At 38.5% G+C, this 239,858-nt stretch overlaps 1 protein-coding gene and 1 long non-coding RNA gene across 6 annotated transcripts; one reads left to right on the forward strand and one right to left on the reverse strand.

The window, feature by feature from the left end:
* Positions 1-5,393: 5,393 nt before the first annotated feature.
* ABCD3 (ATP binding cassette subfamily D member 3) lies at positions 5,394-182,313 on the reverse strand. Of its 3 annotated transcripts, XM_061183856.1 has the most exons (26): positions 182,125-182,313; positions 177,660-177,762; positions 147,477-147,516; positions 76,723-76,813; positions 62,117-62,153; positions 55,870-55,968; positions 52,186-52,274; positions 44,614-44,683; positions 43,122-43,219; positions 42,639-42,762; positions 40,385-40,441; positions 38,296-38,438; positions 35,552-35,621; positions 33,205-33,274; positions 33,016-33,113; positions 32,812-32,903; positions 31,136-31,227; positions 30,981-31,044; positions 30,789-30,852; positions 18,251-18,328; positions 18,080-18,145; positions 17,889-17,978; positions 17,291-17,410; positions 10,868-10,972; positions 7,872-7,928; positions 5,394-5,770 (listed from the first exon to the last, which is right to left on the reverse strand). In XM_061183856.1, the coding sequence occupies exons 4-26, from the start codon at positions 76,737-76,739 to the stop codon at positions 5,693-5,695; spliced, it is 1,878 nt and encodes a 625-aa protein (XP_061039839.1). In that variant the 5' UTR covers positions 76,740-76,813; positions 147,477-147,516; positions 177,660-177,762; positions 182,125-182,313; the 3' UTR covers positions 5,394-5,692. The 3 variants fall into 3 exon arrangements, with proteins under 3 accessions (XP_061039839.1, XP_061039838.1, XP_061039837.1); XM_061183855.1 differs by lacking the exons at positions 147,477-147,516; positions 177,660-177,762; positions 182,125-182,313 and adding an exon at positions 86,241-86,320; XM_061183854.1 differs by lacking the exons at positions 76,723-76,813; positions 147,477-147,516; positions 177,660-177,762; positions 182,125-182,313 and adding an exon at positions 86,241-86,435.
* LOC133087088 (uncharacterized) lies at positions 181,172-206,488 on the forward strand. 3 transcript variants are annotated; one of them, XR_009700380.1, is made up of 7 exons: positions 181,173-181,217; positions 184,288-184,392; positions 191,577-191,716; positions 192,331-192,379; positions 193,814-194,049; positions 194,338-194,444; positions 204,534-206,488. It is a non-coding gene; the product is annotated as an uncharacterized LOC133087088 (long non-coding RNA). The 3 variants fall into 3 exon arrangements; XR_009700379.1 differs by lacking the exon at positions 184,288-184,392 and having other exon boundaries at positions 181,172-181,217; XR_009700381.1 differs by lacking the exon at positions 184,288-184,392 and having other exon boundaries at positions 181,172-181,217; positions 192,335-192,379.
* Positions 206,489-239,858: the final 33,370 nt, after the last annotated feature.

Genomic DNA, 239,858 nt, shown 5'->3' on the forward strand with positions numbered 1-239,858 from the left:
TAAGGCAAATGTTAACAGCCATAAAAGGAGAAATCAACAGAAACACAATAGTAGTGGGGGATTTTAACATCCCACTTACATCAATGGACAGACCGTCCAGACAGAAAATCAATAAGGAAACACAGGCCTTAAGTGACACATTAGACCAGATGGACTTAATTGATATTTATAGAGCATTCCACCCGAAAGCAGCAGAATACACTTTCTTCTCAAGTGCACATGGAACATTCTCCAAAATAGATCACATGCTGGGCCACAAAGCAAGCCTTGGTGAATTTAAGAAAACTGAAATCATATCAAGCATCTTTTCCAACCACGACACTATGAGATTAGAAATCAACTTCGAGCCCTCGTGCAGGAAGATCCCACATGCCGCGGAGCAACCAAGCCCGTGCACCACAACTACTGAAGCCCGCGCACCTAGAGCCCATGCTCTGCAACAAAGAGAAGCCACCGTAATGAGAAGCACGCGCACCGCAACGAAGAGTAGCTCCCACTTGCCACGACTAGAGAAAGCCCATGCGCAGCAAAAAAGACCCAATGCAGCCAAAAATAAAATAAAATTTAAAAAAAAAAAAGAGAAAACTACAAGAAAAAAACTGTAGAGAACACAAACATGTGGAGGCTAAACCATATGCTACTAAATAACCAATGGATCACTGAAGAAATCAGAGGAAATCAAAAAAATACCTAGAGACAAATGAAAATGAAAATATGATGATCCAAAACCTATGGGACGCAGCAAAAGCAGTTCTAAGAGGGAAGTATTCAATATATAGCAATACAAGCGTATCTCAGGAAACAAGAAAAATCTCAAACAACCTAGTCTTACACCTGCAACAACTAGAGAAAGAAGAACAAACAAAACCCAAAGTTAGTAGAAGGAAAGAAACCATAAAGATCAGAGCAGAAATAAATGAATTAGAGATGAAGAAAACAACAGAAAAGATAAATGAAACTAAAAGCTGGTTCTTTGAAAAGACAAACAAAATTGATAAACATTTAGCCAGACACATCAAGAAAAAACGGGAGAGGGTTCAAACCACTAAAATTAGAAATGAAAAAGGAGAAGTTACAACTGACACCACAGAAATACAAAGGATCATAAGAGACTACTACAAGCAACTATATGCCAATAAAATGGACAACCTAGAAGAAATGGACAAATTCTTAGAAAGGTACAATCTCCCAAGACTGAACCATAAAGAAATAGAAAATATGAACAGACCAATCACAAGTACTGAAATTGAAACTCTGATTTAAAAACTCCCAACAAACAAAAGTCCAGGACCAGATAGTTTCATAGGCAAATACTATCAAACATTTAGAGAAAGTTAACACCTACCCTTCTGAAACTATTCCAAAAAATTGCAGAGGAAGGAACACTCCCAAACTCATTCTATGAGGCCCCCATCACCCGGAAAACAAAACCAGATAAAGATATGACAAAAAAAGAAAATTACAGCCAATACCATTAATGAACATAGACACAAAAATTCTCAACAAAATACTAGCAAACTGAATCCAACAATACATTAAAAGGATCATATACCAGAATCAAGTGGGATTTATCCCAGGGATACAAGGACTTTTCAATATCTGCAAATCAATCAGTGTGATACACCACATTAACAAATTGAATAAAAACCATATGATCATCTCAATACATGCAGAAAAAGCTTTTGACAAAATTCAACACCCACTTATGATAAAAACTCCCCAGAAAGTGGGCACAGAGGGAACCTACCTCAACATAATAAAGGCCATCTATGACAAACCCACAGCTAACATCATACTGAATGGTAAAAAGCTGGAAGCATTTCCTCTAAGATCAGGAACAGGACACGTTTATTCAACATAGTTTTGGAAGTCCTAGCCATGACAATCAGAGAAGAAAAAGAAATAAAAGGAATACAAACTGAAAAAGAAGTAAAACTGTCACTGTTTGTAGATGACATAATACTATACATAGAGAATCCTAAAGATGCTACTAGAAAACTACTAGAGCTCATCAATGAATTATGGTAAAGTTGCAGGATACAAAACGAATACACAGGCATCTGTTGCACTTCTATACACTAACAATGAAAGATCAGAAACAGAAATGAAGGAAACACTCCCATTTACCATCGCATTAAAAAGAATAAAATACCTAAAAATAAACCTACCTAGAATGCAAAGGACCTGTACTCTGCAGGGAGTACACAAAGGGTATCCAATTACATATGCAGTTCACAGACAGGCAACCTAATTTATAAGTCAGGATAAAGTGGCTTTTATGGGCTAACGATTGGAAGAAGACATGAAGGAGGCCCGGAGGCGTGACAACGTCCTACTTCTTGATCTGGGGGGTGGTAATACACATGAACACATTCTAAAAATTCAATGAGCCTAAGATTTGTGGGCCTTTCTGCTTATGTATTATATTGCAATAAAGTGTTATATGCGGTGGCTGTGGCTGGAATACGGGCAGCAGGGGATGCCTAGAACTGACAAAGTAAGAAGTAGCTATATAATACACTGCTTAAAAATAAAACCACCACGAAACAGTTACAGGTTAAAAATGGTTGCCCCACTGAACAGCAGAAACGACCTCAGCATTGTAAAGCGATTATACTCCAATTTAAAAAAAAAAAAAAAAAAAAAAGGAGAGAGAGAGATTGCCCCTAGGGTGTGGGGAGGGACTGTTATTTATGAATTTCTGGTACTAGATTTTTTTAAGTGGCATGCATACGTTTATAGGTCAGAGCATTTCAACTCTTCACAAAAGAAAAATTACTGACAGAGGTAAAAATGTAAACAGTTTCCTACAACTAACAATGCTAAAGTCCCATCTGATAGGAGAAAACTCACTCTTTTAGGCAAACTATGGTTTTAAACACCAAATTTAAAAGTTAAAAAATTATATAAGGAAATGATAGATGCTATAATATCACCACAGTTTTAAGCCAAATGCTAATCATTAAGGGGGGGGAGGGGGAAGAGGTGAAGGGTGGTAGGATTTGTCATCCCAAAATATGCCACTTTGGCATAAGGACTAGTTTGAGCTACAGGCACTTAAACAGCAGGTGGAGGAAGGGCACTCTGACTCTCCCGTTTTTCTTCCTAAAAACAGGAGATAAAACCCCCATATGGAATATGCCCTCACTACACCAGAAGGAAAATAACACTCTTATCAAGGACAGGATGTTGAGGCTGAGAGAATTCTATACAAACCTTATTAAAATAATTCTTACCTTCCTTTAGCTTCTCCACAGTTACTTTTCCACAATTGCTTGTTTGTTCAGCTTTGTAGCCTCAGGTTTTGCCACTTCTTTGGGGCTTTATTTCCTTACGAGGGCTCCCATGTCACATAAAACTTTTATTAAATAAATGTTTATGTTTTTGTCCTGTTAATCTGTCTTATGTCAATTGAATTCTTAGGCCCAGCCAAAAACCCTAAAAGGGTAGAAGTAAACTTTTGCCTCCCCTATAGAGGCAAACCCCAGATACATTTATTCTATTAGTGCATAGCATACAACCCTAGGTGTCTGCATCCCTATTTTCTCATAGAAAAAGTAGAAGCTTGGTATGATACACTTGATATGCAGTGTGTTGCTCATGGATGAAAGTCCTTATCTTCAGTTTATTCTTCAGATTAAACTGTCATTTCCCAGTTCAGTCTATGGACGATACTAACAGGAATTATGTGGGAAAAGATGTTCCATGGTCAATCACGTTCTGGAAATACTGGATTCCTTTACTGCAAGCGCTCCTAGAACCAACAAGTTAATGTATACTGCGATTCTCCAGGAAAGGGATCTTTCTTTATACCTCATACGGTGAGGCACTTGAACATTTGTTAAATGAAAAAGGAAAGAAAAAATAAAGAAAAAAAAACAAAAACAAAAAAATTTTTTTGATTGCAAGAATTCATTACAGAGAAATAAGGAGGCAGCTAGGAAAATACTTCTATTAGTAGGCTTAGGGTAACCTAGAAATCTGAAAATCTGAAACTTCCCCCATGCCATAAAATGTTTCCCAGGACTGATACTATCTTTTAAGGTCTCCTGTCTATTTGGTAGCATTTGTGAAGTACACTGAAGGTTTTTTCCTGGCTTTTCTAAAGAAGAAATTCATTCCATTAAAACCACATTTGACAAAAATTTTTAAAAAAGAGATACTGGATGCTAAAAGGGCTTTCTGAATGTTTATTTTTGTATTTTTTCAAGTCAAGACTGTATAACTCTGTATGAACTACCTAGGATTTATATACCAGAATAAAAAGAACAAGCAAAGGTTGTATAGGATATCTGATTCTTTTTTAATCTGAACAGAAAATAAGTAAGTATACAAGTTTGCTAAAGAGAAGTGGTAAAAATTGAATGTTATGTATTCTGGAATCAGTACATCAAGTTTTAACTTTGGTAGTCAGTGATTCTTATAGTTAATTCTGCAAAAAAAAATCCAAACCAGTTATGCAGAAACAAGAATATAAAAAGCCCCTTTCTGAATCCCAGTTTGATAAAATTGATTTCATATCTAGCTTATTGATAACACTCAATTTCAGTTCTCCCTGTGCAAATAATACACAGTCATTAATGGTGGTCTGGTGAGATGAAATTGATTTCTCTTAGGATATAGTTCAACATAATGACCCAAATATAAAAAAGTTATTAAAGAGTCACAGAGATAAACCAGTGCCTTAGGAAACATAATTCACTCATGTGCATAATTTTATAACATATTTTTTAAACATAAAATCACAGTCAAAGACAGTGATCACATTGCATACTCAGTGCTTTACTTCATGTAGTACATTCCTATGGCTCATCTGGAGTTTAACACCATGTAACCACCACACTTCTAATGAATGGGCTCCTAACATACACAAATCCATCCAATTCTTTAAAAATTCTAAAAATCTTATAAGACCTTGAGCTTGACATGTAAGGACTTTGTGTTTTCATATCCCAATCACTGAGAAGATTAGGTGTGAAACACAGTAACCATCCCCTGTAAGCAAGACTGCACATATACTTTTGTTGCATCACCACAAAGAACCCTCAAAACAACTCAATAATGAAGAGTGCGAGGGGCACATTTATTATTTAGCCAAAGAAAATCCAAATGGCTTTCCTGGATTCAAATGTACCCCAAGACATAAGCAAGGAATGAGTATAACTGTGGCAGCTAAAGACATCTGCCACAGGGTAATAAAGGCCATTATGCCAAGATGTACACTTTGATAATACACTATGATTTGTTTGTTTCCCACTATCATGGGGCACAAGAAAATGAAACTCAAGACTATCTTGTTAAAACAGGACAAGTGATGACCCTAGTTTTAAATAGGGTTCTTCATTGAAGGAAAAGATAGAGCCATAAAAGTCAAAGTAGCTGACTTCAAATGGTTTACATCCCAGGATGAATCAGGTTACACTGATTTAAGCCCAATTTAATTTAGGCAGGTTTTTAACCACAAGAATAAGGACATTCTTAGTACATATTAATAATTAAACCAACATATACACAATTAGCAATATCCTATATAATATTAAATGTTTCAACAACTTATTCGCAATTATTTTATATCTAGTTAATTTGTTGTTTTGTTTAAAAAAACAAGCTCAACTTTTACAATGTACTTTGTATTTCTAATTGTATTGTGTAATTATTTCATTGAAGCTGGTTCAATACAGTTCTCTCGATTCTAAGAGCCAAACTCAACTGTATCTTCTGTTATCTGTTTGAATTCATAATTGCCTCTGCCATCCATATGCAGGTAGTACTATGGGAAAGAAGGGGGAAAAAGATCAATAACTGAGAATCTCCTTTTTGTCAGGAATTTATGTAGAGGTTATTATACAAGAAAATGATTGAAAACAATTATTTTAAGCCACTAAAATATTCAAAAGTTTATACTCAGAAATGCATACCATTTTCCAAGGAAAGACTAAAAGAAGATGTCCGCTCTTTTTAAAAGGAGCCACAATATACATCTGCTTGTAGTGGATATAGTACTTTCCATTAAGAGAACTAAAACACCAGACTTCTTTATTATTTTAAAGGAACCAAATCTGTAAGCATCCCACAAATCAGAATGCTTCTACCACTCCACAACCAAGGATCTGATCTACAGACGTGCAAGTGCATTAAGTGCAAGTCTGTCGTATAGGACAGCCTCTAAAATACTTACTTTAGCTGGTTTCCCAGATCAGCTCAGAACCTCTATCTTAAGGTTTTTTGTTCATTTGTTCTTTGACTTAGCAGAGGAGGATGAGAACTATAGAGTGAGCCCAAATATCTCATCCTATGAAGATGCTTAGGACAGCAGTTACAAAGCCTTCCATTTTATTTAGTGGTTTTTTGTTTACAGAAAAGGCCTTTGTTTTTCCATTTTCTATACTGTTATTTTTAAGCTATTCTGGACTCTTTAACATTGCAGTTCTTTGTGTTACCCCTCCTTCACATGATCACTGGCCTGATGGTTATTTTGATAACTGTCTACACCTCCAGGAAAAGAGGAGAGGGGAAACCCAAGTCCTTTCACCGTCCTATGGCTGTAATGTTTATGAACTTCTGAGAAAACACAAAGGCTTGGGTATATTTTAAACTGCTTTGATTTCTAGTTATTTAGTTTTTCATTCAATTCATGAAAATGGGCAAATTATAATATGACATTAAGATAATAAAACTATCTTTAAAAGTCAACAGCTATATAGAACTTCATTACGGTTTATTAAGAACTTTCACACAGGCTACCTCTTTGATCCTCACGGTAATCTATGAGACAGTTAGGCAAGGATCAATACTTTATTATACGAAGGAAGCAATTAATGCCAGAAACAGTGATGCCTGAGCCCAGGTTTTCTGACTTCAAATCCCATGCTCTTCATTTAACCATTTATACACTATCATCTAAACCGTAAGGTTCTTGAGTGTAAGGACACTCAAGAAGGACAAGGACACTGTATCCCTCATGACACTTAGCCCAGTATCTGGTTAAAAAGATAATCAATCAGGTATGTATTTTATGGGACAAAACACCCTTACCATGTTCCAATTTTTCTCAAACCTTTTCTGTATCATTTAGGAAGGAAAAAAAGGAAAGAAGAGAAGAAGGAAGGAAAGATGGAAGGGAGAAAGAAAGAAAGGATGGAAGGAAGGAAGGGGGGGGGAGAGAGGAAGGAAGGGAGGGAGGGAGGGAGGGAGGAAGGGAAAAGAAAAGAAAAGAAAAAGAAAAAAGAGAAAAGGAACTAAGCTGGGTTTATTTTTAGGGTTTGATTATTTTACATTAAGAGTTGAAAAGAACTCCCATACTGTGAATGGCACTATGGCACTGCTGGAGCACCTGTACCCATGTAAACCTCACTGTAATATCTTTGTAAATTATAGTGACCACCTAATGAATTCTACTTATTACAGTGTGAGGACAAACATAGCTGACATTATACAGTTTCTTCCTTGTAGTCCTGGTCTCTACTAAAACTGTCCCTAAACATTTTGCTATCTGATCCTTCTTAAGACTTTCTCCTTCTGTCAATACAGAATGGTAAGAAAAAGTTTATTTGGCCATAGTTGTGATAAGATTATGCACATTTTAGTCAGTTATTATACAACAGTCATTTATAAAACTGGAGAACCACTAACTGGTTCTCTAATATTTATCATATATAACTAGGGACTGTTTACATATATTGTAGCTTTCAAAATTAACAACTACAATAATTATGAAAATCCTGTTTTATAAAAATGAATTAGAATCACCTTTTTCCCTTAAGTTATATATTTATAAGGGAATATACACCAAGAAATCTAAAACCATAATCACCTGAATTCATATATGAAAATAAACTCTCACTATACCATTCAATATAAGAAATACAAACCTCATGGTGTTTCCAAAGAGACTTTCTATGTGACACAGTGAAGAGGGTAATGCCAACCTAATACAAGGAAAATGATTTAGGTTTATATCAATAACACAGAGTCACAAATTAAACTAGTCTATATAACTTAAGCTGTTAAGATGACTGTCTTCAGTAGCTATAGTTAAAAATCAATGCCAAAGAGAAAAAACTATAACTGATGCCAAATGTTTAAGGTAATGCAAAGTACAGGCCATTGACCACATAATAAAAACTAACAAGTACCAATAGAGTCTTTAAGAAAAAAAACTAAACTAATAGGTACTAGCTTAATTAAATGTATTATTTTGTTTTGGGCAGAAAATATGTATCCTAGCACATTTTATATTTTATTGTGAAAAATATATGAAAAGAGTATAAAGGTGGTAAAAGTAGCAAAAAGTCAAAAACAGGAAAATTAAATCAATATAGTACTGCCTACAGTAAATTTGTTTTTCAAATACAGGGTCATAATCTTTTATTGGAAACCCTTATTTTGGAATGTCTTAGAATTCAGATTTTGGAAAAGTAGTATTTACCACCCCCAGAGGGTTCAGAGGCAGAATTCTGAAATCAAACACATCAATGTTTCTGCAACAACACATATGGACATGAACATTCAGTGAGATAAATAAGAGCTTAAAAATCTTCTGTTAGCTCAGGCCAGGTCTGGCTACCCAGTGAGCTTGCTACAAAATAACGTAAAATCTTTTGGTTTTACAAGCTTACTGGATTTCAGACTGTGAATTAGGATTTATGGATTGTTCTTCAAATTTTCAAAACAACACTAAGAGATACAGCTAGTTGCTCTGGATCAGTGATTCTCAACCAGGGAGGGGAGGCAGGGGATTTTGTCCCATAGGGGACATTTGGCAAGGTCTTTTTTGATTGTTGCAACTGAGAGTGCTACAGAAGCCTAACGAGTAGAGGTCAGAAGTGCTGCCAAACATCCTACAAAGCAGAGGACAGCCTCCCACAACTAAGAGTCATCCAACCCACAATGTTAATAGTGCTGAGATTGAGAAAACTTGCTCTAGATCAGTGTTTCTCAAAATGGATCTCTCGAGGCTGAGATACATGCTAGGGTAGCCAGGAAATCTCCACCATGAGTTCCAATTTTTATATTCATTTTGATAATTAAAAAGAATTTTGAGTAAGTATATTCTTCTTATCACTATCATGAGATTTAAGTGCCCAAGTTTGTGTTTACACTTCTGTTGGCACCAAGTGGTGACTTAAAGTGGTATCATTTAAAACTTTTAATGTATCGTAAGTTTGGCTGCCATGGGAAAAGTTCTCAAACAGGTTAGGAACTGCATGACAAGTATACGGTCAGTTATTAATAAAACATATATTTCGATGGTGCAACACATATCTGATTTTTGAAAGCTCACTTCAGATAATATTTCTCTTACAATTCTAAAATAACTGGATTAGATCTTAATGAAGGCATTCTTTATAATAGAATTACTTAAGTCAAAATACATAAGCAAAATTCAAAATATAAGATCTGGACCTCCTATTATTTTTGGACCTCAGATTAAACCTAAACCAGTGGTTTAGTTTCAGCAAAACAGTATCATAGGTCTCTCTAATGCTGCAATTTTGAAACTGTTTTAAGTTTTATCTGTACTTAATTTATAAGTTTATATTGGTTTTGTATCTTCTGTAAATGAGTTTTAAGTTTAAGTTCATACTTCATTTCATGCTTATCCATATTCAAGTGCCATTATAGTAATACAATTTATCAACTGGGGGCTCCATAAGAATTTTTTTCTTTTAAGTGGAATCTATACATAGGAGAATTGCATCCTTTCTGGGGACTTGCAGCCTACAGCTAGATATAAGAGGAAACTGCATGGACAAAATTACCAGCAAAGAGCCTCTAAATCACTAATCAAGTAGAGACTACATGGTTTTAAGTGTAAGAGATTCCACAAACACCTCTAATGCCTATAAATCTGAAAATATGTATGGACAAATGGATAAAAAATTATAAATGCCTAAAACTGATTAAGAACAGAAAACCATTAAAGAAATAACATCAGTAGCTATAGAATCTTCCTAAAAGATGAATGTAGCAAATTTATTCCTTCATCATTAGGCCAATTCTTCTCAAACTTTAATGTGCATTTGAATCATCTGGGGGTTTTGTTAAAATGCAGGCTCTGATTTAGTAGTAGGGCTTGAGACTGCATTTCTAACAAGCTCCGAGGCGATGCTGCTGCTGCTGAGCTATGACCACACTTTGAGCAGTAGGAATTGATACTGTACATATGCATCATGACTTTTTATATTTATTGTGAACTCCCAAAGAACAGTTACAAAATGTTAAAAGACTCCTGTACTTCATTTGCTTACACTGAAACTCTAAAACAGTTAGATTATACTGCTCTTGTTCTCAAAATCCAACAGAAGTATAGATGATGGTGACAATTCCTCACAGGAAAAAAAACAAACAAAAAAACTGAGACGACTGAATAATTACTTAAAGAATGGAACCAACGTAGACAGCCTCAGAAAAGGCTACTAAAAAAAGCCTTGGTAAAATACTGGCCAGGCCAGAGAAAAAAATGGATAAATTAAAAGTTGCCAAATAATTACTGTCGAATTTTTTTAATTAAATTTTTTTTTTGAATTTTCTTTATAAAGAAACAAATGATATTTAGGTAAAGTTGATGGAACAAACTAAGAAAATATCAGTTTATTAACTCTGAGTATAGAGAATGAGTTAAAAGGAAAATAAATTTAAACATTTATTTTATATCTAATACATGGCTAAAAAGAATTATATTCAGAATTCACTGATAATTTCTTTTTACTCATATCTATTAATTATCAGTTTAAAATATTAAAGCAAGATATCATCCTATGATAGTAATTTTGTCACTTTATAACTTGGAATCTTCTCTTTGGGTAGATATTTGGTTGGACACAGGGTAAAATGAAAGGGGGGACTGAGAATTTATCACACTTACCTTTCGACAATGACTGTAAATGTAGTCTTCCACATCCACACTAACTGCACTTGTGCATTCATCCAAAATGGCAAACTGGGGCTTATGATAAAATAATCTTGCCATCTGAAGCATAAAAAGAAATATTCTGTATAATCATTTAGAGAGCTAAAATTAATACGGGAAAATAGATTTACTTTAAATTAAATACTCATTTACAGTCTTCTAAAGCGAAGATGAAAATTATTCTAACTCAAAAAACCTACTTCTCAGAAACAAAAACAATATAAAGAAACCTGATTGTTTTTATTGTCTTCCCGAACAAAGGGAAAAATGTAACACATGGGAAATATTGTTAAGAGTAAAGCAAAAACTTTTAAGACTGATGGGAGATGAAGTTGAGTTTTAAACTAGTATTAAAGAAAGTTCTCTAAAAAAGGTTAGAGGGTACACATTTTGATGAAATCTTAGAATTCAGACTATAGATGACTCATGCAAAAACTATTTTTAAACATTTTGTTGCTTAAGTAATGTCAATTAATATTATGTTGCCAATTAATATTCCCACCAACAATGTTTGAGTGCACCTGTTGTATATATCCCTGTGGTCAGTATTGGGCATGCTCATTTTTAAAAGGCTGTGCTAATTTTATAAGTGAAAATTAACATCAAGGTTATTATAGCTTACATCTCTTTGATTAGCAGTAATGCTGAACATTTTGCTGTTTATTTTCCATATGTATCTTATTTTCTGGGAATTATTTATTCTGATCCTTTGTCTAACAGATAATCCAAATTGTCATCTGCTCCTAACAATGATCTCCATGTTGCATGACCAAAGGACACTTTCTATCCTTGCCCAGTTTATCTTCTCTGCAACATTCAACGCAGGTGACCATTCTCTCCTTCTTGAGAAAGTGAGAGTGAAACCACGGCTTTAAGTTTCTTTCCATTTCTTATGCTGTTTTCTCAGTTTCTTTTCCAGCATTTTCTCTTTCACTTGACCATTAAATGTTGGGGTCCCTGAGGGTTAATTCCTAGGTCCTCTCCTCTTTTTCCTATGTTGTTTCTCTCTGAGTGATCTCATCAAATCTCATGATTTCAAATATTATTTACATTTCTAAACTCCCAATGTATCTCCCTCACCCATACTTCTCTTCTAATTTCCAAACTGATACATAAAAATTCCTATTTGATCTTTCTATTTGGATATCTTACAGGACTCGCAGACTTTAAAAATCTAAAACTCAACGGATTTTCTAGATTTTTCCCTTAAATCCATTCATCCATTTCCCCCACCCCATCTTGAACATTTCGGAAATGAAGCTATCAAACAGCTGCTCAAGCTAGAAAGCTGTGAGTCCTCCTTGATCTTTCCCTTCTCCTCCTCCCTTCCCCTCCCCCCCTACTCACTTTCCCCCAGCTCACAATCATGTCCTTAGCCCAGAGCATAATCCTCTCCTGCCTGGATGACCACAAATAGCCTCCTGCTTCCTCTTTTGCACCTCTTTAACCCATTCTCCATGTAACCAGAGAGGATCTTCCAGAAACATAACAGAGAATTTCACTCTTCTGCTTAAAATCCTTCAATGACTTCCCATTTCACTTAGAATGAAATTCAAACTCCTTACCATGGTCTACAAGGCCCCACACAACCTTATTACTACTCACTCTCTAACTTCAACATTCCAGACACCATCTCCTCTCAACTACCAGGACACAATGTGTCACAGGTCTTACAGGCTTAGCACATGTCACTTTCCTTATGTCTCAAACGCCTTACTCTGCTCCTTGCATCTTTCAAATTTCTGCTTAATGTCACGTTCTCAGACAAACCTACCCTGATCCCTTTCCCCAATCCAAGTGGGTCCCTTCTGTAACATCTCTGCAGCTCTTCACATACTGTAAATTGTATGTTGTGTTTCTTTGTCTACCCCTTAGGCTATAATATTCACAAAAGCCGGGACTCCGTTTTAATCACTACTGTACACCCAACACCTGTATAGTATAGGAAACATTCAAATATTTGATAAATGAATGACTAAAACATAAAAACAGCTTTCTTGGGGTTTATATCTTATTTATAAGAGGTGTGAGTAAGGGGAAGCAGCAAGGACAGACCATCAAGAAGTTCAGCTGTGCAGAGAATGAAAGGTATAGACTACATGGGACCTTTGGTTAAGGCAGAGTTTGCTTTTTAGATCACAGAGACCTGAAAATATCTTTCTATAAGAGGACTAGAAGAGATTAACTATGGGGGGGGGGGTTGGGGGTGGTGCATAACTGAAGGAAAGGGATGTGATAAAGTTGGAGGAGGGAGGGTCCAAAAACATAGATGGAGACATTTAGCCTTTCTCAAGAGGAAGGATGACATATCCTCCACAAACAGTGGGAGCAGGGAGGTCAGAACAGCCCAGTGCAATGTTACTAAGAGGAGTGATTATTTGAAGGCATTCCACAAATGCTCCTCCTCTGCGTTCCCATGCAATGCTTTGCATACCTTCGTCACCACACTTAGCACATTATATGGAAATTTTCTCATCATGTGTCTTTCTCTCTCCCACTATGCAGTCAGCTACTCGGTTTCTCAATACAAGGAGATTTTGGAGTATACGAACTCTGCAGTCATACTGCTGACTGAGCGAGACAGGCCACTCCCACCCCCCACCAGCTTTAACATTTCCTAGATATCTTTGCCTGGCAAGCCACTTAACTGTTCTACATTCTATTTCCTCTGTGAAATGGGACACTCACAGCTCTCATCTCACAGGACTATGGCGAGAATGAAATGAGATAACCTGTGTAAAGTGCTTGGCATACTGCCTATCGCCTATTGAGCACTCAATAAAAATTAGCAGTCATGTAACTGAAATAACAGCATCTCTTTTTTCTTTAAGAAGTAGGAGGAGAGTTATTCTGCTCAGAGTGGTGGAGTAGGTAATGGGGTAGAAAGCCTGAGACTGGTAGTTTTCAAATGATTATCTTGAAAAATGAGACAGAGGGACAAAAATCAGTAATAGTATTGCCAAGCCATGCTGTGAATCCCTGAAAGACCGGAAACCATGGAAGTGCAGTGCCACCAATCCATCTTATTCTCTGATTTTTTTCCAGCGGTGCTCAGAAGCCAATGTACAGAAATGCCAAGGCAAACAATTGCTCTTGGACTGGTGTTTAAATAATATGAGAAAACAAAAAGTGGGAAAGGAAGTTAAGGGGAAGGGGTCATTTGTTCATTCCTTTAAGAAATATCTCCTGTGTACCTCCTATGTGCCAGGCCCTGGATTGTTAAGTCTGTGCTGGACAGGAAAGAAGGTAGTCAGAAGGGAACTGATCAATTATAGAGAAGGAATGGGTCAATATTAGAGGGAGCTCAGTGAGTTTGAAGAACAGGGATAGTTGCCAATTAGGTAAAGGAAAAAGAATTAATTACAGAAATGGATTTAAAAAAACACTAAAAATCTTATGACAGTGGTATGTCTGGTAAGGTGGTTTGGGCCCTTCTTTACACTTTTATAAATATTCCAACTTTTCTATCATATATACTTTCTCATAATTCAATATAAAAAACCATCACTAAAGAGGAAGAGCAAGAACAGAAGAGTAGAAAAGAAAACTACGGGTCAGAGAAATAAGACAGCCCAATTTATGATACTAGGTGGAGCAACCCTGGCTGATGTTTGGACCAGGGTTGGACTAGCTGATAGCTGGACCCAAATGGGTGCAATGGGGGAAAAAGGCATGTCACTTGAGACTTCAAGGCACAGTGAGAGAAGAGAACTGGTCAGACAGTTCACCTGCACGTTGAAGGCCATATACTGTAATATACTGGTTAAGAGCAAGAGTTCTGGGGTCAGACCCACCTGCACGTGGATCTCAGTTCTGCCATGCAGCAGCTGTTTGGTATCAGTAAGCTGCTTAAGTTCTCCAAGTCTTTCCCTCATCTGTACCTTACTTCACAGGGCTCTTGAGAGAATTAAATAGTACCTGCCATTCCAAACCAATCTTTCCCTCATCAATATTCTAGTGCATTTTCTTTGTGACTATCACTGAAGACTGCCTGCCTGGTATCACAATTAAATGAGCATATCTGGTTCTCCTAACTAGATTATAAAGGCAGCCACCTAGCTAAGTGCCTTTCATAGAATAGATTCTTAGCTAATCCTAAACTCTGTGGCAAGCATACCATAATTAATTTTTTTGCTGTTAAAATAATGGAATAATATTTCCCCCTATATTTATGTTGATATTTTTCAAGGGACTTTTAGAAATGTGTTCACCAGATCTCCCTTTATTCAGTAGTTTTATTCCATTCCCTCAAATTCAAATCCTGATTCTCCTTACCTAAGAGTTCCTTTGGTTCATCTGTTTTATACCAACCTTCACTCTTATAGATTCACTGTTTTGGTTAAACCTTTCAAAGTCTGTTCTTCCTAAAAATTATAATTTTTATAATTTATAAATTATAGGTTTTTATAATTTATAAAAATTATGTCTTCTCTTCCCATCAACTTTTTACTTTGAAAATTTTAATCCTACCAAAAAAATGAAAGAACAATAAAATGAATACACATACATTCTCCACCCAACTTCAGCAATGTTGATATTTATTGCATTAGCCTTTTCTATCTCCCTCCAAACCCTTCTAAAGTAGCAAGACAATATGCTCTCTTTTAAACTTCACATTGAATTCTCCAAATGTTGGCCTATACAGAACACACCCTGTCAAGGGCCTGGCCATGCAACCGTGTTACACGTGAGCTCTCCCCATTTCCCAGCTCTATCATGGTTCATCTGGCTTTACAGGGTTCCTTCCCCCACTCCCTATTCTTCCAAAATAACCTCTCACTCCTCTAGGCACACCCTTAAATTTCTTATCTTCTAATAAAAACTACCCTCTGTGTAACATTTATACCACACATATAGAATTCCTTAGTTTAAGCAGATTTATTTTTCTTTCTGAGTCTCCATTGTGTCCACTTGTGAATCTTGCCTTATCCTTCCATTTTCTTTGAAGTCATAGTATAGGAATTTAAATTAGTTTTCCTGAATTGCAGTTATTTCTATAGGCATCTTCTAAACTGATTCCAGAAATGCCCAATCACTTTAAATTCTCACGCCTTCAGCCCAATTTCCACTTTGAGTATGGCTGGTATCTCTCTTCTCTTTTGTTTATGATTCATTCATCACTCTAGATTAATCTCACTAGCCAGACAAATCACAATATTAAGTTGATATTAAGTTCATATAGAATGGGTATGATCTGGAGAAAAACAACATGCAAAACAATCAGGGAATAGGAGGTAACCGAAAGGTAGAATATAACCTGAAGATAAACAGTAAGCAATTCTGAAACAGGTCCATTCTTCTGCTATCTTTCTTTGGCTACAGTTTCTCTAATTTCCACAAGGTTATAACACTCCCTCTCCAAAAAATTCCTCTGGATCTGCTCAAACTATGGTATGTCTAGTTAGAAAATGACTCCCTAAAAGTTATCCCCCTTGGGACTTCCCTGGTGGCGCAGTGGTTAAGAATCCGCCTGCCAATGCAGGGGACACGGGTTCGATCCCCGGTCTGGGAAGATTCCCACATGCCACGGAGCAACTAAGCCCGTGAGCCACAACTACTGAAGCCCACGCGCCTAGAGCCCATGCTCCACAATAAGAGAAGCCAACTCAACGACAAGCCTGCGCACCACAACAGAGTGCTCTAGCCCCTGCTCGCCGCAACTAGAGAAAGCCTGCGTGCAGCAATGAAGACCCAACACAGCCAAAAATTAATTAATTAATTAATTACAAAAAATAAAATAAAAAAATAAAAGTTATCCCCCTTTACAGAGTACTCAAAGAATCACTCTTAATATGTCACATTTTGTAGTCATGTTTGATTGGGATAACTTTAGTTGATCATAAAATAATTCCTTTCAAATGTTTCTTTATATTAGGAAAATTTTAAAATTCTAAATAACTTTAGGTAGTAGATACTGAGCCCTGAAACAAGGATAAATATAATGATAGAGGGAAAGGACAAGAACAGAATAAAGAATAAAATGATAATAAAATTAACATCTCTAATACCTTCAGCTACTTTAGAGAGAATAGGCTAAGACAGAGAGGCGTCTATAGGGAAAAAATACTGAAAGGGATCTCATAACCCAACCAGGACCTATGTGCTACAAAGTTCCCCCAACTTTTAGAAAAACGGATTAATGGTATATATTGGATCTGCATCTTTTCCTTTCATAGGAATATTTTTGAATTTTTCAGAATTCCAAATTTACATGCAAGCTATACTTCTATTATCATATAAACTAAGCCACACTATAATAATTGCTAAATAAAAAGATTAAAACAAAACTGTATGCCCTGATTATCAAAATGCTGGATTCTAAGAGTGACTTTATGCAACCAGCTGCATTGCTCTGCAGTGTTTTCAGAGCACACTTACCGCCATTCTTTGCTTTTCTCCACCACTGAGTACATCCATCCAATCCTGAACACTGTCCCAGCCTCCTTCACGTTCAAGGATATGACCCAACTGGACATTGTCTAAGTATTCCTTCAGTACCTTTCAGCAAAATGATTAAAGATGAAATCATGCTTAATATAAACCAACACTCTCTATCTTGCTTTATTTTTTAAACTAGAATCACTATAATACTATTGCCAACATCACTAAAAAAGGCACATTTCACAAAAGAATGTGGCACAAAGGTAAACCTAAACTCTTTACTTCCTATTTATACTAATTTTGACAAAATATATCTAGCAGCATAAAGAGAATACTACTATTGTACATAATTAAAGGACAAGGGCAATGAGAAAACAATAGTGTAAAGACAAGGTTAAACATTCAACAAGTCATATTTAAGCAAAATTGTTAACATCTTACCTCAACCTGGAAAATTATAATTAATGATTAGGCTGTAGAAGCCTTTACAAAAGGTTAGGATAAACTACTTGAAATCTAAAATACTTAACTGATTAAGATAAAGACTCTGAAGTGGAGTGTTTTCAGTAAGTCTAGGATATAAACATTTCCTTACGAGGTCAGAAATCCCCTTCTTTTTCTGATCTTCTCTTCCATCTGGATATATCACTTGGTCTCGAAGTGTTCCAAGGGTCATATAAGGTCTCTGATAGTAACAGAGCAAAAATCATTAAAAGTGGTTTTTTAAAAAATAAGTTAAAAGATCTTGAAATCAAAGATTATAAAATAACTCAAACACGGTCTTACCTGGGGAACGTAAAATAACTTTCCTCTCTCGGGTTTAGTTAGACGTCCTCCAAAAAGAGGCCATAACTATAAAAGCAAAGGAGGAGGGGGAAGAAGAGCTGTAAATTTCACAATGTGGTAGATTATATGGCAAAATAAGACTACAAAACTTTAAGGCCAATTTTTACTTACTTCACCAAGAACACGGAAAAGTGAACTCTTTCCACAGCCATTTGGACCACAAATTAGAACGTTGGCCCCAGACCGAACCTGAAAGGAAATGAGTCTATGAATTAATTAAATAGAATATACACTCAATGAACATTTCCGTAGAGTCAAATAGTTCTTTGCTAATGATAAGCTTTCTATTATGTCTATAAATGTGATATGAGGTATAAGCAGTGGAGGGTATGGATGAAGAGACCTTTTATTTTTGTTTACTTTCAATTTTTACTCAGTCACTTTTTTTCCCACTTAAATATCACTATTGATTGATATCAACTTAATCTCAATCTGAACACAAAGATCTAAAGCTTGAATTCTTGAAAACAGTAATTATGTATGTAAACAGTCTTTTTTTAAAAAATAGAGTTGTACTATATATACTGCTCTACAACTTGTTATTATTTAACAATATATCGGGTGCTGAATAGACTCATCCTGCCTAGTTGGGGAGGTCAGTAAAGAATTATAATGTTTATTTTGCTGTGCTTTTGAGGTTTTTAAAAGCAATGTACTTTTTAAAAAAATCTAGTTATATATTGCTTACAAGAAATATACCATAATAAAATGGCTCAGGAAAGGTATAAATAAAGACTTGTACAAAATATATGAACAGATGTAAACAAAATGATTTTATGGAAGGGCTCAAGATGGTGGAGTAGAAGGACGTGCACTCACTCCCTCTTGCGAGAGAACCAGAATCACAACTAGCTGCTGGACAATCATCAACAGGAAAACACTGGAACTCACCAAAAAAGATACCCCATGTCCAAAGACAAAGGTGGAGCCGCAATGTGACGGCAGGAGGGGAACAATCACAATAAAATCAAATCCCATAACCACTGGGAAAACACAAACTGGAGAACAATTATACCACAGAAGTCCACCCTCTGGAGTGAAGGTTCTGAGCCCCACGTCAGGCTTCCCAACCTAGGGGTCCGGCAACAGGAGGAGGAATTCCCAGAGAATCAGTCTTTGAAGGCTAGCAGGATTTGACTGCAGGATTTCAACAGGACTGGGGCAAACAGAGACTCCACTCTTGGAGGGCACACACAAAGTAGTATGCGCATCAGGACCCAGGCGGAAGGAGCAGTGACCTCATAGGAGACTGAACCAGACCTACCTACTAGTGTTGGAGGGTCTCCTGCAGAGGCGGGGGGTGGCTATGTCTCACTGTGGGGGCAAGGACACTGGCAGCAGAAGTTCTGGGAAGTACTCCTTGGTGTGAGCCCTCCCAGAGTCACCATTAGCCCCACCAAAGAGCCGGGTAGGCTCCAGTGTTGGGTCGCCTCAGGCCAAACAACCAACAGGGAGGGAACCCAGCCCCACACATCAGCAGACAAGTGGATTAAAGTTTTACTGAGCTCTGCCCACCAGAGTAACACCCAGCTCTACCTACCACCAGTCCCTCCCAACAGGAAGCTTACACAAGACTCTTACATAGCCTGCCTCATCCACCACAGGGCAGACAGCAGAAACAAGAAGAACTACAGTCCTGCAGCCTGTGGAACGAAAACCACATTCACAGAAAGATAGACAAGATGAAAAGGCAGAAGGCTATGTACCAGATGAAAGAACAAGATAAAACCCCAGAAAAACAACTAAATGAAGTGGAGATAGGCAACCTTTGAGAAAAAGAATTCAGAATAGTGATAGCGAAGATGATCCAGGACCTCGGAAAAAGAATGGAGGAGCCAAAGATCGAGAAGATGCAAGAAATGTTTAACAAAGACCTAGAAGAATTAAAGAACAAACACCTAGAAGATTTAAGAACAAACAAACAGAGATGAACAACACAATAACTGAAGTGAAACGTACACTAGAAGAAATCAATAGCAGAGTAACTGAGGCAGCAAAACAGATAAGTGACATGAAAGAAATGGTGGAATTCACTGCTGTGGAACAGAATATGGAAGAAAGAATGGTGGAATTCACTGCTGTGGAACAGAATAAAGAATGAAAAGAAATGAAGACAGACTGAGAGACCTCTGGGACAACATTAAACGCATGAACGTTCGCTTTACCGGGGTCCCCAGAAGAAGAAGAGACAGAGAAAGGACCCAAGAAAATATTTGAAGAGATTAGAGTCAAAAACTTCCTTAACATGGGAAAGAAAATAGCCACCCAAGTCCAGGAAGTGCAGAGAGTCCCACGCAGGATAAACCCAAGGAGAAACACGCAAGACACATAGTAATCGAATTGGCAAAAATTAAAGACAAAGAAAAATTATTAAAAGCAACAAGGGAAAAATGACAAATACAAGGGAACTCCCATAAGGTTAACAGCTGATTTCTCAGCAGAAACTCCACAAGCCAGAAGGGAGTAGCATGATATATCTAAAGTACAACTAAGATTACTTCCCTGGCAAGGATCTCATTCAGATTCAATGGAGAAAGCAAAAGCTTTACAGACAAGCAAAAGCTAAGAGAATTCAGCACCACCAAACCAGCTCTACAACAAATGCTGAAGGAACTTCTCTAGGTGGGAAATCCAAGAGAAAAAAAGGACATACAAAAACAAACCCAAGGGACTTCCCTGGTGGCACAGTGGTTAAGAATCCACCTGCCAATGCAGGAGACATGGGTTCGAGCCCTGGTCCAGGAAGATCCCACATGCCACAGAGCAACTAAGCCCGTGCACCACAGCTACTGAGCCTGCACTCTGGAGCCCGTGAGCCACAACTACTGAGCCCACGTGCCACAACTACTGAAGCCCATGCACCTAGAGCCCGTGCTCCGCAACAAGAGGAGCCACCGCAATGAGAAGCCCGCATACCGCAACGAAGACCCAACGCAGCCAAAAATAAATAAATAAATATAATTTTTTGAAAAAAGAAAAACAACAAACCCAAAACAATTAAGAAAATGGTAATAGGAACATACATATTGATAATTACCTTAAATGTGAATGGATTAAATGCTCCAACCAAAAGACACAGGATTGCTGAATGGATACAAAAACAAGACCCATAAATAGGCTGTCTATAAGAGACCCACTTCAGACCTAGGGACACATGCAGAACGAAAGTGAGGAGATGGAAAAAGATACTCCATGCAAATGGAAATCAAACGAAAGCTGGAGTAGCAACACTCATATCAGATAAAATACTTTAAAATAAAGAATGTTACAAGAGACAAAAAGGACACTACATAATGATCAAGGGATCAATCCAAGAAGAAGATGTAACAATTATAAATATTTATGCACCAACATAGGAGCACCTCAATACATAAGGCAAATGCTAACAGCTATAAAAGAAGAAATTGACGGTAACACAGTAACAGAGGGGGACTTTAACACCTCACTTACACCAATGGACAGATAATCCAGACAGAAAATTAACAAGGAAGGACAAGATTTAAATGACACAACAGACCAGATAGATTTAATTGATATTTATAGGACATTCCATCCGAAAACAGCAGATTCCACTTTCTTCTCAAGTGCACATGGAACATTCTCCAGGATAGATCACACCATGGGTCACAAATCAAACCTTGGTAAGTTTAAGAACACTGAAATCATATCAAGCATATTTTTCGACCACAACGCTATGAGATTAGAAATCAATTACAGGGAAAAAACTGTAAAATCCAAACATGGAGGCTAACAATACATTACTAAATAACCAAGAGATCACTGAAGAAATCATAGAGGAAATCAAAACATACCTAGAGACAAATGACAATGAAAACACAATGACCCAAAACCTATGGGATGCAGCAAAAGCAGTTCTAAGAGGGAAGTTTAGAGCAACACAATCCTACCTCAAGAAACAAGAAAAATCTCAAATAAGCAATCTAAGCTTACACCTAAAGGAACTAGAGAAAGAAGAACAAACAAAACCCAAAGATAGTAGAAGGAAAGAAACCATAAAGATCAGAGCAGAAATAAATGCAATGCAAACAAAGAAAACAATAGCAAAGATCAATAAAACTAAAAGCGGTTCTCTGAGAAGATAAACAAGATCGATAAACCTTTAGCCAGACTCATCAAGAAAAAGAGGGAGAGGACTCAAATCAATAAAATTAGAAATGAAAAAGAAGTTACAATGGACACCACAGAAATACAAAGCATCCTAAGAGACTACTACAAGCAACTCTATGCCAATAAAATGGACAACCTGGAAGAAATGGACATATTTAGAAAAGCACAACCTTCCGAGACTGAACCAGGAAGAAATGGAAAATATAAACAGACCAATCACAAGCACTGAAATTGAAACTGTGATTAAAAATCTTCCAACAAACAAAAATCCGGGACCAATTGGCTTCACAGGTGAATTCTATCAAACATTTAGAGGAGAGCTAACATCTATCCTTCTCAAACTCTTCCAAAATATAGCAGAGGGAGGAGCACTCCCAAACTCATTCTACAAGGCCACCATCACCCTGATACCCAAACCAGACAAAGATACTACAGTAAAAGAAAATTACAGACTGATGAGTATAGATGCAAAAATCCTCAACAAGATACTAGCAAACAGAATCCAACAACACATTAAAAGGATCATACACCACGATCAAGTGGGATTTATTCCAGGGATGCAAGGATTCTTCAATATATGCCAATCAATGTGATATACCATACTAAGAAATTGAAGAAAAAAACCATATGATCATCTCAATAAATGCAGAAAAAGCTTTTGACAAAATTCAACACCCATTTATGATAAAAACTCTCCAGAAAGTGGGCATAGAGGGAACCTACCTCAACATAATAAAGGCCATATATGACAAACCCACAGCAAACATCGTTCTCAATCATGAAAAACTGAAAGCATTTCCTCTAAGATCAGGAAAAGACAAGGATGTCCACTCTCACCACTTTTATTCAACATAGTTTTGGAAGTCCTAGCCACAGCAATCAGAGAAGAAAAAGAAATAAAAGGAATACAAATTGGAAAAGAAGAAGTAAAACTGTCACTGTTAGCAGATGACATGATACTATACATAGAGAATCCTAAAGATGCCACCAGAAAACTACTAGAGTTAATCAACGAATTTGGTAAAGTTGCAGGATACAAAATTAACGCACAGAAATCTCTTGCATTCCTATACACTAACAATGAAAGATCAGAAAGAGAAATTAAGGAAACAATCTCATTTACCATTGCAATGAAAAGAATAATATACCTAGGAATAAACCTACCTAAGGAGGTAAAAGACCTGTACTCAGAAAACTATAAGACACTGATGAAAGAAATCAAAGATGACAGAAACAGATGGAGAAAAATACCATGTTCTTGGATTGGAAGAATCAATACTGTGAAAATGACTATACTACCCAAAGCAATCTACAGATTCAATGCAATCCCTACCAAATTACCAATGGCATTTTTCACAGAACTAGAACAAAAAATCTTAAAATTTGTATGGAGACACAAAAGACCCCGAACAGCCAAAGCAATCTTGAGGGAAAAAAAAGGAGCTGGAGGAATCACACTCCCTGACTTCAGACTATACCACAAAGCTACAGTAATCAAGACAATATGGTATTGGCACAGAAACAGAACATAGATCAGTGGAATAGGATAGAAAGTCCAGAGATAGACCCACACACCTATGGTCAACTAATCTATGACAAAGGAGGCAAGAATATATAATAGAGAAAAGACAGCCTCTTCAATAAGTGATGCTGGGAAAACTGGGCAGCTACATGTAAAAGAATGAAATTAGAACACTCCCTAACACCATAAACAAAAAATAAACTCAAAATGGATTAAAAACTTAAATGTAAGACCGGACACTATAAAACTGTTAGAGGAAAACACAGGAAGAAGACTCTTTGACATAAATCACAGCAAGATCTTTTTTTATCCACCTCCTAGAGTAATGGAAATAAAAACAAAAATAAACAAATGGGACGTAATGAAACTTCAAAGATTTTGCACAGCAAAGGAAACTATAAAGACAAAAAGACAACCCTCAGAATGGGAGAAAATATTTGCAAACGAATCTATGGAAAAAGGATTAATCTCCAAAATATATAAACAGCTCATGCAGCTCCGTATTAAAAGAAACAAATAACCCAATCCAAAAATGGCCAGAAGACCTAAATAGACATTTCTCCAAAGAAGACATACAGATGCCCAAGAGGCACAGGAAAAGTTGCTCAACATCAGTAATTTTTAGAGAAATGCAAATGAAAACTACAATGAGGTATCACCTCACACCAGTCAGAATGGGCATCCTCAGAAAATCCACAAACAACAAATGCCGGAGAGGGTGTGGAGAAAAGGGAACTTTCTCGCACTGTTGGTGGGAATGTAAATTGATACAGCCACTATAGAGAACAGCATGGAGGGTCCTTAAGAAATTAAAAATAGAATTACCATATGACCCAGCAATCCCACTACTGGGCAGATAGCCAGGGAAAACCATAATTCAAAAAGACACATGCACCCCAATGCTCATTGCAGCACTATTTACAATAGCCAGGTCATGGAAGCAACCTAAATGCCCATGAACAGACGAATGGATACAGAAGATGTGGTACATATATATAATGGAATATTACTCAGCCAGAAAAAGGAACGAAATTGGGTCATTTGTAGAGACATGGATGGACCTGGAGACTGTCATACAGAGTGAAGTAAGTCAGAAAGACAAAAACAAGTATCGTATATTAACACATATATGTGGAATCCAGAAAAATGGTGCAGATGAACTGGTTTGCACAGCAGAAATAGAGACACAGATGTAGAGAACAAACGTATGGACACCAAGGGGGGGGAAGCGGAGGTGGGGGTCAAGGGTGGGGGGCAGGGTGGTGGTGGTATGAATTGGGAGACTGGGATTGACATGTATACACTAATATGTATAAAATAGATAACTAATAACCTGCTATATAAAAATGAAACAAAATTTAAAATAAATAAATAAATAAAACAAACAATATATCACAGATGTTCTTTCAGGTCAGTATATTCAGATTCTCCCCATTCCTCTCTTAATGCCTGCAGTGTATTCCATAGTAAGGATGTATCATAACTTATTTAAATACTCTCCTTTTGTTAAATATTTAGGTCATCTGCATTTTGATTGCTCTTTTAATAATACTGCAATGAAGCTCTGAGAGAGCAAATTGATGCACTAGTGAGAAATACTTCTACAGATCAAATTCTTAGAAATTATGTATTGTATCAAAGTACATATGTATTATAAGTATTTATAAGTGCCACCAAATTGCTCTGCAACAACGTAAAGTTGAATGAAAAATGTCAAGAGTGGTTGATTTCTAAGCTTATGGTCTTATCTGAGTTAATCAACCTGGTGATGAATCAAAAAACCTGAGTCATAATTGTAGCTCACACAGCAATGTATCACAGCAGGAAAAGACCACAGAGAGATATGAGTTAGCCTGGCTGTGGAACCTGCCTTTTTTAAACTGTTGAGCCTTAGGTTCCTATTTTTTAATTCAATGAATATGTATTGAATACTCAGTGTCTGGCTCTGTTCGAGGCAATGCAGCTACATTAGTGAGTAAAAGAGACCAAAGAAACCCAAAGAACAAAAAAACACAACAAAATCTTTACCCTTACCAGTATACATTCTAGTGGGAGAGATATACAATAAGGAACACGCATAATAAATAAGTAAATTAAACAGCATGTTAGAAAATAAGTGCCACAGGGAAAAAATAGATAAAGGTAAAAAAAACGGGTGGGGGGGGGTTGCATTTTTAAGGTGGTCAGGCCAGGCCTCACTGAAAATGACAACTGGGCAAAACTGTGAAAGAAAGAGTAAACTAGAAGTTTATCTGGAGGGACTGTTCCAGTCCCAACCCTACCCACAAAAAGTAGCTACAAAGGCTGAGGCAGGAATGTACCTGCCCTATTCAAAAACCAGAAAGGATTCTGCTGAAAAAGAATGAGCAGGAGGAAGGAGTAGTAGGAAATGAGCTCAGAGAGGTAAGAGGTGGTGGTAGGGTAACGGCAGGTAAACCCTATAGGCTGCTGTAAGCCACTGAAAGAACTTTTTCTGATGGAATGCAGAGCCTTCTGCATTATTCACAATAGTCGAAAGTGGAAGCAACCCAAGTGGATAAATGAATAAACAAAATGTGGCATATACATACAATGGAATATTATTATTCAGCCTTAAAAGGAATGAAATTCTGGTACATGCCACAACATGAATGAACCTGAAGACATGATGCTAAGTGAGATATGCCAGACACAAAAGGACAAATATTATGATTCCATTCACATGAGGTACCCAGAATAGGCAAATTCAGTGAGACAGAAAGTAGAACAGCGGTTACCAGGGACTAAGGGGTAGGGAGAAACGAGTTACTGTTTAATGGGTACAGAGTTTCTCTTTGCTGTGATGAAAAAGTTCTGAAGATAGTGGTGATGGTTGCACAACACACTAAATGTACTTAATGCCACTGAACTGTAAACTTCAAAATAGTTAAAATGGTAAATTTTATGTTGTGTATTAGAGAATGAGCTATTCTGAATGACTTTTCCAGATATTTGTCTTTTTTTCTGAGAAATTATTTTAAAGAGTTATTTTGATGGACTTCTTCTAAATACATATTTCTTTTTCCTATAAAATTGAGTATAGTGAATATTCCTAGTAATACATTATATATAATAATTGTACTCTACTATAAAAGTGTTTCCCCTAGGGGCACCTTAAAGTTCAGAGAACGATTAATTAAATGGTTCCCTATCACTCTGATTTATTTAGGTAATGTTAGCCATATGTACTGTTTTCTGCACCTAACTGCTTATTGTGGTTTTCACTGATATCCAATACCCCTCCACATTACTTGGTGCAACATGCCAGGAAACCTAAAAACCAAGTTTGTAATGATGTGTATAAATAATAACTAGAGTTACTGAAATCCTTAGGTACTCTTCTATGCACAAATATCTTAGACTCAGCATTAACTTTTCTTTACTCCGTGGCTTTTGATAATGTTGGACAAAACTTCCAATTACGACATCAGCCATGGCAAGCCAGTGATAAGTTTTCCAAATTAAAGATTTGTAAAAACATGTATTTTTTTTTTCTGGGTTGAATTAAGACTAAATGCCAAGGGTAACTTTCACTGAAAACCAGTTATTAAGTTCTTAATAACACTCTATTTTTAAATTTTTTTAATATAAATTTATTTTATTTATTTTTGGCTGCGTTGGGTCTTCATTACTGCACACGGGCTTTCTTTGGTTGTGGTGAGCGGGGGCTACTCTTTGTTGCGGTGCACAGGCTTCTCATTGTGGTGGCTTCTCTTGTTGCAGAGCATGGGCTCTAGGCAAAGGCTTCAGTAGCTGTGGCGCACGGGCTTAGTTGCTCCACGGCATGTGGGATCTTCCCAGACCAGGGCTGGAACCAGTATCCCCTGCACTGGCAGGCGGATTCTTAACCACTGCACCACCAGGGACGTCCCAATAACACTCTATTATTGAGGATCCTGGATTGCTTTACTGGGGCAACGAATGCTTTGAACCACCATATCTTTACCAATAAAAATATTCCCCCAGAAATATCACTTCTTGATAAATCCTACTTCCTATGAATTTACTATAATAAAACATCAAAATATTCTACACATAAATATGATTTAAATAAAAGAGAGATTACATGAAAGTATGCTGTTTATGAAGATTTACTTAGGCTTCTTTAAACATTAAAATATGCTTGCTTACTAAAAGGTAAAAATTTTAGTAAGTTACAAAGTACTATTTTAATGGCCACATTATAACCTACAAGTAGTTATTTCTTAGGGTTTCTCCAGTCTATATAAATATGCCATTGCTGAGGGAGTTTATAAAGGAATAAGATATAAAATCCCCTATCTCAAAGAAGCTTATATTATTTGGTTATTAGGTAACCCAAAAGGCAAACTGATCATAAAGTAGGACACATTTATTTGTGATGGCCAAGTCTCAGTTTTACCATGCCTCTTTGCAGGAGAAAGGAATCTTTATTTTCAAGTAAGCCACATGGATAGAAAACAATCAGATGTTACAAAGAAGTGATGGATGTTTGTTGAATTAAAAAACAAAACAAAACAAAACTATGTTAAAAAAATGATAGAAAAACAAAATAAATAAGAAAAAGCCAAGTCTAACTTAGAATACCCTAAGTCAGAAACAGACAGAAGAGGAATTTATAACAGTGGACCAAAAGTACAGAAGTCAAAGAAACAGCTCCAAGTGGAGGAGAAAACAATACAAGAATCACAGAATAGACAACAGTGATATAGAACATGGTCACAGAGTAAAAAAACTTAAACAAGCAGGGGTGTAACTGATAACTAAAATAAGACTTTCCAAACTAAGAGCAAAAAAGTTAGGTCCTTTCTGAGACTAAAAAAGTGAAGTTATCAGGACTGGCCAGAAGTATACTAAAATTCAAACATAAAGGCTTTAAAGGGAGGGCGGCTCTGGACTAAAATGAAAGGGACAGCATTAGTGTGGTAACCTTATGACAAAGTGAGCATATCACAGACCATAATCATGATCTATTTATTCCATGTGGCTGTACATACAGATCCCAAATCTCTCCTCACTACACTCAAGCCATGTGTCCATCTGTATTGTTGGCGTATTCTATGTCTGTGTAAAGACAGAAGTGAGGGAAAGTAGGAGAAAGGGCGAAGAGGATTCTTCAATGGAGAAATCTCATGGCCCTTTTTACTCTTGGGTAGTGACAATAAAGGGGCTACTGGAAATCTATCAAAGATGGAGTTTTGAGCTCTGTTTTATTCCTGAAATCAAGCCCTGTAGGTGGCCACCTACTTTGCCAAGGGAGCAAAGCAGCACCTAGAGCTGTAGCTCTGACTGCAGCACCTGGAGCTAAATGAGAAAACACTTCTGTAATACTTGTGCCATTAAATATTTACCAACTATATTCACATTTTCTGTACTTCCCTTTTTGTTTCTTGGTTTTAAAATAAACATTACAATATATAACACTCATTGTTGAATAAGTCCAAAGTACTTTGCATAACTAATACTTTTCATTTTTACAGTTCCTTAAAAAGAAAGTGGAGACGTACATAATAAATATACATGACTAAGAGGAGAAAAACTGAAGACTTACCTATAATTATAACACTTTGAAAACAAATCCAATAATTATACTCCTTATTTTATAAACTATCAGACAACATTCCTTCAATAACAGCAGTTGAAAAGAATCTCTATACACAACACAAATTACAGAGGACCATAAACATAAGCATGTAGAGAATTCTAGAGTTGTGCTGTCCAATACAACAGCCACTAGTCACATGGCTATTTAAGGTCAAATTCATTAAAATTAAGTAAAATCTAAAATTCAGTTCCTCAACTGCACTAGCCATATTTCAAGAATACAATATCCACATGTGGCTACTATACTGGACAATGCAGATATAGAACATTTCCATCATGGCAGAAAGTTCTATTGGACAGTGTTATTCTAGAGTAATGGTATCTGGAACTGGAGAGACAGCCCACATGATAGACATCTGTTACTAATCTTCAAGATTTTCAGATGTGAACTATTCGTAAAGTCACAATAGACACATAACCTAAATAGTAACCCTTAGGTCTGCAAGAGTCTTATAAAATCATACAATAACAATAATTCTCATCTTTTGCTTTTTCTTTTTAATTTGGCCTGCCATATTCCCATTTGGTTAACAGACTATATTGATCAGCATCACAATTCACTTGGCTCGAGATGTTATGTGTCTTGGGTGAGTGGCAATCTGCAGTGCTATTGTGCTGCTCTTCCACTGTTTTCATCAGTAATATGAAAGTCTATGTTTTGTTTTTATAGGTACAGATCCTCCTATACCATCAAAATACTACCAAATGGTAAATTATTTTAATTTAAAGAGACTAATGTTATATTTGCATGTTTAAATATTCATCTTACATCGGAGATTCCAATTATCTATATCTTCTATGGCTTTCTTCAGATGGACTTTATTTGCAAAAGATTTTTGATAGTAGTATTTGAAACTTTAAAGTCCTGTCAAATAAGAAAAATAAATTTCTATTTCAAAGACTTACTTTTTATTTTTTTCTTCCAGTTTTATTGAGATATCATTGACATGCAACACTGTCTAAGTTTAAGGTGTGCAGCATAATGATTTGGCTTCCATACACCATGAAATGATTATCACAGTAAGTTTAGTGAACATCCACCATCTCATACAGATACAAAATTAAAGAAATAGAAAAAAAATTTGTGTGTGTGATGAGAACTCCTAGGGTTTACTCTCTTAACAACTTTCCTATATAACATACAGCAGTGTTTTTATATTGATCATGTTGTACATTACATCCCTGGTACATATTTATCTTATAACTGGAAATTTATAGTACCTTATGACTACCTTAATTGAAGGCAGTCCTCCTTTATAAAGGCTTACTTTTTAAAGCAATTTTGTGGGTTCAGAAACTAAGTGAAGCCTTAAAATTATGTTAAATATTCAGACAACAGTTCTTCATTTCACGTTTTGAAGATGATTTAAGCTTTTATATAACCATGTAAAAACTTACTTCAAAATTAAGGTCTCGAATCAAGATATCTCCATTTGGCGTTGCTAAAGGAACATGATCAAATCTACAGAGGAAATTAATAAAAAGAGAATAATTTTACATTAAACACTAAGCAGATGTAGCTGAAAGAGAAAGGCTACTGTGTAGTTTAACAGATGTTTATGGTGCTAAAGAACCCTTTTCTGTACGTACTTTATAATGTTATCTGCATTGATGATTTCTCCAACACCAGGTATCAAGGGAATGCCTTGTGCTCCTTCAATATATTAAATGGAAAAATCAGTATTAAAGCATCATGTCATGTCAGCAAAAACTTATAATATGTGACCTAGTGCATTCATATTTACCTTTTTCCTGTTGTGAGACCATGGTGCGTTCATATTTGCCCTGATTTAAATCCTTTAGTACTTGCATTAATTCTGTAATCCGAGCAGTAAAGCTGAAAAAAAAAAGAAGTCATAATCAAAACTCCAAAGGCTATCATATCTTTTTTATTATTTATTTATTTGAATATAATTGACATATAACATTAAGTTCATATTTTTTACTTTATACAAATCTAACTGAAGTTTCTAAACTTATCATTTAGTTTAAATGAGATAACTTAAAAGACATCTCATCAACATAAAGTATTAGTGACAGTACACGTTTTATTATTATGCTTCAATAGGAGAGCAGGAACATGTGGCTAAGAAAAGAGGTCTCATAGGATCCCACCTCAACAGATACTTCATTCATAGGCAAATCAAGAAGTTTCTCTGCCACTAGAATTTTAAGGAATTTTCTAGTAAATACTATAAAAGGACTAATGCTAGTGCATTCCTTAGGTCCAGGAAGCATGGACCCTGAGTTCCTGCTGGAGTGAGTTATAAAGCCTTGGATAAAGTTGGCTTTTCTCTCTGAGGACGTCATTTATCTTAAGTACGCCAAATGCACACTATTTCCCTGCAAACATGGAAGAATTTGGAGGATTCCTCTCCTTCTTCCTCTGAGGAGGGAAAAAGATGAAGTGTTCTTAATATTAGAGAGAAATCACTGTGGTGATAGAAATCAAAACTAATGACAAGAAGTTGAGGAGTAGAAGAATGATATGATGGTCGAAGAGAAAGCACTCCAACCAGAGAAGCAGACAGGATCATTCTGTGAATAACAGGCAGAAGCTTCCTAAAGGAACAGAAGCAGCCCATATGCTAGGAACTGTAAAGGCATGAGAAAGTTATTAACAAGTAGGAAGAATGTCAGCGTTCTCAAGAGAGAGACTCCTCATAGTAGTTTGTAACTTCTTCTATCTTGCCATGAAGACCTTAACTGCCAAAGTAGTAGAGAAGAAGGAACAGAGGAAATAGGCAGACTAATCACAGGCCTGGGAAAGATCCAAAGACATCTAATTTCTTCAGATGACCTGAAACTTACGGTGCTTTTTTTTACATTATAGTTTTTTTGACACCATACCAAGCCCTTTATATTAGACCTTGCAATTTTGAAATATTTAACTCCATTTGATGGTCTAAGAACAATTTTACTAGACACCCTGACCATATTTACAACTGGACCTACAGCTACCATAAGGTAACTTTTCATTTTTTTTCATTAAAATCAACTTCATCCTTGTTTATCTTTTGCTGAGTTGCCAGGTATCAAAAACCTAAGGAAAAAAAAGTATGGTAGGGGACAAAAAAGTTCAAATGAGAAAATTCTATTCACTAACTTAATTTTCTGTGAATCAAGGAAAGACTGCCACAATTCGACATTTCCCAGCTTACTGAATACCAGTGTCCACAGAACAGACAGCTTGAGAGCAACTAACCTAGTTTAAGCCTCCAAACAGCTATCTTAAGGAAACATGAAAAGTTCACTATCAAAGAAAAATCTTCCTAATTTCCATCAAAACCAGCTTGCAAGAGCAAGAAATATGGGGCTTCACTGCCCCTCATCTCAACCTCAACTGGGCACAATCATTAAGGATAACATATATTAAAAAAATTATTATCTGCAATTGCTCATTATTACTAATCTTACTTACCCAGCCAATCTTGTCATTTCACGGCCAGCCAAAACTATTCGACCCAGAGCTTGAGACATTCGCAAAAGCATTCTTCCACTTTGGTAGTAATCCTGACATAGAAATAAATATTAGTTTTCACTTATATTTCTAAGATTAAAACTAGCTTTTCTTTATTGTTATATTTAAAATTTCAATTGAGTATGACTACTACTACCACTTTACCTCCAGAAGTTCTGAATGTGAGCTTTTGAGATGTCGAGGATGAGACAAATCTAGAAAAGGACGACTGACAACTACGTAACCAACCACAGTGGCAAAATCTGAAACAAAACAGTTAAGACTTAAAAACATCAACAATACTTCACTTTCTTTACAAATTCCATTCCACTATCTCTTTTAAAGCATACTTACATTTGGCAATTATGCTATCAATGAAGCCCATAGAAAACCGAAACAAAATGAAATTATGTAGGTGCTCCACCTGGCAGAAAGCAAAAACAAAAAATATATATTTTTTCTGTATATTAAAAAAATGAATCTACCATGAGGACAAAAGAAACTAAATAATTTTTGTATTCAACAAATATTAACTGAGTGCCTGTGATCTCTGATTACATTATACATCACAGTTCATTGAGCACAATGCTGATCACAGAACAGGTGCCAAACAAATACTTCATGAAACCATTTTTATGCAAACAGAATGGAAACTACTTAAAGAATATTAATGTGGTGTCCCTTGCATGTAACAGTACAATGATACTGTAGTCATAATATTGTCAGATACATACATGTTGAAATTGATCAATAATCAAAACAAAAAGAACAGAAAGATGAGCTAATTTAGGTGAAATACCAGCTGTCTGGAAATAGCACTCAATGCTTTGCCTTAATTGGAAACCTCTGGTCTGTGCTTTCTCTAAGAATTATATTACACTCAATTTGAACCAAGCGCTAATGATGCTGCACAGCCCAAGTCTGTAGCTTTAATCTCAGCATGCATTATCTCAAAATTACAAGTCTAAAAATGTATTTTATTCTGCATTTTTAATGTTCTTGACTTTTCCATCTATCATATTACTCAAGGCCCTGCATGATCCAGCACTGGTCTCTATCTTAAATCTCATCTGCTTCTACTTTGCTCTTTCTCACTGAGCTCCAGAAATATTGGTTCCTCAAACATGCTTCTGCCTTAAGGCTTTCCTCCTGCTGTTCCCTCTGCCAGGATTACTGTCTTCCTAGATATTTATATTCTGTGACTAACACCCTTACTTCATATGAGTTTCTGATAAAATGCCACCACTTCAAGAAAGACTTTCTTGCCATCCCCTACCTAAAATAGCTAGGCAACAGCCCCCATCATACTCTACCACTTTATTCCATTTTATTTTTGGTCACAAAATTCACTACAACCTGAAATCATATATTGTAAAATATCCAGTTGTTTACTTGTTTATTGTCTCCCCCACTAAAACGTGGATTTCCTGAGTACAGGGTAGCTTGCTCTTAATATCTTCTGTAAAAGAACAATGGCTGGAACATGTATTCAATGAATGACAGATGTTACATACTGAGCTCAATGTTGGAGATACAACAATGAATAAAGCAGACAAGGTCCCTGAGCTCATGGAATTCACATACTAATTAAAGAGACAAACTAGTAAACAAACAAGATAATTATAAATTGCAGTGTATGCTTTTAGGGGAACAGATCATTAAAATGGGAAAATAACTGGTGGAGGCCATCAGAGAAGACAAGGCCTCAAAAAGGTGTTAACTTTTGGGCTGAAATCTAAAGGATAAGCATGGGCAAGCCATATGAAGAGCAAACTAGTTAACAGCAGTCCCCTAGAAAATTACCTTAAATGCATTTTATCAGTGAATACTATCAAAGTTCAGTCATGTTAAATATAAAAAAGGCAAAAATTCAATTTCTGAAATAATTTCAAATAACTTCTTTAACCTTTAAAAATCACCTCAAATATGTATTTAATTTCAAAAACTTCCACTAAAATGTAAGCTCCTTAAAGGGAGGATGTGGCCCATCACACACACCACTGTTATCACACTAATCACCTGGACAAGCACAGACACCTAGATGGTGCTCCGTATCTTTTGAATGAATAATCAATAAAATTAATTAAATTCAAATTTTCCAAGCGGCAAGTAAATAAAAACCAAGGTATAGTTTTCATAAGAAACAACGTTTGTATTCTAAATCAAGGGTCAGCAAACTATGGCCCACAGTTCAAATCCAGCCTGTCACTTATTTTTGTAAATAAAGTTTTATTAGAACATAGCCACATCCATTCATTTACATATAGAATATGGCTACTCTTGAGTGGCAGAGTTGAACAGTTGCACCAGAGACCATACGGACTGAAAAGCCTAAACTATATACATGTATTATCTTGCCCATTACAGAAAATGTTTGCTGAACTGTGCTCACAGTATTTCCACGAATGCTACAGGAACAAATTCTTTCTGTAATAATCACTAAATTTATCACTAAATAAGACTCCTAAGTAACCGCTTTAAAAGTACAGACAATTATTTTAATAAAACCTACCCATTTTTATAGTTGGGCAGCTTAATACACTGATTTGATAGTTTTTAGGAAAACACAGTATAAAAATTCTTCATAGTTCGTTATTTAAAAAATAAGTATTTTAAAGATTAAAGGTATATGTATGTATCTTGGCAAAGGCCCCCAATTTTTTTTTCCATAAACACATGAGCCTCCAACATGTTATCTTACCAGTTTTCGGAAGACTGAGTGGATTGTCTGCTTTTCTCTTTTATTTCCATTGTAAAAGGCAATTTCTTCACTATTAAAGAAAATAATTTAGCAATTAATTTTAATGTTACCTAAGCCTGAAAAATAACTGAAATACCATATTTAATGATAGAATATTTGTATATAACTGGACATTTTGTGACTATGAGCTTATTGGGTACATCTCAAGCCACTATCTGTACCTAGCTCAACTGATCAGAGCACAGGAATACACACCTGACTGGATCACAGACTGCACTACCGACACATGTTGCATATGCCACATATAGCCTGGCTGGAAAAGATGTGCTGGGTTAATTCTCAGAAATGTGAATAAAGAAATAAGAAATATAATGAGAAATAAGAATTAAGAAGGAAATTGCCATGAAATATAGGAAGGCAGGACTAGGACAGCCATTACTACAAACTGAGTACAGATCTAACCAGAAGGGAGAGGAGAAAACAACAGTTAGAAAAAAAATAAGGTAGTGATGCCATGACATACAGCCTTTAAAAGACAAAAGCAAACTAAGTCCTGCCTGCCTCACAGTGCCAGCTCCCAGGAGGCCTAACTGAACAGTTGTTCTTATTCTTGGAACCCCAGCATAGCCTCACAACTCCTCTTTCTTTGAGCTGATTTGAATGGGTACACAGGGACCACAAGGATCTTAACTAGGAAAAAAGGGTCATTTTATGGATGAAGAAAGGTTAAATATAGTTAACTAAATTTGCAGAAGTCATGGAGCTGGCAAGTCAAATAGCTGAAATTATAACTCATATCTGACACTAAAGTCTAGTTTTCCACTCTATTCAGTATAATGTAAACTCTCCCAGCAAAGTACCTCTTACAGCAGAGGAAAGTAAAGATTTACATAGGCATCTAGAAGGCACAGTTAAAACAGCCCTTAATAAACACCCAATATTTCTTTAAAGTCTCTTTTTTCCCTTAAAAATTTATGTGAGTTTTATATTCTAGTCCAAAATGTACCTGTATTTTTTTCCATCATAAAACAAGGTAGCCCCTACCTCAACCCATTCAAGTAAAATTAACTTTCCATAAAGTTGTTTCGTGTTTGACCTGCCTTTCACAATTTCCTTTACACAATAATACAGGGCCCCAGGGTATCAGAATCCCAGTTTAACACAATTCTATACTTATAATTTCTTTTCTTACTTCCTTTTACCTCCTCTGCACATTTAAGTCAGTGGAGAAAGATGAGGTGATAATTCTACTTCTCCTGAATGTTTTAGCCTAAACCTAAAACCTGAAAGAACAGAACATCCCAGAATACTGACAACTGCCTATCCAACATCTATTCTCTTCCATGTCCTTCTTCCTAAGAGAACCCCAATTTTCTTAAAGTTCTCTATCCTTTTCTATGCATCCAAATGGTTGAGGAACGGCCTCAACCCCATCCACAGGGGAATAGTTCCCAATGGTCTAAGCCAATCACTTTGCTGTAATTGCTTTAGTGATAATTCTGGCCAATGAGATGTGAAAGAAAGTCTGTTGTGGGGCTTCTGGCGAAGTTTCCTTGCTCTCTTAAAGAGACAGCAGAAATGGCCTGTTTTTGTTTCTGGACTTTTTGCAGGGTGAGATCTAAAACTGCTTTTGCCATTTTGTGATCACAAAAAGAACTAGCCAGAGGAAAAGGGTAACATACAGAGGAGGACAGAGCCAAGAGAAGACCCAGACACCCCAATCATGCTGCGCCTGGAACTGCTCTATCTTTAAGAGTTTTTATGTGAAGTAGTAAATGTCTTTATTGTTGGAGCCACCTGAGTCAGGGTTTTCTGTTTCTTGCAATGGAAAGCATCCTAGTTGATACCATCTTTCATTCACTTGGCAGATCACCTCTCTACTCAACCTTCTATTCTTCTGTCTCCCTACAGCACAAAAACCCTATTTAGAACTGGTACTATTTTAGCAATCCAAGGAAATAAAGGAAGAGGGAACTGTTAAAAGAATAATTTCCTAAATAATTCTGTAATGCCAACAGGGTAGTAAATAAATATTAGGACCCTCAAAATGACTTAAGGTTGACAGATCATCAATATGTGAGAAAATGTATTGAGCACTTGCTACATATTAAAAACAGTGCTGGAAGCTTTATATATATTTCATATTTAATCCTCATGACAACCCTATATTATCTACCTAGCATAAACAAGAAAAGTGAGGCTACAAATAACTTGCCAAAAGTCATATATAACTGATAAGTGGAGAAGGTAGATTTTGAAACTAGTCAGGCTGGCTCCAATGCCCAATACTTCTTCCTTCTTTGGATTTTTAAACTGTCTGGAAAATAGGTAGAGACACATGCAATGAGACTGAATTAACTTTGAGTATTCCAAATATAGTCTCAAACAAAAAACATTTGTGGATAAATTGAGACAAAATTTTCTTTGAAGAAGTAAATTTGAATTTAAATTGTTTTTTGACTTTGCTTAAAGTAAAATTAACAGAAAATTAGTCAATAGAAGACATGAAAAGGTAAATCAGGGATACTAAACAGTTCACAAGAAAAAGGGTTAGAAACGTAGAGGATTACTACTTTATAAAACCGATATCCTTCATAATGTATATTTTCAAAAGAAGTAAATACACACAGACATAATTTCAGTAACAGTGTTACTAGACTTTTTGGAGTCAGCTTACAGGACTTCAATATCCATACAAAGGAATTTTTAGTACAGCCAAATACATTTAATACATTTGTACATACCTGTTTGTGATGAGCCGAGAATTAACGTATCTATACTCTCCTTCAAGCTTTTGCTCAGTTATTGTCATCTTACCAATGGGTCTTCTAATTCGAGTTAGGAATAGCCCAGAAACAAGCAAGTAGGCCATCATGCTTGCTGGGCCCTGTTATTATTGGGAGAGAAAGATATACAAAGGTCAAGGATATAATAAATTCACTGAATGCAACACACACAATTTATTATAATTAACTCCAGTTACTTTGAGAGAAATTACTCTTTTGACTAATTTTTTCCCTTAATTGTTTCTGAGAAATTACACACTGGGTCTTCTTTGTTTTTACTACTCATCTACTCCTCCTCCCACCACTCTTTCCCCAGCTCTCCCAAATTTGCTCACTTAAAAACTCCTAATTGCAGTCCTCACTCTTTCTTTTACAGCACCTAAAACTCTTCTGATGGAACTCTTCTCGATACTCTCTTAATTCCACAATAACTCGCAAACCTCTTTTTCGCCTTCTCTTTGAATGTTAATACTCCGAGGTTTCCTCTTTCACTCCCTTCTCCCAAATTTATACCTCTAATCCCATCACTCTTAGGAATCCAAGATGTTATTTCCAAATACTTACTATACATCTGAAGCTTACTACTCTGTAGAACCTCAAGCTCAATTCCCCCAAATGAGCTCAATCTGCTTTTCCCTTCTCCTGCATGTTGCTTCTAGCTGCCGTACTTTCTAATGTGGTAAAGTACCTCATCACGCATTGACCCTTCTAAGAGAGAAGCTTCAAGCTTGCCTTTCCAAGCTCATCGAAGGTACTTCCCTCATTCCCATATATATCCTATGTTCTGCCAAACTGAAATAACTGTTTCCTGAACATGCCATTCAGTGAAGTTGTTCTTATGTCTGGCAAGCCTGACATGTCTAATGGAGGCCTACTCATCATCCTCAAAGCAGCGCAAATATCACCTCCAATTCTTCTGGACAATAAATACATTTCCACACTTCCATTACTGGACTTATCACTCTGCATTACAATTGTTTGAATATCTACCCTTTCACCAGATCATAATCCCTCTTCAGTAGCAACTGTGTCTTACTCATCTTTTTATTCAGACAGTGTGTATGGAATATAGTGTGTATTATTTTTAAATTCAATATGATTGATTCAATGCATTTCAACAATTACTAGAAGTATGGGCAAAAGAGATAACTAAAACATAGTTTCTACCTAAGAAATACAAAATCAGAAAATAAGAACACATGGAGATAGATTTAAATATAAATATAATACTTAAGTATTATAAACATGTAATAAGTACCATCAAAATATTATAATATACCGATAAGAGGCATTAAGCCTATTCACTTGTTTACAGTAAAAATAAGTTTTAAGAATGATTAAACCTGGCTTACGGGATATCAAAAGGTTAGGAAGATAGACAAGAAAATTAAAATAAAAAACTGCTTTCCCCAATGTTTTGGAAGAGAACAAAAATCACTACATAAATTATTTATTAATCAACTACAGAAAGTATATACATACACATGTACATATATACATAAAACAACCACACTACTGTATGATTGTTATAAATATATAACAATAATACTACATATTAAATGACTAAAGTTAGACTTCAACGAGAATACTCAGAACATAAAGGTCATTCTTACTAACACAAATGTTAGAGAGACACCTAATAAGGCTCATGGGACAGTCAACCATTTATATTATTATAAAATATTCTTGAAACTGTTATGGCCACTCTAAAAGTATTTAAACATTCAAATTTCATAGTAAAATAGCTGTCTCCAAATTTCTTTTTAGACATTACTTTGCAACAATAAATACATGTATGTTCAATGTTTAAGCACTTCTGTTTATTAAAGCCACAAAAATTTTCCAAGTGTCTGGCTTAAGGAAAATTAAAAAGCTAAATTAGGAAACTTTAAAAATCTCTAGTACAGCATTATTTTATAACCAGACTTTATTAGGTACACTTGTAAAAAATACATTCTTTGAGATACATAAAAATTCTTACAAACCATCCAGCTATTCACAGCACAGTACTGTAGCCATTTACAAGACAGAATAAAAGTAAACTTACCTGAGCTCCTATTGCACTCGTTAACTTGAAGATATACAAAACTATGTCTAAAAATGGCTGTAAAATAAACATCAGAAGGTTCAGAATTAAAAAGAACTAGATTGCTAGACTGATAGCTAATAAACATGTTAAATACAAAGTGCTATTCGACATTTAACACATAATTGTCAACATGCAGAGTTCCCACTATGTATAATGTACTCTAACAGTATGCAGCTCAATGAATACATGAAAGACACAGTTCTTACTCTAAAGAAACTCAAAATGGAGACAGCCTGACCAATGTCTACTGACCATCAACTGGGAAAAGTATTTACCACTTTCCATCAACTAAGGTAGCTCTACTGTGATAATTAACCATTACTTACTTAGCAATTTCTCAATGTAGTATAAAGACACTGAATAAAATGACCTGAGTTTTAACCCCAAATCTACTAACAGCTTTTCTGGTTTCTATATATCTTCACCTGAAAAATGAGAGACTCTTTCTGCTCTTAACGTTGTCTGATTTTATCACAACATCTATATGTTGAAATATGGTGAGTGAGCTTATGAATCTAATTTTCTGACCTAAAACTCAAGCTCCTAGAACTAAAATAATTCATTAATGTACTGCTCCTCACACAGAGACAACTCAACTGACATACCAAAAGTTGTACATATTTTGAACTGTTTTTCAAGAAACCCAAACTGTGTTCATTTACTTTAAGTCCATAGCCACCCCTTTCTGACTATATTAGGATAGGTGGCTTCGTTTATTAATTGGCTTGTACTAAGATGAACCTTTTGTTTCTTGTCTTATGAATTATCAAGAAGTTAGATATATTTAGACATATACTTAGATATATAAAATTCAAGTACACTTAAGTTACTGACAAAAATAATGACTCAATTTAAGTCAGAGTTCAAACAATTAGATATTTTATAAAGTAAATATACTGTAGTATATAGCACCACTACAATCAATTAATTTGATAATATTTTTCTTTACTGCAGCTGTGACAAGTCCTGAGCTATGGACTTACTCAAGTGCCAAGATGTAATAAAGAACACACAACAATGTCTACAGAATTACATGAAAAATATTATATACAGCACCTCCCCCCTACACACACACACAGAACAAACTAAAATGTGGTGATGGGCGGACGGAAGAAAGCAGCTGAATTACTGAACAATTTGCAGCTGTCTGAGTTTCTAGAGTTTGGATCAGTAAAGACTTAAAGAGAGCTAAATAAAGAACAAAGTTTGGCATGAAGTGAAAAGGTATCCTAGCAGTGGGCCTATCCAGAGAGGTGAAGTTCTTATGGATACATATCGCTTTTCTTAGAACTGCCTATCCTCCTTCCATCCACATGGTTGAAATGGGAGCATTCCTATTCTTACAATGTGACCCAGCCCCTTGTAGTATATAGTTTTTTATCTCAAGACTGGATATTTGGATCAATTGTGGTCAGAGGCAAGATACTACAAATGGTCCAGTTTAAGACAAGCTCCGACCACAAACCAAGAGCAGTCATGTGGATTGGATGGGAAATGGGGCATCTAAGATGAAGAGTGGCGGGGGAAATGCTGGGAAGACAGTCTTATAGATGCCCTCTACATGTGCTAGCCAACGCAGGAGGTAATGGCAAAGAAGATGCCTTAATGAGAAGGCCACAGCAAAAACTGTAAGGGTGGTGAGATAAGAAGAGGAAGTAAGAGCTGACGTAATCAGCAGGAAGAAAGCTAGTTAAGGTCAGAGTCAAAAGCTTTGGCAATATTCTGGAAAGGGGGGAAAAACAGTAATTAGAAAAAACTGAAATGTACTAATATCTTGTGAAAATTTTTTGACTATTACTTAAATGATCTATTAGAGATACTGAAGCAGACAATTGGGCAGGAATATGTCCTAGCCTAGGGTTATGAATGTGGAATTAAAAATAAACAGACCATGAATTTCTAACAACTGCCAGAAGTACACAGGTCAAGAGATAAAAATCCAAGTTTCTGTTGTTTTACTGAAATCAGCCTGCAAAGTTCTTATAAAATCTTTATAAGACACTAAATTCTCAGTTCTTGGCCAAAGCACCTCACACCAATAATACAAAAAATTAAGTAACTGTAGTTAAAACTATTATAACAACTCTATAATTTTCTTATAAAAGCATTAAATACTTATATGCTGCTGTTATGTGCATCAAATCAATTCCATATAAATTTGCTTAGATTCAAAAATAAGCAAATTAACAACAATAAAAATAGAAAAACTTACCTTACTAAGATTTGAATACAGATCAACTACACTGTTACAAAACTTTTCTACATCTTGTGTAAGCAGCTGGTCTGGATTAGCTATTCTGTTGTCCAGATTTCCCATTTTATAATATGTGAAAGTTCTAAAATAACAATAAGAAGATGACTTTAAAACAAATGATTTTAAAAACAAAAAAAATTCACATTATACTATGTAGTGCAAATTCATAGAAAACAGAAAAATCTGGAGCTGGAAGGGGCCCTAAAGATTGTCCTAATTTATTTTAGAGATGCAGATGCAAGTCTGGAGAAGGATCACTGGCCAGTTAATGGAAGAGCCAGGATTAGATTCCAAATAGCTGATGTCTTTCCCTATATGCTTCTGGGTCTAAGAGCAATCCTCTTGAAAAACATATCAAATAAAAAAGAAAAACTTCTACATCTCAATATCATAAGTATTATTGTTTAAGTATTTTTAATATAAAAATAGGTTATCACTTACTGGAGATACTCCTCATAGAGGTACTTAGTTAGTCTTACTCGGAAGCACAGTTTGAGCTCATTTAACCCAAACTTCAAGAAGTTATTAACCAGAGAAATCTAAAACAAACAAACACATATTATTGGTTTTGCTTCATTTCTACTTACTAAATTATAATTTATTTCCCTATCATTGATTTTGTCTCCAAATCCTATAAGTTTTTTATAACTGATAGTACAAATTGATATAATTCAGTTCTGTTTTACTTAACATCTCCAAAGACACAAAGAGAACATGCTAAATCAAATGCAATTAGCTATATTACCCTTTACTTGGAAATTAATTTTAGAATATATTAATATTATTAATTATGAGAAGCACCTTGTTACCTTTTTTTGGGGGGGGGGGGCGGGGATATAAACAAGCCAAAGAGCAAATCTGTCACCTTTCTATCCAGTGTAAAGAACTTACTTTAGGAGTACTGACATTTATGCTTAGTATATCTTCTCTTTCCTGCTACCAGCACTACAACCCTAGACAACGGAACTCTATACCCACTGTATTTGCATTTGTTAAAAAAATTACTACAAGTTTTATACCAACTAATGCCATCGTCTAGATTATTTCTGGAGTCAACTTTACTACTCTTTTCCACCATTATATTAAAATTAATTCTTCCATAGTTCTGAGGTCACATTTATATAAAAATTTTCTCAAGAAAACATTGGTCTTCTTCTGAATCTCCATCTTTGATTGACATCAATGCTGCTTTTCTCAGTTTTCTATTTTAAAAGGTCTTCCATGTATGTCTATCCTCAAGCTTTATTAAATCTGACATATGTTCTAATTAATTAAGTTGTATAATCAAGCTCCTCCCTTTTACTCCCACACATACAATACTAAAATTCTTATCATGCCGATAAAATAGAATAAAGATAAGACTCAAGCTAAGAAAATTACTTATGATTTGGACCACTTACGTTTATTTTTAGTAAATTTGGACAATAAATTCCAACTAAATTACATTACATTAGTGGTTCGAGTTACTGTAACAGTTTATGGCCTACAGCAATGATTCTCACCCAGGATTTCTGTCCTCAGCTCACTGCCCCACAACCTCACCTTAGCCCCCCACAGGCCACTTGGCAATGTTTGGAGACACTGAAGACATTTTTTTTGTTGTCACAACTGGGGTAGGGGTACTACTTCCATCTAGTTGGATGTTACTAAATATTTGAGAAACCCTGGCCTAATGGTCAAAGAAAAAATCATCTACACTTGTATACACCTACATATGTATGCAAAGAAACTGATCCAAACATAATTCCTTTAAATTTTTCTATCTAGTGTAAAGGTTTGCGCACTGAAAAACTCCACTATAAGTTACAAAACTAAACTTGAAAAAACTTAGTATATAAATCTTCAAAGAACTTAATAAGTAAAAATCCTAAAAGATTTCAGTAAGATGCAATTTTTTTCCCTATGTAAAAATTTTTAAAGAATTAACACTTACGAGAGGCATGGCAGCGATGAAGTTGAATAAGTATTTCTTGAAATCTTTTCTGCTACGACCAATGATACCACTGCAAACCACCACATGCAATGCATTAGTTGCAAAAGAAGCAATATTTAACACTAAGAAAACCTCTCTAAATCTCTAAAACTATTTTTGGAAATTTTCATTGAATCAAATGAATCAATAAGAAAAAAGATGCTAAAAACATTTTCTTACAAAAACATTAACTTTTGAAATTCTGTCATTTTAAACAGCTTGCTTGGAAATCACTCTACAAACGGCAAAATTAAATAAGAATGATAGCTAGTTCTTTCCTTCGTAAAAATGGTAATTAAACAGCAGGCTTATACTTAAGCAGTCACAAAAGGGGTTTTATATGATGAAACAATTAACAACTTTATAGACCCAGGAATGGATTACTATGGATAAAACAAAGTACTATTTCTTTGTTTGCTTTTAAATATTTTAACATCCTGTCTTTTGTATGAACTAATGGCAAGGAGACAGACTAATGACAGATGAGCAAATTCTTACTATAAAGAGCCAAGAGCAACCATTTTAAGCTTTGTGGGCCACAAGGTCTCTGTTGCAACTACTCAATTCTGCTACTGTAAAGCTAAAACAGCTAAGAATGAGATTGACTGTGGTCCTAAGAAAATTTTACCAAAAAAGATGCAGTGGGATTTCAATGAAACCAGATCTTTTATCTATTTTTAATCTATTTTAAATATTTATCTGTTTTTAAAATATCCACTAAGAACTTATTTAAAGGGTTCCACTACTTTTTTAAAAAGCTAGAAAGCCATTATAGCATTATAAGTAAAGGATCTCTGACTACCAAATGTCTGTGGTCTAGTGCAAAGATAATGTTAATATTCCCAGAAGTAAATTAACCATATTTTGAAAAACAATGCACTAAATGATTCAAACCTAGCTCTACACAAAAAAATGACTGGTATACATACTGATAAATAATTTGCTTTTTATGAGGGAGTAGATGAATAATGCCAAGTAATATGAACTGATCTTTTAGAGCAAAAAAGTTCCATGGTCAAATAAATTTGGGAAAACCTGAGTTAACGCTAACAAATGCCTTTACCAAAGGCCCTCTCAAAGCTCTAATGTATAATATGCATTGTAAAACTCTCTGAGAGGGCTTTGTAGCACTAGCATTTCCTCCATCATAGCTAAGATTCCAAAGAACATACTTTGGGAAATGTTACTCTAGACCGATAGAAAAATTAATAGTCCAATTTTGACATAGCTGCTAAAAAGTGTAAAAAAAAAAATTTTTTTTAAAGCTGAACTAGAAAAAAGTTAAAATAGAGCCACATAAAAATGTTGTTTACAGCAATAAGAATATTAGAGACGAAAAGCAATTAAGTACAAAAGTTTAGAGGTTTAAATTAAAATTATTTGAACCAAACTGTACGTAAAACCAAAGTGCTTTAGTGCTGCCCAAGCTGTGAAACACACAAGATTATCAAACTTTGGTAAAGCACATGCCATCATTCAGCAATGGTTTACCACTGGAGTAGCAGCTACAAATTTAAAAAATGGTTTCTTGAATAAAGCTTTATTTCTGCTTATTATTCCGCTGCAAAAGAAAAATAATCATCAATAAAGTAATTTTAGAGTAGTCCCAATCATAGTTACTTCTAAAACATACAGGAATCTTAAGATAGTTTGGTAACTTTAAAATGCTATTTATAGCCAAGTGGTTAAAAATAAAATATATATTTATGATTACATACGGCAATATAGGGGAACAAACTTTGCCACCCCAAAATATGTTTCTTTGGCATAAGGATTACTTTAGGCTGATTATTTTTAAGAAACAGAAGCCTCAGGAAGTCTTTCTTTTTGCCTCCCCCTTAGCTGCCTAAAGAATTTAGATAAAAGGGCCTGCTCCTAGAATAGAGCTATGACCAGAGATATCTGCAAAGCATATGGGCTAAAAGTGTGTGCGGGGAAAGTAGGCAGGACCTAGAGATCAGAGTCCACGCTGTGTCCCAGAGTCTCCACATGGCCCAGCAAACATTTGTTTACCAAACATTTGCTTTTCCATCTTCATGTGAATTGCCTTCCTCCCCTGTGAAGTCCCAAACCCCTACCCCCAACATCCTCTCTGTCGTTAGCTGAAGATGGTATTCAAGATGAGGGCTTCTGCTATTCTGGCGAGTTACTAAGTTCTCCTGGGTCTCTCCCATGTACACATGTTATTAAACTTTTGTTTGATTTTCGCCTGTTAACCTGTCTCATGCCCATTTAATTCTTAGACCAGCCAGAAGAACCTAGAAGGGCAGAGGGGAATTTCTTCCTCCCCAGCAGCAGCAACAAGATATGAAATATTACCTTCCATATCATAGAATTGCCAGTTTCTACCTTAAAGAAGAGGTCTGCCCTATTAAAATCTGCCCCATTCCAAAGTCATTAGTCACTGCTAACAAGTAAGCCTAAAAGATGTAAAGGATATTAAAATTAAGTACATTAAGGACCATAAAAAGTCTCTTTGTGACTCTATTTTAGCAGAAGAACATAAATCTAAATATACTTTGGAAGAGGCAAAATGGAAAAGTCAAATAAAGTTTACAATGTAGCTTTAGTAGCAAGTTAGAGAAACGTGTTAATTTTTCAAATAAAACTGTTCTATATTATGAATTCACAATATTTTAAAACTTTTAATTTGACCAAATATCAAAAGATCTCATGCACAGCAGAAGCTCAAAAATTTTTATTCAGGAGAAAATAAACAATTAACTTTTGTTTTTGTTTTTTTTGGGGGGGAGCAGAGAAAGGTTTATTGCAGGGCCAAGCAAGAACAGGTGGCTCGTGCTCAGAAAAACCCCAAACTAAACAATTAATTTTATTTATTTATTTATTTAGGCCACACTGTGCAGTATGCGGGATCTTCCCCGACCAGGGATCGAACTCATGCCCCCCGCAGTGGAAGTGCACAGTCTTAACCACTGGACTGTCAAGAAAGTCCTCAACAATTAATTTTTAAATGACTGCTTCAGGGACTTCCCTGGTAGTGCAGTGGCTGAGAATCCGCCTGCCAATGCAGGGGACACGGGTTTGATCCCTGGTCCGGGAAGATGCCACATGCCACAGAGCAGCTAAGTTTGTGTGCCACAACTACTGAGCCTGTGCTCTAGAGCCTGCGAGCTATAACTATTGAGCCCACGCACCGCAACTACTTAAGTCCGTGCACTCTAGGGCCTGCGTGCTGTAACTACTGAGCCCACTTGCTGCAACTACTGAAGCCCACACACCTAGAGCCTGTGCTCCACAACAAGAGAAACCACCGCAATGAGAAGCCTGCGCACCACAACAAAGAGCAGCCCCCGCTCACCACAACTAGAGAAAGCCCACGCGCAGCAACAAAGACCTAATGCAGCCAATAAACAAACAAACAAACAAACAAATAAATAAAATGACTGCTTCGGAATCGTGAATTTGGGCTAAGAGTATAAGGAAGCTCCTTGTACTATTCTTGCAGCTTTTCTGCAAGTTTAAATTATGTCAAAATAATATGTTTCTTAAAAACTCTTAAAATTTTTGTTTTTTTAATTTTTTTCTACATCTCATAACTAAATTTTAAAGCTGAGTACCCAACAAGTTGATTACTCTAGTAGAATTATAAGTTGGCTCATGCTACATAATAACTTTCCTCTTATCCATCATTACCAATTAAATTAATGCACCACATACTGTTAGTGATGCATTTTCTCTAGAGCATTCAGTCTTTGAGAAAATTAAAATAAGCACCTATTTAATTAAAGTTGGAAATCCCTAGTTTAGAAAATTAAATATTATTCTTTTAGGTTACAAAAACATGAAATCACAAAATCTGAATAAAAGGGAAAAAACTTTAAAAAATAATCTTCTATACTATACCATGATTGTACAGGGTTCTTTATATGTATCATGTGACTGTACACAGATATCTAATATAATGTTATTCACAGTGGATGTAACCTGTTATTTTTGTCACAGGTAATTAATAACACTACAGTTGGGGACCCTGTATTTTTATTAACAGATATGGCATTTAAATAATAAGTAAAGCCATCAAAGGAAAAAAATATAAAATTCTATAATCATGTAAAAGGACATAAATGTCTTCTCTATATTAATTATACAAATGACTCAAATTACTTGTGCACAAAGCTCATAGAAAGAGAACTTAACAAAACTGATCCCGCTAAAGCTGATGTGCTAGCAGCAATGAACAAACACTTCAATTACACTCATGCTTCACTTCTTAGAATTCTTTAGAGGATTCCTCACTGGGGCACAAACACACAAAACTGACCAGACTCCCCCTACAAATTCCCTTCAGGGAAACGAGACAATCAACAACCCCACAACTTGGCTTCTAGCAAGTTAAATATGAATACACAGCCAAGAGTGACTGCTTAAGGAAAGCTCTAAACTGAAGGACAAAGATCAGAACAAGAAAGGACACTGAAAGTCACAGACTTGAAAGAATGACTGCTACAAAAATGAACATTCATACAAAAAGATAGCTCCTGGAAATAAAATTACAACAAATAAAAACTCACTGGATGATAAAGTTAAAAGAAATCTCCTAGAATATAATATAAAATGTCAGAGATGTAAACAGTAGAGAAATTATAGTCAGAAGATCAGTCCAGGAAGTCCAACACTCAACTAAGATTCCAGAAAAAGTACAGAAAAAACTGGAGAGGAAGAACTTTTTTAAAAACACAAGAAAATTTCATTCTTCAGAATGAAGAATGAGTTTCTAGATTGAAAAGAGCCCACCTAGTGCCTAGCACAAACACAAGGAATGAAAAAAAATTCACACCAACATTCAGTGAAATTCCCATAACACCAGCAATACAACATCAACAATAAAGAAATAATAAAAGCTTCCAAAGCAGGTAAAAGAAGATCTGCTGCTAAGGGCAGGCAATCAGCACAGGAATGGGACTCAACACCAAATGTGGAAGCTAGATCAGTAGTTTTTAACCTTGGCTGGGATCAAGGTTAGGATCACCTGGGATGCTTCAAAAAGTAATGATTGATTGAATCAGAATCTCTAGGGGTGGGCCCAGGCATTAGTAGGTCTCAAAATTCCCCAGATGATTCTAATTATACTGCAGCCAAGGTTGAGAACCACAGAGTCCTATAGAAGACAACAGGGTGATGCTTTCCAAATTCTGAAAAAATGTGATTTCCAATTTAGAATGAATAAATACAGCTCAATTATCAATCAAGTGTGAAAGTAGAAGACTTTATCAGACCCACAAGGTCTCAAAATTTTACTTCCCTTGTAACCTCTTCTCAGAAAAAGACTGCATCTGCCAAAATGAGAAAGTAAACTGAGGAAGACAAAAGATCCAGAAAATAGGAGTTATTTAATGCAGGAAAGAAAGATGAAAAAAATTCCTAAGATCATGATAAAAGTAAATTCAAACATGACTGCTATTTAGTGAAGCTAAAGCACAATCAATCCTGATGAGAGCCGGAGGACAGAAAACTAACAAGAGGTATGGGGTGGGGTGGTAATAGATAAAAATCAGTAAGTTATCTAGTTTGTTTGACATATTACAATACTGAGATTTTATAGTGTTGTCAATAAGCTTGAGCTGAATTAGTAAGAAGCAGGCAAAAAATTAATGTACACAAAAACTTGCAATTTATAAATGCCAGGAAAAGAAGTTGTATATAAAAGAAACTACCAAAGAAGAGCATTTGGCTCAGCTGTAAACAAAAGTCAAAATCATGTAAACAATAAATTCTGATTTAACAAAAAACTGTGATATAACATTGAGAGAATGAGCACAGACATGGGTAGGAGTGTAAAAGAGCTAATTCTCATCTTCCAAAAGAGAAATAAATACACGCATAGTCTCTAAGACTGAAAAATCTAGAGACAGTAACATAAGTGTGTTACAATGAAATGCAGAGACAAAATAAGAGATGAAACAGTAAAAAGAACAGAAGACAACTGGCTCCAGGAATGACAGTTACGGGTGGAAGGAATGGGGCACAGAACTAACGTTTTTGTGATTAAGTCCTGTAAGGCTATTTGATATTAAACTATATTCATGTTTTACTTTTTAAGCTTTTCATATATTACTTTGATTAAAATAAAAAGGCATGGGACTGACCAAAGGATTCAGGGAGACCTGAATTGAACATTGGCGTCTACACCATTTACACATATTCAGAGGCACGTGTTCAGGGCTTTAATCCTATGCAGATAACCTTCTTTGTTCTTCTAGAGAGATGAGTCAGAAAACACCTGCATAAAGCATTCTGGGGCTTCCCTGGTGGCGCAGTGGTTTGAGAATCTGCCTGCCAATGCAGGGGACACGGGTTCCAGCCCTGGTCTGGGAAGATCCCACATGCCACGGAGCGACTGGGCCCGTGAGCCACAACTACTGAGCCTGCGCGTCTGGAGCCCATGCTCTGCAACAAGAGAGGCGGCGATAGTGAGAGGCCCACGCACCGCTATGAAGAGTGGCCCCCGCTCGCCGCAACTAGAGAAAGCCCTCGCACAGAAACGAAGACCCAACACAGCCAAAAATAAATAAATAAATAAATAAAATTTAAGCTGTTTAAAAAGAAAACTGCAGAAGTGACGAAAAATTATTATTTTAAAAAAAAAAAGCATTCTGCCTCTCCTACAAATCCTCTAAGCCACACACAAATCAAAGATGTCAAAAAAGAACTTTCAAAATTTGGGAGCATTTAAAAATTTTAAGTACTGTCATTCAAACAGTTACGTTATATAAGTACTTTAAGAAATTTTCTGATAAAATACTGCATGCCAGGAAACAAAATTCCAAGAAAAATATTTTTACTGACATTCAAATTGGTATCGTGAGGAATAAATCCTTTATTAACAGATAAATGTTAATATCCCAACTGTTTTTTTGTTTTTAAATTCCAAATCGTCAATTGCAGTGATTAATATAATATGTACAAAGACTATAATGAAAAAATATATAAAGCACTAACTTCAGAAACTGAAGAAAATGTCTAAGAATTTTTTTTCTGTTTAATAAACATTCTCAACGTGATTCCCTGAAATGCTTTGATATTTTCCTCAAATTATCTCATTAATTTCAGACCCAGCTTGGTGACTTTTTAAGTTCCCACTACAGCATTTATTATACTACATATTAATTTTCTTTCTTTCTTTCTGTTTTTTGGCCGTGCCCCGGGGGCATGCAATATCTTAGTTCCCCAACCAGGGATGGGACCTGTGCCCCCTACAGTGGAAGAGTGGAGTCTTAACCACTGGACCGCCAGGGAAGTCCCATAATTTTCTGTTTACTTGTCTCTGACCCTCTATAAATGGCCAGCTCTGCAGGGATTGGTACAGGGTCTCTCCTGTTCACTCACGGGTACATCCCTATCACTGCCTGTGGCACAAGAGAGACAATAAATATCTACTAAGTAAATGAACAAAAAAGACATAATTTGACTGAAGTATTTATACCTAACTTAGAATCTATTTCTTGCTTAAAATAATACTTAAATATGACACAAATTAGTATTTCATACATACAGGAGGAAGATGAAAAGTACCTTTCAATGAGTGTCCCGTTCTGAATCATCCAAACATCACAGTATGTTCGAGACACCAGCATAACAGCAATAAGTATCAAGTAACCTGTCTAAAATAAGCCAGGTATAGTAAATTAATTAAATGCATTTTAGAAAGTTAAAAGAAACATTACTTTGGTAAAGATTTTCGGTTTCTAAATTCAAAGCTTTATTCTAGCTTTAATGTAGTTGGCTGACATTCTACCTACAGGTTATTTTTAAATATAATTTTGAAAGAAGTTTAAAATATAATGTAAATGGAAAAGGCCTTATAGATCATTTAATCTAACTTTTTTATCCGGATTCAAAAGTGAATCCCAGGCAGGTCAAATGACTTGCCTTCATATAATTAGTCAATGACAGAAACCAGCAGTATAACTAGACTACCTAAATCACAGTGTATTGTGATTGTCCTATGTTTTTAATATAGAACTCTAATAAAGAAAAATGACAACTACCAATATACAGTTAAGAACAAATACTGAAGCCTAAAATTTTGCTTAAGCCTTGCAGGGCTTTCAATTTAGTTATTAAGGCAAGATTTACACATAAAATGTAAGAAAACAGACCAGTGTAGGTAAGTATATTTGCATCACTTCATGTGGTAAGTGGCAGGATTGAAAGGTCTGAGGTAGCAAAAAAGGCTTATGACATTAGAAATACATTAAATAAACCAAGTAAAATAAAGGAGAAAATGAGGATTACGAGTAAAAAAAAAAGATGAAAGATTTAATGGAAAATAAAAAATAGATTAAAACCATATGAATTATGGTGTTGCATATCCAGCAGAGCTTATAAAACTACTGCAAGCTTTTAGGTAGAACAAAATATTAAAAAGTGTTGTTTACAGAGCATTACTTAAGCAATGCTGGGCAAGATGGATCATCGCGGGGGAGAGGCTGAGTGGCTGGCTAGGAGTCAATTGTCTTTGTGTGGGATGAAAACCTACCCTCCAGCCTCCAACTGCAACACACACCCATTCAAAGGTGACCTTAAACTTTCTAAATGGGGAAAATATGACAGCAGCATAGAAGCTAAAGTCATAGAAGAGGGTGTGTGGCAGGGGGAATGTTTGTTGGATAAGGTGTTTGATTTCAAAGTTATGGAATTGAGGGGCAAATGCATCTATTACTTTTGTAATTTTTGCAAAACAAATCTTGTTTGTTAAAAAAGGTGAAGGTACTGAAAATACAGCCCTTAAGTGAAAGACAAGGCAGGGAGTCATAAACACGCAAGTAATAAATGAATCCATAAGAAAGAAGACAATGTCAAAGAAAGTCTACACGACTGAGTTGTGACAGCTGCTCCCCCAACGTTTGCCAGAGTTGTCCAGCAAGGAAAACACCATCTTCCTACCCTGTCCCACCATCTCGAAGGTAGGTATTAAACTGACAACAGAAGAACCTACTGATTTTAATAAATCCTATCTGTAGATGACACTTTAACAGTAATGCTAACTTTTAATTCAGACCTTAAGTACAGCCTCAATCCTAAATTAATCATTTGAGGAATAAAGGTGATATTAGACAAAGATAGTTTATTTTTTCCTTTATTTTATATACTTTGCTTAATTTTTTCTTTAAATAAATATCAAGTTTACTTGTCTCATTTAGCAAAGTCTGCCGAACTTTGATTACTGACAGTCCTGAAATGCCTTTTTATGCAAAGGCTGTCCTCAGAATCACCATCATTCCATTACTGGGTTTGTAGAATATGTCAGAAACTAAAGATAGGCCTGATTTAGGCAGTCCCTCACCTTATGATACAGATGAACTTCCATATGTTCATATGCAGTATTTTTATTTATTTCATAAATTGATTAAATTAATCTATCTCTACCTCCAATTATCTGTGATTTCTACTGGAGTTTCTTTCACTTTCTTGAACTGGGGTTAAGCCCGGATTTTTATATCCCTCAACGATCGTTCGTAAAATGGCTCTGTGGCATGGATACACCTTGACAGAACTGGAAGGTTGGCCAAGTTAGGCCCATCTACCTTCTTACTAACTCCCAGAGATCTATTCAATGTCTCACATTCATTTCATATTCAGCAAACCTCTGCTAAAAGGTTAAATGAACATTAAGCTGTTAACTGATAAGGGGGGGGGGGGCGGTAATACAAAAATCTTTCCAGAGAAGAAGCTTGTATTTTAAATAAAGATTCTTCAAAGTCAGGTAGATTGTAGAATGAGAAAACAATTAATTATATCCAGAGAGTCACGGGACGCCTTCACAAAGAAGATAAAGAGCATTAAGCTGTTTTTTAAACATATTTGTTTTTGTTGGGGGTGTTGTCACAAACATGGTGTCATGAAAGTACGAGGGAACAAGGCCTGGCTACAAAACAGCAAAGAACCTTCCAAGTAGATGGTATGGAAAGGAAGGGCAAAGTCACGTTGTGATTTACCCTATAGGAGAAAAGAAGCCAAGTGTTCTTATTAGGGTTTTAGAAAGAAGACTAGTTAGAAAAGGAGAAGACCAATTAAGAGATTAATAATCCAAGCAAGTGAGAACAGTAAAAATGGAAAGTAAGGGACTAATCGAAGAGAAACTCAAGGATGCTTGGAAAAAACATTTAAAATATAAGGGACGAAGCAGATTTAAAAAGTGCATTTTCCAATTTTTCTTCAAGAAACACATAGGATCTCTATCTAATTAGAAAAAAACCAAATGTTATTAAATTATTTTTTAGAGTCTCTTAAGGGCAGAGTCAACAAGACATGACGCTGAAGTGAGGGGAAGGAGAGCAAGTCCAGTGTGATGGAGGAATGTGCCTTTTCTTTGAGAATTATAGTGCTTTTGAAACGTCTTATCCTTTTCCTGCTATCAATAGATTACAAGGCTAATGCTTTTTAAAATTTGAACAGTGGGAAACAATTACGTTTGAAGAAGACAAACTTGGCAGAAAAGATTTAAAAAGGAGAGATTCTTTGAAATGAGACTAATTAAAGAACATTGTAATATCTAGGTAAGAATATTTAGAAAGAAAAATTAGCAGATACCAGTGACTGAAAGGATGAGAGGTAGGTATGGGGAGGAGAAAGAGTCAACGGTTATAGTATTTCTAGTTGTACAAAAGGAGAATACTGAGGTAATTAAAGATGGAGAACACAGCATTATTTTATTTTTTAATCATTAAAATACTTAATAAATCATGACAAAGATAATCTTGACAAAAGAGCAAATGAAAGAATAATAAAACTTTATTCTTACAACCAGTTCACTTCCTGAAAATACTTGAAGAACTCAGGTATCTTAAAAACATATTTAATCAAATATGAAGAAGCAACTCTCAAACGTATTCTGTATCAATGCTACTTGTTAACATCTCAATGTAATAAAAAGGTCTTTCTAAATTTAATCTCATTTTCATTATATTATAATAAAGCAACACCATTTAGGCTGACTGTACTGAAGTACTCTAGTATTTCACATAAAATATAATAAAATAATATTTCATAAACAAGAGAACATCATTTAAAAACTGGCGCTGAACAACAAGGGTACTTGCATGACAGGCAATGATTTAGACAAAAATTTAGTCTTCATTACCTACAGAGGAGACACTTGACCTGTAGTAGAACAAAGGCTTTATAATTCTATTGTTCTGATCTCACATAAGCTTTAAAGTTGAACACTTAACATTATCGTTTCATAAGACTTACCTCTTTACAAAATGTTCTAGGGACCATGATTTTCAGAATTCGTGTGAGCCTTGAAAAAAACACCTTGTCCACCACAGCTCGTTCTTTTTTCCCCTCTTTCTACATTAAAAAAAAAAAAAAGAAAGAAAGAAAGCTTTTAAAATAGTTATAACAAATAAGATTAAAGAACCATGTTTCATCTAAGGCAACATAAACAACTATTAAGATGGATACTGCATTTGAAGAACATAGTCCTGTACTGCTCTTCATATTCAAACATGCTTTCAAGAAACTAAGATGTTACCAAAAACTGAATAAGGAAGTGAGAACTTCCTTTCAGAAGTGAAGCTGCAGAAATATCTGGAAAAAGAACACTGCAAACAGAAGAAACAGCAAATGCCAAATACCAAGGTAAAAGCTCGTTTAACAACAAAATGGCCAATCTGGCTGGACCTGTGAGCAAGAGAAAGTAGTAGAAGATGAGGTCAGAGGACAGCTAAGAAATGGCCATTATCCATTATCCATATCATTACTGTTTGTTCATCATCCACTTCCTTATTAACAACAGAATTTTTAAAAAATCCTGAACAGGAATTTTCCTGCTATCAATTACAGGAAACTTTTGGATTCCTAGATTTATCATTTAACATTTCTAATATGCACTCTTCCTTACAAATTCAAAGACAGACAAGGTTCCCTCACTCATACAGCTCACATTCTAGCAGGGGAAACCCAGATAAAAATAAACCAATAAATAAATTGTTACAGATAGACTAGGCAGGATCAAGAGAAAAAGAATGATCCAGAAAAGTATGAGAAGAAAGGTTTCTTTGGGGGAGGGTAGTAAAGCACAGGGAACACCAAGCACAAAACCCAGTTCAGGAATAAAATTGGTATGCACACTGAAGAGCAAGATGACAGCGCTGCTAGAGCAGAGGGGACAAAAGGAGAGAAGCTGAAGAGATGGGTAGGACCTATAAAAAACAGAGCCCTGAAGCCATAGAAGGATTTAGAGTTTACTGTCAGTGTAGAGGGAAACCACTGATGATAATTAAGAGCAGTAAATCATTTTATTACCCTCAGATATTTCTTCATTTTCACTGGTACATGAAAATAGAGCTATAAAACCATTTGCAAGGATAAGGAAAGAGTGACATGAACTGGGTATAGTGGATGTTATTTACTTTATTACCCTTGGGCTGTCTGGAAGAACAGGCAGAAGAAACTTCTCGAAATAGGCAAGACTCTCCAGAAGGACCCCATCCCCAATTGAGCTCCTTTCCCCAACTCCTATAATCACAGCTCACTTACGTATTAACTACTACACTCTTGATAAACAAATACCCATGGTATAGTAAATTCTATTAGTTAGACAAACTTTGCTGTAAATATGCTTTAATTAAATTAATATCTAACTTGATAAACCTTAAGTAAGTCGTTTGTGTACTGAATTAGAACAAGCTACCATCCATATGTCACACACTGTGCTAAGGGCTTTATATATGTAATCCTAATAAACAGACACTGCATATCGTACAGAACTGTAGACAAGAGATGAAGGCACTGGGTGTGTAGAGTTAGATCAGAAAGACTACGACAGAAAGAACTGGATAAGAACCAACCTACCGTGTAACTGCTGGAACAGAGTTCAGGTCTTTCAAACCTTACAAAGGTTGTAAACCCCATCCCACTGAGTCACAGGCCCAGTCTACTTCATTCACACATGTATGTATTCATTCATTCAATATTTACTTGGCCCAAGGCACTGTTCTAAACCATGGGGCCACACCAGTGAACAAAACACAAAACACCCTACTCACAGTCTATTTCCTCTAGCTAGCCTATTCTCCTCAAGCCAAACCTTACAACTTCAACCTAAATCTCCCCTTTCACCTCCCCAAACTGAGAAAGTATAGGAAGAAAAGAATAAAGAGAAAGCAATGTACATCAACTACCTTTAAAGAAAGTTAGACTTCTACTCTCGTTTCCCTCCTGTCACTGCCTCCCTACCTCACTTCATCCCACCTGTAGTCAGTACCTTCTCCATCCCTACTTGAGCCTTAGACAGAATAATTCCAAGGTGAGACGGCCACCTTCTGACTTAAACAGAGGACAACTATTTCCAGCTGTTCTCAAGAAATGATCTAGGGCAAACAAGGGGGAAAGTTTAAAAAAAAGTTACAAGAAAGTAACAATGAAGCACGTCGTATATAATTAGCAGTTTACCTGGTATATAATTCCTCCTCCTCCTTTTCTTCTGTCCCTGTTGCCACTGCTCCTATTTCTTAAGCTGTCTGAAAGCTGACTTTATTATTTTCATTACATTTGAATCCATAAAGGGAACGCTATACTTCCTAAAGTCAGGAAACACCAAACACCTGGACTGGAGGGCTGACTCAGGCTGAAGAAATAATCAAGATGCTGTACCATTCTTGATACATAATAAAAGTCATACCTGAAACCAATCTAAATGCAAATAGCTACAGAGACAGTACATCTCATAAACACTACTAGCTTCTCCTAAGAATTCATTTTAACCACAATTGACTTTCCCCACCTTTAAACTTCCCAGTAATTTTTAAAAAATATAAAAAACACTTTTATGATATATCTAACATGCAAATCATAGAAAAAAAAAACCATTAAAGACCATTTAAGAAGCTAAAGTAATAATGCAGTCAGAAAAAAAAAAATGTACCTAACATTCAGGAGGCAACAAGGTCAAAGGGCAATGAGAAGTTCCTATTGATGTGTCAATCAACTTAGAAAGGTGACATGAACCGGAACTGACCGGAAGAGACAGATGTCTGAAATAGCAAATAAAAGGTCATGTGGTGCTGACAAAAGTGTAAGCATTTCTGTATATTGTTAGAGGAAGTATAAATCAACATAACTATTATGTTGCATCTATCAAAATATAAAATGTACACTCATTGCAAAATGTAAAACCCAGCAAATTTACTTTTAGAAACTTATCCTAGAGGTATTCCTGAACATATGCTTAAACACATAAATGAAAAAACTTGCACATTGTTTTATAATACTATAAAATTAAAAACCTAAATGTACATCAATTATGAGATACTACATAAATCATGGTAAATTTATGCAATGAAGATTCTACACAACTGTAGAAAAGGAAGCAGCTCATATTCATACAAGAGAATACTATAGAGTGGTTAAATTAACTAGATCTATAGCTATCAACATAGATGGATCTTAAAAAAACAATATGCTGAAAAAAAAGGAGAATGATACATACAACGATTCAATTTATAAAATTTTTCAATAAGCAAAATAATTCTACCTATATTGTTTATGAAGATATACGCACACCTCAAAAGTACAAAAATACGCATGGGAATGTTGAAGACCAAACCCAGCACAGTGTTACCTTTGTACATTTTTGAATTTTATACCCTGTGTATTACATCAAAATTAAAAGAATAAATATTTTAAAATCAAGTCAACTATCTCTTTATACTATTCTTTATCTAAATTTTTTTCTCCTTAAATCTCATGTCTTATGAAACTTGTCTCACCTCAACCCATCCCACCAAAGATTATAAAAAATTTCAATAAAAAATTCTCTTTTCAATTGCGTCCCCTCATAAGTGACACACATTCACTGTCGTAAAATTAGAAAATTCTGATGAGCAAAAATAAGGAGTCTATAGCTACCACTGAAAGACATCAACTGTTAATATTTGGCACATCTCTTACCAAATTTCATTTCAGCATATGTCTGTGTGTGTACTTCCTATAGATTTCACAAATGTGGTATCAGGATGTACACTGCCTTAAACCTTTTTTTTGGCCAACCATTTGATCTAAACTAAATTTATCTTGCTTATACTATATGAGTAGCAAACAAGTATATATTTTTTTAAATGTACAAAAAAATAGGAAGAATTAAAAAATGAGTGAATGAATAGTGTTGTACTGGATAGTTTCACTGATGTCCTAGAACTTTCAGATATGGTGGTATACAGATAGTAGCTATAACTAAGATAACTAAGGTTTGATTACTCAGGTATAATTTAGATATGAGAGATTATGAAGATGGAAATTTGCCAAATGACTGGAGATAAGCATATCTTGTCCCATTTTTCAAAGATTATGGAAACTGAAGAACAGCAATTTTGATGTCTATCTCCAGGATATTCAGAGAATAGACATTAATATTGAGGGTTTAGGAAGACCTAAGAGACGCTAATCACTAGAAGCCAGCAGAAGTTTACTAGGAAGAAGTCATGTCAAAGCCTTCTAATTTTCTTCTTTGTTAAAGATACTGTGCTAGTATATGAGCTGACATGCGCAACATTAAGCTCCATGCGGGTAGGAACTTTTGTTAACTGCTATACACACAGAACCAAGAACAATGCCAGGCATATATGAGGGGCTCAATCAATATTTGTTGACAGGCTGACTTAATAAATGAATTAACAAATTAATCAAGGAATTTGATGTTTCTTATAAAACTATTGTGGCCTTAATGGAGAAATAAAGACCAGATTTTTCTGCAGTTGGATATAGTCCCAGCTGAATAAACCATAACCAAAAAAGCAAAGATTAAGAGATGCCACAGAGGAATTTTCTGGTCCTAACCTAGTCAATATTATCAGCAATTGTGAGGAAGATAGAGAAGACAGATTAAGTTTGTAGATAATACCTTCCACTTAACACAGTAGATGTTAGAATTACATTCAGAATTACACTAGGGAGTTCCCTGGTGGCCTAGTGGTTAGGATTCCAGGCTTTCACTGCCATGACCCGGCTTCAATCCCTGGTCAGGGAATTGAGATCCCGCAAGCTGTGCAGTGTGGCCAAAAAGAAAAAAAAGAAAATTACAGCAATAGAATAGACATATTATAGAATAGACTAATAGTATAGACCCTATAGGCTGACATTTACAGGGAAACAACTGAGTTACCATATGACCTAGCAATTCTACTCCTAAGTATATACCCAAGAGAAATGAAAACATATGTCCACACAAAAACTTGTACATGAATGCTCATAGCAGCATTATTCATAATGACCAAAAGGGGGAAACCACTTAAATTTCCCTCAACTGATGGATAAATAAATGTGGTATATCTAAACAATGAAATATTATTCAGCAATAAAAAAGAATGAAATACTGATACATTCAACAATACATAAGAACCTTGAAAACATCATGTTAAGTGAAAGAAGCCAGTCACAAAAGGCCACATATTACATGATTCTATTTATATGAAATGTCCAAAATAGGCAAATCAATAGAGACAGAAAGTAGATCCGTGGTTACCAAGGGCCAGGAGGAGAGGGTAATGAGGAATGACTGCTAATGTGTATGGAATTTCCTTCTGGGGAATTGAAAATTTTCTAAAATTAGATAGTGGTGATGGCTGTACAACTCTGTGAACATACTAAAACCACTGGATTGCACACTTAAATACTTGGATTTTATGGTATATGAATTACATCTCAATAAAATTGTTATTAAAAAAAGAAATAAAGAAATCAACTGATGAATACAGACATCTGTCAAAAGAGCTGTTCATCAGAAAGGTACCTGAAGGCTTACAATTTATCACAAACTCCACTTAATATAAACAGAAGTAATGGCTAAAGAAGTAAAAGCAACTTTAGGCTGAATTTTAGCAACAGACGTTCGTATCAAGAAATGTAATAGTGCTGATGCATTCCACGCTAGTCAGACCACGTCTACATTAGACTATATTCTATAGACCAAAGACTACATTCTATCCTAAACATAATGTCCAGAGGAACTAACCAGTATAGATCCAGAAGAATGTATACATAATTGAAGAACAATTAGAAACCATGTCACCTGAGAAACACTTGAAGGGATGAGGATTGCTTAGCGGGGGAAAAAGATTCAGAAAATACAACCATCTTCAAACAATATGAGAGTCTATTAAGAGAAAATAGAGTAAACTTGTTCTGTGTTTCTACAAACGACAAAATAGAGGCTTAGAGAGGGAATATTAATTGCATCATGGACTTGAACTAATACAGTTATGGCTATCTCCTAGGTAGTACTTTCCATCAAATGAACAGATTCAAGTAAATACAAAAAGTCACCTACCAAGGATTCCTATTTTAGGAAGAATTCCTATAATATGTAGTGGATTAGAGATGATATTTAAGTTCCCTTCTAATTCTTAAATTCCATGATTTTATCCTAATTCAAAAATATATAATGAAACAAATGAAATAAATGCATGAAATCCCAAAGAGTAGACAACATAAATTTTACCTCATTGTTCCGTAATGGTGGTTTTCCATTTTTCTTACTGCAGAGAAAAAGAAAAAAGAGCAAGACAGCTTTATTTGCAAACTGTTCCCATCATAAAATATTTTTAAGATATCAAAAGAATATACCAAATTCTGCAAATGAATTTCTTCTTTTACATTTCATACTGAGATAGAATATATTAAATACAATAGTCCAACTGTATAATCCACAGTCCTCTTACTAAGTATAAATCACAAAAAGTGCTCAATAAATGTTAACTACTACTATAATATATCAGGCATTACATTGTAATTTTTTCATACACACACAAATACACTTATTTTACAAATTCTCCCATGGAGATGCAGAGTCTGTTTTTCCATCCTTGAATCAAGGCTTGGCCATGACATTAGTAAACTGACACAAGGAAGGGCTTGAAAAACGTTTGTGCATTGGGCTCACTCTCTTGCTGCTGGGCATCTTTTCGCAACCATGTGAGCAATCCCAGGTTAGCTGCCTAAAGGATGGGAGACCATGTGTCATTTCCACGTTACAAATGAAAAAACTGGCTTGGGGGACTTCACTGGCGGCACAGTGGTTAAGAATCCGCCTGCCAATGCAAGGGACACGGGTTCGAGCCCTGGTCTGGGAAGATCCCACATGCCGCGGAGCAACTAAGCCCGTGCGCCACAACTACTGAGCCTGCACTCTAGAGCCCGTGAGCCACAGCTACTGAGCCCGCTCACCACAATTACTGAAGCCCACGTGCCTAGAGCCCGTGCTCTGCAACAAGAGAAGCCACCACAATGAGAAGCCCGCGTACCGCAACCAAGAGTAGCCCCTGCTCACCGCAACTAGAGAAAGACCCAACGCAGCCAAAAATAAATAAATAAATAAATTTTTTTAAAAAGAAAGAAAAAACTGGCTTGGAAAAGTCAGTACCATGCCCAAGGTTCACGCTACTCAAAGTAGTTAATCTAGCACTTGAATGCAGGTCTGACTATTAACCCAGGCTTCCCCCCAAAACAATATAATAACCAGGCTTGGCTTCTTTTTATGCACACTACCATAGCACCCTATGCTTCTATATAACATTAATCACATTTTAAATTTCTTGTTTAACATATATTTCCTCCCAGTATATTAGTTCCACGAGATCAGGAGCTATTGCAGGTTGGCTTCTCCAAAGTAGAGATGAGGTGGTGTTTGAAGTACAAAATGTTTATTAGAGATCAGTATCTGTGAAAGGAAGGCAAAGAAAGAAAGTTTGGGCAGAACTCAAACTGTGATATAGGCCAACAAAATTTCAGCCAACCTAGTGGGAAGCCCTGAATCAAATATTGTCCGTCATAGTACTCCGTGATGGGATGAAATGGTCAGGTCTTTAAACCTCTTTCTAACTCAGCATGCAAATGTATGCTGCTCCAGGGAGATCATGACCCTGGGGGAGGTAGCTCTGCAGGTAAGGCAGACCCTAAGATGTGTGCAGAAGGGGCTACCTGGTAATCCGCACTCCTCATAGCTGGACAATGAGCCCTTCTCTGAAGGGGAATCTGGGGAGCATATCTCCTTGTCTACTACAGGGGTCATATATTACCCAACCCTGTATGTTCAATACCTAGTTGAGCCACAGAAATCTGTACAGCAATCAGTGAACATTTTCAGTAATAGGATACCACGTCACTGAATAACGCTAGAAAGGCAAACAACTATTGATACAATTCGGTAGATGCTATCATTTTAAAGTGCTTAGGTTTATTACTGTTTCTAGTTTCAATTATACTGCAGGATTGTTCATCTGTTTTTAAATTTCCATGAGACTGCAAAACTGTTTCACAGAATGCCTTTTTTATATATATATATATATATATATATATATGCCTTTCAAGCATGCACAGTTAATTATGAGCCCCTTTCATAAATAAGGCTTTCTAAATTCCTCTTTTTAAAGAATTCTTTAATGTTTCCTCAATTTTGAAGATACCAGCTATATATATATATACATATAAATTACTCAGGATAAATTAGAGCAGTATACTATATTTATGAGCTAAATCCATTAAAATAAAAGTATTCAACATGTTTGAAATATATTATCAATATGCACACAAAATGGCGAGGTATCTATAATATCTAGAACAATCACTAAATATCAGTTATCTTGTTACATTTCAGGGTATAACCAACTGAAGTTATTTTTAAATCTAATTTTGTGACTATGTGAATGACGACCTTAAACCATTTACAAAAGCATCTATTATACCAATATCAATGTCATGTTCAGTCAGGAGCTGCTCATCTATCTTCTTCTTACTCCATAAATCAGCACACTTTCCAAAATACGATGGCACTCCTGCATCAATCCTTTTCATTGCCTTGCCCAACATCCAGGCATAGGCAAAGGCAAGGAAAAGAGAATCGCAGTACCAGGATAAGATATACAAAAACAACTTGGTTGCTAGAGTATGAGACAAAGGCACACAGAAAACATACATTATCAAATGCATGTGGTACTGAAAAGACAGGTAAATCATAAAAGTGACATGGTCAAGAAGCATTCAAACGTCTACTAATTGCTTACTACATGCTAGGCACTATTCTAGATCAGCATTTCTCAAACCTCGTGGTCTCAGGATACCCAAGAACTTTTATATATTTGTGTTACATGGATATTTATCATATGAAATTTCAACCTCATAAATTTTAAAAATACTTATTTACTCATTTAAAGATAACAAACACATTACATGTTAAATAAAATTTTTATAAAAATTGCTATATTTTCTCAAACAAAACAATTTAGTAAGAAAAGTGGCATTGTTTTTACATTTTGGCAAATCTCCTTAATGTCTGGCTCAACAGACGACAAATGGATTCTCATATCTGAGTCTGTATTCGTTCTATCTACTGCAATATAGATAGGTAGTTGTAAAACAGGAGTATTCTAATAACTGTGGATATTCTTCTGTGATATTATAATGCTGCAATGCAGTCTGATAATTATATCAATGAACTTGTACTCTGATACAGTAAAATTCACTGGTCTATATTATATTACACTTTTTAAAAAAATAAATTTATTTTATTTATTTTTGGCTGTGTTGGGTCTTCGTTGCTGCGCACGGGCTTTCTCTAATTGAGATGAGCGGGGGCTACTCTTTGTTCCGGTATGCGGGCTTCCCATTGTGGTGGCTTCTCTTATTGCGGAGCACGGGCTCTAGGCGCACGGGTTTCAGTAGTTGCAGCATATGGGCTCAGTAGCTGTGGCTCACGGGCTTAGTTGCTCTGCAGCATGTGGGATCTTCCCAGACCAGGGATCGAACCCGTGTCCCCTGAATTGGCAGGCGGATTCTCAACCACTGTGCCACCAGGGAAGCCCCTATATTACACTTTCAATGGCTCTTTTAACCCACTCAAAATTTTCTAAGATCATGCATTAGTCATTTGGAAAATGCTGGTTCACTGAGTTATATAGTAGGCCTTCCAAATGTAATATATTTTATTATACAATATTTTAAAAAATTATATTTGTTAATATTACCACCAATCTCATCAGAAAGGTCTTAAGCACTGGGAAGCTAGCAAGCTCATGGTAGCAGACAAGATTTCCAAATTCTAATTTTCACTTGAAAGCTTAAACTGTAACATTAGCAACAAACACTGCCAGTTGTTTCTCCTTGAAGGCATTACAAGAAAATGTCTGCAATATTCAAGGCTGAATAACCAGAGTTATTCAGTCTTTCTTTCAAGCAAAAATGATGTTCCACCAAAAAAACAACAAAAAAAAAGTGGCTAGTTCAGCTCACAACTCAAACAACTGCACAGTGCTTTCCCTCAAGACAACCTCTGTACTTGATATGCTACGAGAAGTGCTTTTGCAAATTTCTCATTTTTCTTTGGCAAAGACATTACAAAAAAGAAAAGACAAGATCAGTAACCAGCTATAAAAAGTATAGGAAGGTTTTATCCAAGAAATGTAAAGTCAGGTTAACAGTTGAGAAAACAATGTAATTCATCATATTAACAGTCTAAAAAAGAATAAACATATGATCATATCAATAGATACAGAAAAGGCCTACAAAACGCAACACCTACTCATCCTAAGAACTCTCATCAAACTAGAAATAAAAGGAACTTCCTCAATCTGATAAAGGACATCATCAAACACCTACAACTATCATAATACCAATTAACAAAAAACCGAGTCTCTGTAAGATCTGGGACATTGCAAAGATGCCAACACTCACCACTTTTATTCAATATTGTTACTGAAGGACACAGTGCAATAAAGTAAGCAGAACAAACAAAAGGCACATAGAATGAAAACGAAGAAGTAAAACTATCTTTACTGCAGACTCTATAAACACTATATAGAAAAGCCTAAGGAATCTACAAAAAAGCTAAGTGAGTTCAACTGGTTTCCAGGATACAACATCTCTATATAAATACCAATTGTATTTCTACATATGAGTGAAGAACAATTGGAAATTAAAATTTTAAACATACCATTTACAAAAGCATCAAAAATATTAAATACTTAGGGCTAAAATTAAAAAGAAAAAAAAAAAGACGTGCAAGACTTGCATGCTGAAAACTACAACACATTGCAAAGAAATGTTCAAAGAAGACTAGATAGAGAGATATATATCATGGTCATGGATCAGAAGGCTCAATATTATTAAAGTGTCAATTCTTTCCAAATTGATTTAGAAATTCAATGAAATCCCAATCAAAATCGTACCAGACTTTTCTGTAGAGAGAAACAAGTTGAATCTAAAATCCGTATGTAAATGCAAAGGACCTAGATCAATAAATTGTTACAAAGAAGAACAAAATTGGAGGAATTGCACTTGATTTCAAGGCTTATCATAAAGCTATACTAATCAAGAGTTTGATACTGGAGTATAAACAGAGATCAAAGAAACAGAAAAGTCCAAAGTAGACCTACACATATATGGTCAATTGATTTAAGACAAAAGTGCCATGGCAACTCAATGAGGAAAGGATAATCTTTTAACAAATGGTACTGGATCAACTGGACAGACATATGCAAAAAAAAAACAAAAGGAACCTCAGATGTTATTGCACACCATATACAAAAATTAACCTGTAGTGAAACAGAGACCTAAATGTAAGAGCTAAAACTACAAAATTTCTAGAAGAAAACAGAAGATCTCAGTAATCTTGAGTTAAAGACTTGTTAAATAGAACAAAGTACAAACTATACACAGAAAAAAAAAAATCAATAAACTAGAATTCATCAAAATTCTAAATGTTTGTTTCTCAAAATATACTACTAAGAAAATTAAGACAAGCCACCAACTGGGAGAAAATATATGCAAAATACATACCCAAGAAAAACTTGTATTCAGAATACATAACAGACTCTTACAATCAAATAAGGCGGCAATTCATTTAAAGATTTAAACAGACACTTTGCCAAAGAAAATGTATGGATGGAAAATAAACACAGGAAACATGCTCCAAATCATTAGTTCTTAGGGAAATTCAAATTAAAACCACAATGAGAAACCACGACACACATCCACTAGAATGGCTGAGATTAAAAAGACTGATCATAGCAAGTGTTATCAAGGATGTGGAGCAACTGGAATTTTCCTATACTGCTGATGGGAATATAAAATGGTATACTTTGGAAAACAGTTTCTTAAAAAGTTAAACATACACCTACTACAAGCCAGCCATTCCACTACTAAGTATTTGCTCAAGGAAAATAAAAGCATATTTCCATACACAAACCTTACACAAAATTCATAGCTGCTTTATTTTTAATAGCCAAAACCTGGAAACATCCAAATGTTCATCAACAAGTGAATGGATTTAAAAAATCGTAGTATTTCCATAAAATGTACTCAACAATTAAAAAAAAACCTATTGATGCACGCAACATGGATGAATCTCAAAATCATTATGCCGGCTAAAAGTAGCTAGACAAAAATGTACACAGTGTAGATCCCACTTACATGAAATTCTAGAGCAGTCAAATCTAATCTACAGTTATAGAAAGCAGGTCAGTGGTCGCTTCAGGCTGGTGCAAGGGAGAAGACTGACTACAAAGGGACATGAGGGATCTTTGGAGTGATGGAAATGTTTGCTATCTTGATTGGAGTGATGGTTTCACAGGTGCTTAAATGTCAAAACTCACTAAGTTGTGTATTTTAAACATAAGCAGTTTATTGTACATCAATAAAGCTTCAATAAAACTATAAAAGAAAAAGATGACCAAAACCTAGGGGAGACTTTTTCCTAAGAACACAATAGAAAAGTACATTTTGTTTGTTCTTTATTGTTGGAGGGGTGAGGGAGAAGGAGATGGAGTTAACTATTCCTTAATAATGCCAACAAAATACGTAAAACTAATAAGCAGAAACTTCCCCCAACAAACTATGAGACTAGGAAAAAGAAATTGACAAAAATTAAAAGAGAAGTTTTCAGATAACTTTCAGACTAAGTAAAAAAAAAAGAAAACAATTCTGAAAACTTTGATCAGAGTTTAGTTATCCAGAACAATAATTCTGACCTTAAAATTTCTCACTTAGTTCATTTTTCTAGGCCAGTGTTTCCTGGACTTCAGATAATATATGAACCTCTCCTGAAGGAAAAAAAAATTCTTACAGACCCCAGCGTTGACTTAAATTGGTGCTTCCTTAAATATGTATAAGCGGGCTTCCTTGGTGGTGCAGTGGTTAGGAATCCACCTGCCAATGCAGAGGTCACGGGTTCAAGCCCTGGTCCGGGAGGATCCCACATGCCGCAAAGCAGCTAAGCCTGTGCGCCACAACTACTGAGTCTGCGCTCTAGAGCCTGTGAGCCACAACTGCTGAAGCCCGGGCGCCACAACTACTGAAGCCCATGCACCTAGAGCCCGTGCTCCACAATGGGACAGGCCACCACAATGGGAAACCCACGCACCGCAACGGAGAGTAGCCCCTGCTTGCCTCAACTAGGGGGGGGCCCGCGCACAGCGACGAAGACCCAACACAGCCAAAAATAAATAAATAAATTTTAAAAATGTATAAGCATAAAATTAAGTTATTGACCCTTAACATGAGAGTTAGGAGCACTGACCCTCACTGCAGTTGAAAATTCACCTATAACTATACAGTAGGCCCTCTGTATCCGAGGTTCCAGATCCTCGGATTCAACCAACCATGGATCATGTAGTATGGAAGTACATATTTAGTGAAAAAAAACCACACATAAGTGGACCCTCGCAGTTCAGAAACATGTTGTTCAAGGGTCAACTGTATACGTTCCTTTTGTTTACAGCTCTTCTACAACCACAAAATAAAATTTATCACTTAAAAACTAGGAAAAATTTTAAAGCCAATAAAAATGGAATCAACATTCATTTAAAGTGATAGGTGAGATAACATTGCTACAACTAATCACCAGTGCTGGGGTAAAAGAGTAGAAGGAATTATTTATGTGTTATATGTTCCAGTTAATAGCCAAGATTTTTAAATAATCTTCATTACTTTTCTTTTGTAAACAATGAACTGGCTTTAAATCACTGCTTCATTAATGTTGATGGGATAATCAATTTATTAGTATACCCCAAAACAAAATTCTAAAAATTAAAATACTCAGTGAAAATGTCATAGAACTTACTGCTAATAATACTAGTAATAATAAGTGTTACAAATTGGTATTTATAGAGACAAATGGCGATCCATGCAATATAACTGCTCACAAAAATATAATCTGCATATATATATAAAACATACATATACATACATACATATATACACACATATCCACCCACAATACATATACATACACACACCCACAATGGGCCACATGATCAGTCAGCTCTCCCATCACTTTTCTCTCTTCAAGCTACCATGAAATACCTTATTCAGAGTACACCATGACATCTTATGAGGCCTTCACTTGGTGTAAACACATAATCTACATGTCAGCCCTATGTTCTTTTATCAGTTTGTGACAAAGTAATACACTACTCAATTGCTCTACGTCTTTTTCATGATTTCAAACCAAAGCTTCATTTTAAGATTTCAGTTACTTAGAAATTCTATGAAAACACCTTTCACCCGTAATTATCACTGCAAAAGAAAATTTTAATAGCAAAATAATTCAGTATGAATACAAAGGTTGAAGATGATTATCTTAGTTTTACATTACTACACTTCAGCCTGATGTAGGTTCTAATGCAGCAGATTTGTCTACCATACATGTGGTCTCTTTTGATGATCACTTAAGCAACAATTCAAACACAAATACGGGCACAGAAATCTGCAATACTATGGTAGTCATTGAGATGATCCAGAATGTGCTTATACTAATTTATTTATAATTTATCACCAAGATGAAAACACAAAGTTAGAAAATTCTCATAGAACTTTAGGACCCTGAAGAATGAATCATTAGATCCATTATCTCTAGGCCCTAGAGATACTACTCTAGAACACCTCGGTCAAAACCATGATATCAGCTATCACCCATTCTCTAATGACTCCCCAAATCTCTAGCTCCCTCATCTTTCCTAAGCTCCTGACTTGAATATCTATTTTTTTAAATAAGGTATCTGTACCTGGATCTATTGAAATCATTTTAAACTCAACATGCATTCTATGTCTGAACTTACCTTTCCACCCCAAATCTACCCTTCCACCTTCTCATTCTGAGCTGGGCCCTAACTCAGTGAATGTACCTTCTTCTATCCAATCACCCAAGCCACCAACTTGGGAATTATTCTTAGATAGTCTCCCTTTCTCATACTCTTCCTATCCAATCTCTCTCCATGCTCTCCTTTTCCTCTATTGCAATGACTTCAGTTCAGGCTATCAAAATTTCTCATGTAAACTAACAATTTTCTCACCTGCTTTCTAAGTAGGTTCCTTATCATTTCTATTGTCCCCCAATTCACTTCCACAGTCATATCAAATATAGCTGTGTGTGTGTGTGTGTTTGTGTGTGTGGGCACACATGCGCACACACACAACCAAGGTCAATCAGGGCCCAGAAATGATGAAGACCTGAACAAAGGTGGTGGCTATGGAAATGGAAAGATGAAAGAAAATCGCTAGAAATAACAGGGTGAGGGAATAGATAAGAGCTAAGACCTAACTGAATATGGAAATGAGAGGAGAAGAAGAGCAAAGACTTAAAGAACTATGTAAAGATACAGGAGGTATTAGAAACCTTCTGCTCCAAACTTATGCCCTGAAAGGCAAAGATCATTTTTCCTCAGGTCTCACGAACAGTTTGCACCCTAAGCGACCCGAGGACAGTCATTCCATTTACCATAATAAAGTATAACAGTAGAAGCATTCAGGGAAATAATAATTGGATTCATTATAAATGTGTTAAATTTCAGGTTCCAATGAGATAACTATATGGAATTGTCCAGAAGATTTTTTTTTTTTAAGTTTAGATTTGAAGTTCAAAAGTGGAGATGTTGATTTGAAAGGAATTAACATGACAATACTGTGAATATACAATGATATAACTCCTTTGGGAAACAAAAATATGAAATCCGAAATGTGAGTCTTGCACCTGTTAAGCTACTGTACTAAAAATTTTAGTATGTGCTCTTAATTAACTTGGTTTAAGTTGTTTCCTGACTGATACTGCTCCCAGGTACTTTAACAAGTAAACTTTCCTCTTAAAATGAAAGTATGTTTACTATAAGCCTCAAAATTATTCCTACAAGTAATTTTAAATAAAATGTCTAGACCATAATCAAAAATAACCAAGCACACAGGAAACTACACTGCATAACCAAGAACCAGTAGAAATTACAGAAAACAGGAGCAGACCCAAAAAGATTTCAGATGTTGGAATTTCCAAACATACCCTATAAAACAATGCAGACTATATTTAAAGAAATAAATAGATAAAATAAAACAAAGATATCTACCAAGATAAGGAAATTAAAAAAGCTACACAGACTTAAGAAAACCAAATGGAATTCTTAAAAATAAAAATACAATTAAAATTAAATATTTAATCAATAGGTTTAATAGATTTCACACAGCTGAAGAGAAAATTAATAATCTAGCAGCTAAGTCAGAATTGACTATACAGAGTATAGCAAGGAGAAAACAAAAAGACAGCAAACAAAGAAATAAGAGACAGTGGTTACAATAAGACTATCTTAGTTGGTGTCCAGGAGGAATAAAGAAAGAAAACAAGGCATAGGTAATGGCCAAGAATATTCCAAAATGGAAGAAAGACACCAATCCACAAAAATTAAAAGGCCCAGTGAATTCTAAGCAAGACAGATAAAAAATAAATCCACACCTAACCAAATCATAGTGAGCTTCAGAAAACCAAAGACAAACATAAATCCTTAAAAGCCTCTACGGGAGCAAAAAGGAATGATTACCTTCAAAGCAGCAACAGTTACAAACTAACAGTTGACTTCTCAACATTAATAATGGAAACCAGAATATGGTGGAATCAAATCTTCAATGTACAAAAAGAAAATTACTGCCAATCTAGAATTAAACATTCAGGAAAAAAGACACGTACATGAATGAAGGCAAATAAAGACATTCCCTGGCAACATGGAGAGGGTTCATCATCAGCAGACTTGTACTAAAGAAATTCATAAAGGACATATTATGGGGGAGAGGAGGGTTGATCTCAGTTGAAAGGTATAGATTGCAAGAAGGAATGGAAAACAAAGAATGTGGTAAATATATAACTAACTCTAAGTAAATATTATATAAAACAATAATAATAATGTCTTATAGTACTAAAAAAAAACCACAACAAATGCATCTAAATAAGGAGGAAAAGTGAATGGGGTCACTGCTATGAAGTCCTTTTACTGCCTGGGAGAATGACGAAGTATTTCTTATTGATTAATGTTTAGACTTGAAAAGGTAAACAGATGGCAAAATTTCTAGGGTAACCAGTAAAATTAAAAAATAAAAATTTTATATAGAGAATAACTTTCAAACAACTAGAAGAGGTAAAAACAAAATGAGGAAAAAAAGAAATCAATACTCTAACCACAAAGCAATTATGCTGGTAATTAATAGCAAAAAGAAAAATACAAGAAAGATTCCCAAATGTTTTGAAATTGTGGTATATTAAATACTGAGACAAATTCCTAAAAAGGAGGAATCTTTTTTCCCACCCCTGAATCTGGGCCAGGCTTGTGACTTGCTCTAGCCAACAAAATGGGTGGAAGCCTTTCTGCTTTCACCCTGGCTTCTTGGAATGTTGACCTGAGACTACCAAGTGAGGAACTGGTATAGCCTACTGAATGATACAGTCATTTAGATGAAAATCAAGGCATCCCAGCCACCAGCCAGCACCAACTACCAGATATGAACCTTCCAGTGCAGCCAATCCTCTACTGGGTTCCTCATAAGGGAACCCAAACAAAACAAGCAAAGGAACTACCCAGCCATCCAGAGAAATAAGGGGGAAAAATAACTGTTGGGGTGGTTTGTTATACAACAATAGGTAACTGACATAAATAAAGAGATTCGCTTTCGTTTGTGAAAAGTCATGGGTCAAAGAAATTTTTAAAATATTTGAAACGAATGATATACATATCATATGATATGTTTACAACAAAAGAGTTTACATATCAAAAAAACTGTGGGATGCAACTAAACAGTGCTTAGAGAACTTTATAACCTTAAACAAATACATTAGAAAAGACTGAAAATTCATCATCTTTGTGAACATTAGAAAAAGAACAAAATTAACTTAAGTATAAAGAATAAAAGAATACAGATAAAAGCAAATAAAAATGAAATAAAAGACACTCAAGAGGTAAAGCAAAACTGAAAGTCAGATTTTTAAAAAAACTGACACATGTTACAAACTCATGGCAAGATTGATTTAAAAAAAGGGCACTATAACCAATTTTAGAAATTAATCTATACATTAGATGAAATCCTCATCAAAATCCCAACATGCTGATTCTAAAATTTTAATAGAAATAAAACCAATGTAAGAGTTGATAACTGAGGCACATTTCATATTTTTATAAGATTCACTGCATTCATAAAGGTTCCTCCAAAGCATCTATAAGAGAGCATTAACTACTTATTCACAAGTAGTGAATCATTAGGTTCATAACGACACTTAAGAAGAATTCATTGGTCACCTCCAGGGAATAACAAGAAACTGATGTATAATAAAGAAGCAAGGGCTTCTCTGGTGGCGCAGTGGTTGGGAGTCCGCCTGCCGGTGCAGGGCACGGGGGTTCGTGCCCCGGTCCGGGAGGATCCCACGTGCCGCGGAGCGGCTGGGCCCGTGGGCCACACCTGCTGAGCCTGCGCGTCTGGAGCTTGAGCTCCGCAGCGGGAGGGGCCGCGGCGGTGAGAGGCCCGCGCGCCGCGATGAGGAGTGGCCCCCGCTCGCCGCAACTGGAGGCGGCCTTTGCGCAGAAACTAAGACCCAACACAGCCAAAAATAAAAATAAATTAATTCATTAATTAAAAAAAATAAAATAAATAAATAAATAAATAAATAAAGAAGCAAATATCCATCCTGCCTTTCCTAACTGAACTGTACCACTGGGGAAACAAATAGATGAAGAAAACTTCCTTTTTACAGAAGCATTCCACCTTATAAATGAAGTAATAACCGAATTCAAATATCACCATTTTGTAAGCCCTAATAAACTCATTGTTCTAGGTATCAAATATCAGTGGCTGCTCAAATCACAGAAAGAAACCACCAGACATTATATACCTCGTGACAGAGAGTATACCACATCAACACCTAGGAAGCATTCTTGTCCAAAAAATAAAAACAAAATCTAAACTTGATCAAGCTTTTAGATCCAACTAGCAATTTACAGGAAATACAGAGAATGAAGAAAAATTATACAACTGGCATAATCCAAATTACAGAATATGTATAGGTGAAAACACCTGGTTGCTTCAACAAATAAACTATAACAAACGGGAAAGAGAAATGGCATGCAGACTCATAGATTAAGAGAGACTTGAACAAAAAATCCCACAAACACATCTGAATTACAGTGCTCAGGAGCGCACCTTTGGGTGATAAAATTATAAAGAAATGCAAAAATGTAATTACTATAGAAGTCAGGATAGTACAGAGAAGGGGCTGTGACTGGGAAGGGGCATGTGGCTTCTGGGTGGATGGCAAAGATATTTCTTGACCTGGGTGGCAGTTACAAAAAAAGTCATTAATTTATATACGTGTTTTATGCACTTTTCTATACTTGCTGTATAATATACAATAAAAATGTTTTAAAAATCTTAAGAGTATTCCACCATGACTATATTTTAAAATATACTACAATAAAATTGTTAATCTAACAATTTACATAACTTTGAATTTAACATAAGACTTTTTCTTAGCCCCTGAATGATTCTTGACTGTTCTTTTGAATCTGAAACCGAGTTCCCTTACTGAGTTTATGATTACTCTCTCTAACCAATTCTTTATTCCCTTTTCTGTCCCCTCTGACCTCAATCCTGTGCTAACTGAACACTAATCAACCAGAGTCAGATGACGAAAACTGCTATTGTCGATAACATCGTTAATGTACTAAAATTGCTATTATATATACCATCATTAACATACAAACCCAGGTTGTTTCTCCAGGGCAAGATGAGCTAACGGACCCCCAAGCCACGGACCACCTGGTCTGAGCCTCATAAACCAGAACATCCCGACTCCCAAAACTATGATTAAGAAATGCCACAAGATGATGATTAGTCCCAGCTTTCGTTTTTCCCCTTTAAAAAAAAAAATCCCTAACTCAAAGACCAAGATGGAGTGGATCTGAGGCTTGTCTCTCACTCTCTTGCTTGGCACCGTGCAATAAACCCTTACTTTGCTGAAAACACCTGCTGTCAAGAGTCTGGCTTTCTGTCCATGGGCGCATGAGGCCTTGCTTGGTTACAAATCTAAGTATATCTGAAGGATCTGATAAAAATATTTTATTCTGTCTTTTACCCTCCACACGGCTACTTCAAACATAAGAACTCTTATAATCAGGTACCATTTTTACCTTTCTGATTACTCACCGATAAAATAAAGATAATAAAACAACTATCTCAAAAGACTGTTGTGAGGAATAAATGCAAAATATTTAGAACCTATAACATGGCAAGTGCTCAATAAATAGTTAATAGTAAGGTTACCAGCTTCATGTCTTTGCAGTCCCTTCTTCTCAAATCATAACTCCACTAACGCCATGCTTTGCTCATGCTATTTTCTCTACCTAGAATGCCTTTTACGCCTTATCTCTTAAGATCAGGCACAAAAGTGAAACCTCCCCAGGTAACAACCAAAACAATCAAACATTCCCAATTCAGTGCTCCCTCCCACAGAATTATTATTAGACCATAGGTCTAGTCATACTGACTTGTATGACTTTTCTATGTATTTGTATTTCCACAAGACAGGGGTTAGAAATAATGTTCATCAATTTGGTATCTCAATGCCTAGCCTAGTGACATACAAGAAACATTCAACAGAATGTACTGGATAAACATTGTATTTCCTTCCACATTGAAATTTTCTTCAATGAAGTAAGCTACTTCAATGAAGTAGCTATTTTGTTGAGCCAGTCATAAAATACAGAGAGAAATGTATTCACTCATCAATAGTTAAACTGGAAATTATCTGATACTTACGTTAAAAATGGGATCATTTCATTGATTCTGTCCTACACTTGCCTCCCCCCGTGCCTCCACTGCTTTACTGAACAACACATCTTGGGCATTACTGCAGGGGAAAGCAAATGAATACCACAGTTGAAAACACCTTAAATCTAATTTCCTGATGCAACAAAATTGTATCACAGGTAAACGGAGAATAATATTTTAAATAAAATATACCAGTAGTTTCTTTTTTTAACTAGAAATTTGGTGTGAAATGTCCAGACACAGGATTCTCTCTTTCAATAGTCTGTGAGTTTCTTAACAGCAAAAATCTTGCCTAATTTAATTTTTAATCTTCCCAAGTGCCCAATACAAAACTAAAATGAAATGGGTTCTGTCTTCTCTCACTACAGGATCCATCTAGGAAACAGATCTAATCTCATTCACTACTGTGTGTCCTCAGCACCTAGCACTAAATGTTGAATGAAGGTACAGACTTGTATCATACCACCCAACTCTCAAGAATAGGACCTTTTTTTCATCTCTATAAACCCAGCATCTGACATGTAGCAGGCACGAGATGTTTTGTGAGTTAGTGCATGACCTTTGGGTCCCTTTCTTTGAGTGGTTCATTGATTCCCATGCCACCCTACTTCCTCCAGTCCTTGTTCTGGAATGAGGAAAAGATCTGATTCTACCTCACCTTCAGTTAACTTAAGTTAACCTCTAAGATATAATGAACAAAGAATGACAGTAACACTGAATATGGAGTCAGAAGATTGAGTTTGATGTAAATTACCATGAAGCATTTTTATAAGCAAATTAAAAACATGCATAGTAAAAAGGAAATGTAACAATATGCCAATACCATATTAATCAAAGCTAAGATGCGTCGGCTGTAAATTGCATCCTAATTTCAAAGAAGCTGAAATGTAAAAAGTCCTACTCACTAAAGTAGGATAAATTTATAGGACGATACTTTTTCCTTCTGAGGAGACACTATGTGTCTTGTTGCTTACTTCATAGGTTTATGAAAGTGTAAATGTTTTAAATAGCGACATTCAGTGACCTATAGACACAGTATGCTGATTAAATAACCAAATTATGATTTACCTAGAGAAGCTGCCTCATTCCACACAGTACATTTATTTTTAATGCCAACAGATAACTATTGGCACTAAATTAATGCCAATAGATAACTTCTTAAGCAGAGAGTAAATCATACAACCCATGTTTATGTCTATTATTATGGTACCATTATAGTGGTATGTGAGATTGTTACGTCTATTCACAGATATCAAATTAGCTGAATGCTTTGATGAGCTTTATTTTCAATTTTATACTTTATTAATTTAATTGCAATCATTCAGGACTGCTAATTAGCCAAACAACAAATGCATGTTTTTTTAAAAAAAACACCTTTACCACACTCACTAGTTTTATCTAACAAGGCTTCAAACTATCTTAATATGCATAATAGTTCCCAATGGAAAGCACAACCATCAGTTATCCAGACCATTTTATCCTAATGCCTATGGAAGGCTACATTCTTAAAAGAGATGCCTAAAACAAAAGTTATTTCCTCATGAAAAGAATGTTATGATAAAAGCCATATTCTTAAGCAAGGGCCTTATGTCTAATTTTTTGTAGAAATGACTACAAATGTCATTTATAAACAACTCTAACATTCTGTAAAAAAATCACTCCAAAAAAAATAACAATAGGGAAATACAGTACCCATTTTGCATAAAATTTAATTTGCCATATATAACTCTAAAGAAAATTATAAAGAGCGCCTATCTTTCTTCTTCGTAACTCCAGTTTAGGGAATTCCCTGGGAGTCCAATGGTTAGGACTCCATGCTTCCACTGCAGTGGGCATGGGCTCAATCCCTGGTCAGGGAACTAAGATCCTGCAAGCTGTGTGGTAAGGCCAATAAAATAATAATAATAATAATTCCAGTTTATATTTTATTGCAACAGATTAGAAGGTGGTGATATTCATCATCCATGACCGAAAAAGGAAGACCATTCCCCACTGACTCCACAGCAGAAACATCACAGAGGAGGAAGGATTCTGACTGGCCCAGTACGGATCAAATGCCTAGCCCCACCGTCAGAGTGCCAAATATCACCAGAAGGAAAGGTGTGAAAAGGTACCAGGTAAGTTAAAGATGAGAACCAATACAACCCCCAAAAGGTATCATTTAAAAGAAAGGTTATAGTGATATAAATACATTGTTCTATACTTACTCCTGTCCGGTAACTTACTGACAAAATATACAGAAAGAATACCAATTAAATGTGCAGGATCTACTGTATAGCACAGGGAACTCTATTCAATGTCTGAGGTGACCTAAATGGGAAGGAAATCCAAAAAAGAGGGGATATATGTATATGTATAGCTGATTCGCTTTGCTATACAGTAGAAACTAACACAACATTGTAAAGCAACTATACTCCAATAAAAATTTTTTTTTAAAATGTGCATGATGAAAAAAAATTTAGGAGAAAGTGATGTGCCCAAACAAAGATAAGTTGTAAATACCCACACCCAGGTGTAAAAAAAAAAAAAATCAAACAGCAAGCTAAGAAGGGGAAAGAAAGGGAAAACAACTGTGCAAGCTAAAATATGAGTGAAGAATACTGACTGTCACAAAAATGAATGTAACCTCACCTATTGTAACAAAAGTTTTGGATTTACAAAGCAGGTAACAGCCCACTCCACTCTGTCAGTCAGACCACACTTAGACTAATGAATTCAGTTTCAGACCTCCCTTTAAGGGGTGGAGAAACAGAGTATCATATTCAGGAAGCAACAACTGAAAAAACACAGAGGACTGAAAACATGTCACATAAAAGTAACTTAAATACTTCCCAACTCTGAATGAGTCTATCAATTCGAAAGGTTTCTTTAGGGAGATTTTCGTGGGCATATTTGAGGAAATTTTTATGAAGGCTCAATAGTTACTGAGAACCTAACAATGGGATGTTTTGCTGTCCTTTGGCAAGCACAGGAAAAGCTAAAGCTATCTTCTATTTACTGAGCTTTGTTCCAGCTACTGAGTTAGGACATTTTCTCATTTAATCCTCACAACTACTGATTAAGTAAATACTATTATCCCTGTTCTACAGATGAGAAAACTGAGGCTTAAAGAGGTTGAGTAAATTGACCAAGATCACAGATCTAGCAGACGGCTGAATAAAAACCTGAACCCATATCTAACACCAAAGACCATGTTTGATACTATGCTGAGTGCCTCCATAATAAAGACAGGTTTCTGCATATAAAAATATGCATTCTTGGAAATTAAAATAATCCTGAGACATTATTTTACACCTCTAAAGTAGTTCCCCCTCCAAAAAAATTCAAACATCCCTTAATGATGATTAGAGAATTAAATTAGCACTCATTCATAGTATTCTATGACACAATTATTAAAAAGTAATATGTGGAATTTGTGTAGCTCCAGAATGTTTATGTTTTCCTTTTCCACAAACACTAAAGAAAGCTTATAACCTTCCTTCATTAATCCTAATTCTGGCAATTTATTCCAAGGAAATAATTCAGCAGAGACAGAAATGTTCACTCACAAACACATATAGTATTATCTGTAAAAATTACAGAAGCAATCTAGATACCAAATATTTAAGGGTAAAATAAATTATGATATAGTCACACAAAGGAGTATTTATGTATTTCTTTTAAAATATAGTAATGAGGTTCATGTAGAAACACAGGAATGATGTCTATGCTTTAAATGAAAATAGCAAACCATGTATATAACTGTGTAAAAATATATGCATATAAATAATAAAAAGGTAATAAAAATAAAACAATATGTGTGTTATGGTGATGACATTATGCATGATTTTTTAATAGATCTTTATTGGAGTATAACTGCTTCACAATACTGTGTTAGTGTCTGTTATACACCAAAGTACATGATTTTTAATTTCTTAAAATTGTCTTTAATGTTTCCACTCTACTGTTAACTGTCAAAAGCAGGTTATAAAATAATTATACTATTTTTATAAATTTCTAAGACTTGCTTTACCCATGCATATAGAAGGGGCCCAGCTCCTATAGAGCTCATAATATACTTCAGGAGACAACATTTACATTTGTAGCAAGAAAAAAATTGTTATTTAAAACAAACAGTAACCACAGCTCTAAGAAAAATGGGAGGGAAAACAGTGAGGATGTATGGGGAAAGAGAATTCCAGGCAGGGAAATAGCAACTGCAAAAGCCCTAAAGGAATGCCTGGCCAATGATGCTAATGTGCCCAAAGCTGAGAAGTTTAATTATAATAATTAAACAGTCAGTACCTAGTTACCCCCAGCATACCACAGACAGCTGCACAGTTCTGAGAACATGACCTGCATCAGTTGGTTTCTGTATAGAGCTGCTTTTCCTGGCAAATCCTTTAAGGCCTTCTTTACCTATAGCTGCTTAAGCATCTCCTTTTTATTCTGAGGATCCATATGATGAACCCTACAACATCCACTCATGGTTCATCCTAAGGGTCTCATGCAACTCCAGCCCCTCACCTGACACACGCCTGTACTTTGCAGAACATTCAGTGAGCCTGTGAAACTGAGAAAAGTGAAGCCAGCCCCTTCTAAAGCTTGATTTGAAAGGAGCAGATCTCAAGAAGGAAAGCTGAATTCAGTATGCAGGAAAGCTGTAGGGAGGTTAGTGGGGAGACAGGACAGGGAGTAGAAGCTAGAGATATGAAAACATCCCAGGGGTACAGAAAAGACCCAGCAACAGGCCACAGGGCCGAGGCTCAGGCGAAAATAGCCAACAAATTTACAACAGTGGGAATGTACAAGAAACTTGTAAATAAAAGAACTACTCCATTTTAAGATGTTCCCTATGTTGCAATATAATCCCTGCCACTACTCCCAAATTTTCAGTAAAGCTCTACTACAAATACCTGCTTTGTGACTGATGCTTTGGAGGAATCAAGGCAGATACCAAAATGACAGGCTCAAGAGACAACATACAAGTGGGATCTAAAATAGAGCAGAAGCATAGAAGTAAGGCGTGACTAAGAGAAACACAAGCTCCCTGAAACTCTCCAAAAATATTTGGTTATTCCTACCATCTATAGATTGGGGCTTTGAAAAAGGACGAAGGACCACCCCATAAGCTGGTGGCCATGGCTACACTCTGATGGCTAACAACTAGATCATACCCAGTCAAACAATTAATAGATGAAAAAAGAAAAGTACCTAAATACATGGTTCATAAGATTAAAAAGGGGTTGTTTAAAATTACTTCATGGAAAAGGTGACCTTGACGTAACCCTTAAAGGATAAGAGTTGAAGAACAGAGGATACAGGAAGAGATATTCCAGGTATGGCTAATATCATGAATAAGGCTCCAAAGCCAGGAATGAGTGTGGCCTGTTCAGAAAACAGTGCAGAAACTGGCCTATTTGGAACAGAGAGTAGTCACTGGCAGGCAATGGAATAAAAGATTAGCCAGGTAAGGTGAGACCAGATAAAGGAAGGTTCTGAAATCCAGGAAGAGAAATCTGAACTTTGACAAGCATTCATGGGAAGAGAAAGAAAACTGCTTTGTTCTGTTTTTGTTCTTTGTTTGGTTTTTTTAAGATCATAAAATAGTTTGGCAATGTAGACTGGTCTCTTCCCTGCCTTCTAAAACTGGCCCACTGATTTCCTACCCTTCCCTGCCCCCAGTTCCTGTTATATAATCTCAGGTACACAACTATCACTTCTCTGAAGATAATGCCTTTACTCATGTTTGTACTAGTACCCCATCTCCAACTGCCTGTCAGACAATTACGCTTAAAAATTCTTCAACTATCCTACATCATTTGTCCACCCTATAAATACTTACTGAATGTCTATCCTGTGACATGTGCAAACTAAGAATTTAAAGATGACTCAGTCCATGCCCTCCAGAAACTCACAGTCTGATGCAGGTAGAAGCCAAGAAAATAAACTACCATACAGAGTGGTAACTAGAGTAGGGGAATGCTTAGAGCAGCCTGAGAGCAGAGGACAACAACATCAGTTTGGAGATCAGGAAAAGACAGGAAAGTGCTAACTGAACTGAGTCTTGAAGGAAAATAAACATCAAAGGGTGGGAAGAAGTGGTGGGGATGACAGTGATTACAATAAGACTGCAACAGCTGGGCAGAGCCTGTCCTACTCAGAGTGTGTTAATTCCATATGGCTGGCTGAGTAGAAGCAGCAAAGGACCAGATCATGAACATCATTCACTCATGCTAAGAATTTTGTATTTTAGAATAGCTGAAAGATTTTAATGAAGAAATAACATGATTATATTTGTGTTTGGACTGAAAGAGTACCACCAAGCTTCTTCCTCCCATAAAATGCAACAAAAATCTGATAAGGGCTGCTACTGACATTCAATTTATCTCCAGTTATTCATTCCTACCCTCTTTCTAGGCTTAGCTCACATCCTTCATAAAACCTTCCCTAAGTCTTCCCAAACACATTAATCTCTTCTTTCTCAGAATTTTTAAGGCATGACTGTCTGTACACTGCATTGTCATCATCTTACATTTTTAACTAATTCACACTAAAAGATGTCATATTTTTTTTAATGTATGTGTAACACACACACGCACACACACACACCTCTCCATCCCATAGCACCTAGTAATACAACATTCTGAAACAGATACTTCCTTTGAACTGAAATACATGGTCTCCTTTATCCATGCATGAGTAAAAAGATTCCACTATTCCCCATATAAATAATAAACAAAACAAGATGTACGATTAAGCAAAACTAGGGTGAAAAAGGTTAGTACGGTGGTCACGTAGAATGAATAAAGAGAATTTTCTGGGGAGATGAAAATGTTCTAATTTATGAAAGGGATGTGTTATACTATTGTATCCATTTATTTAAAAAATGTACAAGACGTGTACAGTTCAATATATATAAATTTTACCTAAAGATCTGTAAAAATAAGGGGTGGGGAGCAAGGAGCTATAAGAAACAAGAATGGTAGAATGTTAATGGTACTTCTTGTGTGAAGTGTATAGGAGGTCCATTATATTATTCTGCTTACTTTGAATATGTGTGAAATTTTCCATAATAAAAAGTATATTTCACCCAGTCAAATCATATATAACTAAAAAATTACTCAGAACATTAAATTACTCATTCTCCCAATGTCTGGAATAAAATGACACTGTAACTTTTAAAGTGATTTTATTATCTTTATTAACTATCTGGTTCTAAGGAATATCTTCTAAGGAATATCTTCTAAGACAAATCTACTGTCAATAGCATAGACAAATAAAGGTCAAGCAGTCACAGGTTCCTTAATTAGGCACTAGATAGTAAAATTAATTAGCCCTGTTACCAAAGCTACCCGAAAAGCCAGTAAAATATAAAGTTAGAATTTTCTGATCTTCAAGCTATGAGGCCAAAGATAGCAACTGAAAGATATCCAAATGATTCTGGAAGTATATTATCTACAAAGATAGATTTGACACCATTCTTAATGGTTTTATAGTAATTCAACCATTTTACCTCAGTAATTTAAACATCATGCTTATCTGCTCATAATTTGCATTCTCCTCCCACAAACTAATGTGTAAAATAAAGATTTTCCTTACTACTGCCAGTGCAAAAGATTAACAACAATCTTTTGTTCAGTAAATTAACTGTTGCATAATTTAATCCCCCAAAAAGTTTACAAAGTTTCTCAAAAAGAGGTTTGTAAAGCATTTTATATAATAATGAATAAACACTTAAATTATTTAATAAAACTGATTACATTATACCGTCTTGCTATTATTGCTACTATTTCCCATTAGATTATGTTTAAAATTTCCCTCACTCAATAATCTATGGCCTTATTAATCAGTAACTACTTTAGCTGTGACTGGAAGGGACTTGAAGAGAGCTTCTGGGTTGCTGATAGTATTTTTATCTGGGTGCAGATGAGGGTGATGATTACATGAGTGAGTTCTATTTGTGAAAACTCTTCAAGCTCTACACTTATGTGTATTTTTCTACAAGTATGTAATACTCCAATAAAACAAAGTTTTTAATTAAAAAAATCATAAAAGCAAGCCAGAGCTGTTAGGGCTGTCCTCAAATCCCCCTCTCCCATACCAAAACACCTGTTCTATGCACTAAAACACTTCTCTGCAAAAATGTAATTCAAAGTTATTTTATAGCACTCAGCATTTTCTATTGGCATATTCCCAGATAACAAATAACTTCCATTTGCAACTGGGAGATCAGAAAGCAGATCTAACAGAAAATTTTGTTTATATTTTCCAGAATAAATCATTTTAAAAGCAAACTGAAGAGAAGAAAAGTGAATAGGTACTGTACTGTCCTGACAAAGAAGCAAATCATTTTCAACTTTGTTAAGCAGATTTAGGAAGGAAAAGAAAGACCACTGTTTCAGACTAATAAGATAAAGAAGCCAGGGGAAGGTTAGTAAGAACTTCAAGGGAAGGAAGGCCACTTGTCAGTGTTTTAGTCCAAAATCTACTACTAATAAGATACATTAGGCAAATCAAAACAGAAGGCAACAGTACCTGCCCAAAGAAATGAAGTAAAATGGATGAAAGCACTATGCTAAGATTTAATATGAAATATCCAATAGTAGCAAGAATGCTTGGGAAGTAGCCTTTTCTCATTCATTTGAAGGAAAGTGACTCCCAGCAAATAAAAAATTATGTCTTGTAACGCCACAACAGTAACTCAATTCTCTCTCTTCCTTCTCTAATCTTATAATCTCCCAAAGTTAAATTTAAACATTAAAATTCTCGAGGGAGAAGCAGCGGAATATAATCAAAAGGGATTTGGACCCTTATCTAGAACACACATTCACCTTCCACCTGCGAGTCAGGGAAACGAACCTTGCCCTCCAAATACCTCGGAACCGATTCAGCTTTTCCGATGAAATGCTGGGGCGTTCACTGACCAACTCGAAGGGGACACCACTTTAGAAAGCAACTTTGCCAACTGGACCCAGGATAGTTCACACGAACCATCCTCGCGACTTCCAACAGCAACTACTGAGGAATCGTGCCAAACCTCACTCATCCAATGACTTAGACAACAGCCTCCAATCTGGTGAGTCCAACCCCATTCTCAAATCACACATACACGTCCACAAAGCAAATCCACGGTCTGTCAGGAGATGAGATGGCAAAACAAGAATACACCCAGAAAGTTGATGCAAAAAGGAGGTGGTGGTGTTGATACAAAAAAGGGGAGGACATCAGGGGTGACGGCCTCGGGGCAGAGGCATGGGTTTGCTAGCGGGCGCAGGAAAAAGATTCGCACACCCGGGGGCAGAGTGAGCAGCCGGACAGGCCGGCGGAGCGCAGGGAGCACGGGGGACGCCCGCGCCGCGGGGACACCGGACATCCTGACATTGGAGCCTGGCAGCGGCCGCAGCCGGCCTCCTCTCCGCTTGACCCCGCGGGGCAAAGGGACTCGTCCGCCGGGCGAAGAAGAAGAGAGCGCGGGGAGCTCACGTTCGGGCCCGGGAAGGCGGCGCGGCCACGGGCCTTCTTACCCGTGCAGGCCGAGGGCGCGGCGCCGCTTGTGGAGCAGGCAAAGCAGCAGGAACGCGACCCCCGCCAGCGAGGAGTTTCGCACGGTCAGGTACTTGCTGAAGGCCGCCATGGCACAGCCTGTGCTAGCGAGACGGGGACAGGCACGGGGACGCGGCGACGACTACCGTAATGCAGGAAGCGCGGGGGAGACTGGGAGGAGAGGAGCGCGCGGGGGGCGGGCGGTGCCGGCCGCGCAGGACCGCCCCCTGGCGCGCGCCGCCGCACCGGCCGCGCGCCGGAGCCCACCACGGACTTTGGCTCGTGGGGAGCGCGCGCGGACGTCACGGAGGCCGGAAAGGTCCCGGGACGCGCTCTGCGCACGCGTGGACCCTCGCAGGGTCTCCGGGAACGCGGCCTCAGAGATGGCTCTGGGCCTCCCTCTGCTGCTCCTGGCTACTGCTGGGTCACCTTGTCGCCCCTGCCTCACCCCTACCCCCCACCTCCGCGCGCACACACGCGCAGGCTTTCACAACAACTGGAAAAGCGGGCCTGGCCTGCGCCGGGGCTCGGTGGGACCTGCCACTCCACCTCCAGGATGGGCCGTTACCACCCTCTTAAAGGAGCCAGGAAGAAGGGGAACGGCCCCGTCAAAGAGCATTTACACAAAACTGAGGGCACAGTAATCCTTTAGATGAAAACAGCTGTCGGGAACTCTCCGAGGTGTACGGAAATGTGGAAAGAATGACTACAAATCAAAAACCTTTTGCCAAGCCGGTGTTTTCTAAACCATAGATTATAATCTCTAGGGGATTGTGATATCGGTTTGATAGATGGAGACCACCACTTTTTTTTTTAATGAAATCTAGAAGAATAGAACACAATAGAACAATCTCAGTGCATTACATGTAAAGGAGTTGTTTTGAGAAAGTTTTATACCAGTCTTTTGTATCTATGTGTCCTGAGGAGTGATACAAAATGTATTTCTTAATGTGGATCTGATCAAACAAAAAGTTTGAGAAACACTGTTCTCTGCAGAGGGGCATTCAGACATAACAAGAGTGCATTGTATTAATGCTGGCCTTACTCTCAGAATCAGAAGGGCATTACAGATTACAGCATTCTTCTGTCAGGCCCTATGATACAGAATTTCTTATCCTTAGCATTTAGACTCGGGTATGTACAGTGACTAGCGAGTCCCTGTCTTTAGTTGAGGAAACGAGAAAAAAGTATGTCAGAAAATAAGTACATAAAACCTTGCATAATACACATATTAAAGTAGCACACAAAACGGTGGTTTCCTAGGTGTTTTCTCAATATAAATTGGTAGTTGCCTAATAAAGATTACAAGAGTCACTCAGGAAGACAAGAGGGAAAGTTACTAATTCACTAATAAATTGCATAGTACTGTGAAAGTGTTAGGGACCTTGGGAGAAAGTGACTGTGCCATCTTGGAGTTTGTAGCACTGAAGGAAGGGCATGCAAGGTTAGTCCAAAACATGTCTAATTAGTAAATAGATTATATTTCAAAGAAAAGATATATGTAGGAAGTAGACTATAGTTCAGAGGAGACATAAGAATGACTCATTGGGCAAGATATTCTAAAAGATACCCTTGTTCAAGGAGCATGAGTGATTCTTAAAAAATGAAATTAGTTAATAATGAGCTCAAACAATTTTAGTTGTTCATAAAGCCCATCATATAAAGACCACCAGGGACAAACCTGTAACCCAACAAAGGTAGGTTTATTAACTTGCTGCAGCAAAGGAAACCACACAGCAGAGGAAGCAGAGGAATTGTGGGTATGTCTCCAAAAAAGGGAAGAAATGGGGATCATTATGGTATCAGGGGAAGGGAAGAGTTTAGGTAGACTCTAAATGAAGCAGTACTTAATAGGCTCAGAGCAAATCAGATCTGTATGTAAAGGGGTTAATATCAGACCTGGGTTGAGAAGCAGAGTAGTGGTTCTATTTTCTTGAAAGATAAATTTAAGATTAATGTAGAGCATTGTGTCCAAACCCCCGCACTGAAAATTGAAGCCAATTCTCTAAATCAAAGTGACCTGGAGGGTATACATCCCCCAGGCAAGAAAGGAATGTTCTGTTCTCACTAATATGAGTTCCAAACAATGAAGTTTCTGTCAACCTAGGATTTTAGAGAAGGTTCCTTAGCACTGTGTCCTTTGATAATTAACCAAAGCAGTTTTTCGGATTTATACTTTATAATACTAAATGGTTTTTTCAAGTGTGAATTAATTGGGAGATCTTCAGGAGCTCTGATTTTTAAAGAATTTGAACTATTGGGAATAGGGAGGAGAGGGGCATATGGAGCTAGGGAATCTAGAAAGCCTCTTGAAGAGATGTTGTGACAGGCAGCCTCCAACACTGTCCCTGATGATCCTTGCTTCCTGGTATTTATGCCTTTGTGTAATCTCCCTCATGCTAGGACTGGTCTGTGTAACCGAAAGAGTATGGCAAAAGTGATGGTATGTCACTGCTGAAACCAGATCATAAAAGGCAATGTGGTTCCCGCCTTGGTGTCTCAGATTGCTGCTGCTGGGGAAGCCAGCTGCCGCAGAGAACAAATAGCCCTAGGGAAGAACTGAGGACTCCTACCAAGAGCCAGCACCAGGTTCCCAGCCTTGGAAGCAGATCTGCCATCCCCAGTCAAGCCTCAGATGACTGCAGCCTCATGAGCCATCCCAAGCCAGAACACTCAACCAAGACAGTCCTAAATTCCTGACTCACACAAACTGTAGGAGATAACAAATGCTGGTCGTTGCTTTAAACTACTAAATTTTGGAGTAATATGTTATGCAGCTGATGTGATTTGGGCTAGGCCTTGAAAAATGGATGGAAGAAAAGGGCTTTAGGAGAAGATATAATAGGAGCAAAGCTACAGAGACAAGAAGGTACAAAGCAGATTCAGGAAGATGATTAACTCTGGTGCGGATGGAGGTTCAAGAAGGGGTGTGAAATGAGAGAAAAGGATGAAATGTTTAATGGAAGATCTAAAACACTAAGTTAACCAGGTGGGATTTTATTCTGCATGTAAGAGGGAGTATTGCAGGTTTAGGGGAAGGGTAGTGACCTCAGCTATCATTTAAGGAAGACCATGCTAGTGGCAGTGTGTAGGACAGATTAAAGGAGCGAAACATCAAGTAGAGAAACCAGTTTGAACACTCTTGAAATAATCTAGGTAAAATGTTGTGGGCATCTGAGAGAGTGCAGCACAGAGCAAACAAGAAGGAAAGGACTTTGTTGATTCAAATTGGGTGGGCATGGGTGAGATCATTACTTAGTAGGAAGAAAAATTTTTTATTAACTCTGAAATTTCCTGGTTGAGTGCCTGAGAGGATAATAATATTTACCAGAGAGCAGGGGCACAGAAATGGCACATGCTTGTCAGGAAAGATATTGAGATGCAGATGAATAAATTCCTCACTGGTTCCTCATCACCAAGATAAACCCCAAGATCCTTAGCATCTTACAGAAAGGCAGTTATGATATAAGCTCTGCCTACCTCTCTGAATTCCTAACTTGGCACTCTTCCCCTCCAACAGGTATATTCTACCCCTGCCCCAGGACACACTTCTATTCCCCTCTGTGGTTTTCCCTCGAGTATACTATTCTTTCTACCTGAAATACCAATCCCGTTCTGCCCTAACATCCTTTAAGATGAAGCTTTGATGGTCTCCGACCCCAAACTGTTTTCTGACCACTTCCCCCCACTGCCACCCCCACTCCCTGCAAAGTTAATCACTCCCCCCTTTGTACTACTTATGTTCATATGTAATTCTATTAATGTATAGTAGGGTGTCGGGGAGGCAGATCTTAAAACTTTTTTAAAGAGAAACAGCCAATCATTTCTCTGACAAGGTAAACACCTCTAGTCACAGGAAACAGTTCATCTTTGCTTAGAAAAGAAACACTTGAGAAGCCCTTCTTACTGACACATTTATAGGAGAGTTTGGTACCCATTGGATTGGGGAAAGTATGTAACAGGACATCTGGACAAGACCATTCCTCCAAATAACCCTAGTTAGCCCAAATTGGTAATGCGAAAATTTGCCTAAGATTACCTTCTGGGAAGAAAGACTGAGATGTCAACCTCTTTCCTTTTGAGGTTCCATATTATTAGAACCTTCTGATAGACTGAGATAGTCCTGTCTCATAAACTCGGGATCCTAAAGAGAAACTCCCAGGGGAAATAGGAAGCCTGGGCTGGTGAACTAGCTCAAAAACAGCCTCATGGCCACAAGGAGAACTGGCTCCAGCACAGTACTTGGCCAAGTCATGAAGGCCATCCAAATTCAGCCATCTAGGAATACCCATGTTCTTTGGGAACAGTATCCGAGCGTAGAAAAACTTTTGGAGTCCATGCTTCAGCCACTCTACAAGCTGTGCACCCAGGACAACATGACAGGGCAGCAAGGATGCTGAGGAGAGCCAACTCACAATGGCAACAGCAGCTAGTACCCAAAGAATTTTGGCAGTAGTTCCCTCTCTTACCTGGAGACGGACAACTTTTAACTTTTCTGGGCTAAATTACTGCCTGTGGTTTTTGGTGAATTAGGTGAGAAATGCAGCTTCAAGGGTAAGACACAGGTTTTCCTAATAAGGACCTAAATTGAGCAATTAATTGGAAAAATAAATGATATGAAGTGATATGTGACTATTACCCCAAACTGATGGAGCAGGTCATACTGATTAAAAGCATTTACACACACAATTGTGCTTTTTGTTTCTTTAGAATAAATATATCCTTAGGCCCTATATACTGTTGGCACACAGCAAATGTTTGTTATCCTGAACAAATATTTTGGAGTGTTAAGAGGAATGCCAAGTGGAAATGCCCAGTAGGTAAGCAGAAAATTAAGATCTAGTTCATAGGAAAAAAGATCAGTACTAAACATTTATTCATATGAAAATATTTGTTAATGGCTTACTATGTGCCAGGAACTGAGGCCAGAGGTGAGAAAAACAGAATAGTCCTAACCCAGAACAGTCTAGTAGATGAACAGATATTAAGCAAATAATCAAATAAATATAAAATTCCAAATATAATAAGAGTTTCAAACACACATTTAGAAAAAATATACATGGATTTAGAGGTCTTCCATATACAAAACAGATGAATCTTTGGAACTGAATAAGAGTTATAAAGAAGAATGGGCAGTTGAGAAGTGGAGTGTAATCCTATGAAACACCTACATTTTAAGGATAAAGGAAGGAAAAGGAGCCAGGACAGTGAGAATACTTTAGAAGGTAGTATGGGAATGCAGAGACATGAGAATCAGAGAAGTCAAGATAAAAGAGAGTTCCAGAAGGATATAGGAGCATTAATTCTGATCAGTAAGTATTGGAGATACATTCCTTTGTGAAGCCCTTTCTGGACTCTCTTTTCCTCTCTTTGGTGTCCCCAATGCACACTGTTCTGATTTCTGTCACAGCTCCTATAATGCTTATTTATTTAAATGGCAGTAACCATTACAAGGGAAGAAACCAAGTCTTATTTTTCTTTAATCCTGTATCATCTCAATAAAAAGAATTGGATCCATACCTCATACTCCAAACAAAATAAAGAGAAAAATTTCCAAATTGATCAAAGAATGAATAAAAAGAAAAAAGAAATTTAAAGAAACTATAAAACTATTGGAAGGAAACATAAAATAATTCTTCATGAAATAATTATCTTATAACCTTGGCATGAGGAAGACCTGTACAAGTATTAAAATCCAGAAACTGTAGAAGAAAATAATTGATGCTTGGCTACTAAAAATAATTTCTTCATGACAAAAAACACAATAAACTGAGCAGAAAGAAAACTTTAGGAAAAAATTGCACTTTATTTCATAGACTAGTGGTCCATTTTCCTAAAAGTACATCAAATCAGTAAGAAAAAGACCATAGCTAAATAGAAAATGGGTAAATAATATGAAATATAGTTCATAGAATAAAAAATTAAAATTAATATGAAAAGATGCTTTTTGTCACACATGATAAGTGATACAAAATAAAACTACACTAAAATACAATTTTCACCTACCAGATTGGCAAAGATCCCAAATTTTTTAAAACACACTATGAAATTTTTAAATTAATATTTCTGAGGAGCAGGTAAATTAGAGCAAATTATAAAATAATTGATCGAAAGCTTTAAAATAGTCACAAATGCACATACCCTATGACCTAGTAATTCACTTCAGGGAATTGATTCTGTAGATGTACTCTCATATAAGTGAAATGTCATAGATATAATGCATCTTTGTAAAAGAAAGGAATTGGGAATATTCTTTAATTCCTATCAGTGAAAAACTGGTTAAATAAATGTAATGGAATATTGTCCATGCATTAAAATAATGAAGCAATTCTGTATGTACTACTATGGAATGATATCAAAATATAATAGTAAACAGAAAAAAAAAACCAGGAGCAGAATAGTATGTGAAATGTGTTACCATTCATAAAAGGAGTGGAGAGGTGAGCAATATATACTTACTTGCTTATAGATGAATGTAATATCTTTGGAAGGATACTCATGAAGTTGATCATAATGACTAGTTGCAGGAAGGGTAAAATCGTGGTGAAAGGCAGGAAGAAATATTTGCACTGAATAAATTTGTACCTTTTATATTTTTCACCATGTGAATATATCATCTATTACATTTCAGAAAAAACTTTAATGAGGTGAAATTCACATAACATAAAATTAACTATTTTGAAGTCAACAATTCAGTGGCATTTAGTACATTCACAATGTTATACAACTGCCGCCTGTATCTAGATCTAAAATATTTTCATCACCGCAAAAGAAAACCCCATACCCATTAAGCAGTTACTCTCCACTGTCCCCTCCCCTCAGCTTCTGGCAACCACCCATCTTCTTTCTCTATGGATTTATCTATTCTGGATATTTCATATAAATGAAATCATACAATAAGTGACATTTTGTGTCTGGCTTCCTTTACATAGCATAATGTTTTCCAGGTTCATCCACATTGTAGCCTTCCTTTTTATGACTGAGCAATGTTACAATGTATGGATAGACCACATTTTATTTATCCACTCATCAGCTAAGGACATTTGGATTCTTTCTACCTTTGGGCTACTGTGAATAGTGCTGCTATGAACATCCATGTACAAGTATTTTCTTGAGTACCTGTTTTCAATTCCTTTGGGTGTACACCTGGGAGTAAAATTGCTAGACATATAGTAATTCTATGCTTAAATTTTTTGAGGAGCCGCCAAACTGTTTTTCACAGCAACTGAACCATTTTGTGTTTCCACCAGCAATGAATGAGGGTTCCAATTCCTTGACATTCTCACCAACACCTGTTATTGTTTGGTTTTTTGATTATAGCCATCCTAGTGAGTGTGAATACTCATTGTGGTAATGATTTGTATTTTCCTAGTGACTAATGATGGTGAGTACATATTCATGTGCTTGTTGGCCACTTGTTTATCTTCTTTGGAGAAATGTCTGTTCAAGTCCTTTGTCCTTTTTAAAATTGGGTTTTTTTGTTGTTGAGTTGTAAGAGTTCTTTATATATTCTGGATACTAGATCTTTATCAGATATATGATTTGCAAATAGTTTCTCTCATTCTTTAGGTTGTCTTTTCACTTTCTTGATCATGTCCCTTAATGCACATTAGTTTTTAATTTTGACCAAGTCCAGTTTATCTGGTTTTTCTTTTGTTGCTTATGCTTTTGGTGACATATCTAAGAATCTATTGCCAAATCCAAGGTCATGAAGATTTATCTGTTATATCTTCTTCTAAGTGTTTTATTGTTTTAGCTCTTATATTTAGACCTTTGATCCATTTTTAGTTAATTTTTGCATATGGTATGAAGTTGTCTAATTTTCTTCTTTTTTGTGTGGATATCCAGTTATCCCAGAACTATTTTTGAACGTATTATGTTTTTTAAATGAAATTTAAGTATAAAACAAATAGATAAACTTAGTCTTTTCAGGCTTTCCTCCTTTTGGGGGTGTAAAAGTTTTGGGGTCTCATACATCACTAAGGAATTGTAGAGGCCCCTTCATTTATCAGTTCTCTGTCTGTACTAGCTGTGACTGAAGCATCATTGTCTCAGCCTGCACAGTTCCTTCCATGCCAGGAGATTTTGGATGAGGCTAGGATCTTCCAACCTAGCATTTAGCTGACCTGGTACACTCTGCAGCTAAAGAACCCCTCTCTCCTCCTGTCTCAGGCAAGATCTTTTTATTCTCTTCAAACCCCAGTCTCAGTTAAAGCTTTGACAATCAGAAGTCATAAAGCCATCCTACCAAGCCCAGCTGAAACAATGAAGCATAGAGCTTGCTCCATGAATGGGAAAGGGAAAGGGGAAACGATAGGGAGAAAACATAAACTGATATTATGCTGCTACCCATATATTGGGAACCTACTTACAAGAAATTTGAAAGCAAATAAGATAGTCCCCACCCTCTTGAAATTAACAATGTAAGGACAAACACAGACTAGGGAGTTATAAGGCGCCAAGTTTCTGATAACATTTATTTCTGTATTTACTTTTACATTTACATTCACTTCAGTTCTGTGTCTGGTCCACTGTGCCCCACGCTTGCATGCTCAGTTCCAATCATTTTTAAGCAAATCCTGATTCAAATAGTAGTTACAGTATTGATGCCCTATCTGACAGGCTAAATTCTCAGTCATCCACTTGTATATGGGATCCAGTCAACCAGACACAGCTCCTGGGCCTCAGTAAAGCAAAGTTTGATTCATTATTCAGCTGAATACCACCATCTCTCTTTTAGGACTAATGTGCTGCCCTGACCCCGGCTGGGACTGGACACTATGCTGAGTCTTCTCAGGTCTCCTTCACAGAAATAGAACTTTGCACAATTACATGGCCAGCCTAGGATCCTGCTCCCCAGTCCCTTTATATGACTATTGGCCATTGTCTGATTCCTGGATTCTCTACCACTCTGTGCTATCCACCAGAATGGAAATTTAAAAGGCTGCTAAAATTTGGTGTGTCAGGAAAACTATAATAAAGCCAGAAAAATATGAAATTAAAAAGCTATAAAAAGGCCAATGAAGTCTTTACTATTTTCATTTATATAATTTTTAAAAAACTGAAAATGCATACTGTTTTACCAATATAGTTGACCCTTGAGGAACATGGGTTTGAACTGAGTGGGTCCACTTTCATACAAATTTTTCTCGGTAAATATAGTACCTGTATTTTCATTTTGCAGGTCTTTAAATTAACAAGTTTGGGGTAAAGTTTGTCTTCGATAAGGGGTCACAATATATGGAATCAAAAGAACTAGGGTTTGAGTCCTGATTCTATCCAAACTGTTTCACCTTTCATCTCAGGTGAGTCATTGATCAATTCCTTTGTTTTTGAGGCAGAGAAAGCAGCACTGATTTTCAGCTGGGTAGGGGGGGGTCAGTGCCCCTAACTCCCACGTTGTTCAATGGTCAACTGTGTAGCTGTATGTTGTAGTGATAAATTGTGAGATAAGAAAAATGTAAATTGGCTTATAATAAAATTGCAGATCTAAATTAATTCATCCTATGTTGTCTCAATTGCCTATTCATAAAATGTTTCAAAGATCTATCAGTGATCTTTAGGGAAAAAGGACTGAAACATAAAACATTTAAAACTATAAGGTGACTTATTTAATGTAAAAATGAGCATAGGCAAAAATGCCTTAGAAGTTTCAAAAAGGAGCAGAATAATATGAATGGAATTAGTATGGTGAAAAGTTCTCTGTTCTCTGAATGTTCCTTTTATAGACTCTTATTCTTATATGATGGTTGTGGTATCATTTCTTATCTCTCTGAGACTATGAATGATAGTTATTTTGAAGTTGTCTTCTCTCTGCACACTCTGTTTTCTCCAAGTTATTATTTCTTTTTTTTTTAATTTATTTATTTAGTTTATTTATTTTTGGCTGCGTGGGGTCTTCGTTGCTCGTGCAGACTTTTCTCTAGTTGCGGCGAGCGGGGGCTACTCTTCGTTGCAGTGAGCGGGCTTCTCATTGCAGTGACTTCTCTTGTTGTGGAGCACAGGCTCTAGGCACGCGGGCTTCAGTAATTGTGGCACGCAGGCACAGTAGTTGTGGCTCGCAGGCTCTAGAGTGCAGGCTCAGTAGTTGTGACGCACGGGCTTTGTTGCTCCGCGGCATGTGGGATCTTCCTGGACCAGGGCTTGAACCCATGTCCCCTGCTTTGGCAGCCGGATTCTTAACGACTGCGCCACCAGGGAAGTCCCCAAGTTGTTATTTCTATCATGCCTTTATCTTCCACATAGGAGATTTTCCTTGGATGTCTAATAATCCTTGATTGTGTGCTCATGATCCTTGATTGTGTGGAACAATTTTTAAAGCCTAAAAATTAGCACTGATTAAAAAGAAAAATACCACCAACATGTAGGTATTTTACTTTATTCAACTGACTTAGTTTACTTTATTTACTTTATGCCTTCGTGCCTATTCCTATATTTACTTGGGTCCTACTTTGTGAAACAGGTTCAAGAAGATGATTATTTAAATCATAATGATAACAATGAGGGGGAAAGCTATAAAAAGGTAAGCATGAGCAGAAGATTCTAAAGCTACAATGGACCTTTTTTTTGATGCTAATGCTTTTTTAAAATTGAAGTATAGCTGATTTACAATGTTGTGCTAGTTTCAGGTATATAGCAAGTGATTCAGTTATACATGTATCTATATCTATTCTTTTTCAGATTCTTTTCCCTTATAGGTTATTACAGAATATTGAGTAGAGTTCCCTGTGCTATACAGTAGGTCCTTGTTGATTATCTATTTTATATATAGTAGTATGTGTATGTTAATCCCAAACTCCTAATTTATCCCTCCCCCTTCTTTCCCCTTTGGTAACCATAAGTTTGTTTTCTATGTCTGTGGGTCTATTTGTTTTGTATATAAGTTCATTTGTATCACTTTTTTTTAGAGTCCACATATAAATGATATCATATGATATTTGTCTTTCTCTGTCTGTCTTACTTCACCTAGTATGATAATCTCTAGGTCCATCCATGTTGCTGCAAATGATAAAATTTCATTCTTTTTATGGCTGAGTAATATTCCATTGTGTATATATACCACATCTTCTTTATCCATTCATCTGTCAATGGGCATTTACTTTTTAGAAAACTAAAAGTAGAGCTACCATATGATCCTGCAATCCCACTCCTGGGCATATATCCGGAGAACACCATAATTCAAAAAGCACGCCAATGTTCACTGCATCACTATTTACAATAGCAAGACATGGAAGCAACCTAAATGCCCATCGACAGATAAATGGACCTTTACATCTAGACCCATGGCCTTATTTACAGATGAAGAAACTGAGTTAAGGAGAGGTGAAGTGACTTGGCCAATGTTCTGTGACTAATTAGTGACAAAATCAGTATAATCTTCCCTATTCTATTTTTTGTTTCTATATTCTTCCCAGTTCCTTCCTCTGTAATATAGTTACAGGAAGACAGACCCATTCAGAGTAGTGTATAAATGTTGGTACCCACTTGAATTCAAATATTTCTGTTTAAAGTTGTTAACTTGAGGTTTTAATAATCAAAGCAGGATTATTAGAAAATAATGAGATTCATTAAACAAATTAAGAAATTGCCAATTAAATATATCTTTTTAAAGAAAGCTATACATAGGAAAGTTGACTTGATTACCAATCCGTGACCATTAAGAAGGTTTTGATTGTTTTGTTTAAAATTTTTGTTTATTTTCATCTTATGATCTATTTATTCTATTCTCTTGGTCTCAATTAATTGCTTCCTAATATCCCTGATTGCATCTTGGAGCAGCTTTGTTCATAGTTTCATTTGTGCTACAAGAATGAATGGATATTTTTTCATCATGACAAAATATATGAACCTTACTCCTAAAGTCAGCTCCTAAATGAGGAAGCTCTAGCAGCATTCTCACTAAAGTCAGGAACAACAGATGCCTGCTATCTCCACTATTATTTAACATTCTCTGGAGTTACTACCCAGTGTAATTAGACTACTGGAAACAATGAGGCAGAAGAAAATAAGAAGTAAATCTATCTATTTGCAGATAAGATGGTGATATACCTGGAAAACCCTAGAATAGGGGTCAGCAAACTATGGACCACAGGTGAAATTCAGCCCCTCATCTGTTTTTTTAAATAAAGTTGTAGTGGAACACAGCTATGTCTACTTATTTGTGACTTGTCTATGGCTGCTTTTGCACTACAACGGCAGGGTTGAGTAGTTGCATCAGAGACCTTTAGACCATCAGGTCTAACATATTTACTCTCTGGTCCTTTACATAAAATGTTTGCTGACTTCTGCCCTAGAGAATCAATGATAAAATTATCTCAAACAATAAAAGAATTACAAAAGGTAGCAAGATATAAATTTACCATGCAAGAATCAATAACATTCATATACACAAATAACAACCAGTTAGAAGATATAATGGATGAGAAAACCCCATTTACAATAGCAACAAAAAAGAAAAAATATTTCAGAATAAACCTAGTAATAAATGTTCGAAACCGATATGAAGAAAATTATAAAACATTCCCAAAAGACACAATAGTAGTTTTGAACAAATAGAAAGACATCCCCGTTCTTGGTTAGGATGTTTCAATATCATCAGTATGTGAGTTCTCCCTTAGTAAACACTGCAATTTCAAGAAAAATTCCAACGAGCTTTGTTTGGAAGTAGATAAGTTAATCCCAAAGTTCATATGGGAAAATAAACATGCAAGAATAGCGCTTTCGGACAAGAAAGCGTTTAACCCTTTCAGATATTAAAACATACTATAATGCCTCTATAATTAAAAGTGTGGTATTGACACATGAATAGATAGACCAATGGAATAGTATAGAAAATCCAGAAATGGAGCCAACTGCATATAACAGTCTAGCATATGATAAATGTGGTATCTCTCATCACTGGGCAAATATAATTTTTTTTTAATAAATGGTGTTGAGACAACTGGATAACCATTTGAAAAAAGATAAATTTAAGTCCATTTCTCACACCATACACCAGAATAAACTCCAAATGGATCAGATATCTAAATGTAAAAAATAAATTACACAAGTACTGCAAGAAAACATGGGTGAATTCCTCTATAACACAGATATCAGAAAAGTCTTTCTAACTATAATTAAAAATCCAGATGCAGTAAAAGAAAAAGATTGATAAATATAAGGACTAAAAATTTAAAAACTTTGATATGTCCAACAAACAGCATAAGCAAAGTCAAAAGGCAGATGATAAACTAGAAGAAAATATTTGCAACCTACATTCCAGTTAATGGGATAATATCCCTAATTTATAAATAACGTATAAAACCTGAAAGAAAAAAAGCCTATAGAAAAATGGGCAAATGACAAAACACAGACAATTTACAAAAAGAGATATAAAAAATGGCCTTTAAACATATTGAAAGATGTTTAATAAGAGAAATTAATGGAAGTAAATTTCTTACCAATAACATTGGTAAGAATTCAAAAGCTTAGCAAGTTACCCTCTGGCAATAATATGAGGAAAACAGACACCCACATACATCACCGTGGGAATGGAAAAAAAAATGAGGGAAGTTTGGCAATACAAATACAAACACAAAATTATACATGCATTTATCCCTTGCCCAGAAATCCCACTTCTAGGAATTTAAATGCCCAAGGAAGTGGATCCACTTCCAGAAATACAAAAATCCATACGCACAAAATTCTTTCTTGCAGCATTATTTGAAATTGCAAAATAATGGAAACGAGCCAAAGATTCAAGCATAGGACATTGATTGAAGAATCTTTGGTACAGGCACACAAAGAAATTCTATGCAGCTTTAAAAAAAAAAATAGAGAAGATCTCTGTGAATTGAAATGGAGTAATTTTAGGAGGTACGACTAAGTTTAGAAAAAGCGGAAGGGCTTACATAGGATATTATCTTTTATGTACAAAATAAGGGAAAACAAGGATACATACATATTTTTGCTTATATTTACAAAAAGAAACACTGAAGGAGAAACCAGGTAACAGTGAAAGTGGTGACATACAAGGATAGGAGGAAATAGGGTGGAAGGAATGTGAAGAGAGTATCCCTTCTCTGAGGATACCTTTTTGCATAATTCTGATACTTGAAAGCATGCTTATGTTCTACATATCCAAAAATTAAATTCAACCACTAAGAATGGGGAGAAAATCAAAAACTTAAAGCAAAATAAAACAAATGAATCTAATTGTACTTCAAATGAATACCATAACCACACTGAGGGAAGAAAAAGGAAGGAAAGAGCCAAGGAAAGAAGGAAGCCTAGACACTTATGAACAAATATTTGACTACACACCCTGAGTCTTGGACAGGGTGGGGGCTAGGAAAGAATTACAAGCAAATCCTGAGCTCATTTTAGAGATTTGTTTATTGTAGTAGTACGGGAAAATGCTGAAGCTATTTTAGAATATATTACAGGATTGAACAAATGTATTGATGTTCCTGGGAGCTGGAGATCTCACAGAGGAAGAAAGGACATACAAATACGGAATAGAAGAAGACAAGAAATCCAATGGAGAAAAGACAATCCATGAGGGCATGGATTGGGACTGGAGATCTCAGGTATGAATTTATGATTTCTAAAATATGCATATGGGGTGTGTGTGCATATATCAGTGCATGTGTGTAATTATGTAGGTATAGATATTTAATTCTGTCCACTGAAAGGACCAAGAAGCAAAGATACTGGCAGCAATGATCATACCTAGTACTTAGATCTTGGTCTTTAATACCATTCTTCACTAAGACGAACCAGGGCTCCTCAAAGAAATGGCTAATACCAGGGATGGAGCAAAGTAGATGTTAGATGAACCTGAAACATCTAGTTATACCAGAAAATAAGGAAGTGATTTAAAAAGTCATGGGGGAAAGAATGTCACAAGAACACAACAGACATCTTGAAGAGACTTCTCTTGGCCAAATCTGGGATAATTTGTGTGTCAAAATATGTAGAGTAATGAATTGTAAGCCATCGAAAAAATAGAAATTAATGAGTTCGTACCTATAATAAATAAATAAATAATAGTGCAGAGGAAACAGCTCTTGATTACAGTTGAATGTTGAGGGCCAACTGGTAAATGTGGAAGAGTAAGCAAGTTGGAAAATGATCATTTTGCAACAATCACAGTAAAGATTGTATCAGGTAAGAATCACCAATGATGCTAAATCTCGGAGGAAAATTTCATAAGGAATAGGATATTTTCTTGATTCTAAATTGTCTCCCCATAGTCCACCTATGATTTACAACAGAGAGGAAAATAGTAATTTTACAGTGAATAAATTAGACAACATCTTGACAGGGCAATCCAAATTAACATCACCAACGGGGGACAGATGGACAGTTCATGCCTCTAACTGTGCTACCCTGAGAAAGATATAGCATCTCCCATGCAGTATTCTGGTCTAGACTGCATAATATAAATCTAATTCTGAGGAAACATCAGAACAACCTGAAATGAGGAACACTTTTTTTTAAAGAGAGGGGGGTACAAGTTTGTCAAAAATGTAATGTTATAAAGACAAAAAAAGGCTTTAGAAATATTCCAGATTAAAGGAGGCTAAAGAGAGGTGACAGTTAAAAGCAATGGCTGATCCTAAACTGGATTTTTTATTGGGGGAGTAGGGGACTTTGTTAAGGACATTATTGGGTGAATAATTGACAAAATTGGAATACAATTGATAGATTAGAGTATTACACTGATGTTAAAGTCACTGAAATTGGTAACTATACTGTGACTATATTAGAGAATATCCACATTCTAAGGAAGTATAGACTGAACTTTTTAGGACTAAAAGGCCATAATTTTGGAGCAAAGGACCTTCAAATTGTTCAGGGAAAACACACACACACACACACACACACACACACACAAATGATAAAGCAAAGTTTAAATAGTTACAATAGATAAATCTGGATAAAGGGTATATGAGTGTTTTGTGCAACTTCAATTTTTGCTACTTTTGGTAAGTTTGAAATTATTTTTTAAAAAGAAGTTTTTTAAAAAGAAAATTTAAAGACATTCGAGAACATCCATAGCAGCCTTATTCATAACAGCCTAAAACTGGAAACCCCCGTGTCCATCAACAAGAGAATGAGTAAACAGGCTGGGATATAGCCATACAATGGAACACTACTCAACAACAAAAATGAAGAGCTACTGACAAGTACGGCAACATGGATGAATCTCAGAAACTGAAAGAAGATACATGCACGTGCGCATGTGCACACACGCACACACACGCTACTTGATTCAACGAATATGAAGTCCAAGAACAGGCAAAATACTGTAAACATATCATAGAAGTCAGAAAATGGTTGCATTTGGAAGTGGGGTAAAATCGACCAGAACTTTCCGGGGTGATGAAAGTGTTCTATGTTTTGTTTGGGGTCAGGGTTTCATGCGTATTTACAAATGTCAAAACATCAAACTGAACACTTAAGATCTGTGTCTTTTATGGTCTATAAATTATAACTCCAACTAAATGAATGAATGAATAAACAAACAAACAAGCTAATTCTTTTTTAAGGGCAATAACTTAAGGTAAATTCAGGTTCAAAGAGAAGTTAACATCCTTGGAATTTGTTCCAGTGTTAAGACCATTATGTCCTGAGAAAGACCTGGAGTTTCTAAAAATAGCAAAGGGAAATAATTTATCTTAAGAAGACCTAGGGTATCTGAAAACATGGAAGGGAAATAATTTATCTTAACCATCCCTCAAACAACCTTTAGAATATTTAAGAATGTCCTGTGGGACGTATGGTTAATTTCAAAACATAACTAACCAGTTTGTTAACCCCAAAAGATGCATATATTGCTACACTTGTGAGGATGCCCAGATTTTGCTGCTACGGTTTTTTTTTTCTCTTACATATAAGGAGTGGCATGTCTTCATAGAACTGGGGCCTGTTTGGGCACCATTCTGTGCTGGGAATGTTCTCCTGGTTTGCTCACATTGGGCCCAAACCAGGGCTGCAAGTACGTGTGTTACCTGAGTTCCACCCAGTTCAGGCATCTATCTTTAGCAGTACATGAAGGAGTTCATTTCATTCAAATGATAAAAGGATTAGTTCACAAAAACTAAATTGTGCAATGGAAATAATGCTAGTTTAAATATCTGTGCCATATTTCAAGTACTCACAGCTATAATCATAGCATAGCTTTAGAGTTGCAGCAGCGCCTCTCCTCTAGATGCTGGTGTAGGCTTCATCCAAGAGGCACTAGGGTGATGCTCTATTCCAGTCCTGTGGCAGCTCTGCATCTTTGGTCAGGCCGGCTCTGAGAGTTCTCTCTTTGACCTCTTTTGTTCCAGAATGCCACACTGGTGCAGTTGGGGGGTCATTTCCTATTATTACAGCTAGGATACAAATTCTGAAGTTTCCCAGTCTCTTCAGTTCATCAAAGTTCAGTTTCAAGGGCACAGATTTTATCAATAGTTCTTTTATTGTTCTAGAATATTGTGCTTCTAATTGCTACTGCTCCAATCTTTGCAAAACAGGGACTTGCATGAGAAAATCCTTGCTGGTGCCTTCTGTCTGTGAGCTGCTCTATGAATCCCTACTAAACCCCTGCTGCGGCCAGAGTGGAAAGGTTTTTTATAGCCCTCCATGGCATAACACGGAAGACAAAAATCATACTCCCCCAACACATGACTGCCCCTTTATCCACAGCTACCGCAGCTGAGGTCAAAACAGTCTACTTACCACCTCATGGGTGTTTTACAAGTTGTCCATTTCACACTCATCTATATTTGGGTTGCAGATTGATCTGAGTACATGCCTTTGAACAAAAACACCAGGAAGTAGAAAGAAAAATGATCTGGTAGTCTTGAGTCTGAGATCCAGCTCGGTTTGTCATAACAAAACTTGTGTGACCTTTATCTCTGATATGTGAAATAAAAGAGTCAATACCAGTTAACTCTGAGAGTGGGGCTTGGAACCATTATTAACTACTAGGCCAGATATGGACATACCAATGGAGATTAAAAAGAACTACAGAAATAGTCAAACCCTTACATATTCACACATGCAAACAACTGAGGGAGAATTATTTTCACATTATACCTTTCTCTACCATTAAACAAAAATGTGTGTGAATTTTATAAATTTTAAAAATACAAAAAAAATTATAAAATAGAAAAATTTTGGACAAGTTGATTCCTAATATTCTTTATTACTTAAAAATGTTTATTATTTTACCAGAAGGTGTTAGAGCAGGGGAAAGAATGTATGAAAAATAAATGACACAACTGCATGGGGATGGGAGAAGAGCTGACCCATCTGGGAGAAGAGTGATTCTACTGGAAACTGTAAGACTAAAGACAAAAAGAATTGATGAAAACACTGATATATTTTACTTGGTAAATGTGTGTCACGCAAGAGTACAGTTTAGCAATTCCGATACTGCATTACAAGTATACTAGGGTTGAACAAAAGTAAGTAAATTGTAGTTAATGGAAATCATGTTTCTCATTGTCAGAGAAAGTAAATTACAAATAAGTAAGGGAGGGAAGGCTAGAATGAACCCTGTGGAGTTGAATGAGTCAAAGATAACAGCATAAACTCACATAGTTGTTAGATAGATAGATAGATAGATAGATAGATAGATAGATAGATAGATAGATAGATAGACAGATAGATAGATAGATAGATAGATAGAAAGAAATGATACAGAAATAAAAAGAGCTTCATTGACCAAACTTGGAGGAATTTGAGCAATAAAATTAATAACAATAGTATTGGATTATAACTCAAAGAATAAAATAAGTATCTATTAATTCATATTGATATAAATAAATAATTGAATAAATAAATGGAGAAGGGAAAACTCTTCCTTACAGAAAAATTCCAAAATTCCAAATAATAAATATAGAAGGAATGAGGGCAATAGAAAAATCGCTATTTGAACACCAGAGTAATAACTACTGTGGGCAAGATTCAAGGATGTGTGCTAAAATTAGTGGGTGAAACTTTAAAGAGAAACAGAATAGTTGCACAGCCTCAACGTATCTCCCCCCAAATATTTACTAAATGCTTTAGTGGTTTTAACATATGTCCACGAATTCTTTAATACTCCTCCCTCCAGAAGGTGTCATTTATTTCCCCAGATCTTGAGTGTTGACTGGACTTAGAAAGTCACTTCTAATGAATACAGTATGGAAATGGAAAAAAAATTAGTAATTTTACAGTGTAGAAACCTGGCAGACACCACTGTAACCAAGTGATCACCAGTAATAAGTTGATTAGTACATGTTGATATCATGTATCCTTGATATGATGCAATGAGAAGGACACTTCATCTCTGTGGTATTCTAAAAAATCCACAACCCCAGTCGGATCATGAGAAAACATTAGACAAACTCAAATTGAGGGACATTCTGGAAAATATCTGGCCAGTGCGCTTCAAAAGCGTCAAGTTCATGAAACACAAGGAAAGACTGAGAACCCATCAGAGGTTAGAGGAGACTAAGGAGATATGATGACTAAATGCAGTGTAGAATCCCACTCAATCCTGGAGTGGAAAAAGCAGAAGTGGGGAAACTGGTGAAATTCAAATGAAGTTTGTGATTTTGTTAATAATACTGTACCAAAGTTGATTTATTAGGCTTTGATAAATAGAATACGCAATGTAATAACTTTAGGGGAAGCTGGGTGAAACATATGCAAGAATTCTCTATACTATCTTTGTAACTTATCTCTGTAACTTATCTTTGTACTATCTTTATTTGTACTATCTTTGTAACATCTGTAAATCTAAATTGTTTCAAAATTAAAGTTCAGAAAAATGTCATGATAAAGAAATATAGACGACTACACTCTTTTTTCTTGGAATACCAGCCAACAACATCTTGGACTTATCAGCAAAGCCTGGGCACATACCTTGCACATCATGTAAGGCTAGGACTCATTATTTTGTCATAAGCTTGCTTTTCATATCTCTAAAAGAACCTCAGGAGATCATTGAGTCCCAGGCTGGAGAACCATTTCATTCCCATCCAGATGCATAGACCCATAGAAAAACATAAGCATTAGGACAAAATAATTTAATGCCATTTCACTTGTTAGTTGTTTTTTTTTTTTAGAGATAGAAATGTGTAACATTATATTCATGTGCATCTAAAATTAAGAAGAGTTTACATAAAATTGTTCCATAAATGTAGAAAAAAGAAGACCAAACAAACAAACTTCCATCCACACTAGGAAGAGTGTATGGAGTGAGAAGGAAAGGAGAGAGGAAGGGGGATGAGGAGCAGCTGCCTGCTGCCCTAAGATGGGCACCGACTTCATGGCTGAACTTCTCGTGGTGCCCTAGAGAATGAGGTTGGGTGAGGTGTGTATGTGAAGCAGCCCCTGAGAGTAGCTGTTGTCGGTCTCCTGGTAAAGAAGAGTGTTAAAGTTCACTATCAAGATTTTGTTGTCTGGTCTGAGGGGTGAAAAGGCAAAGACTGAGTAATTACTAGAGCCTCCACTTATAGGAACATATCTCATTTTATTTATTTTTAGGGAAACTAAAGCTTAGGGACAATAAGGAACTTGCCCAAGGTCACACGGTAACTGGGGAAGCCAGAACTGGAACCTAGGTTTATGTGACCTCAGAGTTTGAGCTCTTAACCACAACACAAAAGGAGTCAATAGCTGAGCAGACACAGAAACGAAGAATGGAAAGAAAGGCCGGACAGGAATAATGTGAGAGAGTTTAGCATTTGCCTCAAATACCTGAGATTCACTTCTAACGGCTGCTGGATTTTCCAGGTTGCTGGGTTATCACTGGCACAAACAAGGAAATGGCAGTGGACATAGAGATGTAAAAATGTTCCCTTTCTCTCTCTCTCTTTCCCATACACACGTACACACACTCACACACACACACACACACACACACACACACACACACACAGAAATCTTAGCCTCAGAGAGGAAATGGAATTGGAGCCACCACATGTAACCACACACACACCTACGGAAGCAGTTTTTCTCCTTTTCTAGGGCCAACCTTCCATCTGGCTCCATCCTGTGAGGGCCTTGAACTTGGCAGAGTCAAAGCTGGTTGGATAGTGACTGGGAACTCTTTCACCAAGACAGAGTGGTATCTGGAAGTGGTTTGCTGCTCTCACACCTGCCAGCAAGATACTGTTTCTAAACTGGCCAAAACATCTAAAAAACTAGAGAAGAACCAAATGGTGTTCAAAGCCTCATGCTCCTTGTGGTCCCCTTCCCCAACCTCTTTGTCTCAGGTGACATCTTGTGTGTCTTCCCCAGAAGGCATCTTGTGCTCAAACTCTACCCCCGTGCCATCTTTCCTCTCTCCTCCTCTGTGAAAACCTGACACCTTAAAATCGGACCCTCTGAGCATCCAAATGCAAAAACCCCTAATTCTGTTTCTAAGTTAACTGGAGCAAATAAACAACTAGAAGGAAAGATTAAAATAGCAATTACCCTTGATTTTTCATAATAGACAAATATACTCCAAAACTCCTAGGAGAAAACTTGCTTTCTGTTTCTGTCAGTCTGTTTGTTGAAGGCTTTTGGTAAGTCACCCATTCCTTTCAAAAGGGGGAAACTTTGTTTTAAATAAGTCTACCTTAAGGGACACCCTTAAAAGAGAGGAGACAATGGAAGCTATTTCTTAATTTTTATGCAGAAGCTTCTGAAAGACAAACTGACTCCAAATAACAGCTCTAAAAGGATCCTTACAGCATACAAAAACAAAAACCAAACAAAAAACTTTGACTACCTGGGCAAGTAAACTTAATTTAGTTGTTGGTTTAATTAAAAACAAGCATGTCTTTGGAGTTATCAAATCTGAAAGTAATTGCAGGCATACAATTTTAATTCTATCTGGATGTATTGACCAGAGAAGTTCATGTTATCTTTTTACAAAATTTGCCAGCCAGAAAAATAACTTAAGATGGCTAACTGTTTTAACGTCATATGAAAGTTTTTGTGAATAATCTAAACATAATTGTTGGAAACAAATGATTTAGGTAGAGGAAAATGGAATAAGAGTTTTTGATATAATAATTATGTTTTGAGGTATATGTGCTTGAAAAGTAAATTCCTGAAACCTTTTTGGTAACTTGAAACTTTGGAGCCTTGTTAAGATTAAATTAAATGATGAGTAGTCTAGATCTCTATATATGGAAATATCTAGATCATTTCCAAATAAGTTAAAATACTGAAACATTACTAAAAAATAGATTCATCAACTTTTGGCTTTCTTTACAAAGAAACTAAAGATATTTGGGTTTATTGGTAAACATTTTTGGTGCCACATTGGAAAATTCACTGAGGGAAGTACACTTTTATATTGGTCCACTCCTGATGACAGATTTTGAGGGATTTTTCTTTACCTATTAAGTAATCTGCTTAGAAAACAAAGATTTGTGTTTTATGAAAATAATTTCTTGCCCTTCATGTGGTATTTTTTTTTTTGTCTGGGTCTTATGGCTTGTGGGATCTTAGTTCCCCAGCTAGGGACTGAACCCCAACCCTGAGTAGTGAAAGCACAGAGTCCTAACCACTGGACTGCCAGGGAATTCCCACCCTTCATGTGGTCTTAATCAGGTGTTTGATTACTAAAGGAAACTGAATCTTCTCAATATTCAAAGAGCTAAGTTTTGCTACAACTATGTAAACTATTTGTGTTTGCCTTTGAAATCTTTTCTTGTTACTTTCGTCAAATAGATAAATTAAGTACCATTTCATAATGATCTATGGTCCTGTTTGGTCAAGTGTCCAAAACTTTTTGATATTTTTGACAAATTTCCCAAAAGCTGGGTTCTAAATGAAGTCTTCTTGTCCTTGAACTAACTTTGGGTTCATACAGAGGGCCAAAAATCTTAAAGAATTTGTCTCTCACCTGGTAAAATGTTAAACTAATAAATATTATGTTATATGCAGAATTACATGGGAAGCTTGTCAAGAAGGAATACTAAAACTTTTTTTTTTTTAAACATCTTCATTGGAGTATAATTGCTTTACATTGTTGTGTTACTTTCTGCTGTATAACAAAGTGAATCAGCAATATGTGTACTTATATCCCCATATCCCCTCCCTCTTACGTCTCCCTCCCACCCTCCCTATCCCACCCCTCTAGGTGGTCACAAAGCACCGAGCTGATCTCCCTGTGCTATGCAGCTGCTTCCCACTAGCTGTCTATTTTACATGTGGTAGTGTATATATGTCCATGCCACTCTCTCACTTCGTCCCAGCTTACCCTTCCCCCTCCCCTTGTCCTTAAGTCCATTCTCTACATCTGCTTCTTTATTCCTGTCCTTCCCCTCGGTTGTTCAGAACCATTTTTTTTTTTTTAGATTCCATATATATGTGTTAGCATATGGTATTTGTTTTTCTCTTTCTGACTTACTTCACTCTCTATCTGTCATACAGAGTGACAGATAGAGAGTGAAGGTCCATCCACCTCACTACAAATAACTCAATTTCGTTTCTTTTTATGGCTGAGTAATATTCCATTGTATATATGTGCCACATCTTCTTTATCCATTCATCTGTCGATGGGCACTTAGGTTGTCTCCATGTCCTGGCTACTGTAAATAGTGCTGCAGTGAACATTGTGGTACATGACTCTTTTTGAATTATGGTTTTCTCAGGGTATATGCCCAACAGTGGGATTCCTGGGTCATATGGTAGTTCTATTTTTAGTATTTTAAGGAACCTCCATACTGTTCTGCATAGTGGCTGCATCAATCTACATTCCCACCAACAGTGTAGGAGGGTTCCATTTTCTCCACATCCTCTTGAGCATTTATTGTTTGTAGATTTTTTGATGATGGCCATTCTGACCAGTGTGAAGTGATACCTCATTGTAGTTTTGATTTGCATTTCTCTAGTGATTAGTGATGTTGAGCATCCTTTCATGTGTTTGTTGGCAATCTGTATATCTTCTTTGGAGAAATGTCTGTTTAGGTCTTCTGCCCATTTTTGGATTGAACTGTTTGTTTTTTTGATATTGAGCTGCATGAGCTGCTTCTGTATTTTGGAGATTAATCCTTTGTCAGTTTCTTCGTTTTCAAACATTATCTCCCATTCTGAGGGTTGTCTTTTCGTCTTGTTTATGGTTTCCTTTGCTGTGCAAAAGCTTTTAAATTTCATTTGATAACATTTGTTTATTTTTGTTTTTACTTCCATTTCTCTAGGACGTGGGTCAAAAAGGATCTTTCTGTGATTTATTCCTAGAGTGTTCTACCTAGGTTTTCCTCTAAGAGTTTTATAGTGTCTGGTCTTACATTTAGGTTTTTAATACATTTTGAGTTTATTTTTGTGTATGGTGTTAGGTAGTGTTCTAATTTCATTCTTTTACATGTAGCTGTCCAGGTTTCCCAGCACCACTTATTGAAGACACTCCCTTTTCTCCTTTGTATATCCTTGCCTCCTTTGTCATAGATTAGTTGACCATATATGCGTGGGTTTATCTCTGGCCTTTCTATCCTGTTCCATTGATCTGTATTTCTGTTTTTGTGCCAGTACCATACTGTCTTCATTACTGTAGCTTTGTAGTATAGTCTGAAGTCAGGGAGTGTGATTCCTCCAGCTCTGTTTTCCTTTCTCAAGATTGCTTTAGCTCTTCGGGGTCTTTTGTGTTTCCATACAAATTGTGAAATTTTTTGTTCTAGTTCTGTGAAAAATGACATTGGTATTTTGATAATGATTGCATTGAATCTGTAGATTGCTTTGGGTAGTATAGTCATTTTCACAATGTTGATCCTTCCAATCCAAGAACGTGGTATATCTCTCCATCTGTTTGTATTGTCTTTAATATCTTTCATCAGTGTCTTATAGTTTTCTGCATACAGCTCTTTTGTCTCCTTAGGTAGGTTTATTTCTAGTATTTTAGTCTTTTTGTTGCAGTGGTAAATGGGAGTGTTTCCTTAATTTCTCTTTCAGATTTTTCATCATTAGTGTATAGGAATGCAAGAGATTTCTGTGCATTAATCTTGTATCCTGCTACTTTACCAAATTCATTGATTAGCTCTGGTAGTTTATTGGTAACATCTTTAGGTTTCTCTGTGTATAGTATCATGTCATCTGCAAACAGTGACAGTTTTACTTCTTCTTTTCTGATTTGGATTCCTTTTACTTCTTTTTCTTCTCTGATTGCTGTGGCTAAAACTTCCAAAACTATGTTGACTAATAGCGGTGAGAGTGCACAACGTTGTCTTGTTCCTGATCTTAGAGGAAATGGTTTCAGTTTTTCACCACTGAGAACAATGTTGGTTGTGGGTATGTCATATATGGCCTTTATTATGTTGAGGTAAGTTCCCTCTGTGCCTACTTTCTGGAGAGTTTTTATCATAAATAGGTGTTGAATTTTGTCAAAAGCTTTTTCTGCATCTATTGAGCTGATCATATGGTTTTTCTCCTTCAATTTGTTAATATGGTGTATCACATTGATTGATTTGCGTATATTGAAGAATCCTTGCATTTCTGGGATAAACCCCACTTGATCATTGTGTATGATCCTTTTAATGTGCTGTCGGATTCTGTTTGTTAGTATTTTGTTGAGGATTTTTGCATCTATGTTCATCAGTGATATTGGCCTGTAGTTTTCTTTTTTTGTGACATCTTTGTCTGGTTTTGGTATCAGGGTGATGGTGGCCTGAGAGAATGAGTTTGGGAGTGTCCCTCCCTCTGCTATATTTTGTAAGAGTTTGAGAAGGATAAGTGTTAGTTCTTCTGTAAATGTTTGATAGAATTCGCCTGTGAAGCCATCTGGTCCTGGGCTTTTGTTTGTTGGAAGATTTTTAATCTCAGTTTCAATTTTAGTGCTTGTGATTGGTCTGTTTATATTTCCTATTTCTTCCTGGTTCAGTCTCAGAAGGTTGTGCTTTTCTAAGAATTTTTCCATTTCTTCCAGGTTGTCCATTTTATTGGCATAGAGTTGCTTGTAGTAATCTCTCATGATCCTTTGTATTTCTGCAGTGTCAGTTGTTACTTCTCCTTTTTCATTTCTAATTCTGTTGATTTGAGTCTTCTCCCTTTTTTTCTTGATGAGTCTGGCTAATGGTTTATCAATTTTGCTTATCTTCTCAAAGAACCAGCTTTTAGTTTTATTGATCTCTGCTATTGTTTCCTTCATTTCTTTTTCATTTATTTCTCATCTGATCTTTATGGTTTCTTTCCTTCTGCTAACTTTGGGGTTTTTTGTTCTTCTTTCTCTAATTGCTTTAGGTGTTATGTTAGGTTGTTTATTTGAGATTTTTCTTGTTTCTTGAGGTAAGATTGTATTGCTATAAACTTCCCTCTTAGAACTGCTTTTGCTGTATCCCATAGGTTTTGGGTTGTCGTGTTTTCATTGTGATATGTTTCTAGGTATTTTTTGATTTCCTCTTTGAGTTCTTCAGTGATCTCTTGGTTATATAGTAGCGCATTGTTTAGCCTCCATGTGTTTGTATTTTTTACAGTTTTTTTCCTGTAATTGATATGTAGTCTCCTACTGTTGTGGTTGGAAAAGATAATTGATATGATTTCAATTTTCTTAAATTCACCAAGGCTTGGTTTGTGACCCAAGATATGATCTATCCTGGAGAATGTTCCATGAGCACTTGAGAAGAAAGTGTATTCTGTTGTTTTTGGATGGAATGTCCTGTAAATATCAATTATATCCATCTGTTTAATGTATCATTTAAAGCTTGTGTTTCCTTATTTATTTTCATTTTGCTTGAGCTGTCCTTTGGTGAAAGTGGGGTGTTAAAGTCCCCTACTCTTACTGTGTTACTGTCAATTTCCCCTTTTATGGCTGTTAGCATTTACCTTTTGTATTGAGGTGCTCCTATGTAGGGTGCATAAATATTTACAATTGTTTTATCTTCCTCTTGGATTCATCCTTTGATCATTATGTAGTGTCCTTCTTTGTCTCTTGTAATAACCTTTACTTTAAAATCTATTTTGTCTGATATGAGAATTGCTACTGCAGCTTTCTTTTGATTTCTATTTGCATGGAATATCTTTTTTTCATCCCCTCACTTTCAGTCTGTATGTGTCCCTAGGTCTGAAGTGGTTCTCTTGTAGACAGCATGTAAACGGGCCTTGTTTTTGTATCCATTCAGCCTGTCTATGTCTTATGGTTGGAACACTTAATCCATTTACATTTAAGGTAATTATCGATATGTATGTTCCTATTACCATTTTCTTAATTGTTTTGGGTTTGTTATTATAGGTCTTTTCCTTCTCTTGTGTTTCCTTCCTAGAGAAGGTCCTTTAGTGTTTGTTGTACAGCTGGTTTGGTGGTGCTGAATTCTCTTAGCTTTTGCTTGTCTGTAAAGGTTTTAATTTCTCTGTCGAGTCTGAATGAGATCCTTGCTGGGTAGAGTAATCTTGGTTGTAGGTTTTTCCCTTTCCTCACTTTAAATATGTCCTGGACTCCCTTCTGGCTTGCAGAGTTTCTGCTGAAAGATCAGCTGTTAACCTTTTGGGGATTCCCTTGTATGTTATTTGTTGCTTTTCCCTTGCTGTTTTCAATATTTTTTCTTTGTATTTAATTTTTGATAGTTTCATTAATATGTGTCTTGTCATGTTTCTCCTTGGAATTATCCTGTATGGGACTCTCTGCACTTCCTGGACTTGATTGACTTTTTCCTTTCCCATGATAGGGGAGTTTTCAACTATCATCTCTTCAAATATTTCCCAGACCCTTTCTTTTTCTTTTCTTCTTCGGCAACCCCTATAATTTGAATGTTGGTGCATTTAATGTTGTCCCAGATGTCTCTGAGGCTGTCCTCAGTTCTTTTAATTCTTTTTTCTTTATTCTGCTCTGCAGTAGTTATTTCCACTATTTTTATCTTCCAGGTCACTTATCCATTCTTCTGCCTCAGTTATTCTGCTATTGATTCCTTCTAGAGAATTTTTCATTTCATTTATTGTGTTGTTCATCATTTTTTGTTTGCTCTTTAATTCTTCTAGGTCTTTATTAAACGTTTCTTGTATTTTCTCCATTCTATTTCCAAGATTTTGGATCATCTTTACTATTATTACTCTGAATTCTTTTTCAGGTAGACTGCCTATTTCCTCTTCACTTGTTTGGTCTGGTGGGTTTTTACTGTGCTCCTTCATCTGCTGAGTATTTCTCTGTCTTCTCATTTTGCTTAACTTACTGTGTTTGGGGTACCCTTTTCGCAGGCTGCAGGTTTGTAGTTCCCGTTGTTTTTGGTGTCTGCCCCCAGTGCGTAAGGTTGGTTCAGTGGCTTGTGTTGGCTTCCTGGTGGAAGGGACTGGTGCCTGTGTTCCGGTGGGTAGGGCTGGAACTTGTCTTTCTGGTGGGCAAGGCTGCTTTCCGTGGTGTGTTTTGGGGTGTCTGTGAACTTGTTAGGATTTTAGGCAGCCTCTCTGCTAATGGGTGGGGTTGTGTTCCTGTCTTGCTAGTTGTTTGGCATGGGACATCCAGCACTGGAGTTTGCTGGTCGTTGAGTGGAGCTGGGTCTTAGCATTGAGACAGAGATCTCTGGGAGAGCTCTTGCTGATTGATATTACATGGGCCCGGGAGGTCTCTGGTGGACCAATGTTCAGAACTTGGCTCTCCCACCTAAGAAGCTCAGGCCTGACACCAGGCTGGAGCACCAGGACCCTGTCAGCCACATGGCTCAGAATAAAAGGGAGAAAAAAGAAAGAAAGAAAGAGAAAAAATAAAATAAAATAGTTGTTAAAATTTAAAAATTTTTAAAATATATTATTAAAATAAAATAATAAAGAAGTAATTAAAAAAAGAAAAAAAAAAGCAACCAAACCAATAAACAAATCCCCCAATGATAACCAGCACTAAAAACTAAACTAAGATAAACATAAACCCAGAAACAAATTAGATGCAGAAAGCAAACCCCAAGTCTACAGTTGCTCCCAAAGTCTACCGCCTCAATTTTGGGTTGATATGTTGTTTATTCAGGTATTCCACAGATGCAGGTACATCAAGTTGATTGTGGAAATTTAATCCACTGCTCCTGAGGCTGCACAGAGAAATTTCCCTTTCTCTTCTATGTTCGCACAGCTCCTGAGGTTCGGCTTTGGATTTGGCCCTGCCTCTGCATGTAGGTTGCCCTCTGACATCTGTTCTTTGCCCAGACAGGAGGGGGTTAAAGGAGCGGCTGACTAGGGGGCTGTGGCTCACTCAGACCAGGGGGAGGGAGGGGTATGGAATGCGGGGCGAGCCTGCGGAGGCAGAGGCCAGCATGACTTTGCACCAGCCTGAGGCGCACCGTGTGTTCTCCTGGGGAAGTTGTCCCTGGGTCACGGGACCCTGGCAGTGGCAGGCTGCACAGGCTCCCTGGAGGGGAGGTGTGGATAGTGACCTGTGCTTGCACACAGGCTTCTTGGTGGCTGCAGCAGCAGTGTTAGCATTTCATGCCCGTCTCTGCTGTCCGTGTTAATAGCGTGGCTTGCACCCATCTCTGGAGCTGGTTTAGGCAGTTCTCTGAATCCCTTCTCCTCATGCACCCAGAAACAATGGCCTCTTGCCTCTTAGGCAGTTCCAGACTTTTTCCCGGACTCCCTCCCCGCTAGCTGTGGCGCACTAGCTCCCTTCAGGCTGTGTTCACGCAGCCAACACCAGTCCTCTCCCTGGGATCTGACCTCCGAAGCCCGAGCCTCAGCTCCCAGCTCCCACCCGCCCCAGCAAGTGAGCAGACAAGCCTCTCAGGCTGGTGAGTGCTGGTCGGCACCGATCCTCTGTGCGGGAATCTCTCCACTTTGCCCTCTGCACCCCTGATGCTGCGCTCTCCTCTGTGGCTCTGAAGCTCCCCCCCACCACCCTGCCCCATCTCCGCCAGTGAAGGGGCTTCCTAGTGCATGGAAACTTTTCCTCCTTCACAGCTCCCTCCCTGAGGTGCAGGTTCCATCCTTATTCTTTTGTCTCTGTTTTTTCTTTTTTGTTTTACCCTACCCAGGTACGTGGGGAGTTTCTTGCCTTTTGGGAAGTTTGAGGTCTTCTGCCAGCATTCAGTAGGTGTTTTGTAGGAGCTGTTCCACATGTAGATGTAGTTTTGATGTATTTGTGGGGAGGAAGGTGATCGCCACGTCTTACTCCTCTGCCATCTTGAAGGTCCTCCTAAAACTTTTTACCTTATATTTGTATAGGTACATGTCAATATAAGTGTTCTAAAGTTGTGTGAAATCCCTGAAACTTTAAGTTGTCCTGATATAATCTTACTGGCCATAATTTAAAAATGTATGTCACAGAAATAAGCAGATCCCCTTGTCAATCTCATTATGATGAACTCTCAACATATCTTTAATAATGGGCATCTTCAAGTCTTTTTGTCATTTACAGAGTTATTTCTTTACTCAGATGCTTTTGCAAATGGGTTTCATCTTCAGAAAAATTCATGGAAAGGATTCTGACAGACATTCTGGAATACAGGTTTTTTTGGATAACTTTAAGATTATAACACTGAACTGGGTAAGAATTTCTAAAACTCCAATAGAAAACTGATTACCTTAATGTTTTATGTTCCAGATGTAAAGGACCCCTCTTTCTCTTCTCCTGTAAGCTATCTATAACTCACAGCAATTTGCTAAACTATATCTTCACAACAAAGGTTGAAACAATTTATTTTTCTCCCTACCTGATCTCTCAAGAGTTCTGAAGCTCTTGTTGAATATTCTTGTTTTTCATGACAATGTATGTATTTGCATACATTGCAACCTACATACATAGGTTCAATGGGAGGCTATTCTCCTTGTAATGGGGTTCCCAATGCACCTAGTTCTACATCTTTTCATCTACAGCTGTTAAGGGGAGACAGACTTCTACACTCTAAATGCCTAAATTGCTTCTACTAAAAACAATCTTGCTCCAGTAGAGCACTCTTTTTGCAACATGCTCCCAGAAGACAAAGACCCCAAACATCCACCCTATAACCTAGAGATTTTGTGTACTGGAAAAGGCACCTCCAAGAGGACTATGTCCAGCATTGCTGGAAGGGCAATTATCAGGTTCCATTAACTAACCCCTATGCCACCAAACTCCAGGGAGTAGACTCCTAGATCCACATGTCACACCAAAGGAGACACCAAACCCCAACTGGACCTGCACACTGTATGGCAACCTGAAGATAAAGCTCAGTAGGATCTGAAGCAGATGACATCTGAGGCTGACAGCTTTCCCAAGATGTCCGTACCAGGCCTGTATACCTTTCTTCCAATAATCTTTTTTAACTTATTTTCTCACTCCCTTCCATGGAAGGACAAGGCCCTTGTCCATATTTCCCAGTCCCTTCTGAAAGAGGGAAACGTCTCCAATTGCTGGATCTGCCATTGGAAACCTCAGTCCATCCAAGATAGCAATGACCCTTTGGTTCAGTCTGTCCAAGATTTCAATGACCCTTTGGTTCACCCTAGAAGTAATTTCGCTGGGGTTTCAGAGGCTGTTATCTGTCCAGATTGTTCTGTGGTCTCATTTTATAGAGTCAGTGCCTGCCTAAACTTATTCCTTGCTTCAACTTGACCCAATCCTGGAATGGGAAAACAAGATCTTTTGAATATTTATATGAAAGGTTCTCCAGAGTTGGCAATGCAAGTTGGATTATTTGTAAACTTGCTGACATATCTGTACATCTAGGTAACCTCTCAGAGTATAACAACATAATGTCTAAGCCTTGGTTAAGTAATGTTAATCCCTCTATGCCAGTGAATGGATCCATAGGTACTATCCCTTATGCAGGCACCTTATGTACCCCCACTGGTTATACCTTCACATGTGGAAGTCTGGGGAGTGGTCTTTATGCTTGGGCAACCCATTGCCTTGATAGCTGGAGAATACAAGGACAACATGCCTCTGTTGTATTCACTGTCCTATTCTCCCTACATAACTGAACAGAAGCCTCTCATTGGTCTGTATCATTAAGCCTCTATGACTGCCTTAAGTGAGAACTTCTGGGAGGTGTACATAATTCTGGCTTTGTCTCCACAGGGAGAGCTTTCTTCCATGGATTTGAGTGAGTGCCAATGAACAAACGATCAAGAGCCTCTCCCTGACGTTAGGAAAGTTAGCTTACTCTGTAGCCAACACAGTTTCAGCTCAGCAATGGTCCTTGCTAAGTCATTGGCTAAAGTGGTTTTAGATACCCACATAGCCCTTGATAACCTATGTGCTGAGCAAGGAGGTGTCTGTGCAATAGCAAACACCTCTTGTTGCACTTGGATAAAAGCCTCTGAGATAGTAGAGACCCAATTACATAAAATTAAAGGGCAAACACACTGGTACAGCAACTTTTACCAGACAACCTACTGTCTTTTGATTTATTCACCTGGCTACCTTCTGGTCTGGGTTCCCGGTTTAGAACCATCTTGCAAACTGGGTTTATTATGTTGTTTTAAATTCTGCTCTCTATACTTGTTAAGTTCTGCATCTATTGCTTGTCAAGCCTTTGTAAAAATGACATGCCTAATAAGATGATGCTAGCTCATCGCTTTGAGATAATTTCTAGCATTTACAACCTTGACTTAAAACGGACTTTTAACAAAAACCTCCTGAGAGTTCTCCCTACTACTTTCCTTGTTACTCAGATGCAGCCTCATGAGGTTTCTGACTTGTGTGCTTTCCCTTTGATATGGGACATGATACTAGGGAAGGTCCTTCCTGGCACGAAGGGACAAACCACTACATGCGGAGGTCCTGACTCGGTCAGCAATCCTGAGAGGAAAGATCTTGACCAAAAGGAGGAAATGTAGAATTAATTAAAGAAACTTCAGCTAAAATTGGAGTTGGAACAGGCCTGTACGGTGAGCTCTCACTCTCAGCCATGCATCATAAATTACTCCAAACAGGAAGAGATGTACAGCTACATCTCTGAGAGGAAAGCGTTGACTACTTTACTACCCAGCAGGCAGAAGAAAACTTCTCTCCGCCCAACAGCCCAGTCAATCAGAGGCTATAGCAGCCCAACTAATGAGAAGCTTCTAACTTTGTACTCCCAGCTTTCTCCAATGGGCTCTTTGGTTATACAGCCCATCCCAGCTCCCCCTTTTCCCTATAAAAGCAAGATTCCCTTCCGTGTTCTATGGATTTGCCTATGGTCTGCCATAGTTCTCATATCCCAAATTGCAATTCCTCTTTCAATTCCCAAGTAAACTTGCTTTTGCTGGTAAAATAACTGGCCATTATGTTATTAAAGTTGACAAGGTATAGCAGAACAAACAAAGGACCAGGAGCAAGGAGACCTAGATAATAATTCTAACCCTACAGCTAAACTGTTTGTAATTTTGTTCAATTCACTTACCCTCCCTTGGCCTTGTTTACTTGTCTGACAGGTGAAGATACTTATCAAGATGATCTTTTCATTCCCTCTGAGCTCTAAAATTCTTTAGACCATGTGAGGTACAAGGGTTCTAAATCCCTGTGCTACGGAATGTGAAATACCTTATAAAATGTTCCCTTCATTCTATCTCCACTGCCCAGTATGATAATTCTGACACATAATAGGTGTTTAAAAAGTGTTTGTTAATCAGCATTTACCTCATTGAATAGTCATAATAATCCTCCAGGGTAAATAGTATTCTTCTCCTTGTGCATTTAAGATGATCTTATAGAGGTTGAATTTATATGCCTGATAAGTAAACGAATACCATGGTCTGTCTGCTCCAAAGTCAAGACACACTTTCTGATTCATAGGCAAATTAATTTCAATGCAGAATGTCTGTTACAATTCTTAACAACAGGATCAACTTTAATCTAAAAGCAAAACTAGAACATTTTTGCAATATTCTGAATTATGGAAAATATTTAGTCAAATGACTATTTTATAAGAGACAGTAATAGGCATGGGGTTGTTTATTGAATAATTAGTACTCTGGCCCTTCCCTTTGAAAGACTTTCAGATTAGTTGGGAGAGAAGTAGTACGTATGTGAACAATGAGAAACATATATAAAGCATGTTACAAAAATATGCAAGATTATAGGGCAAATACTGATTGTTGTCCCTGAACTCTTCACCCTTTGCAGATGTCAGTGATTAGACATCTTGGATGATCTCCTATCAAACTGCTTTCACTAAAAGAGAAGATAATATTTACATTGTATTAAAAACCAGATTAAGCAATTCTGGTATTTCTGTTCCAATCGGACTGGTGACCTTACAAACTCCCTCCTTTATCATAAGCAAGATTGCTCCTTTAGTATGTGTTAATATTTAGGTCTTTCCTTTGGTTCCTAGACCCATCTTTGTCCAAGACACTGTCTTGGCTGCCCTCTTTATTCCAAATTCCGTAACTTAAAGCTTATTTCACCCCATTCCGGCTCCAAGCAAAAAATTTAATTACCTAGGTAAGCCCTACCACAGTGTCACACAGTAGGGAATTGATTCCCTCCTAGCAGGGAAAGGCTTAAGATGGCATCACAATACTGAATTCTTCTGTGGAGGGCACAAATGTTCCTAAAACAATAAGTCCAAATAGTTTTTCTTACACTGCTTGCAATACAACTAAATTATTGAAAAGAATGTTTTCAGGCAAATTCAGCAAATTCCTCAATCCTGAATGCTTTCAGTTAAAATACAGATTGTGTATAAAAATTGTATAAAATTCTTCTTTAAGCTAGATTTTAAATGACTTCAAGCAAATTACCGTATACACGGAATTCTAAATTCACTAAATTTTATTCATAGCTGCTCACTTGTTTACATACATAGACATCCACAATCACGTTGCCTTCTCCACGTGGTTGGGAGCTACTATAGATTAGAGGGCTTATTAAGAGGGACTGCTTCTAGAAGTGCTGTCAAGGAAACTTTGACTGTAATTTCAATGAAAAGCACTTCCATTTCCAAGAGTGAAGCACTTCCATTTCCACTTCCACTTACATTACCAAAATGTAAAAAAATGTAGTCAAACCCTTCTGCTTACTCAGGGTCTTCACCTTGACTCCCATATCTGAATAAAATGACTCCACTGCAAGGTATATTTTAGTCCTATCAGTTTGGTGTCCTCTCTTTTGTGGAGTATTTTATAAGCTTGATTATATATATCTAGTTTGTTCTTATGTTAGTATTTTATATTCTTTTTTTAACTTCCCACATGGCACAAACCTTACCAGGAGTATTGGATGTCCATGCCAATGTCCTAGAGAGCCGAACCGACTTCTCACAGATCTACAGTAAATGGGATAGACTGCTTTCTTCCATAGTGGCAACTGGCACCAACCCTCTCTTCACTAGTTCTTGACCTTTGTAGAAGAAAGCAACATTCCCTTGTCTGGAGACACTTGAAAAAAATCATACCTGAGGCAGGTTCTTCTCAAGTTTACGCTTATCTTCCTCAAGGTCTGATCTGCTTTCCCTCATTGCCTTCAGACCGATAACTATAGTAAGAGCTCAGCTAGTCCCAGAGCAGAAATACAGTTCTTGTTTTGGGAGGGAGTAGACTACATGCCAAAGAAGTTTCAGGACCTGGTGAGTATGAATATTTCAGGAGAACACATGTATGGGGATCTTGAGGATACTGGATCAGGGATGGTGGTGGCAGGTGGGGATATAAAGCTGCGTGGAGTATAGTTTATTGACATGGGAGCACTCCTCCATGACTCAGAGCTCAATGTTCTGGCAACGACACAAGGAACCCATCTAACATGCTGCTAAGATGGATCTTTGAAGCTTGTGCACGATAAGAGCCTACTATAAATGAGGTGGAGATGCTGGAACCGCCTTGGCAAAGTACTGAGGAAAGAAGCCAAAGATTCAAAGAGGTAAAAATATTAGAATAAACTTATTATGTATGATCAGAAAAACTGGCACTTGACAATGTTCTCTGGGAGAACCGAGAGGACACTTCTTTCACTAAAGCAATGAGGAATACCTTGCCAAGGGGCACCAGTTAATTTAAGAAGCTCTGCGATAACTAACCCATTTCGGCTGGGGTTGAGAGAAGAAGGTGTTGCAAGGGAATTGAGATTACTAATATCAAGGAGATGATAGGATTCTGGAACGGCAGAGGCCAATGGCAGCACTTAACTCAGAATAAACGGGACATAAACCATAATGGGCATCAAGGCTACCTGTAATAGGAGTCAATATGCCTTGACCCTCAGGAATCGGTAGCAATTACTAATAAGTCATGGTATTCCCTGGGGAGAGGGAGATGGAGAGCCAATCATAATGTTATTTGACTTGCAAAAAAAGAAAAAATCAAAAGCTGGTGAACAGAAAAACCTTCACCAACTTTCACTTCAGAGGAAAAGAGTCCCTTACCCTGTTTCCAAATATGTCATTTCACAGACCCAAAGCCCACTCATTGAAGGAGAGGTGGATCCCCTTGAGGAAAGACAGTGCAATGCTACTGCAAGTACATATGGTAAACGTTCCCATGATCCTTCCCAAAGGGGATCTAAGGTTTATCAGGGTTAATATATACTGACAAAAAGGGAATCCTCAGACTTTTAAAGAACTGCTGAATATAGGGACTATGGTTCTGTGTTCATACTGACTCAAGGGTCTTGAAGTACCTTCATTATCCTCCAGTTGAAAGCGGTCATAGGGAGGCCAGGTTAGAAATGGAGTTCAGTATGTCTCAGATGGGTTCAGTGGATCTATTGGATCTACCCTGTGGTTATTTCTCTGGTTTCTGAGTATGCAGTTGGGATGTATGCAGTTAGTAGCTGGGAGAACCCTCACATTGGTTTCCCAACCTGTGAAGAGCCATTATGGCAAGAAACTTGAAACCGTCCCTTCCCTCAGCCAAGTTAGCATGCTAAAATAATAATATACACTGGCAGAATTGTGCACCAGCTACCCAGTGTGGTTGCTAATCAGTAATACATCATGGAATTTGGGGGTTATTTTTTTCCTTCCCTGTTTTACTCCTCCAGACCCTCAATCTTGCTCCTTGGGATTACTTCTCAAATAAACTACCTGCATACAAGACTGATTTGGGGGAGACTTGGGATAAGATGATTCCTCAGTGGCCTTGTCTGTGTTATTCCACTTATTTGGGGGAACTATACCTTTACCTTCGGTGGCCACATTATCTGAATGGAAGCTGCCATATTCTTAGGGAACTTTGTTTTCCTGGCCATAGCAGTTTGTCAAGGGAGGGATATGGGACACAAAATGGGCCAAGTAGAGTTCTTCTCCAAATTTTCTCTATCTGAAGTTACTGGAAAAAATAGCCTCAAGCCTGGGCACTACTAGTAGAACAAAGAGTCTGGCCAGACCTGCAAAGTCTCGTATTTGCTAAAGCCGCCATGTCTGTTTACAGCTCTTTTGGAAGAATGCTTTTGATCTCCCCTCCCTTTCCAAATTATTTTGAGTGTATCTTATGGAGGCATTTAAATTACATCCAGAAATATAGTTCTTGAGCTTCCAGTCCCTTGAATACAGGGGAAAGCATAGAAGAGGGTGGAAATCAATGTCGATTGCTAATAGACAGTATCCATATGGGAGATAGTGTATACTTCATAGGATTGGGGATGACTAAATGAGATTATACGCATATGGCTGGTTCAGGGTAGGAATTAAATATATGACAGCAAATTCAACTCAAAAAACAGGAAAAGCTATATTGCCATGGGGAAAGACTATATCTATTATGGCCTATTTCCCTTTAACAATTCTAAAGGGATAAAATAATCAGCCATTTCTATAAACAGGTAACATAAAAGATGGATCATTTTTTGTGCCATTATATTATTGCTGTAGGTATTATTTAATCTGTGAGATAGGCATTATTATCTCCATTTTACGGACGGAGAAACAGGCTTTGAAGAACTATGTATTTTGGTCTCATTTGTGTGGTAAGTGACAGAAATAGGCCTTGAACCCAGTGTTTTTTAGCTTCAAAATTTATGGTCTTTTCTCTGTACCATGATGAGTTATAACAGAAGTACAAATGGCCTTTGGAGTATAAGTGAATTAATCCGAGTTGGGGGAATCTGGGAACCATTTTGGAGGAAGCAAGACTTACATCTGGTCTTTTGAATAACCAACAGGTGACTATGGGGAAGGAAAATACATTCCAGGTGAGGACAAGCCTAGAGAGAAGAAAGCATAATGCCTATCTGGAGAGTGATGAGTGGCTTGGGGTTCAGAATTCAGTGCGGGGGCAAGAAAGCATGTCCCAGATGAAGCTCAGCGAGGTCAGTGACTGGATCTGGTGTTGCTCACCGTTGTGTCCTCAGGGCGCAACAAGCACCTGGCACAGAGTGGACCTAATGAATATTTGTTAAATAAATTGACGATAAGTCTAGAAGTGTGGCTGGGGTCAAGATTTGAAAGTCTTTGAATACCAGGCTGGGTTTGAACTTTATTCCATGTGTGATAGGAAGTCACGTGAGAACTGCAAAAAGAACAGTCGTATTGCTGAATGTGTGGAAGCATTTTCCTAGGCAGCCATGTGTAGGAGACTCTGAAGGAGAAGACCACAGGCAGAAAAGCTGCTGGAGAGATCTAGGCATGAAGCCTGAATGAGGGTGGTTGCTCTAAGAGTGAAAAGTATGGAATAAATTCCAAAGATATTTTGGAGATGGAATCAACAAGATTTCTCAAGAGATTTTTGATTGTGGAGCTAAAAGAAGAAGGAACTTGGAGATTACACAGATTTCAAGGCTTTTGAATTACTGGGAGGATGGTGGTTATTCAAGGTAATGAACATAGGAGGAAGGATAGAATAGGGAGAGTCTGAGGGCAAACGATGACTTGTGTTCTGGATAGTTTGGTTTTGAGATGCATATGGAACACCAAGGGAAGATATTCAGCAGGTGGCCAGCAGGTGCTACCCTTAGGGGACAAGTCAGGAATATATATTTGTACATGATTCAGATGGAGGATGCAACTGAATTAATAGAATAAATAATCAAAGAGAAACCCACATCATTAAATAAGAAAATATAGATTGAGTAATACCTGAAATCAAATTCTGGTTCTGTACATAGTACTTTCAAAAGAACATGGTGAGCTATAATAGGGAAAGTTAAAGTCATTCCACATACTCTTATAAAAATTTGGGGAAGGTTTCGTAAAATACTCCACAAATAAGAGATCTTTTAGTAATAAATTTTTCCTTTAAAATTATTTTTAAATGGAAAACATCTTTAGAAAAGTTTAAGATATATCCAGGATAAATTATTTACAAATTATTTTGCAGATATCCTTTTATGAACATGGATTATCTACAAAAAGTGAATATTGTACACACTTGACAATGTCCACTTGACACCTTCACCCATGCAGATTAAAAGTTGCTATTTTTTCTCCTACAACAATGTTTTATGAATACTTGATCCTGTATTTGAATTTTTTTGTGTGAGTTAAGTACCTTAATGGGTTTTGTTTTGCAAAGGTAAATTCAAAACTGAATTTGTGGAAAGGGTTCAAGAAATGGAATTGTTCTTCAAAAGAGGAGAGTTTGGAGTTCTTCAGGGAACCCAGAAGGGGAGGGGTGGGGTGAGGAGGAGAAATAGGAGGAGCAAGAGAGAGAGACAGCAGGATAATGGTCATAGCCTGGTGCCATATAGGGTGAAGTGGGAGCTCTAAGAACTTGTAGGGACAGAAATCGCTGACTTTGTGTCTTTTTTTGTTATTGTAGTTCCCCTAGTGAAGCCACCACCACCACTTCAGGTCTCCAACCAACCAATAGTAAATAAATAATATGGATAATGTCAAACCACTCAAGGCCTATTGTTAAATAGAGGCTCAGAGAAATGCAATGACCCACCCAAGATGACAGTGTTAAGTGGTGTTGTCAGTAGCATGCCCAGGCTGTCTTACCCCAGGACTTGACAGAAACACTGGGGAGGGCATCAGACTTTCCTTAAATTGTGAAATGGAGGTTCAAGCATATCTTAGTAGGATAAGTTTCACATAGAAAAAAAAGTTTGCAGGTATAGAACCAAAGACAAATAGTATATCTGAGCACAACTACTGAAAAGAAAATGTTAGCAAATCATTTTTGCTAACTAGTTTTAACTAGTTAGCAAGAACTAGTTAAAATTCTTATAGCAGCTCAAAATGATCATCATAGACTCTCTGAGACACTGAACTCTGAAAATTAAATCGAATAAAAGAAATGTTGCTCATAGAAAACCTTAATTGTTCCAGTGAATACTTTTAGTGAATTTCTTTAATGTAATGATAAAATACTTGACTGCTTAGAAAATCCAAATAGTTATATTTGTAAACCTCCTAATGACTCTGAAGGATTCAGAAAGTATAAAAAGTTATTATGAGCATCCTATAGCATTATAACTGCCTTTGCTGAATTGATTGTATTCTGATCTGTGATATTGTTATTTATGTATTTGTATTTTCTCTTCCACTAGATTTCAGTTCAGCTTTGCACTCCTTCAAACTGCGTTGTATATAGTAAGTGATGAATAGATGCTGAATTCAATTGACAGTATTCCCAGTGCTAATCACATGTAATAGAAGAGAATAAAACCTAAGTTATCTTAGTAATTTAACATTTGCTTGAAAGGGGTAAGAATGTGTTTTTGAAACTCTTAGAATTTTATTGTTTCTATTATGAAATTAAAATATAATTTAGGATCACCTGAATTATCACACCTTTCTTCTAAGGAGCTCATTGCTCCTCGTGGGCTTAAAGGCCACCATTTAAGTAATAGACAGCCATTGCTGATCCCACAAAGACTTCTACCCACCCCTGGCTCAGAGAGAGATGTTTTGCTTGGAATGGAGAAGCGGCTCCTGCATTGGGGGGTGGAGGGGGGGTGAGGGGGATACAAATACGTATTAAATACGAAGAAGAAAATGATTATAACCTTTGCAAACATTTTGGTGAATCTTTAGATTCTTTTTTCCTGAACTTTTATTTCATAGTTACAGTTATATACTACATGGTCTATTGGTATCTGTGTGTGTGTGTGTGTGTGTGTGTGTGTGTGTGTGTATTTCCTCACTGTTCAAGACAAGTCCTTAGTGACACAGATAAACATCTCCTGAAGCTGGATTAGGGTGACATTTCTCAAGTTGTAGGTAATGACTGATAGAAGATTCATAACTCAGACAAAGAGGCTTTGAAATGTAAAGTTATTTGGAAGATTAGTTTCAAATATTTTCCATGGGCAGGAACATACCTGTACCATCAGGTGCATGACAGTGAAAGGAATGTTGACAGATGGCAGAGGATGGGTGACAGTGGCTGCCCATCAGGTGGTAAGTACTTTGTGTAAGAGCGTGTTTATAGTTTTCTGGCCCTCTTTTTTCATAACTGCTCCACTTCAAGTGTGGTCTCTTGAACCACAAGAGTGTTTGCTACCCTCCTTCCTTCTTGGCTTGCTCTCTCTCTCTGCTTTGTATTCTGGAGTCACATCCGGTGCCGTAAAATCAAGGTCTCACATTCCAGTCCACGATTACATTTTAGTTGGTCAAGACTTCTAGACTTCCTGGAATGCCAATTCCAAGAGAATTTCCTTTGTTTGCCAACACTCACCTTGAGGTATGACCACTTGCCCTTCCCCTGGGCTAAGAGAGAATGCCTCAATGCTCACTCTGGAATAAACCCCCTAAGGTGTTTCAGGGAGGACAAGATTCAATCTGCCCAGATCTGATTCCTGCTACAGAAAAAAACTCAGTTTTCAGGGCTTCATCTTTGTGGCTTCCACTCTGCTGCTTCTTCTGGATATCTTCAACGTCATCCACAGTGGCCACCATTTTTTTTAACCAAGTTCAGTCTCTGAGCAAAGTACCTGGTCTTTACATGTTCACTGCCCTTTAATGCTGGGTGGGCCAATAGCTCTACTGCTCCTGTCTCTCAATCTACTCCGGACTTTAGAGATAGACCCAGGCTTTTGGCTCTATCTTTGCCTGCATTGCTTCCCCTAAGGATTCTGAGCAACCATTCACTCCAAAAAGTGGTTGTCTGTATTAAGAGGGAGCTACCTCTGAGTTGAGAAAGCCTCTTTCCTCACTCTGCTGGGCTTTTAGAATCTTCCTGGTATATCTGAGACTGCTGGGCCTGGAGAGCAAGGTAAGTCCCACAATCCTCCTGAGATGTTATGCTCTTAAGACATTGTCCTTCATTGCAGAAATGCCCACAGTAGTCCAGGGATTGGCATTTGCTTTAACTGAAAGGTCAGTTTCAGAAATTGACTCTCAGAGTGATGAAATTAAGGTAGTAGTAAAGCTTAGGATAAGAAATATTTGTACTAACTGCTAATTATTGGGTTCTCAGGTTGGGCCATGTTCTCACATATGTTATTTCATTTTTATCATCACAGAACATATGGGAAAATAGATATTATTTATCCTATCACAGGTGAGCAGAAGCTGAGAGGACTGATTGACTTTCCAAAGGCACAGAGTTAATAAATGGCAAAACTGAAACTCAAATCTAGGGTAGACTGACTCCAAATTCTGGCTCTTAGTCACCATGCTAACAGCCTCCCACAGAGAAAACATTGAGATCCACTCCATTAGCATGAAAGCATGGGTCACATTATTTTAACACAGGTTATTTGGAATCTGCACTAATCAGTCAATGATTCTCAGGGTCCAACTATATGCAAGATACATCAGCAGGTACAGTGAAGGACAAGCCAAAGTATGACACGGTCCTTGCTCTGAAGTTGGAGAGATGGCATCAAACTGAGTGCAGAATCAAAATGCAAGAGTTAGGGAACATTAGGCAACAATGTAGGAGATACCACAAATAAAACAGAAAATTTACTATGTATCAGACCCTGTTCCTTTAAAAACAATTTTATTGTGGTATAATATACTTTTTTTAACCTTTGTGTGGTATAATATACATAACAAAATTCACCACTTTAACCATTTTTAAGTGTACAGTTCAGTGACATTACATACATTCACATTGCTGTGCAATTATTACCACTTTCCATCTCCAGAACTTTTTCATCAACCCAAATTGAAGCTCTGTATCCAATAAACAATAACTCCCCTTTCTTTCCTCCCTCCAGCCTCTGGTAACTCCTGTTCTACTTTCTGTCTCTATGTATTTTACTATTCTAGGGACCTCATACAATATTTGTCCTTTTGTGTCTGGCTTATTTCACTGAGTGTAATGGTTTAAGGTTGATCCATGTTGTAGCATGCATCAGAATTGCATTCCTTTTTAAGGCTGAATAATAAATATTCCATTATATGTTTCTATGACTTTTTTTTTGTCCATTTGTCTGTTGGTGAACATTTGGGTTGTTCCAAGCACTTTTACAAGGGTTAACTTAACCTTTGAGGTTATTAATATTATCCCCATTTTCAGATGAAAAAACTGAAGCTGAGATAGATTAAAGAACTTGCCCAGTAAGTAGCAAATTTGAATCCAGAAGCCTGAGTAAAGAGCCTGAAGTCTTAGCCGTTATGCTCTGCTGTCTCTATGTTTTTAAGTGAAAGGTACAGTTAACTTAATTAAGTAGGTCTAAGGAGGAAATCCCCACAGGTTGGATTGGGAGAGGAGCTCTTCATGGCAGCTGTGGCTCTGGCTCTGAACCCTATAGGAAGTGAAAGATTGAAATAAACTGTGGGCTACAAGAGCCAAAGTGTGAAAAGGTAGGGACAGGGTTTGCCTTGAGGGGAAGAGTTACATAAGGACCTGCAGGGTGAGCCATTTTCCATGAGGGAGACCGTGTGCCAAGCAAAACACCTGCTGAAAAAGTAAGGCAAGCAGTGACCCAAGCAGCTCCCCACAGCCTGCTTGGCAGACACAGCCTTGTCAGGACTGCACTTCCTTAAACACAGCCATTGAGTCCAGAGGATTAAAGGACTTTGAAAACTGAATATACATTTCCCCCAAAACCTGTAGTACATTTAACTTTTTAAATCAAATGACATTTTAAGTGCACTAGAAAGACTGGCTCTTAAATATGTCATTCCTTTTTATTGTAGCGTGGACTACAGACCATTTCCTTACATTATATTTCATGGAGTCATTCATCAACACTGTCTAAAGACAATTCACCTTTTCACTGTTTTACCTCCTCCAGTGATTCTTTCAACTGAGGTCTGGGTAGATGACAGCAGGAGCAGTTAAGAATTGGCCTGGAGCCACCAATGTTTAAATGAGGCTTTAAGACTGAACACCTTGAAAGCAAAATCTTTGGCTTCTTTTATCTCTGTCTCCCTTGGAGCCCAGCACCAAGTAGTCATCCAAAACTTTGAAAATATGGCCTCTTGGATGGAAGGGAACCAAAAGGCAGGGGTGCTTGGGGTGAAAAGGAAACAAGCCCCTGGTCTGGACTCAGCCACTCTGACATTGTGACCACCAGCAAATTACTTAAATGTTCTGGACATCAGTGTTCTTAGTTGAAAAATGGAACTCATCATGCCTGTTATTGAGAATAAAAAAATTTTTTTGTTTCTCTTTTCTTTTTCAGCCCATGACTCCTCAGCTTAGATGTCTACCCACTCACTGAGAAACCAGTGCCCCAATCCAACACAGCTTGCATTGTTTAACTAAACTCACAGCTTCTAGTTCCTAAAGGGAGAACGCTCAGGCAATCACACAAAAAAGAAGGTTAATGACAGACTAACGCTATCCCAAGTCAGAATGGGATAAACTCAGCTAAGGCAGGCAAAATGCTATGGGATAGGGGAAATGGAAAGTTATTGTTTAATGGGTACAGAGTTTCAGTTTGGGTTAACGAAGAAACCCTAAAGATGGTGTTAGGACTCAGGGTGGGCCACCCCAAAACATGCCACAGTGGCATATTGATTATTTTGAATTGAAGTTGCTTGAAAAGCAGCCAATTCAAGAAGGAAACTCTGACCCTCCTCTGTCCAGCTAAAAAAAGCAGGAAATAAATCTCTCATATGAAGGGTGTATCCTCTACATCTGGAGGTAGGAGGATACCCTTATCACCAAAGATAGGGAATTTGGAGCCAAGAAACCTGTATTAATAACAAACCTTTTTACTTACTTTAATTTACTACCTCAAGCCCAAACTCTATTTAGATTCTTCACTAATTAAGCACCCAAAACCTAAGTTTCTTTGTCCTGTCAAGTCCTCACAAATTAAAAAAAATTTTTCCAAAAAGTATAAAAGCTGCCTACTTTGGCCACTTCTTAAGTCCATTTCTATGGGACTTCCATGTGCATAAATTAAAATTTGTTTCTTTTTCTCCTGCTAATCTACCTTTTGTTAATTTTATTATTAGTCCAACCACAAGAACTCAAGAGAGGTAGAGGGGGAAATTTCCCCCCTCGCCGACAATGGGTAGACGATTGCACTACAATGTGAATGTACTTAATGCCATTGAACCGTACACTTACAAATGGTTAAGATGGTAATTTTTATATGTCTATTTTCCCACAATAAAAAAATGCTTTAGGATGCCTATACAAACTGTATATTTTCTGAATCTTTTGAGATTATAATATGGATTACAAATATAACATTTTGGGTTTTCTAAGCTTTATCAAAGAGAGCTGTTTTATGGGCTGATCGGCAGCTTATGACATGACTCAGCACAAAAAGATGAAATGGGACTCTCTCCTTCCCTCCCCCCTCTCTCTCCCTATCCCTCTCCCTCTCCCCTCCCATCTCATTGGGAAATAGTGAAATAGGTTTTGAGGACAGCAGAAGTAGATGTTGAAAGGAAGCACACGGAGCAGCCATGATGTAGTAACTGTCAGGGCGACAAGGGAGGAAACAAGAGTAGAGAGGCCTTGAGGAGTCAGAACAAGCCCCAGCTATTATCATAAAATGGAAACTGTGAGCAGGCAGGTGCTATAAGGTAGAGGAGAGATAAACAAGGGACAAAAATAGGCTAGTTTCAAAAACAGCTAGATCCCAAGAGGAGCAGACAGGTGAGGAAGGGCAGAGTGAGGGGAGCAGGAGGCCTTGTAGAGCAGGACCCTGAAAGTCTGCTGCTCTCTCTGTGGTCTTCATGCAGCCCAGAAACTCAGGTTTTCTGTGTCCACATAGTTAGGGTATTCATGGGTGTCCATGCACAAACATCGCTGCAGAAACAAACCCACCATACCAGGCATTACTCAGACCTCTTTTATGTTACTTATTCCATTTGTGAGGGGTTCTTCAGTTTGAGGTGTAGAAATGAAACACAAGATAAAGAAATGCAGTAAAAATGAACATTGATTGTGAATGGTAATCTATTGGGAACTTTGCTAAGAATAGGATAATTTAATTTGAAGAAAATATAGCTGAGATGATGTTAGTAAATAAGACCTGTAACAATCATCACTGCTACCACATTAATAGCTACTCAATAACAGGTCTAAAGAGGAGTGCTGGAAGGTTGTTGCTAGCAGTAGAGCCTCAGACAAAGGCTTGTGTACCGTTAGTTGATGTAGAAATGTGATACCTAGGAGCACGGAATGAGGGATGAGAGTAAAAAAGGGAAGAAGAGAAAACCAATACAGGAATGCATTATCCCTATGGGTTGGTTACTCCTAAGGGTGACCAGTTATTTTGAGAATCTTTTGAGAGTCATGAAGCGTGCCTCAAAACTATTCACTTGGGACTTCCTTGGCGGTCCAGTGGTAAAGAATCTGCCTTCCATTGCAGGGGACGTGGGTTCGATCCCTGGTCGGGGAACTAAGATTCCACTTGCTGTGGGGCAACTAAGCCCTCGCACCACAACTACTGAGTTCACGAGCCTCAACGAGAGAGCCCGCGTGCTGCAAACTACAGAGCCCACGTGCCCTGGAGCTCGCGCGCCACAACTAGAGAGAGAAAACCCGCATGCCGTAACTAGAGAGAAGCCCGCACGCCACAATGAAGAGCCTGTGCTGCAACGAAAGATTCTGCATGCCTCAACGAAGATCCCGCAACTAAGACCCAGTGCAGCCAAAAAAATAAATAAAATAAATAAATTTTTTAAAAAGCTAAAAAAAAAAAAAACCCTATTCACTCAGGGGAGGGAGAGGGAAGCATTTATCCATAGGTTCTTGGCCTCTTCTGAACAAAGGTTGCCACTTAGAGAGTTAACAGCCCTTCATGGAACAAGTCCCCAGGGGTATCAGCATCCGAGAAGCCCTGACAAAGCTGATTTAAGCTTGCAAGGCTTTGATCATGGCAGCACGGCTGTTTATATAAGACGTGTCTGATACAGCGTATCTGCTCCTCTTAGTCCAGGCAGGCCCCCTTGACCACAGTAAGCCCAGAGAGATGGGTTTGTCTAAGGGAAGTTAGGGAGAGAGACCTCACGAAGGTAGATACCAAAGGCCTCCAACCCCAGCTATCCAAAACTTTCTTCTGACTTCAATTCAAATTCAATACAAATACTCTATCCATAGTTTAAACTCATTTCCTAAAGAATATTATAGTAAATGAGAAAGCAAAAAAGTCACAAGGATGGCACATTGCACATACACATTTGTATGAAAGACATTTATTGTGTCATTATCATGGATAGGAAAGAAAAATTTGCCCCCCCAAAATGTCTCTTTGGCATGCAGATATTTTCGAGCCAAAGGCAATCAGAAAATAGAAGACTCAGGAAGTCTTTCTTAGTCTTTCTCTTTGCCTCCCCCTTAGCTGCCCAAGGAATTTAAATAAAGGGCTTGTTTTCGGAATAGAGCTATCACCAGAGATATCTGCAAAGAATATGGGCTAAGTGTGTGTGGGAAAACTAGGCAGGACCTAGAGATCAAAGTCCTGCGCTGTGTCCCAGAGTCTCCACATGGCCCAGCAAACATTTATTTACCAAACATTTGCTTTTCCATCTCCATATGAATTGCGTTCCTCCCCTATAAGCCCCCAAAACCCTACCCCCAACATCCTCTTTTGTCTTTAACTGAAGATGGTATTTAAGGTGAGAGTTTAGGCTATTTTGGCAAGTTACTCAGTTTTCCTGGGTCTCTCCCTTGTATACATGTTATTAAACTTTTATGTGATTTTCTTCTGTTAATTTGTATTATGTCAATTTAATTCTTAGACCAGCCAGAAGAACCTAAAAGGGTAGAGGAAAATTTCTTCCCAACACATGGAAAGGAAGGAAATCTACCCCTCTGAAAGGTGTTCACATCTTTAGGATTATACCTTTTTCAGTGTAAGTGATAATATACTTATGTGGAAGTAGGAGAAGTAGTCTGGGGAAAGTTATATATAACATATGACAATGATACTTCTTTTATTAGTTTTTGATTGTTTAAATTATAAATTTAGAAACTCATTTTTAAGAGCCCTTACTAAGAAACTTGGGGCTGACTCCATTTCAAGATAATATAATAGGGACTTCCCTGGTGGCACAGTGGTTAAGAATCTGCCTGCCAATGCAGGGGACATGGGTTCGAACCCCGGTCTGGGAAGATCCCACATGCTGCAGAGCAACTAAGCCTGTGCGTCACAACTACTGAGCCTGTGCTCTAGAGCTGTGAGCCACAACTACTGAGCCCACGTGCTGCAACTACTGAGCCCGCATGCTGCAACTACTGAAGCCAACGTGCCTAGAGCCCGTGCTCCGCAACAAGAGAAACCACTGCTATGAGAAGCCCGTGCACCGCAACGAAGAGTAGCCCCTGCTCGCCACAACTAGAGGAAGCCCGTGCACAGCAACAAAGACCCAACACAGCCAAAAAAAAAAAAAAAAGATAATATAATAAATGACATGGCAGAACTTGGAGACTTCTATTATAAGAGATTCATTTCAGAGATTTCAGTCAGAAAATAGCAATATTGAGAGGTGTCTGGGAAGTGATGATTTATCCAGTGAAGTAAGCACTTGCCCTTGCCCTTTCAGTGCTTGTTCTTCCCAAGTGCCTGGCATAGTCATATCAGCTTATCACTCCATAGAACAAAGTTCATGTCCTTATTTTAACTAAGTCTCTCTTCACAGTCTGTGTATTAAAACAAACACATGCACAAATGTCAGAGCTACAAAATATGTGAAGCAAAAACTGATAGACCTGCAAAAATAAATAGACAAGTTCACAATTACAGTTGGAGATTTCAACACCCGTCTCTCAACAACTGATTGAACAAGTAAGTAGACAGGAAACTAGGAAGGATACAGAAGAACTCAACAAGACCATTAGCCAGCTAGATCAAACAACAGACATTTACAAAACACTCCACTTAACAACAGAACACATATTCTTTTCAAATACGGATGGAACATATACCAAGATATATGCTACCTAGAGTGGTAAAGATACTACTACACACCTATTAGAATGGCCCAAATCCAAAAATCTGACAACACCAAATGCTGCTGAGCATGTGGAGTAAAGGGAATTCCTCAGGAAGTTATGCACCTGGGCCTGGAGGCAGGTAGCCTGGATTGAAATCTGGCTCTGCCGCTTAACGAATGTGTGACCTTGACCAAATCATCAACTCTCAGAAACTCAGACTCCCCATCTGTGAATGGAAATAGTAACTATTTTCTCTTTAAGCTGTTGCAGTTTTTAAGCTACACTGAACCATGTAACCAGCACCTTGATCAAGAAACAGAACATTTCCCTGACTCCAGACATACTCCTGTGCTCTCTTCCTGTCATTATGTCCCAAAGTACCGACCTTTCTAATGCCTAATGGCACAGATTAGCTTTGCATGTCTTGTACCTCATGTCAATGGAGTCATGGAACACGTACTATTTTGTATTTGGCATCTTTCCTTAACACTATGTTCAGAGATTCTTCCATTGTATGTAATGATAAATTCTTCACGCACATTACTGTATAGTATTCCATTGTGTGAATATTCCACAGTGTATTTAAAATTCAGTTCTTGATGGGCGTTTAAGATCATAGAGATGTTTTGGGGCTTAAGTGGTGTGTACTGAACTTTCACACACTGAACACACCCAAGTAACCAGAAGTCAAGTAACAGAAGTCTTCTTCCTCTTCCCTTCCAGTCACCATGCCCCAAAGGTAACTGCTACTTTTATTTCAAATACTACATAATTTTTTAAAGTAGTGCCTGACCATTATTGTTGTTGTTGAGGTCAGAAGAGATCTGATGTTATTTTTTCTCTTTAGCAACAGCTGTGCCAGAAAATCACTTGTAATCAATGAAAGTAGGCTCCCACTCTAAGAGAGGGTATTAGTGCCTTGAAATCACTTGTGCAAGGATGATGCTGGGGCTTTGCTGGAGAGTCCATCACTTCAAACCACTGAGCATGACTTCCTGATTCTGGGAACAGGGCCCATGGGCCTCTAAATGTAGCCACCTGAAGAGGATTAACATTTATTTCTGTTGTCCAAGGAAATGGGCATAACCAGATCCTCTGTGACTTTGAGGTTTAAATAGAAAAGCTGGCCAAACAGGGAGATCAGCTCGGTGCTTTGTGACCTCCTAGAGGCGTGGGATAGGGAGGGTGGGAGGAGATATGGGGATATATGTATATGTATAGCTGATTCACTTTGTTATAAAGCAGAAACTAACACACCATAGTAAAGCAATTATACTCCAATAAAGATGTTGAAAAAAAAAAAAGAAAAGCTGGACAAAGTTTAGATCAATGTTTTTCAAACTATAGGTGTTGAACCATTAAAGGATCACAATCAGTGTTTTTTAATACAATGACAGAGTAGAGAAAGAATGTATCAGTATGGATCATTTATACTAAGGGTAACTTTTGTGAAACTTTTGTTTCAAATTCATCTATATAAGCGGGTGTGAGTGTGTGCTTGTGTGCTCACATGTATTGGGTTCAGTAAATGTATTTCTCACTGTGGATTGAGACACCCAATTTATTTTATTTAATTATTTTTCTTTTTTTTTAAATTAGTTATCTATTTTATACATATTACTCTATATATGTCAATCCCAATCTCCCAATTCATCCCACCCCCCACCTCCACTTCCCACCCTTGGTGTCCATACGTTTGTTCTCTACATCTGTGTCTCTATTTCTGCCTTGCACACTTGTTCATCTGTACCATTTTTCTAGATTCCACATATATGCATTAATACACGATATTTGTTTTTCTCTTTCTGACTTACTTCACTCTGTATGACAGTCTCTAGGTCCATCTACGTCTCTACAAATGCCCAACTTCATTCTTTTTTATGGCTGAGTAATATTCCACTGTATATATGTACCACATCTTCTTTATCCATTTGTCTGTCAATGGGCATTTGGGTAGATTCCATGACCTGGCTATTGTAAATAGTGCTGCACTGAACATCGGGGTGCATGTGTCTTTTTGAATTATGGATTTCTCAGGGTATATGCCCAGGAGTGGGATTGCCGGGTTATGTGGTAATTCTGTTTTTAGTTTTTTAAGGAACCCCTGTACTGTTCTCCACAGTGGCTGTATCAATTTACATTTCCACCAACAGGGCAAGAGGGTTCCCTTTTCTCCATACCCTCTCCAGCATTTGTTGTTTGTGGATTTTCTGATGATGCCCATTCTAACTGGTGTGAGGTGATACCTCATTGTACTTTTGATTTACATTTCTCTAATAATTAGTGATGTTGAGCAGCTTTTCATGTGCCTCTTGTCCATCTGTATGTCTTCTTTGGAGAAATGTCTATTTAGGTCTTTGACCACTTTTTGATTGGGTTGTTTTTTTTTTTTTATTGAGCTGCATGAGCTGTTTATATATTTTGGAGATTAATCTTTTGTCCATTGATTCGTTTGCAAATATTTTCTCCCATTCTGAGGGTTGCCTTTTCGTCTTGTTTATGGTTTCCTTTGCTGTGCAAAAGCTTTGAAGTTTCATTAGGGCCCATTTGTTTATTTTTGATTTTATTTCCATTACTGAAGGAGGTGGGTCAAAAAAGATCTTGCTTTGGTTTATGTCAAAGAATGTTCTTCCTATATTTTCCTCTAAGAGTTTTATAGTGTCCAGTCCTACATTTAGGTCTTTAATCCATTTTGAGTTTATTTTTGTGTATGGTGTTAGGGAGTGTTCTAATTTCATTCTTTTACATGTAGCTGTCCAGTTTTCCCAGAACCACTCATTGAAGAGACTGTCTTTTCTCCATTGTATATCCTTGCCTCCTTTGTCAAAGATTAGTTGACCATAGGTGCATGGGTTTATCTCTGGACTTTCTATCCTGTTCCATTGATCTATATTTCTGTTTCTGTGCCAGGACCATATTGTCTTGATTACTGTAGCTTTGTAGCATAGTCTGAAGTCAGGGAGTCTGATTCCTCCAGCTCCGTTTTTTTCCCCTCAATATTGCTTTGGCTATTTGGGGTCTTTTGTGTCCCCATACAAATTTTAAGATTTTTTGTTCTAGTTCTGTAAAAAATGCCATTGGTAATTTGATAGGGATTGCATTGAATCTGTAGATTGCTTTGTGCAGCGTAGTCATTTTCACAATGTTGATCCTTCCAATCCAAGAACATGGTATATCTCTCCATCTGTTTGTGTCATCTTTAATTTCTTTCATCAGTGTCTTATACTTTTCTGAGTGCAGGTCTTTTACTTCCTTAGGCAGGTTGATTCCTAGGTATTTTATTCTTTTTGTTGCAATGGTGAATGGGATTGTTTCCTTAATTTCTCTTTCTGATCTTTCGTTGTTAGTGTATAGGAATGCAAGAGATTTCTGTGCGTTAATTTTGTGTCCTGCAACTTTACCAAATTCGTTGATTAGCTCTAGTAGTTTTCTGGTGGCATCTTTAGGATTCTCTATGTATAGTATCATGTCATCTGCAAACAGTGACAGTTTTACTTCTTCTTTTCCAATTTGTATTCCTTTTATTTCTTTTTCTTCTCTGATTGCTGTGGCTAGGACTTCCAAAACTATGTTGAATAAAAGTGGTGAGAGTGGACATCCTTGTCTTGTTCCTGATCTTAGAGGAAATGCTTTCAGTTTTTTACCATTGAGAATGATGTTTGCTGTGGGTTTGTCATATATGGCCTTTATTATGTTAAGGTAGGTTCCCTCTATGCCCACTTTCTGGAGAGTTTGTATCATAAATGGGTGTTGAATTTTGTCAGAAGCTTTTTCTGCATCTGTTGAGATGATCATATGGTTTTTATTCTTCAATTTGTTAATATGGTGTATCACGTTGATTTGCATATATTGAAGAATCGTTTCATCCCTGGGAAATCCCACTTGATCATGGTGTATGATCCTCTTAATGTGTTGTTGAATTCTGTTTGCTAGTATTTTGTTGAGGATTTTTGCATCTATGTTCACCAGTCTGTAATTTTCTTTTTTTGTACTATCTTTGTCTGGGATTGGTATCAGGGTGATGGTGGCCTTGTAGAATGAGTTTGGGAGTGCTCCTCCCTCTGCTATATTTTGGAAGAGCTTGAGAAGGATGCATGTTAGCTCTCCTCTAAGTGTTTGATAGAATTCACCTGTGAAGCCATCTGGTCCTGGACTTTTGTTTGTTGGAAGATTTTTAATCACAGTTTCAATTTCATTACTTGTGATTGGTCTGTTCATATTTTCTATTTCTTCCTGGTTCAGCCTTGGAAGGTTATACCTTTCTGAGAATTTGTCCATTTCTTCCAGGTTGTCCATATTATTGGCATAGAGTTGCTTGTAGTAGTCTCTTATGATCCTTTGTATTTCTGTGGTGTCTATTGTAACTTCTCCTTTTTCATTTCTAATTTGATTGATTTGAGTCCTCTCCCTCTTTTTCTTTTTCTTTTTTTTTTCACACACACACACTGTATTTTATTTTTACAAGAGATAAATAGACTGACACCAAGCATTGTACATGGATGACCACAACAAAAGCAACAATGATTGCAATTACCAAACATGAAACACACTCATACTATGTCATAATATTGACATTCAGTCCAGTAATCCTCCACTGTAACAGCTCCTTTACTTTGCAGTGAAAATTGATTTGTATATTCTTTGCCTCTGAGTCCTTCTGGGTTTTTTTTTTTTAATTCAAACAGAAAGTCACAAAAATTATGCTCATCCTCATCAGTTCACTCAGTCCCATGTAATTAATTTTTTTTTCATCTTGATCTTTTGTTAGCACTTTTATGAGTTCATCAGTTTTTCATTAGAGTTCTGAAAATGCTTATTCATTCAGTTCAGCAGTACAGTCAGGTACCAGAAACCTGTACTTGTCAGAGTCTTTTCCATGAATTTCTTGAAGATGAAACCCTTTTATAGCAACATATTTGCAAAAGCATCAGAGTACACCCAGAACTGTCTGTAACTGACAAAAGACTTAAAAATGACCACGGTTAAAGATTTGATGAAAGTTCATAATAATGCAGTTGACAAGAAAATTAGTTATTTCTGAGATATACATTTTAAAGTAATAACTAGGATTATGACTTATAACATTATACCAGAACATATAAGATTTTTAGAAATTTCATGTAATGTCTGAAACATTTATATTAACATATTTCCATACAAATAACCCAAAGAAAGTTTAGTATTAGTTGTTTTGTTTGTTTGTTTTATACTGCAGGTTCTTATTAGTCATCAATTTTATACACATCAGTGTATACATGTCAATCCCAATCGCCCAATTCAGCACACCACCATCCCCACCCCACCACAGTTTTCCCCCCTTGGTGTCCATATGTCTGTTCTCTACATCTGTGTCTCAACTTCTGTCCTGCAAACTGGCTCATCTGTACCAATTTTCTAGGTTCCACATACATGCGTTAATATACGGTATTTGTTTTTCTCTTTCTGACTTACTTCACTCTGTATGACAGTCTCTAGATCCATCCACGTCTCAACAAATGACTCAATTTCGTTCCTTTTTATGGCTGAGTAATATTCCATTGTATATATGTACCACATCTTCTTTATCCATTCATCTGTTGATGGGCATTTAGGTTGCTTCCATGACCTGGGTATTGTAAATAGTGCTGCAATGAACATTCAGGTGCATGTGTCTTTTTGAATTACGGTTTTCTCTGGGTATATGCCCAGGAGTGGGATTGCTGGGTCATATGGTAATTCTATTTTTAGTTTTTTAAGGAACCTCCATATTGTTCTCCATAGTGGCTGTATCAATTTACATTCCCACCAACAGTGCAAGAGGGTTCCCTTTTCTCCACACCCTCTCCAGCATTTGTTGTTTGTAGATTTTCTGATGATGCCCATTCTAACTGGTATGAGGTGATACCTCATTGTAGTTTTGATTTGCATTTCTCTAATAATTAGTGATGTTGAGCATCTTTTCATGTGCTTCGTGGCCGTCTGTATGTCTTCTTTGGAGAAATGTCTATTTAGGTCTTCTGCCCATTTTTGGATTGGGGTGTTTGTTTCTTTAATATTGAGCTGAATGAGCTGTTTATATATTTTGGAGATTAATCCTTTGTCCATTGATTCGTTTGCAAATATTTTCTCCCATTCTGAGGGTTGTCTTTTCGTCTAGTTTATGGTTTCCTTTGTTGTGCAAAAGCTTTGAAGTTTCATTAGGTCCCATTTGTTAATTTTTGTTTTTATTTCCATTACTCTAGGAGGTGGATCAAAAAAGATCTTGCTGTGATTTATGTCAAAGAGTGTTCTTCCCATGTTTTCCTCTAAGAGTTTTATAGTGTCCAGTCTTACATTTAGGTCTCTAATCCATTTTTAGTTTATTTTTGTGTATGGTGTTAGGGAGTGTTCTAATTTCATTCTTTTACATGTAGCTGTCCAGTTTTCCCAGCACCACTTATTGAAGAGACTGTCTTTTCTCCATTGTATATCTTTGCCTCCTTTGTCATAGATTAGTTGACCATAGATGAATGGGTTTATCTCTGGGCTTTCTATCTTGTTCCATTGATCTATGTTTCTGTTTTTGTGCCAGTACCATATTGTCTTGATTACTGTAGCTTTGTAGTATAGTCTGAAGTCAGGGAGTCTGATTCCTCCAGCTCCGTTTTTTTCCCTCAAGACTGCTTTGGCTATCCAGAGTCTTTTGTGTCGCCATACAAATTTTAAGATGATTTGTTCCAGCTCCGTAAAAAATGCCATTGGTAATTTGATAGGGATTGCATTGAATCTGTAGATTGCTTTGGGTAGTATAGTCATTTTCACAATGTTGATTCTTCCAATCCAAGAAAATGGTATATCTCTCCATCTGTCGGTATCATATTTAATTTCTTTCATCAGTGCCTTATAGTTTTCTGCATACAGGTCTTTTGTCTCCCTAGGTAGGTTTATTCCTAGGTATTTCATTCTTTTTGTTGCAATGGTAAATGGGAGTGTTTCCATAATTTCTCTTTCAGATTTTTCATCATTAGTGTATAGGAATGCAAGAGATTTCTGTGCATTCATTTTGTATCCTGCAACTTTACCAAATTCATTAATTAGCTCTAGCAGTTTTCTGGTGGCAGTTTTAGGATTCTCTATGTATAGTATCATGTCATCTGCAAACAGTAACAGTTTTACTTCTTCTCTTCCAATTTGTATTCCTTTTATTTCTTTTTCTTCTCTGATTGCCGTGGCTAGGACTTCCAGAACTATGTTGAATAATAGTGGTGAGAGTGGACATCCTTGTCTCGTTCCTGATCTTAGAGGAAATGCTTTCAGTTTTTCACTGTTGAGAATGATGTTTGCTGTGGGTTTGTCATATATGGCCTTTATTATGTTGAGGTAGGTTCCCTCTATGCCCACTTTCTGGAGAGTTTTTGTCATAAATGGGTGTTGAATTTTGTCAAAAGCTTTTTCTGCATCTATTGAGATGATCATATGGTTTTTATTCTTCAGTTTGTTAATATGGTGTATCACATTGATTGATTTGCATATATTGAAGAATCCTTGCATCCCTGGAATAAATCCCACTTGATCGTGGTGTATGATCCTTTTAATGTGTTGTTGGATTCTGTTTACTAGTATTTTGTTGAGGATTTTCACATCTATATTCATCAGTGATATTGGTCTGTAATTTTATTTTTTTTGTAGTGTCTTTGTCTGGTTTTGGTATCAGGGTGATGGTGGCCTCATAGAATGAGTTTGGGAGTGTTCCTTCCTCTGCAATTTTTTGGAAGAGTTTGAGAAGGATAGGTGTTAGCTCTTCTCTAAATGTTTGATAGAATTCACCTGTGAAGCCATCTGGTCCTGGACTTTTGTTTGTTGGAAGATTTTTAATCACAGTTTCAATTTCATTACTTGTGATTGGTCTGTTCTTATTTTCTGTTTCTTCCTGGTTCAGTCTTGTAAGGTTATACCTTTCTGAGAATTTGTCCATTTCTTCCAGGTTGTCCATTTTATTGGCATAAAGTTGCTTGTAGTAGTCTCTTAGGATGCTTTGTATTTCTGTGGTGTCTGTTGTAACTTCTCCTTTTTCATTTCTGTTTTTATTGATTTGAGTCCTCTCCCTTTTTTCTTGATGAGTCTGGCTAATGGCTTATCAATTTTGTTTATCTTCTCAAAGAACCAGCTTTTAGTTTTATTGATCTTTGCTATTGTTTTCTTTGTTTCTATTTCATTTATTTCTGCTCTGATCTTTATGATTTCTTTCCTTCTGCTAACTTTGGGTTTTGTTTGTTCTTCTTTCTCTAGTTTCTTTAGGTGTAATGTTAGATTGTTTACGTGAGATTTTTCTTGTTTCTTTAGGTAGGCTTGTATAGCTATAAACTTCCCTCTTATAACTGCTTTTGCTGCATCCCATAGGTTTTGGGTCATCGTGTTTTCATTGTCATTTGTCTCTAGGTATTTTTTGATTTCCTCTTTGATTTCTTCAGTGATCTCTTGGTTATTTAGTAACGTATTGTTTAGCCTCCATGTGTTTGTGTTTTTTACGTTTTTTTACCTGTAATTCGTTTCTAATCTCATAGCGTTGTGGTCAGAAAAGATGCTTAATATGATTTCAATTTTCTTAAATTTACTGAGGCTTGATTTGTGACCCAAGATGTGATCTATCCTGCAGAATGTTCCGTGTGCACTTGAGAAGAACGTGTAATCTGCTGTTTTTGGATGGAATGTCCTATAAATATCAATTAAATCTATCTGCTCTATTGTGTCATTTAAAGCTTCTGTTTCCTTATTTATTTTCATTTTGGATGATCTGTCCATTGGTATAAGTGAGGTGTTAAAGTCCCCCACTATTATTGTGTTACTGTCAATTTCCTCTTTTATAGCTGTTAGCAGTTGCCTTATGTATTGAGGGGCTCCTGTGTTGGGTGCATATATATTTATAATTGTTATATCTTCTTCTTGGATTGATCCTTTGATCATTATGTAGTGTCCTTCCTTGTCTCTTGTAACATTCTTTATTTTAAAGTCTATTTTATCTGATATGAGTATAGCTACTCCAGCTTTCTTTTGATTTCCATTTGCATGGAACATCTTTTTCCATCCCCTCACTTTCAGTCTGTATGTGTCACGAGGTCTAAAGTGGGTCTCTTGTAGACAGCATATATCTGGGTCTTGTTTTTGTATCCATTCAGCAAGCCTGTGCCTTTTGGTTGGAGCATTTAATCCTTCCACGTTTAAGATAATTATCCATATGTATGTTCCTATGACCATTTTCTTAATAGTTTTGGGTTTGTTTTTGTAGGTCCTTTTCTTCTCTTGTGTTTCCCACTTAGAGAAGTTCCTTTAGCATTTGTTGTAGAGCTGGTTTGGTGGTGCTGAATTCTCTTAGCTTTTGTTTGTCTGTAAAGCTTTTGATTTCTCCATCGAGTCTGAATGAGATCCTTGCTAGGTTGAGGAATCTTGGTTGTAGGTTCTTCCCTTTCTTCACTTTAAATATATTGTGCCACTCCCTTCTGGCTTGTAGAGTTTCTGCTGAGAAATCAGATGTTAACCTTATGGGAGTTCCCTTGTATGTTATTTGTCATTTTTCCCTTGTTGCTTTTAATAACTTTTCTTTGTCTTTAACTTTTTTCAATTTGATTACTATGTGTCTCGGCATGTTTCTCCTTGGGTTTATCCTGTATGGGACTCACTGCACTTCCTGGACTTGGGTGGCTATTTTCTTTCCCATGTTAAGTAAGTTTTCCACTATAATCTCTTCAAATATTTTCTTGGGTCCTTTTTCTCTCTCTTCTCCTTCTGGGACCCCTATAATGTGAATGTTCGTGCGTTTAATGTTGTTGCAGTGGTCTGTTAGGCTGTCTTCATTTCTTTTCATTCTTTTTTTCTTTATTCTGTTCCTCAGCAGTGATTTCCACCATTCTGTCTTCCAGGTCACTTATCCGTTCTTCTGCCTCAGTTATTCTGCTATTGATTCCTTCTAGGGTATTTTTCATTTCAGTTATTGTATTGTTCATCTCTGTGTGTTTGTTCTTTCATTCTTCTAGTTGTTTGTTCTTTTATTCTTCTAGGTCTTTGTTAAACATTTCTCGCATCGTCTCGATCTTTGCCTCCATTCTTTTTCCAAGGTCCTGGATCATCTTCACTATCATTATTCTGAATTCTTTTTCTGGAAGAAAAGAATCTCCACTTCATTTAGTTGTTTTTCTGGTGTTTTATCTTGTTCCTTCATCTGCTACATAGTCCTCTGCCATTTCATTTTGTCTGTCTTTCTGTGAATGTGGTTTTCATGCCACAGGCTGCAGGATTGTAGTTCTTTTTGCTTCTGCTGTCTACCATTTGGTGGATGAGGCTATCCTGAGACAACCATTTTAGATGGACCCAGAGGAAAACAAGAGATTCAGGGCTCAGACCTGACACAGCTCTTTTAGGGCTAGCTGGGACCCAGAATGTGGCTGTCCACGTAATCTGAATATGTGCTCGCTCTATGTATCTATCATCTATCATCTTCTATCTATCTATCTATCTATCATCTATCTGTCTATCTATCTATCTTTCTACCTTTCTGCCTGCTGTCTGCCTACTTAACTTAACAAAATATAACAATGAATTGTAAATACTGGCATTATAAGCAAATTTCACTTGTCTATAAAAACAGATGCTCAACACATATTTGTTGGATGAATAAATGAATGACTTTTCTTCTGTGTACTTTCCATTCAATTCTAAACTCCATGAGAACAGAGACCATGTCCGTTTTTGTTTGGTATTGCATTCCTAATGCATAAATGTAGTAGGATCTTAGAAATATTTTTTGTTTCAATGAAGTGTTTTTTATTCTCTACATTAAACATATGTTGCTTTGTAAAATTGAAATATAGTTGACATACAATATTATATTAGTTTCAGGTGTACTACATATTGATTTGACATTTGCATATATTATGAAATGAACGCCTTTAACCATCTGTCCCCACACAAAATTATTACAATATTATTGATAATATTTCTTATGCTGTAAATTACATCCTCATGGCTTACTTTATAACTGGAGGTTTGTACCTCTTAATTGCCTTCACCTATTTCACCCCTCCACCATGGCCCTCCCCTCTGGCAACCACCCGTTTGTTCTCTGTACCTATGAGTCTCTTTTCATTTTGTTTAGTTAGTTTGTTTTTTTAGATTCCGCATGTAAGTGAGATTATATGGTATTTGCCTTTCTCTGTGTGACTTATTTCACTTAGCATGATACCCTCTAGATCCATCCATGTTGTTACAAATGGCAAGCTTTCTCTTTTGTGTGGCTGAGTAATCTTCCACTGTACATATACCACATCATCTTTATCCATTCATCTATCAATGGAGTCTTTGGCTGCTTCTATGTCTTGGCTATTGTAAATAATGTTGCTATGAACATTGGAGTGTGTATACCTTCTCAGATTAGTGTCTATGTTTTCTTTGGGTAAATACCCAGAAGTGAAATTGTTCGATCATATGGTAATTGTATTTCTAATTTTTTGAGGAGCTTCTATACTGTTTTCCACAGTGGCTGCTATGGAATTTACAATCTCACTGACAGTGCATGAGGGTTCCCTTTTCTCCACATCCTCACCAACACTTGTTATTTGTTGTCTTTTTGCAGGTAGTCGTTCTGACAGGTGAGTGGTGGCATCTCACTGTGGTTTTAATTTGCATTTCCCTGATGATTAGTGATGTTGACATCTTTTCATGTGTCTGTTGTCTGTCTGTATATATTCTTCAGAAAAATGTCTATTCAGGTCCTCGGCTCATATTTTAATCAGGTTGTTTGTTTTTGATGTTGAGTTGACTGAGTTTTTGGTTTATGTTGGAAATTAACCTCTTATTGGATAAATCATTTGTAAATATCTTCAGTAGGCTGCCTTTTCATTTTGTTGAGAGTTTCCTTTGTGCAAAAGCTTTTTAGTTTGATGTAGTTTCATTTGTTTATTTTTGCCTGAGGGCAGTCAGTACAAGCTGCCCCATTTGTGCACACCGTCAGCTGGGTGGCATTTGCTTATCAGAGGAAATGGCTTAGTTAAGAAACCGGGGGTAGGGAAAATATCTGGAGGCGTTAACAGATTTTTTTGTGAAAGATACAGGAGCTGGGGATATCCTCTGTTGTTTCTGATTGACTTCTCAGTAAGGTTAGAGGAAATGGTGGTCAAATCATGGTCAGAGGCATCTGGCAGAGGATGACAGATCCAGCAGTCAGTAAAATCTAACGCACATGCAGTGGTTTGGGAGAAACTTACCAGGAGGTTTTCCTTCATGAAGAAGTCTCCAGGGGTGATTCTGAAAAACAAAGATCATTCAAATCCATCTCTGCTCTGTGTCTCTTGGGGTCTAAAGTGCTCCCAATCCCAAGTGTTGCTGTTGTCAGCCCTCCATTGCTTCAAAATTAGTGTGTCCAATTGCAGTACTGATAATTTCACCTTTTTTGCAGTTATCCCCTAATCACACCCAGACCTTCCATTCAGAAAAAAAAGGTGCAAGACTTGGACATTTTAATAAAAGTTACAAACCCATTATGGCCCCCGCATTGGCCTGTGTGGACCACTGCAGGGGGATTTGGTTATAGTGTGATCAGCCAAGTGGCAATTATCCTTATGATCTAGGACCAAGTCCATCCAACTACAGAATCCAGGTGGCTGAATCAGAATTAAGTTTGAACCTCCTGGGCTCCATTTTGGCTGAGCTGCCATCTGGAGGGTGTACCAACCAGGCTGGCCTGGGATTGCTATTAGGGGAGAGAAAGACATATCATGCCCAGTAGTGGTCAGGAGAAAATCTCAGTTTTTCAAAGTGAGTCTATATCAACCCCCACCCCTTTTGTCCTGATCATTACCCAGAAAGCAGCCAAGAGGAAGTGACCCCTTTCTGAGGATAGCAGCATTTGGTGACCAAACTGCCTTGCTAAAGTGCATGGACCAGGAGAATGTGAAGGAAGTAGAATTAGAAATTTTTTGAGTCAATTTTTGAGGAGGTCATTCCAGTGTTAGATGTCTGTGGATGGTAGGGAGCATGGAAGGTCTATCAAATATCTGTACTCTGTATGTCTTCTTTGGTGTAAAGCAATTATACTCCAATACAGATATTAAAAAATAATTTAATACCACACACACAAAAAATCTGTACTATCAGCAGCCGAGGTGAGGGTAGAGAGGGAAGAGGGGAGGAGGGGTACAGAGGGAATGAGCCTTCTAGGCCAGTAAGGCCTTTACTTTTAGTTTCAAACAGTGTGGGGGCTGTTCATGGCTCCATCAAATGAACTTGCAATGCTTTGGGCTGGTTCAACAATTTAAAGTGGGTAAAGACCCTCATGGTTGATACTGCCTACTTTGGCTTTGGGAGCTCTTTGGCTCAGCAGCCATGGCCACATTCTTTTCTGGCTGGTGTCACTGGATTTGCTTTCTTCTGCTGACTTGGGCTTGGCTCATACAGTGGCAATTTTTTTTTTTTTTTAAAGAGACTACTTCAACCTGAGGTATTTGCTGCCCCATTTTAAAAAAATATCCTTTTGGCTTCATCTAGTTCCAATGTAAATTTTCCAGGGCTGAGAATTGACAGTAAGAATATATGTAGAATTCTTTGTGTCAGTTTCTCATTCTCCAATAGGTCACCTGCATCAGCATTAGAAACCCAATCCCAGGCAGAAAGAACTCAAATGTTAGTTAATGCCTCATCTGTGGATTCCCAAGGGAGTTTCCCCCCAAAGAGCCGCAGCTCCATTATAGCAGCCAGGACCAACTGCAAAACACACTGAGACATTTTGCTCTTGTCTGAATGGGTCTAAGGTTGGCATGAGAGACTGTAGGAGTGACTGAGCCATAAAACAGTCCAGCTGTTGCCATCCAGGGTGAATATTAGTACCAATTATCACAGTGGAGGCAGACCTGAAACTGACCACCAGATTGATGAGAAAATCTCCTGCACAGAGGACAGTTAGCAACACCCCAGGCACTGTTTCACACAGTTGATCTTCAACCTACTTCCTAGTACTCAGCCTGCAACCCTTCAATTCCTCCTTCTAATTGGCAAAAAAACAAAAACAAAAACAAAAACATTGGAGAACTATTTAATGCCTGATTGATCATAAAATTTGGTCAACATGTTCACTCCTAATTCCCAGGGACTTCCTCAAAATCAGGTGGCCTATGAGGTTCTCATCCTTCCTCATTCACCTCTCTCTCTACATCCCCTTTGGTCACCAAGACTGTCAAGAACTGTGAAGAGTCTGAGATTTTACCATCCTTATAATCTAAGCCAGCCTGCCACAATTTCATGGATGCTGGGAGAACACACAAGACTGGATCATAGACAAAGGATTTTGCTACTCACAGCACTAGCAGTAACCAGATCTCAGCACTTGTGCCAGTTTTGCAAGCCCCAGCTCCCATGGGCAATTCAAAGAAGGCCAGATGACACCTATACATGTGGCAGATTGTGGTACAAGAGAGAAACCCTGAGTTTAGAGCACCCAGACCTCTTATAATGGACAAAAGCAAACATTCACTGTCTCTATCTTCCGAAATTGTTTGTTATACAAACATCCTTAAAAAGATAATCCATAACAACAATAATCAGTCCTTGTGCTTGCAAGATGTACAAAAACATGAAAGATCCATGGAGAATTGCTTCCCAAAAATGAGCTTTAGCAACTACTTCTCTGAGTCGCAGCATTCCCCCTAAATCTCTTGTGAGACATAGTCTATTTTCCAACCCTGTTTATCACAGATTGGTGATGGGATAATAGTAGATGGCATGGAGCCCACAATGGTGATGACTGGGGGAGACATTAATAGATGGAGGCAACAGGCAACACAAGATTTATTAGTTTAAAGGTTTTGGGGTTGCAAATGGCAGAAATCTACTTTGGTTAATGTAAGTAAAAAGGAAATTTATTACAAAATTATGTAATAGCTCAGAGAAATAAAGAAAAAAGTTGAACAATTGGGTCTTTGGGAGGTCAGAAAGCAGGGCAAATCTAGGGATTTAGATCTAGGAACTAATGGACAGTCTCTCCAGGGTGTTTCTGTTAGGATGACCCAGCTCCAACATTTAAATTCTTGTGTCACACAGCTCAAGATTCAAATTTTCCTGTGAAAGAGTCTGATTGGCCTCTATTGGATCATATACCCATGCCTTGGGCAGGTGAGAGTAGGGATCTTAACAGATAATTGAACCAAGACTGCATTCATTGTGAAGGGGGAGTGCCCAAAGAAAAATCAAGACAGTTCCCTGCTTATAAGATTCATTTTCTCAATGTTCTCCATACTGTGGGGGACACGGTTGCTAGGAATTCTGGGATCACATCTAACATCTCCATTATGAGTGAGGGAAGAGAAAGAATCACAGGGAACAGCTCTGAACAGCCAGGCTGGGTCACTGCTCTGCATGTGGGGCTTGGGTGTGGGGTAGGGCATTAGGACTGGTCCCTATACCAGAACCATACAGAGAAATAAGGAGGGAACAGTTCCCTAAAGAATGGGAGTGTCACTATCAAAAGACGGGAGCAAGAGTGATACTAGGCCGAGGAAAACAACAGATTTCCGTCATGGTCACCAACCCTGCACTATCCTTCCTTCCAGCCTCAAATTTTGTGAGTCCTGATTTGAGCATATCTGTAGGAGAAAGAAAACTAAAGATGTTGCTGGTGACTTTTCACAGGAGGAGCAGCCCAGGCCAGGGTGGATGGGTTCTCCCTTTGGCCAGCATAGGACCATAGCAGGAGGCTATGGGATCTTGGACATTTCATCACTGGGTGATTAAGTCCTTTCTGGGGCCACTGGAAGATGGAGTCCAAGCCTGAGGAGTCTTCCATTAAATGCCACAAGCTTCTCAACAGAGAGCTGAAGAAAATCTACGAGGTGGAGAGGGTCAGGGAGCCAGGTTTGCCATTTGGCGCCTGGGGCCGAAGGCCAGAACAGGCAAGGAGCTTACTGGACTTCCTCTCATCCCAGGCCACTCTGCAAAAAAAAGTTCAATCTAAAATGTCTAGTTCATAGGACAGGCTGGAGGTGGGAACTAGGGTGAGGTGTCACAGCAAAACTCTAAAACCAGATCCCAGCCAAGGACCCCTAAAGGCCAGGTACCTGCAGGTAGAGTCTGAAGACATTTCTTGAGACACCAAAGCCGGGGGAGGGAGTCATTTATGGAGTCTGTGAGTGGGAAGGAATAGGAAAAAAAAAGTAATTTTGAACAAATGATGATAACTTTGTGAACATATAATGAAATGTTTTCTTGTGTAAGAATAAGAGCATCAGGTATGTAGGTAAGTGATATAATTCTATATCACATTATATAAAACAAAATTTATTATGTCATATATAATATGGTGTAAAACTTTTATTGGCACACTTCTCCTTGGATCTCCACGCAATTACTAGGGAAGTAATGTAGAAAGTCCCAACAGGAGAATGTCTTTGCTGCTACACAGTGTTCTTAGAGCCTGTCAACATAGACCCCCAGCCGCAGAGCTACCCACGTGGAGCATGGCTCAGAATAAAATCTGAGAACTAAGGAACTGGAAAATCTGAGATTTGACAATCATTTGCAGGCCATGGTTCAAGAGGTTAAGCTGTCATAAGAAATGCAAAGGATTTGTCTATGGACCTTGATTCATAACCACATGTAGTCAGCGTTTGCATCTCATCCTTGTGTGATTGTGAAACCTCTTTCCTCAGGAGCTTAGCATTTAATCCATGCTGGCATTTAAAACAACTCGACAAACAATCCAAATATTCGTCCACTGGGAAATGGATAAACAAAGTGTGGAACATCCATACAATGAAATACCACTTGGCGATAAAAAGAAACAAACTCGTGATTCACACAGCAATATGGATGGATTTCAAAAGCATTATGTTAAATGAAAGAAGCAAGACATAAAAGAACTACATACTTTATGATTACATTTACAGGAAATTTTAGAAAAGGCAAACTTAGAGTGACAAAAAGTAGACGATGTTTGCCATGAGGGAAGGGGATTTACTCCTAAGGGGCACAAGGAAACTTTTGGGGGTGATGAATATTTTCTATTTTTTGATTAAGATGGTGGTTAAATGACCGTATACCTTTGTCAAAACTCATCAAATTGTATGCTTAAAATTGGTGTCTTTTTTTTCTTACTGCGGTAAAATATATAGCATAAAACTTACCATTTTAACCATTAAATGTACAGTTCAGTGACATTATTTATCTTCACAGTGTTGCACAACCATCACAAAAAGTTTTTCTTTACTCCGAAAAGACACTGTCCCCATTAAGCAATAAATCCCCATTCCCTCTTCCCACAGGGTGACTTTTATTGTACATAAATTATACTTCAATAAAGCTGATTTAAAAAATTAACTGCCTCCATCTAGTCCCCCTGCCTACTCCCTAGCTGAGGTAATTTTTGTAGCCTCGTATTGTACACACCCCTGTGATTTCTCTCTGTGCTCCGGCCCTGCGTGCCCAGGCCATGGAGATCATCTTCCTCTCCAGAGTATCCACAAAGCACACAAGTGCATGGCTTCCCCAGGTTATCTGAGGACTTTACTCTTTGGCCCTCATCTCGACAGCAAGACACCTCTTCCCTCTCTCCACCTCTCCACGAATCTTTTTGCTCAGCCCAGCCTACCAGGGTCTAGCTTTGAGCAACACACACACACACACACACACACACACACACCCCGACAGCTTCTCCCTTCAATAGTGTGACACAACCTGTTAGTATGTCTCCCCGACCCGCAGGTCCCTGACTCCCTTTCCCTTAGCAATTTTTTCCTCCTTGATAGTCAGCTAAGTCCAACTTGGACTTCACACTTATATCTTAAATAGTATAGAGCTGATTTAAAGGCTACGGGAAGAGAAAGACTTCGTGTTTTCTCCTAAAAAGACAGGAATCTTTCCTATGTCATCCTTCTATAATGACCTCTGTCTAAGCTCACCCTCCCGAGGAGAGGGAGCTTACTGCCCGAAGTGTCCTGTTCTATTGTTGTAGCAAAAACTATTAGACTCTGACTGTTGGTCTTGCTGTCCTTTAAAGGGACAGAGTAGAATGTTCCTCTCCCTATCCACTCGCCTTCCCCCTCTTCTCCCTAAGCCTTCCTCTCTCCTTTTCCCCAAGCTAAGGGCCAGGGTGGGCTCGGTTAAAAAACGAAATCCCATCTTTTCACAAGAGGTGCTATCAAAGCAGCTGTGGAGTGTCTGCCTAAGGGAGTAGCCATTTAGAGCCCATTTCCTATTGGTGAAGCCCGAGGGGACACAATCTGATAACGCGAGACTAAGGAAAGAAATGCACACATTCAATCATGGGAAAATGAAGATGGGTGTGCCGCGTATTCCAGGTTGGACCACCAAAGGAGGCTGGGCTTGGCTGCCCACCCAGACTCCTGGGTGGGGTTGGAGTATTGAACCCCGCCCCCTACAGCTCTGGGGAACTTGCAAAGGCAACAGATCACTCCCGTGGTGTATGCTGCTAGGCCCGCGCTCTCCCTTCGATGTGCTGAACAAGATTTGCCGGTGGAGGTAGGGAAAGAATTCTGGGGCAAGACTGACCCTGTGGAGAGGTAGCAGGGTTTCTTTGAGAAATGAGGAGAGGAATACATGGAAAAGAGGTTAGAAAAAGATTAGAAGAAAGATGCAAAGATAGGGAGTGATGTTAGAGACCAGGCATGCCCATGAGGCACTCTTTATGAATAACTTAACTTCCTAAGTGGACTCTTGGAAAAATCACTTTTAACCCTCAGTTTTAATCCCCTTCCTCCACCACCTTGTATTATAACTCCCTTCACCTTAATGGAAATCCACCCCCCACTTCTCCTCTCTTGCCCACAAAGCACAGTCTGATCATCTGTACTGGCTTGTGTGATGGTATTTTAGAAAATAAAGGGAGTGTATGATAAAGTGTGGCCTGCCCCACACTCACACCTCCACCGGTGCAAGTGGAGGGACCCACTGAGGGGAGGGACTATGCCTAGGAATTCCAGGCAGGGAGCAGCTGTGAGATTTCCTGAGGTCCCCAGCAGAGCTGGGAGCAGAGGGAAGCACGTGACCTTGAAGAACAAACAGCTCCTGATAGACAATTCAGGTGGAGCACAAGATAAAACCTTTCCAAATACTTGCGAAAGGAAGTAACTTTTTAAGGAGAGGAAGATGATATTTGGGCCACAGGTGGATCAGGCTGTAGACATTTTAATTTGCCCCAACATGGGGGAAGCAAGTTGCAATGGATTTGTCAAGGTCAAGGCCACATTTTCTAGAGTGGAGCTTTGGGTAAGGATATAAAACTTACACAAAAACTATATTAAGGAAAACTAAGAAGCAACAAGCTGGGATAGATGTTCCACACCAAGTGATAAGCAAAGTGTTATGATCTCAATATAGAGAAAGTACCTCTAATTCAGTGAGAAAAGACAACATAACAGAGAACTGAAAATGATAGCATGCACAAAACAGGATAAAGTGAGGAGTGTTCATTTGTAAGGGACTACTTGTAAAGTTAGGAACAACCAGTGCAGTTATCAGATAACCCTTTCTGTGTGAAAAGTCAGAGGGAAATGTTACAGAAACCCAGACTGAGAGAGGGTCAGGTTAGAAGAGCAATGAACTCTGTTTTGAAGACACAGCCTGTCAGAGGCAACCTCCCAGTAGAGGGCCAAGGGAGTAAACACTTTGACTTTATTCCCTTCCCACCTCCAATCTCCTGCCAGCCTCTCCACTGGCTGAACCCAGCAGGGAGCCAAAGGGCACCAGGGCCATGTTGATGAAACCCATGGAGGTCAAATTTCTAGGGTGAGAGCAGAATGGAGAAGGGGAAGAGTGGCAAACAGAAGATATTCATCACTGAAGGAAAGAATATGAAAATGAAATATACAGAGAAAAATATTAAGGGCCTATTGGCCACATGATGTAGGCTCAATCTCACCAGTCATTAAAAGCTCAGATTCTGAAGTCAGACTTCCTGAGACTACCTGGTCTACTACTTTATTATGGAATCTTGATCAGGTCTTGTTTTCATCACTGGGGTAATAAATGGAGTAATAATAGCACCTGTATCATGGAGTTAAATGGAAGGGATCAAATGGAAAAAGGTATGTAAAGCCCTGGGCAGGAGGTCAGCATGGGGGAAGCAATCAATACATGATATTGTTTTCCCTTTCAAATTGGTAAATGGTAAAGATCTATAAGACTTGGTATTGGCAAGGTTATGGGGCAAAGGACACACTCAGACGCATTTTATTGGGGGTATGAATTGGTGTACAACATTTTTGGGGGATAATTTGACAGTATTGTACTTCAAAATAGGAGTAAACAATTCCATGTCTAATGATTTATCCTACACAGTTACTTTCAGGAATTCATAAGACTATATATACAAAGATATTCAATGCCATATTGCAAGTGGGAAAAGTTGGAAATAATAACCTGAATTTATATAAGGGAATTTTATGTACCCATTTGTGCTGGTTATCTATTGCTGTGTAACAAATTATCTTCTGAAACATCAGAAACTTAGCAGCTTAAAAGCAGCAAAAATTTATCTTCTCACAGTTTGTGCGGGGCAGGAATCCCTGCATGGCTTAGCTGGGTACCCCTGGCTCAAGGCCCCTCATGACGTTGCAGTTGTACTATTGATCAAGGCTGTGATCCATCTGAAGGCTCAAAAAGGGAAAGGGGGAGGATAAGACATAGATCAAGATAAGCCTTTTTTACTCCTGCATTGGGCTCCCCATCTGGCTTGGACGGGCATGCGTATCCTCTCTTCCTGTTGGAGTAATAAGACTCACAACAAGGGTTTGGGCTTTAGAGTGGAAGGAACCAGAGGAGGCCTTCTGTCCTGTCTTGATCTTAGCCTCTCCAGGCCAGGCTACTTTAGGTAAGAGCTCTTCTCTTTTGAGAGAAAACACCGGTGGTCTAGAGTTGAAGTCCAAGCTAACTGCAAGATTTTGTTTTTCCTTGCTTTCTTCTCAGTGACTATATTTTCTTTTGGTGTCTTAGAAGAAGGGATTGGCATCTGAAAGAGAATTAAGATATCTTGTATTCCAGCAGGTCTGAGCTAAATCCACGTCTCAATGTGTCACCCCCTTCAAATACATTCGACTACACATGTTATGAAGACATCCATCATGGTCCTTCTAAGTCTTCTCATCTTGAGGCTAACCACTCCCCGTTTCTTACCATTTTCCCTCAAATGAGATAGGTTTTATATCCTTTATCATTAGGTCACTCTCTAAAGTAGTTGTACTCCATAATACTTGATGGGTGAATTCATTCATTTGGTAATAAATATTCTAATTTATCAATGTCCTTCTCAAAACATCATCATGGCATGGTAGTGTTTTAAGGACAGTGTATTAGTTAAGATGCTTTAGATACACAAAAAAGAAAAATTGACCTCGAGCTGAGTTAAACAATAATGGAATTCATTAGTTCACAAAACAAAGAGTCCAGAAATTGTAAAGATCTGACAGGATTGGAAGGAGAGGTTTACATTGTGGTAGGGGCTCTGGCTCTGCTTGTCTATCATGCTCTTGGCTCAGCTTCGGACCTGGTCCTCAAGCAGGGGGTTCTCCTGTTAACAAAGTACCCGCAGCCATTCCACTCTTATCAAGGCAAGTCATGCCCACGCAGAGAACGGAGAGCTTCCCGTTCCTTAAGCACAAAGCCTAAGGAGCTTTGGCTGGATCAGACCAACTTGAGCCACCTTCCCAGCCCTGACCCAACCACTGTCTGCCCTGTTTGCTTTGTGGAGGTACCCACTTCTGAGCCAATGACTTGTGGAGGTGCCCACTTCTGAGACAATGACTGCTGCCAAGAGGAGGGGGCTTCCAAGCCAGTCAAATCCTCCCTTTCCTCAGCACCTAGAGGTAGGAAAATCTCACTCATATCCCATAGCTGGGACATATAGAGCGTGCTAGGGAGAGAGGAAAGGGAACTTGACTCTTCTATCAGGTATTCAGCTTGTGTTTATTCATTCAAGACTGTGTGCCAGATCTTCTTTTAGGCCCTGGCAATACTGCCGAGGACAAAATGGATAAAGTCCCTGCTGTCAGGGAGGGGAGACAGAAAATAAACAAACACATAAATAAGTAGGTAGGGTAAGAACTCTGGAAAATGATGGGGGACTGCTATTCTATAGAGGGTAGCTGGGGAGACCTCTCAGGAAAGGTGACATTGTGGGGTGGGGGCCATGCACTGAGGTGGCTGAGCCGAAGAGGAACCCCTGCTGCCCTGTGCACACGCCGGGCCCCTCCCGCAGGCCAGCTCCTGCTGCTGTCAGCTCTCTGAGGGGCCGGTCTACCTCAACCATTCTTGAGATATCCCTCCTGTCCCACTGATTGAAATGACACCTTTTCTTATTCTAAATTCTAAAATATCTCTGGCCTTGGGACTTTCCTGGTGGCGCAGTGGTTAAGAGTCCGCCTGCCAATGCAGGGGACATGGGTTCGAGCCCTGGTCCGGGAAGATCCCACATGCCGCAGGGCAACTAAGCCCGTGCGCCACAACTACTGAGCCTGTGCTCTAGAGCCCGTGAGCCACAACTATTAAGCCTGTGTGCCACAACTACTGAGACCATGTGCCACAACTACTGAAGCCCGCGAGCCTAGAGCCCGTGCTCCACAGCAAGAAGCCACTGCAATGAGAAGCCTGCGCACCACAACGTAGAGTAGCCCCTGCTCGCCGCAACTAGAGAAAGCCCCTGCGCAGCAAAGAAGACCCAACACAGTCAAAAATAAATAAATAAGTAAATAAATAAATAACTTACTTTAAAAAGATTGCAGCCTTTTTTTAAAAAAATAAATTAAATAAATAAAATATCTCTGGCCTCATTTCTGTCCCTTTCTGCCCTCCTCCGTCCATCTATCCATTCAGGAGCCAAGGGCCAGGCAAGAATGCACCTGCTGAAGGCAGCCAACTGGGTGGTGGGTGCTGGGGAGAAGTGGGGACCGTGGCAAAGGCGTCGGCCTGACAGGCGGCCTCGCCCGGGCTTCAGCTGACCGCTGCTGAGAGGCCCCAGGGCTCCGGAGGGTAGAGCCACTCGTTTCCCAGCTAGAAATTTGGAATCACGTGTGAAATCTAATTTCTAATCATCAGAGGAGGCCGATTCGATTAGAGTTTTGTTTCTTTCGGTGACCACGTCGTCAGTGGGTGATATGGCCTCCAGCTTGCTTCCTCTGGAGACACAGTGATTCCGAGTTTCTGGAGGGGGGCCCAGACCCTACGCTGGGAGCCACAAAGCAGCATGTGGACTCTCCTCTCCTGGCAGTCGAGGGGTGACCCCAAGGCCCGGCCGCAGTCCCAAAGCCCACCCCCAATGAGGGGACCGTCCAAAGGGGGAGATCCCAGCCCACCCACCCGATTCACTATAGGCGTGCTTCCTTTCTTTGAGACTTATCCAAATTTCTGGAACATTCTACAGCCTGTTAGCCCCAATAACCAATAACCCTCTCATCCTGCCTGCCACCCCATCAGGCTCTCTTGCCCTCCCCCCAGCAAGGCTCCCGTGTTCCCTGCACCCGAACTTTCCAGCCACCAGTTGCCCATTTGAGAAGTGATTTAGAAGAAATAAAGGAGGGAGCACTAAGTAAGCACACAAAGCCTGAGGTGGGAGAGTTCGTTACGGCACTGTCTGCTCAGGTTTCTCTCTAGTTGCGGCGCGTGGGCTTCTCTCTAGTTGTGGCATGTGGGGGTTTTTTTTCTCTCTAGTTGTGGCATGCGGGGTTTTTTTTTCTCTCTCTAGTTGTGGCACGTGGGCTCCAGGGCGCCTGGACTCTGTAGTTTGAGGCACGCAGGCTCTCTTTGAGGCGCGCGCGCTTAGCTGCCCCACGGCATGTGGGATCTTGGTTCCCCGACCAGGGATCGAACCTGCGTCCCCTGTGTTGGAAGGTGGATTTCTTTACCACTGGACCACCAGGGAAGTCCCAGGGCCTGATTTTTAAGCTATGGTTGCCAGACCGTTGGTTGCTATGTCGCTGCCATCTCCACTTGTTCCTCGCTGCAGAGTTGAGCTGCCATTAATGTCTGCAAATACTAGACACTTGTTTTCCCTGCCTGCCCTGAAGCTGGGCATGAGCAAGTGATCCAAAATCTAAACTGCTTCCCTAAATTGTAGTTTAAGATTAGGTAGATTGGAAAGGGGAGAGACTACAAGCCAAGGGCCAGTCAGGAGGCTTTTGCCCAATTCTAGGACAGAGGTAAGTTGTGTCTGAATATCAATAATGGTCATAGGACAAGAGATGAGGGGTGGACGAGACAGAGATGGAAATGACATGTTCTGGCAACGGGATGTGAACAGAAAGGGAGAGAGAAGTGGGGTGAGGAAGCAGTGGGGGGAAAGTGGCAGAGCCGGGAGCAAGAATAGTAGTGTGGCTAGAGAAACTGACTTCAGTGATGTGGTGGAAGTCCTTCTGACATGGACTGCATCCACAGGTAGGGGAAGGGAAAAGCCTCCCATCTTTGGGGAGGAGTATCTAGAAAGCGAGAATAGAAACTATTCAGACTCATTCACAGATCCGGGCTCTGTGTATGTTATTCATTCTGCCTGGGGGGCTCTTTGCCTAGCAAACTCCTATTCATCCCTCTATACCCAGATTAATTGCTACCTTCTCCAAGAAATCTTCTTGGACTACGTTAAGGCAGCATTATTTCTTTTTCTAGGTTTCTGGAGCCCTTCACTGACACTTGCATCCTATCACTTGCTACATACAATGCATTGTCATTTTTCCGTTTCCTCTTTAGTACTAGATGGCAGGTGGGCTCCTTAGGGGGCAGCTTAATAATTTTGTATCCCTGGCATTTAACACTGTGACTGAAATATAATCATCAAATGAGTGATGAATGGTTGAATAAAATATCGATGATGGAAAAAAAGGTAGAGGCTAAAAGTGGTAGCAGAAAGGGGTGAAATGTTGAAATATTAAAGTTAGGATATTGAGACATTCATAGAGAATGGTGGAACAGATGAGGTTATCCTTGGAAGCTCTTAGAAGATTCTATATGTGGAAGGAGGAGATCTAAATCTTTGAGCTAATACCAAAACGGAGAAGAATTACGATCGTTACCTGAGAATAGCTCAAGAAGAAATGTGCAGAGAAAAACAGACGACATATTAGATTAAGTTGAAAGGTAGAGCCCAAAGAGAATCTGAAGGTCAGGAAATCATGAGAGTGTCTTCTTCAGAATTTCTGGAAACATAACAGTGACGTTTTATGAGGCAGTCACACAATGCAATCATGAAAGTCTTACATACTCAAGATTGATATTTCCACAGCATGCTATGTAAGGGGGTTGGTGCATTCTCAGTCTGTAGATTGTATAAACATGATAGATTTGTGGCATTTTTCTGGGGGCCGATCTTGCAGCTGGGCCAGTGACATTTTTTTCATTGTTTCCATTCTTCTTCCCCTGCCTCAGGACCATTTGGGAAAATTAAAGTTATACCAGCTCTAATGATGCTTTTATTTTCTCCATTTTGTATCAACGTTTTCAGAGTGTACTCTATCTCAGTGGTTCTCAGCTCAGGAAGATTTGAGCCTTTCCGCTGCCCTCCTCCCAAAATGGAGACATTTTGACTGTTGCAACCAGCATCTATTGGGTAGAGACCAGGGATGCTGCTAAATATCTTAATGCACAGGAAAGCCCTCAACCACAAAGAATGATCAGGCCCCAAATGTCAATAGTGCTGAAGTTGGGAAGTCCTATAAAGTCTGTCCAATATTAACAGCACAGATATTATGCCAGTTCCTTGGCAGGCCAGCTTTAAAATTTTGTGGTTCTTAAAAAATGCAGAAAATGTGGAGCAAGTTCCTTTATTGCCATTTCTGAGGTTAAAATGACACTTTATCAATATAGCTTATACAGCACTTCAAATTTTATCAATCTAAAGTCCATTTCAAAAGGAGAATTCCTCAGGTACTTTTTGGGCTAACACTAACATGTGTTTAGTTTAACAAGTACTTAGGTGACATTGCTAAAGGGCTATAAAAACAGTGAAGATTAAAACAGGATGACAGTAGTCACTGAAGTCATGCCCAGAGTCTTAGTAGAGTTAGGGGTAGTAGGAAGTAGGAGTGAGTGGGGGGCGGCACGTGCCTGTGTCTCACGTCCCAGGCCTGGCACTTACCAGTCATTGGCCTTTGGCAGTTGCCTCTCTGTGCTTCAGTTTTCTCTTTGGAGATGAGGATTATAGGGGAGACTTACCTCTTAGTGAAAATTAACTATTAACACATATAAAACGATTAGAAAGCACTCAATAAGGTTACCAGAACGGTGGGCACTTCTATTTACTGGTCAGAGTGGTGCCAGCGCATGACAATGGCATGAAGATAGTTTACATTTTCTTTGGCAGGCCAGCTTTAAAATTTTGTGCTTCTTAACAAATGTCAAAATGTTGGCGTGATTCCCATTATTTCCATTTTTGAAGTTAAAGCAGGACTTTGTTGGTATATCTCGTATTGCATTTCAAATTGACACAAATTAAAAAGTGTGGCTACACTGTGTTTCTTCAGGGAATCACTGACAGTTATGACAGGAGAGCAAATATCTGCACAATTCCTGGGACAAGAGGCATTATCCCAAAGCTGTTGTTTTCCCAGTTGTGTGATGCGCCACAAGAGGGTGCCAGAGACCTCTTCTGAAAACTTAAGTGGGTTGTTTGGGTTTTGTTTATATTGTAGCCAAAACAGTCACTGGATGGTGCCCAAAGACTTCTTCTGAAAACCTACATGGCCAGTTATTCGTTTGATGTTTAAATCATGGTAAAAATAATATATGGTTATCATATTTAATTGGACCAATACAATATGAGGTCAAGGGCAAACATCTCTATTCAACATAGGCCAAATCTATTTTCTCAATTCTAGATCCTGGTCATAGGAAAAGTCCTGGAGAAAAATTTTCTTTTTCTATTAATCTATTAAAGTTTTAGTGAAAAAAAATTTAAAAATCACACTCTACTGGTGGTGATTAAGCAGCCCCATCACCTAGAAAGGATGGGGTTCTTAGGATCTGCTATACGAAGCCCCATTTCCCAGCTTTGCTGGATTACTGTGAAGAAAGAGCTGCATTGGTGACTCCGGTTTCTTTTCCATTGTAAGTTTATACCTGAGCAAAGAAGCACTCTGGGAGCACAGTAGCAGGGCTTTTTGGAGTCCTGGGCTTTATTCAAAGTAAACCTCAAAATATGGTTTTAGACAGACATGCAGGGCCTTGGGTTAACAAAACCTCACATCCCCGTCCCTGTCTCCTGCCCTGGGGCCAATCCTCTGAGCCTGGGCAGGGTCTGAGGAGCTGCACATGTAGTAGGAAGTCCCACAGGTTGGTTGGGCCCCAGGAAGTGGGGAAGAGGGACACATTCAAAATAGCACGTGTGCATAACTTTTATGAGTATAACAGCCACAGAGAAAAGGAACTTGAGGTCTTTCAGGTGTCCCAATAGGACTATTGGAATAGTGATAGTTCCTTAGAGATTGTTTTCTCAACTTACTTCACTGTCTCTCTTTCATACTTATGTAAAGACTAGGCTTAAGAACAATAATGAAGTAAGAGAGAGCCCTGAAACCTGGAACCAAAGAATCTCAATTTTGCCCCATCAAAAAGGCTGAGAGGGTAGAGTAGAAGAGGGAGGAGGAGCAGCTAATGACTGATGGCCACTCTCTGCTGGCACAGTCTTAGCGCCCACCCAAGGCTGACTCACTGAATCCTCAAAAGAACTCTACCCATTTGACAGATAGGCAAACTGAGACTTTGAAAAGTTACTTTTTCAAGGCCATACAACTGGTAAGAGGTGGAACCAGGAAACAAACCAGAAAGTTAAGAAATGCCAAGTACGTGAAATTTTAATATAGGTGGACAACTAACTCTCCATAACCTTTAGTATTTACTCTGTGGTGGTTGTTCTCAGAGGAGCATATGGAAAGTGGGTTCTTTGCTATCTTTCTTTGACTGAAGGAGCAACGACCACAGAAGATATGGTTGTGACTTAGGCACTGCCCAGGGGAAGGGATTCAGTCCTCTCTAAGGAGGTCCCAGGATGCTGGGTGGTCTCCGGTTCAGAGTAGAATGAGCCACCTCGATGGGCCATGGCCTACCTAGTAAAAACTTCCCGGCTTTCTCCAAGGTGGTAGTTTCCCTCTACTGTTTATCAATATGCTATAAAAAGAAAAGTGCTTGTAAACAACTTGAGTGCATGAACAATCTAATTAAAATAATTAAAGTAATATCTTGTGAAAAAAGTAGTAAAACTAATTATTATAGAGTAGCAGTGTGAGAAGGCGAAAATTGCTGACAGTCTTTAGGTCTAAGCTGCTTCATTTGGCACAGAAAAACACAGACAGTTAACCAGGTCCCTTCTGAGGATATGGTTCCTCCCTCCCAACCTAGATTTAAACTCTATTGCTTCTCATCTCAATGTTTGATTTTCTTCTTGGCAGCAGCCATATGCAAGTGACCTTCCAATGGTTCTAACTCCTGATTAAGGAAATTGTTCCTTAGGGTCAAATGTCTGACTTTTTCTTTTAAACTCAGAGAATCATGAAAGTTTAGAATTTGAGACCCTATGAACTGAAGGAACATATAGACTCCTAGTAAATGATCCATAGATGCATGACTCCCTTTGCCAATGTTTCCATGTGATGGCTAGCCACTCTTTGTTCGAGTACCTTGCAGAGACAAGGAAATGCAGCTGTGGCTGATCGGACTGCTGTCAAATACCCTTTTGTTTCTGTTTTAAGCTATCCTCTGTCCCTTTAATGTCCCACTACTCCTTGTTCTATCCCTCAGGGCCATAGAGAATAAGAAAAATGCCACTCCCAGGTATTTGAAGGCAGGACTATGTCAGCTCATGCCTTCCCAGTATTTAGTTCCAGCACCAAACCTGCTAGGTGTTCTACCTCCATGAGATAGAACCTGGTTGAAAGGTCCCACAGTTTACCTAGGAGGGGTATTTACCTGAAACGGCCAAATACAGTCCTACAGAGGTGAGGACCATAGTCTTTGCTGGGAAGAGTAATAGTCGTATCTGAGGGGAAATGGAACACCAAGTCAGAGGTAGAACAGGGGACAGAAGAAAGATATCAAACAGCAAATTTGTTCCCTCAGAGGGTCAGGAGTAGAGGAGAAGCAGTAAGAAGTACAGGTACAGAAAGACAATTCAGAACTAAGACCATGGAATAGTAAATTTTTACAGGAGCTCCCCTTTCATTACATAGTGATTCATACGTAGCCTATGGTCATGCAGGGCCAGATGCCCTCAGTTTAACACTGGTAGTTCTTCAATTATTCATCATACGACTGCTATTGAAACGCCTTTATAATCCATGCTAGAATCTTGTTGAACAGCTCATTAAATAACTGATCATTAGTTGGTAGAATCCACCTGACACTTTTGGGTAATAGTGTGTCTCAGAGGCATTTAAAATGTATACCAGAGCATGGAGCAGACTTTCTTTGCTCAGGAAAAGTCACTATAGTGGACCCTCTTAGTTATGTAAACATAGCTTGATTAAGTACATGGAAAGCACTTAGCGTAACCAATAATATCAGCACACATCACCTCCCCCCTTTAGACTAAGTGAGTCTCAGGGTTCTTGGACATTGGAGGTAAGTGAGGCAGAGGTGGCCTTCAGGAGAGAGATACAGACCATATTGCAGAATCAAGCAATTTCATTAAAATGTAAAAGTGATTACATGCACCCCAATGTTCACTGCAGCACTATTTACAATAGTCAGGTCATGGAAGCAACCTAAATGCCCATCAACAGAGGAATGGATAAAGAAGATGTGGTACACATATACAATGGAATATTACTCCATCATAAAAAGGAACGAAATTGGGTCATTTGTAGAGTCATGGCTGGACCTAGAGACTGTCATACAGAGTGAAGTAAGTCAGAAAGAGAAAAACAAATATCATATATTAACACATGTATGTGGAACCTAGAAAAATGGTACAGATGAACCAGTGTGCAAGGCAGAAATAGAGACACAGATGTAGAGAACAAACATATGGATGCCAAGGGGGGAAAGCAGGGGGGTGGGTGTGGGATGAACTGGGAGATTGGGATTGATGTATATACACTAACATGTATAAAATAGATAACTAATAAGAACCTGCTGTATAAAAAATAAAATAGAATAAAATTCCAAAAAAAAAAAAGTAAGAGTGATAATACTGTGGCAGGAAAGAACAGAGTGGTTGGAGCTAGGAGATTCCCAGGGACCACTGGATGCCTTGCCCAGGAACCTGGGGGGATAGGGAAGGGCCAAGTTCAGTATCCACATCTGTGTCTGCAGGCAGCATCTCGTCACTGGGTGCCAGAAGGGAGAGAGAGCCTGGGAGTCGGCAAGAGGTGATTGTAAATATTTCAGCTCCACATTATTTAATAGAAAGTGTGCAGAAGTGTGAGTGTGAAATAAACTCCTTTGAAATGAACTCCCTTTGGGAAAAAAATATACTTTGAGTTAACAAAGCAGGTCATCCTGGTTTCATGTGGAATACCCCACTGACAGTGTTCAATTCCCAGTTCATAGCCCTTTCCTTCTTCTAAATTTCTTAATGGTCACTAACTGGGATTTGGTGACATCATTCACAAGTTCATTGGGTAGCTGATGTAATTCATCTGGATCAGGACATGTGTGCTCCCTTAGAGCAGCAGGTTTCGTTCATTCAGCAAGTCTCACCAGCTTCTTCTTTGCAGAGCCCTGAGGTAGGTGCTGCAGGAACAATGACGAACTCTCGGACCACCCTCCACTCCCTTCGGGCTGCAGGTCTCCCTTTACAAAGTGCATTGTGAGCTTCTGGCTTTGCACCTGCTCACTCACAGCAAGACGCCTGGTTATCCTGGAAAGTCTTCCAACTGCTGGGGCTACCTTATCCTCTAAGGTAAAAATGAAATGGGAAACCCAGCACCTCTCTCCAAATCTCTAGATAGTCCCAGAAGGTTATTCTTCTTCTAGTCGTTTCCAGGCTCCAGCTTCCTGCTTCTGCTAAATTCTCCATCCCCACTCAGTCCCTCACCTCCTGTCTGCACTGTTCCTTTTCTACACCATGTTACCCCACCATGGAAACAACTCCAATTTTTCCACTCCCCAGGACCCATTCCCAAGGAAAACATCCCACTGTGCCAGTTCAGGTCCTCTGAGATTCAGTCACCAAGACAGAATTAGAAATGCAAGAGATTTCTTGAGGAAAATGCTTCTGAAGGATAAAGAGGAGAGAAAGAGAGAGAGAGAGGGCAGGAGTAGGTAGCGGAAACCTCAGACATGATCCAGGTCTGACACCTGTGAAGAGAGAAAGGGAAGGAAGGAAGACGATTGGTAGGAAGAGCCTTAGGACACAGCACAGCTCTGAGAAAGTCCTGAGCAGGCAGATGGGGAGACTTAGAGCAAAGATCACCATTGAAGGAGTCCCGCAGTGGGCAGGAATAGCCCAGTCATAGTCTCTGCTGTGTTCAGTCACTGGCTGGGGCAGCCCAGGGAGGCGGTGGCCTTGGTGTGAACATTGTTGTGTGTCCCAAAGGTGCAGCAGCTGGAGGCTGATTCTCCGGAAGAGAGACCTTAGCGGCATACTCCACAGCTGCCACACCCATTGACTTAGGGCACCACATAGCAGACTTTTATTGAGCTTCTAAAATAAAGGAGAGAACGATAGGACTTACATAAAATCACAGCACAGCACAGCCAATGATGTAAAACCAAATATTGGACACCTTTGGGTTTAAAACTCACTCAGTCATTCTTAACTACTTGCCGGCTCTCTTTGTGGAGGGCCCTGACAATATCACCCCCTCACTTCCCTTCCCTTAGCTCTTCTTTCTCTTCCTCTCTTTTCCTTTTTGGCTGCCAGTCGTCAATTCTTGATACTTTTCATATACAAGGCAATTCATCCTTGGGGATTTCTCCTTTCATATCCAAGGTCATTTGCTAAACAAAGGATAGTCTTTTCGCTGAACAATTCTACTTCCATCTTCAAAATTAATGTTCTTAGGCCCATTACATAATTTTTCTCCACATTTCTGTAGAATTTTAGAATTTTAATTGTAAAATTTAATTGAATTTAATTTTAATTGGTAACTGAGTGCATTTGCATTTTTGCCAAAGAATTAGATACGTCTTCTAAGATCCTTGCCATAACTGTCAATCACTTCATGAATGATTTCAACTCAGTATAATTCAACAATATTTATGCCGTTCCACTCAGTCCTAGAAACTACACTAAATTGCTTTGCAAAGAGAATTGGAATTAGCTTCTGCCCTTAAGAAATAAGCTAGCTTCTAATTTCTTGAGAGAAAAGTGGGCATATGTATACTGCCATAATGTTCAGTGGCTGATTAGATGTCTAGTTGAGCAGGCTGAAGATGACTTCTAAGATCCTCATTCAGGTGTAGTGATAAAGATGTCATTTATCCAGAGAAATGGCAGGACAAAATGCAGATGGAGGTGGTGATGAAGACAGGTAATTAGATGGTTTTAGACATGTTTCAGAGGCACTCAATAAATATTTGTTGAGTGGACGAATAAATGAATGAAAAAGTAATGACATGACATTTTCAAAAGGCAATTGGAAATTCCAACTTCAGGAGAGTAGTGAAGGAATGACCTGCAAAAAAAGGTCATGGGCTTGAATGAGGCTGCCCAGAGGAAGTACAGTATGAGAAACTGAACAAGCTAAGTCTAGAATCCTTGGAGATAATGTGCATGGACAGTTTGAGTAAAGAAAAGAAGACTGAGAAGGAACAATGAGAAAAGAGAGAAAATGCCTATGTCAGTGTAGACAATAATATGAGCACATATCACCTTCCTGGTGTAGACTGAGTGAGTCTACTTCTGAGAAGGTAAACTCAGAACCACAAGAAGCTAGAATAGAACAGGATGGAGAAAAACCTGTTAGATTCTTCTTTGGTGGCCATGAAACCAGCTGTTCAGCAGAGTAAGGGGACAAAACACAGATAGAGGGGAATTTAGCTTCTTCAGGGAAGGAGGGCAGTGAGCGGTGCCACTCTGTACGTTGGCGGAAAAGATGTACAAAGCCAGAAAAACCTTGAGTGTGGCTAGAGGCTGAGGGGAAGGAGCTGATGGAGGAGTTACTGCAGCTGGGACAGAGAAATGGGCTTATTGATGAAATGTCATCCTGCAAGAGCCCTGAGGAAATTATTGAATCCCTAGTGTAAGAGAGAGGTTAGCTTTGGAAAGGAGTGGGGTCTGTGTCCTCGAAAACAGGAGAGGAGATCAGGTGCAGAAGAAATGGACTATGTTTTGAGTGGAACCACCATTTCTTAGAGCAAGAGAGCCAAGTGGGACTGTGGTCCTTGGAGAGTGTGAAAGATTTGAAAAGGCAATAGAAAGTTAGCCAGAGATGATACAAAGGAAGTTATACATTCTCATCCTCAGACTGACTACAATTCATTCACAGCAATAGCTATTGCTGGAGTTCTTATTTTTCACATATGACCTCACTTAGCTCTTAGAACAATCCTTAAGGTAGGTTCTATTAAAATCCCATTTTTGAGATGAGCAAACCAAAGCACAGATGGGTTTACAACTATGGAGCTGGACTTCAAACCCAACTTGTCTAGAGCCCATGCTCAAAGCTGCCTTCTCTTCTAGAATACCTAATCTTTCCCATCACTCCTTACCACACTATGCTCTTACCAAGCCCTGCTCGGGATTCCTCAGGCTGATTTCCTACTCTTGACTCTGGGCCTTCTCAGAGGTTCTTTCTGTATCAGAAATACCCTGTCTGCCAAGCAAACCATTTGTTCCATCACCTCTCATCAAGGGTTTCCTCATGTACACCTTTTCTGTGATGTCTTCTCTTTTTAGATGAATCTGATATTGAGATTCTCTTGCCCACACATGTGCTGTACAACGCATATGCTTTCCTATCGTTGGATGCCCAAGCTTGTGGGAAGCTTTGTGTCTCCATTGATGTCAGCTCCTTAAGAGTGTTAGAATCTCCAAGTGGGGAGGGCTTACTTAATTTGCTCTTAATACCTTCTTACCAGTCTCTATTCTATGATGTTAGTTAACAAATAACATTTGCAGAATATGATGGTGATGTCAATAAATGTTCATTTTACCAGCCTTCTCTCTAAACATGTCTCCAAAAACCCCTATAAGAATTTTAATTTAGGTAATTTTTCTTAAAACAAGATTGTTTTATTTTCTGAACTCATATAAATCTAGGCATTTTGTAATTTCACCCTGATGCTTCATCTACACTTTACATTTTTCAGTTGCTCTTGAGTTGTGAGGGAAACGCTAGCAGTTTTCTGCTCCCTCCCCTGGTCCATTTCTAGAAATGTGCTAGATTTACTTGGCTCTGATTTCCCCGAGTACTCTATCTTTCCAAGGAGCCATCCAAGCACTGCATTAAGGCAGCATTAATCTCTGCAGCTTTTCCTTCCCACTCAGGGGTTGCCTCTGCTTGAATCATCTTAATTTATTGCAGGGAATTCCTAATTGCCCTTAATTTATCACTCTTCTGACACCTTTTCCATTTCTGATACATTTTACTGGCCTCAGGAAGGCAAGACAGAAAGCTAGACTAAAATAAAACTTAGTTCAATTTTTCCAAGGTCCTGAATGTTCCCCCTCACCTACGACCACTTTAAGGTATTTAAAGACTCTTTTATTGTTGTGGCTTTTTCTAAGGCCATCCTTCCATTACCCTCCACTTTAGATTTTCTCAGTTCACATTTACATCTTCTTAGTATTGTTTCGAAGCGCCTCTCCCTGTTTTTGTTTTTTGTTTTTTTTAAATCTTTTTTAAGTGTGCTCATTTTATAAAGCAAGAGCCTTCTGTTTTTTCCATGGTAACTTTTGGTCATTCTCATGTGATCCTTCTTTATTTATTAGTTTGTCTGAGCAGTTAATTCATTTCCTGAACACAGAGGATTTTTAAGAATCCTTAATTTGCCTTATTATCCACTTTGCCCCCTCAATCAACCCTTTGTAATAGTATCTGGTTCTTCTAATCCTATTTAGCATCCTCATCTACTTTATAATAAACTCTCCCCCTTCTTTTCAATGACTCTAGCTGTTGTGGTTCATCTTTCTACTTGCCTTTCTCCCATGATTTTAACATCTTGGCTGATTAAAGTCGAGCTTTCTCTTAGCTTTCTGCCAATCAACTTTTAGGAATGATTCAAAAACAATTTTATTTTGGCCTCACAGTAAGTCTTTTCTTCTTGTGCCAATAATCATGTGTGGTAAACACCCTGATTTAAAGAATAAGCAAATTCTTGTTTTTATAAAGCAACTGTATCTTTTTCCTATCACTTCCTACTAGTTATAGAACATTTCATCACATTGGGTTATTTTGGTACTGATAGATATTACTTTTAAACACTTTTACATGTTTTCTTTTAAAAAAAGGATTTTGTGTAACTGATTCACTTTGCTGTACACCTGAAAATAACACAACACTGTAAATCATCTATACTCCAATAAATATTTTTAAAAAAAAAGCAGTAATGGTATATGGAAAAAAAAAGGATCTCATTAATGAATACTTTTTTCTTGGTCTTAAACCATCTACACTTGCTAATACTTGTGCTATAGATGCTTTCCGATGGAAATATTTTGCTTACCAATCCAAGCTTAAACTTTTGCCCTTTTCTGGGTGGGGGACAGATTTCTCTAAATTAATCATGAAGTCATTCTTATCTGGAATTCATAATATTCATGAAGCAATCTCAAATCGCTGCATGAATAAAGAGAGCTGCCTTTGAGTTTGACACTTCGATGTACAAAGGGGTTAAGTTATGAGCCAAAGGAACCAAACAATAAGGCCCTGACAGAACCCAAAAGGGAGCCAGCATTCCGAAGTCATTTCTCCCGGCTCCTCTCAGGCCCCCACCCGGCCAGGCCTCTTTTGTTGCTGGCTCGTTTCCTCCGATTGTAATTCATTCTGTATTCCTTCCTCATCCTCTGTCTTGGCTAATTGTTCTTTTCCCACACTACAGGGTTTTAATTTCCTCTAGTTATCGCCTTATCACCAGTGTCTATACTTCCTCCACTCTTTCTGACCCGTCTCCAGCTCACCACTGACTTTCAGTGACCCTAGCACGACTGCTTAACTGCACCTTAGTTTGCCCATCGCTGAAATGGGATTGTTACCTCCCCCTTTCCTTCCAAGGCAGCTGCATCAAAATCCAGTCATTGGTAGGACAGTTGTCCTACCAACCTGTAGATAGACCAACCTGTCTTACCAATAAGACACTAGGGACAGGTTGAGTTCTGGGATTATTTTAATGAACCTTCCAATTACTGTCACTAGCAAAGCTGGATGCTGCAAGAATATGTCATTTTTTTTTTTTTTTTTTTTTTTGGTGCTGTTTGTCCTTATTTTTAACTTTGCCAGGGAATCCAGCAATACAGATTTTAATTGTCTGGCACAGTCACTGACCAGAGCAATTTTCTCTGGGCTCAAAAAATCTGGGTGACATTTGAGCGAATTTGCTATCTCTCTTCTTTCAGGGGAAAAAATATTCTTTCTACACATCATGACATGGTGTTGTCCTAGGAACTCCATCAATGCACAGACTCAGTAACCAAGTTTCTCTACGTAGGAAATGTTCATTTTTGAAAACTACAACCCATGTTTTCTTAAAATCTATTGCCATTATTCCATAGGAGGAGTGGTGAATCCAATGTTACATGGAGATCATTGATCCCAGGGTGTGCAGACAGGGAGATAGCACTCAGACTTGCTATTGTTGTTTGGCTTGGAGTTATTTTGTTCTTGCAGATCTGATTCTTCTTTTTCCTCTTGGTGCGCGGGGTTGGGGTCGGGGAGGGAGGGGGAAGTGAGCAGCCCTCTGACTGAGGGAGGAGATGGAGCGGAGGCCTTTGTTTTAAGACCACGGTTCTGATTACACCTGACAGGACTGAAACTTGATTCCCACAGAGCTTGCTCACACCTTATCTTCTTCCACGGCAGGAATGCAGCAGGAGTTGTCACTTTGATTCAGTTTGTATACTGCTGATTATGATAACCAAAATAAAAGTTCATTTATTTTCTTGAAATTTGCTCCAGGGGGGGTTCTCCCTTCCATCTTTTTTTTTTTAATTGGTCAACATAGTGAGTTCTCATCTAAAGGCTAAATCTCCTGGCTTGAGATTCTCCGAGTTCGAGAATAATCACATTTAATAAAAAGTCTGCCTGAGAAAAAGACCCATATAACCTGAGCTGTGGCCATGATTTTGTGGTATTTGGATTCATGTCTGTAAAAATATTTGGACACCAGATGGTGGGTTGTTAGGCGCATTCATCCCAAACCAAAAGTTAAAAAAAATTCACACACACAAAACATGGGAGGGAGGGAAAAGTCACCACTAGTTTTTTCTTTTTTTTTTTTTTACCACTAGTTTTTTTTCCAGGCATGTTGTATGAGTAATGGTAAAAGCAACAGCTAAAACAATAAGATTACTGTGTTGAATTCTTAGTGCGTTGTCAGGAATAAAGATTTCAAGTAGTGCTGAACATATTTTCTCCCGCTGAATAACACATACCTTAAGCACAACTCACTTTGACAGCTTCCCAAGTGTACATATTTTCTAAAAAACAAAATCATCCTGCTGGTGGAGGAAGCTATATGGGGTGACCTATCTCCTGCACAGGACTGGTTTGGGAAGGAGCCAAATTAAACACTAAGCCAACAGCCTAGGGCCACAGTCATTAATCCAAAATGACTTTCTCTGCAGGTTGATTTTGTTTTTAACTGTTGCTTCTCACCTATCTACTCTGATGGGTGGGGAGGCATAGGATGAATAAACCAAAACAGGGTAATAGAAAACTAAACTGTGGAACGTATGATATATTTGTGGGAGGGTTGCTATTTATGTCACGTGGCGGCCATGCTCCACGGGGATTTGGCTGTCCGTTTGTTGTTGTGGCAGAACAAACGTGCACTGTGTTCTGCAGGAAATCTGGCCCTGGCCCATGGGTACGCCTTAGTTGGCCTCTTTACAGAGGTAGGTCTACGCAGGCACCTGGCCTGGGTAGGAGCCTTTGTTTTCATTAAGTAGATGCCATGCTCTTAGTTATAGACCTGCATCTAGTGAGCAATACAGAGTTTTGACACATTAGGTCCTTGCCAGACAATTTATCCTTGACTCCCCTATTGCTTGATTCTTTCTGAAGCTTGATTGGAGAAAATAACGCGTATGGGAGGATGCAGTCCTTTGTTTCTTTTAGATATTTTAAACTTTATCTCTGGATCAAATCAGATAATTAAAGAACTTTATATTTGAGCTACATCACTTTGTTCTCTTAGAGAACTGAGTTTTTGAGGACTTCACTTTTCTGTTAGGGGCCTTAAGGCTCCTTGAGTGACACTATAAGAAACAGCTATTGGAAACTCACTTTAAATGTTATTTATGACATCTAATGTCCCTTTGCAAGATGCCTGGGAGAAACTTCACGTCTCCAGCCTCTGAGCCCCTGGTATCCATCTTACAAAACATCTTGAATCCTATGACTGGTTTGGTTCCTTCGTTGCCCAGAGCCAAATTTGTGGTCCCTCTGTAGTAACCGCTTGAATCCCTATGGTTGGAATTTCTGTGCAATGGCTTTATTTCTTGCTTCATTTTACTGCCTTTTTCTCTTTGCTCTGACTTATCTCTTTTATTTCAATTATATTGCATGATTTTTATGTCACCTAAGATACATTTCAAAATGAGGCAGGGGTTAAATGGATACCTTTATCATTCTTATGGCATTTCCTGAGCAAACATCAATAAGAAAATACCACTGGAGATACTCCCCAAAGTATGAATGATTATGGGAGAAAATTTTTAAATGTCTTAATTACCTCTGATAATTGAGAATTGGAGATATGACAGCTATTTTTAATCAATTTGACTGAGGCACAGGGGAAATTGAAGGACATGTTGATCTCAGACTCGAAGAAGAGGAAGCAAAAATGCTCCGTCAGCTAGGACTCTCCTGCTGAGAAAACTAGGACTCACAAGAAGCGAGGAAGATACCATCTGGCCCTCACTGGATAGAAAATGGTCCTGAAAGGGCCCATCTGGAGGCCTACTTCATCTGGAGGGAAGGGTTACTCTGCTGAAAGAGCGAAGGAGGGAGAAAATTCATTCTCCATAACACAATTTAATGCTTCATACCCCCTTTTTTCATACTGTTTATACATTATGATGATGATGCCTAAAGCTGAGCAAACCATAACTTGATCCCTGTGTCAACCCTTAGTAATGAAGCTTATTTATGCAGATAAAGTCTATCAGATACATTCAACAATGTGCCTGGCACTGAGGATAAATGAACACATCAGAGTCCTTGTCCTCAACGAGCTCAGCCTTTTTAGCCCTTTTTGTTTGTTCATTTATTCAAACAGCATTAATTGAGAAACTGAAAAGAAGGCTGTAAGAAAAATTATGAGAGGGCATCTAACGTTGGGGGACCAAGAAAGCCTACCTGAGGAGGTGGCATTTGGATGAGACCTGAAGGACAAGGAACTGGTCCAGGAGCAAGGGATGGGAAGGGAGAACGCTGAGCTGGCGGAACAGCGTGTGCAAAGCCCTGGGGTGGGAAAGGGATGGCTGGGGTGGCTGGAGAGCAGAGAGGGAGGGCCAGTGTGCATGAGAGGAGGTGATAAGGTACCCAGTGAGGTCATGCTGTAGGAAGGCATCTCTTCTTCTCCCAGATAGCCTCATGGCCCACGCCCTTCACCTCCTTCAAGTCTTTGCTCCAGCCATCTTCTCAGTTAGGCCTGCCCTGACCATCTCACCTAAATCGTAACAGCCCCCTTATTCCAATTAGTTTCCTTTGCACTTATCATCTTCTAATATAGTATAATATATTATTTATTTATTCTGGTCTTTGTTTGTTTTCCCCTTACCCTCTTCTGTAAGCTTCAGGAAGGCAGGAATTTTTATCTGTTTTGTTTACTGATATATTCCCAACATTCAGAACAGGGCCTCGCAGATACTCAACCAATAGCTGTTGAAGGGAACTAAACTGAAAGGCAATGAATGTTTTAAGCATGGATGTGACCTTACCTCATTTATATTTTTCAAAGATAACTCCAGATTCTGAGTGAAAAGAATATTTTAAATCTGAAAGACACTTTTCTGCATTGCTTTACATCAACACCGTAATCTAAAACCAAGACTCAGCCAGGAGGTTGTTGAATTTCTTTCCTTTTTACATCACCCAGGTAGAGAAAGAGACAGCATGGGTATTATGGAGGCTTCAGGCACATGGGCGAGAGCCACAGAAGGAAGCCCTATGAAGTCAGGTCAAGTTAGAAGCACACCCTGCATGCGTGCCTACCAACAAAGCCCAAAATAACTGGGGTCTTTAAAGGACAGGTTACAAAATGTGTGTTTGTACCTTGATTCTCTTTGTTGGGGCTTGCTACTGCCTTGAGGAAGAAAATGTTTACTTTTCATATCAGATTTTTTTTTTTTTTTAATTTTCAGGTTTCACTCAAAAGCAAAGCAATTTGTACTGGTTAACTCTTTTTAAAGAAGTCTGTTGAAAGAAATTGCCTCAGGATGGGGCGCTCATACTCCATTAACAGGAGATTTATTGGTTACACAGGCTTAGAAAGCCTACTCTAGGCTGATTCATTCATTCAGCAAATATTTATAGAATCTTTTCTATGTGCATGGCCTTGCTGGGGAGTTAAAGGTGCAGTTCTTATACAGGCTTCTTATAAAGCTTACCTTCCAGTTGAGGAAATGACATATGTGCATGAGAAGTTAAATAGCGTCAACAATGCAAAATGTGCCCCAAGGCAGCTTGTGAGTAAGAGCTAAACCCGTGGTGGAGAAGCCAGTCTAGTTATTTTCACTACCTCAGATGGTCACACAATAAAGAGAAAGGCAGTCAATTTTCCTAAAGCTGAGTGTACTACATTGAAAGAACTGACTTTTACTCTGAGAATATGTCTTTTGTGCTTTTTGAGGGACAAAATGTCTTTTCTTTAGTAAGATAATTGTGGTGGTGGTGTTTGTTTTAAGTCTTTATTTTGACAAAATAAAAAATTGACAATCCTGAATTGGACTTTATTATTATTTTGAAAAGGCTTACTGGCCTGTTAAATCCCCCAAACTAGAAAGTGCTGCATTTGGGGGAAGCAGGATGGATAGGAGGGGTTCATTGACCACGTGGGAAAACTGGGTGGGATTCTGATGGTCAGACTGGATGCACATGGACATCCTATCCTGCCTCGCCACATCTTTGTTGAGTTGAATTCAACCATACTCCGGGTGGAGGGGATGCGAACAAAGTCGAGAGGTGACAATGGGGGGACCACCAGCTTGGAGTCTCCCTCCGTGAGGAGTGTGTATAGGTGATTATTGGGAAATAAGTTTGAAGAGTAAAATCGGGGTAGATTTTGGAGAACCTTGAATGTCTAAGTAAGGAGATAGACTTTAGAGAAATGGGCAGCATTTTAATAGGCAGTTTTAAAGCGGAAAAGTGACATGAAGGAGTATTACCTCCAAAAGATTAATCTTAATGTAAACTACGGACTTTGGATGATAATGATGTGTCACCGTAGGTTCATCAGTGGTAACAAATGTACCACTCTGGTGTGGGATATCTACAGTGGGGGAAGTAATGCCTGTGTAGGGGCAGGGGAAATCTCTGTTCAATTTTTCTGTGAACCTAAATTGCTCTAAAAAATAAAGTCTATTAAAAAAAAGGTTCATCTGACATCTGAGTGCAAAGTTAATTGGGATGAGGAAGATCCTGTTTTGAGAGACTGAAAGCTTATGTGGTTTGGGGAGTCTTCTTTAAGCAAAGGAGTATAAACTCACAAATACAAAACTAGGTACAAGCACTTGAAAGGGGTTTGTCTATGTAAGGAAGGCATCCTGGAGTTTAGGATTTATTAGCTAAATGATAAATCCACTTCTAGAAGGGAGTGACTCTAAAAACAGGGGATCCAGTCAGAAAGCAATTGTAACACCCCAGACACAAGAACAGAAGGACAGAGAACAAAGTATCAGCAGAGAAAATGGAAAATGGAGAATGAGTTTGGGCATTAACAGGGGAGGAAAACCCATAGTGATTAGTGGGATATGAGGGGAGGGAGGGATCAGCAGAAGTGACTCTAAGGTTTGTACTGCAGTCAGAAAAAGGGAAATCAGGGCAGGAAACTGGGGATGGGTGGTGTTGCCTTTAGGTTGATGGCAGCACCTCTCTGGAGAGGTGGGAGTCCACGGGCAAGCTTTCCTAAGTGCCGGACACAGTGCTAGGCCCAGTATCTTGATGGAAGCTGCGCATGAGAGAGATTTCTAAGCCAGAGAATCTGACTCTGAAGAGAGGCAGCATCCTCAATGGGAGGAAATTTTCAATCCTGTGACATTTCGATTTTGTTTTCCCGTTGGCCCCAAGAAATCTTAGAGGAATAGAAAATTGTATTACTTGCTCCAAGAATCAGAATAAAGACAGGAAGCAGTGGTTGCTGGTTACCTTTTCCGGGAGTGGCCCAGAGGATGTTTACAGGAAAGATTCCTTTCTGACCTTTGACTTGTAGATCTTTTAGACTAGAAATAGGGCCTCCAGAGTAGAAATCCTAAGGGGACAGAGCAAATACAAATAATAGATAAAACAGAAGAGGAATTTTCCAAGTCACAAAGCACCCTTGCATGTCCCTCAAAAGGAAAGGAAAACAGCTGGGGAGGGGGTGGAGAGAATCTTCCTTGATACAAGATTACATCTCCGTTCCTGTCGCTCCCCTCTTCAGTCTCGCTCTTTTCACCCTCCTCCCTCATTTCCTAAATTCCCTTCCATTGACTAAACAAGAATATTAAATGGAGGTAGGGGCAGGAAAAGCCTATATATAAGTGGTTTCCCCAAATCATAGGTTATTTTAGAAGACGAGCCATCCTTGCTGTCAGTACAGTTTTCAGGTAAGGTCACAGTATTTACCAAGTACACAACTAATTCAACTAGGACTGCAGTCAGGTTTGGCCTCTCCTAGTGATCAGTGGAGTTGTCAAGTTGTTCTCAAGTATCAGGGTACAAATCCTTGCATATCACTCCCTAGTGGGGTAACTGTGGTCAGGTTAACCTGTTTCCTTATCTGAGAAGTGGAGATAACAAGAGGTGACCATGGAAAGTAATTAGCAGAGTCCTTAGACAGGCAGGAAGTACAAAGGCAGGTCCAGATTTTATGGGGCCTGAAGATTACATAACTTTGGGGGCCCTCTTAAATAAAAAGAAGCTAAATCTTACTTTTGCAAGTTTTATATGAATACATTGCTAAGGCCCCTCCCAGGGTCTGGGAAAGACTTGTTAAAGTGGGAGGACCTGAAGCTTCAGCTTCATCAGATTCAAGGTAAACCCACCTCTGAATAAATGTTCGAAATCGATGTTAGCTTCTGCTGTTCTGTATTTATTTTTAAAATGTTTATAGAGCACTTGCTATGTGCCAGGCTGTGAGGTCCTGCTAGGTGTTAGGGGTGTTACACATCTGGAAATTCTATGCCCTAGGTAAAAGGAAGGTCATTAAATATCAAAGCAAACCAAACTCCTTATCTAAAGAATGTGGTTTGATTTGACAAAACATCCCTAGCTAATAAATGACTGCAAAGCCCTTTGCAGACCTCCTTAACAGAAATACAGCACCAGTGTAATAGATGAGCTTTTTGTAATCAGTATTTAAATTTTTTTTCATTAAAAAAAATTGTGGTAAAATACATATAACATAAAATTTGCTATCTTAACCATTTTTAAGTATACAGTTCAATGGTATTAAGTACATCCATATTGTTGTGCAACTATCACCGCCATCCATCTCCAGAACAATTTTTATCTTGCAAAACTGACCCATTAAGCCCTAACTCTCCATTTCCCCTTCCCCAGAGCCCCTGGCAACCACCATTCTATTTTCTGTCTCTATGATTTTGACTACTTAGAGTAGTCAAATACTCTAAGAGTATTTGTATCTTAGATCTGTAAGAATCCACTTATAGAGTACTTCATGTAAGTGGAATCAGACAGTATTTATCTTTTTGTGACTGGCTTATTTCACTTAACATAATGTCCTCAAGGTTCATCAGTGCAGTAGCATGTGTTAGAATTTTCTTCTTTTTTTGAGGCTGAGTAATATTCCATTGTATGTATATACCACATTTTGCTCATTCATTCATCCAGCGATGGACACTTGGGTTGATTCTGTGTTTTAGCTATTGTGAATAATGCTGCTGTAAACATGGGTGTACAAGTGGTGATCATTTTTACTTTGCTTTAGAACTTTTGCATCCCCACGATCACCGGTTAGAATGTACTTGGATTATTGCTTTCCTTTGTCATATGTGAATTATATAAAGCAGTCAAATGTCCGAGAGCCATTAATCAAACTTAAGTTCTTCCTCATAGTCGACCCCTATATTACTGCCAGGACAAGGACAGTGGGTCAGTGGAGCTCCGATCTAGGACTTAAGAGATCTGGGTCCTGGTGTCAGCAATGAGTGAGTGTTAGTTACTTATGTGATATTAGGGAAAATTCTTTCATTTTGCTGGACCTCAGTTTCCTCATCTGTCTTGTAAGTGATTTGGACTAAGAATTCCTTTCCAGGGTGATCAGCTCAGCCTGCATCTTGGGAAATTCCTCATTCTCAGGCAAACTAGGATGGTTGGTCACCCTCCCTTCGTCAAGTACTCAAATATGACACCAGATTTTTTAAAAACGTGCTGGATTAAACAGAGTAAGGCTGTTTACCACCCTCCCCCAGGAAATATCAAAAGGGAATGCAGCAGCTGAGTCAGGTTAGGACAAAATTCCAAATGTGTAATTTTTAACAGGCTTTTTGGGAAAGGGTTGATTTCAGATCCTGTTAAGTAGTCATCCCTCACAAGTGTTCTGGTTAGGGAGGTTTGTATGTTAACGATTAGACAAGAGCTGTTAAAATCTCAGCTGAGCAGCTTAAAATATTTTCTACTATTAATAAATAGCTTGGCTTCTCATGGAACGAACTGTAAAGCAGGTAGGATTTTTTTTCCCTCCAAGTGCACACTTCTATGTCATGGAGGAAAAATAAAACAAACAATAATAGCAAATGAACAAAATTAAACTAAGATGTGCTCCTTGTCTGATCGGCAACTAAAAGGAAAGCTGAGCCTGGAATATGTTGTAATTCCCCCTCCCTTATATAGGAATGTGCTGATGTGCCTGCCTCAAATCCCACATGAACCCCCTTTACTGGGAGGATAATTCAGCCAGATTCCAGCTACCATAAGCAAACAGGCAGGGCTGGTGTGAATGAAGTCAATGAAGATTTTGAGGACTGTTAACTTCTAGGAGTGAAATGAATTCCTGGTTGATTTGGGCAAAAGAAACATTTCAGCTCAATCTGTTGGTTGCATAGTTTTAGATTATTTGTGGTTTAAATACTAGGTCCATGGGCAGTTATAGTGCATTACTGATTAGATCGGGTCTTGACATGGGGCCTAAATGGCAACCTTGGGCCCACACAACCTTCTCCCTACAAGTATACAGAGAAATAAAAAGACAATTCCCCACATCAATTATTATTCCGTGTAGAAAATAGTTCAATGACCCTTTTTTTCCAGTCTGTCATGATAGAATCTGTATTTATAGATCAAGTTATATTTTATAAAACATTATGTTTTATAAAACAAATACATCATTCAAATTTCATACATTAAGGTAATATATGTAAGGTAAGACGTTATTATCCCCATTTTGTAAATGCAGAAATGGAAGCCCAGAGAAGTTAGGAGTTTTTCCCACAGATACAAAACTGGTAAGTGACAGAGCTGGTCTCAAACCTAGGTCTTCTCAACCAAAATCAGGACTTATTACAATGCAAAGCAAAATGTGTTTTGCTTTTTTAAAATATTCCTTCTAGCCATTTTGCTAATCTTTCTCATGCATTGATACCATCTAAAGATAATGATTAACAGGAGTTTAGAGAGAGTTTTAAAAGAGAAGAGGGTCAAAAGCAATGTTGGGTAACACCTCCATTTAAAGGACCAACAGGAGGAAGAGGAGACAGCAAAGAGGTCAGTGGGGTGCTCTGAGAAGGGGCAGGGGACCCAGCCAGCTCAGTGCTGCCTCCAAAGCCGAGGGATGGGAGAGGAAACCTGGTCTATAAGGGTAATAATTGACAACGACCTGGGGTTTGGTGTTCAGGGACGTACTGATGACCTCAGGGGGCACAATTTCATGTAGCCAGAGTCTTGGGTTCAATAAACCCAAATATTCACCCTCAGCCCGACAAACCCTCAGATGCTGGCTGTGTGCCCATTCCACTCCAGTGACACTGATGAGCAGCTCTCCAAGCAGCCACTGCACTTTTGAATAACTTTCACTCCTGAGGAGTTCATTCTTAAACAGAGTGCCTGCTGCGCTCTGGGCACTCTTAACTGCTAAGGTTGAGAGCCGTAAACAAAATGTTCAAACACTCTGCACTCATAAACTTACCTTCTAGTGGTGAGAAATGCCTTAAACAAAACGAAGTGTGCTGTCAGGTAGGAAGAAGTGCTATGAAGAAAAATCAAGCATGAGGTGATTGTGGGGAGGAAGAGGGGCTTATATCATGCATTAGATAGTCAGGGAAGTTCTCTCTGATATAATTCTGTTTGGGGAAAGGCCCCAATGAAATGAAGAAGCAAGCCATGTGGATGGATAACTAGGGAGAAGAGCATCTCAGGCAGAAAATACAAAGGCCCTGGGGTAAGGAACAGCAGGAGGAGGAGGATAGGAGGTGAGATCAGGGAGGGATGGGATGAGGGGGAATGTGGCGCACCATGCAAGGCCTTGAGAGCCACGGCAAGCTCTGTGTCACCAAGGTTTTTGCCCAGAGCAGCTAAAAATGAAGTTGACAAGTACTGAGATGGGAAAGTCTGGGGGAGGTGCAGGCTTAGTGGTAAAGATCAGGAGCTCAGATTTTGAAATATTAGATTTTACCTGCTCATTAGACATCTAGGAGGATATGTTGACAGGGTGAAGTCTTCAGGGCAGAGGACCAGGCTTTCAGCAAACAGACGGTGTATAAAGCCACAGACCAAATGGGGTGTAGATGGAGCAAGGATGAGGTCTCCCATTTACAGTTCAGGAAGCTGTGGCATCCAGCAAAGTTTGAGAAGGAGTAACCAGTGAGGCTGAAGCACTTGGAGAGAATGATGCCTTAGAAACTAATGAAGCAAGTGTTTGAAGAAGGAGGGCGGGATCAGATTTGTACAATGCTAATAGGTCAAGCAAAATGGGGATCAAGAACAGGCCACTGGATATGGCAACATGGAGCTCATTGGTTATCTTGAGATTTGTGTGAGGGGGAAGTGGAGTAATGGGGAGAAAAACCTGACTGGAGTATGTTCAAGAGAAAATGAGGGAAGAGGAGGTGGAGACAGCAAGTATGACAACTTTTTCAAGGAATTTCGTCATAATGAGAATCAGAGAAATGAGGCAGTAGCTGGAAGGAGATATGGGGTGAGGGGAGAGTGTTTGGTTGCTTGTTTAAGATGGGAGATATTGCAGAATATTTGCATATTTATCCAAATAAGCCAGTAGAGAGAGGGAAATTGATGATGCAGGAGAGGAGACAATGGCAAGAGCAAGGTACTTGCATGGAGAATGCGTAAGAGAGCCAGGGTCCAGGTGAGTGTTGGCCTTGGAGAGGAACACAGACAGTTACAGAAGGAGACTTGCAACTGAAGGCACACAGAATGCAAGGACGCAGATGCAGACATTTGATAGATTTAGTGGTACGTCTGTGGAAGCTCTCTTATTATGCTTTTATTTTCTAAGTAAAATAAGAAGCAAGCCCAACAGTTGAAAGCGAGAAGGCTTGAGGAGAGAGAGAATCGGTGAAAACCAGTCTTTGGAGAATGGGAGAGTCAGCTGACTGAGGAAATCGGTGAGGATTGCCAGGCAGCAAAGGTTTGAGGTCACTTAAGACGACGGTATTGTTGGGTCACTGAGATTAAACCACCAGACTCCAGGCCTCCCTCTGCTCCCACTCCTCAAATGTGGTCTCCATTAAAACATATAGCATCTATTATTTTATTTGATCTACAAACATTTGAGTCACACTTAACCAAGTCCCAGGTATTCGTAGCTGCAGTCAGGGCTCGTTCTCTCCAGGGTCAGGCTCAGAGGTGGGTAGGGAGGAGAGAGGCAGGAGGGGGAGGTTGACTCCGGTAGGGTCGTTAGCTCTCATGCCCTATGAACAGAGAGAATCAATATTCTTTGAAGGTGGCAAACTCCCTTCAGGAGGGAGGAAAGAAGCAGTTGGAAAACGTGGCTTTGATTTGAGAACTAAATGAACTTCGATATACTGAACCCCAGAATTACGCAGGCCTACCCACCCAGGCTTAAGCTTCGATGGACCTTCACAGACCTTCCCAAGGGGCCCTGTGTGAAATTTACAGCATGGAAGAGAAAAGGCAGAAAACAAGTGACCCCCTGTAGGCAACTAACTGCCGAGAAGAGAGAGGCAAGGAAGGTGTGTTTGCACCTGGCACAGGTCCAATTTCTCTTTCCAAAGTCACCAGTGAGGTACATCATGCTATCTGGTGGGGAGAGAGTGGGAGAGGGCTAGTTGGAGAGAAGGAGACCAGGAGTGTGACACTAATTCATGTCCCCCACATGGAAGAAAACAGCAGGTATGGGGACGGAGGTTTCCCTCCTAACAGTCATGAATTGAAAGAAAGGTCTTGGACCATGAGAAGCTGTCCAGTGCCATGCCTGGGCCTTGAACCTCCCTTCAGCCCTGAAGCGAGCACTGGATAGGTGAGAGGGAGTGAGAAATTTGAGGGTATAAACAAGGAAGTGATTACCATGTTGGCCTATGTAATCTGAGCTAGCCAACAAGGGAAGTGAGATAGTGAAAAGGTGGTAGGGCCAATCAATTGGAAGCCCAAGTGAGTCAAAGAATGCTTGGCTTCGAGGTTTCAGAGGGAATGTGCTGGAAAGGTCGCAGCCTTTCACATACCAAAAAAGCACTACTATGATCCTCTTGAGTGTTTTTGCTGGAATTAGACGCACCCAGTTCCTTCACTGGCCCTCATGTAAGAATATTTCAAGTATATTTATAAACAGACTGGTTGTTTTCCCCTGCACATGTACCAGCTTGTTCCTTTGAAAGCGTGGCACCTGGAGACCACTACAAGACTCCATCCAGCGGAAGAAGGCAGGAGCCCATCTCCCCTGGCCATAGACACCCTCCCTCAACAGGTACAGGAAGCCAGGATTACATTCCTCTTTCAGTGTTTCCATCCCCCGCTAACTCACCTTGAGCTGTCTGGCTACTGCAACTCCCATGTTTTTTGGTTCAAGTACTGCTGCCACGTAAGGGCTTTACCACCCCATACCTAGCCAGCTGGATTTTTTGGACCTTGTGTGTATACTTACCCATATTAAATAGCAAAGGTTGGAGGAGTGACTTATTTGTGGGTTATTTCAACTCACTAAAATTTCTTGCTTCATGACTTTTTTTTTTATCCATTTCTTGATGATTTAGTATTAGTCTCAGAAATTTTTGGTGGTGAAGGGAAGTATATAATTTATTTACATCTATTTATTAAGCAACCACAAATCTTTATCAAGAACCTTCTAAAAGGTCAGTATTGGGATACAGCAATAGACAAATCAGACATAGCCCTTGCCTTCGTGGAGTATGCACTGTAGGATCAGAAGAAGGGCCTTTCCTTTTGGTTTGTATTTTTAATAAGGCAGATCTCAACTTACCTAGAGACCTGAACTTATCTATTGGAATTTCTTCTTTTCTCCTCTAGTAATAACAGAGGAATTGACCCTATCCCTCCAAAAACCAGTCTCTTTACTTCTACTTTTGGATTCATCCCTTCTTACCTATTTCCTCTCTCTCCTGCATCATCCAGCTCTTTCTCTCTACCAGGTGATTCCATTCAGCACAGGCATCTGCTCAAATATTTCTCACCTTCAAAAACCCTTTCCTTGACCCACATTCCCCTCTCCAGCTACTGCTCTATTCCTTTGTGTTCCTTCATAATAAAACTTCTTGAAAAAAAAAAATCCTCTACACATGATGTATCTGAGGCTGGAAACAACGTGGATGTATTTGGAACAGCTGTGAGTGTCATGGCAGAGAGCTGATAAGCGAGGAACAGCACTTTCCAGAGTGGTAGGCACTGAGAGAAAAGCCCTCTGCAAATATTTTGATGGTAGGTGGCTGTGTCATAGCAAAGCAGGAACTGACCTCCCCTCGGCAGACCCATGCTGAATCCTGGTTCTACCATTCTCTAGCTGATGTGACCCTAATCAAGTTACTTAACTTCTTTGAGCCTCAGTTTCCTCATCTACCAAATAGAAGTAGAGATATTGTTCTCATAAGTTCGTTGTGACAATGAAATAGAATACCTGACAGTGTGAAGCAAATGTTAGGATGTATTATCATCCAGTAACATTTAAAAGAAGGAGGTTCACCCCAGTCAGTGCCTGGGTTCATACCAAACCAGAGCCTGAGCCAAAGGCTTGCATGCATGACACCCCTGTTGTACATTTGGAAACGTGATTCTGGGGAGCAGGACTGGGAAGAGGAGGAATGAAAGAGAGAAGGAGGGAGGGAAGGCCAGTACAAGTATGTGTTGGTCAGGGCTGCGGGTGACAGGTGCTCAGTGTCACACGACCTTCTGAGGAGCCATATGAAATGCATCTCTGAACAGTCCCCTGAGGAACTAAAAGGGGGAGCACTTATGCAGAGATTTGTACCTCTGTTGGTCAAAGGTGGCCCGCTAGGCATTGACTCCCCATCTCTTCAGGGCTGCACACATGTGAGTGCCAAGTGGACCCCAGGGGAGGAAGTGAAAGCAAAAGGTGCAGGATGAGGAAAGGCCATATCAGGTTGTACCTTTGACACCTACTCAAAACGGGTTCCTGCAGCAGCAGCTGGAGTAAGGGAAGGGATCAGGAGGGTTTGAAATGGGGCAGAAGATACAATCCCAGCTGACAGAAATGAAAACAAAGAAGATGATGACATGCCTTGGCTTTAGTATTGATAGCAGTTATTATATACCATCTCTCTGCAGAAAAAGAGGGTAGATCTTAGACATTATTTTTCCATCATATTTTCTGAGGAACTATGTATTTCTGTAGAATTAAGAAATGCAATCCCCAAATGCCCTACCTGGCTTTTTGTAGCAAATTATAATTAGAAATGTCATGACCTAATTGAAAGAGACCCAGACCAAGACCTTAGATAAACTGCTTAATTTCTCGGGTGAAGTAGGGGAAGAGGATGTGGGGTAAATTGCTGCTACCACTACTACTATGAGTATCTTTTCCCCTATATTCTAGTGGGGTTTTTTGCGGGGGAGGGATGGGAAAGTCTTCAAATAATCTATGTAAAAATATTTTGTAAACTAGGAAGGATTATTATCATTTGGGCATTATTAAGCATTAATTACTAAAAATTATTTTTCTAAGATATTTTATCATAATCAAAATAATTCAAATTCAATCAAATTCACAGACCTAGAGCATAAACTTTGTGCCAGGCCTCGTGTAATCCACTATGGATTCAAAGATGCATAGAGAGGAATGACAAAGAGTTACGTTCACTCTTGAGGACTACATATGGGTACTACTATCATAGCAAGAAAAAATAAAAGCATCAATGCTTTGCCAGATGGAAATGTTCAGAAACAAATGTCTTACAAATGTTGAAAATGTGTATATGTTGTCCAGCAGTCAAAACAATAGAAATAATTAGACAACTTATTGTGTCATTCTCTAATTTACCAAATCTAGCATTTGTTTAATAGGGGGTAAAGGCTGGCAATGTGCTCTTGCCTAGGAAAATTATTTAAAATTACACTCCTAAATTCAGGAGCACTTTTCCTTTCAAAATTATTTTAAAACAATTAAATACAAACATACAAGATTCATGGCAGCAAGAACGACTGAATATGATCAGGAGTCAGGAGACCCTTGGTCATTTATTCATTCAGTCAATGATTATTCATTAGCACCAACTATATGCCAGGTACTGTGTTAAGTGCTGGGTGGGTGTAGAGTGGGGAACAACACAGATGGTTACTGTTCACATGAGAATGGTTGGGATTGCCTAGGGAGGGAGTAGAGAGTGAAGAGGGAAGAGGGCACAGGACCAGCCCCAAAGGATGCTAACATTTCAGGGTCAGGTGGCCCACAAATGAGAAGCCACCCAAGGAGAAGAAGTAGGCAAAGAGGCAGAAGGAAAAGCAGGAGAGAGTGCATTCTCATAGAAGCTAAAAGAGAATGTATGAAGAAGGAACGAGTAGCCTATCCTTAGTGTAGACTACTGCTGAGACATCCATGAAGGTGAAGGGCTGTGAAAGATCTCTCCACAGGAAGGTTATTGATGGCAGAACCAGAGCAGGTGTGTTGAGAAGTGACTGGTATGTGCATCTTCAAATGCAGACCACTCATTCACAAACCTTTGTCAACAAGACAAGAGCTGGATGGACGTGTGAAGATCAGGGAAAATTTTCAGAGATGGAAGATAGTAGATTATGTTTGGAAGCCGATGAAAAGAATTCATGAGAGTAATGTTACCTAAATCATTTTTTAAGATGCAACTTCCAGTAAGAAATATATCTTACACACTGGGACTCAGTATGTGCTCTACACACATACAATTGAGACAAATGTTTCAGAAAACAATAGTTTAATGAAATAATGTTTGTCTTTATTATGTGCAATAGCTCTGATAATTTCTATTCTATTCGTTTTAAATTGTTTTAAAAGTATAATTGATTATATGCTCTATGTAATAATAAATTCAAACAAAACAAAAGTAGTACAGTAAAACTAAAATTTCTCCTTCATACCTGCCATCCTTCCAAATCCCATTTCCCAGCTCAGAGGAGGATTGGGAATTAACAATTTGAATTTGAAGTGTATCCTTTGAAAGCATTTTCTGTGCATTTAAATAAGTATGCACACACACACTCAAAGTTGTTTTGTTTTGTTTTTGGTTTTTACGAATGTGATCATACATACTCGTGTTCTGAAACCTGATTTTTTTTTCTCTCTCTCTGTTGAAGGGATTTTTATGTCAATACATTATTATCCACCTCATTCTTTAGAAAGGCTTGTAGCTTTCCATATGAATGTACTGTGATTTATTTAAAGCATCCCTCTATTGCAGGACAGTGAAATTGATTCTAATTTTTTAGTTTCACACAGTGCTACAACGAACATCTGTCTACAGATGTGAATAATTTTAAGGAAGAGAATCTTGGAAATAAATAAATAAGTAAATGAATAGGAACATTTTGATAGATATTACCAGATAGGCTTCTTTAAAGGCCAAGGTCAGTGTACACAATGACATATGATAATCAATGATAGTCTATTGTCAGTGATAGTCTATAATCAATTTGTCCATTTTTTTGGGTCTATTTCTTGATTTTGTCTTGCTTTGTAAGGACTTTCCCATTATGAAAATCATAAACACTCTCCCATATTTCTGTTTATTAATTTTATAGTTTTATTTTGTATTTAACCTACAGCTTTTTAAATGTATCCAATTTTTTAAATTGGTGAGAAGGGGAGATAAAACTATTTTTTTCCCACGTGGACAGCCAATTTTTCCAACACCATTTTGTTAAACATTATAACCTTTCCAATGTTGTAAAATCTACCTTTATCTTATCTGTATTCTAATATGTGGCCTCTGGTCTGTGCCACTGATGTATTATCTATTGCAGCAACAATTCCACATGATTTAATGATAGTAGCTTTATGGTTTATTTGATAACTGGGAGGGCAATATTGCCCCTGTTGCTTTTGTTTTTCTCATTTTCTTGGTTATTCTCGTGTACTTACTTTTAAGGACAACCTTTACAGTCACTTTATGTTCCATTATAAAATCCCTTTAGGGTGTTGGCCGTGATTTGCCTATATTTTCTGTATGAAATGTTATCCAAAGCCATCCATTTACAGTAAGGCATGGAGGATCAGATGTTTGAGGACAGTGAGGGTTTGAGATCATTGTAATAGAAAGTAAAAGAGGGGCTTCCCTGGTGGCGCAGTGGTTAAGAATCCGCCTGGAAATGCAGAAGACACAGGTTCGAGCCCTGGTGCGGGAAGATCCCACATGCCACGGAGCAACTAAGCCTGTGCGCCACAACTACTGAGCCTGCGCTCTAGAGCCTGCGAGCCACAGCTACTGAGCCCGCGTGCCTAGAGCCCGTGCTCTGCAACAATAGAAGCCCTCGCCCACATGCAGCAACGAAGACCCAATGCAGCCATAAATAAATAAATAAATAAATTAATTAATTAATTAAAAAAAAAGTAGAAGAGCTGGCTTAACAGAGTGTCCTACAGAGGAGGAAGCAGCCAAGAATTTATAAGAGTGTCTATCTGCAGTTTGGGTGATTTTTTCATCCATGCTCAGTTGCTCATGAGCAGGCATGAAGAAGGATTTAGTTGGGTTCATGCTGGGATTGGCTGTGGCTAAGACCAGCATAATAGAGGGAGAGAAGAACAAAAGAAATGAAGATATTTTTATCTCTTTGTCTTCCTTTTGGTAAAGATAGAACACAAATAATTTTGTTTTCTATTCATCAAATGGGAATATGTGTGAACAAATGAAGAGAGGTACAATTTTTTTGTTTTGTTGTTGCTTTAAACATGTTAGTAAAATAAAAGTGTTAACTTGTGAGCAAGAAAGCTAAATTAAAACTGATCTTAATATTGTATAAATAATTTATCATACGTATATAATCATGTTATACTTGAGATACTTCCCTTGTAACAGGAGAGCACTTTTGGTGTGAACTCCTATTTTTTGAGTGTGTATATATTTCCCTAACATTTTCTTTGGTATTAAGCATTCTCAAATGTGTTCCCAGGGGTATCTGGAAATGTTGGTATATAGCCATTTGGCAGTTTAGGGATTTGTTAGAGTGTGGGAAAATTCCGAGGTTATTTTCAGGTTACAACATCTGCATACTTCTTTGCAGGTCCAAAGAATAATTTAGTTTTAAAACTGTAAGGATACCTTAGTCTTGGTCCTCACTGAGAGGAGAAATGACTTCTATCTTTGAAGAAATATCATTCAAAAGAAAATCCTGAGTTAGAAAATTGTAGACCTAAATCCAGATGAAATAAAAAAATCTACTAATATTTCAAATTGCTTAGTGGTTTATTATATTTTCCTTTACTTAGACAAGCAAAGTTAAAGTACTACTAAAGAAGGCAGTCATAAGGGATATGGCCATGGATATGATGGATTCACCATGGATGTGATGGATATCACCACGGATATAAAAAACCAACATTTTTACATTTTTCCTCTCTGTGAACCCAAGCTTCAGCAGGGTGATTTTCTGTTCCATCCTGGGGAAATAACTCAGAGTCACTCCTTTGGGGCTTTCCAAACTCTTGAGATGCTCTCCATTCTCATCATAGCTCTTCCAGCCTGACTGCCTTGTAGGTAGGGAAAGATCCAAAAAAGCTGTAGCAATCTCACTGATACCCAGGCTCAGCTACTGCAAAGAAGAGGACATGATGTCCTATAAGTTGGTTAGGAAATGGCCTCATCTGAAGGCATCTGGCTGCTGTGTCCATAGTTTCCATCAGCCTTCAGAATATTCTCCGTATCTCCTTCAGTCATGGCAAGCCTGGACTCATACAAATTTAAATGAGTTGTTGTTCTAGTCTAGACTCTCACTGAACCAAAATGTGGTCAGATGGGGTGACCGCATTTTTCAAGAGTTGCCAGAAACCTCACATTCAACTGCCCTACTCACGTATCCTATGCATGATCAACCACAATTTATTCCCTGAACTTTGAGGGAAGGCAGTGAAAATAAACATGAAACTTCAGTGTATTCTTGGCATGTTCCACCAAATAGAAAATTCGCATTTCAGATTCTGACTCCTTTTGACACTATCTCCATCCAATTATAAACCCAGTCGATTTTAACTCAAAATATATCTCTTACATCATCCCCTCCTATCCATTGGCACTGCCAAGCCCTTGGTTCAAGTCTTCATCATTGCTCATCTGATCCACTCTAAAGCCAGTCTCTCTAATCTTTTGAAAAGGTACGTCTGCTCATAGTACTCTCCTAACAATTCTCTGTGGCTTATATGCCCAAATGGTTGATCTGAATTCTTTCAAGTCCTGGTCCTTACCTATATGTTTCCTGCCTCATCTTCTGTCATTCTCTCATTGATGTTCTGTGCTCCTACCACATAGAACAGCCTGCAATTCCAGTGCTGTTCCCCTTGCCCAGGGGTGAAATTTAAAATACTTAAAGAACACGAACAAGTCAATCAGAACAAACCACATGACCACTGAGAGCTACTCATTAGGGCATTCTGCTGAACATCAGCTCAGACTGCTGTTTCTAGCACCTTGACCATTATTCTCTGGGGAACTTCTGCAGATCCTTTACATGGTCCACAGAAGACTGGCCATTAAGCAGTGGCTGGAGGTAAAAGACAGCATCATTTCGATGGTTTATGGACATGAAGACACCATGATTAACATTTCCAGCACCTAGGTAGAGACCGAAGTATTTGCACGGTAAGCACTATTTGCAGAACTTGAAATGACCTTTTCTATTTTTTGAGACGTGCTCAAAAAAACCACTGCCTCGTCTCTAGTTGCCTTGTAGATAGTTTTGCCTGCTTATGTTTTTCAGAATTTAATCAGCCAGAGACATCTACCTCTCACACAGGCCCACCAGCAGATCAGTTTTTTTTTTTTTTTTTTAACCAGGCTTAATCTTTTTATTTCCATGCTGACTAGGAAACATTATGTCCTGAACTGACCTAAAAGTACAAGGAAAAGTTCCAGGATCTTCTCTAACAAGAAAGAAAATAATACACGTTTTTCTTCAATCCAAATAATGGTTGTGCTAACCAGTTGTCATTAATCATATTTCCTATATCAGCATTGTTAAAAAATTACTGTGTCTTCTAGTCACTGCTCAATACAAAACACTAAACTAACATTGAGAGGAATTTAAAGAAGTAACCGGCACAATCCACGCTCTCTGTGAGCTGACAGTCCGCTGTGGAGATAAGAAATGAACAACTGAAGTCATCATTTTTATGGAAGCAGTACATGGTGTGTTGCTCTCAAATAATAAACACTATGTCAGTTAAGGGGAAGAACTGACTATGCCTTTTTTTCAGTTAGGTGAGGCTTCCTGGAGGAGTTGGGTCTTGAACTGAGCACTGAAAGGTGGGTAGAGTTTCAATACTGTCCCAGCGGGAGAACCAGTATGTGCTATGGACACAGATAACACGGGGCAGGGTAAAACAGGGCCTAGACCTTGAGATGAGGCTAGAAAAGTCAGTGGGGTCAGACTGCAAAGAAAACTGTGCCAGGAGGAGGCATTTGGGGTTTAGACCAGGAGTAAACCTCTTAAAGTTTTGTTAAACAGGAACCTGACATAAAGCAGCGTTTAAAATACTAATCAGGTGATAGTAGTTAGCAAGCAGTGTGCTGGGAAGAAGCATGGAATAGTAGAAAACAGCAGGGGCTCTGGGGTCAAGTATTGGGTTTGAGTCTGGCTTGGATACCCTCTAACTAGGTGGGCTTGGACCAGTTACTTAACCTCTAAGTCTCCATATAACCAGTGATAAAAATAGAGATTATACCTCATTCTAAGGATTATTATGAGAATAATAATATTTCACATTTATGCCTGCCGTCTCATTTAATCCTTACATCACTGTTCTATTATGGTAAAATATAGATAACATGAAATTTACCATTTTAACCTATTTTAAGTGTACAGTTCAATACCGTTAAGTACATTCACATTGTTGTGCAACCATCACCACCAACCATCGCCAGAACTTTTGTCAGCTTCCCAAAGTGAAACTCCATATCCATTAAAATATAACTCCCCGTTCCCAACTTCTAGGCCCTGGCAACCACTCTTCTACTTTTTGCCTCTGTGAATTTGACTACTCTAGGTGCTTCATGTAAGTGGAATCACACAGTGTTTATACTTTTGTGTCTGGCTTCTTTCACTTAGCACAATGCCTTCAAGGCTCATCCATGTTGCATCATGTGCCAGAATTTTCTTCCCTTTTAAGGCTGAATACTATTCTATTGAGTGTCTTACATCACTGTTTTATCACAAGAAAATGGGACTTAGAGAGATTAACTTGTCCAAAATAGCATAGCTAGTAAAAAAAAGAGGTAGGATTTGGACTGAAGCAATCTGATTCCATAGCACATCCTCATTTCCCCTGTATATCCTGCCTCGTGTAGGTGAAGGACCTACCACTGCACCTGGCACAGGGTGTATTGCAAGAAGATATTTAGTTGTTCTTGATTATCTGTCACTGCTTCCTCAGCTCATCCTGGTAACACAATTCCTCTTTTCCTTGAGGAGCTCTTTCTGTGACTGTATCACCCTCCACACAAGGTCTACAAGGTTGAGCACGTTACCCAGGCCAGGCCAATCGGAGTCTTGCCCCTTTCCCCCAACAGGGACCTATTCAGGAGTGGTCTCAAGGGTGCAATCAGAGTTCTCTCTGCTGCTATGAGGAGGTTGTGAGCCAGGGGTTGTGGTGGTCATCAATTTCCCAGATACATGATCCAATATATTCCTGGTTTTTGCTTTTAAGCTAATTAGAACTGAATTTCTGTAACTTGCAATAGAAAGGAAGCTGACTAATACACTGGATCAAACGGCCCTCATGGGCATGGAAAGGAAGAAACTAGCAAGAAGCATTGTGAAGGTGTGTGGTGTGAGGAAAAGAGTCCTTCTGAGGTTTGGATTCCTGGTGACCAAGAATAATTTATTACTGAAGAAGTGGAAAAAGTTGCTATTTTGGGTATGGAAGAGAAAATTACTGGTACTCCCAGGAGTCTTGAGTGCTATCTAGCTTCCAAAGGTAAAATGCACATTACTTATGATTACTAACCACTTCATCCCCTTCTAGGATCTCAAACTCATGAAGTGTTCAAGGTCTGATTGGGGTAGGGCTTTTGGACTCTCACCTTTATCCTCCATCCCTACTTAGTAACCTAATATAAATTCTCCTTCCCAATATAATCCATTCACTAATGTGTTCATTCATTCATGTAACACATACTTGCTGAGTGCTTGCTATATGTCAGGTACTGTGCTAGGTGCTGAGAATATAGTGATGAGAAAATAAACATGGTCCCCTCTCTTTCAGGAGTGTGTAATCTAGTGGAGAAAGCAGGCATAGAATGGATTATCACACAAATGGATAGAACTAGAAATTGTGTTAAGTGCGATGAAGAAAATGGAGTTTCATAAGAGGTATGTTGGAAAGATCTAATTGAGATGGAGGAGAGTGAAGGCATTAAGGGATAGCTGCTCTGGGGAAATAACGTTTAAGCTAAGGCCAGGCCAGGGTCAGAGGTCAACACTGAAATGAAAAGTACAGGTGGGAACCAGAGGTGTTAGTCTCCCCTACCCAGAAGAAACAAGTGATTCACCCACCAGGAATGTGAGGCAGGAAGTCTTGAAACTGGTTTCTTTGAAGTGGAGCTACACAGGGCCTTAGAGAGGGACTGGCAAATAAATTAGCTATTGTAGGAACCCCACTGCCTGTTGCCCAGTCCCCTCTCAGTGACTCTGCTCATTCATTTGTTCATTTATTTACTCATTCAAGAAATATTTATGGAATACCCACAGGTGGGGGGTATTTTGCTAAATGATGAGGATTCAGGAGAAGGAAGACAATCTCTAGTCTAGTTCTCAGCAGGAAGGCAGACGCACTGGAGGGCCCTCCCTCAAAGGCTCCAAGAGACACCCAGATCTTTCCCTTAGGGAACCATTAGACACAGGCTTATGTGCACGTTTACTAAGACTTCTTTCTCTAGGCACCCACCCCTAGCAGACTTGTACACTTTTGTTTTTCCTCAGAGATTTATATCTAGTCCTTCGAGCAGAAGCAAAGCTCCTTTACCTACATAAAGCAAAGAAAGAGATCATGTCGGGCAACATGGCAGAAAGACACCAACCAGCGGGGCTGCGCGGTCCCTCCAGATAAACATAAGAAAAGGTCATCCAAACACAGGAAGACAGCCGTCCCCTTCCCTTTTCCTTTACCCCCTCCCCTTCCTCCCTCTGGCTCCCTTATCCCCAGAGGGTGGACCCAGCCTTTCCCAAAGTTTATTCTGAGAGCTCCAGGCTCCCACAGTGGAACGTGCTGTGGACATGGGAATACAACAGCCCAGCCAACAGGGAAAACCAAAAATATAAACGGAGAGATTTGATAGATTCCTTTCTCTCTCTCCCTCAAAGTTAGAGCAGAAATGCCTGCTATTACTGCTTTTACTATTCTTGATGTATCAGTCCTTTCAGGGAGGAGGCCTTCTGACGTTTATTGCAGTTGTCAGCAAACACTTTGCCCAGAAAAAAGTTAAGGTCTTTTTTAGGATCTTAGTGCCACTGACTTGGTCCATTAAACAAATGCAATAAACTGTTAGGAAGCAAAGTCCCGAAAGCCTTGCATCTCAAACCCTGACAATGAGTTTATGAATAACACTAAAACTGCAGGAAAAAATTTATAAGGCTAAATTTCCTTTAAACCCACTATTGGAATTTTATAAATAGGAACCCCGAGCCCATAAATAGGAAGTCATTTTGTCTTTAACGGACATATTCTGATCAAAACAGTGGTGAGAATATAAGCTTTGGTTTTTATTCTCCACTTAGGAGTAAAAAGGTTAATACTACAGGATTGTGTACCTCAATGTTATAAACCAGCATTTGTGAAGAAATGTTCAGTACCAATTTCAAAACAAACACAGTGTTTGAAAGCAAAGCATAATGGTGACCTTTCTCATTAGCTGTTGCTCAAACAAAGATATGTTCCAGCAATATCCGATGCTTCCTTCCTGCCAGGGCCTCCACCCTGTGCAATTTAAAACACTTGTGTTACATTCAAACCAGAGCTGAGGATGTGGTGGAGCTGAGTTTCAGCAGCATTGTGTTTACGGTTTATTATTACTTTCTAAGTTTTTTAATGCTTTGTTTTCATAAGTTTATTGTCATGAGTTGGATTTGCAAGATTAAGTCTGTGAAACCATACAAATGAACTCATTATTTACTTATTCACTCTTCTTCTTCATCTCTCTATTTTTTTGTGGCACATAGCATCATAGGTTCTTTTTTTTTTTTTAATAAATTTATTTATTTATTTTTGGCTGTGTTGGGTCTTCATTGCTGCACGCAGGCTTTCTCTAATTGCTGCAAGCAGGGGCTACTCCTCATTGTGGTGCGCAGGCTTCTCATTGCAGTGGCTTCTCTTGTTGCCGAGCACGGGCTCTAGGCACATGGGCTTCAGTAGTTGTGGCGCAAAGGCTCTAGAGCGCAGGCTCAGTAGTTGTGGCACATGGGCTCAGTTGCTCTGCAGCATGTGGGATCTTCCCAGACCACGTATCGAACCCGTGTTCCCTGCATTGGCAGGTGGATTCTTAACCACTGGCCACCAGGGAAGTCCTGTATCATAGGTTCTTGACCATAAGGACAGATAATTATATCATTGCTCTCTGGTAAATGTTTTTATGAATACTTTGTAGGCAACAAACAAACTAAAACAAAAATAATTTTTAAGGACTATGCTTAGCTTGTCTTGTGTAAAATGCTATAGATCTGAATAAACACAAATCTGGGAATGAAAGAGAGAGAGATTGAGAGACTGCTTTCATACAAGTAATCCTTGTGTTCCTCATGACCAATGCTCCTAAATTAGGTAATATAAGTTGAAAATCATCGAAATCAAGGTGATTTTCCCATGGAACAACAAATAATGAAGAAGTGTTCTTCTGGTCAAAGACTTAATGCTAAATCTTTATAGAAACGACCATAAACACTAGGTCCAACTATAAATGACATAAGCCATTTATATTTTTTACAATGGACATAATTTTATAATAGAAAAAATTGAATACATGTTATTCTAAAAGTAATTTTACTTTTTTATACTTACGCAGTATAAATTATTCTAAAGTATATGTACATGTGTTAAAAAGAGCTACATACTAATAAATCCCATGAAAGACCAGGGAGGTGAGTATCTCTGCTTAGCTTAAAACAGTCCAGGACTCTCCCTGCATCCGAGAGTGGAATCTGTCATCCTTTAAAAATTTTGCTAACAATGGGGGAGTTCCTGTTTCCCCCACAGAAAATCTGGACATTAGTAGGAAAGGGGAAGGGAGAATGGTCAGTGGAGAGGCAACCAATCACCATCCAATTCAGTAGTTCACAGGAATTGTCATGAAAATTAAATAATACTGTGGATATAAGAGAGTTTGCATAGTGCCCGGCGCACGTAAGTGCTCAACGGATGGGCTGAGACCTAAGCAAGGTCAGTCTCATTCCTTCCAGAAAATTTGGTCTATGGACACTGGAAGAGTCTCTCTTCCTAAAGGACCATGAGGTTCTGTCAGGTGAGCTTAGAGCTGCCAGTAACCATATTTCCATAGGGGGCCATATGGAGAAAGTCTGTCTTTTGTAAGAGAGATTAAGGAATAGAAACCTCTAAGAAACCTTAGAAATGAAAAAAGAGAGCCTTGATAGTGTCCTCCAAACCCATGGATCCAGATGTGTCTGAGGCTACCTCTGCCCTTGCCCTTGGACCCAGTTAAGTGAGCCAATAACTTCCTTTTTATTTTAAGCTAGTTTGAGTTTAGTTTCTATTACTTATGACTGAAAGGGCACAGGCCAATGCAACCTTCAAAATCATGAGTTCAAGAATCTTGTTTTTTCTACAACTTGTCATCTTTCCAGCTAGTTTGTTCGATTATGCCTTATTAGAGCACCCAGTGCTCTATCAACTCCTTTATTTTTCCTTATGGATTAGTCCCCTCCTGCCTTTACTTTCCCCCCTTTGCAACTTAGATTTATGGTTCATCATTTCAAAAACTCCCTTGCCTCCATGTGGCAAAAATTCCATCCATGGAGCCTAACTACCTGCTTTCTCCATACTTGAACATGAGCAATTAAACAACACTAGAGAAAATCACACAAAGAGCAGACTGATTTCACCTTAAGTTCATGATCATACCTCAAATGACCCTCAGTATGGTTCAGCAATCCTGCTACAATTCTCTGGTTGGCTTTCCCTGATGTTCCCCAATGGTAACATCAAACCTTTCATCACTCTCATCTCTTCCTCCAGTCATCTCAATTGATGATCTCTGCTTCATAGACAAAATGGAAACCATAAAACCATCTGCTATGATAGCCCATCCTCTATTAATTCCCTCTTCTTATAACAAAGGAATTATCTTTCCTATTTAAGTCCATTCTTCTATCTGAGACTGGAATCTCATCTCCTCCCACCTCGTCAGAAATCCGCACTGTTGATTTGCCTTTCTCTAGCCTGTATCTCTAACATCACTAATCTGAGTCGCGCTGTTTGCCTCTCTAGAGGCACTTTTATCTTGTCTACCCTGCTTGGGCTGGGGGAGGCTGAAGTCTGTATGAACTGTATCAGCAGGCTTCTTTGCCCTTTACTCTCTGGGGGTGTGGCCAATGGGAAGCCCCAGCAGGAGATCTGAGAGAGGGAGGACCATGAGATGGGAGTATTTATTTCTCTGACTTTTTCTTCTCTAAGTCTTCTTGGGTTTGCTGTTTCTTCTGACCAAAGTCACTGTCCTCTCAAAACAGCCCTCTCCTTCTGGTTTCTGGTAATTACTGTGTCCGCCGCCCCCCCACCCCTTTAAATCTAAGGTAATGGTTCCACTTGCTTTTTGCCCCAGGGTACTCTACAATCCCCTGTTGGATCCCTATATTGTAACTACACCATTGTAAATGGTCCCTTCCTCAAATTAAACTAATGTGAGTATGTCATCTGTTTCCTACTGACTGACACACTTTTCCTCTCTAATGTATTCTTCTCATCAACGTATAAACATGTTCAAGTATCCTAGCCTCACAGATCCTTAATCTTTACCTGTTACCTACTTTTTCTATCCTACATTCTTGATTACACCCCAGATCTCGTCATCAATTGGAATTGTTCCATCTCTGAAATCTTAAACTCCATTATCTGAGCACCATCTCCTAACCTTATCAATGCATATTTTTAAATTGTATCAAAAGCGCTAAGCCCCTTGACTCCTTCACCCCACCTCCAATTTCTCAGTCTCATCTTGTCCTCATTTCCTTCTCCAGGCAGTTTAAAAGACAAAGGTACCTCCTTTCAATCTCTCTCTTGCCTAATTGATACTAGCAATTCTATTTCTTCTCATTCTTTTACATACCCATCTGAAAAAACCCCAATCCTGGGTCAATTCAACTAACCACTTTCTCCACCTTATACTTAACACTGGTGGAGAAGAACATGCATTTGTACGTATTGGAGTAACTATTCTTTTAAGATCTCTAACCTCACCTCTGACCCTTCTAGGTGTCCCTAGTCCACATCTTCCCTTTTCCCCAAAACAATGTAACTTCAAATCTTAAACTGAAAGCAGGGGTCTATGCTTGCCATTTTACCTTTCTCACTCCTTTTCTCTCCTTAATTCACTCCAATATCTTTCAGTTTCACACTGTCCACTGATGTTGCTTTTGCCATGGTCAGCAATGAATTCCTAATTTCTCAATACAATTGAATTTTCAGTCTTTGCCTTATTTGGCCTCTTGAAGAAATTTGACACTGTTGTCAATTTCCTTCTTGAAACTCTCTCCTGTCTTGCCTTCTAGGACAATATTATCTCCTGCCCTCCTCTTTTTCTTAAATGTTGACATTTTCCTGGGGTTCCTTTTCCCTCTTCTCATCTCCCCCTTCTCATTTAATGCTCTTCTCATCTCTCCAAGTATTCTTATCCACTGTCAACGGTCACTAGCATGAACCATCTGTACACTGATTGTCCCTAAGTCTAGAGGTCAAATTTTGTTCCTAAATTCTAAATCTAATTGCTGAGAGTTTTGACTGTATATCTGACCAGTACCCAGAACTCAATATATTACAAATTAAATGATTACTATTTCTCTCCATGTTACAGTCTGCTCCAGTCCTCCTCCTTTATTGAATGGCGCCGCTTTCCATTTTCCCAACTTTCTGCAATCATCTCTGACTCCTAATGCGCCAGTTCTTACCCCTTCATTTGATCACCAAGCCCTTGTTGATCCTATTTCTTTCTCAATAGTTCTGAAATCCAGTCATCCTCTCTATTCCGTCTGACCTCATTCTTTCTTTTTTTTTTCTTTTTTGGCTGTGTTGGGTCTTCGTTGCTGCGCAGGCTTTCTCTAGTGGCGGAGAGCGGGGGCTACTCTTCGTTGTGGTGCGCGGGCTTCTCATTGCAGTGGCTTCTCTTGTTGCGGAGCACGGGCTCTAGGCACGTGGGCTTCAGTAGATGCGGCACTCGGGGTCAGTAGTTGAGGCTCGTGGGCTCTAGAGCGCAGGCTTAGTAGTTGTGGCATGTGGGCTTAATTGCTCCGCGGCATGTGGGATCTTCCCGGACCAGGGCTCAAACCCGTTTCCCCTGCATTGGCAGGTGGATTCTTAACCACTGAGCCACCAGGGAAGTCCCCTGACCTCATTATTTCTTGCTTAAAATGTTACAACAACCTTCTAGCCAATCTCTGTAATTCTAATCTACTCATCTTCCATACCACCAAAAGAATGGTCATTCCAAAACAAAAGTCTTATTATGTTAATTCCCTTCTCAGACCCCTTCAGTGACTCTCCACTGTCTTGAGGGTAAAATCCAAACACACTATCATGATATAATAATCTCTAATAGTACAAATTCCTTTGGTTGCAAGGAACTGTTTTTTAAAAAACTTCTGGCTGAGTCAAGAAAAGAGAGGCTAGTTTATTGAAATGATATTGGAGAAGCTTGTGGAATTGGAGGAATTGAACAACCAAGTGCCAGGAAGAACCCCAACCAGGGCTGCTGTGAGGATGTCAGCAGCAGAAGTTTGAAAACCTTAACCAGGGCTACCACTTATAATTGTGCACTGTTTGTGGTGGTCCTTCTTTTTACGGAATTGTCATTAATGTGACTCAGCTTAAAGATTCCCAGGCTCTGTGTCCCTCACTTCTAGTTTCAAAATTCCCAGGAATAATATTCTGATTAGCCCAACATGGGTAACAGTTAATCTCTACACTCTCTGAAGGAGCGCATGGCACAGGTGTGACCACTGGGGGCTCCCTTCTGTGTATAAGGCATTCACAAAGAACTGAGAATCACTGCAAGCTGAAAGAATATCTAATGGGTGTCTGCTATACTCTGCACTTCTTACCTCTCAATTTTCTTTCTCCACTATTCTTCAAATTGTACCTTACTTTTCCAGCCATGGTGTGTGTTATGGACTGAATGTTTGTGTGCTCTCAAAATTCATGTGTTGAAGCCCTAACCCACAATGAGATTGTTAGAAAATAAATCACTGTTGTATAAGCCACCTGGTATAGGCTATTTTGTTATGGCAGCCTGAGCTAAGACAGTGCGCTACTTGTCTCCTGGAACAAATCATGTCCTTTCAGACTACCTTGTCTTTGTGACCTGCCTGGCTTTTTCACCCACTGTTCACAGGGGTATGAATTAATTTCTCCTTCTCTCCACCAGTACATCCCCTTTCCTTCTTCATAATGCAATACTCACTCATCTGTTAGGAATCAACTTAAGGATCACTTCCTCCGGAAAACCTTCCTTGATTCTTCCAGGCTGATTCGTATTCCTTCTCTATATACCACAGCTTCCTGAGTTTAACTTTATCACAGCTGTTACTGTAATTCCCTATTATCAAATCCGTCTCTCTCACTAGCTTGTGAGATCTTTGAGATCAGGAGCTGTATTTCTTAAATTTGAATCTGCAGAGGCAAACATAGGACCCAACTCATTGTTGATACTCAACATATATTTGCAGAATGAATGAATGAAACTCATGGCTTCCTAGTTCCACACTCTGTCTGCATTCAACAACACACTCTCTCCAACCCTCTACTCATTGCCTTGTGACCCAGTTGCTTATGAATGTGTGACTCTCACTCATAAAATCATGATTAGCTAGGAGCCAATTATTTCTACCTTTTATTTTTGTATCATCCATGACATCTCATTTTGTACATGTTAGATGGACAATACATTTTTGTTAAAAAAATAAGTATGATTGATCCAAAAACAGCTAATGCACTTTAAGCCTTATTAACAGATGTTCAGTGTCAAAAGAGTATTTGTATTCCTAATGATCCTTATGTGGATCAGATCACATCTGAAGTATTGTGTTCAGTTCTGAGCAATAAATACGCATTCTTCCATGAACAAATATTTATGGAGTGCCGAGTTTGTGCCAAGCACCTTTCTGCTATGCCCAGGGCTTGAAAATTAAACAGACTTAGGTGTGAATCCTAGTTTTGCCACTTGCTATGTATATCTATCAAGATAGGCTAGGTTTTGCTGCAGAAACCAATAATTCCCAAATATTAGTGCCTTACCACTTCCCAATTTTGCTTCTCATTCATGCTACATGTCTATCATGGACTGAGTGTGGCTCTATTCCACATAGTCTTTACTCCAGGATGCAGACTCCCTGCATCTGCAACATTGCTGTTTTAATGGCAGAGAGAGAAAGCACGATGAACCATGAAAGCTTCTGCCAGAAGTGACACACATCATTTCTGCTCACACTTCATTGGCTGAAGCAAGTCATGTGACCACATGTGGATTCACACAGAGAGGGGCGTAAAAGGATGAACCATACCCTTATTTGTATCTATGGTACCCACATACCATACTATGAGTCCTAACCTGTTCAAGTCCTTGTTTTATCATTTGTAAAATAATAATAATAAAGATAATGATAATAATAATAATCTCTGCATTGAAGACTGAGGTGATGATGCAAAATAATGTATGTAAAGTGTTTGATACATTGAAGTCTTCTGTCAGGAAATGGTGACTATTTCAGTTTAAAAGTTTAAAAATTCTGATATTCATAAGTAAAGTTCTCCAAGCACTTCAGAATAAAGTAAATTAGTTAACTCTTCCTTTTAATTTTTTCTTTGAAGACCCCACTGAAACAGTCTGAACCATGTTTCCAGTACTGGCTTCATGTTTTTTCCATCAAGGCCATTCTTGTCAGAATCAAGGTGATCTGTGAAGAATTAGATTGGATAAAATTTCTATGATTTATTTTTCATTTTTTCATGTTTGAGCTCTGTTTTCCAAACAGGATTGTAAGCAACTGGAACAGGGCCACATCTCATACCTTTTTGCATCACTAGAAACTCACACAATTCCCCACCCAGAGGATTTCTTGGTGCTGATAAGGATATTTGGAAGTAGAATTGGGGTTTTATGTTGTCATTTCACAGTATCCACTGATTTTCTAAGTTTATAGTTACATTTTGAAGATAATTCTTTTTAGAAGCATCTTATTGACTTGCTAAATTTATACACTGTTTCCTACCAAATAATGTCAGAGCAAAGAGCATTGCTGTCTGATTTGGCATATAGGTTGAGTTACACAAATCCTGGTAAGATTGCTTCTGGATATACCCATTAAAAACTAAGTAAAATAGTAATTTACCACTTCTTCATTACTCTTTCTACAGTGACTAAAATAAATTCTATGTATGTATAGAGTTGAAAATTCTTTCCATGAGGTAATTGATTCTAGTTCTCTTAAATATTTGGTAACCAGGTGAGTTATCAAATGTGTTTTTTGAAAAATTGTGCAATTGGGGCATTTGAAAATGAGACTCTGAAATATATTATATATCTTCCACTTCAACCTCTTAAGAAATCTCATTTGAAGTGAGGGACAGTAGTGATGCTCCAAAGTTTCACGGGTGGTGCCTTTGCAGACTTCTCTAAACCATTCAGCCCTACGAACCATGTGTGCCTGGCACCAGGCTATCCCTCAGCAATGTCATCTTATGAAGAATATGTTTCATGACCATGCAGTGCTTTAAATACAGAAGCAGTGGTACACAGGCTGCCATTCAAATGGCTACCTATTTGGTACAAAACCAGAACCCACCAGGTTTGTAATCTCATTAAAATAAACTCAGTAATAACAAGAACCTTATAGAGTTGGCATTGGAATTTAAAATAATGCTTTTATGCATTTTTTCTTAAGCTTTAAAAAAAGGTTGTTGATCACTGTGTCTTTGCTAAACTTTTTAACGTGGTATTTATAGAGCTTTAAATACTAGGCCTATACTGTCAAAGGAGAGAAAAGTGAGGGAAGGACCATGTCCACAAAAGGGGAATGGATATATCCTCCCTTACCCATAGAAGGAGAAATACTGATTTGAACTAGACCTGAGTAATTTAGATTTGGTCAGATGTTCAGTCATAATTGTTGCCTGGGGACAAACCACACAGAGAGGAAAATCATCTTCATCAGTTTACACAAAGCCCCTTCTTGGTTCTTTTTCTTTAGCATGAAGCACTTCATCAGTCTCCAGGTTGCAAGGCTTCCCCTCTCATCATCCAGTAAATACTTCAGAGCCATGGACATTCACACAGCAGAGAAGAGCACTGAAGACCCTGAAGAGTGTTCAAATCCCATTCTGCCATCTTTCTCTTTCTCTTATCTTTCATTTTTTACCAAGAATTAGCAAAAATGGACCATTACTTAAACTAATGGTTCCCAAACCTATTGGATTACAAAAAGTTCCACTGATTTTCTGAGTTTATAGTTACATTTTGATGTATAGTTTTATAGTTACATTGGATTTAAAAAGTTCCACTCATGGAACTTTTTAAAAGGACAGGGTTCTGGGCTCCAGCACAAATCTTCTGAATCAGAATTTTTGGGTGGTAGGGCCTAGGAATCTGTGTTTTTAAAGAGTTTCTTGGTGATTGTGATTATCTGCCAACTTTAGGAAGTATAAAGAGGCTTGCCAGGCTATGGGTTACTTTGGTCTCTGTCTTTGGTAAAAGAGCTGTGCCTGGAGCTCGGATCATTTTGGCACTAGAGAGACCTGGTGCGTTCCATAACCTCCCTCACCACCTGTCTGCACTGTCCCCTCCCACACATATGCCATGCTCTCATAAACGCTGAGGAGTGAAAACCTATGGACCAAAGACTATTCCATGCAGAGGCCTCAGTAATTGCATGTCCATCAGCATGGTAGTCCTAGGACATGACATCCCCAGGGGAAAAAAGTCCCCCAGCAGTGCTGCCAATGCTGCACACATAGCTCAGAATTGATTTTCACCAACCCTAGCTGCTCTGTATAGCATTTGTCCAAGTGTAGGTAGCCAGTCACTAGTTGATTTTATCCAGAACCCCCTTTGCCTTGAGTACTTGTAAGCAGTACCTGCTGTAGGAACTCATTTAAAAAGAGAAGCCTGCATGCACATAATTCAAATTCTACAGTTCCCAATGATAACACTATTATGTGTGATTGCAATTCTCTAAATTCTTTCAGCTCATTTCCTGCCACCAGAGTGACGAATGCTTTGATACATTCCTGAATTTCTGTGATGCGCTGCCATGAAGTCCTGTAACTCGTCTCACTGATGGTGTTGATCTCAGGGTTAGCTTTAAGTGCTGGGCTGTTTCCAGAAAGAGCAGCCTCTAACACACCTCCTGCCTTGTGCTTGCCCAGAGACATAGCACAGGGGCCTCAGTTCCTTCCCTATCATGCTGTCATATTTGGCAAACATAAGGATTTAGAATAATTTTAGAAAATTATAAATCCTCGTTTAGAAAGTAAGTTTAAATATGTATGCATATATACCTACATGAATATTTTGTAAATGCATGTGTTTGGACACGTGTGTGTATGGGTGTGTATATGTGTGCTATACAGTGCATGCGTATACTAATATACTATAAGACTAAATTTTCTACTGTTTCTTGTCTCTCAGAGAGCAATATTATAGCTATCTCTATATCTAATAATCATAACAGGGCACAGTTGTCAACTGTGGCAATATGATTAACCCTTGAAGGGAGTTGAAATGTTTCTATGTCACTGGAAGTCATTATTCAAAGTTGGGACGTGATGCCTAGAAACCCAGGATTGATGGAGGATGTGACACAGGAGAATGGAAGGGAGGACATCAGCTTTCTCTACTTATCCTGCCATTATTCCATCTTTTAGGTAATTTGACAAATCCATCCCATCCTCCTGGTTACAACAGCTGGAGACTGGATTGCAGTTTACAGAAAAGAGTCGGGATAAGCTCTAGACTTTCTTTCTCTCCTTCCCAAAACAACTCTCCTTCCTGCTAGTGCCCTCCAAGTTGTCTTCTTTTATTCTTTATTTCCCTAACTCCAGGGCAAAACATTTCTGGTTTTTATTGGGATAAAATATAAATAACATAATGTTTATCATTGTAACCATTCGTAAGTATACAAATTCAGTGGCATTAAATTTCTGTACTTAATGGTGAAATGCATGCGTCAACTGTGCTCATTGTGACCAATTTATGTGGTCTGTGGGAGAGGTTAGCAAGGGTATACATGCAAGAACTGTGGAAGCCTCCAACCTTCCAATCTTCCTCTATAGGTTTCTTAATGGTTTGTTAATTTTTCAATTCAAGAGATTTTTTACTGTGGGAAGGTTATCTATAGAAGACTATGCCAGGCTGGGGACTTCCCTGGTGGCACAGTGGTTAAGAATCTGCCTGCCAATGCAGGGAACACGGGTTCGAGCCCTGGTCCGGGAAGATCCCACATGCCGCAGAGCAACTAAGCCCACGAGCCACAACTACTAAGCCTGCACTCTAGAGCCCGTGAGCCACAACTACTGAGCCCGTGTGCCACAACTAATGAAGCCCATGCGCCTAGAGACCATGCTCGGCAACAAGAGAAGCCACCCCAATGAGGAGCCCAAGCACCGCAACAAAGAGTAGCCCCCGCTCACCGGAACTAGAGAAAGCCCGTGCACAGCAACAAAGACCCAACACGGCCAAAAATAAATAAATAAAAATAAATAAATTTATTAAAAAAAAAAAGACGACTATGCCAGGCTGAGTGGGAAATACAACTTTGCAGACCATTCCCTGTCCTCCAAGAGCTCCTCATTTGCTGGAGAAAAAAGCCAAACCAAAAAACTAACCATCAAACAAAACACAATTAAAAACAAACAAACAAAAAAAGACCTCCAGAAAACAAGTGCTAAGAGGGAGAAGGAGAAGGAAGAATTAGGTCTAAGTAGGGAAGATCAGGGGATGAACAGAATTCCTAAAGGAGGAGAAGGGTGATGTTGGTAGAACACAGTAAACAACAGCGCTTGGCATATGGTAAGTGCTCTTTTTGAATGAATAAATGAAATGTAAATATGTGTGAATGAATAATGTGAATGAATAAATGAATGAGGTCCAAATCTGAGCCAAGGCTGGGAACTGTGAAAGTGTAAGGGAACTGTGATGAATGGTGTGTAATAGTTGGATGTGGTCAGAATGTATGGTGGAAGGTGGTATCAAGAGGCTATGAGACAAAGTTAGAATCAGATTAGGGAAACCTTGGCCAATGCTCACGAAATTTCCTTCAGAATAAATGGAAAGAAAGACCCTGAAGGAAAGACAATAGGTACAGTGAAAGTTCAAGTCAACACTACCCTTTCATGTGCTCTCAGGACACTGGGGTGGGAATGAGGGTAGAGGTGGGGCCCAAGAATTAAGACAGAAATTTAGACCAGAGAAGAAATTCCATGAACACATCTATTGAGTGAGCCATAAACAGTGAAGCAATGGCATGTATTTGACAAGCATGGACTAAAGGCCCACACAGGCCATCCCTGTGGCCACAGAGCTAAGCAAGACAGTCACTGTCTCCAAGGCCTCCATTCTACTTTTAAAGATAGGAAGGTAAATTAGCGATTTTGATAAGATCTGAAAGGTGCTATAACAAGCTTATGTGCTCAAAGAAATGACGTAGAGTGGAAGGAGAGATTTGTACCACCCCTCGAGGTCAGGCAAACCTCCTAGACAGATGACATTTAACCCTAGTCTTTGAAGTATAATGTAGAAGCTCATGAGTCAGAGAAGAGGGGCAGGGCTCTTCAGGCAGAGGGTACAGCACAGACAAAAAGGGGCATGAAATTGCATGGCAAGCAAAGCATTGCTTCATACCATAAGCAGCTGCCTGCTAATCTATGAAGAAATACTGAGACTGCTGGAGATTAACCATCTGGAGGACCCTCACAGCTGCTCTTTGAGAGCCACGGTGTTAACGGTAAAAAGGAAACCATGAGAAATACCAAACCTGGCCAAAACAATCAAAGAAGCTAGAAAGTAGGACACTATTGTCTGACACTCATACGAATGTAGCTGGATTAATTACAAGTTGCTCGTCACCTTGATTTCTTACAAATGCACACTGTAATTAGTCTTCTTTGACTCTTTAACAAATATAAATTGATCAATATCACTACCATCTTATCCTCCTACACATCATAAGTTAGTATTTTTCCTAAAGGTCACATCTGTGCGTTTGCCCAATAAGCCTGACTACAGTCTTCATCACTCCTCTTCCTCTGAAGCTTGTGACAAACCGAAGCAGCCACAGGAGCTCTCCCAGGCAGGCAGCCTCGTGCTGTGGAGCTGCTAAGCATTTGCTCCTGTCTATTAACAGGTTGGTCCAAAACCCATCTTTCTAGGCTGGCATGTCTACCGAGTAATTAAAGTGAGGCTTTTATATGGCTTAAAATATTTTAATATGACTGTGCCCTGAGGGTCCTCAGCAAAGGGTTTGGTTTAATAAATTTAATAAATTTAATAACTAACTAACTCTCAATTTCAGCCTCTATTAGGTTAACTTTTTAATGAGTTTCAGAATGTCTCTCAGGATATTTCTTCCCTGGATGTGGTGAGAAACACATGCATGCGCACATACCAGGCATGGATTTTAGCCTTTCATGTATCTGGTACTAGCTGTGTAACTTTGGGAAGAATCACTGAACCTCTCTGGGCTGCTTTTTCCTTATCTATAAAGAAAAAAGTTTGGACAAGGTATTCAAAATCCCTTCCAATTCTTACCTTTTATTAAGGCAACAGTTGAATGGCTGTTCTCAGTACTTCCCCTTTAGGGAGGCAGAGGGTCCTAAACTGTACAATATATATAGTGTGTGTGTGTGTGTGTGTGTGTGTATGTTTGCACATGCACACTTAAATGAATAGCAAACATTCTGATGGCTTTGTGCAAGTCATAGAATTAGGACTGGGTGTATTATCAGTGCACAGAAGGATACCTTGAAAGATTTTATTAACTGGCCGATGTACAAATAAAATTTGGAGACAATCTGGAGTTACCAAGATGTATTTATTTTCCTCAAACTACTTAACTCTTCCACTCCTGAGGGCTTGAATTGCTTTCCTTCCAGGAGCTACTTCTTGGAGGAGGACCCATCAGCAATTGATGGAGAAGAAAAGCTCTAACCAACCTGCCTCCCTCCAGTAGGGATCTGAGGCTAAAAGCAAATCACCAGCCTATCCTTTTCACTTTCTTTCGCCTATCACCACGTCAGGCAGATCTTACTGTGGGATATTTACCTTGATGGGGTAAGGAGGAGACAATTTCAGAGAAAGGGGAAGGGGAAAATTAAAATATCAACTATTTCACTGCTACAATGGAATTATCCTTTTTCCCAGGTTGGGGAGTATAATCCCTTATTTTTTCTTCTTCCATTCTAAGACAAAACACACACACACACACACACACACAAGATAGAATCAAATACTGAACTTGATCCCTCTAGTGCTTATAAAAATAATTGGTCCTTTAAAAAAATAACTAAATTTGTTTAAAATCATAGTCAAAATGAGCATTTTCTTTCACTTGGAGCAGTAATTTAGGAGAGCATGATCTGAGGAAAAACAAGGTCTGAATTGTCTCATTCAGTACAGCCAAATGTTGATTATCCAAATCCATGACAAATCTGCCTTTCAGTTTCATTGTGACATTATTCCCTCCCCCTGCATATTTAACTCATCTTTAAGAATGAGAAGTTGGCTTGCTCTCCAATTTCTTCAGAGCTGGATCTTCCCAGAATGGCAACATTATTTTTTTTAAAGTCCATTGAATTCCCAGAATTCTAGAAACATCCCTATTCAAATGTTAGAATAAAAAGACATTCCAGAGCAAGAGGAAAAACTGCACTCTGCTCCAAAGCATGGAAAATTAAGAGTTGACTTTTTGGGAAAGTTTCTGCTGTGTCAAAACCGGTTGAAAGCATGTCTATTTTCATTTTTGGTATTCAAAAAGGCCTCAATAACAATTTGGGGGTCATAGCTAAGACTCTTAAGACATAATTATTCATTAAATTTAGCTGGCCCTTTACAGTGCTCAGGAGCAGGGTGACAAATATTACAAAAAAGAAGTTGAAAAACATACAGGTGGACTATTTTTTCCAATACACCAATATATCAGTAATAGGAACTACAATGACAGTGGAGAACTGGGACTCATGAATTTCTAATACGTATGTTATATGTTTTAAAATCTCTAAAATCAACACTCTACATGAACAATTAGAGATTAATGTGATCATTTGCTGCCTTTATAAGATTGTCCCTATGAGATCATCTTATTTACATTTCTAGAGTCTAACAAGATGCTCCCTTCCCTATACCCTCTGAAGAGACAAATGCAATCATTTAATATCCAGGATGGCTTCCAGAAACTTTTTTAGGTTGAAAATCATCCTGCTGGGTGTGTGGCTTTGCTTCTACCCAAATGCTCTAATTTAAAATAGAAGCCAACAAAAAAGGGGAAATTGACAGTAACACAATTATAGTAGGGGACTTTAACACCCCACTTCCACCAATGGACAGATCATCCAAAATGAAAATAAATAAGAGAACACAAGATTTAAATGATACGTTAAACAAGATGGACTTAATTGATATTTATAGGACATTCCATACAAAAACAACAGAATACACTTTCATCTCAAGTGTTCATGGAACATTCTCCAGGATACATCATATCTTGGGTCACAAATCAAGCTTTGGTAAATTTAAGAAAATTGAAATCATATCAAGTATCTTTTCTGACCACAACGCTATGAGACTAGATATCAATTACAGAAAAAAATCTGTAAAAAATACAAACACATGGAGGCTGAACAATACACTACTAAATAACCAAGAGATCAATGAAGAAATCAAAGTGGAAATCAAAAAATACTTAGAAACAAATGACAATGAAAACACGACAACTCCAAACCTATGGGATGCAGCAAAAGCAGTTCTAAGAGGGAAGTTTATAGCAATACAATCCTACCTCAAGAAACAAGAAACATCTCAAATAAACAACCTAACCTTATACCTAAAGCAATTAGAGAAAGAAGAACAAAAAACCTCCAAAGTTAGCAGAAGGAAAGAAATCATAAAGATCACATGAGAAATAAATGAAAAAGAAATGAAGGAAACAATAGCAAAGATCAATAAAACTAAAAACTGGTTCTTTGAGAAGATAAACAAAATTGATAAACCATTAGCCAGACTCATCAAGAAAAAAAGGGAGAAGACTCAAATCAACAGAATTAGAAATGAAAAAGGAGAAGTAACAACCGACACTGCAGAAATACAAAGGATCATGAGAGATTACTACAAGCAACTATATGCCAATAAAATGGACAACCTGGAAGAAATGGACACATTCTAAGAAAAGAACAACCTTCCGAGACTGAACCAGGAAGAAATAGAAAATATAAGCAGACCAATCACAAGCACTGATATTGAAACTGTGATTAAAAATCTTCCAACAAAAAAAAGTTCAGGACCAGATGGCTTCACACGTGAATTTTATCAAACATTTAGAGAAGAGCTAACACTTATCCTTCACAAACTCTTCCAAAATATAGCAGAGGGAGGAACACTTCCAAATGCATTCTACAAGGCCACCATCACCCTGATACCAAAACCAGACAAAGATGTCACAAAGAAAGAAGACTTCAGGCCAATATCACTGATGAACATAAATGCAAAAATCTTCAACAAAATACTAGCAAACAGAATCCAACAGCACATTAAAAGGATCATACACCATGATCAAGTGGGGTTTATCCAAGGAATGCAAGGATTCTTCAATATATGCAAATCAATCAATGTGATAAACTATCTTAACAAATTGAAGGAGAAAAACCATATGATCATCTCAATAGATGCAGAGAAAGCTTTTGACAAAATTCAACACCCATTTATGATAAAAACCGTCCAGAAAGTAGGCATAGAGGGAACTTACCTCAACATAATAAAGGCCATATATGACAAACCCACAGCCAACATCGTTCTCAATGGTGAAAAACTGAAACCATTTCCTCTAAGATCAGGAACAAGACAAGGTTGTCCACTCTCACCACTATTACTCAACATAGTTTTGGAAGTTTTAGCCACAGCAATCAGAGAAGAAAAAGAAATAAAAGGAATCCAAATCGGAAAAGAAGTAAAGCTGTCACTGTTTGCAGATGACATGATAGTATACATAGAGAATCTTAAAGATGCTACCAGAAAACTACTAGAGCTAATCAATGAATTTGGTAAAGTAGCAGGATACAAAATTAATGCACAGAAATCTGTTGCATTCCTATACACTAATGATGAAAAATCTGAAAGAGAATTAAGGAAACACTCCCATTTACCATGGCAACAAAAAGAATAAAATACCTAGGAATAAACCTATCTAAGGAGACAAAAGACCTGTATGCAGAAAACTATAAGACACTGATGAAAGAAATTAAAGATGATACAAACAGATGGAGAGATATACCATGTTCTTGGATTGGAAGGATCAACATTGTGAAAATGACTCTACTACCCAAAGTAATCTACGGATTCAATGCAATCCCTATCAAACTACCAATGGCATTTTTCACAGAACTAGAACAAAAAATTTCACACTTTGTATGGAAACACAAAAGACCCCGAATAGCCAAAGCAATCTTGAGAAAGAAAAACAGAGCTGGAGGAATCAGGCTCCCAGACTTCACACTATACTACAAAGCTACAGTAATCAAGACAGTATGGTACTGGCAAAAAAACAGAAATATAGATCAGTGGAACAGGTTAGAAAGCCCAGAGATAAACCCACACACATATGGTCACCCACCTTATTTTTTGATAAAGGAGGCAAGAATATATAATGGAGAAAAGACAGCCTCTTCAATAAGTGGTGCTGGGAAAACTGGACAGCTACATGTAAAAAATGAAATTAGAACACTCCCTAACACCATACACAAAAATAAACTCAAAATGGATTAAAGACCTAAATGTAAGGCCAGAGACTATAAAACTCTCAGAGGAAAACATAGGCAGAACACTCTATGACATAAATCACAGCAAGATCCTTTTTGACCCACCTCCTAGAGAAATGGAAATAAAAACACAAATAAACAAATGGGACCTAATGAGACTTAAAAGCTTTTGCACAGCAAAGGAAACCATAAACAAGACCAAAAGACAACCCTCAGAATGGGAGAAAATATTTGCAAATGAGGCAACTGACAAAGGATTAATCTCCAAAATTTACAAGCAGCTCATGCAGCTCAATATCAAAAAAACAAACAATCCAATCCAAAAATGGGCAGAAGACCTAAACAGACATTTCTCCAAAGAAGATATACAGATTGCCAACAAACACATGAAAGAATGCTCAACATCACTAATCACTAGAGAAATGCAAATCAAAACTACAATGAGGTATCACCTCACACCAGTCAGAATGGCCATCATCAAAAAATCTACAAACAATAAATGCTGGAGAGGGTGTGGAGAAAAGGGAACCCTCTTGCACTGTTGGTGGGAATGTAAATTGATACAGCCACTATGGAGAACAGTATGGACGTTCCTTAAAAAACTAAAAATAGAACTCCCATACGACCCAGCAATCCCACTACTGGTCATATACCCTGAGAAAACCATAATTCAAAAAGAGTCATGTACCACAATGTTCATTGCAGCTCTATTTACAATAGTCAGGACATGGAAGCAACATAAGCGTCCATCGACAGATGAATGGATAGAGAAGATGTGGCACATATATACAATGGAATATTACTCAGCCATAAAAAGAAATGAAATGGAGTTATTTGTAGTGAGGTGGATGGACCTAGATTCTGTCATACAGAGTGAGGTAAGTCAGAAAGAGAAAAACAAATACCGTATGGTAACACATATATATGGAACTAAAAAAAAAAAAATAGTTCAGAAAAACCTAGCGGCAGGACAGGAATAAAGATGCAGTTGTAGAGCATGGACTTGAGGACACGGGGAGGGGGAAGGGCAAGCTGGGACGAAGTGAGAGAGTGGCATGGACATATGTACACTACCAAATGTAAAATAGATAGCTAGTGGGAAGCAGCTGCATAGCATAGGGAGATCAGCTGGGTGCTTTGTGACCAACTAGAGGGGTGGGATAGGGAGGATGGAAGGGAGATGCAAGAGGGAGGGGATATGGGGATATATGTATATGTATAGCTGATTCACTTTGTTAGAAAGCAGAAACTAACACACCATTGTAAAGCAGTTATACTCCAATAGAGATTTTAAAATAAATAAATAAATTTGATTAAGTACCAGGGTGGGGGGAAAAATAGAAGCTGAAAATTCCAGGTCTTTGGAGTACCAGAGAACTCAAAACTCAATAACTGGATGAATGTTTAAAGCAGAATCAGGAAACAGGAGACAATCTGCCACTCTAACATTGCTTTTCTTTCTCATTGCCTTCTAACACTCCCTCTCTTGTGTGTTCCTCATCCGTTACCCTTTTCCTTCCCCTGCATACAGCTTTTGCCAACTGGCACTCAGTGACCCTGTGGGACATTAAACCAATTTGGGTGCTAAGAAGACCTCCAAACCCCAGCCTGTCCGGAACCTGGGGGCAGAAAGAATCTTGCTTGTGCTTTGCCAGGCTTGATTTATACACAGGTGCTGCTCTTTTGCTATGTAAAGCACACCTGAAGTAAGCACACAGGCACGCTCCATCCAAGAGTCACATTTTTGTTCTGTTACCTACCAAGGGGAACTCCTGAGCGTTCTTCAGCATATTAGGGCAACAAAATTGACTCCTCCACCGCATCCTATCACACAAATCATTGTCCCTATATGGCAGTGATGGGAAGGTAGAAACAGTGGTAAACATCCCCAAAACCAGTTAGATTTTTCCTTCCTTCTTGGTAGGATGTTTGTAAATGTAGTCATGGCAATAAACACAGAATAGCTGGCTGGAAAGGTTAAAAGCAACTTTAGAAATCCTCCTAACCAGCAGTTTCCAAACATAGCTCATGCACATCAGAATCACTTGTGATGCTTGTTAAAAGACTGGATTCTCAGACACTAAACCAAGAACTTCTAAATCACAGTCTCTACGATTAGGGCCCTAGAACTTTATTTCAAGTAAGTATCTCATAGACAGTCAAGTTTCAGAACCACTGGCAGGCCAATCCACAGTTACCCATTTGTCCTACATGCTATTCTTTGGAGGAGTGAACAACAAATGAGAGTGAGCACGATGGCTTCTTAGAGAGGGTTGGGGTTCAAGGCAATGTTACTAAGATCCTTAAAAATTAAGTGGGGATTTCTTTTACCTTCGGGTGAAAATGTCAAGCCCTGGTGCATGGGACATTTACACTCTAAAGAGCCTGAGACTACAGCAAGCTAAAGCCATGCTCCAGCTGTTTTATTCAAATAACTTTTGCTCCTGGAGAATGGAGTTGAGTGGTGGGAGCATAGAGTTGGCATTGGATCATCGGCCCATTCTGCCAGAAGCCCCCGATTCCCCAGGCCAGGTTAGTTGCCCTTCCTCTATGTTCCCTTGGGGCCCTAATCACTGCCCCTATCATACAGCACTTGTCACAGTCTATTAAAACAATAATTGTCTATTTACTTGTCTTTTTTCCCACTGTAAATTCCATCTAAGTTATCTGTTATCACTGTATTGCCAACATCCCAGCAGTAAGCACTCAGCTAGTATTTGCTGAATTAATGACTTTGTATTTTAGATAGTTCCAACTTGATTAGAATTTTCTCTGCAGGACTCCAATACATTTATTTTGAAAAACAACCTGTATGCCTCACAATTTAAAACACTTTCACCTGAGAACAGGAAAAAAGATTCATAGAGATTAGACCCACCTGTCAAATCCAGATGACCTGTTTTTGTAAATAAAGTCTTATTGAAACACAGACATGCCCATTCATTTACATTATCATTTATAGTTGCTTTCATGATGCAACTACAGAGCTGAGTAGTTGCAACAGAGAGACAGAGACTATATGGCCCATAAAGCCCCAAATATTTACCATCTGACCCTTCACAGAAGGGTATGCCAACTTCTGCCCTAGAGTTGTATAGATCTGATTGTGTGACATTGGACACATTGCTTAATCTCTCTTGGTTTTCTCATCTGGGTACTGGGGATAATAATGACATTCTATCTTATAGGGTTCTTGTTCGGAATAAATGGGTTAATCCTTGTAAACCTGCATATAGTAGGTGTTCAGCAAATATTAGCTGTTATTTTTACAACTTTAAAAAACTTGCCTATATTCTTTCTTGTCCTTTTTCTGCTATTCCTCATCTGCTTTAAAAAGTTGTTTAATAAAAATAGAGCCAGAGCATCCTCCAGCTTTAATAGAGGCATTGCCATTTGAAAGAACTTTGGGTTCAACCACATTTTTAGTAATAAACTGCTCAGCTCCTGAGAACAAAGACTAAAAAATTTATTAATTCTATAAAAAAAATCTAAGGCAAAATCTTTGGGTGTTTAATAAACATGTTTTGGTATAAGAGGTTTGTTTTACATACCTTTCTATCATAACAAACAAAAATGGGGCTTGGCTTTTCACATGTTTATCCCCTAATTTGGGATCTGTCCAACATATTACTCCATTGTCTCTAAAACCAAACACCCACAGCACTTCTATTAAATTTCTTGAAAGTGTGGAGGCAGGGGTGGAACACTAAATATATGAAAGGATTTTTCTTTTTCTAGCAAGAAATGTCTGAATGATAAATAAAAGACCAAGCCAAGAATCCCCAAAGGCATCTGTTATTTAACTTGTAACCCTCATAGCTGGAAAGCCTGCTGACCACTCTTGTTAAAATAAATTGCTTAAGTCCTTTAATCAGACAAATGTCCTGCAGAGTGGATTATAGCTCTTGCAAAGGAGGACAGCTCTCTGACTCACCTAACATGTTATTTATTAGTTTCTCTTTCTGATCATGAAGCTTGAATGGAATTTCAGTTTTTCCTTTAGCATTCAAGATTTCCAAAGTCTTGGCATTGACCAAGACTCTGCCCTACAGGAACTGAGAGCAGTCGGCCACTCCTACCTTGACTCCAGTCAGTAGTCATCTACCCATCTGAGGAGTCACCTGCTTGGGCACTGTGTCTAATTGCCCATAGCAACAGGAATTGTACAGTTTTTGTTAATGTACAAATCTGTGCTCTGAAAGTTGAACTGCAGTGTGGATTTGTATCTGGGATACTCAGGCATTGGATTAAAATCTATCTAGATTAAGAAATCTATTTTGGAATTTTACCCTGAATTCCGAGGGATAAGCTCTCTGTTTTGTGTCAGTCCTGGTAAGGACGTAGAAGAAGCAGTCACTGAGAAGGAATTAGACATGCCCAAGATCTACTGGGGGCCCATGAAGGATACAAGGGGCAAGAAAGCAGGAATAGGCAGGAAGAGCCTTCAGACTGTGATGCAGGTCTAACATAGGTGAAAGGAGAAAAGAGTGGGGAGAATTGGGTAGGAGGAACCTCCAACTACAATACAACTCTGAGGAAGTCTCAGCCAGGCCAGTGGAGAGCTCCAGAGCTAAGATTGCTCATCAGAGGAGTCTCATGTTGGGCAGAAATAGCCCAGCTCCAGTACCCCCTCATCTCAGGCATTGGCTGGGGAACTGTGGCCTCAGAGTGAACACTAGAGTGCATCCAAAGGCTGGAGGCTGCACTACACTCCTTGCATCTAGTTCTCTTGAAGGGAGATCTGACAACCCACTTCCATGGTCACCACAGTCACCCCTTGTGCCTCACAGACCCACTTCTCTACACAAGATCAAAGAGCAGCTCCTCTATGGTTCCCATAGTTCTCTCTTCCTCAGGAAAAACTTAGAAGAGGAGGTTAGTGGGACAAACTATAGTCCCATCTCTGCAGTTAGTCTTGGAGTCAAAACTGGTACTCATCCTTTCCTACTTCTACTATCCATTCTAAATCTCCCTCATCCTCAGCCTTCATTTTGGCAGGTATTGGTGGCTCTCCTGGTGGTTGAATCCAAACCCCCATCCTTGAAGGGTATTCATATTCTTTCTGCACCAGGGCTGCTATATGTGACTGTTCATAGTTACAACTGGGTACAAGAGGTGGCCAAGTGGATAATCTACATGTGTTCATCCCTGTCCCCATCATATAAAAGCACCCCTATTTCTCTTGCTGATCAGGGTCAATTATTCCTGATTTTACTTTTTGTCTGCTGGTCTCTGGATACAAAAGTTCCAAAGTGTCAAGGTGGGAACTATACTTTGTAATTCAATGGGACTCCTTGCTCTGTCCCCTGGCTAGAGGGCACTTCCTTTGAGGACCAGTACTTCTAACCCTGCAGAGCCCAGAATTAGCAGGATAAGTCATTGGGAGTAACGGTAAGTGAGATTATGCCTGCTTCTACTCTTTGTATTTTTTGTAGAGGGGATATAGTCTCATGAAGAGGTCTCTAAAAGCTATGTCCTGAAGAATGGCACTGCATCCATCCTGTAGGGTATTGCCACCAAATTGGCACTGCAGCTGTACCTTCAGTACACCATTCTAATGCTCTAATGGCCAGTCACTACTGGCCATTGCGCAGGAATCTATTGTGGAAAGCAGTTTCTAAGACGGCTCCTGATGATCTCCACCTACGGTATTCATGCCCTTATATAATCCCTTTCTTTTGAGTGTGGGCAGGACCTAGTGACTTACTTTTAACAAACAGAACACAGTAAAAGTAATGGGATATCATTTCTAACATTAGTTTCAATAATGCTGACTTCCGGGCTTCCCTGGTGGCGCAGTGGTTGAGAATCTGCCTGCCAAGGCAGGGCACACGGGTTCGAGCCCTGGTCTGGGAAGATCCCACATGCCACGGAGCAACTGGGCCCGTGAGCCACAATTACCGAGCCTGCGCATCTGGAGGCTGTGCTCCACAACAAGAGAGGCCACGATAGTGAGAGGCCCGCGCACCGCGATGAAGAGTGGCCCCCGCTTGCCATAACTAGAGAAAGCCCTCGCACAGAAACGAAGACCCAACACAGCCATAAATAAATAAATAAATAAATAATTAAAAAGAATTAAATCTTAAAAAAAAAAAAAATGCTGACTTCCATCTTGCTTGCCTTCTCTTCTTCTCTTACTTGCTCATTCTTATAGAAGCCAGCTGCCGTGTTGTGATTTATCCCATAAACAGGTCCACGTGGCAAGGAACTGAGGGAGTCTTTTGGCTAACAGGCGACCAGGACCCCAGGCCCTCTGTCTAACAGCCTGTGAGAAACTGAGTCCTGTGAACAAGCACCTGAGTGAGCATGGTTGCAGATCCTTCCTCAGTCGAGCCTGGAGAGACTCCAGCTTGGCTGAAATATTGGTTGCAGCCTTGTGAGAGACCCTAAGCCAGAGGATCCAGCCAAGCCACACCCGATTTCTAACCCACAGAAACTGTGAGATATGTGTTGTTTTAAGCTGCTAAGTTTTAAGGTAATTTGTAATGTAGCAATAGATAACAAATATACATTCTTAACTTGGGCCATTTCTCCTTCTTCACAAAGTAGATATTCGGGTGTGCTGTTTGCAACTCTGCCTGTTGGGGAGATTTTCTTTCTTCATTCTCTTTCAAGTCCATCCCTGAGGGTGGCTGTAATGTAGCTGCTGTCCATTTTTGGCTTGTTCCTATAAGCAAAGTCAACTCATCCATAACTCAAGTTCAAGCTTTTCCACTCTGTTTAAGCTAGTCAAACAGGGATCCCCCTCCCCCTCTTAAGCCATAGGTAGGTGCAAGTTAAGGGAGAGATGCTGGTATAACTGTGGTGGGTGACATGGAACTCTGGACTATCTGCTCAGGAAGCTTACTTGTACCCTGTGGTGCTGCTTGACTTCAATCCTGGATGTACCAGTTCCTTCTTTTAATGGACTACTGCTGGATCTGTCTGATTTTATGACTTGGTGGGCCCCAAATAACCCAACTTATAGATAGTTCTGGATACTTGGTGTCCCAGGGTCAAGCATTCTGTCTACCAGGGCTCAGTAACACATCAAGAACTATTTTTCAAATGGTACATAATGTATAGCTACAGATGGCACAACCATCTACATAACTCCAGGGGCCTGTATTGTGATTCTCCCACTGGGACTTACCATAAACTCCATTTTTCCATCACTGACAACTTGACCAGTATAGGTTTGTTGGAGCTTATGGCCCAAGCAGCCCAGCTGCTTGCATTGGACATGCTGCAGAGCCCTTTTCTGCTTTGGGCTCCACTCACAGCTGGCAATCTTTTGTGACACTGATATATGACATGGAACAATATTCCTAGGTGTAGAATATGTTGCTTCCAGAACCCAAAAGGCTTATCAGGCACAGTGCTTCCTTCTTTGTAGTAGAGAATGTAAGATGCAATAATGTGTCTCTTACTTTGGAGGCATATTTCAGCACACTGTTGACCACTGGACCCTGAAAACTAATCTTATTAGGGTTTATTTCTCACCCTCTGGTGTGCATGTATCTAAACAAGGTCTCCAGCATGCTAACTATCTCTTGTTTTTTTTGCCTGATCAGAATGATGTTATCAAGGTAATTATGTTCTGAGGGAAGTCCAGCTCTCTTTTTCAGATCATATTATCACAAGCAGGGTAGTTAATAAAGCCCTGGAGCAAAGCTGTAACATTGTTGTTCATCCCCTTGACTTTCTCTATCTCCAACTTCCATGTTTGTCAATCTCAGTTATACACTTGAGGACAAAAGAAATGACCCCATTTGGATCCATGGGCCCAGTGGACCCACCGTAAACTGGGCTTCAGCTGGGACTCTAATTACAGGCACCTACATATTATTTTTTCATTTGTTTATTTTATGTCTCTGCTGTATTTCTTGTTGTTTATTCCAAAAAGAATATAAGCTCTTTGAGATCCATGACTTTTAAGGCTTTAGTCTCTGCTCTATCTCCAGCACCTTCAACAGGCCTGACACACAGTAAGCAAGTGCTCAATAATTGCATAAATCTATTGCATTCTTATTTTAATATTATTTTAATTTGCATTGCTTTAATTATGAGTAAGATTATAGTTCTCATTCTGTAAACTGCCTTTTCTTCATGATCATCATTATCATTAAAAATGTAATATTACTAGTAGTAATAATAATAAAGTTTGCTCCCTCTATTCCTGGCCACAAACAATTGCCATTTCAGAGCAGACAAAAGGGCTGATCCAATCTCAAAAATGTGACTGTCTAAAGGTGAACTTGGTAGTGGTCTGGATTATTTAGAGATTGTGAGTATATCCTAGCCTCTTGTTTTCCTTTATCACTCTGTTGTCAGCTGTACAGAGGCACTTATACTGCATTATAATTGCCTTTTTACTTGTCTATTACTTCTCCTATATTATATTCCTTAAAGGAATGAACTTTGTCCTTTCATCATATATAACATCATATATAACCAAGACTTAGCACAATGCCTGACAAACAACAGGAGTGAATAAGTTAATTAAAATGAATGTTCATGAATAAATGAATCAAGTCAGTCTGCCAAGGTTAAGCAGCTAGAAACAAATTTATTTTAGATAAAAACAGATTCCTTCTGATCTTCGCTCTAAAATGATGCTCCATATTCGAGCACCAACATGGTAAATGTTACCGTTGTCTAACTGGATCTTGGCCAAAACTGGACTCAACTTTGGGAGTTTTGAAAAGGAAGTTCTTCTGGACTTTCACCCCAGGACATTCATTGCTCTGTGGGATACATTAAGAAATATCTATGTTTTTAGAAATAAACATAGCCTCAAAATAGAAAAAAAGAAAAAACAATTATACTCTTTTGACAGACTTAAAAGTTATTGCAACAAAACTTGTCTTTTTACATATGTGGATATATGTGCACTTATATGTGTATGATACATGTATATGTGTGTACATGTATATATATATATGTGCATACATATGTAAATAGCCATTACTAAAGTCTAGTTTGGTTTAGTAGGAAAATATGGAAAGACAAATAGAAGTTAATGGCTCAGACAAGACATGGAAGTAACCTAAATTGTCCATCAACACATAAATGGATAAAGAAGATGTGGTACATATATACAATGGAGTACTACTCAGCCATAAAAAAGAATGAAATAATGCCATTTGTAGTAACATGGATAGACCTAGAGATTATCATATTAAGTGAAGTAAGTCAGAAAGAGAAAGACAAATACCATATGATATCACTTATGTGTGGAATCTAAAATATGACACAAATGAACTTATCTACAAAACAGAAACAGACTCTCAGACATAGAGAACAGACCTGTGGTTGCCAAGGGGGAGGAGGGTGGGGAGGGATGGATTGGGAGTTTGGGATTAGCAAATGCAAACTCTTATATATATGTACAACTGAATCACTTTGCTGTACACCAGAAACTAACACAACTTTGTAAATCAACTGTATTTCAATAAAATTTTTAAAAAGTTAATGACTCAGAGATTTGTCTATATTTCTACTATAGAAGATAATCATTTGATAGTTTAAGTAGACTTACGTTAATTAAATGTGCCAGTATATTTATTTAGCAAACATTCAACTGATATTTACTGTATTTACGGAACACCTACTATATCTCAGGCACTATTCTAGGCACTTGCGATATATTAATGAAAGAGAGAGAGAGAGAGGGAAACCCCTGTCCATGTGGAAACCTACAATAAACATAGTAAAATTACATGGTATGTTAGATGGTGATAAGTGCTATGGAAAAAAAATTGAGCAAAATAAGGTGGTTCAGGGGTGTCAGTGTTTGTGTTGGTGGGGGGTTGGCAGGAGCGAGTGGAGGTGAAAGCTTGCAGAATTCAATGGGATGATCAGAGTAAGCCCCATTAATAAGGTGAGATTTGACCAAAAACTTAAAGAAGGGGAGGGAATTAGTAAAGTGGATATCTTTGAAATTAACATATCAAATGTTGCCTATAGGTCTTGCCACTTAATACAAATATTTTAATTAAACTAAGAGTTTCAATGGTCATATTCAAAATGAACATCTGAACTGACAGACATAATTTAAAAATCAAAATATTAAACAGAACTATAATTAGTGCAATTTACTAATCATTCTTTCTGTTTGTTGGAAGAAGCCCATGTTTAATTGAGGTTTATACAGTGCAAAAATAATTAAGAGAGCTAGAGAAAGAGGGACAAGGTACCAGAACAAATATTAGCATTGACAATATGTCAAAGAAATGCAATTATTTCATCTAGTAGCTTGAGTATTCAGGCTCTTATTATACAGTGAAGACTGAGGTAGTTCAAAGGAATGCAATAATACTAAATCATTATTTGGGGGGCATTTGCTATTGGCCACACCCAGGGTTAATCCCTTTTCATGGATTATTTTTATAATTATTTCAACTAATACTCATTCTATGAACAAGAAAATCAGATCCTGGAAATGTTATGTAAGTTACCCAAGGTCACACAGTTAGCAAGTGGCCAGGTCAGGATATGATCCCAGATTTGTTTGACTTCAGAATCCACCATCTTACTCTTTATGCTGGACCACCTTTCTACTACATTTTACTACTACATTCATGTCTATGATGGGAGATAAAATGTAGGTGAGTTAAATCTTCATAAGAACAGAGCAGAAATGTACTTAAGATTTGATAATTGTATTGTATTTTTACCTGGTCCCAGAATTTTAAAAAGGGTTACTCAAAAACATCATAGCCATAATCCACATTCAAGCACTGTGACACTACAGCCTTTGGAAACCAAGGCTGTAGAACTACATCTTAAGTGAGAACACACCAACAAGAACTTTCCAGATTTAGGATTATGAACACACCTGTTCAGATCTAAGATAGTCCCATGATACTTCAGTTCCATAATTTAGCAGATCATAGTATTCTGAGGCTCCACTGCAGAAAGCCAGAAAGAAAATGCTGAACAGGCAACTGGCCTATTTCTAAGCTATAGAAGTAATTTCAACTCAAGAGAGTGTTGCATAAGCCAAAGATGAACAAAGCTCTGAGGAAGGCATGATAGGGTAATGAAAAGATTCCTGAACTGAAGATAAGAGATCTGAGTTCTTGTCCTGGCTCTACCATTAACTCATGTGACCTTGGGCAAGTCACATCACCTCTGAGTCTTGGTTTCCTCATACATTTGATGCCCAATGCTGTAAAGCTTAAAGAATGCCAGTGAGTGTACTTCCTCCAAGAGTTGATGATTGGTTGTCACAAATAATTTATTTGTATATGTGTCTCTGGAACCACAAAGTTTGATTCAAAAGGCTTAGAATGGGAAACTCCAGGGCAGGGGAGGCTATGAATACTAAGTGATAAGTTTTTATGAATTTAGGAACTAAATGGCCAACAGGTACTCCATTGACCCCGAAGAGTCCTCTTTAGAACTAGAGTTATTTAAAGGGAATGAGTTGGTTCTCCCAGACTCTCTCTGTGTTCTACACCCTGAACCCCACCATGATGCAGGTGAAAAGAAGCTAAGTCCACAGCACTGAGGGCCCCAGTCCATGAAATGGGGAGGAGAGAAGAATAGAGGGGAAAAGAGAAGAGAGGCAAGGAGATATTGTTAGCTCTTAGGTGGACACAGTAAGCGCAATATTCAGGAAGGGAGAGAGACTCAGAATCCTATTAGAAGCTCTGATAATTCCTCAACATGGTTTGGAGGGGAGAGAATATAGGCTCTGTTGAGAGCAGTTCTTGGAGTAGCATGGGCTTCAGGAGTTCCTAGTCTTTGTGTAGGTAGGAGGGAGAGCAGGAATAAGCATGCGGCAGAAGGGGAGGAATGACAGTGACCAGTGTCCATTTAGTGCCTGGCATTTGAGCTTGGCTGACTTGCTCCCCTGGACATGTCAGTCAATTTGCCTATCAACCCCATTGCCCTGCTAGTTTGCCTTAGAAGGGCCAGCCCCTCCTCTCATTCCATTTGCCTGAACTCTGAGTAGGTTTTGGTTTCTTTTAATCAAAAGCAATTTGACCAGAAGCAATGCCACCATGAGCCTCGCCTGCTGGCTCATAATATAGGCCAGAAACAAGAACAGTGATTCTCCCCAGTATCCCTACATCCACATTCCTGGTTCTGTGCCAAGTCTGTAACAGCTGCTAGAGTGGATAGAGAGAACCAGACTCTCCCCATGGATTTTTACTTTGGCTTTACAAATCAAGAGATAGCTCCTCACCTTCTTGGTTTTGGTATTCCTCATTACCTCTGGTAAAATAGCCCCTGGCCCTGGTGCACTTACTAAGGCAACCAGCCCCCCCACCCTTGAAGCAGTGGGATTCAGAGAGCCAGCAGCAGGTCTAAGGAAAAAGTCACTGGAACTTAGGGAACAGGCAGCAATAGCAAGGCAAGGAGATCCCAGCTATGTGGTGAAGGCACTGTTGTAGCTCCCAGTAACTGATGATGTGGACTTGGGTAAGAATATCTCATAGGGACATGATCAGGGAATTCTAGGCAATGATTGATGGCTTGTTTCTTCGAATTTCTTCAGATCTGAGTGGCTGCCCCTATTTTCCACATTCCTCCCCAAGGCATGTTCTTGGAAAGGGTTTGCTGGAAAGGGATGGTCTGAGTCTGAGCTGCCCACGTTCAAGTATTAGGCCTTAACTTTTCAGGAAAAAACTGAACTTGGAGGGGTTAAAATATCCTATCCACACAGCTTCTGGAGCAGGGCCAGAGCCTGGAAGGAGGCAGGGCCCTCAAGAATGCCAGGTCATCCTTGCCAGGGCAGCTTATGGATACAGCTCATAGGGAAGCCAGACCAGGCCAGTAATGCCAAGGCAGGAGGGGAGAGCCAAGTAATGAATGAGAATATCATATGGTGGGCCAGGGGCCAGAAGGGAAGGTCAACCAAGATGCCAATGCCAGAGACGAACCTTAAACAAATGGGAGGCAGGAAGGACCAAATGGAATTTGAGCAGGGAGGGGATAAGTCTGGGGAATGAAATAGGGTTTATTAAGATGAAACTGGCCAACTGCCACAGCCCTTTGGTGCACATTTAGTACACTCCCTTAATATCCTGAAGCAAGGCCTTGAAGTGTCAGTTTCTCACTGGACTTGCAGTGCAAGGGCCAGGGCATGCTGGAAACAGAGAAGAAGTCCTGAGCCAAAGTGACAGGAACTTACCAGAGTCAGGGGCAAAGGTAGGACAGAGGTGGCAACCCAGAGGAGAAGATGGCAATAAGAGACCAAGAAGGTATAGAAAATACTGCCCCTTTTCATAGATGTCAAAGTCAAGGGACAACTAACATAGAGGAGCAGTTTAAGGGAGTGGCCTTACCGGCCTCTGGCTGAGACCAGGAGTAAGATGGTCTGGAGGATTGTTGGGAAGGAGGAATGTGAGATGTAAAGCTAAATCTTCTAGGGAAGTCTATCCAATAGAGATGGAGAAGAGTGTGAGCGGCCCAGCCCCAGGAAATGGGGCAGGAAGGGTAATGCAGGGGAAGCAGATCCCAGCTTGATGGTGGGGTATAGGTGGGACTCCCCTGAGTAAACTCAAAAGCCTAAGTGAAACAAGTGGAAGGAGCTACAGAGGGGCATCCAGGGGCATTCAGGGAGTATCATTGCCCAAAGACCCTGAAGCCCCTGGGTCTTATGTTTCAGTCAGTAAACCAAAGACCATTCCAGAACTCCATTGACTAGTCCAGCAAGGGCCATTAATGTTCTTCCCAAATGGAGCCTTCTCAGTCTTGAGATAGAGGGGGTAGCTTTGGATGTCTGGCTACCAATTACAAATGGTGGAGATGAGATGAGGATTAGCATAGAACCTAACAAAGAAAGACTCAGAGAGGACCCAGCAAGAACTCCTGAGGCTCAATGGGACTAATGCTAACACATGGTAGAAAGAAATCAAGGGCTGCTGAGATGAGTTGGAAATTCTGATATGCTACTGCCAAGATTACGAAGAGGTATATTCTTTCTGGAGACAATTTGGTAATACGTAGAAAGACCCATAAAAATATGCCTACCCTTTGACCAAGAACTCCACTTCTAGGGATTTAATCTAAGGAAATAAGGATTGGTGTGGACTCAGCTTTATGTACAAGGAGGCTCACCATCGTGTTATTCATACTCAAGGAAAATTGGAAGCAATACAAACATTAAAAGGCAGAGAACTGACCTGGCAAAAGTAGGGAACTTCTGGAAAGTGAACTATTATGTAGTCACACTAAATCATGCTTTTGAAGAATCCTAAATGGTGTGGGAAAATGCATATATTATAAAACGCTAGTGGAAAAAAGCAAAAACAAAACAAGCAAACAGAAGTAGAAAGTGACGTACATAGAAAAATTTCAATTTTGCTAAAACATTTAAATATATCAACACAAAAAAAAAGACTGAAAGGAGGAATACTAAGGCATTAATAATCACTATCTTGGGTAGTGATATTATAGATTATTTTAAAATTCTCACCTATTTTCTAAAATGAACTTGTGTTATTATATGCAGAAAACATAAACATATTGTGTAACACCCAAGGGGAATTAGAGGATGGGGTGAAATTTATTACATTGAGGGGTTCTGCCTCCCTATGTGACCCTTCATAATGGTATCTCAAAATTACACATGTACATAGGGTCTGCAAGTCCTCTAACATCTTTAGACATTACCATTTCTGATTGCAGATAAACCAGACACACAATACCACAAATCTTTTACTTCTAAATTATTGAAACTTTAAATTCTATTGAGATGTAGTTATACTTGTCCCACATGCATAACACTGTAAAGACAAATGAGACCCCACCTTGTTGAAACAAACACAAGAGTTTATTACTTCATTATTAAATGGGATCAGTGTTATCATAATCCATGTGCCTTGATTTACAAGGCATGTCAGAGCTTTTGCAGCAAGAGAATTGGGAAAGGAGAAGCAGCAGAGCTGGGGGTAAGAAGGCCTAGCCAAGCTAGAGTAATGAGCAGTCCAAGTGTCAATGTCTAACAGGAGACTGGATACTCAGGATCACTGGGCTGGTATCCAAGAATTCTAATCTAATGGAATTCAGCAGTGGCAGTTGGTGGTTTCATGGCATGGTTTTTAACGTTTCAAGAATAGAGACCCATTTACCTCAGTTAATGGTGGGGGAGACAGGGATAAGAAGATGGTGTGTAGGGATGTAGAATGTAAGAAAGTCAGGGAACACTCTTAACAGCTGCACAGCTGTGCTTCAGAGGCCAGACCATCATTTAAGAACTAGAAGCCACTTTAGAATACAATGCAGTTTGGGTTATCTGCGCCCCTGGACATCTGCCATCCTGACTCTAATGCTCTGCAAGTTTTACAATGATGCAGCTACTCTTGGTCTTTGTTTTTACTGCTCTTGCCACTTACTTCCAACTTCCCGTTTTCCTCTTTTAATCTCTTGATTTCTGCTCACTGATGGCATTTTCTACCTCATGGTTTCTGCTTTCTGTGTCTGTTTTTTCTGTGTGTCTTTTCAACTTCTGTCCGTATTACCAACAGCAGGGGCTCTCCAAAGGCCTCTTATTTAAACTCTCCAACATAGAAGGTCCTATTGGTGCTGTTGCTTATCTTTTCCCTCATTGGGTAGAGCTCACTTGCCAGACTGCTTCATAGAACACTGATAGGCCTATGGATGGGCTGGCCTTGGATAAGACATCCAAATTTGGTTGAATCAGCTGAGGTCAGAATGTAGGAGCTGTGACTAGCTTTCCTCAAAAGGGGCAATGGGCATTTCAGGAATTGAGAGTATAAGAGATTTCCCCCCAATACAGAGAGTCCATCCAATTTGAGGCAGACCCCAGCCAGAGGCTAGAGTAAGGCAGGGATTTGCCCTTAGAGAAATAAAAGCTGGTGATGTTGTCAGAATCATAGTCCCAGGAGAGAAACTGAGTCAGATACCAGTCAGATAAACAGGGTAAATATGGCAGAGAATGGGAAAAGACTACCACGTAATGCACACTCCAGTGCCTATGACTCACCCCAGTTCTATCAGATTTCAAGCTTAGGACAGGATGAATAATGGTGGTAGATTGGTAGAGGGATTCCCTAACACAACCAGTCTTGGTCAGGATTAGCACAGAATTGAGCCATATTGAATCAACATACTGGATGCCTTTTGTCTTCTGTAGAAATTCCACAGATGCTTTTGTATTATATAGGGAGAGAACTTTTCCTCTCTGAAGAGTTTGTTCTTTAACTAATAGTGGGTCATGAAATACTTCTTGAACTTTTGACTTGTGAACTCTGAATTTAAATATTCAATACAGATTCCTCTGCTGCATCCTGAAAGGGCACTACAGCATTCACAATTTTTTCTTTACATGTACAAGTTTCTTGTGGCTGTTGTAACAAATTACCACAAATTTAGATAGTTTAAAACAATAGAAACTTATTCTCTCACAGTTCTGATAGCATTGGCTAATCAAAGCATTGGCGGGACCGTGCTCCCTCTGAATTCTCTAGAGAATAATCCTCTACCTCTTCCAGCATCTGATGATTGCCTGAAGTCATTGGTATTTCTTGGCTTACAGTTGCATTGCTCTAATTTCTACTTATCTTTATATGGCCACCTTCCCTCTGTGTAGGTCTCTGTGTCTCTATTTTATGAGGATTCCAGTCATCAGATTAGGATTATGGTCCACCCTAATCCAGTATGACCTCATCTTCATTAATTACTGGCTACAAAGAACTTATTTCCAAATAAGGTCACATTCTGAAGTTCCAAGCAGAAATGAATTTGGCAGGTGGCAGGGGGTGGGAGGGTGGGGATTATTCAACCCAGTATAACATGTTAAACATTTCCCAATCTTTGGTCAAATTAATAATGGAAAGAAAATCCTATGCTTTTTCTTGGTCCCCATTAGATGAGATCTATCTGTTACTTGTATCTCTAAAATGGATATGGGATACAGAGATGACTGGGGTTATGAAACCTTAAATCTATTACCAGCTGCCTAGCATCACTATAGATTCTCAAAGGGTCTGAGTAGAAGGGGACACCTGGTAAATGAACACTGCTTATGACTCAGTGGGACTTTGGCTTTAAACTCCTTTGGGGTCCCCCATTCCCAGAGATGTGAGCTGAACCACTGGACCTCTGACTTAAAGCCCTGAATAAAAGCAAGAAAATGTCTTCTTGTAGACCCAGAGTCAAGACTATAATTTTCCATAGTGACAAAAGGTCAAAAAGGATTTACTCAAATGAAAAATGTCCCAAGGGAAAGAGAAAGTTGATCTCTCTACCTTGGGAAGCAGCAGACACAGAGGAAAAGGGCGTGGGCTTTGGAGTTAAGTTTGTCAGGAGTTCAGATCCTGGTTTCGCCACTTACTAGCTGAGTGACTTTGTTCAAACTAATTAGTCACTTAAGTCTCAGTTTCCTCATTAGAACAATGGAGATAGTAATGTCTTCCTCACAGACCTATTGTGAGGAGTAAATGAGATAATCTATGCAATGCATGTAGTACATGGGAAGTGCTAGCTACAATCATTACGAAGGCCTAGAACAACAGGCTTAAGCTGCTCATATCATATGTCCTGACTCCACACTGATTTCTACTGGAACTTCATACAGCAAGAAGACCCTCCCATGTAGGAGGCATCCGAAGACCCTTTGTCACCAGCTACAAGAGAGAAATGTTCTCCAAAAAGGCAAACCAAAGAGCACTCTCATATCAGCCAGAGGTTTTAACCTAGAGGTTGCAAACTGGCAACTCCCAGGCCAGATCCTGCTCCTTATGAGTTTTCCTTGGCCTGAACAAAATTTTTAAAAATTTGGAATTTGTTGGCCACATTAAAAAAATCCAAAGATGTTCTTTAAAACCCAAATTTCTGGCTTGAAAAACCAAAAGACCAGGCAATACTATACCTAAATTTTCCTATAACTAGAGTGTCCGTATACTGTATTGTACAAATTGGCACACTTCTGAGAGTAAGAAGAGGCTCTATTAATAATTACGCCTGAACAACAGGCATTAACTGAATCTGCCTGAGGCAAATCAGAATATGTGGTTGGTTACCCTACCTGTGACCTCAGTGATCTGGAGCTAAGTAAGAGTGAATACCTCCTGGAGAGGACCTGGCTCTCTCAGTTTGCCCCTACTTCTAGGGTTTTGAGTTTTAAACCTGTATTTTAACTAACCTTTGTATATCGCATGTAATAATTGGTCCTCCATCATTCAGAATTCAACATCTCTGAACTGGGCTTCTATCATCTTCCTTCTCTTAGAAGGAAAGAGTGTGGGGTGAGTCATCAATCAGTGCATATGCTGGACTTCATTCAGTGCTATTATGGTTTCTGATAGAATTTCCTATAGCATAGCAACGCCTATGTAATGTCATTAACACTTTATCATCATCTGGTGTCTTATTAGTTAGTCTTTCTCTGAATCTAGAGAGCATTTATCATTGGGCTATGTCACATGTGTCATAATAATCATTTGTAGACAATGCAAGATTCTTGAAGTGCCTTCTGAACCATATAAGGATTGGTTTAAGGGGAATATAAACAAATTCTCCGAAAATTCTTAATTTTCAAGGAGTTCCCATCCAATGAATGGACTGTATTCCAAAAGTTTGCTTGTAAGTCTAGCATAAAGAATCAAAAGGCATATTCCTATAGGAGCAATGTTGTTGCCTCCCCATCTCACACACGTACACACACCCAAAATAAAATACTCTATATGTATTATAAAATAAATACACTATAGAATATCTAAAGATTAGTACTGGATCTTAATCGATCCCTGGGTATCAGTAGATGGAACTCTGTATTTATATAAGGAAAAGTATCTTCTAAGTATTCTTTTTTTAAAAAACACTCATTCTTTAGGAATTCTGGACCAAGGCCAATGGTGTGAGAAGTAACTTACTAGGAGGTTTTGGGGACAGTCTCCTCTTCTGTCCATTTGCATGTGCAAAGTATTTATTCATGTAGTATTTGTAGGATAGGTAAAATTTGTATAATAAATATCGAAGCTCTTTACTACCTAGAATACTTGATGAATACAGAATATGTCATTTTTGATTAAAGTGCATTGTTTTAAACTTACAGTGGATTATTTGAAACTTACAGCTCTAAACTTATTTAGAGCTGGTGGGGTTATTGGAAAGAGTCCTGATTGAGGAGACAGTGACCTTGCTTTGAGTTCAATCTCTGCTATTAGTTCATTGTGCAATTTTGGGTAAATAACTTACCCTCATTAAGATACAGCTTTCTTATGAGAAATCTGAATAAGAATGATCACAATAACTCATATTTCACCGACTTAGTTTGAAGATAAATTGAGATAATGTAGCTTTGTACACTGTGAAATGCCATAGAACCAAAAATAATAGAAAAGTAAATTAACACTTACCAAGCTCTTATTATGAACCAAGCACTGTGATGAAATTACTAGTGTTAACTAGCCACTAATACTGCTTGCAGTGGCTTAAAATTGTACCCTTAAAATTGCCACTCTCAAATCTTCCTCTACTGGATACAAATGAAGAGACCAGGGCATCCCTTCCACTCTGAGCAGAAACCAATCAGTCTCCTCCCACTGAAAATACTCACAGAACACCAGGCTTGTAAACATCCTGCCTTCTGATTTTAATGATAATATTACAATGGATATGATGCTCCATCCTGGCCTACACCCCAGAGTAGGAGTGATATTGACTTATTGCTTCTCGTGAATATTATGAAGAAGAAATGGTCCACTTAAAGAGTTGGATTATGGCAACTTTCAGCCAGACTTGGACTTAATATTTCTATGGGGTAGGGGAAGGAAATTATCTTGGGTCCAACTAGAACCCATTAATGGTATTATTATTTGATTCCTAGAACTTAAATGGTGTTGTCTTATATGTTTATTATGGCTGCCATAACAAAGTACCACAAACTGGGTGGCTTAACAGAAATGTATTTTCTCACAATTCTGCAAGCTAAAAGTCTGAGATCAAGGTGTTGCCATGGTTGGTTTCTTCTGAGGTGTCTCTCAGCTTGTAGATGGCTGTCCTCTCTGTGTTTTTGCATGGTGTAGACCTGATCTCCCTGTATTTTATGTGGTCTGTGTGTGTCTGTGTCCTAATCTTCTCTTCTTACAAGGATACCAGTCATATAGGATTAGGGCCTACACTAATGGCTTCATTTTAACTTAAATACCTCTTTGAAGACCCTCTCTCCAAATACAGTCACATTCTGAAGTACTAGGGGTTAAGACTCCAACATATGAATTTTGAGGGGATAAAATTCAGCCTACAGCACTTTGTCTGATAAATCAGTGATCTACTTTGTTCTTAAGAAATTTTCCCAGTAATCGCTATCTCCGTTATTTTTTCCTCTTCCCCATAGCCCTGCCCCATCCCCACTACCAAACCACCTACCACCTACAAAACTACAAAAAGCCCCTTCAGTTTTCATTGCACTTCAAACATTGGTTCGCAAATACAACAATGCCATTGGCATTGGCAGCTCCATTTCACTGACTTGTTGGTGTTCAAGAAAAGCTTGTGTAAGTTAAATACCAGTTCTCTGTGAAACACGTTTAAAGAGTCCTTCTAGAATCCACTGTTCCTTGATCCACATCCTACGCTTCTAATTTTTTAGTCCCTAAGTAACTCCAAGGTTTATATCAAGACCTCTTGTCTACTGGTCTATTCATTTCCTTAGATTCTGGTTTCTTGGTAAGCTTGTTTATCTTTCAATAACTTTTCCAGAGTGGAACTCTTTTTTTTCCTCTTGGCTCTTAGTTATTACCCAGAAGGAAGATATTAGAAGTCAGCTTGATATTGTTCATTCTAACCATGAGGATTGTCTTCATCTATTCACAGGAAAGATCTAAAGCATTTCACCTTGCAACCCAGCTTGAGCTAACTCCGAAGCAAGGCAACTGACTGTCTTAATAGCTTGTTTGTCATTCCATCTGTTCTCCACCTTGTGTATACTAAGCTGATGGTTTCAGTGATATTACATAACAGGTATTTCATCAGCTTTTTGGTTAGTAGGATATATGTTATGCTTGTGACCTCCTATAGTCTAATACCATGTAGCTCCCAGGAAAATTTAATTACACTGATGAACATCCTAAACTGAATATGTCATCAAGCACAGTAAGAATGTCAAATCCATCAGCAGCAAAGGATGTCAATCCATCAATGGTTCTCAGTTACTATTTTTCAAGGTCTTTGACACAAAAGTTTACAGACATTTCAAGATGCCAATATTATAGGATTATTAAGTCATACAATACTATTTTTTCTTGTATATTATTTCTTCTAATTTAAGTCATACATTGTCAGCTATTGAGTTAATTTCAATATTAATTTAATTAATAATATTGAGTTTCAAAATAAAATCATTTAAATCCAGATATCTAAATGATTGAGTAATAATAGTTCTTCTGTTGCTATGGAATGTAATGTCCTCTTGAATGAACGTAAAAGGAGATGTTGCTGAAACAGGTTCATATAACTAAATATTTTTCAGCTTTTACAAGCAGTCCCTTCCCAATCCACTGGCAAGCGTGCCACAGGCAGCCACCCCTATATAAATACGCAGTTAGAAAGATAAACACTCATTAAAGTCCCTAGCGGTTGCATTGTTTCTCAGGGTTCAGCAATATTTGCTCAGTGTGTAGATAAAGAAAGAGATTAGCAATGTTTCCATTGGGCTCTACTTCCTGAAGCCAGCCAGCCTTCTCCCTAGGAGAGAGGCGGTAATCTGTGCGTGTGTTACAGAATGCCTCAGGACAACTTTCTACTTCAAGAGCAAACCAAGCTCCTCATTGGCTCCATGCTAAGCCACCCATTTTTTAAGGGCCATCATTTTTTAGTAACTTAATAAGTCAGACCTCTGAAATAATATGAGTAAATTTGCAGAACAAATCCACATTTAAACATGTTAATATAGCTTAAATATTTACACATAAATTAAGAATGATTCAGGTAGGGGCTTTGATCTAATTTCATAGACTTACGGACATTTTAAAACCTGAATTTATCAGTTGGTATAGAAAGAGCCCTGGGCTTGGTTCCAGTCTACTTAGGCCAATGACTAACCGTGTGATCTATGGGAAAACTCACCTGGGCTTTTTTTTTTTTTTAATAAAATAAAGGAGAACGTAGTAGAGGAGCTCTAACATCCTCTGACTTTGAAAATTACAATATTCTTTTGGGGAAAACAGATCTCATCTTCCCATCTCATAAAGGTTTTTGTGAGGGTCAAATGACATGATGTACTCCAAAGCACAGGGTCATCCACTGAATAGAATATGTAGGTGAGGGGTAGCAGTATTTGTTTACATATCTAGTCAGCATCTGGTGGAACAGATGAAAGAAAACAATAGCAGAAAATGTTCACCCCTTCACTTTAAAGAAGGAAGGAAATAATTTAAGATTCTAGAGTTATTTATGGTTCTTTCAGATAAAGACTAGGTGAAGTAATTAAACTTGGCATGTGTTAGTATGTCGGTTATAAGCAGCTAATGTAAAATTTTTGTCAAACAAAGCAATATGTTTCTCTTATCTGATTAAAACTTTCAAAATGTTAAACTAATCTTTTTGAAAGATAAATCTAGTATTTGGGCTCTACTGTTATTTTCTTTAAACTATTTTATTTATTGATTAATTCCAAATACTTTTCCAGGGGCTAGGGATACAATGGTGAACAAAACAGGCAGAGTCCCTTTCATCATGGCACTGACATTTCCACACTAGTTAGAGGAAATGAAAAATATACAAATAATTAATAACTATACCAAGTCAGTAGAGGGATACGTGTTATGGCACTTTATGGCATTTAAAGCAGGGTAAGTGCTAAGTTTGCCCAACTCAATAAAAGTGCAGAAACCCTGTGGGACATCCAGATGGACCTAAAGGACCGGTGACTTCTGGCTTCTAGGCTGTAGAAACTTAAAAACTACAGTGTGATTAACCATGAGCCTTTAGTTTTCATCCATGTACATGGGGCAGTTTTTGCTGTTATCTTCCTGAGTATGTGAATCTGGGCTCCCAGAATCAAAGCCCAGGCTTGGTTTAATGCTTGCAAGATGAGTCCTTGAACAAATAAAATTATCTATCGTAGTAAAAAAAATAAAGCAGGGTAAGGAAGCTAGGGAGTATCAAAGAGGGGAATGCTCTTTTCTACAGAGTGGTCAGGGAACATGTCAATGACATGGAACATTTGAGCGGAGACTGGAAGGGAGCAAAGAGCAAGTCACATATATGGGGCAGGGGAGCCCCTTCCAGGCAGAGGGAACAGCAGAGGCAAGAGGGACCTTGGGGTATCAGGGGAACAGCAAAAAGGCCAGAGAGGCAGAGGAAGAATAAGAGTGAGTCCCCACTATCTTTTTTTTTTTTTTAACATCTTTATTGAAGTATAATTGCTTTACAATGGTGTGTTACTTTCTGCTTTATAACAAAGTGAATCAGTTATACATATACATATGTTCCCATATCTCTTCCCTCTTGCATCTCCCTCCCTCCCACCCTCCCTATCCCACCCCTCTAGGTGGTCACAAAGCACCGAGCTGATCTCCCTGTGCTATGCGGCTGCTTCCCACTAGCTATCTATTTAACATTTGGTAGTGTATATATGTCCATGCCACTCTCTCACCCTGTCACATCTCACCCCTCCCCCTCCCCATCCCTCAAGTCCATTCTCTAGTAGGTCTGTGTCTTTATTCCCATCTTGCCACTAGGTTCTTCATAACCTTTTGTTTTTTCCCTTAGATTCCATATATATGTGTTAGCATACTGTATTTCTTTTTCTCTTTCTGACTTACTTCACTCCGTATGACAGACTCTAACTCCATCCACCTCATTACAAATACCTCCATTTCATTTCTTTTTATGGCTGAGTAATATTCCATTGTATATATGTGCCACATCTTCTTTATCCATTCATCCGATGATGGACACCTAGGTTGCTTCCATGTCCTGGCTATTGTAAACAGAGCTGCAATGAATATTTTGGTACATGACTCTTTCTGAATTATGGTTTTCTCAGGGTATATGCCCAGTAGTGGGATTGCTGGGTCGTATGGTAGTTCTATTTTTAGTTTTTTAAGGAACCTCCATACTGTTCTCCATAGTGGCTGTATCAATTTACATTCCCACCAACAGTGCAAGAGTGTTCCCTTTTCTCCACACCCTCTCCAGCATTTATTGTTTCTAGATTTTTTGATGATGGCCATTCTGACCGGTGTGAGATGATACCTCATTGTAGTTTTGATTTGCATTTCGCTAATGATTAATGATGTTGAGCATTCTTTCATGTGTCTGTTGGCACTCTGTATATCTTCTTTGGAGAAATGTCTATTTAGGTCTTCTGCCCATTTTTGGATTGGGTTGTTTGTTTTTTTGTTATTGAGCTGCATGAGCTGCTTGTAAATCTTGGAGATTAATCCTTTGTCAGTTGCTTCATTTGCAAATATTTTCTCCCATTCTGAGGGTTGTCTTTTGGTCTTGTTTATGGTTTCCTTTGCTGTGCAAAAGCTTTTAAGTTTCATTAGGTCCCATTTGTTTATTTGTGTTTTTATTTCCATTTCTCTAGGAGCTGGGTCAAAAAGGATCTTGCTGTGATTTATGTCATAGAGTGTTCTGCCTATGTTTTCCTCTAAGAGTTTGATAGTGTCTGGCCTTACACTTAGGTCTTTAATCCATTTTGAGTTTATTTTTGTGTCTGGTGTCAGGGAGTGTTCTAATTTCATACTTTTACATGTACCTGTCCAATTTTCCCAGCACCACTTATTGAAGAGGCTGTCTTTTCTCCACTGTATATGCTTGCCTCCTTTATCAAAGATAAGGTGACCATATGTGCATGGGTTTATCTCTGGGCTTTCTATCCTGTTCCATTGATCTATATTTCTGTTTTTGTGCCAGTACCAAACTGTCTTGATTACTGTAGCTTTGTAATATAGTCTGAAGTCAGGGAGCCTGATTCCTCCAGCTCCATTTTTCGTTCTCAAGATTGCTTTGGCTATTCGGGGTCTTTTGTGTTTCCATACAAATTGTGAAATTTTTTGTTCTAGTTCTGTGAAAAATGCCAGTGGTAGTTTGATAGGGATTGCGTTGAATCTGTAGATTGCTTTGGGTAGCAGAGTCATTTTCACAATGTTGATTCTTCCAATCCAAGAACATGGTATATCTCTCCATCTATTTGTATCATCTTTAATTTCTTTCATCAGTGTCCTATAATTTTCTGCATACAGGTCTTTTGTCTCCTTAGGTAGGTTTCCACTATCTTTTTCTAAGAAAAATATGGTCAAATTTATCTTCATTTTAAGATCGATTTTCATAAAATCCAAAAGAAACTCTTTATTGAACTTCTCTTGTTCTGTGCCTCAGTTTTTAATTCATAAAATAGGGATGATAGTATCTCATAGGGTTGTTGTGAGGACTAAATGACTTACTAAATATAAAGAATAATTAAGACAGTGTCTAGCACAGAGTAAACCAGGGAGGGCTACTTATTATTACTATCATCATAATCATCATCTCTTTATTCACAGCAATATCAATAATTCAATTTTTAGGCCAGTAGTATAATTTGGCACCAATCATTAATTATCTGCAGAGCTTCCTTACACCTGTTAGGACATTAGGTAGAGTCATGGTATGCGGTGACTCAAGCACAGAGGTTTATGTCATCAAATGTCTTATAGAGAGCTTAAAATAACATAAACAAATTGGGGCTTAAAATTTAATACCTTAAGCTAGACATAAAACAAGTATTATATCATATCCATATACTCACTTGAGTTTTTCTTTATTTTTTTCAGTCAATCTTACTCAGTTCCCACTCCTTAAGACAACACAGAATTCTTGGATGTTTGCAACATCTTTCACATTCATTTCCAGCATGTGGTCTGAATTGATTCCTTGTTTCTCAATTACAACCATCACAGAATCAAGATTAATAACCTGCTTGGTGAGTTTTGTCCACTTTGGAATCTGGAGCCTTTGTACTCACTGTGGCCCATCAGGCTCTCCGTGGTTCTTTCTGAGTGCTCCAGCAGTGAGGGGCAAAGACAGCCTCAGTGACTGGGAACATGCCTGCTTCCGTTACCTCTTTTCCTCTCCCAGGCATTTAGCCATGGTTGAAGAGAGTCTGAAAGTGGATTGAAAGGTCACTGTGCTTAGAACAATGCCTGGCACAATGGAGGTACTCAATAAATATTGTCTGGTGGATGATGTTGTGCTCTCCTAAACAAGCTGTCACTGAAGCGTGACTGACAGGAAGAGCACCTGTCCATTGTACTCTCCTTTGGGGCTGGGCTCCCACCTCCATCACTCACGTGGAACATCTGCCTTCATTATCAGCCCCTTCACCTCTGGGCACAGGGTACCTGGGACCGTCTTTCCTTAGACATGTGGTTTTTGTGGCCATTGCACTTGATTTCATTAGTTACAACAAATTGAATAGAGCTTAAGGTAAAAAAAAAAAATGCATCCTAGAAGGATTTTTTTATTCCTGGACACACTGGTCAGTCCCTAAACATTCCTCTAGAAAATACTTAGTAGGGACCCTTTGTGTACTGGACACAGACTTAGGTAACATGATACTGTAGACCTCCACAATCTAATTAATATAAATAAACATTGGTATTAGT

The sequence above is a fragment of the Eubalaena glacialis genome, chromosome 3 (assembly GCF_028564815.1).
Source record: "Eubalaena glacialis isolate mEubGla1 chromosome 3, mEubGla1.1.hap2.+ XY, whole genome shotgun sequence".
In the NCBI taxonomy this organism is placed as follows: Eukaryota; Metazoa; Chordata; class Mammalia; order Artiodactyla; family Balaenidae; genus Eubalaena; species Eubalaena glacialis.

Excerpts from the sequence above, each read along its gene's own strand:
- ABCD3 (XM_061183854.1), bottom strand. The coding sequence starts at position 86,350 with ATGGCGGCCTTCAGCAAGTACCTGACCGTGCGAAACTCCTCGCTGGCG. Across the intron at positions 62,154-86,240 it reads CGCGCCCTCGGCCTGCACGG|TAAGAAAAATGGAAAACCAC; the intron begins GTAAGAAGGCCC and ends TTTTCTCTGCAG. Across the intron at positions 52,275-55,869 it reads CTAGAACATTTTGTAAAGAG|ACAGGTTACTTGATACTTAT; the intron begins GTAAGTCTTATG and ends GGCTTATTTTAG.